The sequence below is a fragment of the Ovis canadensis genome, chromosome 15 (genome assembly GCF_042477335.2).
Source record: "Ovis canadensis isolate MfBH-ARS-UI-01 breed Bighorn chromosome 15, ARS-UI_OviCan_v2, whole genome shotgun sequence".
Classification (NCBI taxonomy): domain Eukaryota; kingdom Metazoa; phylum Chordata; class Mammalia; order Artiodactyla; family Bovidae; genus Ovis; species Ovis canadensis.
Genome location: NC_091259.1, coordinates 13,807,137 through 14,044,726, shown reverse-complemented (window position 1 = coordinate 14,044,726; position 237,590 = coordinate 13,807,137). Strand labels below are relative to the sequence as shown.

General features: G+C 40.3%; 3 protein-coding genes and 1 non-coding gene across 54 annotated transcripts; 1 reads left to right on the top strand and 3 right to left on the bottom strand.

Annotated features, from left to right (window-relative positions):
* Positions 1–19,637: 19,637 nt before the first annotated feature.
* BIRC2 (baculoviral IAP repeat containing 2) lies at positions 19,638–44,109 on the top strand. 2 transcript variants are annotated; one of them, XM_069554817.1, is made up of 9 exons: positions 19,638–20,101; positions 21,773–23,904; positions 23,998–24,097; positions 28,305–28,383; positions 28,981–29,029; positions 36,334–36,588; positions 40,613–40,867; positions 41,589–41,627; positions 42,222–44,109. In XM_069554817.1, the coding sequence occupies exons 2-9, from the start codon at positions 23,004–23,006 to the stop codon at positions 42,413–42,415; spliced, it is 1,872 nt and encodes a 623-aa protein (XP_069410918.1). In that variant the 5' UTR covers positions 19,638–20,101; positions 21,773–23,003; the 3' UTR covers positions 42,416–44,109. The 2 variants fall into 2 exon arrangements, with proteins under 2 accessions (XP_069410918.1, XP_069410919.1); XM_069554818.1 differs by lacking the exon at positions 36,334–36,588.
* Positions 44,110–69,137: 25,028 nt separating this feature from the next.
* TRNAC-GCA (transfer RNA cysteine (anticodon GCA)) lies at positions 69,138–69,209 on the bottom strand. The gene has a single exon. It is a non-coding gene; the product is annotated as a tRNA-Cys (tRNA).
* A 2,692-nt stretch (positions 69,210–71,901) lies between these two features.
* On the bottom strand, positions 71,902–159,064 carry TMEM123 (transmembrane protein 123). Of its 50 annotated transcripts, none has more exons than XM_069554844.1 (15): positions 158,775–159,064; positions 151,806–151,862; positions 147,718–147,774; positions 142,633–142,692; positions 138,702–138,761; positions 133,353–133,409; positions 129,051–129,110; positions 125,789–125,848; positions 123,693–123,746; positions 121,597–121,650; positions 119,499–119,555; positions 78,667–78,693; positions 78,355–78,576; positions 77,118–77,271; positions 71,902–74,437 (listed from the first exon to the last, which is right to left on the bottom strand). In XM_069554844.1, the coding sequence occupies exons 1-15, from the start codon at positions 158,872–158,874 to the stop codon at positions 74,413–74,415; spliced, it is 1,104 nt and encodes a 367-aa protein (XP_069410945.1). In that variant the 5' UTR covers positions 158,875–159,064; the 3' UTR covers positions 71,902–74,412. The 50 variants fall into 50 exon arrangements, with proteins under 50 accessions (XP_069410945.1, XP_069410946.1, XP_069410947.1 ...); XM_069554845.1 differs by having other exon boundaries at positions 129,066–129,110; positions 158,775–159,026; XM_069554846.1 differs by having other exon boundaries at positions 125,804–125,848; positions 158,775–159,016.
* A 69,394-nt stretch (positions 159,065–228,458) lies between these two features.
* On the bottom strand, positions 228,459–236,564 carry MMP7 (matrix metallopeptidase 7). Its single transcript, XM_069555195.1, has 6 exons — positions 236,345–236,564; positions 233,270–233,496; positions 233,037–233,185; positions 231,182–231,310; positions 230,886–231,047; positions 228,459–228,734 (listed from the first exon to the last, which is right to left on the bottom strand). Exons 1-6 carry the CDS (start codon positions 236,477–236,479, stop codon positions 228,706–228,708), a joined length of 831 nt encoding a protein of 276 aa, XP_069411296.1. The 5' UTR covers positions 236,480–236,564; the 3' UTR covers positions 228,459–228,705.
* Between the last annotated feature and the right edge of the window lie 1,026 nt (positions 236,565–237,590).

The following is a 237,590-nucleotide window of genomic DNA, read 5'->3' as shown; positions in this document are numbered from 1 at the left end:
TTTCTACTTTCTCATTATTCGTGTATAGGAATGCAAGGGATTTCTGTGTGTTGATTTTATATCCTGCAACTTTACTATATTCATTGATGAGCTCTAGTAATTTTCTGGTGGAGTCTTTAGGGTTTTCCATGTAGAGGATCATGTCATCTGCAAACAGTGAGAGTTTTACTTCTTCTTTTCCAATTTGGATTCCTTTTATTTCTTTTTCTGCTCTGATTGCTGTGGCCAAAACTTCCAGAACTATGTTGAATAGTAGCGGTGAAAGTGGACACCCTTGTCTTGTTCCTGACTTTAGGGGAAATGCTTTCAATTTTTCACCATTGAGGATAATGTTTGCTGTGGGTTTGTCATAGATAGCTTTTATTATGTTGAGGTATGTTCCTTCTATTCCTGCTTTCTGGAGAGTTTTTATCATAAATGGATGTTGAATTTTGTCAAAGGCCTTCTCTGCATCTATTGAGATAATCATATGGTTTTTATTTTTCAATTTGTTAATGTGGTGAATTACATTGATTGATTTGCGGATATTGAAGAATCCTTGCATTCCTGGGATAAAGCGCACTTGGTCATGGTGTATGATCTTTTTAATGTGTTGTTGGATTCTGATTGCTAGAATTTTGTTGAGGATTTTTGCATCTATGTTCATCAGAGATATTGGCCTGTAGTTTTCTTTTTTTGTGACATCTTTGTCAGGTTTTGGTATTAGGGTGATGGTGGCCTCATAGAATGAGTTTGGAAGTTTACCTTCCTCTGCAATTTTCTGGAAGAGTTTGAGTAGGATAGGTGTTAGCTCTTCTCGAAATTTTTGGTAGAATTCAGCTGTGAAGCCATCTGGACCTGGGCTTTTGTTTGCTGGAAGATTTCTGATTACAGTATCAATTTCCGTGCTTGTGATGGGTCTGTTAAGATTTTCTATTTCTTCCTGGTTCAGTTTTGGAAAATTGTACTTTTCTAAGAATTTGTCCATTTCTTCCACATTGTCCATTTTATTGGCATACAACTGCTGATAGTAGTCTCTTATGATCCTTTGTATTTCTGTGTTGTCTGTTGTGATCTCTCCATTTTCATTTCTAATTTTATTGATTTGATTTTTCTCTCTTTGCTTCTTGATGAGTCTGGCTAATGGTTTGTCAATTTTATTTATCCTTTCAAAGAACCAGCTTTTGGCTTTGTTGATTTTTGCTATGGTCTCTTTTGTTTCTTTTGCATTTATTTCTGCCCTAATTTTTAAGATTTCTTTCCTTCTACTAACTCTGGGGTTCTCCAACTCTTCCTTTTCTAGTTGCTTTAGTTGTAGAGTTAGGTTATTTATTTGACTTTTTTCTTGTTTCTTGAGGTATGCCTGTATTGCTATGAACTTTCCTCTTAGCACTGCTTTTATAGTGTCCCACAGGTTTTGGGTTGTTGTGTTTTCATTTTCATTCGTTTCTATGTATATTTTGATTTCTTTTTTTATTTCTTCTGTGATTTGTTGGTTATTCAGAAGTGTGTTGTTCAACCTCCATATGTTGGAATTTTTAATAGTTTTTCTCCTGTAATTGAGATCTAATCTTAATGCATTGTGGTCAGAAAAGATGCTTGGAATGATTTCGATTTTTTTGAATTTATCAAGTTTAGATTTATGGCCCAGGATGTGATCTATCCTGGAGAAGGTTCCATGAGCACTTGAAAAAAAGGTGAAATTCGTTGTTTTGGGGTGAAATGTCCTATAGATATCAATTAGGTCTAACTGATCTAATGTATCATTTAAAGTTTGCGTTTCTTTGTTAATTTTCTGTTTAGTTGATCTGTCCATAGGTGTGAGTGGGGTATTAAAGTCTCCCACTATTATTGTGTTATTGTTGATTTCCCCTTTCATACTTGTTAGCATTTGTCTTACATATTGTGGTGCTCCTATATTGGGTGCATATATATTTATAATTGTTATATCTTCTTCTTGGATTGATCCTTTGATCACTATGTAGTGGCCTTCTTTGTCTCTTTTCACAGCCTTTGTTTTAAAGTCTATTTTATCGGATATGAGTATTGCCACTCCTGCTTTCTTTTGGTCTCTATTCGCGTGGTATATCTTTTTCCAGCCCTTCACTTTCAGTCTGTATGTGTCCCTTGTTTTGAGGTGGGTCTCTTGTAAGCAGCATATAGAGGGGTCTTGTTTTTGTATCCATTCTGCCAGTCTTTGTCTTTTGGTTGGGGCGTTCAACCCATTTACGTTTAAGGTAATTATTGATAAGTATGATCCCGTTACCATTTACTTTATTGTTTTGGGTTCGGGTTTATACACCCTTTTCGTGTTTCCTGTCTAGAGGATATCCTTTAGAATTTGTTGGAGAGCTGGTTTGGTGGTGCTGAATTCTCTCAGCTTTTGCTTGTCTGTAAAGCTTTTGATTTCTCCTTCGTATTTGAATGAGATCCTTGCTGGGTACAGTAATCTGGGCTGTAGGTTATTGTCTTTCATCACTTTAAGTATGTCTTGCCATTCCCTCCTGGCCTGAAGAGTTTCTATTGACAGATCAGCTGTTATCCTTATGGGAATCCCCTTGTGTGTTATTTGTTGTTTTTCCCTTGCTGCTTTTAATATTTGTTCTTTGTGTTTGATCTTTGTTAATTTGATTAATATGTGTCTTGGGGTGTTTCGCCTTGGGTTTATCCTATTTGGGACTCTCTGTGTTTCTTGGACTTGGGTGATTATTTCCTTCCCCATTTTAGGGAAGTTTTCAACTATTATCTCCTCAAGGATTTTCTCATGATCTTTCTTTCTGTCTTCTTCTTCTGGGACTCCTATAATTCGAATGTTGGAGCGTTTCATATTGTCCTGGAGGTCTCTGAGATTGTCCTCGTTTCTTTTAATTCGTTTTTCTTGTTTCCTCTCTGATTCATTTATTTCTACCATTCTATCTTCTATTTCACTAATCCTATCTTCTGCCTCCGTTATTCTACTAATTGTTGCCTCCAGAGTGTTTCTGATCTCATTTATTGCGTTATTCATTATATTTTGACTCTTTTTTATTTCTTCTAGGTCCTTCTTAAACCTTTCTTGCATCTTCTCAATCCTTGTCTCTAGGCTATTTACCTGTGTTTCCATTTTGATTTCAAGATTTTGGATCATTTTCACTATCAATATTCGGAATTCCTTCTCCGGTAGATTCCCTACTTCTTCCTCTTTTGTTTGGTTTGGTGAGCAACTCTTCTGTTCCTTTACCTGTTGAGTATTCCTCTGTCTCTTCATCTTGGTTATATTGCTGCGTTTGGGGTGGCCTTTTTATATTCTGATAATTTTTGGAGTTCTCTTTATTATGGAGCTTCCTCACTTTGGGTGGGGTTCTATCAGTGGCTTGTCAAGGTTTCCTGGTTAGGGAGGCTTGTGTTGGAGTTTTGGTGGGTGGAGCTGGGTTTCTTCTCTCTGGAGTGCAGTGGAGTGACCCGTAATGGGTTATGAGACATCAAAGGTTTTGGGATAATTTTGAGCTGCCTGTATATTGAGGCTCAGGGGAGTGTTCCTGTGTTGCTGGAGAATTTGCGTGGTATGTCTTGTTTTGGAACTTGTTGGCCCTTGGGTGGAGCTTGGTTTCAGTGTAGGTATGGAGGCATTTGATGAGCTCCTATTGCTTAATGTTCCCTGAATTCAAGAGTTCTCTAATGTTTTCAGGCTTTGGGTTTAAGCTTCCTGCTTCTGGTTTTCAGTTTTATTTTTACAGTAGCCTCTAGACTTCTCCATCTATACAGCACTGATGATAAAACATCTAGGTTAAAGATGAAAAGTTTCTCCACATTGAGGGACACTCAGAGAGGTTCACTGAGTTACAAGGAGAAGAGAAGATGGAGGGGGTAGTTAGAGGTAACTGGAATGAGATGCGGTGAGATCAAGAGAGGAGAGAGCAAGCTAGCCAGTAGTCACTTCCTTATGTGCGCTCTATAGTCTGGACCGCTCAGAGGTATTTACAGAGTTATACGGGGAAGAGGAGAGGGAGGAAGTAGACAGAGGTGACCAGGAGGATAAGAGAGAGGAATGAGTAGGAGAGAGACAAATCCTGCCAGTAACCAGTTCCTTAGGTGTTCTCTACCGTCTGGAACACACAGAGATTCACAGAGTTGGATAGAGGAGAGATGGGGGAGAAAAGAGACAGAGGCCACCTGGTGGAGAAAAAGGAGAGGCCAGAGGAGGAGAGAGTGGTCAAGCCAGTAATCTCGCTCTCAGGTAAACTTGGGTAGTGAAGTTTGGGTTTTTAAATGTACAAAATTGACAACAAAAACCTAAGAGCAAAGATTAAAAATCTGGAGTAGAGGTTGGATTTTCAAAGATACAATATTAAAGAAAAGCAGAAGGAAAAAGGAAGAAAGAAAAAAAAAAAGAATTATTAAAAAACAAACAAACAAAACAAAAAAAAACACAAAACACCAACAACCATCCAAAGAGTATATATGGTGTTTGCCTTAAAAAAAAAAAAGTCTTTTTTTTTTTTAATAGTAATACTAGGTTATAGAAATAAAAATTAGAGGAGAAATAGAAGACTTAACAATTAAAAAAAAAGCTCGGAAAAAAATTTAAAAAAAAAGCAAAAAGCAAAAAAAAAAAAAAAAGAATGATTTTAAAAATATTAAAAAATTAAAAATATATCTGGCTCTTCTCTGATGTTATGGGCCGTGTGGGCTCACTTCCAAGGTGGTTCCCTCTGTTTAACTTCTTCTGTTTGCTGGTTTTTAGGCTCACTAGTTCAGTCGCGCTGTGGGGAGGGGGGATGCTGCAAACAAATAGCACTGTCGTGTGCACACAGTATCTCTGCCCCGCTTGACCTGTCCTTTCTCGCAGCGCACAAACCGCTCCGGCTCTACGATGCTCAGCCGGGAACCGTCTGGGGCCGGCCCTAGGCTGCGTGCACTTCCCCGGTCCAAGCCGCTCAGGTTCGGCCCTCAGGCAGCCCTCAGAGGCACAAATGCGGCTGGGACTGCGCTTTGTGCCCTTCCCAGGTCCGAGTAGCTCAGGAGTTTGGCGAGCGCGATCGCCGCAGCTTGTCACCTTTTCCGCCGCTGCCCCTCAGCTCTCTGGGTGGACCGCTGGCGCACCCCGTGAGGCAGACTGTGACTGTCCAGCACCCCCAGAAGTCTTAGCAAAGGAGCCTGCTTGCAGTTAGGTAAGTAAAGTCTCTCCGGGTCTGCAATTGCCCCTTTCCAGTCCTTACGGCTCTGGCTGCCTGTCCCCGGCGGGGAATGGTCTGCAGCCGGCTTTTTCCGCTCCGTCCTTTGTTCTGTGCTCGGTCCTGGCGGTGTCTTATGTTCGAGATTTTCGCGTGGTAGCTATCCCACAGTCTGGTTTGCTAGCCCAAGTTAGATCGTTCTGGTTGCGCGTGGGGCGTTCCTGCCCGATTCTTGCAAAGCTCTGCAGCCCGCACCTCCCGCGCGTCCCTGCCCTGCCCCCACTTCCCAATGGCGGATGCAGGCGTCGGTGCTGCTTTTCTGCTGGGGGAGTTACTGGTGGGCTTGTAAACTCTTGGTTTTAATTATTTATCTATTTTTCCTTCCTGTTATGTTGCCCTCTGTGTTTCCAAGGCTCGCCACAGACTCGGCAGGGAGAGTGTTTCCTGGTGTTTGGAAACCTCTCTTCTTAAAATTCCCTTCCCAGGATGGGCTTCCCTTCCCGGGACGGAGCTCCCTCCCCACCTCCTTTGTCTCCTTTTTCGTCTTTTATATTTTTTCCTACCTGTTTTTGAAGACAATGGTCTGCTTTTCTGGTTGCCTGATGTCCTCTGCCAGCCTACAGAAGTTGTTTTGTGGAGTTTGCTCGGCGTTGAAATGTTCTTTTGAGGAATTTGTGAGGGAGAACGTGATCGTCCCGTCCTATTCCTCCGCCATCTTTCCCTGTCCCCTCGTGCATGCTTTATTTCCTACCTTTTCCATAGGCTAGCCTTTACCAATCAAATTTTTCCTTTCATAATTTTCATTGTTTCTAGTTATGACCTTTTCTTTTTCACTTAGAGAAGCCTTGTTAACATTTCTTGTAAAGCTTGTTTGGTGGTGCTTAACTCTGAGCTTTTGCTTGTCTGTAAAGATTTTGATCTCACCATCAAACCTGAATGATGGAAGGAAATCAGATAGTCTGGTCTACCTTGCTGGGTAGACTATTCTTGGTTGTAGGTTTCCTCTTTCATTGCTTTAAGTACATCATGCCACTCCATTCTTGCCTGCAGGGTTTCTGCTGAAAAGTCAACAGATAGCCTTATGAGAGTTCCCTTGTGTTTGTTGCTTTTCCCTTGCTGCTTTTAGTATTCTTTCTTTATCTTTCATTTTTGACATTTTAATTGTAATGTTTTGCTTGTTCTTATTGTTTTGGTCTTAGTCTTCTTTGCATTAATACCACTCATGGCTGCCTGTGCTTCTTGGACCTGTGTGCCTGTTTCCTAGTGAAAGGTTGAGCCAACTCATGAAAAGACATTGGGATTCTTGGCCTCTGGAGAAGAGGAATCCAATCTGGGGCCAATGATGAGGCTTGATCGCTCAGAGCTTTTGTGTAATAAAAAGTTTTATTAAAGTAAGAAAAGGGACAAAGAATGCTTCTGACACAGACATCAGAAGGGGGACAGAGAGTGCCTCCACCCCTAGTCTTAGCAAGGGAGTTATATACTTTCTAATTGGTTATTACAATACATCAAAAGAATGTCAAGATTGTAAAGATCTTACTAGACCCATTCCCATAATATACATTTTAAGGTAACAGGATTAGTCAGATGGTTTTCAGGAAGGAGAAACATGTCCTTAAGCAGGATACATTCAGTTTAGTTCAGTTCAGTTGCTCAGTCATGTCCCACTCTTTGTGACCTCATGGACCGCAGCATGCCAGGCCTCCCTGTCCATCATCAACTTCTGGTGTTTACCCAAACCTATATCCATTGAGTTGGTGATGCCATCCAACCATCTCATCCTCTGTTGTCCCCTTCTCCTCCTGCCTTCAATCTTTCCCAGCATCAGGGTCTTTTCAGATGAGTCAGTTCTTCACATCAGGTGGCCAAAGTACTGGAGTTTCAGCTTCAGCATCAGTCCTTCCAATGAATATTCAGGACTGATTTCCTTTAGGATGGATTGGTTGGATCTCCTTGCAGTCCAGGGGATTCTCAAGAGTCTTCTCCAACACCACAGTTCAAAAGCATCAATTCTTCAGCACTCAACTTTCTTTATAGTCCAACTCTCACATCCATACATGTGAAAAACCATACTGGAAAAACCATAGCTTTGACTTTTTCAGCAAAGTAATGTCTCTGCTTTTTAATATGCTGTCTAGGTTGGTCATAACTTCTCTTCCAAGGAGCAAATATCTTTTAATTTGCTGCAGTCACCATCTGCAGTGATTTTGGAGGCCCCCAAAATCAAGTCTGCCACTGTTTCCACTGTTTCCTCATCTGTTTGCCATGCAATGATGGGACTAGATGCCATGATCTTAGTTTTCTGAACTTAGTTGAGTTTTAAGCCAACTTTTTCACTCTCCTCTTTCACTTTCATCAAGAGGCTGTTTAATTCTTCTTCGCTTTCTGCCATAAGGGTGGTGTCATCTGAAGTTATTGATATTTCTCCTGGCAATCTTGACTCCAGCTTGTGTTTCATCCAGTCCAGCATTTCACATGATGTACTCTGCATATAAGTTAAATAAGCAGGGTGACAATATATAGCCTTGATGTACTCCTTTCGTGAGTTGGAACCAGTCTGTTGTTCCATGTCCAGTTCTAACTGTTGCTTCTTGATCTGCGTACAGATTTCTCAGGAGGCAGGTCAGGTGGTCTGATATTCCCATCTCTTGAAGAATTTTCCACAGCTTGTTGTGATAGCAACAAAAAAGCAGGATACATTTTGTTATGTAGTCCTTACTAAGGAATGTAGAAAAAAAGAAATATTTGTCCTTTCCTCCTCCTCGAGAATTCCAGACCCCTTTCTCCTCCTTGGGGACCCTGGACTTTTTATCAACCTGCCTAGGAATTGACTCTGTCACTAGGCTGGGGAAGTTTTCAGCTATTATGTCTTCAAATATGCTCCTTCTGGGACCCCTGTAATGTGAATATAAGTGTACTTGGTATTGTCTCAGAGATCTCTTAAATTGTCCTCATTTCTTTTATTATTTTGTCTTTTTTCCTGTTTAACATCAGTGATTTCCATTATTCTGTCTTCCAGCTCACTGATTTTTTTCCTCTATTACATCTAATCTACTCTTGATTTCTTTTATTATATTTTGCATTTCAGTTTTTGTATTCATCTCTGTTTGGTTCTTCTTTATATTTTTAACTCTCTGTTAAAAACATCTAACATCTCACTCTGTCCATTCTATCTTTTCCTGAGTCCTTTGATCATCTTACATTCCTCTGTCACCTCATTTTGCCTAATTTGTTCTTTTTATTGTTATGTATTTGGTAGGCTGGTTAAATTTCCCAACCTTGGAGAAGTGCCATTTGTAGAGAGGTCTTATGCATCTAAGCATATGCTGGTCACCAGAGCAATATGCTGTAGTGGTACTCCCAGAGTAGGGTGCATTGGTCCTCTGTTGTGGTGGGCTAACTACACTGAGTGGTCTGATGGCTGTGGCTGGCCCATGAAGCCACTAGTTAGTGGGGCTGGGTCAGCTGGGTCAGCCAGCTGGACAGCTGGCTACAGAGCCCCACTGGGTTCCCAGGGCTCCTGGCCCACTGCTCAGTAAAACCTGGATATAGGGCTGGGATTCCTAGACACAGTAGCAGCCTGCTGGTAGGTGAGGCCAATCTCTGATATGGCTCACTATAAGTTCTGAGGTGTCCCAGAGCTGGTGCTGGCCCTTCTGTGAGTGGGGCTTGATCCCAGGGTGGCTGGCTGAAGGGTTTCTTAGAGCTGGTGGGCAGGGCCTGGACACGGGCTGTTTTGGAACTCATGCTGGTCACTGGTGGTCACAGCAATGTCCCAGGTCCTCTGGGTGCAAAGCCTTGAGGGTCCTGAAACTAGTGTCAGCACCTTGGTAGGTGGGGCCAGACCCTGGGACAGCTGGCTGAGAGTCCACTGTGTCTCAGAGCTGTTATTGGCTTATTGACGGATGGGCTGGGTCCTGCCATGGCGATCTGTGAGGCTGCAATGGTCCTGGGACTTGTGCCCACGTATTGACTAGTGGGTAGGGCCTTGGCTTCTTGGGGCTGGTTCTGGTATGGTAGATGGAGGTAAGTCCTGGGGTCTCTGGCTGCAGGGCCCTGGGGTTCTGGACTTGGTGTGTTAGCCCACTGATAGGTGGGGCTTGGGCCCATGGAATCTTGGGGCCAATGTCTGCTCACTGGTTGATGGCTGGTCCCAATGCTAGTGAAGTGGTGCGTGGAGCTGTGTCCCCAGGTCTCTAGTTGCAGTGTCCTGGGGTTCCTGGGACTAGTGCTGGCTCACTGGTGTATGGAGCCAGGTTCGGGGCCCTCTGTTGGACAAGGCCGTGTTCTAGGATGGCTATGGCCTCAGCAGGTCTTAAGGCAGCCTGCCTGCTGGGCAGGGCTTGGTCCTAATATTAATAAGCTAGAGGGAGGATTCCAAAATGGCAGTTCCCAGCACCAGTGTCCTAGTGGTAGAATGAGCTGCCAAAAGTCATCACTGTGTATGTTGCAAGGGTGAACTCCATTTGCTTCCTGCCTCTCCAGGAGGCTCTCCAAGACCAACAGGTGGGTCTCACCGAGGCTCCTTTCGAATGACTGCTTCTTCCCTGGGTCCTGGAACATGTGAAATTTTGTATGTATCCTTTTAGTGAGAAGTCTCTGTTTTCCACAGCCCTCTGGCGCTCCCCAGTGTAAGCCCTACTAGCCTTCAAAGCCAAATATTTTGGGGTTCATCTTCCCTGGGATGGGAAGCCCAATGTGGAGTTCAGACCCCTTGTTCCTTTGGGAGAACCTCTGTTAATTGTAATTATCCTCTCGTTTGTGGGTCACCCACTTGGAGGTATGGGTCTTGACTATACTGTGTCTTCTCCCCTCCTACACATCTCATTGTCTTTATATCTTTAGTTGTAGACAATCTTTTCTTCTAGATATCAGTCTTTCTTATCGATAGTTGCTCTTAAGTAGTTGTAGTTTTGGTTTGCCTGTGGGAGGAGATGAGCTCAGAATGTTCCTACTCTGCTGTCTTGGCCACTCACCTCCATGATTCTTAAATGAATCAAAGAGTTAAATAATTTGTTCACAGGCATGTAACTCAAGGAGAAACAGCAGAGATTAAAGCAAAATCTCTTTCACTGTAATGCCCATGTGTTATACATTGTGACATATCACATATACTTCAAAGACTTGAATAATTTTGCACTGTCATTTATAAAATGGTATGTTTTCACTATTTAATATAGTGTACCTATGTTGTGAAGAGAACTCAACTTTCTAAGTCATCTAAAGTTTTATTTATTGCACTTTTCTAAGGCTTTCAAATAATTCTACTAGATTGAGCTGTTCAATTTCTCTCTCATGATTGCTTTCTGAAAAACCACAGGAAAACTTCCCCTAAACCTTCATCAGCTTTTTGGATCCTAGAAATCTTTTATCTTCTCCTTCCTCGAAAGGAAATATGTATAGAAAGAACAAGGTTCTCTATGCCTTGTGTATACGAGCATGACTCCTTATGACCGTTTTTTCTCAAGTGGCAGGTCTTTTCCTTTTGTTACTGTGTGAGGATTTGGGGGCTTATTAAAGAAAAGACCAGCTTCTTCTCCTTCCTCGAAATGAAATATGTATAGAAAGAACAAGGTTCTCTATGCCTTGTGTATATGAGCATGACTCCTTATGACCATATTTTCTCCGGTGGCAGGTCTTTTCCTTTTGTTACTGTGTGAGGATTTGGGGGCTTATTAAAGAAAAGACCAGCAGGTGGCAGTAGGGCACAAGGAGCTTTACTCTGGTGCGCTTGGCACGTTTCAGGCTAGGGAAGTTCCCATAGAGGGTGGGTGACCTTCCAGTCAGAGGTGTGGGGCCACCACCAGGAGGGGAAGAAGGCAAGGGAACTCCCAAGCAGGAGGGGAACGAGGCAGGAGGTTTCATCTAAGTGCTGTTGCAGACAGCTTAGTCATGGATCTCAGAAGGCCAGCAGGGACTTGGTTTCTTAGACTGAGGATTTGTCTTGTGGATTCTGGGTATGCAAAACAGGCAGGATCTAAATGGCTTAAAATATGGTTATTTAGGATACAGTTAAAGTAATTAGATGTGTAAAAATTTGAGTTTGTCATAGGCAAGATTTTGAGCTAGTAGTCCGAGTCTGCTGTGAAAAAGTAATATGAAGCTAATAAGCAGGGGGCATCTTTTTTTTTTTAATTGAAGGATAATTGCTGTACAACAATGTGGATCAGCTGGAAGTATACATATATCCCCTCCCTAGTGAGCCTCCCTCCCTCTGCCCACCCATCCCACCCCTCTGGGTCATAACAGAGCACCAGCGGAGTTCACAGGGTACATCTTTAGTCCATTTATATAAATCTTCATCATCCTTTTATTTTCTTGTTTATTTTTGGTTTCACTGGGTCTTTGCTGCTGCACGTGGGCTTTTCATTGTGGTGTGAGGGCTTCCCTGCAGTGGCTTCTCTTGCTGTGGGGCACAGGATCTAGGCTTGCAGGCTTCAGTAGTTGCAACAAGCAGGCTCAATAGTTGCAGTGTGCGACTTTAGGGCACGCAGGCTTCAGTAGTTGTGGCTCACAGGCTCCAGACTTCAGACTCAGAAGTTGTGGCTCACAGGCTTAGCTGCTCCGTGGCACGTGGAATCTTCTCAGACCAAGGACTGAACCTATGTCCCTGCATTGGCAGGCGAGTTCTTATCTGCTGCATCACCAGGGAAGTCCCATACTAACTTTTAACTCATTGATTTCTTTTCAGACTTTAAACTGTTTATTTTGTATTGGGGTATAGTCGATTAACAATGTTGTGATAGTTTCAGGTGAACAGTGAAGGGACTCAGCCATATATATACATGTGTCCTGTCCATTCTCCCCAAGGTCCCCCTCCCATCCAGGCTGGCACATAACACCGAGTAGAGTTTCATATGCTATATAATAGCTCCTTGTTGGTTATCCATTCTGAATATGGCAGTGTGTACATGATCTTCCCAAACTCCCTAATTATCCCCTCCCTCGGGCAACCATAAGTTTATTTTCTAAGTCAGTGAGTCTCTTTCTGTTTTGTAAGTTCATTTGTATCATTTCCTTTTAGATTCCACATATAACGGATGTCGTATGATACTCTTCCTTCTCTGTCTTACTTCACTCAGTTTGACACTCTCTAGGTCCATCCATGTTGCTGCAAATAGAATTATTTCATTGTTTTTAATGGCTGTTAACTCATTGATTTTTTAAAATTAGAGCTGCTGATATTTGAACTTATATCAATTAAAGTTCACTAATTAAGCTTTTAAATAATATTTCTGATATTAAAATTTTGACTTTTGCTACAGACAACAACATTTTAAAGCTGTCATGAACTTAATACATATAGTGATTTTTTTTCCCCAACAGATGGAAAGGTAATACTTGGGATGTTGTAACTAGAAGTTGGGGAAGAAAATTATGACATGGCCAAAATTTCCAAATTTTTAACGTGTTTGGTTTTATTTAAAATTTTAAATAAAATACTTCAAAAATTCAGGAAAGGATACATTTCATTCTTGTATTGAGGAGTACCAGAATATGCCACCCCAAAGTGTACTTTTGGAAAATGGATTATTTTGTCTTGCTCTTTAGTATCTTAAAGATGATTCTTAAAATTCTTATCAAAGGAGAAGACAAGGACTCAAAACTGCAAAACAAATCTTACTAAACAATTCTTATTTACCATTCTTTTCCTGATTACCTTCCTATATCTTGATTCTCACCCAGAAACCCCAAGCCTCTTTTCCTTTGCTGGTATTAAAACCCAAGTTCTAATCCCATCTTTAATGTTATTCATCACTGAGGATTCTTATTCATACATGTGTAATGCACATGTTAATAAACTTGTTTTTCTCTTGCCAATCTATCTTTGGCCAGTCTAGTTTCCAGCATCCCAGCTGGGGAACCTAAGATGGGCAAAGGAAGAATTTTTCCTTCCTTATGGTATACACTGATGTTAGGGAGAAAAAAAAATTTCCCGTCTGCCCTTCTGAGTTCTTGGCTGAGACCCCTGTAATAAAAGACTATTAACAAGAAAAACATCAGAAAAAAGTTTCACATATCTACCTCGTGTATACATGGGAGATACCCTGGGGAAACTGAGTAACTCCCTGAGATGGACTAAGCCACAGGCTTAAATACCACTTTCACCTCAAAACAAAAAGAAAGAAGGGTGTGAGGAGGCCAGTTACGGGGAAGTTTCCAGGAAAAGCACAGTAAACCAGGGTAAAGTTTGCTGCTGCTGCTGCTGCTGCTGCTGCTGCTGCTAAGTCGCTTCAGTCGTGTCCGACTCTGTGTGACCCCATAGACAACAGCCCACAAGGCTCCCCCGTCCCTGGGATTCTCTAGGCAAGAACGCTGGAGTGGGTTGCCATTTCCTTCTCCAATGCATGAAAGTGAAAAGTGAAAGTGAAGATGCTCAGTCGTGTCCGACTCTTAGCCACCCCATGAACTGCCGCCTACTAGGTTCCTCCGTCCATGGGATTTTCCAGGCAAGAGCAGTGGAGTGGGGTGCCACTCCTACATAGATTTAAATTAGTGCCTTCTCCATTTGTCACTCCCCAGCGCATCTTTGGCCTGTCTAGCCCAGTCTTAGCAAGAATCTTGCTAAGTCATGTTAATGAGAATGTGCCCAACCTTAATATCTGATTAAATTCTTTATCCTCCACCTTTGATATATATAAGCTCTCAGCCAATCTTCAGCAAGGGTCCACCTGCCCTTGATGTCTCCACTAAGTAATTTTACATCCACTGACCCTTCATTCCACTGGTTGGCTACAAATTCTCAGCTCTCTTTGCGGTATTCAGAGTTGAGCCTGATCTCTCTCCTCATGACAATGCTTTATTGCAACAGTCTTAAGTCTTCCTTTCTGTTGTTCATTACTTGTTAATGTTTTGACAGGTGTCAGAACAATTTTTTTCTTTAATAATATCATAATAAATCCTAACATTCTTTTAAAAGACGCTTACTCCTTGGAAGAAAAGTTATGACCAACCTAGACAGCATATTGAAAAGCAGAGACATGACTTTGCCAACAAAGGTCCGTCTAGTCAAGGCTATGGCTTTTCCTGTGGTCATGTATGGATGTGAGAGTTGGACTGTGAAGAAAGCTGAGCGCCGAAGAATTGATGCTTTTGAACCGTGGTGTTGGAGAAGACTCTTGAGAGTCCCCTGGACTGCAAGGAGATCCAACCAGTCCATTCTGAAGGAGATCAGCCCTGGGATTTCTTTGGAAGGAATGATGCTAAAGCTGAAACTCCAGTACTTTGGCCACCTCATGCGAAGAGTTGACTCATTGGAAAAGACTCTGATGCTGGGAGGGATTGGGGGCAGGAGGAGAAGGGGACGACAGAGGATGAGATGGCTGGATGGCATCACTGACTCGATGGACATGAGTCTGAGTGAACTCCGGGAGTTGGTGATGGACAGGGAGGCCTGGCGTGCTGCGATTCATGGGGTCGCAAAGAGTCAGACACGACTTAGCGGCTGAACTGAACTGAACTGAATATTCTTTTATATTTCCTAAAAAATTAAACAACCATTACATATGCAATTGATGCACTGAAAAGATTATCAATCTCATTCATCATAAAGCAATGAAATTAAAACTACACTGAAATACTATTTAACAGACTGGCAAAAATTTAAAAGTTTGACAACATATCTCCTTGATGAAAGTGAAGTGAAAGTTGTTTAGCTGTGTCCAACTCTTTGTGACCTCACGGACTATACAGTCCATGGAATTCTCTAGGCCAGAATGGGTAGCATTCCCTTCTCCAGGGGATCTTCCCAACCTAGGGCTCGAACCCAGGTCTCCCACATTGCAGGCAGATTCTTTACCAGCTGAGCCACCAAGGAAGCCCATCTCCTGGATGAAGCGGTGTAGAAAAAAAGGAAATTACATACATTGCTGATTGGATTGCAAAATGCTAATACTTCCATGAAAGGGAAGGGGTATTTGATCACGTCTAGCAAAATTACATACAAATTTGCCATTTGACCTAAGAATCCAACTTCTGGGAATATATCCTAGAAGAAAATGTCCATGACTATTCATTATAGTATTATTTGTAACAGCAAAAGATTGGAAACCACCCAGATGTCCACCAATAGGGAAGTAGTTGAATACATTATGGTATATGAAATAAAATTACATTTTATAGCAAGCCAAGAAAAAAATCAAACACAAAAAATTTTCTCAGCCCTTTGGCCTCCTCTTTCCTGCCACTGTGCATTATGTATCTGCATTAGACATCGACCAGACCTCTCCATTTGCAGAAATACCTGCTCAACTATACAGAGCAACATTCTCCTAGTACCAACAAGACAGTTCCTTAAAAGATAACAGTCCTTCTTAATCTAGGAAGGGGCCCATTACTTGCTTAATTACTATAAACTGTCAATAATACATCATTTAATATACAGCCCTCTGTCTCGAAAACTTATATTGATATAACTGTGCTTTGACCTTTAAGAGGCAGAACAGTTCTTAGAGCTTTCTGAGAATCTATTCCTGGGTTATAACACTCAATTTGGCTCAAATAAATTTTCCATTTCTTTCTTAGATCAACTGATTAATTTTTTCCCCAACAGGGACTAGTTGTCTATATAATGCTACACTATGGAGTACTGTGCAGAAATGAGAAATCTATCTATACTAGTATTGAGTGATGTCCAGAATTAGTAAGTGGAAAAGGTGGGAAAAAGTGTGCTACCATTTATCTAATAAAAAAAATATGGATTATATATAATTATATTTTTAGAATTAAAGAAAGAACCATAAAAATGTTTAAATCATTGCCTACAGGGCAGGAAGAAAATGGAGGTGAGAATAAGGATTTTTCAGTGTGAAGGAAGGGAGTTACAGATGTACAATCAAGGGTTATCCAGCTTTGTCCACAGAACAGGTTATAAGAAAAATACAATTGATGGGAACAGAGTAAAGGGACAAAGTAGGTGATTAAATAATTAATCTCACTAGGACATTATAAGTAGAAAAAACATGGGCCACCCTTGTAAGTCAATGATTACTCAAGAAAGCAGGTTTGCTTAACCACAAACCAGGTAGGGTTGCTTAGCAACAAGACCATGCAGCAGGAGCATGAGACACGCCCCCAAACAATAAAACAGTGGTGTCCTAAAACCCCCATATCTCAGTGAGCTCAGTAATGATTGTTAGGACATGCTCTCTGCACACATAAAAAACAATAACTTGTGGACTTAAATTGACCATGTAGGGAACAAGAAAACTTTCCTGCTCAGCCTGGAGGAGGAACTGATGATGGAAGCATGATGTCTACTCAGTTCAGTTCAGTTCAGTTGCTCAGTCGTGTCCAACTCTTTGTGACCCCACGGGCTGCAACATGCCAGGCCTCCCTGTATATCACCAACTCCCAGAGTTTACTCAAACTCATGTGCATTGAGTTGGTGATGCCATCCAACCATCTCACCCTCTGTCGTCCCCTTCTCCTCCCACCTTCAATCTTTCCCAGCATCAGGGTCTTTTCCAATGAGTCAGTTCTTCACATTAGGTGGCCAAAGTATTGGAGCTTCAGCTTCAGCATCAGTCCTTCCAATGAATATTCAGGACTGATTTCTTTCAGGATGGACTGGCTGGATCTCCTTGCTGTCCAAGGGACTCTTAAGAGTCTTCTCTAATTCCACAGTTCAAAAGCACCAGTTCTTCGGCACTCAAGTTTCTTTATAGTCCAGCTCTCACATCCATACATGACTACTGGAGAAACCATAGCTTTGACTAGATGGACCTTTGTTGGCAAAGTAACATCTCTGCTTTTTAGTATGCTATGTGGTCATAACTTTTCTTCCAAGGAGCAAGCGTTTTTTTAATTTCATGGCTGCAGTGATTTTGGAGCCCCCCCCAAATAAAGTCTATTCAATGGAAAGTACTCTGAGGTCTACTCAAGAAAGACAAAGAAGTTCTTCTCCCTGTTTCATTTTTCCTTTGATTATAAAACTCTAGCCCAGTAAGATCCTGGGGCATGGCACCCCCTTGCCTGCCTGCTTGTAAGCCTCACAAGCATGTTATTCTAATAAATCACCTTTTAGCTATCACTTTGCCTCTCACTGAATTCTGCACTGAGACACAGAGCCCCTGATATGACATCAAATGGTTTCACAACTGAATAACAGTACCACAGACAGTTAGATTATGGTCTTAAATATCATTTCCCACTGAAGGAAACAAAGCACTTTGAATAAATGGCTCGTTATAATTACTGGGTAAGAGATGTACAAAGCCAGTATTGAAAGCAATCAAAGACTACCAGGGCCATTTCTAAAGGACTCAGGAATGACTTCCCTGGTGGTCTAGTGGCTAAGACTCTATGCTCTCAAGGCAGGGGCCTGGGTTTGCTACAACTAAAGGTCCTGCATGCTGCAACAAATATCGAAGATTCTGTGAGCCAAAAGTAAGACTCAGCACAGTCAAATAAATAATTAAAATATACACATAAATTTTTAAAAAAGGACTCAAAAGCCAACATAAATAAGCTCCCATTGGACTATTGAGAATAAGTGCAAAGGATTATAACTCACAAAGTGTTAAAATCCCTAGATTCATATAAATAGCTGTTCCCTTTAGGGTTTTTACCCATTAGAACTTTTTTTTTTAAAACAGTTTAGGTCACCATTTAATTTTATTTTTCATTAGCGTAACCACTCATTATTATTTATTGACCAGTTAAGTCCTTTTCTCAATGATATGTAATATAATACCAACGTCAGGTTCATATATATATTTCTAGGCACTGTATCTTGTTCCTTTATTTGTCCATTCTTGTGCTAACTCAGTACTATCTTTATTACTATGACTTTACTGTATAACTCATTAGCTCATGGATAAGTCCCTTCAATCTTATATTCTTCAAAATTGTCTTGGATCCTGTAAATATGTTGTTGACATATATGTGAAAACTATTAGGATAGCAACCTCAGTAAAAATACACACCTTATTTTAAAAAAGCACCAGCAATTCTACACTGTAAATATTAAAAAGATTAACTGAGTAAGTGGGCAACAATAAATTTAACATTCAACTACAAGGTTATACTGGAGAAGACAATGCAACTCACTCCAGTATTCTTTCCTAGAGAATCTGAGGAACAGGGGAGCCTGGTGGGCGGCTGTCTATGGGGTCGCACAGAGCCGGACATGACTGAAGTGACTTAGCAGCAGCAGCACAAGGTTATACATGGTTATAATTATTATACCTGAATGTTATTACACAGGTTTTTTTTTGGAAATGTCTATGGACTTTCAGTTTTTGAAATACGAATTTTCCCTTATACTGTTTTGGTTAGGACAAGAATTGAAAATGAGAAATAGTCTTGAATCCAGAATGAACAGTTCTTGCTTATATTTATTTTCCCACACATAAAAAGAAAGTTGGGTAACTTTCAGAGAAATTGTAACTTGAACTAAATACTGAACTCATGTGCATATTTGGAAGTTTTTAGTCATTGGGAGTCACGGCATTTCTTTTCTCTGTATCACAATCTGTTATGAATACTTTCTTTTTACTACTAACACTTGAACAGAAGCCCTGCTGTTCTGTGATTGACTGGCAGGCAGAAATGACAGGGACAGGAAATGGGAAATGGTTCAGGGTTTTGGAATTCCCCCGGCTGCCTAATTAAGTAGCTTATTTGGAAGTTTTTGAAATATTTGCCCCCCTGGGGTTCCCCTGAGAGAAGAAATCATCTGATATCATTCACAAAGAGAGTCTTCACAAAACATAAACTAAAAAATTCCCTTGCTGCAATATAGCAAATATTTACTGTATGCCACTGTGTTCACACACTGCTAGAGAGGGGAGCAAACCAAGATTTTGCTTTTACGATTTTTATCATTTAACTATACGAACATGTCACTTAACTATATAAACGTCATTGATAAAGGCTCCTCTGTGGTTCCTTCACGACTAACACATACATGCGTACGAATGTACCCATTCATTGGAAAAGACCCTGACTGATTTTGGGATTGAGGGCAGAAGAAAAGCGCCACAGGGCATGAGACGGTTGGCTAGCATCACCAACTCAATGGACATGAACTTGGGCAAACTCTGCCGAGATGGTGAGGGACAGGCAGGCCTGCTGTGTTACAGTCCATAGGGTTGCGAAGAATCAGACACGACTTGGCGACCGAACAACAATGTATGAATGTATACATTCCATTCTAGCCACATTCAGATTAAAAAAAGGAGTGAGGCCTAGTCCGAAACGTGGTTCCTGTTGCTCGTGATGACTTTCTGAAATTAGAACACTTTCGTCAGTTATTCCGCCTCCAGGACAGAAAAACAAATGTTTAAAAATAAAACATACAGTGTCTGATTATAAAATTTATTCTCTGATGCTGTTCTGCCGTCCAACACTTTTTTTCCATTTCCACGGCCAGCTGTCGAAGGTTGACGTTACGCAGCCGCTGAGACCGTTACAACTATTCATTTAATGGAAGCCCAAACGCCGGCAGGTTGCCTCCACCCCGGGACGTGGTCACCCGCGCTGACGGGACCCCGAACGCGCGACGCCGGGGAGAGGCGCTTCGCCGGAACGGGGGCGTTTCTGCAGGGCTTCCCGCGGCTCGCGCTTCGTCACGTGCCCATCAGGAGAAGGTCAGGAACGGCGAGGGAACGAAACGTCAAAAGTGCCCAGGCCGCGAGATGAAAGGTCCGATTACCAAGCTGAGGCCCGGCTCGTAGCCCCCGCCAGCTGACCTATGGCCGCGCCCTCCCGCCCGCGCGCACTCCCCGAGCCGCGCCAGACCCGCACTTCCGCCCTCAGCCACCCCGGCGCCCTCGGGCTGCGTGACGTGATCCCGGCCGGCGCGCTGACGTCAGCGGGCGTCGGCGTGGGCCTCGCGCGGGCGGGGAGCCTGTGGCGCGCTGGAGCCCAGCCACCCGGCCGCCCCCTTCTGCCGGTGTCGTTGTTCAAGGGGCTGAGGAGGCTCCGGGAGGCTAAGCCGTTTCCGCGTTTGCTGCGTCGGCCTCGCGGTGAGTGCAGCTCCTTCCGGGCCCTGCGGTGCGAGGCGGCTTGGGGCGCGCGGGCCTGTGGGGCTCGCTTCCCTGCAGCTGCAGTTGGGAGGATTGGGATGACAGGGCCGGGGCCCATCGGCCGGGAGCTGGGGGATCGCGGCGAGCTCTCCGGTCTCCTCTCGCAGATTGTTTCATTCGGAAGCCCCAACTCCAAAAGTTGCAGTCGAAAGTAAATTTTTTAAATTGACCTGTTGGCAAGCCTCCGCTGGCCGCCGCCCACTTTGTGGCCGTTGGACTCAGCCCAAGATGTTGGTCAAGCTTCTGCAGGGTTTTAAACTTAGCCCTCGGTGGTGTTTTGTTTAGAAGGAGAACAGTCTGTGGGAGCGGGGTCTCCTGTTTCAGATCGCTCCAGCCGCGCTCTGCCACTTTCGTGGTCCACTGTGTTGTGAGAAATAGCGCTGGGAAATTAAAACTCCGGTTTCCCTTCTTTTCCCTTGCAGTCTGTCTCTCCGCCTCAACCCCCGAAGCCACAAGTTTGCTTTAAGAGGGCAAACCACTGTAGGGTGGCTGTGGACAAAAGTCTTTTAAGACAGAACGCCAAGTTCTGGTGTAACAGAAGCTTTCTTTTTTTTTTTTTTAGTTTTAACTCAAATATTTTATTTATTTATTTTTTAATTTTAATTTTTTTATTTTTTAATTTTAAAATCTTTAATTCTTACATGCGTTCCCAAACATGAACCCCCCTCCCACCTCCCTCCCCATAACATCTCTGTGGGTCATCCCATGCACCAGCCCCAAGCATGCTGCATCCTGCGTCAGACATAGACTAGCGATTCAATTCTTACATGAAAGTATACATGTTAGAATGCCATTCTCCCAAATCATCCCACCCTCTCCCTCTCTCTCTGAGTCCAAAAGTCCGTTATACACATCTGTGTCTTTTTTCCTGTCTCTTGTAAGGGGTCGCATTCCCAAGGCCAGTGTTTCACAGAGCCGTTGTGGGGTGTGTTGTTTTTGAGCTACTTTCTGTGGCTGCTCCTTTGGATTGTAAGGGCGTTGTAGGGCGTTGTAGAGTTAAAGGGTCATCATGTATTAATCAGTTCCTGACACATTTTACTCTCACTGGTGAGTTTTCCGAGTTCTGGAGAAACTTGGTATTAAAGAATAAAGAACATTGTGAGCGCGCACTCGTGTCCGATTCTTTGCGACCCCAGAGGCTGCAGCCCGCTAAGCTGCTCTGTCCATGGAATTTTCCAGGCAATACTGGAATGGGTTGTGTGTATTAAATCGTCTAAATAACTGCTGCACTGTTGCTGATGGGTGCCCTCTCTTTCAGCACTAGTGCCCCTTTGCCTCTAGCAAACTGCCAGAGATATTACCCTTAAAGTATGTATTAAAGTTGTCACCAGAGGAAGAGAGGAGACCAAGAACAAAATAGGTTTCTGTGTCCATCTTTCTTCAAAGTTGTACGTTAAAAGAAATGCATATTTAATGCTATTGGCAATATATTGCATTTATTTTGATAAAGAGATTTTCTAATTAGTTTTGGTGACAAATTGCTGAAATTTAAGATGTATTATCTAAAGTAAATCACTTTTAGAATTTATTAAATAAGTTGAAAGGAATATATAAATTGTATTCACGGTGAAAATGCAGTTTTCTAAAATAGCCTTTGTTTTTCCTTTTCAGATTTACAGCCCTGAAGATCTACGTTTTTCCCCCTTATTTTTTCCCCTGCAGTAATAAATCCCATTATGGACACCCAGAAACTTTATAAAGGGATATAGTTTGAATTCTGCAGAGTGTAATTTTGTGTATGACTTATACTTTTAAAATATGAAGGGTTTTCAGAAACAAGGCTGCTGCTGCTAGTAGAATTAGTGGCATATTATGCATGAGCAGTGTTGGTGGTAGAGTATCTTGTTAGGCATTTGTGATAATACTAGAACAGTCAAGCTGTATCTTGATAAACTTGATTTACCTTTAAATACAAAATGAGTGATATTATAAGTGCATGATTCTTAAATGAAAGACAAATTATGTAAAAAGGTTCTGCTGTAGAAACTTTATGGTTAACTAGTTAAGTTTATGGAGACAATACCTTCAGTTGACCAAATATAATAAAGTGGTATGCAAAGTTAGGAAGAAAGACAGCATAATATTAATGCTGCAGAAAGTGAAAACAAATATAGACAGTATTAACAAAGATGAGTTAGCAGCTGGTGAGTTTTAACATCGTGCACAGTATAACAGATTTAGGTTCAGCAATGCTTGTAGGTGTTGACATCCTCCAAAATTGTTAACTGAAGCTACTTTAACTTTCTTAAGTAAATACTATGATGATAAGCTATGTGAAATTAGCCTTTAGATAATGTGACCATATGAAGACTTATTGTTTACTAGAATAAAATATTTTTTTATAAAAAATATATTAAAGTGCTTGGAGGGAAAGAAGTCTGCATATAGTTTTTTTCTCTTGTAGGATGGCCATTAATTGGCTTGATATCCAGGCTTTGTAATTTGTAACCAAAAGCAAATAAAAGGCATAAGTATTGTGTCTTTGTTTAGAATTTTGGGAATATAAACTTCCTTGAAAAATCAAGGAGTGTTAACATATTTTCAAAAGTGTCTCAACTTCTTTCAGTCTGTTTAGTATTATACCAAATAGTGAACAGAGATAGCACTTGAGTTAATATAGTCCTAAAGAGTATTAAATAGTATTTTGATGATATAGGAGAGAGAGTCATCCTACCTGAGTGTAAATTCAGATGTAAATCCAGTAAAGAAGGTGTAGTGAATTTTATGTAAGTAGGAGCCCATCGTTTGATTCTTTTTTATGGTAAAAAAAAAAAAAATCTAATGTGAAGAGAAGAAAAATTTCATGTAAAGGATTTTTGCTGTCAAAAAGTAAAAATCACTCATGCACAAAACTACCTCCCAAAGACTTGTCCTGGATCCCTCGTATCGAAAAATTAAGAGTGTGATGGAAGATAGCACAGTCTTGTCAAATTGGACAAGTGGCAACAAACAAAAAATGACATACGACTTTTCATGTGAGCTCTACCGAATGTCTACATATTCAACTTTCCCCACCGGTGTTCCTGTCTCAGAAAGGAGTCTTGCTCGTGCTGGTTTTTATTACACTGGTGTGAATGACAAGGTCAAATGCTTCTGTTGTGGCCTGATGCTGGATAACTGGAAACAAGGAGACAATCCTATTGAGAAGCATAAACAACTGTATCCTAGCTGTAGTTTTGTTCAGAATCTAGTTTCTGTTACTAGTCTGGAATCCACTTCTAAGAATGCTTCTTCTCCAATGAGAAACAGTTTTACTCACTCATTATCACCCACTTTGGAACATGGTAGATCATTCAGTGGTTCTTATTCCAACCTTTCACCAAACCCTATTAATTCTCGAGCAGTCGAAGACTTTTCCCCACTGAGGACTAACCCCTACAGTTATGCCATGAGTACTGAAGAAGCGAGATTTCTTACTTATCAAATGTGGCCATTAACCTTTCTGTCACCGTCAGAATTGGCAAGAGCTGGCTTTTATTATATAGGACCTGGAGACAGGGTAGCCTGTTTTGCCTGTGGTGGGACACTAAATAACTGGGAACCAAAGGATGATGCTATGTTAGAACACCAGAGAAATTTTCCCAACTGTCCATTTTTGGAAAATTCTCTGGGAACGCTGAGGTTCAGCATTTCCAATTTGAGTATGCAGACACATGCAGCTCGCCTGAGAACATTTATGTACTGGCCATCTACTGTACCAGTTCAGCCCGAGCAGCTTGCAAGTGCTGGTTTCTATTATGTAGGTAAGAGAAGGTATAGCTGTATGTTTTATCTAGTTCATTTTGATTAATATATTAGAACACGTGTGTATTCAGTTATTCTTGTGTTTTCTTTAGGTCGAAATGATGATGTCAAGTGCTTTTGCTGTGATGGTGGCTTAAGGTGTTGGGAATCTGGAGATGACCCATGGGTAGAACACGCCAAATGGTTTCCAAGGTAATTGTTTTGAAAGGTATTTGTATATACAACTCTGTGTGTAAAAGATGTAGGCATGTTTGTGTATTTTAAGTTTACATTTCAGTATAAGAAAGCTTCTTTATACCATTAGAGAATTAGCCTTTTAAGACACCAAATTGTAACAGTTATTTTGGTAGAAAAATGTAGAATATTCTGTGATTTTTTTCTTTTATAAACCATGTGTTCAGGATATAATTTAACTTATTCTTGATGCCTCATTCACAATTGTGGCCATACATTACATTTATGTATTTTCCATTTTGTTTAAAGTATTATAAAAATATGTAAAGTAGAGCAAAAAGGGGATACGTTAGAAAAAGATAAGGAAAAAGAAAAACAAGGGACATTAAGTGAATCTAAGAATAGGACAAATATAAAAATGCATATAATAAAAACCTAATTGTATAATTACAATTATAATTGTAAATTATTTTTTTCTGTACAGTTTTATCTTTTTGTGATATGTCATGTATCTCTCTTTAGTCACTCTGTTTCTACCAGTATGTCCTATTTTTTTTTTTTACTATAGCCTGGAAAGAATTTAGAGGCAGTGCTGTGGGTGGAATGTTATTGAGTAGTTGTATGAACTTGGACAAGTCATGTGACCCCTTTGAGCCTTTCCTCATCTATAAAATGAGGAATTTGGAATAGGTAATACTGTCTTTTAAAAAAATTATAAAATGTACATAACATAAAATTTGCTATTTTATCCATTTTTAAGTATACAGTTTTGTGGCATTAAGTACATTCACCTTATTCCTCATTCATTACTACTGTCAATTTCCAAACTTTTTTTATCTTCCCAAACTGAATCTTGTATTCATTTCATTAATTCCTTATATTCCCAGCCCCTGGCAACCACCATTCTACTTTCTGTCTCTGTGAATTCAACTATTTTAGGTACTTTATAAGAGTAGAATCATATCATATAGATAATGTTTCGACCGGTGAGTGACTTTCCTAATAATGAGGAATCTCTAAATTATTTTTGTAGGAAAAATCATGTTTTATTGTCATAATTGTATTTATTTTTGGCGTCTCTGTGTGGCTTCTGGGATCTCAGTCCTTATTCAGGGATTGAACCTGGGCAACAGCAGTGAAAACACCAAGTCCTAACTACTGGACCACCAGGAAATTCCCAGTTGTCAGAATTTTAAATGACTTGATTGTCCTTGGCTCTACGAGATTGGCTTATTCTGTAATTTGGAATTTAATACTATATTAAAAAGACAAAAACAGCTTTCTGATTAACAGTGTTTCATTTGCTATAATTTTTCCTTTAGAAAACAAGACCAAACAAAATCTTGGTTTACTTCTGTAATTAGTGTTTTGCTTGAAATGGTTACATAAGAGAAAAGGCCAGAAGTACTTTTTGTAAACACTTCTGAAAACAACAAATTTCAATTGTGGATAGTCTTTCATCTCAGAAAATGAAAATCCAAAGTGGATAATCATTATCATTGTATTTTTAACACAGTTTATTTATTCACTTATTAAATATTTGTATGCCTACTAGCTACTATTTTACTTCTGTTATTTCTCTCTTAACATTTTTATTCATAATCATTCAAAAGAATTTCCTTTTTCATAATTACTAATATTTACACAACAGTGTGGAATCAAATGAAAAGTCAATCCAAAGCAAAACGAAGAAGAACCAAATTAAAGAGAAAGGCAAAAATTGTGGTACTATTATTGCATATGAGGTTGAAACTGGTAGATAAAGGCTGATTTTGCAGCAGACCAGTAAGAATACTGGGATCCTGTTGATTGAGCAGGATAATTCATGACAGTCACAGCATTATCTGGTGGCAAGAGTCTTAGGAATAAGTAGTTAGAAGTAACAGTAGAAAATCATGATGATCTTTTTTTCCCCCTTCTAATATCATTTTTTAAAAATTGAAATACAGTTAACATACATAATATGTTTCAGGTGTGCTGTGTCCTGATTTGATGTTTGCATATATAATGTTGTTACCATGATAAGCCTAGTAACCATCTGCCCCTATACAGTTATTGCAATATTGTTGACCATATTAAAAAATTTTTTTTTCTTTGAAGTATAAAAATTGCTTTTGGCTTCCCTGGTGACTCAGACAGTAAAGAATCTGCCTGTAATGCAAGAGACCTGGGTTTGATCTCTGGGTGGGGAAGATCCCCTGGAGAAGGGAATGTCTGCCCACTCCAGGATTCTTGCCTGGAGAACTCTATGGACAGAGGAGCCTTGCGGGCTACAGTCCATGGAGTTCACAAAGACTCGGCCACGACTGAGCGACTAACACTTCAACAACAAAGTCATAATTGCTTTTAACCACATTGTTTTTGCTGTATGTATATTATGTTCCCATGGCTTATTTATTTTATCATTGAATTTTATATCTAAATCACTTTCACCTATTTCCCTATATGCTTGTGAATACTACTTTAGATGCTGGAGATATTAACAGTGAATAAGACAAGACAAAAATCTTAGTCCTCATAGAATTTATTGGAAGGAGGAAATGTGGAGCAGCCAATGTTCAGTTTACTTCCTATCTTTAGTCATTATAAGTTAATCCCAGAATAAAAATAATTTAGACCTATATTAAGATCAGGAACAAGCTGTGTTCTCGGCATGATGACTTGAGTCATGAGCATGTTTACATGATCTCTACTAAATCTACCTCAGTCACCACCTGAAGGACATTGGGTTGTTTCCATTTTGGAGCAATAATGAGTAAAGCCACTCTAAAAATTAGTAAACCTTTGTGAACTTGTTTTCATTTCGTTTAGGTAAATACTTTAAATACTTAGAATTGGGATTAGTGGGTTGGATGGCAAGTTTTATTTACCATTGTAACTTTAGAAGAAACTACCAGATTGTTTTCTGAAGTGGTTGTATCATTTTAAATTCACACCAGGAATGTATGAGACCTCCAAGTATTCCAGATTCTTAATGACATGTGGTAGTATCTTTTTTATTTTAGCCATTCTAATAGATGTGTAGTGGTATTTCACTGTGATTTTAATTAGCATTTCCTTAGTGATTAATGATGTTTATTTGTTGTCTATATAAGTTGTCCCTCAGTGTCAGCAAGGAATTGGTTCCAGGACACTCCCAGGGTTTCCCCTCAAGAAACCAAAATCTATGGGTGCTCAAGTTCCTCATAAGACATAGTAGAGTCAGCCCTTTGTATCTGTGGGTTCTTCATTCTTGGAACTGTGTTTTCTTTGATGAAGTGTCTCTTTTCAAGAAGTTGTTTTTTTTTTTTAATTGCTAGGTTTTGAGAGTTCTTAATGTATTCTAGATACAGGTTCTGCATCAGGTGTGTTCTGGAACATTTCAGTCTGTGACTTTCTTTTTTATCTTTTTAACAGTGTATTTGATGAGCAGAAGTTTTTAATTTTGATGATGTCAGTTTATCAATTTATCTTTTATGGATTATGCTGTTGGTTTATTAGCTAAGAAATCTTTACTTAACCTAAGGACAAAAAGATTGTCTCCTGTGTTTTCTTCTAGAAGTTATATTGTTTTAGGTTTTGTATTTAAGCATCTGGTCCATTTTTAGTTTGTTTCTGTGTACAGTATGGACATAGATACAGGCTAATATTTATGAATATTGAGTTGTCTATGTCCATTTGTTGAAAAATCAAAAGGGAAGAAATAGAAACAAATGTTATATGAACTTCCTGGAATAACCATTGAGAAATTCTAGTAATTTGAAAGCAAGTATTTGGGAAACACTGTCACAGTATATATAGATGAAAATACTTGATACTCTTTATTTTTTTAGGGGATTTGTGCTTTCTGTATAATGGAAGAGTGGACAGTGGGGAAAGATTAGCAGTCATTTTGTGAAAGATCATATTTTAGGCATACCACATTACAGTTCCTGAAACTTAAACTCGCAAAGTAAATTGTCTAGAACAGCATTTTCTAAGTCTTAGCTTTTTCTCCTTTGAGGTCCAGACTCCTTTATTGTTGTATTAATGTAATTAAAAAAATCAGAATGTATCAATACATAGTAAAAATTTGTGATGTTTTATGAGAATTTTGTTTCTGTTAGGTGTATATGTGTACTAGGTTGTGATGTAAAATGTTTGTACTATGGGATATAGTCCAAGAGTTTGAAAACCGCTTTTCTAGAATGATCAGAGTATATTTTTGGCATAAAAGAATTTAAAAAATTTTCCTTTTATGTTTTAGGTGTGAGTTCTTGATACGCATGAAAGGGCAGGAGTTTGTTAGTGAGATTCAAGCTAGATATCCTCATCTTCTTGAACAGGTAAATATGTTTTTATAATTGGCAACATTGGATTCTCCTAGATAACAATTACAAGATATGATTAAAAGTGATCTTTATATCTTTTTAAAGTTAATTGTAGTTATATGTTTTATGTCCATCTTAATGACACTTTTAAGTTTTATTTTCAGACTACCTTGTCTGTTCATGGCTTTTAAAAACTATTTTTTAGTTTTTTGAAAAGTCACATAACCTGCCCCTGTACAGATTTGTGGTAGGGTTGGAGAAGAGTCTTTAGTATCTACTCCGTCTTTTTGAGAAAAATAAACAAAAAATAGCTTTTTAGGAATTTGGAACCTCAGAGAGTGGTTAAGCTGAAATACAACTTTCTAAGTGGAATGAGAAACCATTAATACTTTTTCCTGCTTTCCTGATACTTAAATTCTAATATGGAATTAACTGAAGTTTAAGGAAATATTTTATGGTGATTAAGATAAAGCATAGCAAAGTGCAGTATGTAAACTACCCAGTTTTCAAAGCATGTGCATAGTACTTAAAGATAAACTTACCTTAATGTTGCTATGCTCAGATTGTTTGAGATTCTGGATTTTACCTTTTTTTTTTTTTCCTGTTTCATAGCTGTTGTCAACTGCAAATACTCCTGGAGATGAAAATGCTGATCCACCAAGTATGTATGAAAATATCCCGAATAAAGAATAGGATTTAAGAGTATTGAAAATAAAAGTTTGTATATAAAGGATTTCTAGGGTTATAGAAAAAAGTGCTAAGAAGTTAGCTAATAAATATTATGTACGTTTTCTATTCTCTAGAGAAGGGAATGGCAACCCACTCCAGTATTCTTGCCTGGAGAATTCCATGGACAGAGGAGCCTGGCAGGCTGCAGTCCATGGGGTTGCAGAGAGTCGGACATGACTGAGCACATACACACACATCTATCTTCTAAGATTCATGACATTTTTAGAGGATTCTTGGAAGTATTCTAGTTTTTGTTCTTAAAGTGCTTATATTCTAATTGGGGAGACAAAATAGGAATACCAAATGAGAGGAGCAAATAGTAAGCCCTCCAAAGAGGGAAAATTTGGTATAAACTATCATGTTTGGAAAGGGCCAGGTTACATGATTTGAGAATTGGGCTAGAAAAGTATTTGCCTGGTATGTAGTATTTTAGTGCAAGGGTAGGAAATACATATTCTGATTATAGTTTATAATTTTAGCTACATCTGGCATTTAGTGTAAAGTGTTATTTAGTCTGCTGTTACCTTAGTAACTTTCTGTCTGGATGATCTAACCAGTGTTGGGAGTGGGATATTGAAGTTCCCTTCTATTATTATATTCCTCTGTATTTCTCCCTTTAGTTATGCTAATACTTGCTTTGGATATTTAGATGTGCCAGTGTTGTTGTTGCATATAAGTTTACAATTGTTTTATGTATTCTTGATGAGTTGACCCCTTCATCACTGTGTATAGTGATTTTCTTGGTCTCTTAGCACTAATTTTGACTGAAAGTTTATTTTACTTTATGTAAGTAGAGCAACTCCCCATCACTTTTGATTATCATTTGCATAGAACTTTTTAATCTTTTCACTTTCAGCCTTTTATATCTTTCCGCTTCAAGTCTTTCTGTGTCCTTAAAGCTAAGGTGATTCTTTTGTAAGCTGCATACTGTTAGATCTTATGGGGATTTTAAATCCATTCAGCCATTCTGTGTCTTTGATGGAGAATTTAGTCTATTTACATTTAAAATAGTTACTGATATATAAGGACTTTTTGCTGTGTTTTTGTTAATTGTTTTCTGACTATTTTTTTTTCTTTTAATTCCTTTGTTCATTTCTTCTCTTGGCTGTCTTTATCTCTGACTTAATTTCTGTAGTAGTGTACTTTAATTTCTCTATTGTATTTTCTGTATCTACTGTAGGTTTTTTCTTTGTGTTTACCATGACGCTTACATAAAATATCTTACAGATATAATAGCCTGTGTTAAGCTGATAACAACTTATCTTCAATCGTTTAGAGAAACTCTACAGTTTACGTATCCTTACCCCATGTTTTACACTATTGATGTCCTACTTTATATCTCTTTATATTCCGCATCTAGTAACGAATTACTGGAGTTGTAGTTGTTAGTATTGTTTTTTATTTTTCTTTATTTTTCTATAGTACTCCTTTTTAAACAAAATTTTATTGAAATATAGTGGATTTACAGTGTTATGTAGTTTTAGGTGTACAGCATAGTGATTCTGTGATACTATATATTCATTCTTTATCAGATTCCTTTCCCATATAGTTTGTAGTAGAATATTGAGTAGAGTTTTCTGTGCTATTCAATAGGTCTTTGTTGGTTATCTCTTTTTTATATAGTAGTGTGTGTATGATAATCCCATGCTCCTAATTTATCCCTTTCCCCGGAGTTTCCTCTTTGGCAGTCATAGGTTTGTTTCTGAAATCTATGAGTCTGTTTCTGTTTTGTAAGTTAATTTAAATCATTTTTAAAAAACATTTAGATATCCCATATGAGCAATATCGTATGTTTGTTCTCTGTCTGACTTAGTTTGTTAATCTCTGGGTCCATTCATGTTGCTTCAAATGGCATTATTTCATTCTTTCTTTGTGGCTGAGTGAATTCCATTATATCCTCTGTCAGTGGACATTTCGGTTTCTTCCATGTCTGGCTGGGCTTTCCAGGTGGCTCAGTGGTAAAGAATCCACCTGCAAAGCAGGAGGTGCGGATTTGATCAGTCCGTGGGTTGGGAGGATTCCCTGGAGAAGCAGATGGCAACCCACTCCAGCAGAACTTTTGCCTGGGAAATCTCATGGACAGAGGAGCCTGGAGGACTACAGTCTATGGGGTCACAAGAGTTGGACACAGCTTGGTGACTAAACAACAATGTCTTGACTATTGTAAATAGTGCTGCAGTGAACAGTTGAGGTTTTTGAATTATGGTTTTCTGCAGATATATGCCCAGGAGTAGGATTATTGAGTCATACGGTAGTTACAGTTTTAGTTTTTTAAGAAGCCTCCATACTGTTCTCCATAGTGGTTATAACCAATGTACATTCCCACCAATAGTGAAGGAGGGTTCTCTTTTTCTTCACTCCCCCTCCAGCATTTATTTTTGTAGACTTTGTTATTAGCTGTTCTGACCAGTGTGAGGTGATACCTCATTGTAGTTTTCATTTCTATTTCTGTGATAACTGGTGATGCTCAGCATCCTTTCATGTGCCTTTTGGCCATCTGTATGTCTTTAGATGATCTTCTGTCTCTTTTTGATTGGGTTTGTTGTTTTTACATAGAGCTGCATGAACTCTTTGTATATTTCGGAGATTAATCCCTTGTCAGTCACTTTGCAAATATTTTCTCCCATTCTGTAGGTTGTCTTTTTGTTTTGTTTATGGTTTCCTTTGCTGTGCAAAATGTATTACTATTTTTTTAACTTACACTAGACATACAATTACAGTATAGTGTGTTTTGAATTTGACCTGCATACTTAATTTTACCAGTTAAGTTTTATACTTTTATATGTTTTCATGTTATTACTTAAGGTCTCTTCATTTTAACTTGAAGAAATCATTTTAGCATTTCTTATAAAACAGGTTTCATATTCATGAACTCTCAACTTCTGTTTGATTGGAATGTCTTTATTTTTCCTTCATTTCTGAAGGACAATTTTGCCAGTATTTGTTTTGCTGAAAGTTGTACTTTATTTTGGTTTCAAAGGATTCGTTAACAAAAGAAACTGCTTGTTACACACAAATAAGCAGTTTCAATATTTAATATTCAATAATTAATTTGGCTTTATTTCAGTGTACAGTCATTAAAAGAAAAGAAATAGAAACAGTAAGCAGAAATAATAGCATATACATCTCTGCTGCTGCTGCTGCTAAGTCGCTTCAGTTGTGTCCGACTCTGTGCGACCCCACAGACGGCAGCCCATTGGGCTCCGCCATCCCTGGGATTCTCCAGGCAAGAACACTGGAGTGGGTTGCCATTTCCTTCTCCAATGCATGAAAGTGAAAAGTGAAAGTGAAGTCGCTCAGTCGTGTCTGACTCAGCAACCCCATGGACTGCAGCCTACCAGGCTCCTCAATCCATGGTAATTTCCAGGCAAGAGTACTGGGGTGGGATGCCATTGCCTTCTCCGATATACATCTCTACATTGGGCCAATACCCACGTTAATCTAGTATTGAACAGTGCTGGAAGTCCCATGTAACAGCAGTCTAGAGTCCTAACTGGGAAAGGGTCCTGTCAGTACATCCACCACACAGGCCAGACTTCAGATTGCAGCTTTGGGAGGTCCTGCTTATGATCCTAGGCCACAAACTGATAACAGTTTGCATGCAAAAATGCAGTTCAGGTTTTTCTTTAACTTTTACAATGCTGTTTGTTTCATCTTGTGAGTCATAAAGTTCTTTAGACTCTGGGGGCCTGATTAGGTTCCCGGGGCTTAAGAAATTCTAAGGCTGGATTTCCCTAGTGGTCCAGTAGTTAAGAATCAACCAGCTAATGCAGGGACACCAGTTCAGTCCCTGGTCTGGGAAGATTCCACATGCTGCAGAGCAATTAAGCCCATATGCTATAACTACTGAGCCCGTGTGAAACCTGCACATTGCAACTAGAGAAAGCCTGTGCAGCAAACAGACCCAGTGCAACCAAAAACAAATAAATGAATAAATAAATAATCAAACATAAAGTACTCGTTAAAAAAAAATCCAAGACCCACTCCCTTTCTTACCTGAAGTGCTGCTTGACTTGCTGGTAATGATTGATGTTCATGCATGCAGGCAGGCATGTAGTCCAGGCAAGGTCAGAAGTCAGTTAGAGGTATGCTCCCCTACTTCTGAAGCCTGAACAAGACTACCTTCATTTTTAATTTTCCAGTGTTCTTGGTTGGCATTTGTTTTTCTTTTAGCACTTGGATATATTAAGTCTTTCTCTCCTAGCCTGGAAGGTTTCTGCAGAGAAATGTGCTGATAGCCTTAGGGGGTTCCCTTGTATGTAATAATTCATTTTTTCCTTGCTGCTTTCAAAATGCTTTCTTTGTCTTTTTATTTTTAATATTTTGACTATAATGTGTCTTGGAATAATCTCTGGCCCGATCTTGCTTGGGGTTCTCTGTACTTGCTATTTCTGGATATCCGTATCTCTCCCAAGATTTGGGAACTGAAGTTTTAAGCTGTTATTTCTTGAAGTAAACTTTCTACCCCTTTTTTCTGTCTTCTGGGATTCCTGTGATGTTCATCTGCTTGGTGGTGCCCTGTAATTCATGTGGTCTTCCGTCACTCTTTTTTATTCTCTTTTTGTTCCTATAACTGGCTAATTTCAAATGATCTCCGTTTGGGTTCTCATTCTTTTTTTCTGCATGATCAAGTCTGTTGAATTTCTCTATTGATTTTTAGTTCTGTGCTTTTATTCTTCAGCTCCAGGTTTTCTGTTTGATTCTTTTTTCTTTCTTTTGATTAAACTTCTGATTTTGGTTTCTATTTCTTGTTTAAACTTCAGATTTTGTTTATGCATTGTTATTTTCATTTCATTTAGTTGTTTACCGTTCTCTTGAATTTTATTGAGTTTCTTTAAGGTGACTGTTGAGTTCATTGTGAGACATCATAAATCTTCATTTCTTTGAGGTCAGTCTGGATGTTTATTAGTTTCTTTTGATGGTGTTGTATGTGCCTGATTTATATATTTATATGCTATATGTAGCCTGGCCATAGTATCTGTACATTTGAGGGAGCAAACACCATTTCCAGTTTTTACTGATTGGTCTTGCCAGGTGAGGCCCTTCTTCTGTCAATTTTGATGGATACAGAGCTGTTTTGGGGTCTGTCGCTGGGACCATAGTCAGGAATTCAAGCACCTGGGTACAAGCCAGTCTTCTCAAAATCGCTCTCCTTGGTTTTGGAATACACAAGGCTTTCAGAATCTTATATCTCAATGACAGAGCCTCTCACAAAGGCACTTTGGTCCTTGGATGGATTCCAAATTGTTGTTGAGTAGGGATCCAGATGGGAGACATCTTAATTAGCAATCTTGCTATCATTAGTCTCTTGTATCCTTCTTAAGGTATCATCCTCACTTGGCTTCCTGGACACCACATTGTTGATTTTCCCATTACCCTGGTTGATCATGAACAATTTCCTTTGGTGGGTACTCCTTTTTCAAACCTCTTAAGTGATGGAGTGCCCCTCAACATTCAGCCCAAAGGTAGTTCTCCATTTCCTGAGCTACAGACTAGCATGTTCAACCACCTGTTTAAATCTCTGCTTGTTTATAATGGATTTCTCAAGAGTTATAGGACCAGAGCAAACATTTTCTCCCTGCCCTTCGTACCTCAGATGTGCTTCTTCTCTGGTCTTGCCTGCCTAGTTAATGGTCTCCACTTGCTGAGGTTGACTTAAGTTAGACATCATCCCTGATTCCTCCTTTTACTTTGTATATTTAAGCTATTAAAAGTCCTTTCATCTCTATCTTTATAATATGTCCCAAATCCTACCACTTCTCTTCATCGTCACCACTGTTAACCTGATTCAAGCTTCTATCACCTTTTGTCATAAAATCCTAACAGGTCTCCCTGATACCATTTTACCTCACTAAAGTTTATCACAGAGCTGCCAGAATCATTTTTTGAAAAAAACAAATCAGGTTTTATCAGTCCTAGAATATTCTAGCAGATTTAAAATATAAACTCCTCACAAGGCTTTACATGATCTAGGCCTCACCCTACTCTCTGACCTGCTCTCTGACTCTGCACTGCCTTACTATTTCTTGAATAATATCAAGCTTTCCTCTTGACTTGAGGCTTTTATACTCGCTGTTCTCTTTGCCTGAAAGACTTCAGATATTCTCACACTCATTCCTTATCATAGAGTTGTTTGCTCTGCTGTTACCCATTCAGACAGGGTTCCACATACATTTGAGCAAGGGAGCACACACACAGTGTATATTTACGTTTATTATACAACAGTTTTCCAGCAGATGGCAGTAAAGTATCTTGAAGAATGATGTCTTTTTGTAATTTTCACAAAAGTGCCATATTGGCTGGCATAGACCCTGTTACCAGAAAATGCCTCTCTGATCACCCTGAATGTCCTCCTGCTGCTTCCTAGTTTGTCTTAACACCTTATTCTGCTTTATTTTCTTCAGAATATGTGTTGCTATCTGAAGTCATTATTATTCTTTAATCACATTTTTTAAAATCACGTTTTTAGATGTATTCTGTGTGAATTAGTCTTCCACTTTACTGTTCTTCCCACTTTACTGTTCTTCCCATCTTTGTTTTTTCTGCTTCGTATATCCACCTCTTCAGGTCCTGTCTATCCTTCAGGTTCAGACTCTTGTGTGATCTTTTTCATTAAGTCTTTGTTTATTTCTCCCACTTTCCTAGCTGAATTGAGATTATTCTCACTTCTAAATTTGTGTAGCATCTCAGTTTCCAAAAATAAACTCTGTACAATGGAGTCATTTGAGGAATTTTTAGGATATTCTTATGTTCCATCCCTAAAGACTCTTAACTAAGTAGGTCTAAGATGTGGGAATTGGTATTTTTTTAGAGTACAGCCTGTTACTGGGCTTCCTTGGTGGCTCAGTGGTAAAGAACCTGCCTGCCAATGCAGGAGTCATGGGTTCGATCCCTGGGTTGGGAATATCCCCTGGAGAAGGAAATGGCAGCCCTCTCCAGTATTTTTGCCTGGGAATTCCTATGGGCAGAGGAGCTTGGTGGGCTATCGTCCATGGGGTCACAGAAGAGTCAGACACAACTTAGCAACTGAACAACAATAAGAGCAGCCTGTAACTGCACTCTCATTTGATCCTTATCAGGTTCAGACTTCGGTTGGAGTTATAGGTAACGTGCATACAGCTCATCTCCATTACCAGGATATAATCACCCCTAAAGTAAAGATTATATCAGAGTCATTATTGTTCCCTATATTTTTATATTTATGGAATTTACCCAAATATATATCTTTTAAAATAGTTGTTCAGTTTGGACCTGGAGAAAGTTCTTCAGACGATGCAGTCATGATGAATACACCTGTGGTTAAAGCTGCCTTGGAAATGGGCTTTAGTAGAAGCCTGGTAAAACGGACAGTTCAGAGTAAAATCCTAACAACTGGAGAAAATTACAAAACAGTTAATGATATTGTGTCAGCACTTCTCAATGCTGAAGATGAGAAAAGAGAAGAAGAAGAGGAGGAAGAGAAGGAAAGACAAACTGAAGAAACAGCATCAGGTATTTGGGAATGTTAGTCCCCTGGATTATTTCCATTGAGGTCTCATAGGATTGTCTCACGTGTTGGCAGCACAGTGAGTATCCCTGTCTCTCCACTAACTGGTGGCAGCCAGCAGTCATTTCCAAACCTCACATCCCCTTCACTGTGAGCAATGTATTACCTTAGTTGAGAATCACTGACTACAGTTTTTTTTTTTTTGAACATTTTTTTTCCTCCCCAAGAAGATCCCTGATTTATGCTAATCAGAGGATTTTGTCATAATTTCTTTCTTGAGCTATATTGCCTTTCTTCCTCTTATATTAACAAATTTAAACTGTTTAGAAAAAGTAAGATTTTAAAGCTGGGGGCCTGTCTCATTTCTACTTATTTTCTTAAAGTTCCTTTAAATCATATTTTTAACATGGTATTTTACTGTCTAATCCTAGCTTAGTGATCCTTATAAAAAAATAAAATCCATGATGAAATTCTAGGATTTGATAAGAAGCACCTCCCCAACCCAAAGATCGTAGGGAATTGATTTTGGTATTCATCCATATTATGTTAAGCTTCAGACTTCCACAACAAGTCTTCTGAGTAATTCCTTTAACAAATACTAACTGAAAATGATCACCTGTACCAAGTACTGTGCTTCTTATGGTGCTTACTTTCAAGGAGCTTAGAGACTAGCTGTGGAAACTAGTATGCAAAAAGATAGGGTTACAGGGCCAGTAGAGGTGAAGGTTGCATACATAGTGTAAATTTGACTGTCGGATTGGAAAACACTTTTTCTCTTTAAGCTTGTAAGTAATGATAGGAATAGTTTGAGAACTGTATCATTTGGCTGTGTAGCAAAATATTTAAGGTCTGATTTCTAGTTGAGACAAATTTGTTTAAATCCTGGCTCTGTCAGTTACCAGCTTGGCGATTAATTTAACCAGAACTCTTGTTTTCTCACCTGTAAAACAGGGATGATAGTAGTACAAATTGCATGGGGCAGCTATAGGAATTAAATGAGATGTTACAAGTAAAACAGTTTAGCGCCTTTACCTAGCACATCAAAATTTTTTTTAAGTAGATTGTCTTGGGAAGTGGGAGGGTCTTTGTGCAAGAAAGGGCCCAGGGATAGTGAGATTATTAACCAGAGGGCAGGAGGAGAAGGGGAGGACAGAAGATGAGATGGTTGGATGGCCTCACTGACTAGGAGACTTGAGTTTGAGCAAATTCTGGGAGATAGTGAAGGACTCCTGGAGTGCTGGAGTTCATGGGGTCCAAAGAGTCGGACATGACTGACCAGCTGAATGACAACAACAATAAAATACATGTTAAATGAAATCACTCTAATAAACTTGGGCACCATAGTTTTGTGACTTTCTTGTACTTTGTAAGGTTCAGAGAAAAGTCTTGAATTACAGCTTGAAATTGTTTCTTAATAATCAAAAAAAGAATAGAGAGGAAGAGTTTAGGATGCTAATAAGAGAAGATAATTAAAACACCTGACTGATACATAGATTAGAATGGGACATAAGCAAAGCCAGGAGACAACTCTTGTTAATAGGGTTGGAAATGACATAGAGCTACAGCATCAGATGAAGAACAAATCTGTTAATAGTAAGGTGAATTATTAAGGCAGAAGGATATAAGTTATGGGCAGAGAAGGGACTTTTATAATTTTGAGATGAGTAATGTGTTTCATTTCTTGGTTGTTGTTCAGTCACTCAGTCATGTCCAACTCTTTGCAACCCCAAGGAAATGGTCTTAGTTTTTTAAACAACTTTATAATAGACTTCTTTATTTTTCATTAAACTTGTAAATATAGAGATGTACAAATGCTAAAGCCTTTGTGTGGATCATAGCAAGCTGTGGAAAACTTTTTAAAGAGAGGGGAATACCAGACCATCTTATCTGTCTCCCGAGAAACGTGTATGCGAGTCAAGAAGCATGACTGATTGGTTCAGGATTGAGAAAGGGTGTCTGTTGTCACCCTGTTTATTTAACCTATACCCTGAGCACATCGTGAGAAATGCCAGGCTGGATGAGTTACAAGCTGGAGTCAAGACAGGCGGGAGAAACATCAACAACCTCAGATATGTGGATGAAACCACTATAATGGCAGAAAGGAAAGAGGAACTAAAGAACCTCTTGATGATGATGAAGGAGAAGAGTGAAAAAGGTGGCTTAAGATTAAATATTAAAAAAACTGAGATCATGGCATCTGGCCCCATTACTTCATGGCAAATAGAAAGGGAAAAGGTGAAAATAGTGACACATTTCCTCTTCTTGGACTTTAAAATCATTGCAGATGGTTACTGCAGCCATGAAATCAGAAGATGATTGCTTCTTGGCAGGATAGCTATGACAAACCTAGACAGTATGTTGAAAACAGAGACAGCATTCTGCCAACAAAGGTCCGTATAGTCAAAGCTATGGTGGTCATGTACGGTTGGGAGAGCTGGACCATAAAGAAGGCAGAGCACCAAAGAATTGATGCCTTTGAACTGTGGTGCTGGAGAAGACTCCCGAGAGTCCCTTGGACAGCAGGGAGATCAAAGCATTTAGTCCAAAAAGAAATCAACCCTGAGTATTTATTGGAAGGACTGAACAGCAACTTTTTTTTTAAAGCTGAAAGAAGGCAATTAAATATTGGTGATTGGGGCATCAAAAGAGGAAGTTTTTGAAAAATACTTCAGGAATTTATGGATTTTGTGTGGTTTAAGGTTAAAGGAGAAAACATTACTTTAAAAACAAGACTAGGCTTGATTCATATGCATTCTTCTTAAATTGCTATAAACCTAGACATTTATAAAATATTGGTAGCCAACCGTGTGCCAGATACTGTGATAAATACTTCATATATATCTCATTTAATCCTTACAACTCTTTGAGAAAGGTACTATTATTATCTACATTTTACAGATGAGGAAACTGAGGTGTATGAAGGTTACAGCACATAGCTACTAAGTGGCTGTGCCTGTGTGGGCAGCTAGGTCTGTCCTAACTCTGCAGCTCAAACTCTTCAGCACTGCTTACTGCTTTTATTCCCCATCCCAACCCCCCAACTCTGGGTCTTTGTTGCTGAGTGCAGGCTGTTCCCTAGTTGCAGCGAATAGGAGCTGCTCTCTGTCGCGGAGTGCAGGCTTCTCACTGCGCTGTCTTCTCTTGGCGCAGAACACTGGCTCTAGGCCTGTGGGCTTCAGAGGTTGTGCTGCATGAGCTCAACAGGTGCAGGGCTCTAGGGTGCAGGCTCAGCAGTTGGGGAGCACAGGCTTAGTTGTAACATGTGGAACCTTCCTGGACCAGAGATCAAACCCATGTCCCTTGCATTGGCAGGCAGATTCTTAACCAGTGGACCACCAGGGAAATCCTGTTTACTACTTCTTAAACATGAAGTTCAAGAGAGTAGGAGACTTGATTCTACAACTGATTCTTCCTGTGACATTGGACAGTTCACTCATTCCTCCTGAGTCTTTCTTACCCTATCTGAAAATAAGAAACATTCATAACTGACTTGTTTAATTGATAGGATCTCTTTATCTAATGAGACAATTCATATGAAAATGCTTATAAACAATGCGATATAATGCAAAGAAAAGTCAGTATTTCACTGGGGCAAAGTATAGAGGTGGCACGTTTATACTATCCTCTAAAATTCTCTTCCTACTTTCTGCAGGGATAAAGCAGGATTCTAAGATATGTTAAAAGATAAAATGTTACAGAAAAACCCAAAGCAAATTTTTGGCCAACCCAATATATAGACTTAAGTAGGTTACAAAAACAGAGGCCATGTGTATACTACATACTATGCCATAGTATAGTGTGTATACTACATACTATGCCATAGTATAGTATGTATACTATATACATACCAAATCTTCTGAAAGTTTTCCAAATGACAGACATGAAGATGCAGACAAGTAATTTTGTTCTTTTTTTTCTAGCTCCTATTTAGTGTCATAATTGTTCATTGGGTTGGTTGTTAGTGACTATGAGTGTGGTTGGAGCAGTTTATAATCTAATATATTTTTTCTTTTTTTTTTAACATTGAAGATGATTTGTCATTACTTCGGAGGAATAGAATGGCTCTCTTTCAACAGTTGACGTGTGTGCTTCCTATCCTGGATAATCTTTTAAAGGCCAATGTAATTAATAAACAGGAGCATGATATTATTAAGCAAAAAACACAGATACCTTTACAAGCAAGAGAACTGATTGATACTGTTTTAGTTAAAGGAAATAGTGCTGCCAACATCTTCAAAAACTGTCTTAAGGAAATTGACCCTACATTGTATAAGAACTTGTTTGGTGAGTTTGTTGTACAGTTATTTTTAGAATTGTGTTCATGTTTGTGTTTGATAAATAAATTGAATCCAGTTAGCAAACTGTGTACATTTAACTTGTTCTAAAAAAGTGAAGTCTTTTATTGCCCGAGTAGCTTGGCTAAATAATACCCTATGATATACAACTAAAATCTATGTATTCAACACATAGTAGGGGAAAAATAATATGTAGTAGGCAAAGCAGTCTTGTATTTGGTAGAGTAATGCTTTAAAAAATTTTTTTAATTGAGGTGTAAGTAGTTTACTGTATTGTGTTAGTTCCAGGTATACAACAGTTATTTAAAATTTTTTAGATTATATTCCATTTATAGTTATTGTAAAATATTGGCTATTTTCTCTGTGCTATACAATGGACCTTGTAGCGTGTTTATTTTATACACAGTAGTTTGTACCTGTTAATCTTTCTACCCCTGTTTTGCCCACCCCCACTGGAAGTAGTGCCGCCACTAGTTTGTTCTCTATATCTATGTCTGCGTCTTTTATGTCATGTTCACTAGTTTTATGTTTTAGATTCCGCATATACATGGTAACATAGTGTTTCTCTGTGTAACAGAAATAAGTCTTAGTGACTAATTTCACTAAGCACAATACAGTCCTGGTCCCATCCGTGTTGTTGCACGTGACAGAATTTTATTTCTGTGGCTGAATGTTAGAGTAATGTTTTTTGTATGTTTTTCTTTCCTCAGTGGAAAAGAATATGAAGTATATTCCAACAGATGTTTCAGGTAAAACAAAATTAAGACTTGGGACCAACATAAAATATTACCCTTTAAAAAAATTATTTGTTTGTTTATTATTTTTGGCTGTGCTGGGTCTTTGTTCCTGCACAGGCTTTCTCTAGTTGCGGTGAGTGGAGGCTGCTCTCCATTGTAGTGCACAGGCTTTTCATTATGGTGGCTTCTGTTGCAGAGCACAGGTTCTGGGGTGCACAGGCTTCAATAGTCATGGTGTGTGGGCTCAATAGCTGTGGTTCCCGGGCTCTAGAGCACAGGCTCAGTAGTTGTGGTTCCCGGGTTCTAGAGCATAGGCTCAGTAGTTGCGGTTCCCGGGCTCCAGAGCACCGGCTTCAGTAGTTGCAGTGCATGGGCTCAATAGCTGTGGCTCCTGGGCTCTAGAGCACAGGCTCAGTAGTTGTGGTGCACAGGCTTAGTTGCTCCATGACATGTGGGATCTTCCTGGATCAGGGATTGAACTTGTGTCTCCTGCATTGGCAGGCAGATTTCTTCACCACTGAGCCACCAGGGAAGCCCCTACCCTTTTATTTTTGTAATGGACGGTAAAGTAGAAACTGAATTTCACTGAGGTTTTTGTTGTTATAGGTCTGTCCCTGGAAGAACAGTTGAGAAGGCTGCAAGAAGAAAGAACTTGTAAAGTGTGTATGGACAAAGAAGTTTCTATTGTATTCATTCCTTGTGGTCATCTGGTAGTATGCCAGGAATGTGCCCCTTCTCTAAGAAAATGCCCTATTTGCAGAGGTATAATTAAGGGTACTGTTCGTACATTTCTCTCATAAAAGAAAAATAAGCTGTATGTTAGCTTATATAAATCTTTAAAATGTTGTTTGAAGTAAAAAAAGGAATTACTGACTCCTTAATTAGTAACATTTGTATTCTCTGCTTTCTTTGGTACTAGTACTCGTGTTTCAAAAAAATGGTGTCACATATAATATTTAATCTTAATCTCTGTTTATATGAAAAGTAAGGTTTATGTTTGAGCTGTGTTAGTGTACATATGCACACACAGAAGAAGTTAAAAGAGCAGTGTTAATGCTGTTATGTATTATTTTAGGAGTGACTGGATCTGGTATTCTTTCTGAAAGCATTGAGTACTACTTTAGAGTACAGTTGAAAAGAACTGGAAACCAGGAACTCTGGAGTTTATCACAGTTATATTGCCAGATGCTCACTGGTTCTTTTTCAGCTGTGTTCTTTTTCAAATAGTGGTACAGCGTTGAGACAGGGTCCTGGTTCCTACTCAAAAAAAATATGCATAACAATGTCTTTGAGTTCTACAGAACTGGGGCCCCCACCCAGGTGGAGGATGGTAACTTGAGGCTGAACACAAGATTTCTGGAGCACCGTTCTGTTGCCTCACCAGTAACCAATCAGGAAAAAGTCACACACCCTGAAGCCCTCATCCCAAATGTTGCCTCCTGTTTCTGGGGACCAGTGATGACCATCCTGTTAAGTTTCGTGTTTGGCCCCTGTCTATTTCATCTCTGAGAGGAGCCAACAGTTTCAAGCTAAATTGCTGTTACTACAAGGTGAATGCTGTTTCAAGCACAGAATACCTCAACTTAGATCAGGTAGAGAGAGACTTCTGCTTTGCTAGGAGGCCTATGCCCATGCACAGCAGGAAGAAGTTATAGAAGAAAGAGACTTCCACTCCAGTTCCCAAGAAGGATCTTGAGTTTGAAGTCTCCTAGCAGGGAGTTGTTAGGGGAAGCACACTGACTGAAACCGCCCACCCTGGCCAGGCACCATAGTAACCATTTGCAAGAGTTGTTTTATGACAGGAGGTCCTGGTATGGAACACGGAACTAATAAGCCACCACCAACCGGAAGAGCTTAGGAAAGCTCAAAATGAGACAGCACATGTCCAACCACCTCCCAGAATCCTCACCTCTGGTATCCATCTTGGCTGAACAAGGCGTGCACCACCAGGAAGGACTCTGAGTCAGAATGATTGTCTAAAGACAACCCAGAAACTAATCCCATCACTGTAAAACCCAAGACTGCCAGAGCAGTTCTCCTGGGTTCCCTCACCCTACTGCTTTCCACCTGGGTGCCCCTTCCTGATAAAATCTCTTGCTTTGTCAGCAAAAAAAAAAAAAAAGGTGTCATATATAATATTTAATCTTAGTCTCTGTTTATATGAAAAGTAAGATTTATGTTTGAGCTGTGTTAGTGTACATATGTGTACACAGGAGAAGTTAAAGGAGCAGTGTTAATGCTGTTATGTATCATTTTAGGAGTGACTGGATCTGGTATTCTTTCTGAAAGCCTTGAGTACTACTTTAGAGTATTGTTGAAAAGAACTGGAAACCAGGAACTCTGGAGTTTATCACAGTTACATTTCCAAATTCTCATTGGTTCTTTTTCAGTTGTGTTGTAACATAAGGATTTTTCTCTTAGTGGTATAAAAGTTTTTCCCCAGTTTGTGAGAAACATCTTAATAAAAGGTCTTTAAAAAGACTACATCATTTCACACCAGTTTTTTTTTTTTGTTGTTCTGCTTTATAATTTCCATAAACTTTCATAAAGTTATATGAGAATGAGATAATGTACATAAGCATAGTACTTGTCACATTGTAAGCAGTTCAAATGCTAATTATTAAAAAATTGAATTCATAAAACAAATTACCAAAAAATATTTTTTTAAATAATAGTGAAATTTATGAGAATTTCTTTCAGATGACTGTATCTGTCTAGTTGGTTTGTATATTGTAGATACTATTTGAATTAAAAATCCATATCAAACATTCTTAACAAAATTATGTAAATCTTCATTTGGATTTAAGAAAATAGTGTCATCATTTTGTTGTAGAAGTGTTCATGGGAGGTTGAATACAGCCAATGGTAAGTATGTTCTTTGGGGCCCAGTCATATTTGACCTTTCCCAGATCTGGGTCTTTGACAGACTTCTGAGGCCAAATAAAAAGGAGGTCTAGTATAAAAAATTATTATCCCCAAACTCCATTAGATTCTTTCAAGTAAAGAGTATAGTAGGAAGAAAAAATTTCTCTATCCTTTTTTTAAAAGTCAGACTTAATAGGTGCTGTTTAATGATGGTTAAGTGAAAATAGGCAGGAATTCTGTAGGAAACGTATCTGCAGGGCCCTGGCATGCACTCTTAAGGGCCATGGAGGCAGGCCCTGTACCGGTCTGCCCATGGCACAGCCCCTTTCTCCTTTGAGTTGTGGGACACTCATCACTTGGCCTAGGCCTGGGTCTCCAGAAAGCCTGAGTCCTCTGCTGGGCAGAGAGCAGCCCTGCAGGCTCCATGAGGCATCTGTGGGCCCAGGTCTGGCCCTGGGAGGAATCTGAGGCTCTGTGTCTCTCAGGGAGCTGCAGCAAGTGTTCCATCAGGTAGGAGAGGGACTGAATGGTGGCAGTGCGTGTGTCAAGGCCAGGAGAGTGTGGTCCACCAGCCAGCCTGTTGCCTTCATTCATCATGATGTGCTGGTGCATTGGTGTAAGTCTGAACGCATACTTCTAGGTGCAAGACCTATGTCAGTAAGAGAAAGATTCTCCCTGCCATTATAGAAGGAATTTAAAGAGGGAACTAGATCATTTTTGAAACTGTACTATAGTAAAACATAGTACTCAGTATCCACTGTGTACCAGGCACTGTGGAAAATTCAAGAGATGAGAATAGCAGACCGCCTTATCTGCTTCCTGAGAAATCTGTATGCAGGTCAAGAAGCAACAGACTGGAACAACAGACTGGTTCCACATTGGGAAAGGAATCTGTCAAGGCTGTATATTGTCACGCTGCTTATTTAGTTTATATGCAGAATACATAATGAGAAATGCTGGGCTGGATGAAGCACAAGCTGAAATCAAGATTGCTGGAGAAATATCGATAACCTCAGATATGCAGATAACACCACCCTTATGGTAGAAAACAAAGAGGAACTAAAGAGCCTCTTGATGAAGGTGAAAGAGGAGAGTGAAAAAGCTGGCTTAAAACTAAGATCATGGCATCCAGTCTCATCATTTCATGGCAAATAGAGGGGGAAACAATGGAAACAGTGGCAGACTTTTATTTTCTTGGGCTCCAAAAATCACTGCAGGTAGTGACTGCAGCCATGAAATTAAAAGACGCTCCTTGGAAGAAAATCTATGACCAACCAAGGCAGCATATTAAAAAGCTGAGACATTGTTTTGCTGACAAAAGTCCGTCTTGTTAAAGCTATGGTTTTCCAGTAGTCATGTATGGATGTGAGTGTTGGACCATAAAGAAGGCTGAGCATTGAAGAATTGATGCTTTTGAACTGTGGTGTTGGAGAAGCCTCTTGAGAGACCCTTAGACTGCAAGGAAATCAGACCAGTCAATCCTGAAGGAAATCAACCCTGAATATTCATTGGAAGGATTGATGCTGAGGCTGAAACTCAATACTTTGGCCACCTGATGCGAAGAGCTGACTCATTAGAAAAGACCCTGATGCTGGGAAAGATTGAAGGCGGGAATAAAGGGGACAACAGAGGATGAGATGGTTGGATGGCATCACCGACTCAATGGACATGAGTTTGAGCAAACTCGGATATGCTGAAGGACAGGGAAGACTTGCATGCTGCAGTCCATGGGGTCACAAAGAATTGGACACTACTGAGTGACTGAACAACAACAGCAAATCTATGTATGATCACTTCTTTACCTTTTATTGTTTCTGCACTTGGGTAAAAGAGGTATTTTTTATTATTGGGCTCCACAAACCCACAACAGATAGTATTTCTTGGGTGGTCAGTTGGGAAAGACATGATTAACTCAGTAGAAATAGAAAAACCATGCTAATAATAGATAATTAGGAGACATACTGTTATATTAAGGTATAATTGTGTCCCAACAGGTTTTAACCAGTGAATCCTTGGTACTTTTAATCCTTAGCAGTTCTGATGACATAAGGTAAAATTGTATAATTATCCAAGATAATTGGATAATTACCTTGTAAGCCAAGTGACCATATATTGTGGTATTGTGAAAAGAGCCTAGAATTTCAAATCTGAAGACTTTACCTCTAAGCTCAGTTCTACCATTAAACAAGGTTCTTAGCCAGCCCTTATAACTCTCTCTGATCCTTGGCTTTTCTTTGAGGGTCAGTTTCTGCCTTCCTTATTCCTCACAAGGTTATATTGGAGTCTTATGTGGGGCTACACATAAGAACTTATGTGTTCTCTATTAGCAGGCAGTGCTGATGACAGTGTCGCTGGTCTCATCCCTAAGTGGCAATCATCTTTGACATCAGACCCAGATAAACTGAGTCACAGCATTGGGCTCCATTCAGTGTTTTTTGTTGCACTCTGTTTTTCAAAGGCCAAGTAATACTTGAATTCTAGCTGAGCTATTTCAATCCTAAGAGATGATGCTATGAAAGTGCTGTGCTCAATATGCCAACAAATTTGGAAAACTCACCAGTGGCCACAGGACTGGAAAAGGTCGGTTTTCATTCCAATCCCAAAGAATGTTCAAACTACCACACAATCCACTCATCTCACATGCTAGCAAAGTAATCCTCAAAATTCTCCAAGCCAGGCTTCAACACTATGTGAACTGTGAACTTCCAGATATTCAAGCTGGATTTAGAAAAGGCAGAGGAGCCAGAGATCAAATTGCCACCATCTGTTGGATCATCAAAAAGAAAAAAAAAAAGAATTCCAGAAAAACATCTTTATTGACTATGCCAAAGCCTTTGACTGTGTGGATCACCACAAACTGGAAAATTCTTCAAGAGATGGGACTACCAGACCACCTGACGTGCCTCCTGAGAAATCTGTGTGCAGGTCAAGAACTGGACATGGAACAACAAACTGGTTCCAAATTGGGAAAGGAATCTGTCAAGGCTGTACATTGTCACCCTGCTTATTTAACTTATATGCAGAGTACATCAAGCGAAATGCTAGGTTGAATGAAGCACAAGCTGGAATTAAGATTTCAGGGAGAAATATCAATAACCTCAGATATACAGATGACACCACCGTTATAAAGCAAAGAAGAGCTAAAGAGCCTCTTTATGAAAGTGAAAGAGGAGAGTGAAAAAAGGACTTAAAACTCAACATTCAGTGCCGGGGTCCAGCCCCGGTGGATCCAGGGAAATTCAAAGTGGGGACGGCGTTGGCGAGGAGAACTTATTTATTTATTAATATAGAAATATAAGATTAGGGAGAAATAGTGTAGTAGGAAAATTAAGTGGAGAAAGAAGGCTAAATAACTTGGTTTACTTGGGAAGCCAATAAAGTTCCAGACAAGGAGCTCGCACCATCTACTTTAGGCCACCAGCGTCCTCCTGAATATCGGGGGGTGCCCCACCTTGGGCTCCCCCTCGTGTGGATCTTAAAAGCCGGGACAAGTAAGTAGACATGGTGAGCCTCCACGCCCCAGATGGGAATTCAGCCTGAAATTAAGAGTAAAGAGGAGACACGGGGGAAACCAGTCCAGCGACTGGCCCCGTCCTCTATTGTTCAGAAGGCCTTTTATACTTTTTGATTATACATAGAGATCAATGGGTAACACAAAGTTATGCAGCGTTAGCAGCCCAGACTCTTATCAAAACCAGGCTTTTCTCTCTGCATACCTAGTTGTATACACAAGTCTTAGGTAATTTATATCATCTTCCGACCAAAAGGGCCAATTAACATTTTACAGCCTTTTTTCTGATAAGAGTTTGTCAACCAGAAGACTTATTTGTGTTGATCTTCCCAAAGTCTGGTGCCTCTCTCAGAAAGCACTAAATAAAGTTACATTCTTACATAGCAAGGACACAAGAGGAGTGCAGTGATATATAACAAAGAGAAAAGTAATTAGCTCAAAAGTCTAGTGTTGCTAACGTCAAAACTATTATATATCTTTTTCCATATCCAGTTTACATTGATTAACATCCTCCCAGGTGCCTAAAAGAAAGAATATGGAGGCCTGGCAGCAATCATTGAGTCAACAGTGAAATCCTGTCACCAATATGATTTTTAGCTCTTTAGAAAAGGCTCTGTATCTTTAAGATGATTTTAAGCTTTGTGCCTCTTGCGGTTGGGGGCTGCAAGCAATTCACAAGCAGTAAGAGGTCCAGGGAACCTGTTAGGCAAGCTAGAGAGCTATCAGAGGGGGTTTGAGCTGAAACATCCCTTTCAAATGCGGAAGACTAAAGCCCTGATTTGACTTTTTCCAGAGAATATCAGAAGAGTGGAAAAGGCGGGCAGATTCTTATTTTTTGGGGGGGGGGTGGATGCTCAGGAAATTCAAGGGGGAAAACCTGAGGTCTGATTAGCCTTGCCATCAGAGGTCTGCCGCATGACCTTGTCATGGGTGGAATTCCTCACGCTGGCTCCCGGCAATTCAGAAAACTAAGATGATGGCATATGGTCCCAGCACTTCATGGCAAATAGTTGGGGAAACAATGTAAACAATGACAGACTTTATTTTTGGGGGGCTCCAAAATCACTGCAGGTGGTGACTGCAGCCATGAAATTAAAAGACAGTTACTCCTTGGAAAGTTATGACCAACCTAGACAGCATATTAAAAAGCAGAGACATTACTTTCCCAACAAAGGTCCGTCTAGTGTAAGGTATGGTTTTTCCAGTAGTCATGTATGGATGTGAGAGTTGGACTGAAAGAAAGCTGAGTGCTGAAGAATTGATGCTTTTGAACTGTGGTGTTGGAGAAGACTCTTGAGAGTCCCTTGGACTGCAAGGAGATCCATGAGTCCATCCTAAAGGAAATCAGTCCTGAATATTCATTGGAAAGGCTGATGCTGAAGCTGAGACTCCACTAATTTGGCCACCTGATGCAAAGAGCTGGCTCATTTGAAAAGACCCAGATGCTGGGAAAGATTGAGGGTGGGAGGAGAAGGGGACGACAGGATGAGATGGTTGGATGGCATCACCGACTCAGTGGGCATGAGTTTGAGGAAATCCAGACAGAAGGCCTGGCATGCTGTGGTGCATGGGGTCACAGAGTCGGACACGACTGAGCAACTGAACTGAACTGAATACTTGAATAGATACTTGTAAAAAATTCAAAGTATATAAAGTAAAATGCACAAGTCCTTAATTTCTCCTTACTGCTACTTTCAATCTTCTTCACAGGGCTAGTCACCTTTAAATTTGCTATGTATTTAATGTGTGTGGTTGTGCATATGTATATGTGCACAGATAGTATGAGTTTCTTCAGGTTTTTTTTTTTTTTCATTTGAATATGCCTTGAAGATCTTTACTTTTCCCTACTTTTCCAAATCCGTAGGTACATACTCCATGATTTTTCTGTGCAAACAGAAATCATAATCTTGGTTTCAAAGTTACAAGGAAACTAAAGGTTTTCTCGGTCCTTATTTTGTATTTGGGGCTTCCCTGGTGGCTCAGACTGTAAAGAGTCTTCCTGCAATGACGGAGACCCAGGTTCAGTCCCTGGGTTGGGAAGAACCCCTGGAGAAGAGAATGGCTACCCACTCCAGTATTCTTGCCTGGAGAATTCCATGGACATAGAAGCCTGGTGGGCTACAGTCCATGGGGTCACAAAGAGTCAGACACAGCTGAGCGACTAAGACTTTCGCTTTCAGTATCTGGTATATATAATCTTGATACTTAAGGTGATTACATAGACAATCTCTGTTTCCACCAGAACTCACTGTCTCTTGAAGCTTATTCATTTTGAAGCTATTGCGATTGAGAAGGTAATTTGTAGAACAATGTAATTTGGAATAATTAAGATATATGCAGATACCAAAGGCAAAGAAGCCTGGGGGCAGGCATGGAGACTGGTGACAGGTTCGGCATATGTAAAGCACAGAAGTGCAAAGGAAGAAGACAGAGGCACTGAGGCCCTGAGAAATACATTTTAATTCAAAGTAGAAAATAACTGCTGTAAGAGAGGTTCAGATAAAGTGCTCTGGGGATTTTTAAGAAGAATCTTAATTAGGGTAGTAATCAATTGGGTATTGAAGATTAAATAGGATTAAAGTATATAAATTTGGAGAACAGAGGTGTTGGGAAGTATTTTCCAGGCAGAGGGAAAAATCCAAAGAAAGATAAAAATGCATGAAGTATTTTTTTGGAAAAAGTGAGTAGTTATAGGTCAATGAGAATAATAATGGGAAACAAGTTTCAAAAGTTAGGATGGGAACCAGATTTAAAAAGATACAGATATTGAGCTTTGCTGTCTAGACATCATTCTAAAGGTGATGAAGAGCTATTGGTTTCTCAGCAGAGTAGTTCTGTGATTATAGCTTTATAAAGAATAATATAGTGGCAGAATTGAATTTAAAGGAGTCTGGGAAGGCTAGTTGGTGGGACTTGAAGTTTAATTCATAAACACCATAAATAATATAAAAGATAATATTTGTGCTAAAAAGTGGAGAAGGGGGTTGCAACTTACATAGATGACTAAAGCCAAAAGAGAATCTTGTCCTCTTGAAGCTGTCAGTCTCCATACCCTCTTCCCCATTGTCCTGGCAAACAATTTGCTTTTTGTCTCTGGGTTTATCTATTTTGGATATTTCATATAAATGAAGTCAATATATGGCTTTTTGTGCCTGGCTTCTTTCACTTTGCATAATGTTTTTGAGGTTCATCACATTATAGCGTGTATCAGTGCTTCATTCCTTTTTATAGATAAGTAAAAGATGCTTACTCCTTGGAAAGAAAATTATGACCAACCTAGACAGCATATTGAAAAGCAGAGACATTACTTTGCCAACAAAGGTCTGTCTAGTCAAGGCTATGGTTTTTCGAGTGGTCATGTATGGATGTGAGAGTTGGACTATAAAGAAAGCTGAGCACCAAAGAATTGATGCTTTTGAAATGTGATGCTGTAGAAGACTCTTGAGAGTCCCTTGGACTGCAAGGAGATCCAACCAGTCCATCCTGAAGGAAATCAACCCTGAATATTCATTGGAAGTACTGATGTTGAAGCTGAAACTCCAATACTTTGGCCACCTGATGTGAAAAACTGATTCATTGGAAAAGACCCTGATGCTGGGAAAGATTGAGGGCAGGAGGAGAAGGGGATGACAGGGGATGACATGGTTGGGTGACATCAACCACTCGATGGACATGGGTTTGGGTGGACTATGGGAGTTGGTGATGGAGGCCTGGCGTGTTGTGGTTCATGGGGTCGCAGAGTCAGACATGACTGAGCGACTGAACTGAACTGAATACTACATTGAACATATATACCGCTTTATTTATCCATACACCTAATGATGGACTTGGAGTACTTTCTACTTTTTGGCTACAGTGAGTAGTGCTGCTATGAATATTCTACAAGTATTTGTTTGGATACCTATTTTCAGGTCTTTTGGTTATGTACCTGGAATAGGTTTAACTTATTTAGGAACTGCCAGGCTATTTTTAACAGCAGCTGCACCATTCATTTTACATTCCCACAAGCAGGCAATACACAAGGGATCCCATTTCTCTACATTCCCTGCAACACTTGGTATTTTCTGTTTTCTTTCTCTGTTTTATAGCTGTCCTCATGGATGTGGAATTGGTTCATATTATGGTTTTTATTTGCATTTTCCTAATGGCTAATATATATTTTTGGAGAAATGTCTATTCAAGCTCTTTGTCCACTTTTCAGTTGGGTTGCTTGTGTTTTTGTTGAGGAGTTCTTTATATAATATATGTTGTATACTAGACACTTTTTGGAGAAGGCAATGGCGCCCCACTCCAGTACTCTTGCCTGGAAAATCCCATGGACAGAGGAGCCTGGTGGGCTGCAGTCCATGGGGTCGCTAAGAGTCGGACAGGACTGAGCGACATCACTTTCACTTTTCAGTTTCATGCATTGGAGAAGGAAATGGCAACCCACTCCAGTGTTCTTGCCTGGAGAATCCCAGGGACGGGGGAGCCTGGTGGGCTGCCGTCTATGGGGTCGCACAGAGTCGGACACGACTGAAGCGACTTAGCAGCAGCAGCAGCAGACGGTTTTTAGGGCTTCCCTGGTGGCTCAGAGGTTAAGGCGTCTGCCTCCAATGCGGGAAACCTGGGTTCAATCCCTGGGTCGTGAAGATCCCCTGGAGAAAGAAATAGCAACCCACTCCAGTATTCTTGCCTGGGTAATCTCACGGATGGAGGAGCCTGGTAGGCTACGGTCCACGGGGTCGCAAAGTGTCAGAGACCCTTTTTGGAACTATGGCTGCAAATATTTCTTGTGTTCTATAGGTTATCTTTTTTACTTTCTTGCTAATGTGCTTGGTGTAAAAGTTTGGTTTTTAATGTTTTTTTCACTTAATCCAAAATGAGGACAATGTAATTTTTGTTTTTTGGGTTTTTAAAATATAAATTTATTTATTTTAATTGGAGGTTAATTACTTTACAATATCATAGTAGTTTTTGCCATACATTGACATGGATCCACCACGGGTGTACATGTGTTCCCCATCCTGAACCCCCCTCCCACCTTCCTCCCCATACCATCCCTCTGGGTCATCACAGTGCACCAGCCCTGAGCACCCTGTTTCATGCATTGAACCTGGACTGGCGATCCATTTCACATGTGATAATACACATGTTTCAATGCCATTCTCCCAAATCATCCCACCCTCACCCTCTCCCACAGAGTCCAAAAAACTGTTCTATACATCTGTGTCTCTTTTGCTGTCTCTCATATAGGGTCATTGTTACCATCTTTCTGGATTCCATATATATGCGTCAGTATACTGTATTGGTGTTTTTCTTTCTGGCTTAATTCAGTCTGTATAATAGGCTCCAGTTTCATCCACCTGATTAGAACTGATTCAAATGTAATCTTTTTAATGGCTGAATAATTTTCCATTGTGTATATGTACCAAACTTATCCATTCATCTGCTGATGGACATCTAGGTTGCTTCCATGCCCTGGTGGTACAAACAGTGCTGTGATGAACATTGGGGTACACATGTCTCTTTTGATTCTGGTTTCCTCAGTGTGTATGCCCAGCAGTGGGATTGCTGGGTCATATGGTGGTTCTATTTCCAGATTTTTAAGGAATCTCCACACCGTTCTCCATAGTGGCTGTACTAGTTTGCATTCCCACCAACAGTGTAAGAGGGTTTTGTTTTCTCCACACCTTCTCCAGCATTCATTGTTTGTGGACTTTTGGATAGCAGCCATTCTGACTGGCGTGAAATAGTACCTCATTGTGGTTTTGATTTGCATTTCTCTGATAATGAATAATGTTGAGCATCTTTTCATGTGTTTGTTAGCCATCTGTATGTCTTCTTTGGAGAAATGTCTATTTAGTTCTTTGGCCCATTTTTTAATTGGGTCGTTTATTTTTCTGGAATTGAGCTGCAGGAGCTGCTTGTATATTTTTGATATTAATTCTTTGTCAGTTGCTTCATTTGCTATTATTTTCTCCCATTCTGAAGGCTGTCTTTTCACCTTGCTTATAGTTTCCTTTGTTGTGCAAAAGCTTTTAAGTTTAATTAGGTCCCATTTGTTTATATTTGCTTTTATTTCCAATACTCTGGGAGGTGGGTCATAGAGGATCATGCTCTGATTAATGTCGGAAAGTGTTTTGCCTTTGTTTTCCTCTAGTTTTATAGTTTCTAGTCTTACGTTTAGATTTTTAATCCATTTTGAGTTTATTTTTGTGTATGGTGTTAGAAAGTGTCTAGTTTCATTCCTTTAGAAGTGGTTGACCAGTTTTCCCAGCACCACTTGTTAAAGAGATTGTCTTTAATCCATTGTATATTCTTGTCCACAGGTGTGTGGATTTATCTCTGGGCTTTTTATTTTGTTCCATTGATTTATATTTCTGTCTTTGTGCCAGTACCATACTGTCTTGATGACTGTGGCTTTGTAGTAGAGCCTGAAGTCAGGCAGGTTGATTCCTCCAGTTCCATTCTTCTTTCTCAAGATTGCTTTGGATATTCGAGGTTTTTTTTGTATTTCCATACAAATTGTGAAATTATTTGTTCTAGCTCTGTGAAAAATACCATTAGTAGCTTGATAGGGATTCAATGCAATCCCTATCAAGATTGCATTGAATCTGTAGATTCCTTTGAGTAGTATACTCATTTTCACTATATTGATTCTTCTGATCCATGAACATGGTATATTTCTCCATCTATTAGTGTCCTCTTTGATTTCTTTCACCAGTGTTTTATAGTTTCTATATATAGGTCTTTAGTTTCTTTAGGTAGATATATTCCTAAGTATTTTATTCTTTTCGTTGCAATGGTGAATGGAATTGTTTCCTTAATTTCGTTTTCTATTTTCTCATTATTTAGTGTATAGGAATGCAAGGGATTTCTGTGTGTTGATTTTATATCTTGCAAATTTACTATATTCATTGATTAGCTCTAGTAATTTTCTGGTGGAGTCTTTAGGGTTTTCTATGTAGAGGATCATGTCATCTGCAAACAGTGAGAGTTTTACTTCTTCTTTTCCAATCTGGATTCCTTTTATTTCTTTTTCTGCTCTGATTGCTGTGGCCAAAACTTCTAAAACTATATTGAATAGTAGTGGTGAGTGGTTTTTAATTTTTAATGTTTTTATATATTTTTATTTTATGTTTAACTCAGTGATAAATTTTGAATTGATTTTTATTTATTTGACTACCCTGGGTCTTCACTGCAATGTGAGGGCTCTTTGTTGTGGTACATGGGTTTCTCATGTGGAGCGTGGGCTCTTGAGTTCATGGGCTCAGTAGCTGTGGTGTGTGGGCTTAGTTGCCTTGCAGCACATGGGTCTTAGTTCCCAGATGAGGGATCAAACTTGCATCCTTTGCATTGCAAAGTGGATTCTTAACCACTGGACCACCAGGGAACTCCCCTGGTTTTTAATTTTGATGAGGTTTAATTTATCTTGTTTTTCTTTGGTTGCTCATGATTTTGATGTTAATTTAAGAATTCATTACCAAATTCAGGGTCATAAGAGATATTCCTGTTTTAAGAGTTTTATGGTTTGGCTTTTATATTTAAATTGTTGATTCATTTTGAATGATTTTTTCTATATGATATGAGGTGAAGGTCCAACTCCATTCTTTTGCAATCTTGAACAGGGACAACTGGATATTTGTTGAAGAGACTATTATTTCCCCATTGAATACCCCGGGAACCCTTGTCTAAGATCAATTGATCATTGAAGGAAAACTTAAAAAAATAAATGAAAATATATCTTGTGTACATGAATTGGAAGAATTAATATTGTTAAAATGTTCATACCACCCAAAGACATGTATGGATTCAATACAATATCTATCAAAATTCCTGTGACATTTTTCATAGAAATAGAAAAAAATTCTAAAACTTGTATGGAACCACAGAAACAAAATAAAACAAAACCCAAACCTTTAATTTGCCAAAGTCATCTTCAGAATGAAGATGAGAATTGAGGGGCATCACATTTCCTGATTTCAAGTTATATTGCAAACCGATAGTAATCAAAAGAATATGATACGGGCATAAAAACAGACCCATAGACCTGTAGAAGAGAGTAGAGAGCTTTGAAACAAACCAAAGCATGGATCTAGTGCTAAAGAACATGCCTTTCAATGCAGGAGATATAAGAGGTGCAGGTTCAATCCCTAGGTTGGGAAGATCCCCTGGAGGAGTTCATGGCAACCCGCTCCAGTATTCTTGCCTAGCAAACCCAAAGGACGAGGAGGCTGGCAGCTATAGTCCACAGGGTCGCAGAGTCAGACACAACTGAAACGACTTAGCATACACAAACACAGTCAACTAATTTTTGACAAGGGTGTGAAGAATACACAATGGGAAAAGGACAGTCTTCAATAAAAGATATAGGGAAAATGATATCAACATACAAAATAATAAAATTGGATCCATATCATACACCTTAACAAAAATAACTCAAAATGTAACAAAGATTTAAACATAATACCTGAAACTGTAAAACTTCTGAATGGAAAAAAAGGTAGGGAAAAAGCTTCTTGACACTATTCTTGGCTATAATGTTTTGTGTATGACATCTAAAATTCAGACAAAGAAACACAAGTGAGACAACATCAGACTAAAATGCTACTTCACAGCAAAGGAAACAATCGACAAAATGAAGAGGGAAAAATATTTGCAAACCATATATCTGATAGTGTCCAAAATATATAAGGAATTTATACAACTAGCAAAAAGCAAACATATCAATTAAAAATGGGCAGAGAAACTGAACAGACTTTTTCCAGAGAAGACATACAAATACCCAATATGTAAATGAACAGGTGCTCAGCATGACTAATCATCAGAAATGCAAATCAAAGCCACAATGAGATAACAACACACCCCTGTTAGGATGGTTGCTATCAAAAAGACAACACAAGTGTTGGTGAGAATGTGAAGGGAACCCTTGTACACTCTTGGTGGGACTGTAAATTGTATAGTCATTGTGGAAAACAGTATGAAGTTTCCTCAAAAAACCACAAATAAAGTTATCATGACCCTGCAGTCCCACTTCTGGGTATATCAACAATGGAAATCAGTACCTTGAAGAGTTATCTGCTCTCCCATTTATTATGGTATTATACGTAATAGGCTAGATGTGGAGACAACCTAAGCGTCCATTCAACAAAGAATGGATTTAAAAATTGTGAGAGATTTTATATACATAATATACTTCAGTCTTGAAAAAGAAAGAGATCCTGCTATTTGCAACAACATGAATGAACCTGGGTAACATTAGGCTAAGTGAAATAAGCCAGACATAGAAAATACAAAACATGATCTCGCTTGTATGTGGAATCTAAAAAAGTCAGATAAATAGAAGTAGTATAATTGTGGATACTAGGAAGAAGGAAGTGGGGGATTTGGGGGGATGCTGGTCAAGAGCACAAAATTGCAGTTATTTTGGATGAATACAGAGATACAATGTACAGCATAATGACTATAGTTATTATAGTTAATAATATTGTACTGAGTAATGAAAATTTGCAAAGAGAATAGAATTGGGTTCTCATAAAAATTACATAGTAAATATATTTTTTATTTAAAATATAAAAATTTTTAAAATGGGCACTTGCTCTCAAGGGCACAGAGCACACACACACACACATCTTAATTGCCCATAGATTAGGGGTTTATTCCTGATGTTTAATTCAATTCTATTGGTGTTTATGTCTGTCCTGGAAAAGGTCAGTTTTCATTCCAATCCCAAAGAAAGGCAATGCCAAAAGTGTTCAAACTACCGCACAATTGCTCTCATCTTATACGCCAGCCAAGTAATGCTCAAAATTCTCCAAGCCAGGCATCAACAGTATGTGAACCATGGAATTCCAGATATTCAAGCTGGATTTAGAAAAGGCAGAGGAACCAGAGATCAAATTGCCAACATTCGTTGGATCACTGAAACAGCAAGAGAATTCAAGGAAAACATCTACTTTTGTTTTATTGACTATGCCAAAGCATTTGACTGTGTGGATCACAACAAACTGGAAAATTCTTAAAAGAGATGGGAGTACCAGACCACCTGACCTGCCTCTTGAGAAACCTGTATGCAGATCAAGAAGCAACAGTTAGAACCAGACATGGAACAACAGACTGGTTTCAAATTGGGATAGAAATCTATCAAGGCTGTATATTGCCACCCTGCTTATTTAACTTCTATGCAGAGTACATCATGAGAAACACTGGGCTGGATGAAGCACAAGCTGGAATCAAGATTGCCGGGAGAAATAACAATAACCTGAGATATGCAGATGACACCACCCTTATGGCACAAAGTGAAGAACTAAAGAGTCTCTTGAAAGTGAAAGAAGAGAGTGAAAAAGCTGGCTTAAAACAGCATTCAAAAAACTACGATCATGGCATCCAGTCCCATCACTTCATGGCAAATAGTTGGGGAAACAATGGGAACAGTGACAGACTTTATATTTGAGGGTGCTCCCAAATCACTGCAGATGATGTCTGCGGCCATGAAATTAACAGATGCTTGCTCCTTGGAAGAAAATCTATGACCAACCTAGACAGTATATTAAAAAGCAGAGACATTACTTTGCCAACAAAGGTCTGTCTAGTTTTTTTAAAAAGCTATTGTTTTTCCAGTAGTCATGTATGAAGGTGAGAGTTGGACTATAAAGAAAGCTGAGTGCCAAAGAATTGATGCTTTTGAACTGTGGTGTTGGAGAAGACTCTTGAGAGCCCCTTGGACTGCAAGGAGATCCAATCAGTCCATCTTAAAGGAAATCAGTCCTGAATATTCATTAGAAGGACTGATGCTGAAGCCAATACTTTGACTACCTGATGTGAAGAACTGACTCCTTGGAAAAGATCCTGATGCTGGGAAAGATTGAAGGCAGGAGGAGAAGGGGACAACAGAGGATGAGATGGTTGGATGGCATCACTGAGTCTATGGACATGAGTTCGAGTAAAACTCCAGGAGTTGGTGATGGACAGGGAAGCCTGGCTTGCTGCAGTCTACCGTGTTGCAAAGAGTCAGACACGACTGAGCATCTGAACTGATACTGATATGTCTATCCTGTGCCAGTACCACACTGTTTTAATTACTGTAGCCTCCTAGTAAGTTTTTAAATTGGGAAGTATGATCCTCAAACTTAGTTCTTATTTTTCAAGGTTGTTTTGGATATTTGTGGCCCCTTGTGATCCAGGAATTTCAATACAGATTGCATTGAATCTGTGGATTGCCTTCGGTAGTGTTGCCATCTTTACAATATTAAATCTTCTCATCCATGAACATGGGGATTTTTTCCCATTATTTAGGTCTTTAATATCAGCAAAGTTTTTGAAAAGTGTACAAGACTTTCCCTTTCTTGGTGTTTTATTCTCTTGGTTGCTGTTTTCTTAATGTCATTTTGAACTGTTTATTGTTAGTATGTAGAGACACAACTGATTTTTGTGTATTGGTCTCATACCCTTACAACTTTGTGAATTTAACAGCTGTATATTCCTTGTTTATTTGTGGGAAATTTTCACATATAGAATCATGACATTTATAAATAGGGATTGTCTTCGTTTCCAGTTTTGAAGCTTTTTCTCTTACCTAATTGCTTTGGCTAGAATTTTCAACACGATGTTGAACACCAGTGATGAAAGTGGGCTTCCTTATAGGGAAAGCTTTCAATCTTTTACTATTGGGTACATTAGCTCTTTTTATCTATTTTTTAAATAGATGACATTTGCCAGGTCGATGAAGTCACTTCTAGTTATCTGAGTGTTATAAAAGATGTTGGCTATTAACAAATACTTTTTCTTCATTGAGATGGTCACACGATCCCCTCCACATTTGTTCTATTAATGTGGTATGTTACATTGATTGATTTTGTTATGTTGAAACATCCTTGTATTCATGAGATAAATCCCATTTGATTGTGGTGTATAACCTTTTTAATATATTGTTGGATTCAGTTTGCTAATATTTTGTTGAAGATTTTTGCCTTTATATTCATAAGGGATATTGGTTTGTAGTTTTCTTGTGGTGAGTTTGTCTGGCTTTGATATCAGGATAATGACACCAAATAATACTCATTCACAGAATGAGTTAGGAAGTGTTGTAGCTCAGTTGATTTTTTCCTAACTTCCTTTGGTGCAGAGCATTTTGTAGTTCCTAGATATAAATTTCCTTCCTAATCCTGCAGTAAAAGTAGCAGAATATGACATGTTTTGAGAATCCTTTTGCTGCGTGCCGTCCTGTCAACACTTTGAAGCATCAATATCAGAAGACACATAACAGAAGAAAAGGAGCAGGCTTGGGGGCATGGGAAAAGTTCTGCATAAAAGAGGTGGCACTTTAACTGGCTCTTAAGAGATTAGTAAATAATGATTATGATATTTTATTAATAAAAATAGACAAGCCCTTTGAGTAGCTGGGAAGTGATATGTGTGGGTATTTTGGAACAGAAGTCTATCTCTTCTTCAAATGAAATGGAAAAGGGTTAGGATGGATGGATGTGTGAGGGGGCAGATGGTAGGTGCAGTGGTGCTGCTACAGGAGAAGTGGAGGAAGCTGAGCACTCTCTACTCAGTAAAAATCTTCTAGGAGTTCCTCTCAGTCTCCAACTCATTTTCTTCTTAGTTATCTGCTATTTATATCCAGAGATATCTATTGTGTTCTCCTGTTTGCTACAAACTTAGTAATGAACCTGTGCATCTATGATCACACAACAGCAGAGCAGATATAAAATGTTCATATTGATCAAATGTTTCTTTTTATAATATTATGCATTACTTCTGAGGAAGTTGTCCGTTACTGCACTCTAATACAGAACAATTTCAGGGATAATAACAAATATCTCTTTTGCCAGAAACATATTTAATGAAAATATGCTATTTGTTCTTTAAATTATATGCTTTGCATAGAACAAAAATTTACTTTTCCTATATTTATTAAATGGATTTGGAGAGATACATTTGTAAATGTATTACTGACTGAAACTTTCATCAAGAACATATAAACCTACTGTACAGTAAAGGGAACTCTCCTAAATGCTCTGTGGTGCCCTAAGTTGGAAGGAAAACAAAACAGAGAGGATATGTATGGCTGATTCACTTTACTGTATAGTATATAATGCAACATTGTAAGGTAACTATATTCTAATAAAAATTTTCAAAGAACAGAAAAAGGATATATAGAAAATTATAAATAAGAAAACCCATCAAAAAATGGGCAAGAGACTCAAATTGGCACATCCCAAGAGTACAGCCAAATGGCCAACAAACAAATGAAAAGGTGTGTAATCTTGTATCAGTAGTTATCAGAGAAATGCAAAGTACACCCACAGTGGGATACTGTCACCTGCCAGGATGACTGAAATTCAGGCCTAATAAATCAAAAACATGAGACAATAAGAACTCTTAGGCTACCATGGGGCTGCAAACTGATGGAGCCACCTTGAAAACTGTTTAGCACTTTCTATCGCAGCTCAGCTATACTCACAAACCTTCTGACCCAGCAATTCCTGTCCTGGGTATATACCTAAGTGAAATGCTTACAAATTTGCATCAATAGCCATGTATATATAGTTCATACCCATGTTATTTGTATAAGCCAAATTCTGAAGACCCAAATATACAGTAGATGAACAAATCAGTATGCTCAAAATGGAATACTAAACAGCAATGAACATAAATTAGTGACTATTTACAGTAAGTAATATGAATGAATCTCACAAACGTTGACTGAAAGAATCTAGATGAAAAGAAGCATGATTCTATCACACGAAATTCTAAAACAGGCAATACTAATCTATGATGCTAAAAGTCAAGCACTTGTTAACCTCAGAGGAGAAGGAAGGAAGTGAGGATGGGAAGGGGTGAAAGAGGGACTTGCAAAGTGTTGGTAATATTCTTGTCTCTGATCTGGGTGGGGGTTAAAGAGGTCTGTTCAGTTCATGATTATTCATTGTGCTGTATATTTCTGTACACAAGAGAAGACTCTACACATGGACATCACCAGACGGTCAACAGCGAAATCAGATTGATTATATTCTTTGCAGCCAAAGATGGAAAAGCTCTATATAGTCAGCAAAAACAAGACTGGGAGCTGACTGTGGCTCAGATCATGAACTCCTTATTGCCAAATTCAGACTTAAATTGAAGAAAGTAGGGAAAACCACTAGACCATTCAGGTAGGACCTAAATCAAATCTCTTACGATTATACAGTCAAAGTGAGAAATAGATTTAAGGGACTAGATCTGATAGACAGAGTGCCTGATGAACTATGGATGGAGGTTCATGACATTGTACAGGAGACAGGGATCAAGACCACTCCCATGGAAAAGAAATGCAATAAAGCAAACTGGCTGTCTGAGGAGGCCTTACAAATAGCTGTGAAAAGAAGAGAAGCAAAAAGCAAAGGAGAAGAGGAAAGATATAAGCATCTGAATGCAGAGTTCCAAAGAATAGCAAGGAGAGATAAGAAAGCCTTCCTCAGCGATCAGTGCAAAGAAACAGAGGAAAAGAACAGAATGGGAAAGACTAGAGATCTCGTCAAGAAAATTAGAGATATCAAGGGAACATTTCATGCAGAGATGGGCTCGATCAAGGACAGAAATGGTATGGACCTAACAGAAGCAGAAGATATTAAGAAGAGGTGGCAAGAATATACAGAAGAACTGTACAGAAAAGGTCTTCACGACCAAGATAATCCTGATGGTGTGATCACTCACCTAGAGCCAGACATCCTGGAATGTTAAGTCAAGTGGGCCTTAGTAAGCATCACTGCGAACAAAGCTAGTGGAGATGACGGAATTCCAGTTGAGCTATTTCAAATCCTGAACAATGATGCTGTGAAAGTGCTCCACTCAATATGCCAGCAAATTTGGAAAACTCAGCAGTGGCCACAGGGATGGAAAATGTCAGTTTTCATCCTAATCCAAAAGAAAGGCAATGCCAAAGAATGCTCAAATTACCGCACAATTGCACTCATCTCACACACTAGCGAAGTAATGCTTAAAATTTTCCAAGCCAGGCTTCAAAGTACGTGAACCGTGAACTTCCAGATGTTCAAGCTGGTTTTAGAAAAGGCAGAGGAACCAGAGATCAAATTGCCAACATCCGCTGGATCATGGAAAAAGCAAGAGAGTTCCAGAAAAACATCTATTTCTGCTTTATTGACTGTGCCAAAGCCTTTGACTGTGTGAATCACAATAAACTGGAAAATTCTGAGAGAGATGGGAATACCAGACTACCTGACCTGCCTCTTGAGAAACCTATATGCTGGTCAGGAAGCAACAGTTAGAACTGGACATGGAACAACAGACTGGTTCCAAACAGGAAAAGGATTACGTCAAGGCTGTATATTGTCACCCTGCTTATTTAACTTATATGCAGAGTACATCATGAGAAACGCTGGGCTGGAGGAAGCACAAGAATGTTGGGAGAAATATGAATAATCTCAGATATGCAGATGACACCAGCCTTATGGCAGAAAGTGAAGAGGAACTAAAAAGCCTCTTGATGAAAGTGAAAGAGGAGAGTGAAAAAGTTGACTTAAAGCTCAACATTCAGAAAACTAAGATCATGGCATCCGGTCCCATCACTTCATGGGAAATAGATGGAGAAACAGTGGAAACAGTGTCAGACTTTGTTTTTCTGGGCTCCAAAATCACTGCAGATGGTGATTGCAGCCATGAAATTAAAAGACGCTTACTCCTTGGAAAGAAAGGTATAACCAACCTAGATAGCATATTCAAAAGCAGAGACATTACTTTGCCAACAACGGTCCATTTAGTCCAGGCTATGGTTTTTCCTGTGGTCATGTATGGATGTGAGAGTTGCACTGTGAAGAAAGCTGAGCATTGAAGAATTGATGCTTTTTAACTGTGGTGTTGGAGAAGACTCTTTTGAGTCCCTTGGACTGCAAGGAGATCCATCCAGTCCATCCTAAAGGAGATCAGTCCTGGTTGCTCATTGGAAGGACTGATGCTGAGGCTGAAACTCCAATACTTTGGCCACCTGATGCAAAGAGCTGACTCATTTGAAAAGACCTTGATGCTGGGAAAGATTGAAGGCGGGAGGAGAAGGGGACGATAGAGGATGAGATGGCTGGATGGTATCACTGACTCAATGGACATGTGTTTGAGTGAACTCTGGGAGTTGGTGATGGACAGGGAGGCCTGGCGTGCTGCGATTCATGGGGTCACAAAGAGTTGGACACCACTGAGCAACTGAACTGAACTGATACAGTTTTATAGAGATATAGTTGATATATGACACTATGTGTTTAAAGTTTACAGAATAATTATTTGACTTACATACACTGCGAAATGATTACCACAGTAAGTTTAGTTAACATCCACCATCTCATATAGACACAAAATAAAATTTTTTTCCCTTGTAATGAGAATTCTTAGGATTTACTCTGAACAACTTTCTTACATATCATAGAACAGTGATAAACTATAGTCATCATGTTGTAATTATATGCCTAGTATATATTTACCTTATAACATGAAGTTTGTACATTTTGACCTTTTATCCAAATGCCCCTCCCCCCACACCTCACTTATGGTAACCACAAATTGGCTCTCTTTTTCTATGAGTTTGGGTTATTGTTTTCTAGATTCTGCATATATGTGATATATCCATTTGTCTTTCTCTGTCCAATTATTTCACTTAGCATAATGTCGTCAAAGTCCATGTATGTTGCTGTGTATATATATATATATATATATATGTGTATATATATATATACACACACACACACACCCCACAAGCTTTTTTATCCACTCACTCATTAGTGGTCTCTTAGATTGTTTCTACATTTTGGCTATTGTAAATAATGCTGCTGATGAACATGGAGGTGCAGATATCTCTTCAACATAGTGTTTTTATTTCCATTGGATACATTCCCAGAAGTGCAATTGCTAGATCACATGATAGTTCTATTTTTAACTTTTTGAGGAACCTCTATATTGTTCACTTCCTTTCCAATTAATTTTTTTTTTGCTGCTATTCCAAGAGTTCTTTATACATTATGGATATTAACCCCTTGTTACATATGTGGTTTGCAATTACTTTTACATTTTCGATAGGTTGTCTTTTCATTTTGTTGATCATTTCTTATGCAGATGCTTTTTAGTTTGAAGTAGTCCCACCAGTTTATTTTTTATTTTGTTGCTTTTGCTTTGTGGTATATTAAAAAAAATCATTGCCAAGGCTCATGTCAAAGAAGTTCTTTCCTATATTTTCTTCTAGGAGTTTTATGGTTTCAGGTCTTATATTTAAGTCTTTAATCCATTTCAGTTAATTTTTGTGAGGAGTGTTAAGATAGGGATCTAATTTCACTCTTTTACATGTGAATGTCCAAATTTCCTAGCACCATTTATTGAAGACTGACACACTTCCATTGAGAATTCTTGGCTCCTTTGTCAAATATTATTTTACCATATATTGTTGTTCAGTCACTCAGTCATGTCTGACTCTTTGCAACACCATGGACTGCAGCACCCCAGGCTTCCCTGTCCTTCACTATCTCCTGAAGGTTGCTCAAAGTCATGCCCATTGAGTCAATGATGCTATCCAACCATCTCATCCTCTGTCATCCCATTCTCCTTTTGCCTTCAATCTTTCCCAGTATCAGGGTCTTTTCAAATGAGTCAGTTCTTCACATCAGGTGGCCAAAGTGTTGAAACTTCAGCATCAGTCCTTCCAATGAATATTCAGGACTGATTTCCTTTAGGATGGACTGGTTTGATCTCCTTGCAGTCCAAGGGACTCTCAAGAGTCTTCAACAGCACAGTTCAAAAGCATCAATTCTTCAGTGCTCAGTCTTCATTATGGTACAACTCTCATATCTGTACATGACTGGAAAAAACACAGCTTTGACTATAGGGACCATTGTTTGCAAAGTGATGTCTCTGCTTTTTAATATATCATCTAGGTCTGTCATAGCTTTTCTTCCAGGGAGCAAACATCTTTTAATTTTATGGCTTCAGTCACCATCTGCAGTGATTCTGGAGCCCATAAAAATAGTCTGTCACTGTTTCCACTGTTTCCCCATCTATTTGCCATGAAGTGGTGGGACCAGATGCCATGATGTTAGTTTTATGAATGTTGAGTTTTAACCCAACTTTTTCACTCTTATCTTTCACTTCATCAAGAGGCTCTTTAGTTCTTTTTTGTTTTCTGCCATATGGGTGATTCATCTGCATGTCTGAGGTTATTGATATTTCTCCTGGCAATCTTGATTCCAGTTTGTGATTCAACCAGCCTAGCATTTCGCATGATGTACTCTGCATATAAGTTAAATAAGCAAGGTAACAGTATACAGCCTTGACAGACTCCTTTCCCAGTTTGGAACCAGTCCGTTGTTCTGTGTCTTATTCTAACTGTTGATTCTTGACTTGCATACATTCTCAGGAGGTGGGTAAGGTGGTCTGGTATTCCAATCTCTTAAAAAATTTTCCAGTTTGTTGTGATCCACACAGTCAAAGACTTTAGTGTAGTCAATGAAGCAGAAGTAGATGTTTTCTGGATTTCTCTTGCTTTTTCCATGATCCAGTGGATATTGGCAATTTGATCTCTGGTTCCTTTGCCTTTGCTAAATCCAGCTTGTACATCTGGAAGTTTTCTGTTTATTTATTGTTGAAGCCTAGCTTAAAGGATTTTGAGCTTTACCTTGCTAGTGTGTGAAATGAGTGCAATTGTATGGTAGTTTGAACATTCTTTGGCATTTCCCTTCTTTGGAGTTGGAATGAAAATTGACCTTTTCTGATCTTGCGGCCACTGCTGAGTTTTCCAAATTGCTGGCATACTGAATGCAGCACTCTAAAAGCATCATCCTTTATAATTTTAAATAGCTCAGCTAGAATTCCATCACCTCCACTAGTTTTGTTTGTAGTAATGCTTCCTAAGGCCCACTTGACTTCATACACCAGGATGTCTGGCTCTAGGTAAGTGACCACAACATCCTGGTTATCCGGATCAGTAAGACCTTTTTTATACAGTTCTTCTGTGTATTCTTGCCACCTCTTCTTAATCTGTTCTGCTTCTGTTAGGTCTTCACTGTTTCTGTCCTTTATTGTGCCCATCTTTGCATGAAATGTTCTCTTGGCATCTCTTAATTTTCTTGAAGAAATCTCTAGTCTTTCCCATTCTATTTGTCCCATTCCTCTATTTCTTTGCACTGTTCACTTAGGAAGGCTTTCTTATCTCTCCTTGCTAGTCTCTGGAACTCTGCATCCAGTTGGATATATCTTGCTCCTTCTCCTTTGCCTTTCACTTCTTTTCTCAGCTATTTGTAAGGACTCCTCAGACAGCCTTTTTGCCTTGTTGCATTTCTTTTTCTTTTTGGAATGGTTTTGATCCCTGCTTCCTATACAGTGTTACAAACCTCTGTCCATAGTTCTTCAGGCACTTGGTGTATCACATCTAATCCCTTGAACCTATTTCTATTTCCACTGTATAATCATAAAAGATTTTATTTAGGTCATACTTGAATGGTCTAGTGGTTTTCCATACTTTCTTCAATTTTAGTCTGAATTTTGCAATAAGGAGCTCATGATCTGAACCATAGTCAGCTCCCAGTCTTATTTTTGCTGACTGTATAGAGCTTCTCCAACTTCAGCTGTGAAGAATAAAATCAATCTGATTTCAGTGTTGACCATCTGGTGATGTCCTTGTGCAGAGTTATCTCTTGTGTTGTTGGAAGAAGGTGTTTGCTATGACCAGTGCATTCTCTTGACAAAACTCTATTAGCCTTTGCCCTGCTTCTTTCTCAGGATTGCTTTAGCTCTTTGTAGTCTTTGTGGTTCTATCTAAATTTTGGGATTTTTACCTCTGTTAAAAATGCCATTGAAATCTTGGTAGGGATTGCACTGAATTTCTAAATGGCTTTTGGTAGTATTGATGTTTTAACAATATTAATTCTTCCAACCCAGACTATATTTCCATTTACTTGTGTCTTCTATCTGTGTCATCACTGTGTTATAATTTCAGAGTGGAGATCTTTCATCTCCTGATTAAATCTATTCCTAGGTATTTGTTTGTTGTTGATGCTATTGTAAGTGGGACCATTTTTGTCTTTTTCAAATAATTCATTATTAGTGTATAGGAAAACTACTGTTTTTGAATGTTATTTTGTAAACTGCAACTTTGTTGAGTTTGTTGAATAGAACTAAAAGCTTTTTGGTGGGGCTTCCCTGGTGGCACAGTGGTTAGGAATCTACCTGCCTAATCAGGGGACACAGATTCAATTCCTGATCTGGGAGGGTCCCGCATGCTGAGGTGACCAAGTCCATGTGCCACAACTGCTGAGCCCGTGTGCTGCAGCTACTGAGGCCTGCAAGCCCAAGAGCCTGTGTTCCGTAACAAGAGAATCCACCACCACGAGAAGCTTCTGCACTGCACCTAGAGTGTAGCCCCCACTTGCCTCAACTAGATAAAGCCCGCATGGAACAATGAAGACCCAGTGCAGCCTATATACTTTTTATATACTTTTAAAAAAGATTTATGTTTTGTCCATAGTCTGTATTTAACAAAATAAAAGCTTTTTGGTGGCGTCTTTAAGTTCTTTTATATATAAAATCATGTCATCTGCAAACTGGGACAGTTTTACTTCCCCCTTTCCAATTCTGTTGCCTTTTCTCTTTCTTGCCTGATTGCTCTGGATGGGACTTCTGGAACTTTGTTGAATAGGAGTGGTGAAAGTGGGCACCCATGTCTTGTTCTTTTTTTTAAAAAAAAATGTTTAAAATTTTTTATTTAGCTGCACCAGGTGTTAGCGGCAGCACATAGGATTGCCAATCTTCATTGAGGCATGTGGAATGTTTAGCTGCAGCTTGCAAACTCTGTTAGTTGTGGTATATGGGATCTAGTTCCCTGACCTGGGATCAAACTCAGGCCCCCTGCATTGGGGGCATGGCATTTTATCCACCTGACCATCAGAAACCTCCCTCTTGTTTTGTTCTTATCTTAGAGGGAAAGCTTTCCACCTTTCACTAATGAGTATGTTAGCTGTGGGCCTGTGATATATAACTTTTTATTATGTTGAGGTGAAAGTGAAAGTGAAGTCGCTCAGTCATGTCTGACTCTGCAACCCCATGAACGGTAGCCTACCAGGCTCTGCCGTCCATGGGATTTTCCAGGCAAGAATACTGGAGTGGGATGCCATTTCCTTCTCCAGGGTATCTTCCCAACCCAGGGATCGAACCTGGGTCTCCTGCATTGCAGACAGACGCTTTACCATCTGAGCCACCAGGGAAATCCAGTATGTTGAGGTACATTCCTTTAATTATGTTAAGATGAATGGATGTTAAAATTTTCAAATGCTTTTTCTGTGTCTGAGGTATTTTTTTTCATTCTATTAATGTGATGTATCACAGTTATTTGCATATGTTAAACCATCCTTGAAGTGAAGTTGCTCAGTCCTATCCGACTCTTTGAGACCCCATGGACTGTAGCCTACCAGGTTTCTCAGTCTATGGGATTTTCCAGGCAAGAGTACTGGAGTAGGGTGCCATTTCCTTCTCCAGGGGATCCTCCTGACCCAGGGATCCAACCCTTGTCTCCTGCATTGCAGGCAGACACTTTACCCTCTGAGCCACCAGGGAAGCCTGGTGAAACCATCCTTACATCCTAGAAATAAAAGTCCCAGTTGATCATGGTGAATGATCTTTGTGTGTGTGTGTGGCTGAATTCAGTTTGCTAGTATTCTATGAAGAATTTTTGCAACTATATTCATTAGGGATATTGGCCTATAGTTCTCTTTTCTGGTAGTGGCTTTTTCTGACTGGTATTACAGTAATGTGAGCCTCATAAAACTAATTTGGGAATGTTCCTTCCTCTTTTTTTTGGTAAGAGCTTTGAGAATGATTTAGTTCTTTCAGTGTTTTATAAAATACTCCAGTGAAGCTGTTTTGTCCTGGTTTTTTAGTGCTGGGAATTTTTGACTACCCATTCAGTCTCCTTATTAATAAATGGTCTGTGCAAATGTCCTATTTCTTCTGAGTCAGTTTGGCAGGTTATATGTTTCTATTTTTCCCACTTCATCAGTGGGCCAGGGTATGCCTCAGCTTTCAGGGGTGAGAGTAGACCATGGGCCAGGGCTGCCAAATCTCTTTGGGGACCCAAATCAGGCAGTCCTGCACTTCACTGAGTTCCCAGGTTAGACTGTGCCACCAAATTGATTCTGATTCTGGAGATGAGCAAAGCTGCTGGGACCACAGCACTTGCATGTTGCTGGTCAGACTTCACCTGCCACATTCTGAGTGCTGGTTATTGCAAGCTTTCTCCTTTTCTCTGTTGGATTCCAAGTGGTCAAGCCCCCCAGATTTCCTTGCAGGTCTCAGGGGGTGAGACGAGTGGGTGCTCCAAAGAAGTGACCTGTAGTGCTGGGGGAACTGGATATCCACTCTGGGCTCTCTCTTCCAAATGGGGTAACTCTAAGCTCAGGGGAAACCTCTTGGTATGTTATGGTGCTAGCCTGGGGGCAGTGAGTCACCATGTAGCCCCTCCTCTGTACCTTTAAATGTGGTCTTTCTTGGTGTCTGTGGTGCAAGGGGATGCTTCAGCCTCACTCCTGTGTTCCAGGCTTCTCTCGGTGCACAATAGTTGTCAGCTGTGCTTCTTGTAAGTGGGGTGAGAGGAAGTCAGGAACAATCTATGTTGCCACCTTGGTGATGACACACGGCATTTTTTTTTTGTATGTCTGCTGCTGCTGCTGCTAAGTCGCTTCTGTCGTGTCCGACTCTGTGTGACCCCACAGATGGCAGCCCACCAGGCTCCCCCGTCCCTGGGATTCTCCAGGCAAGAACACCTGGAGTGGGTTGCCATTTCCTTCTCCAATGCATGAAAGTGAAAAGGGGAAGTGAAGTCGCTCAGTCGTGTCCGACTCCTAGTGACCCCATGGACTGCAGCCTACCAGCCTCCTCCATCCATGGATTTTCCAGGCAAGAGTACTGGAGTGGGGTGCCATTGCCTTCTCCGTTTTCTATGTATAAGATACTTCAATTTTTAAAGAATAACAACTAGCTGAACCTTAAAAGGGCATTTTTTTCCTCAACAGATGTGATGTTTATTGTATCTATACTCATACCATTGTTTACCTAAATAAGAAACACATTCAAGCCTGACGTTGCAGAGTGAAGCTGAAGTAATGATGCGGAGGGAGGAAGAATTATGTAAATATTACTGTAGGAGTACATTTTATTATATAAAGAATTTTCTGCAGACTGCACCTTTTCCCCTTGGTTACTCTGTAACAATATGTATTTAAGTCTTCCTTGCATGTGTGGTAAGTCACTCAGTCCTGTCTGACTCTGCGACTCTATGGACTGTAGCTTGCCAGGCTCCTCTGTCCATGTGATTCTCTAGGTAAGAATACTAGATTGGGTTGCCATGCCCATCTCTAGGGGATCTTCCCGTCCGGGGGTGGAACCCCCATCTCTTATGTCTCCTGCATTGGAAGGTGGGTCTTTACCACTAGCACCACCTGGGAAGCCAAGTCATCCTTTCAATAAAGCTAAATTACATCCAGTTGTAAAGAAAAAGTGTTGACAAACCATATGTTAATACATTTGCAGCTGACTTATATCAGGAACGGTTAACTGTAAAATTTCTACAACAGATATACTTGTTTTAAAGGTTCTACCCCCCCCCCAAAAAAAAAGGTTCTACCCAGAAGAATAAAAATAAGTGGCTTTAAATGAAAGTCCTTTGAGCAGTGCCTCTCAGACTGGTGTTCAGAATCACCCGACAGGACTGCTAAAAGACTGCTGGGCTCTACCCCAGAGACTGTGATTCAGTAGATCTGGGGTGGGATCTATTGTAACAAGCTTCCACGTGAGGCTGCCACTGGGCCAGGCAACCACACAACAATCTGCCTTTTCACTTTGGGCATTTTCTGTTAGTTTCTCCTGAGTTTGATAAAAATGAAGCAAAACCACACACTACTCTTGGATAAAGAACAAAATTTTATTCTAAAAATAGATCTCAGTAACAAGGAAATACCAAAAGTTGGTCCTTATAATAAAAAGAAAAAATGTAACAGAAATTTGCTTTATATTTTTTCCCTGAAAAATACAAAATTATCACTCTAATTTTGCCAGCTCTCATTAACTGTATTTGAATTATTCATTCTATGGACTATCCAAGGAAATTTAAAAATCTTAGGTTGAATTCTACCTAATATTTAAACATACATTTGAGTTGGTTTTATCTTCAAGTAAATACATTCTTAAAGAATGCAAATGAAACTGAACATTTGCTGAAGTAAACAAAATGAGGAAGATAAATTTATACTTAGGAAATGTGCTCCAAAGTGAAATACTGGTGTATATAGTTGTTTCCCTTATTTTTTGCAGATAACCAAAAAAACCCCCAAACCCCCAAACCTGATTGTATTGAACTACTGATATTTGAAAGTAACAAATTATACAACTTATATACAGAAAAAGACATAACTAAATTTTTTCAAGCCCCAAGAACAGGAAATTTTAAAGGCAAATAATGACATTCAGTACTTAAAAAGTGGTTTTATATTTTCAAAGTGCTAAGAAACAAGTATTCAAGAAAATTTCAGGCCTGTCTACAAAGTTCTGACTGACTTGAAGTACTGAAATACCAAGAATTCAGAAGACAAGTTAAGGTTAAAAAGCCTTCTTTACTATAAAACATGTCTTCAGTATATTTTGCAAAGAAGTGAAGCAGTGGTTAAAGGACCAGTTATGGATAAGTTAGTAACATACAAGTCATCTATCAGCCCAGATCTCTTTCCAGACTAATGCAAACACGTGTTTCATGCACGCCTTCCACACTGCGTGTGTCTCATCCACCCGTCCTGTCACATCCAGATTTTGCATAATTCTTATTCTTCATCATGTCAGTTGGCCACAATACACAGTGAGTAGAAATGATCCTTTCATATCAGAATTCTTGATTCTCTGCACAAAAGTTACATTTAATTCCTCTTAAATGAATGTACACATTTATTAGGACTTCTTAGCTCATTTCTGGGCTGTCAGAAATTGGTGTGATTTACTTTGACCGTCTAAGATAGAAGAAACAGTATGTTAGTATGTAGTATGACTAAGTATCTCTTTTGTTAAAACTTGACCCTGAGTTTTGAGTGCTGGAATATAAACTGTAAAGCTGAAAACACTCCAAAATATGTTGGCTAATACTGCTGTCTTTACAATATTATGCTTTTTCTCTCCATTAACATAATACATCTGAAAGTGCCTCCTCCTCAGCAGGGGAGAAGAAGAGAAGTTGAGAGAAGACCCAAATACGGAAGCAGGAATGTCCGGTCTTAAAAACTCCTGTTTTAAAACTAAGAATTTATTCCAAAATATGTTGGTGTTTTAGTGTAAAAATGCTATTTCCCCAAATCTCTGAGTGACACTGATGGAGTGCACCTATAGGAGTAGCAGCCTGAGGGAAGCCCCACAGCTTGGCAAACACAGCACTTCTCTAATTTGGACCAAAGAGTGCTAAGTGTTGCTGTGGAAACCATCTAAAGGTATTTTTTTTTTGTTTAAGCTAGGTCTGTTTATATTATGTTAACCATTTCTAAACATTGAAAGCAGTTCTACATCTGTTAAAAATATTCACTAAATATAAAATTAACAACTGAACATGAAATAAAGCAATTTCCAGTGGTGACAGTGTTCTCACAGTAGCAAATAATCTAATTATTTAATACTAACAACTAAGTCTTTAAAACATTATTATGTTAAACAGCAATTACAGAGGAGAAAAAAGGCAGTTACATCAACTGCTATTGAAAGCACAAAAGAAAAATACAGGCTCTCCAATGGTTCTCTAACAAGGATGAGCCTAGATACTGTTTCTAGTTTTAATTTTTCTTTTTTTTTTTGGTGGGGGAGGGCATATATTTTGTTCTAAACAAAATAACTAACTTTAACTATATAAAATATTGATGGTTTCTGAAGAGACAATAAACTAAAATTATGCTTAAGATGTGGCTTATTCATATAATTTCTGCTATGTGGCAATGGTAATTAGGATATATCCAGCTGTTATTAGCACTGAGATTGTGTGACTAACAAAGACTTCAAAATCCTTGGTGCTGAGACAAGCTCCTTATTTGAATGGCCAGATGGCATCATACCCTTCAGTGATGATGCTTTCCAATTACTGGCCTATGTGACCAATGCCACAGAAAAGTAAGACCAGACTTGTCTGTCTTACTATGTATTTTCTAAAACTGAATATAATACCACTGCACTAACTATATGCTCCATATGTTCATTAAAAACCCCCAAACCAAAACCTTTTTCCTTTAATACTCATGAGGAATCTTTACATATGTATATAATACACTGTATGTTATATGCACGGCCTGTTTATGCTATTTCCAAGAAGAGAATACTGTATTAGAGTAAGGAATCAAAATTAGGTGATAAGGCTGTGTCACTCTTCTTTCCATTGGTTCTTGGAGTCTCTTAAATGATGGCATCATGTTCATCGCTGTAATAAATCAAAAGTTAAAATTACTTGATGTTTTATATTTGTATCAAAATACTTACAGTTCATATTTCTAAGTAATGAATAATTTCAAGCTTCAGAATCAAAACTGTCATTGCTTTGTGTTTTCTTAAGCAAAAGTACCTGGTATACTATCGTGGTTAAGGATTCAAGCAGTGTATTCAGGTTGCAAAATGGATCTACACTCAAATCTCTGCTCTACAGTGGCTGTGACTTTTCATCAATTAGCTGTTATAAACCTCTTTAAAAAAGAAAATAACCAGAACAATCATTTTATGAGCATCTACTATGTGCCAGGTGTTCTGCTACAGACTTTACACCCATATCTCATTCAGTCATCACAGTAGCCCCAAGCAGAGGGAGGGCGCTGAAAAAAATATGTGTGTGTGTATGTGTGGATAATGGCAGGTATTTAATCAGTCAATTCCATTTTGCAGAAGATCAGAAGCTAAGCAAGCATGTAAGCCTGTGGCCTCTCATCTTGACGACTAGACACTACTGCACCATGTACATGAATGTAGGCAGGCACCCTGCTAGTCAACAGTAGAACCAGACTCTCATTTAAGTCTGTCTGCCCCAACCCCACCTCTTACCACATCACTCCACTGTCTATCCATGCAACCCTAAGAAACACAGCAGCTAACACTTTAATCAGTGTTATTATCCAATAAATGGAAATTAGAAATGTTCATAATTACTAGATACTGGTCTCAGTGTCCTTAATGGGAAAATAGTAAGTCTTTATTTATGGAATGTCATTATTTATAACTTCAAAGGAACGACTGGCTTTAAAATAACACTTTAAAAAAGTGTAGCACTAAGAAAAACATGGTCAATTAAACTACAACACAATGCTTTCTCATCCCATAGAAAGTAAGATGCATCTACTTCAGAGGGGTTAAAATGTGGAAAAACATAAAAACAAAAATGCGTTCTGAGACTCAATGAAATAAGGTGTTTCACCAGCTACCGGTGTGATATGAATAAGACTGCTTCGAGCGTCACACTGCCCTATACACCTCACAGTCCCCTCAGTTGTGGGGACTCTGGACCTGACGCCTTCCACAGGCCAGGCAGCATTATGTGGCCATGTACATGTGACAAAGAAGCTGGCCCACAAAGCTAACACTACATACTTCGCAGTTAAGGCTCTTTAAAATGAAAACAGCACACTTACATTTAGCTCCTTCATAGTTTTATAGTCTCAAGAGTATCAATAAATATTGATGATATAAAAAAGGAGATGTATTAAATTTAATCAAAATGTGCCTTCTGTTTAACTGGTGAAATTAAAAAAAAAAAAGACAGATGATAAATATTTCTAGGAACAGAGTGGTTTAAAAAAATTTTCCAAATGTTAAAGCATTTTTAGAATTAACTTGATTTAGTTAGTTTCCTTTTTTTTTTTCTTCTTTTACAGGCTGAGCTACAAGGGGAAGAATGAATGTTTCTGAATGTGCGTTTATCTGACAAGACACCACCTTGATATTCTTTTAAAGTAAGTTTGATATGATGGCTACTATACATGGAAGGTAAGTTACAATTTAAATATTTTTTAAAGTCTGGTTTTCTTAGTTCAGTGAAAAATCTGAGACTTATTTTGATATTATAATTTCCTCCTAGAAATTCATAATGTACATCAACATATTAAAGGCTTACACAATTTTACTGTGCTCAATTAGCATTTCCTAAATGCTTCTGACATGGAAATTCTATGGGACATATACGTATTGACATATGACAACTTACATTTTGGAAAATGCCATTTGTTCTATGGTATTTATTTTATATATACATTAACTGATGCTGGGAAAGATTGAGGGCAGGAGGAGAAGGGGATGACAGAGGATGAGATGGTTGGATGGCATCACCGACTCAATGGACATGGGTTTGGGTAAACTCCGGGAGTAGGTGATGGACAGGGAGGCCTGGCATGCTGCAGTTCATGGGGTTGCAAAGAGTTGGACACGACTGAGCGACTGAACTGAACAATCAAAAGAATAAATTCACTCTTGTACATATAAGACTCAAAAGAAAAACCAAAAGGACTTTGTTGTAGTAACAAAAATTGGGAGATGATACCTCTAAAAACCATCAGCTCTATAGAATGACATGGTTTGTTGTTGAGGACTTGTTGATAAAGCTCACCTGAAAAGATGGTTTTACTACAGAGTAACTGATAATATATATTATACTAACAACTCATTATCAGGGAAAATGAGGCTGTCAGAATTTCTTTACTTTCTTTGTCACAGAAAGCAAAAATCATGTTTTTATCAAGGATGCTACTTTAGTGTATCTTACATTTGTCAGCAGCACTAAGTCAACAGCCTTAGGAGACCTGATAGGGTATTTCTTGTGATTAGAGGTGTAAGCGTGTGAAAAGGGCTGATTAAACTTGGGTCTCCAGTTAGAAAAAGGATGGCACACTAATAAAACACAATCATTTTTACAGGTATATACATCCATTTTCATTTGCAAATAATTATAATCACGAGCTTATACCCAATTTGCTTTAGGCACAAAGGATTAATAGGAATATAACTCATAAATCTGTGAATTATTAATCACCGAGATGAACACTGGCTCTACTCTTAAATTTTGTCATGATATTTAAATAAAGAACTAATAATAATAAAAGTCCTGGCCAATCAAAACTTACATGGTTCTATACCGAATGCCTCGTCTTGAATAATACACTTTGCATCCAATGTAAAGAAAAGATAAAACTCCCAGTGTTAATACAATACCACCAACAAAGCTGCCAGTATCAAATTTTGATCCTTTATTTTCCTTAGAAATAATAGTTGTTGTGACTAGAAGAAAACAAAACAAAAATAGGTTTTAGTGCTTTTAAAATACATTGTAATCAACTAAAACATTTTGAATTTCCATGTAAGCACTCTGACTTGGGGACGAGAAGGACATGAAGTTGCTCTCCAGCTGGTTTTGTGTCTAGTGACTGCCTGGCTTTAGTTTTCTTCAGCTGACCCAACACATCCCTTATTAAAGAAACCCCCACTGCCTGCAGTCCCAAGATCTTAATGCGAGACTGGACTTAGATGCCAAAACCATCCAAGGCAGCAAGAGTTGGGGAATTCTTTTACGAATTCTCTTTAAGAGTTCATGCCCTAAACAAAACATGTCTGGGTAACAGCTGTAATCCTGAAACTGGATCCAATTTGAATAAATGTTTCTAACTGAGATTTCTCCTTTTGAACAAATTGTGAATTTTTACTATTTTAATTTTGTGAAGTCAATACATAAATTGTAGTAATAAAGAAGAGAAACTATTCAGAATAAAAGTATATAAAAACACAAAAAACAAACCATAAAATCTGATATTTGTTCTGGTAAATGTAATCAACAGCTTTTAAACAGAAGTTCAACTTTGGATAACTTAAAAGAGAATTTAAAGGTTTTGAATTCCAGGTTTCACAGGCATTATATTTTAAACAAATGAAGAAAAAGAGTGCTGAGACTAATAATATATATGTGACTATATCTAATACCATTAAAAAATATCTTTATGGTACAAGTGGATTAAAACCGAAGTTCACCATGATTTAGGTTTAGAAATCATGGAGACTGACCCTACCTAATTCCCTTCTAGAGTGAGGTACAAAAAAAAAATAAATAAAATTCCGTTAGGATAATTTATTTATTTACAGATGGATCTTATACAGTCATTATTTGTCATGATTAAGTTGGAAGCTAATTTCTTAAAGGAACAAGATAGTTACTACATCAACTCTTTTCCTGATCTCTACAACTAATTTATACAGAAAATGAGAAATAATTGCCTAAATTTCTACATTTTACAGAATGGAATGATATAAATGCAGCATTTTAAAAACTATTTTTCAGCATAGGAAAAAATAGGTCCATTTTATACATACCTGTTACTGATGAAGAACTATTGTGGGCTGTGGTCACTGTGGATACTGATACCTGGGATGTATTTTGTGAAACATTTGTTATTTTGGGTGTAGACTTTAAGGTGGCAGAAGTCGTATTTGTTGAGACCACTGGTGTTATCATTTTAGATGTTAAGGGTTTCAAGGTGGTGGCTGTCCCATTATTTGAGGCTGAGGAATCTTTAGTTTCTGATGATGATTTTCCTGTGGGTTTCAAGGTAGTAGTGGTTACATTCTTTGAGACTGGGGAAACTGAAGCTGTTGATGGTTTTGCACTGGGGTTGGAAGATTCACCTTTATGGTCGTGATGTCCCTGTGGGTCTATGAGAAGATATAGAAACATTAAAGCAAGAGCTGTGACTCAGATAATCAAGCTTCCACTTCACTGCCTTTCATGGTCACACATAAGGGAAAATGTCTAACAAAGAGCAGCATGAAGATACTTAGTCTACTAACACTCTGCAGTACACAGCAATAAGCCACAACATGTCTCAAAACAGGAAAATATTCAAAAGGAACCACGCCTGGATTTACACAGTTAGGAATTTTTGTGACCATATGGTGGGGTGAGGTGTGGGGGGAGGGGGAAGGAGACCCAACCCAGTAGACGGAGCTCTTTCAGTACAGGGACAGTGTCTTAACCACCCCTGCCTGAATATGCCATACTTTATGTCACAGTATTAGTTGAAAAGATTATTAAACCAATGGATGTAAACAGGGTTTTTAAAGTTTAAAGTTTCCCTGCCACATTCTTTCAAAAGGCTTTGGGGACAAACAGTAGCTACATGCTTCTAACCACCTGAAGTGGCTGTGAGCATAAGCGGGACACTCTTTGTAAGAGTAAAACCAACTTCCCATGATACGTTAGGAATTGAAATAACATTGCAGAACATGGTTGGTTGGAAATCTCATAGTGGTGATAATTTTCCATCGCTGGAAAAATATTTTGGAAAGCTTAAAATATGCAAAAGCCAGTTTTATAAGGGGAAACCATTCATGTTAATTTAAAATAAACAACTGGAAATAAGTAAGCACTATTATCAAAAAATAAATACTAAATATCTATGTATAAAATGCCCTATGGCCAAAAGCAAACATTTCTGTCTTAATATTTTTTCATACTCTATCTTCATTGTAACATCATAACCTAACTGATACTTACAACTAAAGATACTTTAGTTATTTATAATTTACTAAATAAATGTGTGTTAGTTGCTCGGTTGTGTCTGACTCTTTGTGATTCCATGGACTGCAGCCTGCCAGGCTCCTCTGTCGATGGGATTCTCCAGGCAAGAATACTGGAGTGGGTAGCCATGCCCTTCTCCAGGGGATCTTCCCAATCCAGGGATCGAATTTGGGTCTCCCGCACTGCAGGCGGATTCTTTACTGTCTGAGCCACAAAGGAAGCATAATAAATACTATTTTACTATATACTATCCAAGGAATCAAAAATCTCTCTTTGCCCTATTGTTATTGTTCAGCTCCTCTGTCTTCCACTATCTCCCTGAGTTTGCCAAACTTATGTCCACTGAGTTGGCAATACTATCCAACCATCTCATCATCTGCTGCCCCCTTCTCCTCTGCACTCAATCTTTTCCAGCATCAGGGTCTTTTCCAATGAGTCAGCTCTTCGCATCAGGTGGCCAAAGTATTGGAGCTTCCGCTTCAGCATCAGTCTTTCCAATGAATATTCAAGGTTGATTTCCTTTAGGACTGACTGGTTGCAATTTATCTATTTGTCTCTGCAGGTTTAGTAGTTGCTATGTTGCCTGCATTTTCTCGTTTCACTCTCTCTGGCCAAGAACCAAAGTGGAAAGAATTCGCCCCTGGCCTGCCTTCTCCACGGACAACAGCATCAGGCCTTCAGGGTCCCTGTCACACCCAAAAGCTATGACTTCAGGTACTATCACCCTATCTTTCACAATTATTCTGTACTTTTTATTCAAAGAATTCAAATATTTGTTTTCAGCTTTACAGACTGGTTTTAATAGTGCTTCTTATCTGGCCATCAGCTTTTACTATTTAAATTCCTATCACCTTTTCTGAACTCTGGGTCTTTATTGTGTGATCTCTTCCACTGAGTATTACCTGATTTTTAAAAAGACAAAAGGAATTAGTACTTCTATATTATGTTGTTGTTCAGTAGCCCACTTGTGTCTGACTCTTTGTGACCTCATGGACTGCAGCACGCCAGGCCCCCCTGTCCCTCACCATCTCCTGAAGTTTGCCCAAGTTCATGTCCACTGCATTGGTGATAATACCAAAACTTTTGTATACAGACTAATAAATTATAATCATTCAAGTAGATGATAGAAATGCTATGAACTTGAACTAATCTTTTATTAATCAATTAAAATGTGCTACAGATATAAGTAATATACTTTAGCATTGAAATAATCACCTATTATTTTAATCTACTGAATGAATTCTATTATAGTGAAATTAAATACAGCAAAGAACCATTGTTTATATCATATCTTTAGAACAGAATGATCTTTGCAGAGCGGAACAATGAACACAATGCTGCTTTTGGATTATACACATACGCACGCACACACAGCCTACTCTCTTCTCCCGGCCATAATAAGATATTCTTCACAGATACTGTACAAAGTCACATGGGCAAAAACAGGGACCTGTCAGGTTAGTTCATTAAGCAAATCCAAATGTGTTAAAGAAATGACTAAGCAGCTAAAATTTTCTACAAATTTTGCCTGACAAAACAGGCAAATAAGTTTCATGTTAAGGTGTGTTCTGTGATGTTTAAATGTGTTAGCTGCAATGCAAGGATGCTCTCTTCAAGGTCAAAGCTCACATTCAGTGAGTCACTCCCCCCCACCCACTGTCTATAATATAAGTGAATGGTCCTCTGGGCTCCTCTACAAATGAGAGCATCCCTCCATGGGCACCTGGGTGTCTTCCCTCTCCCATAACTGTTCAGTGACTGGCCAGTGTTCTCCATGGCGAGGCACAGTGAACACCTGCAGAGATGTCGGAAGAACAGACCACGCACGCAGGGCTTGGGAAGGGTTAAGCTCTGCTGTGTTAGCCCTGCAGTCTCCACAGCCTCTGAGAAGCAGAAGTTGTAAGGATGTGGAGGGCGGGTGACAGGAGCGAAGGGGGTCAAAGGGACCAACCTCTAGTTATAAACTGAGTCAGTCATGGGGATGTGATGTAAACCACATGGTGACTCTAGTTTGTATCACACTGTGTATTCGAGAGTCTTTAAGAGAATAGACCTGGAAAGTTCTCATCAGAAAAAAAAGTAACTAAATATGATGACAGATATTATATAAATTCTTATATGTATTATGATAGATGTTCTTATTATGATCATTTTGCAATATAGACAAGTATCAAATCATTATGTTGCATACCTGAAACTAATGTGTTATATACCAACTATGTATTTCAATCTAAGAAAGTACAAAGACATCAAGTTAAAACAAGACAAAAGAAGGTACAAAGGCCCAAGGAGGGTATGTTACTGGAAAGTGTGATGTGTGCTCTTTGTCCACCCCCACCTCAGCCCACAGAGTAAAAGAGGGGAACACAAGCCCTCGCCCTCAAGGCAAGCTGGAAAGGCTTCAAGGGAATCACCTGAAGAGCAGGCCCAGCATCCGCTGGACCTGAAGGGACAAACACTGAGATCTTACTCCGGCCTGAAAAGTAACTCTAAAGGCGAAAGGCCGTGGGTGAGCTGTCTCTACCTGTCAGCAGAGTTTAAAAAGGCTACTCTGGGAGTTGATTCTTGGTTCCAGTGACAACAAAGGTGCTTGCTTCCCATGAACCAAATCAGGCCCCGTGGAACACAGCCAGCACGGGGCTGCTTTAAATGACAGCTTTGCAGAGCAGGGGCCACGAGAATGGCATCATTGACTCAATGGCCATGAGTCTGAGTAAACTCCGGAAGTTGGCGATGGACAGGGAGGCCTGGCATGCTGTGGTCCATGGGGTTGCTGAGAGTCAGACATGACTGAGTGACTGAACTGAACTGGACTGAAGGGAGTGGAACACGAGGGCCAGTAGGGGAAGGTCCTAGGGCATCCAGAGACTGGCGGGGGAAGCACCAGCTGAGGGTCTCTCCAGAAGCTCCCCAAGAACCACATCTGCCACCCAGGGACACCTCCACCGGCTGCAAACATCCCAGCGGGCTTCTCCCCAAGCCCCTTCAGGCCTGCTTGTATGAGGTCAAAACAGCAGAGGTGAGGGGAGAAGGGGGAGCAAGGACAGGGGCTGGGCTGCACTGCAGGCCCCCTGCAGGGCCTGGGCTGCCGGAGGGAGGAATCCCACTCATCACAGTGCTATTCCTTTTGGTTTCATTCTGAACAAGACAGACATCCTACTAACTACAACTCGTTCAACAAGCTGAGCATATATACCTCAGCTAACCCGCCTCTTTAGAAACCTATATGCAGGTCAGGAAGCAACAGTTAGAACTGGACATGGAACAACAGACTGGTTCCAAATAGGAAAAGGAGTACTTCAAGGCTGAATATTGTCACCCTGCTTTTTAACATATGCAGAGTACATCATGAGAAATGCTGGGCTGGAGGAAGCACAAGCTGGAATCAAGATTGCCGGGAGAAATATCAATAACCTCAGATACTCAGATGATACCACCTTTATGGCAGAAAGTGAAGAACTAAAGAGCCTCTTGATGAAAGTGAAAGAGGAGAGTGAAAATGTTGGCTTAAAGCTCAACATTCGGAAAACTAAGATCATGGCATCTGGTCCCATTACTTCATGGCAAATAGATGGGGAAACAGTGGAAACAGTGTCAGACTTTATTTTTAGGGGCTCCAAAATCACTGCAGATGGTGATTGCAGCCATGAAATTAAAAGACGCTTACTCCTTGGAAGGAAAGTTATGACCAACCTAGATAGCATATTCAAAAGCAGAGACATTACTTTGTCAACAAAGGTCCATCTAGTCAAGGCTATGGTTTTTCCAGTAGTCATGTATGGATGTGAGAGTTGGACTGTGAAGAAAGCTGAGTGCTGAAGAATTGATGCTTTTGAACTGTGGTGTTGGAGAAGACTCTTGAGAGTCCCTTGGACTGCAAGGAGATCCAGCCAGTCCATTCTAAAGGAGATCAGCCCTTGGTGTTCTTTGGAAGACTGTTCTTTGGAAGATGCTAAAGCTGAAACTCCAGTACTTTGGCCACCTCATGCGAAGAGTTGACTCACTGGAAAAGACTCTGATGCTGGGAGGGATTGGGGGGCAGGAGGAGGAGGGGACGACAGAGGATGAGATGGCTGGATGGCATCACTGACTCGATGGACATGAGTTTGGGTGAACTCTGGGAGTTGGTGATGGACAGGGAGGCCTGGCGCACTGCAATTCATTGGGTCGCAAAGAGTCGGACACGACTGAGCGACTGTACTGAACTGAAGTGAACACAGGTGGAGCTGCGGGACCGGGTGTAGGAGGCACACAATTGTCAACACTTATTTAGTGTTATATGTTGAACTGTGTCCCCTTAAAATTCATATGGTGAAGCCCTAATTCCCAGTACCTGAGGATGTAGCCTTATTTGGAGATAGGATCTTCACAGAGTATTACAATCAAGTTAAAATGAGGTTAATAAGATTATTGGGATGAGGCTTAAGTACCTGGTATCCTTGTAAAGTGGGAAATTTGGAGACAGACAAACATACAGGAGGAACACTGTGAACATGAAGACAGAGATCAGGGTGGTGCTTCCAATAGGCCAAGGAAAGCCAAAGATTGCTAGTGAAACACCAGAAGCGAGGCAACAGGCATGGAACAGACCTCTGTCATCAGCCCTCAGGAGGATGTAATCTGACAGTCTGTCAACAGTCTGACAATCCGTCTCTGCTGTTTGCGCCACCCAGTTAGTGGTCCTTTGCTGTGGTAGCCCTGGCAAACCAATGCACTCAGGATCATAGTTCTTCCATTTCTAACAAGATGTGTCTCTGGGCAACGGTGCTGGCTGGTGGCTATGCTAAGTTGGTTCCTTTCACAGATCTTTGAAACTCAGATCTTTGAGACAAATCCAGTCAGTCAGTACTTGTCAAACCACTCTCAGAACTGGCTTAAGTAAAACCTGACATCATCTATAGATTTCAGTCAGAGCTATAAAAATGTCCTGACCTTAACTCTTGGTTTCAGCTAACAATCACAGGAAGAGGAGACGAAGGCCGGCAGTGAGGGCGCCATGTGCCCTTCGTGCCAGCAGCTGCCATGCTCAGAGGGAGAGGAACGAGACGGTCCAGGTGCCTGTGGTGACGAGGGGCGTTCTGCCGCTGCTGCAGAGATGCTTGGAACAGGCCTACCTCCACGATAGCACCACTACCGCCGGAATCACGGCACGTGAAGAGGGTGCTACTGAAGCTATTTTCAGTTCACCGATACAAACATCCAAGAAAGAAAAAAGGGATACTCCAACCCTTCTTCTAACACCAGCCAGCCACCTTCTATCACAGCAGGACCAAGGACACTATGAAGCAGCCTGTTTTTTTAGCACCAAGTAAAAGTACTCATCCTCTTCAGAGTCTGGATTTATTCCAACTACCTTTGTATACCCCTTCATGGATCATTATGGCGAGGGAGCCTGTGTAGCTCAATGATGCTACGAGCCATGCTGTGCAGGGCCACTCAAGATGGATGGGTCATAGCAGAGAATTCTGACAAAACATGATCCACTAGAGGAGGGAATGGCAAACCACACAGTATACTTGCCATGAGAACCTCATGAACTGTACAAAAGGCCAAAAAGATAGGACACCAAAGTTGAGTCCCCCCGGGCCTGAAGGTGTCCAACACGCTACTGGGGAGGAGCAGAGGAAAATTACCAATAGCCCCAGAATGGATGAAGCGGCTGGGCCAAAGCGGCAAGATACTCATTGTTGATGTGTCTGCTGATGAAAGTAAAATCCAACGCTGCAAAGAACAGTATTGCACAGAAACCTAGAATAGAATGTTAAGTCCACGAATCAAGGAAAATTGGAAGTGGTCAAGCAGGAGATGCTAAGATTGGACACCGACATCCTAGGAATCAGCAAACTAAAATGGACGGGAATGGGTGAATTTAACTCAGATGACCATCTACTACTGTGGGCAAGAATCCCTTAGAAGAAATGGTGTAGCCCTCATAGTCAACAAAAGAGTCTGAAATTCAGTACTTGGGTGCAACCTTAAAAATGACAGGACGATCTCAGCTCATTTCCAAGGCAAACCATTCAACATCACAGTAATCCAAGTCTATGCCCCACCACTGATGGCTGAAGAAGCTGAGGTAGGTTAGTTCTATGAAGACCTAGAAGACCTCCTAGAACTAACACCTAAAAAAAATATTCTGTTCATCATCAGGGATTGGAATGCAAAAGTAGGAAATCAAGATAAACCTGGAGTCACAGGCAAGCTTGGCCTTGCAGAACAAAACGAAGCAGGGCAAAGGCTAACTGAATTCTGCCAAGAGGATGCGCTAGTCATAGCAAATACCGTTTTTCAACAACCCAAGAAACAACTTTACACACGGACAATCACCAAATGGTCAATACCAAAATCAAATTGATTACGTTCATTGTAGCTGAAGATGGAGAAGCTGTATAGTCAGCAAAAACAAGACCTGGAGCTGACTGTGGTTCAGATCATCAGCTTCTTGTAGCAAAATTCAGGCTTAAACTAAAGAAAACTGGGAAAAACACTACCTGAATGAATTTGCAGTGGAGGTAATGATAGATTTAAGGGACTAGATCTAGTTAACAAACAGACTACTTAACAATCAAAAAGGTTTGAGAGAGAACCACGAGCTAGGGCAGGATTGAACAAGGTTCATCTCCTACATGGATCCACTCGTTCAGGTCTGGGCCAGATGGCTGTTTTATCTAATGCATAGAAACCATGACAGAGTGTCAAGGAAAAGGAAGAAATAGGAATATGTTCCAAAGTTAAGAACAAGAAAAAACATTAGAAAAATACTTCAATGAAACAAAGATAAAAAATTTACCTGATAGAAAGTTCAAAATAACTGTCATAAAGATTCTCACTGAACTTGGGAGAAAAATGGATGAGCACACTTCAATAAAGAGAAAATGTAAGAAAGTGTGAACAAGATGACACAGAGCTGAAGAATAAAATAACTGATACAATAAAGAGGTTTAATAGCAGACTAGATAAACCAAGAGAAAGGATCCGTGAACTCAAGGACAGGACAGTGGGGCTCTCTTAATCAGAGCAGCAAAAAGAAAAAAAGAGTAGAAAAATGAAGATATTTTAAGGGACTTATGGGAAAACTTATAGGAATGTTATAAATAAGCTGTTACATGTAAGCTTCATGGTAACCACAAAGAAAAATAGAGATAAATAGATAAAGAGAAAGGAATCAAAGCATACCACTAAAGTATGCCATCAAACCACAAAAGAGAACAAAAAGAAGAAAGAAATAGAGAAACTGCAAAAGAGCCAGAAAATAGTTGACAAAATGGAAATAAGTCCATATTTATCAATGATTACTTTAAATGTAAATGAACTAAATTTTCCCATTGAAAGATGTAGACAGAGTGGATGAATGGATTTAAAAAAACAAAAACACACCCATCTGTATGCTGCCTACAAGAGACTCACTTCAGGTATAATGACACAGAGAGACTGAAGGAGAGGGAACAGAGAAAGATATGCCCTGCAAATGGAAATATAAAGAAAGCTAGGGTAGCTATACTTACATGAGACAAAGTAAACTTTAAAACAAAGACTGTAACAAGAGACAAAGAAGGGCATTACATAATGATAAAGGGGTCAACCAAATAAGCAAATATTTGCAAATATTTATGCACCCAACATAGGAACACTTAAGTATATAAAGCAAACATTAACAAACTTAAAGGGAAAAATAAGACAGCAACACAATAACAAGAGGGACTTTAATATCCCACTTAAATTAATGGATAGACCATCCATCAGACAGACTATCAATAAGGAAACACTGACCTTAAATGACAAGTTAGAACATAAAAGACCTAACAAACTAGTACAGAACATTCCATCCAAAAAGCAACAGAACACACAATCTTCTCAATGCACATGGAAAATTCTACGGGATAAATCATATTATTAGACCAGAAAACAAGTTCTTAACAAAGGTAAGAAGACTAACATAATATCAAGTATCTTTTCCAACCACAATGGTAGGAAACTAGAATTCAATTACAGAAGAAAACTGGAAAATGCCCAAAGATGTGGAAATTAAACAACATGCTACTGAACAACCGATGAGTCAAAAAGGAAACAAAAAAATACCTTAAGACATATGAAAATGGAAATATAGGATTCCAAAATTTATGCATGTATGCTAAATTGCTTCAGTCATATCCAACTTTTTATGACCCCATGGACTGTAACCTGCTAGGCTCCTCTGTCCATGGGATTCTCCAAGCAAGAATACTGAAGTGGATTGCCATGCCCTTTTCCAGGGGATCTTCCTGAACCAGGAATCGAATAAGCATATCTTATGTCTTCTGCACTGGCAAGTAGGTTCTTTACCTCTAGTGCCACCTGGGAAGCCCCTTATGGAATGCAGTAAAAGAATTCTATCAGTGAAATGCATAGCTATAAATGCCTACCTCAAGAAACAAACAAAAAACAAAACTCACATAAACAACCTAAATTTACACCTAAAGAAACTAGAAAAAAAACATTAAACTCAAAGTCAGTAGAAGCAATAAAATAACAAAGATCAAAGTAGAAAAATGAAATAAAGACTAAAAAGGTAACAGAAAAGATCAGTGAAATCAAGAGTTGTTTCTCTCTTTGAGAAGATAAACAAAAAATGGAAAAACTTAGCTAGATTCACCAAGAGAAAAGAAGACTCAAACATTAAGTCAGAAATGAGAGACATCAAAACTTATACCACAGAAATACAAAGAATTTTCAGAGACCACTATGAACAATTATATGCCAACAAACTGGACAACCAAGAGAAAACAGATAAATTCTTAGAAACATAAAATCTTCCAAGACTGACTCAAGAAGAAATAGAAAATATGAACAGAACAATTACTAATACGTACATTGATTCAGTAATCAAAACCTCCTAACAAACAAAAGTCCAGGACATGACAGCTTCACTGGTGAATTCTGCCAAATATTCAAGAAGAATTAACATCAATCCTTCTAAAACCCTTCCAAAAAACAGAAGAGATAAGATTTATAAACTAATTTTAACTCATTGTTGACTGGGGGATTTTTGCAGAAACTAACACCTGTGGTCAGTGATTTTTATTTTGACTGGCCAAAAATTAAGTCCATCATTTCACTAACACTTTGTGGGTTATTACACTCAATAGTTACAACTGACACACTTGTAAAGTCTCCTAATTGTTGTAAAATATTGTCTCTAATCCACTCTTCTGTAGAAGCACTGGAGCATTCTCCAGCACCATTTCATTTTCACTTGTCATATCAGAATCAATCAGTAAGGTTTTTTGTATTTTTGTTGGTCTACTTATTATATGTGAATCAGAACTGTTCTCTGAAGAACTCCCATTTTCTGAGACATTAGTATATATGTTACTTAGAAAATCAGAGGAAGTATCTGCATAAAATTTACTGAAATATTCTTCACTCAAAATTTTTCATTGTATCATTTTTGAAAATCTTATGTTTATTATAACATATGCAAGGTTGAAACCAAAAGCTAATGGAACAAAATGTGAATGATAATAATCATAAGTTATATGATTATTGATGATAATCATAACAAATTCTTGATCAATTTTAAGCTCTAACAACTTCATACAGTGATGTTAACTGTATCACTCTCTAAAAATGTACTGATATGTGATAAGTCTCTGGTTGATAAATGTTTGGGTAACAGAAGATGTACTAACACATCTCCAGTCAATAAAGTGTTAAGAGGTCAAAATTACCCTGATACCAAAATCAGACAAAGATGCCACAACAAAAGGACAGGCCAATATCACTGATGAAAATGGATGTAAAAATCCTCAACAAAATATGAGCAAGCTGAATTCAACAATACATGAAAAGAATCATACGTTATAATCAAGTGAGATTTATTCCAGGGATGCAAGTATGGTTCCACATCTGCAAATCAATCAGTGTTATATACCACATTAACAAAATGAAGGATAAAAACCATATGATTATCTCAATAGCAAGTAAGTATAAGTTGCTCAGTTGTGTCCAACTCTTTGTGACACGAAGGACCGTACAGTGTGGCCTAGAATTCTCTAGGCCAGAATACTGGAGTGGGTAGCCTTTGATGCAGAAAAAGAATTTAAGAAAATTCAACATTTATTTATGGATGTGTCTCAACAGAAGAGAGGCCATAATGTGCCTCAACATAATAGAGGCCAAAAATGACATGACCATAGCTAACGTACGCATCACTGAACACTTCTCCTGTAATATCAGGAACTAGACAAGGATGCCCACTCTAACCACTTTTTTCAACACAGTATTGGAAGTCCTAGCCAGAGCAAATGGCCAAGAAAAAGAAATAAAAGGCATCCAAGTTAGAGAGGAAGAAGTAAAACTGTCACTATTTGCAGATAATATGGTATTATAAACAGAAAACCCTTAAGACACCACAGAAAACTGTTAGAACTAATAAACAATTTCAGTAAAGTTCAAGAATATAAAATATATAAAAATATATTGCATTTATATACACTAATAACAAATTATCACATAAAGAAACTAAAACCAATCCAATTTACAATTGCATGAAAGGGATAAAATACCTAGGAAAAAATTTAACCAAGTAGGTAATAGGCCTGTACACCGAAAACTATAACACATTGATGAAAAGAATTAAAGAAGATACCAGTAAATGGAAAAATACTCTGCGATCATGAATTGGAAGAATATTGTTAAAATATCCACACTATCCAAAGCAATCTACAGAGTTCATGCAATCTTGATAAAAATTTCAATGGTATTTTTCTCAGAATAAATAACGCTAAAATTTATATAGAATCACAAAAGATCCTGAGTAGCCAAAGCAATCCTGAGAAGTAACAACAAAGCTGGAGCCACCACACTGTCCAAACTTAAACTAATTACAAAGCTGCAGTAATCAAATGTATGGTATTGGCATAAAAACAAACACATATCAACAGAAGTGACAGCCTAGAAATCATACAAATATGGCCAATTGATTTATGACGAAGAAGCCAAGAATATATCAATACAAAGGGAAAAGGACAATCTCTTCAATAGCAGTGATAGGAAAACTGGATAATGATATGGAACAGAAAGAAACTAGACCACTATCTTATACCACACACAGAAAATTAACCCAAAGTGCAGTAAAGACTTGATAGTACTTAATGCAAGCCCTGAAACTATAAGACATCTGAGAAAACACAGGTAATAAAGTCCTTCACATAAGGCTTGGCTATGGTTTTTGAGATCTGAAACCAAAACCAGGGATAACTAAAGCAAAAAATAAACAGGTGGGACCACATTAAACTAAAATGCTTCAGCACAGCAAAGAAAACCATTGACAAAATGAAAAGGCAGACCACTGAATGAAGGAAAATATTTTGTAAATCATATATGTTAAGAGGTAAATATCCAATTTATATAAAGTCGTATAGCTCAAGAGTAAGAAAATCAATAATCTCATTTAAAACACAGAGAATCAGAATAGACGTTTTTCCAAAAAAGACAGAGTTGGCCAGATCAAAAGTGGTCAACATCACTAATCATCAGTTCAGTTCAGTCGCTCAGTCGTGTCTGACTCTTTGCGACCCCATGGACTGCAGCACGCCAGGCTTCCCTGTCAATCACCAACGCCTGGAGCTTACTCAAACTCATGTTCATTGAGTCAGTGATGCCATCCAACCATCTCATCCTCTGTCATCCCCTTCTCCTCCTGCCTTCAATTTTCCAGCATCAGGGTATTTTCCAGTGAGTCAGTTCTTCACACTGGGTGGCCAAAGTATTGGAGTTTCAGCTTCAGCATCACTCTTTCCAATGAATATTCAGGACTGATTTCCTTTAGGATGGACTGGTTGGATCTCCTTGTAGTCCAACGGACTCAGAGTCTTCTCCAACACCACAGTTCAAAAGCATCAATTCTTTGGTGCTTACTTTTCTTTATAGTCCAACTCTCATAACCATATATGACTATGGGAAAAACCATAGCTTTGATTAGATGGACCTTTGTTGGCAAAGAAATGTCTCTGCTTTTTAGTATGCTGTCTAGGTTGGTCATAGCTTTTCTTCCAAGGAGCATGCATCTTTTTAATTTCATGGCTGCAGTCACCATCTGCGGTGATTTTGGAGCCCAAGAAAATATTCTGTCACTGTCTCCATTGTTTCTCCATCTATTTGCCATGAAGTGATGGGACCAGATGCCATGATCTTCATTTTTTGAATGTTGAATTTTAAGCCAGCTTTTTACTCTCCTCTTTCACTTTCATCAAGAGGCTCTTTAGCTGCTCTTCACTTTCTGTCATAAGGGTGGTATCATCTGCGTAGTCTTGATTCCAGCTTGCGTTTCATCCAGCCTAGCATTTTGTATGATATACTCTGTATAGAAGTTAAATAAGCAGGGTGACAACATACAGCCTTGACAGACTCCTTTCCCAATCTGGAACCAGTCTGTTGTGCCATGTCCGGTACTAACTGTTGCTTCTTGACCTGCAAACAGATTTCTCAGGAGGCAGGTCAGGTGGTCTGGTATTCCCATCTCTTGAAGAATTTTCTACAGTTTGCTGTGATCTATACAGTCAAAGGCTTTGGCATAATCAATAAGGCAGTGATAGATGTTTTTCTGGAACTCTCTTGCATTTTCTATGATCCAACGGATGTTGGCAATTTGATCTCTGGTTCCTCTGCCTTTTCTAAAACCAGCTTGAATATCTGGAATTTCTCGGTTCACATACTGTTGAAGCCTGGCTTGGAAAGTTATGAGCATTACTTTGCTAGCATCTGAGAGGAATGCAATTGTGTGGTAGCCTGAGCATTCTTTGGCATTGCCTTTCTTTGGAAATGGAATGAAAACTGACCTTTTCCAGTCCTGTGGCCACTGCTGAGTTTTCCAAATTTGCTGGCATATTGAGTGCAGCACTTTCACAGCATCATCTTCTTGGATTTGAAATAGCTCAACTGGAATTCCATCACCTCCACTAGCTTTGTTTGCAGTGATGCTTCCTAAGGTCCACTTGACTTCACATTCTAGGATGTCTGACTCTAGGTGAGTGATCACACCATCATGGTTATCTGGGTCATGAAGATCTTTTTTGTATAGTTCTTCTGTGTATTCTTGCTACCTCCTCTTAATATCTTCTGCTTCTGTTAGGTCCATATCATTTCTGTCCTTTATCGAGCCCATCTTTGTATAAAATGTTCCCTTGGTATTTCTAATTTTCTTAAAGAGATCTCTAGTTTTTCCCATTTTATTATTTTCCTCTATTTCTTTGCACTGATCACTGAGGAAGGCTTTCTTATTTCTCCTTGCTATTCCTTGGAACTCTGCATTCAGATGCTTATATCTTTCCTTTTCTCCTTTGCTTTTTGCTTCTCTTCTTTTCACAGCTAATTGTAAGGCCTCCCCAGACAGCCATTTTGCCTTTTTGCATTTCTTTTTCTTTGGGATGGTCTTGACTTCTGTCTCCTGTATAATGTCACGAACCTCCATCCATAGTTCATCAGGGACTCTTACCAGATCTAGTCCCTTAAATCTATTTCTCACTTCCACTGTATAATCATTAATGGATTTGATTAAGGTCATACCTGAATGGTCTAGTGGTTTTCCATACTTTCTTCAATTTAAGTCTGAATTTGGCAATAAGAATTCATGATCAGAATGAACCACAGGCAGCTCCTGGTCTTGTTTTTGCTGACTGTATACAGCGTCTCCACATTTGCCTGCAAAGAATCTGATTTTGGTGTTGACCATCTGGTGATGTCCATGTGTAGAGTCTTCTCTTGTGTTGTTGGAAGAGGGTGTTTGCTATGAGCAGTACATTCTCTTGGCAAAACTCTATTAGCCTTTGCCCTGCTTTATTCTGTACTCCAAGGCCAAATTTGCTGGTTACTCCAGGTGTTTCTTGCCTTCCTACTTTTGCATTCCAGTCCCCTATAACGAAAAGGACATCTTTTGGGGGTGTTAGTTCTAGAAGGTCTTGTAGGTCTCCATAGAACCATTCAACTTCAGCTTCTTCAGCATTACTGCTTGGGGCATAGACTTGGATTACTGTGATACTGAATGGTTTGCCTTACAAACGAACAGAGATTATTCTGTCCTTTTTGAGACTGCATCCAGGTACTGCATTTAGGACTCTTTTGTTGACTATGATGGTTACTCCATTTCTTCTAAGGGCTTCTTGCCCACAGTGGTAGATATAATGGTCATCTCAGTTAAATTCACCATTCCAGTCCATTTTGGTTTGCTGATTCCTAAAATGTCAACGTTCACGCTTGCCATCTCCTGTTTGACCACTTCCAATTTGCCTTGATTCATGGACCTAACATTGCCGGTTCCTATGTAATACTGATCTTTACAGCATTGGCCCTTGCTTCTATCACCAGTCATATCCACAATTGGGTGATGTTTTTGCTTTGGCTCCGTCTCTTCATTCTTTCTGAAGTCATTTCTCCACTGATCTCCAGTAGCACACTGGGCACCTACCGACCTGGGAAGTTTATCTTTCAGTGTCCTATCTATCTTTTTGCCTTTTCATACTGTTCATGGGGTTCTCAAAGCAAGAATACTGAAGTGGTTTGCCATTCCCTTCTCCAGTGGACCACGTTTAGTCAGAACTCTCCACCATGACCCGTTTGTCTTGGGTGGTCCTACCTGGCATGGCTCATAGTTTCACTGACTTAGACAAGGCTGAGGTCCATGTGATCAGATTGGTTAGTTTTCTGTGACTATGATAGGCATGGTGGCTGATATTCACAAGTGAGAGAATTAGACAGAGGGAGAGGGTCACAGGAGGGTCATCTTAGAATTCTGCCTACCACACAGTGTTTTGGGAGTAAAGTTGATCCTGCTTTGCAAATATGAGAAAACTAAATTCCTAGGTGGTGAATGAGAGAAAGTGTGAGCAACCCCTCATTAAATTCAAAGGTTCAAACTCATGCAAAAAGAAAAATGGCTCCCAATCATAGGCAAGCTAAAGTTCTCCTATGTAAAACATAATTTTGGGTGTTACAAAAATGTGTTTCTTCATGCCCTGAATCATTATTTATTAGCTACGAAATGTCCAACTGCATAAGATGGTTGGAGTTTGAGGATGCTCTGGGTATTGGTGATGGACGGGGAAGCCTGGAGTGCTGCAGTCCATGGGGTTGTAAAGAGTCAGACACGACTGAGAGGTGGAAATGACTGACTGACCAAATGTTAATTGTCAAATCAAGGCTAATCATGTCCCCTGTGTGCCTGAACACAGAATTAACACAATGCTGTGAGGTTAAGTGAGTTTCCTTCTCCAGAATGCAGAAATTTAAAATGGTCCTCCAGGAACAATCACTGAGAGAATTAAAGCCTGCTCATTTGTCATCTCCCAGCTACCACAATTCCCCAGGGCAACTGTATGTCCAGTCTGTTATATAGTGATTGCTTTTGAAATGTTCAATTAACTACTTTTGTTATTCAGAATACTGCATATCACCTTTACCTCCCACTGAAGACATGAACATCAGAGTGAGCTCAATGGGGCTCTAGTAGAAGAAAAATGAAATGACTGATTTAGGCATAGAAAGTACTTTAAAAACCTCATTCAACATATTCTGTTGAATTTATGAACAGATTCAATTCTGTTCTATTTATGAACAAAAATTACTGGTGCAGATTAGAAGCATTTGGTATAAAGACTGAGAAACAGTTTTGCTGGCATTTCTACATAGGAGGTAGTACTATCAATTCTATCAGCTCTTCAACATTTCCTACCAGGCTTGGAATGTTTTATTTGGATTAAGTAGAAAATGAACTGTGTTCCTCCATTGTTTTAGGCAGGGAATAGTAATGCTGAAATATGCTTTAAGTGACTGAGATTTTCATGCTGAGATCAAATTTCTTTCTGTGGAGAGTTAGAAAATACATGGGAAGATGATGGAAATTTTATATAGAAATAGCACATATCTACATATTATATATGCATTATATATAAATATGCACTCTGTCTCAGAAAATGTGATGGATATTTTCTGTCTGTCCCTCCAGATCCCTCCCTACTCCTGTCGCAACAGCCCTCTGCCCTGAAAGATGACACAGGTTGACCCCCTAGGCTTCTGGTTTGGTTAAGCCAAAGGGAAATCATCATTCATTGATGATTTATACTCCTCCTTATCCTTATGAGCTTGTATGACTAATCTGACTGAAAGGACAGTGTCTTACTGTTTGGGGACTGATCTGATCTGGGATGAGCTCACAGAGCTGAGCCCAGTCCTGTGTGCTCTATGCTCTGCAGCTGTCTGTCTGCTGTACTTATTTCATGTGCTTACTTAATGAACATTTGAACAGTCCCCATTATGAACCAGACACTGCTTTAATATTTTATAAACATTAGAAATTTTCATATTACTTTAAGGGGCAGATGTTATGCTCATCCCCATTTCATAGATGAAACTGAGGAACAGAGAGACTCAGTGACTTGAGAACAAATTCGGGAAGGGAAGAGCCAGGATGTGAACCAAGGCAGTTTGGCCCAAGAGCCTCTGTTTTCAAGCACTGTGTTTGGCTACCAGTCATGAAAGTAGTGCCATCAAAGCAAAAAGCTTTGTTGGGATGAGTGAGTGACTGTATCATTGCCCTAATGACCTTCATTCAACGTGTTTTGCTAAAAATAAGCTAGAAAATAGATTTTAGGAAGAAAAAATAACAACATGAACATTTTCAAAATTACTTTCAGTATTTAATAACCCCCAGCTAGGTATGTACCGAATACTCTGGATGTTCTACATGTTATACAGTCCTATATACAGGAAATTCTACCATCTGTCTGCACTGTAAAATACACACGAAAAATAACAATAGTTTCTCATACTCTGAAATACCATTTCATTGTCTCAGATGTGCTACAATGTATGAGAAAACATATCTGGATATTTTGAAATAACATTATTAGAGCTATATCTGCAACCTCAAAAGACTATGCAGGTGGTGCTGTCACTCAGTCACAGAAGATTTATGGTCTGAACATGGAGAATAAGCATGTGTAATATGCAGGTGCCACATAAGCATTCGGTTGTTAACGAGCTCAAAGTACCACCACAAAGAGATATTCAGTCAGCCAGAAAAACTGCTCAAATGTCAGCAAAAAGAAATCCCTAGAGATGGCAACTGTACAGTTTAACATCCACTAGTAAATGATTTTAGCTCACTGTATAAAGGCATTAGAAAATTTAGTATTGAATACTGAACGTTTTTTCTTGCACACCGGAAAAAAAATACAAAACTTGCAATTACTAAAAATACACACTTGCTAAAATGCTAGACACAGAATCAGAATCAAGAGGTAATATCTGTGCAAGTAGGAAGAAAATACTGAGGATCTGTTGTGTGCCCGTAGCTGGATATATTTCATATTAAAAATTAAATATTTCATATTTTTAATTAAAAAAATTTCATGTGATATGTATAACAGCATGAGAAGTGGGCTTGTTCCCTGCAATTTATTGATGAGACTGACTCCAGTTAAGTAAATGTTCCAAATCACTGTCAAACACGGTGATGAACAGACCCTAGCACAGGTTGTTGGACTTCTCCCAGCCTGGTGAACTTTCCACTGGTTTGCTCATTGTCTCTTAATGGAAATCCTCCTGAATTCCAGAGCTTACTGCATTTACTTTAGGTTCTAATTTTATCATTGACTATCTTCACTGCACTAAAATCACCATCAATAAGCAAATGTATACATGTAAGCTGAAGCTAAAATAAGGTCAGAATTAAAAAATCGAGAGCCTCTCAAAATTTTCATTAAGCAATATGTTTAAGAACATCTCATGGTTAAGAACATCTGTGTTCTCATTAGTCTGATAAAGACATAAAATTGTCAGTTAAGAAATTCCCTCAAATTGTACACCTTCATCAAATACAGTGCCTTCAAAGTAACCATTATCCTGAAATTATTGTAGATTTCTTTATAATTTACTGTTTCAAAGCACTTCCTACACTATTTCTAAGCACTACACTATTTCTATTTCACTTTCCTTCTAGGTGGACCTAACTTAGAAATTTGCTTCTAGCAAAGAATATGTCAAAACTATAACTTCTGAGGTTAGGTCATAAAACAATAGCTTCTACTTAGCTCTCTCTGCTGCTGCTGCTGCTGCTCAGTCGCTTCAGTTGTGTCCGACTCTGTGTGACCCCACAGACGGCAGCCCACCAGGCTCTCCGGTCCCTGGGATTCTCCAGGCAAGAACACTGGAGTGGGTTGCCATTTCCTTCTCCAATGCATGAAAGTGAAAAGTGAAAGGGAAGTCGTTCAGTTGTGTCCGACTGTTAGCGACCCCATGGACTGCAGCCTACTAGGCTCCTCCATCCATGGGATTTTCCAGGCAAGAGTACTGGAGTGGGGTACCATTGCCTTCTCTGTGGCTCTCTCTAGGATCCAGTGAATCTCTAGAGAGCTCACTCTTGGGGAAGCCTGCCACCATGCTGTGAAGATGCTCAAGCAACACGATGGAGAAAGAACTGAGGCCTCCTGGCTGTGAGTTAGTTTACCTTAGAGTGGCGCCTTCAGTCCCACTCAAGCCTCCAGTACTGCAACTTCAAATGCACCTTCAGTGAAAAGTGAAAGTTGCTCAGTCGTGTTCGACTCCTTGCAACCTCATGGACTATACAGTCCATGCAATTCTCCAGGCCAGAATACCAGAGTGGGTAGCCTTTCCCTTCTCCAGGGGGACCTTCCCAACCCAGGGATCGAACCCAGGTCTCCTACATTGCAGGCAGATTCTTTACCAGCTGAGCCACAAGGGAAGCCCAAGAATACTGGAGTGGGTAGCCTATCCCTTCTCCAGTGGATCTTCCTGACCCAGGAAACGAAGTGGGGTCTCCTGCATTGCAGGTGGATTCTTTACCAACTGAGCTATCAGGGAAACCTTGAAACCTTCAGCAAAGTACCCAGCTAAGCCACTACTGAACTCTTTACCCAGAGGAACTGAGGTAATATATACAGTCAAACCACTAAGTCCTGGGGATTCTAACCAATAATGTGGGCCTCCTAGGTGGCAGTAGTGGTAAAGAACCTGCCTGCCAATGCAGGAGACATAAAGAGACACGGTTCAATCCCTGGGTCCAGAGGATCCCCTGGACAGCATGGCAACCCACCCCAGTATTCTTGCCTGGAGAGTTCTACGGACAGAGGAGCCTGGTGGGCTATGGTCCACAGGGTCGCAAAGAGTCAGACACGACTGAAGTGACTTAGCATACAACCAATAATGTACTAATACAAAAAGGTTAATAGTTTGGTCAAAAAAACGAGGTGCAGAATATCATGAGCCTATTTTGTATATTCATTCCACCAATACTGATTATTTCTAGGGAGTTATTGAGAAGGGAAAGGGAGGGAGGCATCAGATCTTTTTTTATCTTATGTGCTTTTGCATTGCTTGAAGGATTAAGTGCAAGCATTATTAATTTCTAAAAATGCTTAAAACTTAAAAAAAGATTTCAAAAATAAACATGAAATTTTAAACCAACTGAGATTAAAAAAAAACCTTCCTCTCACCCCTTGTGAAAAAGAACAAAATTACTTTAATTTTAGACATATTGCTAACAAGTTCTATTCTGTGGTTTTCTAGTTGACTGCTGATTAAAAGCAGCAAATAGAGGGAGGAGTGGGTATCAGGGGGAAGCATAATGCCAATACAAAGACATGACAGTTGAGTCTGTTAGAAAAAAGGAGAAGCTAAAATAAGCTGTCTGAAGCCGCTACAGTGCAGGAACAAAGACCCCTATATATCTAGAAGCCTCTGAGGATATAACTGCCTCACAAGACTATGATTATAGAAACAATGTTTATAAAGCAGTGAGCAGCTTATGAACTGTTCCATGTACTGATTTTTACTTTACCCCACAATAAACCCAGGCACACAGAGGTATTTTTACTGATGTTTTACAGATCTGGAAACAAAGCCAGGAAGTGCATGGAGCCAAGGCACACAGACCCTGAATTCCATTCTGAATTAGGACTTGATTACACAGATAATGCTATTTATCTGATACGGAAATGGGACAGAGTCAGCCTTGTAGATGCAGGACCCCGTCACTTCAGCCAGAATGAGTGCTCCCTCCAACCATCCAACTCTGCACAGACTGCACGCTCACTTGCTACCTTTTCAGAAAAGGTCTTGGAGAAAGACAGACAAACCATCTTATCAGGTTTCTGGGAAACACCGGGGGCAGAAAAATCTGCTGAAAATTCAGAAGTAGTAATGAAGAAAATTCTAATCTGTATCAACTGGTATTCTCAAGGTGGTAGAATAGGTATCTAATTATCTGTCAATCAATCCCTGGAGATTTTGAAGAGGCAGCCAGGTATGTCAGAAAGAAACCCCTCATTTTCAAACTAACTCCTGGGCTTCCCGGGTGGCTCAGATGGTAAAGAATCTGCCTGCAATGCAAGACACCCAGGTTTGATCCCCGGGCCGGGAAGATCCCTGGAGGAGAGCATGGCAACCCACTCCAGTACTCTTTGCCTGGAGAATCCCACGGACAGAGCAGCCTGGCAGGCTGCAGTCTGTGGTGTCGCACAGCGTTGGACATGACTGAGTGGCTAACACTTTCACTTTCCTTCCTGTGCTCAAACGGTCATGCGATTATTTTCTAAGTGTACAAAGTTTCCTCATCTCTAAAATAGGGAAAACAATACTTAACTCATCTGGCTATCATGCAGAATTCAACAACAAGGGTGAAGAACCACATGATGCTTGGCAGCCAGAGGCTACCATTGTTACCACCACCACCCTCTCCCTCAATTCACAAAAGGGAACACATGACTTAAAGACAGCCTGGACCGTCGTCCAGCCCAGATCCATTCCCTTCCCCACACCTTTCCTCACATCGTGTCCTCCAATGACAAATCTGTGCTTCCTTACTCCATTTTTGAATGCCACATCCACTCAGGCATGTTCAAGTGCTATTTCCTTCAAGGTTTTCCTAACTGAAAGTAATCTCTCCCTCCTTCGAGTGTGTTTTTCTACTAAGCACATTTTTGATTATAGCTATTTTGGTTCTTATTACTTTTGGAAGTAAATTCCAAGTATCATAAAGACAGTGTCTATATCCAGTTGGTCTCTACAACTCCCACAGAGCACACTGCCTAACACATATTAGGTTCAAAAGGAACCTTTGATGAATGGATGTAAGAAAAGAATATTAGAGGCTTCTGTAGCAGAATTATCACTGAACTCTTGACAGAAAGGTCAGCTAGGTTTTTATAGCTTTGAGTCTAAGTAACTATGTGGTTATTTAGTTGCAAAATCTTGTCTCTCTGCGACCCCATGGACTGTAGCCTGGCAGGCTCCTCTGTTCATGGGATTCTCCAGGCAAAAGTACTGAAGTGGGTTGCCATTTCCTTCTTCAGGGTATCTTCCTGACCCAGGAATCAAACCTGGGGATCTTCCTGACCCAGGGATCAAACCCACATCTCCTGCTTGGCAGGTGGATTCTTTACCACTGAGCCATCTGGAAAGCCCCTAAGTAACTATAGCATTCTATTAGAACTCTGACTTCTCACTCTTGAACATCTGGATCATTCTTAACAATAATAGTAATTCATATATATATAGCATTTATGATGTGCCAAGCACTGTTCTAAATCCTTTACATGTATCAACTCACTTAATCCTCACAACAACCTTAGAAAGAAGTGCTAGAGGAAAACTGAGGCACAAAAATTTCAATTCTTTTCCTTCTAACTGTGTAAGAAAAAGGAAGACTAATGAAAACTCAGATCGGTAAAAACAGGAGCCAACAATTTTAAAACGCTAAAATGGGTAAGGAGAATTTATTAAGTGTTGCAAAGCTCCTCATAGTTTACCTCAGTAATTTCCATAAAACTTCTATCGGTTAGAATTAGTTCTATGCTTCATTTTCCACTCTTTTCCTATTCATATTTCAGTGATATTAGTCTTTATGTTTTCCTCAAGGTAAAAGAAGTTTCTACTTCTTAATCTACTATCATAATTGATTTCCACTGATCTACTGAGACACTTTTACTTACTTCTAACTAAACAGTGTCAATAGCAAGTAAACTGTCTCCCTATCTCTAGGCAATGAGCTTCCAGAAGGACTTAACTTCGTCTGAGGTCAACTGTCTTGCAGCTAACTAGCGGGATGGACCGAGCATATATGAGATTTTAAAACAGAACAGACACTGCATTTAACCAAAACCCTGTCTTGAGTAGAAAATAATGGAAGGTCAGTTTCTTTTAATACTCTAATACTATAATATCCCTACATACAGAGATTGCCATGTAAGTTTTAGCTATCTCAAGAAAGTTATAAAATTTGTCTTTGACTTCATTAATAATGGAAAACCCCAGGAAAGTTTACACCCAAGGTATGTGAGGATTTTGGTACGCCTTTTGTTGTTATTGTTTAACACTGAAAGCAAAATTACTTACTCGAGTATGATGATAAAGACTGAATGAGCCTGTGGCCTAGTGTTTACAAAGGCTGTTTTATTCCCTACTTATTGATTAAAATCTGGCTAACACATTTATAATTAGAAAACTTCTATTTGTTTGGCGATATCCTGATTACTATAAATAGCAAATAACTGATGTATATGCCTAGTCACAAACCTTTTTATTAACTGAATAGCCAGCTGTGGATAAACAGCTTTGTGTCTGGGCATATACAACCAGTTACGTGCTAGTCTAGAATAGCTGGGATGTCACCAAGCCGAATGGAAGTCTTCTAATTGTGAATGTGTTACTGTCCACTGTGGAATGCTTTAACTTGCAGAATTAAGCTGCAAGGTTTTGGTCTTTAGCAGGTTCTCTTTTCACAACCTTCAGTCTGTGGTTGGAACTTACTACATGTCTCTTATCCACACCCTGTATCAAGCTAGAGTGCTGACCAGCACTGTTATTCACAGCTGGCTTAATGTCCTAAGCAGTACCCGCCTCTCTGTCCCTGTAAAGGTCTGGGTGTGTGCTGGGAGGAAGGAGGCTCAGTCCTTCTCTGCAGCCGGTTTCCTTAGGGCTGCTCAGCCCTCCCTCTTCCTCTTGGCACGGTGGGGGTCCCCACCCTTTTCCTCATGGACTGGAGGGCCCACTTGTGCTCAGAGACCTTGAACAGTTCCCGGGGTGCACAGTCACTCACCCCGGGTGAGACCATGCACCTCTGGGACAGGCCCACAGAAACCGAGCGTACCTGGCCACCTTGGGGTGCTTGCCGAGTTCGTGGCTGTGGGGCAGCACTGAGCAGTGGCCACTGCTCTTCAAGGCTAATGGCACAATGTTACCCCAACACATTTCAATTAATTCCTGTTCTGTGGGCTTTTTGATTGTTTTGAGTTTCACAAAAGCTGCCCCAGGTCCCTTAGTACCTGACCAGCTAGGGGACAAGAACTATGAGGGACAAGGAGAAAGGTAGAAGCGGCAGGACAAGAATAGGGTGGGTATAAGTTCTAAGGAAATAGACTTTAAAAAACACAATTCTTCATTTGTTCCTTTGGGCTTCCCTGGGTCTTTGCTGCATTGCATGGGCTTTCTCTGGTTGTAGCGAGGGGAGCCACTCTCCAGCTGCGGTGCACAGACTTCTCACCGCAGTGGCTTCTCTTACTGTGGAGCACAGGCTCCAGAGTTTAGGCGCAGCAGCTGTGGAGTGCGGGCTTAGTTGGCCCACGGCATGTGGAGCTTCCTGGACCAGGGATTGAACCTGTGTTCCCTGCACTGGCAGGCAGATTCTTAACCACTGGACCACCAGGGAAATCCTAGGAAATAGACTTTAAATGTAAACAATCTACCAGTTCATTCAGGAAGACAAAGAATATTCTCTCTACACGGAGATGTAGAAAAGAAGAATACACATTTACCTTCTGAGAATTATCATGATAACTTTCTGGCAATACATACTTCAAGTATAAGAACTTGCTGAAAAAAAAATTGAAGCAAACAAGAAAAGTGATTCTAGATTATTTTTACTCCATATCAGAAATTACTGGTCATCTGGACAATTTATAAAGCAAAATGAAAAAGAGATTCTGAAATTCAAGGGAAATGATCCCTCTCCAATTCAAAGTGGCATAATATTTTCACCACAGTTAACTAAAGAATACAAAGCTGACAAGAGCTGTTTCTGAAGAGAAAGATAGTAACTATCTGGCACTTACTCTAGTCACGCAGAATCACTACTACTGACTATGGCTACGCAGCGGGTGTAATGAACATTCACTGTTTTTCCCTTGTCTAGCTCCAGGTCCTCATTTTTCATAACAGCTTCCACTCTTCCTTTAAAGGCCCCTCAGTCCTGCCCTCCATGCAGTCGGGAGGGACTGTCAATGGGTAGGCGATGACTCAAATTAGGTCAATCAGATCTTCCCATGAATTTGAAACTCGATCAGCATACAATAGAATGGAAAAGAGCTGACAAGTCATTTTGACAACTCCTTAAAAGATTCTTTCTGTTCACTCCTTTCCTTAAAATACCTAGTGCTAGGTCTAGCTGTTCAGTGTTTTCTCTTTGATTCTGTGAGTGACCCCATCTGTGTCCAACAATTTCTTGTTTGCCTAAGTGCTTAGCTGGAGTTGCTTTTTGTTGCTTGCAACCAAATACATGTAACAGGAAATATGAAATATGAAAATTAAATCTGTGGTGATGTTTACTTTCTTCTTCCTGTTCCTTCACTTCATAAACAGGCTTCATAGTTTCTTGTCAGGTTATTTTCTTTTTTTCCTTTCCAACAGAATGTACTTTTCAACTTGTGCCAGCAGGAAAATTACCCAAGCTATTTACTGAAACGAAAGTTCTGGTATGTAAAGTAGAAGCTTCTAAAATTAGACATTTCTTTTTGAAATAGATTTTCACACCCCTCTATGAACTTCTAAGCTAACGAACATGAATTCCTGTGTCCGTGTGCTGCAATGCTACTTATACCAAGTCAACTAGACTCTAAGTTTTGATTCTAAAGTAAATTGTTAAAATCATAGCATTCTACTAAGCACAAGTTTTATGTCTTATATATAGCACCTTTCACTGGTAAACTAGTGTGGATCCCAGATGCAGCCAGACTCACTGAACTTACAGAGACTTAGCATCATTTAAAGCACTCAGTCTAAAAAGTTTATCCTGGGTCAGCATGATCTAGAGTCTAGTTATAAACAGAATCATCCTCAGAAAAACTTAATACAAAGAGAGATTAACCTCTTTACAGAGACAGCCACACATACATTTGTTATACATATCATATCTCATCAAAACAATTATGCTGTGGTAAGCATGTAATAGCCTTGGTGTGTCACAGTTACTGCAGACTGCTGAATCTTAAGGCTACTTTGTGAAACACAAACTCTGTGAATTGAAGAGATAAGTCATGGCAAAACTTGGATTATGCAACTCACTAGAAAACTGACTAGCTAAACTCAACTGGAAAAAGTCAGAAACTGAATACTTTCTCCTCCCTGGTTAAGTTTAGATGTTCACTTTAGAACTGTATAGTACTTTTTGGTTTATAATTTTCACATAACTAAGCATTATCATAGTTCCCAGTACAAACAGTTTAAATAACCAAAAGAAAAAAAAATCATACAACTGAGGGAATGACAGGTTGCTCAGTTCGTTAGAATGAGGTACTAATAAGGAGAAACACTGCTCAAAGGTTACTTCCAGTTCTAAGGTTTGATAATTTAAAACAATAAAATGCAGTAATATAACTATTAATACTAGATGACAATTTCTAAGACTTACCCTGTAAAGATCCCCCAAAACTGGCTCATGTAGGAAGTTAAAACTGCCTAATTCTCACACTGTCACCCCTAACTCTCAACTTTCTCAAAGACAATGAAACACACAAAGTGGGGTTCTCCTCATCCCCCACTTCTTCATCCATGCTCTTGCCTCTGTCTTTCATCACAAGGCTCTCCATCTTTGGACACTCTTGGACACTCACATCTTTGGACAGAGATCCAGCCTGCTGGGATCTCTCAGCCATTCTCGTTTTTAACTCCTCCCCTGTAGTAACTGCCTGGACACGTGGTGGCCAGCTGTTGGGTTTGCCTGGGCCAGTACAACACCTGAGCTCAAACTCAAATACCCAGCCACCAGTCCCCCTCTTCCTCTCACCTGCCACAGTCAGCCCATCAGCAAAATCTGTCTTCATGTCCACCATAGCATCCTGGCCCACCATCCATTTGAACTAATCTGTTTAAAACTCTGCAGTGTCTTCCCACGGCATTACTGTCAAAGCCATACTCCCTAAGGGGCTTGGGCAACCCCTCCTGTCACCCAACATGAGTAAACCCAACGCCTCCTCCCTGCATCACCGCTATGACCTCTTGTGTCACACAAAGCACAGATGGTCCCCTCCTGCAGCAGGTCACCAGGGCTGAATGACCTGAGCACCCCCGACTCGTCAGGAAGACTGAGCACAGCGTGGCCCTGCTAAGCCTGGTGAGCTCTGCTCTGTCCTCATGGATCTGAAGGCCCCTGTCCATCCCCTTCCCCACACCCCTCACGGATCAGGGCCTGGCTGGAAGCGCTTCATGGGAACAAGAGCAAAGACAGGAGTTGCCCAGGAACACAGTGACAGAATTATGGCAACAGTCCTACCAACATGTAAGCCTGTTCTTCCCAACTGTAAAGTGAAAAACCCTGCATCCCATTAGAGAAGTATGTAGAGAGCAGATGGTGATTTATTGTGATCAAAGGACTCCCAACTAACCTTGAAGGTAAGGCTGGGGTAGCAAGCACAGAAACAAGATTCCTCCTCCCAGAGCATTCACTTGCCCTTTGCTTCAACAAAAATGTGTCAGGCCTGAGCTGGACACTGGCGATGTGGTGCTGAGGAAGATGACTTTTCAGCTGAGAAGGCAGTCTTCACTAAAGCCTAACACAGACATGGTCCTCGGGAGGCCTGTAAGCACAGGTCAAGGACTACTCCCTGAGGAGGTGAGGCCGGAGCAGAGCCCTGAGGGTGGAATGGGTGTTCAGCAGGCAGAAGCAGAGATGGGAGGGGAGAATGACCCAGCGAGTGAGAGCAGCTTATGCCAAGGTTCTGGGGCAGAGAGCACAGCTGGGGATCAAAAAGGTCCATTCTCACAGGCGCAGAGGACAAACCGGCGGTGACAGGGAAGAGGAGCAGAGGAATGCATGAAATGGGTGACTAAGAGGCACAGACTTCTCATTATAAAGTAAGTCATGAAGAGATAATGCATAGCACAGTGAATATGATCAATAATATTGTAAACGCTTTGTATAGTGACAGATGATAACTAGACTTACTGTGGTGAACATTTCTTAATGTAGAAGAATACCAAATTGCTATGCTAAGCACTTGCTGAAGCTAATGTAACATTTTATTTTATTTTTATTTTTTATTCTTTATTTTATTTTATTTTCATAATTTTAAAATCTTTAATTCTTACATGCGTTCCCAAACATGAACCCCCCTCCCTAATGTAACATTTTAAATTAATTATATTTCAATGAAAAAAAAAAAAAAGGACCATCATGGCTGGAGAGCAAAGGGGAACACATTTATTTAGTTTTTAATTTGTGCCAGGTACTGTTTTAAAGCCAGGTGCTTTACTTGTAATTTACCCCATTAGGAGATCTGTATTATTTTATCAGTTGTATTTTTACAAAAGGAACTGAAGCACAGAGAGGTTAAGTACCTAATCCAAGTTCACTGAACAACAAAACAATTACTTTCTCTCTGTATCTTCCTCTAAATGCAACAGGGCACACACACTGGGGTGAAAAACACTACAACTGGCAAATCAAATTCACTGCAGAGTGAGAAAAGTAGTCAAACCAAAGCTCACTGAGCAATAAGTCAGTTATTATTGTAACAGGTAATAGGCTAAAAGTGTCACCTCTCAACGAGTTGTTCTCATGTTGTAACTTGGAACCATAATAAAATGTTTTGTGGAACAGTGTTAGTTTCCATTTAAGAAACTGTGCCTATATATCAACTCTGAGTCTAAAAAGAACTAAAAGTGCTTGGTGGGAGTAATTTGAATAATTAAAAAGTACTTTGCTATAGTTTCCAAAATCTCCACAAGAACTATTTATATAATCAGAAAAAAATTATTAATTTAAAAATGGGCAAAATACTTAAATATTTTGAAGTGGGTGGTTGGGGTTAGCAGATGTAAGCTTTTACATACAGAATGGATAAACAGCAAGGTCCCACTGTGTAGCACAGAGAACTATATCCAGTATGCTACAATAAGCCACAATAGAAAAGAACATAAAAAGAAGAATGCACATATATGTGTGTAAAACTGAATCAGGGCTTCCCGGATCGCTCGGTGGTAGAGAATCTGCCTGCCAGTGCAGGAGACACAGGTTCAGTCTCTGAGTCAGGAAGATCCCCTGGAGAAGGAAATGACAACCCGCTCCAGTATTCTCGCCTGGAAAATCCCACGGGCAGAGGAGCCTGGTGGGCTACAGTCCATGGGCTTGAAAAAGAGTTGAACACAACTTAGCAACTAAACAACAATACAACTGAATCACTATGCTGTACAGCAGTAGTTAACACAACACTGTAAATCAACTATACTTCAAACTAAAAAAAACAGGTATTTTTTCAAGGAAGATATGCAAATGACTAATAAACACATGAAGGATGCGCAACATGATTAGCCAACAAAGAAATGCAAAGCAAAACCACAATGAGATACTATCTTATACCTACTAGGATAATAGAATCAAAAAGTTTAAAAGAGCTGAAAAGGATGTAGAGAAATCAAAATCCTGACACAGTGTACTCTACTAGCAGGAATGTGAAATGGGACAGCCTTTTAGGAAAACAGCCTGGCAGTTCATCATGCACAGTGTTGCCATATGACCCATCAATTTTGCACACTTGTTTATAGCAATACTATTCATAACAGTCAAAAGGCTGAGGCAGCCTAAATGTCCACCAAGGGATGACTATATAAGCATTATACGGAATCTCTGTACAACGGAACATTACTCAGCCATAAAAGGGAATGAAGTGCTGACAACTTGCTACAACTCACGTTATTTTGAAAACATAAGTGAAAGAAGTCAATCATCAAAGATCAATACTAAAATGATTCCATTCATATGGAAGTCCAAAATAAGGAAATCTAGAAATAGAAACTAGATAAATGATTGCTTAGGGACTGAGGGGTCAGGGTGAGATGGGGGTAAGGGGGGTGATGGCTAAAGGGCACAGAATTTCTTTTTGAGGCAATGAAAATATTCCAAAATTTACTGGTGATGGTTGCACATACCTGAATATACTAAAACACCACTGAATACACCAGAAATGAGTGACTTATATCTCAGTAAAGCTGTCACTCATCTAGAGCAGACATCCTGGAATGTGAAGTCAAGTGGGCCTTAGAAAGCATTACTACAAACAAAGCTAGTGGAGGTGATGGAATTCCTGTTGAGCTGTTTCAAATCCTGAAAGATGATGCTGTGAAAGTGCTGCACTCAATATGCCAGCAAATTTGGAAAACTCAGCAGTGGCCACAGGACTGGAAAAGGTCAGTTTTCATTCCAATTTCAAAGAAAGGCAATGCCAAAGAATGCTCAAACTACCACACAATTGCACTCATCTCACATGCTAGTAAAGTAATTCTCAAAATTTTCCAAGCCAGGCTTCAGCAATACGTGAACTGTGAACTTCCTGATGCTCAAGCTGGTTTCAGAAAAGGCAGAGGAACCAGAGATCAAATTGCCAACATCCGCTGGATCATGGAAAAAGCAAGAGAGTTCCAGAAAAAACATCTATTTCTGCTTTATTGACTATGCCAAAGCCTTTGACTGTGTGGATCACAATAAACTGTGGAAAATTCTGAAAGAGATGGGAATACCAGACTACCTAACCTGCCTCTTGAGAAATCTGTATGCAGGTCAGGAAGCAACAGTTAGAACTGGACATGGAACAACAGACTGGTTCCAAATAGGGAAAGGAGTACGACAAGGCTGTATACTGTCACCCTGCTTATTTAACTTATATGCAGAGTACATTATGAGGGATGCTGGACTGGAAGAAACACAAGCTGGAATCAAGATTGCTGGAAGAAATATCAATAACCTCAGATATGCAGATGACACCACCCTTATGGCAGAAAGTGAAGAGGAACTCAAAAGCCTCCTGATAAAAGTGAAAGAGAAGAGTGAAAAAGTTGGCTTAAAGCTCAACATTCAGAAAACAAAGATCTTGGCATCTGGTCCCATCACTATATGGGAAAGAGATGGGGAAAGAGTGGAAACAGTTTCAGACTTTATTTTTGGGGGCTCCAAAATCACTGCAGATGGTGATTGCAGCCATGAGATAAAAAGACGCTTACTCCTTGGAAGAAAATTTATGACCAACTTAGATAGTATATTCAAAAGCAGAGACATTACTTTGCCGACTAAGGTCCGTCGAGTCAAGGCTATGTCGGACTGTGAAGAAGGCTGAGCGCCGAAGAATTGATGCTTTATGCTTTTGAACTGTGGTGTTGGAGAAGGCTCTTGAGAGTCCCCTGGACTGCAAGGAGATCCAACCAGTCCATTCTGAAGGAGATCAACCCCGGGATTTCTTTGGAAGGAATGATGCTAAAGCTGAAACTCCAGTACTTTGGCCACCTCATGCGAAGAGTTGGCTTATTGGAAAAGACCCTGATGGTGGGAGGGATTGGGGGCAGGAGGAGAAGGGGATGACCGAGGATGAGATGGCTCGATGGCATCACTGACTTGATGGACGTGAGTCTGGGTGAACTCCGGGAGTTGGTGATGGACAGGAGGCCTGGCATGCTGCGATTCATGGGGTTGCAAAGAGTCGGACACGACTGAGCGACTGAACTGAACTGAAAGCTGTTTTTTAAAAAAAGAACCAAGCCCCTTCAAAACTAATATGAAAATATTCTAAACTTATTTAAAGCACTGTAACTCCAAACAAGGAGACTTCATTAATCACGTATTAGATTGGCAAATATTAAAATATTTGCTATTACCCAGTGCTGTTGAGGCTGTGGAAAACAAGCCCCTTTTACTGCCTGTGGGAGTAAACTAGTGTAATCTCCTTGCAAGAAAATTTAGCAAAACATCAGTTAAAATATATGCACAATCTGACTCACCAGTTCCACCACTTGGAAGGAGCATCACAGGGGCCCTACGGAACAGGAGGGATGCTCCCTGCAGCACTGCTTGAATGAGCAGAGACTGAAAATAACCTGCACACTCCTCAGTGGGGGCCTGGGAGAATCAGCCGGGCTGCATCTGTACCGTGGAATACATGTAGCCACCAGGAAGCATGAGCGCAAGTGAGACCGGCTGAGCAGGGAAAGGTGTGCTTCACACATTTATGTGCTTATCCATTTATGTCCGTAAAAAACACATCTGCTATATATGGATTAGGCTTAAACTGTCTTGCATGGAGAATTCCATGAACAGAGGATCCCTGTGAGCTACGGACCGTGGGGTCACAAAGAGTCAGACACGACTGAGCAACTAACACTTTCACTTTTGAAGTGTCTTGGAAGAACACATGTAAAACTGGTAATAATTTCTTGCTTTAGATACAAATGGTTGGTCATTCAAGTGAGACACGAAATACAGATCTTTGGATGGAAATAATGAGTCTGGCTTTTGACCATTAGAGGACATTTGAGAAAAGGAGTCAATGGGACTCAACAGAGAAAGGAAGGCAGGTATTATGTATTTCATATTTTCAAATACTTTCTGAACTTTCAAATTATGTACATGCATTACTCATATTTTATAACAAGTTGTAAACAAAATTAAAATATTAAGGAGAAAAAGAAGATACTGACAAACAAAAAGATGAATGCCTGATACCAAAGTGAAAGTGAAAGTGAAGTCGCTCAGTCATGTCCAACTCTTTGTGACCCCATGGACTGTAGCCTACCAGGCTCCTCCATCCATGGAATTTTCCAGGCAAGAGTACTGGAGTGGGTTGCCATTTCCTTCTCCAGGGGATCTTCCAAACCCAGGGATCAAACCTGGGTCTCCTGCATTGCAGGCAGATGCTTTACCTGATATCAACTACTGCTTAATTCTATAATTAGTACATCAAAGTCTTTCTTTTTTTAATACTATGCATCTGGGAAAGTTATTCTTGGGCAATCTCTATGTATTACTGTATATGACTGAATAGATAAGTCAATAATATTTGTCTGAGAGATGACATGAGAGTCCAGAGCAAGCTAAAAAAATGAGTGTCATGTATTCAATGCCACGTAAGTCCATTCTCCTATTCAAACTAGAATTCAGATTCAGCAAGGACCCACTGGGCACTCACTGTGTCAGACCCTCGTGGGCATACTGAAAGACAATAGGAACAGAGGGTCTGGTAGCTGGCTTTCTGCCCTAGGTTTACTTTTTGGGGGAGAGGACACCTATGCTTATCTTCTACACCATCTGTGAAAAGGAACAAAAGTATTAAAAACTGCTCATTTATTTTTCTCATTTCTGTTGCTGTTTAGCATTTCTGGGTGTTTCTGGGATTTCTGCATTGAATTCTCAGTGCATGAGCATCCTGCACCGTCTCTCTAACCTCCATTCATCACGACCTCACCGCCCTCACAAACCCAAGCTAACATTCTCAATTTCCTGGGTTTTCCCAGAACTCATACAGCAGGCTGGTTACCCAGCCCCATACCTCTAACCCTTAAAATGATTTAACTGTTAAACATCTGCTGTTCCCTTTTAAAGCTCACATTACAATCAAGTACAAGCAACAGTTGTTGATCTAAACTGGAAGCTTTTCATCTGGCTCCTAATTATAACTTCGGGATAGCAGCACACTTCAGGAAAGAAAGCACCAGAACAGTTCCAATTTATTACTATACCTGCTGTCTTGAAAGTACAGAGAATATGAAGGCGCCCTGTGGTTTAGAATAACCATAACATTTTATGCCTGAAGAACTAACATGTCCTTCGATGTCCAATCGAAGGACAACAAAAAAGACCCAGAAAAGTTAATGAAGTAGCCAGAATCCGCATTTCTGGCCTCCTCTTCAGAAGTGTGCTCTACTATGTTTTTGATGTTTCAAAATACAACTCTTACATATTAAACACTGTATTCCCATTTCATAATTCCTGTATGTAATAAGTGCACACCCACAGCTGCATGCCAGCCACATGACACAGAGGTTCACTCCTGTTTCATACCTGCACAAATTATTCCTTCTGCCTGCAATGCTCTTCCTGCTGGTATGTGCAGGGCCGGCTGCTTCCTGTCAGTCAGGGCTCAGCTCAGATGACCCCACCTCAGAGAGGTCCTCCCAGACCACCCGGTCTGAAGCAGCCCTTCCTCAGTCATTCTCCACCACACACACACACATATATATAATATCCTGTTTATTTCTAAAAATCACGATCTGAAATCACCTTCAGTTGATTATCTCATAGTCTGTATCTCCCCACCCCTTGTAGCTTAGTCGGTAAAGAATCTGCCTGCAATGCAGGAGACACAGGTTTGATCCCTGGGTTGGGAAGATCCCCTGCAGAAGGGAATGACTATCCACTCCAGTATTCTCGCCTGGAGAAGCCCCATGGACAGAGGAGCGTGGCAGGCTATAGTCCATAGGGTCGCAAGAGTCAGACACGACTTAGTGACTCAGCCTGAAACTGAATATAATGATTTCCCACTCTACATTCCTTGAAATTTACATTCCTACAAAATCTAACGATGTTAAAAATTATCAGCAATTTTCAAATGCAATCTCATAAACATGAGTTGAACAAACTAAAGTCTTGAGGAGTTGAAGCACTTCCTTAAGTATACAGTAACCTTTGGAGTAGTCAGAGAAATTGTTTTCTACGTCAACTCTCTGGTTAGAAATAACAATATCTATATCTACATCTTTGTCTGTCCGTCTAACACCATCTGCATCTGAGGTAACCTGTCAGGTCATCTGGTTCCTGTCTTATAGCAGCTTACAACCTAACTGGAAGTTTCCATCTAATGTTACTTTCATACATAAACCATTTTACCCAAAGGAAATAAAGGAAGGTACTGAGGACTCTGAGATTATGTACCTGATGAATTCTTCCCACATCAGTAAGGCTTCTTTTCATTGGGGGTAAAAGTTGGAATAATTATTTGAGTAAGCTGTTCCCAAATTTCCACTACCCTCTTCTGCAGAAATCTAACACTCAAACCAGGTGCATCCGTTCAAAACTGCTACGGTCCTGTCAGATCTGTCGATAAAGCCAACCCTACTAGAGTAGCCCAAGGAACTGTACCAAGGATGTACCAAACAACTGTACCAAGCAATCATGGATGGCGAGAACATTAAGGGAGGTCAACTGCTTTGAATACACCTTTGTAAAATTATGCCCAAGAAAAGAGCTTCAGACTGGATGGTGGAACCTTGAACCTGAGACTCCCCTTTTGGAAGAAGCATTAATCCTAACTGATCAAGAAGAATGCTCCTCTATCCTGACTGATACTGAACTATTGTTCTGATTATCTACTGTCCATTCTAGACTATGTTACATTTCCTTGCCCAAACCCTTTAATGAAAAACAATCTGGGCCTGTGCCTTTCTTGCACAGAAAGGATAAATCTATCCATCCACAGACCCTAAACAATATGCTCTCTCTCAGACTATACATGAAATGGGGGAAATTATTTTCTTTCTAAGTAGATGAAGTATCAAACAAGTCCCTGTACAAAACAATGTCAAAAGTATGTCTGTCTTCAAATAATTATTAGAACATACTAAAAAACAAAACCATCACATGTAACTCTGTGGTACAGTTAGAAAGTAACCTTAATTCCTGTTTCTTTGACCTCAAGTGTCTATCTTACTCTATAAACAAAAAAAATCCAGCTAGAATAACAGATAAGATTGGAGCATGGACCAGTCAAGTCTGAAAAACATATACAGTGGTTCTTTGTAAATCAGCAACTACAAAATACGTACTTGGTTCCATACAGTGTTAGGTGCCAAGATGAATAAATCATAGAAAGCACTCACAGAACTCAGAGGAAGACCAAAAACAAACAAACAAAATCTAAAACAACTGGATTTGCTGAATTCAATGTGGTGAGTCCAATGTAACAGTGATACAGATGCATGCTGTAAGTGGTACTGCTAGCAGTCTCCTCTTTTGCCAACAGTACATTCCTAGAGAACACATCATACAGGATTTCTCAAAGGTATTGTTTTCTTTTCGGGACAGGTGCCAAATAAACTGCACTAAATTGCACCCAATAAATTGGTAAACAGTATGTTCAAATGACAATTTTTCTATAATTAGAAATGTTACCAACGAAACAAAATATTAAGCATTATGTCCTATTAAAAAAACAAATTCAACAGGTTACATAAGGATCTTCAAGCTTCAGAGATATATCAAAGGGATAAAACAGTTATGCAAAAATCTTACACAATAAACAAAACATTTTTATAACGGCTGTATTATCTGGGCTCTTCAGGAAAAATTTGAGGCAATGCTTTTTCCCCCTCAAGATAAATACCCTGTGCTAGAAGGAGCATTTAAAGTTATCCCATGGACTCTAACGTGTGTGTATGTGTGTGATCAGTCGTATCTGACTCTTTGCGACCCACTGGACTACCGTCTGCTAGGCTCCTCTGTCTGTGAAATTTTCCAAGCAAGAATATTGGAGTGAATTGCCATTTCTTAATCCAGGGTATCTTCCCAACCCAAGGATCAAGCCTGAAGCTATTCTCAAAGTACTGCACTGAGCTTAATGGTAATTCAGCAAGAAAAATAACAGTATGATCAGACTTTCATAATTAATCTAAATAGAATTTTTAAAAAACAAGTAAATTAAATAGATGTACACAGAATAGCCTTTAGATAAACTTTTAAAAATTTCCTTAAATCTTCTGGTACCCTAGGACCTTAAAATTTTGTTAAGTTCAGCTAAATAGTGAGTTAAAGTCACTGAATATCTGAATCATTTTCAAATAAGAAAAAATACTGAGAAAGTAAATACCAAACATAGGTTTATCCAGTTTTGGCTTTCTTTGACAGAGTTACTAAAGATATTTGGTTTTCTTAGTAAACATGTTTTGTGCCATGCTAAAGAACTGTACTATGAGAAAGCATGATTCTAGAAATTATGAAGTGTATTCATAAATTGACTAAAGAATGCTTTATTAGTAACCAAGGTTACCAAGGGTTAAGCATTCTAATCCTTTAACATAATTAAAGCTACAAGAAATATTAAGTGAAAAATCTTCATATATAAGAAAAATAGGATGGCTAAGGAGGTATAAGAGATATATTTTTGTTGAAATAAAAGAAAGTAACTGACCTAAAGCAGGCTTATCATTTCAGAAAGGGAAAGAGGAAAAACACAGAATAAAATCTGAAGGGGTATTAAGAAAGTTGTAGGATTTTGGAAAGAGAATCTGGGAAAGGAATTTTATGAGTGATCAGGCTGGGTAAGATCAAAAGAATTTGTTGTAAGGTTTTTTAAAAAATAAGCTCTAATATCAATAGTGTACTTACGTAAAACTGTAACTTAATTTTTCATCATCTACTGAAAGACCAAAGTTTGCTTGGACTATCATCTGCTTCTGATAAAATTCTATGAAAGTTTTCTTTCTTACCTTTTAAGTACTCTTGTCTAGAAAGTGAAGATTTTGTGTTTTACCAAAATTATTTTTGTGTGCTTCATGTTATCTCAGTCAGATCTTTGTTTTTACTTATGAAAACAAAGTTTTTTTAATTCTAAAAGAGCTAAATTTTGCTCAGACCTATGTAACCTTCTTAGGTAATAAAGTATTGATTTCTAATAATATGTGATCATATTTAGTCAGATGTCTGAACCCTTCTGATGTTTTTGACAAACTTCCCCAAGATCAAATTCTAAATAAAGTCTTTTTGACCTGAAAGTAACACTGGACATTTCCAGAGGGCTCCTACAATATCTCAAAAGATTTGTTCTCTTTCTTTACAAAAAGAGAAATCAAACTAATTAGGCTCACTTGGCATGTTAAACTATATGGGAAGCACTGTTAAATAAGTGATGATAAACCTTCTTAGGTTATAATGCATGGTGAATGTTATTAATATAAATGTTCCAAAAAATATATATAAATGTTCCAGAAATTTTATAAAATTCTGATATGTCCTGGTATGATGTTATCAGCTGTAATCTAGTTAATATCTTAAAATGTATGTCACAGAAATAACCAACTTCAGTAATCTGTTCATAGTGTATTCCTGGGAGACGAAACCTTAAACACCACACTCTGCAGTCTGGAAATTTCACCTCTAGAAAGACTCCTTTCAGTCCCACTGAAAAGGCCTCAATCAGGTACTGTTAACCAACCTTGTGTCATCAAATTCCAAAGGAAATAGACTCTTGGATTAACACATCACATATAAAGAAAGCATCAAACCCAGAGAGGACTTGCACTGGTGACTTGAAAACAAAGACTTCTAAGAAATGAAGCAGATGACATCTGAAGGAGACAGCTTTTCCAAGATGACAGAACCAGGCCAGTATACCTTTTTCTCTCGTTCTTAGGAAGACAATGCTCTTATCGGCATTTCCCATACTGCAAAACGTGGAACTTCTCTGACCATTGGATCTGTCATTAGAAACTTCAATCTGTTTGTGATATTGGAAATACCTTGTTTTTCCCTGTAACCAATTTCTTATCACCAACATCTGCTGGATCATAGAAAAAGTTAAGGGAATTCCAAAAACATCTAGTTCTGTTTCACTGACTATGCTAAAGTCGTTGACTGTGTGGACCACAACAAACTGGAAATTTCTTAAGAGATGGGAATACCAGACCACATTACCTGCCTCCTGAGAAACCTGTATGCATGTCAAGAAGCAACAGTTAGAACTGGACATGGAACAACAGATTTGTTCAAAATTGGGAAAAGAATATGCCAAGGCTGTATATTGTCACCCTGCCTATTTAACTTCTATGCAGAGTACATCATGTGAAATGCTGAGCTGGATGAAGCACAAGCTGGAATCAAGATTTCTGGGAGAAATATCAATAACCTCAGATATGCACATGACACTGTCCTTATGGCAGAAAGCGGAAAACTAAAGATAAAGAGCCTCCTGATGAAAGTGGAAGAGGAGAGGGAAAAAGCTGACTTGAAACCCAAATTAAAAAGACGAAGATCATGGCATCTGGTCCCATCACTTCTTGGCTAATAGATGGGGTGAAAGCAGAAACAGTGACGTTTTATTTTCTTGGACTCCAAAATCACTGAGGATGGTGGCTGCAGCCCTGAAATGAAAAAACGCTTGCTCCTTAGAAGAAAAGGTATGACAAACCTAGAAAGCATATTGAAAAGCAGAGGCATCCTTCCACTGACAAAGGTCCACATAGTCAAAGCTATGGTTTTTCCACTTGTCATGGGTGGATGTGAGTCGGACCATAAAGAAGGCTGAAGGCAAAAGATTTGAGGCTTTTCGATGTGGTGCTGGAGAAGCTTCTTAAGAGTCCCTTGGACAGCAAGGAAATCAAAGTAATCGATCCTAAGGAAAATCAGCCCTCAATATTCATTAGAAAGACTGATGCTGAATGAAGCTACAATACTTTGGCCACCTGATGCAGAGAGCTGACTCATTGGAAAAGACCCTGATGCTGGGAAAGATTGAGGGCAAAAGAAGAGGGGGCAACAGAGGATGAAGTCATTGGATGGATTGCTGCTAAGTCGCTTCAGTCGTGTCCGACTCTGTGCGGACCCCATAGATGGCAGCCCACCAGGCTCCCCCGTCCCTGGGATTCTCCAGGCAAGAACACTGGAGTGGGTTGCCATTTCCTTCTCCAATGCAGGAAAGTGAAAAGTGAAAGTGATTAATCAGTGATCTGATTAAATGGACAAGAGTTTGAACAAACTCTGGGAGACATGAAGGACCGGGAAGCTTGGCATACTGCACTCCATGGAGTCACAGACACAGACACGACTTAGTGACTAAACAACAACAAATCACTTACATGTGGAATCTAAAATATGGAGCAAATGAACCTATCTATGAAGTAGAAACACACTCACAGACATAAAGAACAGACTTAGGGTTTCCAAGGTGGAGCCCGGGTCGGGGAGGGAGGGACTAGGAGTCTGGGGTTAGTAGATGCAAACTGTTATATTTAGAACTGAGAAACTGCTCAGGGAACTCCATTTACTATTCTGCAATAAACCACAATGGAAAAGAAAATAAAGAATGTATCTATGTATATAACTAAATCATTTTGCTGTACAGCAAAAATGAACACAACATTGTAAAATAACTGTAGTTCAATAAAAACTTAATAAAAAATATCCATGACAATCAATAAATATTTGTTGAATAAAAGTAGAAAATATGGGTCCACTGATAGGATTTGTATACCTTTTTTAAGTTTCTACCTCTGTCACTCTTAACAAAGGCAGTGAGAAGATAAACTAAATATCACTTAGAAGAAACATGCATTGATGTTACTATTATTTATAACATCAGTCTGGTTCCTAATTTACATGTTAATTGAGAAAATCAAGGAAGAAATCCATCTGTCCCAAACTAAAAGCACAAGAAAAAGGCCTCATCTATTGTTTCAATAAGGAAGCAAGGCCATGGATAGAAATTTAACTCTTGGGTGAAATATAAGCAGGGTCTCCTTAGAGGCCACCAAGGCAAATAAAGGCTGCCATGGCTGAACAGCTTTAAGTGATTTCTTCTACCAACAAGATCAGCAGATTTATGAATTCTAGTTCATAACCATAGGCAGAGCGCACAATGTCACACCAAAAAATGGGCTTGAAAACTCAGTAATACATTCCAGTATGTTTCTATTAATAGTTTTAGAATTTACTCACAACTTTGCTAGACTGAGAAAGATGGTGAATCCAGTGAACTATCATTTCCTGATGCCTCCTAAGGGAAGCCTTTGATGGTAGGCTTTAAGTATTCACAAACGCACAAATCATGGTTAAGACAGGTCAGTGTACCAGCTTACATGTACTGGACTAGCTGATATTACTTTATGTATGCTAGGCAGATAATCCATTTTCTGTCCTTTTTAAACTCACCTTTTTCGTTACCATTGGGCTTTTCTTCAGACTGAGTATTATCCTGGTTTTGAGATCCTATAAAAACAAAGAAATATTCTGTGAAGAACAGACATCAATACTTAACTAACGATACTGGCAATATGCTTCTCCCTCGCTTTTCTTTTTCTATCGGCCTCTGATGGGTGAGAGGGTAGATTATTCCACAGGAAATTCTACTTTTGCACTGTTTCTATGAAACATGCCTTGAAACTGTTCATAAACCTAGATCTGTATCACTGGATTTTTTCAGACAGAAGACATATAGCTAATATAACAATTACCAGGTACTTACTATGTCCCAGCCACCAATAAAATAGCTTGGACATAAGGCCTTGTGGTTATGAGGAATTTCTACTACTGACAACTCTGCTCTTCTGAGGAGAGTGGACCAGCCTTACTATTAACGAGTGCCCCAGGTCTTGTGCACCAGCACGCCTAACTTCATACAATGGAGAGAAGATGAAGTGGCTTAGATTTTCACGTAAACTTGGACACCTTCTTGATATAATCCTTTGAAATTTTAACTAGTAACTTACCCTTTGGAAAAAGTTTGGAGGAATTCATGCTCCAGTTAAGCAACTTTTCAGGGTGCATTATTCACCCTGGATCTTTATATAATGGAAGATTAGACACATATATTACATGGGAGGCGAGCAAGTATGTTATTGTGTACTTTCCCAAAGAAGGCCGCCCCAACCAAAAACCTCCCAAGTACAAAGAAAGTAGGCAAAAACAATTCTGAAGAAGCTATGTTTACTCTGTCTGCCAATTTATTCCTCTTGCTGGAACCATAATCCATTTATCCCAAAAGACTATGGTGTGCAGATTAAAGCTGAAAAAGATCAAGGTCAGTAGACTAGTATTTAGATGTATTTAGCAGCAGGTAGCAAATAACTGACAATATTACCAAGGGCTTACTACATGCCACGCCTTGTGGGAGCATGTAACCTGCCTTAGCCCATCTAATCTGCAAAACAATTCTGTGACAGGAACACAGCTAGGCAGTGACAGAAGGGAACTCCATTTACTATTCTGCAATAAACCACAATGGAAAAGAAAATAAAAAGAATGTATACATGTATATAACTAAGGCATTTTGCTGTACAGCAGAAATGAACACAACACTGAAAATTAACTGCACTTCAATAAAAAATTCGTAAAAAATCTCCATGACATTGCACAACATTGTGAATGTATTATATGCCATCTACACTGAAGAATGACTGCATTGTGAATTTTATGTTATGTGTATGTTTCAACAATAAAATAACACAAGAAACAAAGAAAAACTCCAAGCAGTCAGAGCTTGGTCCCTTTTGTACTACGTCCACACATTAAAGACACTCAATAAATATTTGTTGAATAAAAGTAGAAAATATGGGTCCACTGATAGGATTTGTGCACCTTTTTTAAGTTTCTATCTCTGTCACTCTTAGTAAAGGCAGTGAGAAGATAAACTAAATATCACTTAGAAGAAACATGCATTGATGGTACTATTATTTATAACATCAGTCTGGTTCCGAATTTACATGTTAATTGAGAAAATCAAGGAAGAAATCCATCTGTCCCAAACTAAAAGCACAAGAAAAAGGCCTCATCTATTGTTTAATAAGGAAGCAAGGGCATGGATAGAAATTTAACTCTTGGGTGAAATATAAGCAGGGTCTCCTTAGAGTCCACCAAGGCAAAATAAGGCTGCCATGGCTGACCAGCTTAAAGTGATTTCTTCCACCAGCAAGATCAGCAGATTTATGAATTCTAGTTCATATCCATAGGCAGAGCGCACAATGTCACACCAAAAAATGGGCTTGAAAACTCAGTAATACATTCCAGTATGTTTCTATTAATAGTTTTAGAATTTACTCACAACTTTGCTAGACTGAGAAAGATGGTGAATCCAGTGAACTATCATTTCCTGATGCCTCCTAAGGGAAGCCTTTGATGGTAGGCTTTAAGTATTCACAAATGTACAAATCATGGTTGATAGGTCACTGTACCAGCTTACATGTACTGGACTAGCTGATATTACTTTATGTATGCTAGGCAGATAATCCATTTTTTTCCTTTTTAAACTCACCGTTTTTGTCACCATTGTGCTTTTCTTCAGACTGAGTATTCTGGTTTGGAGATCCTATAAAAACAAAGAAATATTCTGTGAAGAACAGACATCAATATTTAACTAACGATACTGGCAATATGCTTCTCCCTCGCTTTTCTTTTTCTATCGGCCTCTGATGGGTGAGAGGGTAGATTATTCCACAGGAAATTCTACTTTTGCACTGTTTCTATGAAACATGCCTTGAAACTGTTCATAAACCTAGATCTGTATCACTGGATTTTTTCAGACAGAAGACATATAGCTAATATAACAATTACCAGGTACTTACTATGTCCCAGCCACCAATAAAATAGCTTGGACATAAGGCCTTGTGGTTATGAGGAATTTCTACTACTGACAACTCTGCTCTTCTGAGGAGAGTGGACCAGCCTTACTATTAACGAGTGCCCCAGGTCTTGTGCACCAGCACGCCTAACTTCATACAATGGAGAGAAGATGAAGTGGCTTAGATTTTCACGTAAACTTGGACACCTTCTTGATATAATCCTTTGAAATTTTAACTAGTAACTTACCCTTTGGAAAAAGTTTGGAGGAATTCATGCTCCAGTTAAGCAACTTTTCAGGGTGCATTATTCACCCTGGATCTTTATATAATGGAAGATTAGACACATATATTACATGGGAGGTGAGCAAGTATGTTATTGTGTACTTTCCCAAAGAAGGCCACGCCCACCAAAAACCTCCCAAGTACAAAGAAAGTAGGCAAAAACAATTCTGAAGAAGCTATGTTTACTCTGTCTGCCAATTTATTCCTCTTGCTGGAACCATAATCCATTTATCCCAAAAGACTATGGTGTGCAGATTAAAGCTGAAAAAGATCAAGGTCAGTAGACTATGTATTTAGATGTATTTAGCAGCAGGTAGCAAATAACTGACAATATTACCAAGGGCTTACTACATGCCACGCCTTGTGGGAGCATGTAACCTGCCTTAGCCCATCTAATCCGCAAAACAATTCTGTGACAGGAACACAGCTAGGCAGTGACAGAAGGGAACTCCATTTACTATTCTGCAATAAACCACAATGGAAAAGAAAATAAAAAGAATGTATACATGTATATAACTAAGGCATTTTGCTGTACAGCAGAAATGAACACAACACTGAAAATTAACTGCACTTCAATAAAAAATTCGTAAAAAATCTCCATGACATTGCACAACATTGTGAATGTATTATATGCCATCTACACTGAAGAATGACTGCATTGTGAATTTTATGTTATGTGTATGTTTCAACAATAAAATAACACAAGAAACAAAGAAAAACTCCAAGCAGTCAGAGCTTGGTCCCTTTTGTACTACGTCCACACATTAAAGACACTCAATAAATATTTGTTGAATAAAAGTAGAAAATATGGGTCCACTGATAGGATTTGTGCACCTTTTTTAAGTTTCTATCTCTGTCACTCTTAGTAAAGGCAGTGAGAAGATAAACTAAATATCACTTAGAAGAAACATGCGTTGATGGTACTATTATTTATAACATCAGTCTGGTTCCGAATTTACATGTTAATTGAGAAAATCAAGGAAGAAATCCATCTGTCCCAAACTAAAAGCACAAGAAAAAGGCCTCATCTATTGTTTAATAAGGAAGCAAGGGCATGGATAGAAATTTAACTCTTGGGTGAAATATAAGCAGGGTCTCCTTAGAGTCCACCAAGGCAAAATAAGGCTGCCATGGCTGACCAGCTTAAAGTGATTTCTTCCACCAGCAAGATCAGCAGATTTATGAATTCTAGTTCATATCCATAGGCAGAGCGCACAATGTCACACCAAAAAATGGGCTTGAAAACTCAGTAATACATTCCAGTATGTTTCTATTAATAGTTTTAGAATTTACTCACAACTTTGCTAGACTGAGAAAGATGGTGAATCCAGTGAACTATCATTTCCTGATGCCTCCTAAGGGAAGCCTTTGATGGTAGGCTTTAAGTATTCACAAATGTACAAATCATGGTTGATAGGTCACTGTACCAGCTTACATGTACTGGACTAGCTGATATTACTTTATGTATGCTAGGCAGATAATCCATTTTTTTCCTTTTTAAACTCACCGTTTTTGTCACCATTGTGCTTTTCTTCAGACTGAGTATTCTGGTTTGGAGATCCTATAAAAACAAAGAAATATTCTGTGAAGAACAGACATCAATATTTAACTAACGATACTGGCAATATGCTTCTCCCTCGCTTTTCTTTTTCTATCGGCCTCTGATGGGTGAGAGGGTAGATTATTCCACAGGAAATTCTACTTTTGCACTGTTTCTATGAAACATGCCTTGAAACTGTTCATAAACCTAGATCTGTATCACTGGATTTTTTCAGACAGAAGACATATAGCTAATATAACAATTACCAGGTACTTACTATGTCCCAGCCACCAATAAAATAGCTTGGACATAAGGCCTTGTGGTTATGAGGAATTTCTACTACTGACAACTCTGCTCTTCTGAGGAGAGTGGACCAGCCTTACTATTAACGAGTGCCCCAGGTCTTGTGCACCAGCACGCCTAACTTCATACAATGGAGAGAAGATGAAGTGGCTTAGATTTTCACGTAAACTTGGAAACCTTCTTGATATAATTCTTTGAAATTTTAACTAGTAACTTACCCTTTGGAAAAAGTTTGGAGGAATTCATGCTCCAGTTAAGCAACTTTTCAGGGTGCATTATTCACCCTGGATCTTTATATAATGGAAGATTAGACACATATATTACATGGGAGGCGAGCAAGTATGTTATTGTGTACTTTCCCAAAGAAGGCCACGCCCACCAAAAACCTCCCAAGTACAAAGAAAGTAGGCAAAAACAATTCTGAAGAAGCTATGTTTACTCTGTCTGCCAATTTATTCCTCTTGCTGGAACCATAATCCATTTATCCCAAAAGACTATGGTGTGCAGATTAAAGCTGAAAAAGATCAAGGTCAGTAGACTATGTATTTAGATGTATTTAGCAGCAGGTAGCAAATAACTGACAATATTACCAAGGGCTTACTACATGCCACGCCTTGTGGGAGCATGTAACCTGCCTTAGCCCATCTAATCTGCAAAACAATTCTGTGACAGGAACACAGCTAGGCAGTGACAGAAGGGAACTCCATTTACTATTCTGCAATAAACCACAATGGAAAAGAAAATAAAAAGAATGTATACATGTATATAACTAAGGCATTTTGCTGTACAGCAGAAATGAACACAACACTGAAAATTAACTGCACTTCAATAAAAAATTCGTAAAAAATCTCCATGACATTGCACAACATTGTGAATGTATTATATGCCATCTACACTGAAGAATGACTGCATTGTGAATTTTATGTTATGTGTATGTTTCAACAATAAAATAACACAAGAAACAAAGAAAAACTCCAAGCAGTCAGAGCTTGGTCCCTTTTGTACTACGTCCACACATTAAAGACACTCAATAAATATTTGTTGAATAAAAGTAGAAAATATGGGTCCACTGATAGGATTTGTGCACCTTTTTTAAGTTTCTATCTCTGTCACTCTTAGTAAAGGCAGTGAGAAGATAAACTAAATATCACTTAGAAGAAACATGCATTGATGGTACTATTATTTATAACATCAGTCTGGTTCCTAATTTACATGTTAATTGAGAAAATCAAGGAAGAAATCCATCTGTCCCAAACTAAAAGCACAAGAAAAAGGCCTCATCTATTGTTTTAATAAGGAAGCAAGGGCGTGGATTGAAATCTAACTGATGGGTGAAATATAAGCAGGGTCTTCAACTGGTCCACCAAGGCAAATTAAGGCTGCCATGGCTGACCAGCTTAAAGTGATTTCTTCCACCAGCAAGATCAGCAGATTTAGGAATTCTAGTTCATATCCATAGGCAGAGCGCACAATGTCACACCAAAAAATGGGCTTGAAAACAGTAATACATTCCAATATGTTTTTATTAATAGTTTTAGAATTTATTCACAACTTTGCTAGACTGAGAAAGACGGTGAATCCAGTGACTTTCATTTCCTGAAGCCTCCTAAGGGAAGCCTTTGATGGTAAGCTTTAAGTATTCACAAACGCACAAATCATGGTTAAGACAGGTCAGTGCACCAGCTTACATGTACTGGACTAGCTGATATTACTTATGTATGCTAGCCAGATAATCCGTTTTCTGACCTTTTAAAACTCACCTGCTTGGTTCTTACCATCGGAGTTTCCTCCAGACTGAGGATTATTCTGGCTTGAAGATCCTATAAAAACAAAGAAATATCCTGTGAAGAATGGCCAGCAATATTGAACTAAGGGTACTGGCAATATGTTTCTTTCGGCCTCTGAGGGGTGGCAGGGTAGATTATTCCACAAGAGGTTCTACTTTTGCACTGCTTCTATGAAACATGCCTTGAAACTGTTCATAAATCTAGATCTGTATCACTGGATTTTTTAAGACAGAAAACATGTAGCTAATGTAACACTTACCAGGTACTTCCTATGTGCCGGCCACTGATAAAATAGTTTGGACATGAGGCCATGTGGTTATGAGGAACTTCTAGTACTGATAACTCTGCTCTTCTGAGGAGAGTGGACCAACCTTACTATTAACAAGTGCCCCAGGTCTTGCGCACCAGCACACCTAACTTCATACAATGGAGAGAAGATGAAGTGGCTTAGATTTTCATGTAAACTTGGAAACCTTCTTGATATAATTCTTTGAATTTTTAACTAGTACCTTAAAATGTGGAAAAAGTATGGAAGAATTCTATGCTCCAGTTAAGCAACTTTACAGGGTGCATTATTCACCCTGGATCTTTATATAATGGAAGAAAAAACACATATATTACATGAGAGGTGAGCAAGTATGTTATTATGTACTTTCCCAAAGAAGGCCGCCCCACACCAGAAACCTCCCAAGTACAAAGAAAGTAGGCAAAAACAGTTCTGAAGAAGCTATGTTTACTCTGTCTGCCAATTTCTTCCTCTTGCTGGAACCATAATCCATAATCCTGCCTTGCAGGCAGATTCTGGCCACCCAGCCAGTAAGATGCAGATTCTCAGATGGGGACCAGGCTGTTTGATTCCAAAGTGCATACATGAGAGTGCCAAATTGAAGTGCTGATTTTCTACGATAAACCTGCTTCTGCCCGCATGTTCCCAGTTGTTGCATTGCTGGTTGCTCAACATTAACACCAGGAAGTTATCTTTTGATTCTTCCTTCTTCCTCACTCCACCATCCAATCCATTAGCAATGATTTCAGTTCCACACCCCAAGTAGATCTAGACTCTACCCTCTTATCCCCATTATCCCATGTCTTCATCTTTTGCCCAGATTACAAGAGCCTCCTGTTTTTCTCTCCCTGCTGCTGTCACTTTTACGACAGATGTTTTCCATTTTCCTTTTTTCTGGCTTGAGGAAGAAGGCAGAAACTGCCCTCTTTCTCTCTTTCCAGTTTTAAGACCTCTTCACCTTTTTCAAAAAACACTTAGGAAGTAGCTACTGTGTGCAAGCACTGAAATGAATGTCTTGGATAATCTAAGTACAAGGAGGCGGGTGCTTTACATGACAAAAAAGACCAAGTATTACAACAGAATTCTTCACTAAATGGACTTATGTTCATAAAGTGGCACAGATTCATTAGATTAATTTCATCTCCTAAGTGGCTACCCATTATGGTGGCTTTTTAAGTCTGGAAATCACTGTATACATAGCTTATTAAAAAGCAGAGATATTATTTTGCCACAAGTCCATCTAGTCAAAGCTATGGTTTTTCCAGTAGTCATGTACAGATGTGAGACAGACCTTAAAGAAGGTTTCACACAAAGAATTGATGCTTTTAAATGTGGTGCTGGAGAAGATTCTTAAGAGTCCCTTGGTCAGCAAGGAGATCAAACTAGTCAATTCTAAAGAACATCAACCTCAGTATTCACTGGAAAGACTGATGCTGAAGCTACAATACTTTGGCCACCTGATGCAAAGAGCTGACTTATTGGAAATGACCCTGATGCTGGGAAAGATTGAGGGCAAATAAGGGGGCAACAGAGGATGAAGTGACTGGATGAATTAATCACTCATTATTCGGTGATCTGATTAAATGGACAAGAGTTTGAGGAAACTCTGGGAGACATGAAGGCCAGGGAAGCTTGGCATGCTGCAGTCCATGGGGTCAAGAGTCAGACACGACTTAGTCACTAAACAGGAAGAAATCACTTATATGTGGAATATAAAATATGGTACAAATGAACCTATCTATGAAGTAGAAACAGACTCACAGACATAAAGAACAGACTTAGGGTTTCCAAGGGGGAGCCTGGGTCGTGGGAGGGACTAGCAGCTGGGGGTTAGTAGATGCAAACTGTTACATTTAGAACTGAGAAACCACAGTGGTGCTCAGGGAACTCCATTTACTATTCTGGAATAAATCATAATGGAAAAGAAAATAAAAAGAATGTATACACGTATATAACTAAGTCATTTTGCTGTATAGCAGAAATGAACACAACATTGTAAATTAACTGCACTTCAATAAAAAATTACTGAAAAATCTCCATGACACTGCACAACATTGTGAATGTATTTAATGTCACCTCTACACTGAAAAATGACTACATTGTGAATTTTATGTTATGTGTATGTTTCAACAATAAAATAACAAAAAAACAAAGAAAAACTCCAAGAAGTCAGAGCTTGGTCCCTTTTGTACTATGTCCACACATTAAAGACACTCAATAAATATTTGTTGAATAAAAGTAGAAAATATGGGTCCACTGATAGGATTTGTGCACCTTTTTTAAGTTTCCACCTCTGTCACTCTTAATAAAGGCAGTGAGAAGATAAACTAAATATCACTTAGAAGAAACATGCGTTGATGGTATTATTATATATAACATCAGTCTGGTTCCTAATTTACATGTTAATTGAGAAAATCAAGGAAGAAATCCATCTCTCCCAAACTAAAAGCACAAGAAAAAGGCCTCATCTATTGTTTCAATAAGGAAGCAAGGGCATGGATAGAAATTTAACTCTTGGGTGAAATATAAGCAGGGTCTCCTTAGAGTCCACCAAGGCAAAATAAGGCTGCCATGGCTGGCCAGCTTAAAGTGATTTCTTCCACCAACAAGATCAGCAGATTTAGGAATTCTAGTTCATATCCATAGGCAGAACACACAATGTCACACCAAAAAATGGGCTTGAAAACTCAGCAATACACTCCAGTATGTTTCTATTAATAGTTTTAGAATTTACTCACAACTTTGCTAGACTGAGAAAGATGGTGAATCCAGTGACTTTCATTTCCTGATACCTCCTAAGGGAAGCCTTTGATGGTAGGCTTTAAGTATTCACAAACGCACAAATCATGGTTAAGACAGCCTGTGTACAGGCTTATATGTACTGAACTAGCTGACATTACTTTATATATGCTAGGCAGATAATCCATTTTCTGACCTTTTAAAACTCACCTGCTTGGTTCTTACCATTCGAGTCACCTCTAGACTGAGAATTATTCTGGCTTGAAGATCCTATAAAAACAAAGGAATATCCTGTGAAGAACAGCCATCAATATTGAACTAAGGGTTCAGTTCAGTTCAGTTCAGGCGCTCAGTCGTGTCCGACTCTTTGTGATCCCATGAATCGCAGAGTGCCAGGCCTCCCTGTCCATCACCAACTCCTGGAGTTCACTCAGACTCATGTCCATCGAGTCAGTGATGCCATCCAGCCATCTCATCCTCTGTCGTTCCCTTCTCCTCCTGCCCTCAATCCCTCCCAGCATCAGAGTCTTTTCCAATGAGTCAACTCTTTGCATGAGGTGGCCAAAGTACTGGAGTTTCAGCTTTAGCATCATTCCTTCCAAAGAAATCCCAGGGCTGATCTCCTTCAGAATGGACTGGTTGGATCTCCTTGCAGTCCAATGGACTCTCAAGAGTCTTCTCCAACACCACAGTTCAAAAGCATCAATTCTTTGGCGCTCAGCCTTCTTCACAGTCCAACTCTCACATCCATACATGACTACTGGAAAAACCATAGCCTTGACTAGATGGACCTTAGTTGGCAAAGTAATGTCTCTGCTTTTGGCAATATATTTCTTTCGGCCTCTGAGGGGTGGCAGGGTAGATTATTCCACAAGAGGTTCTACTTTTGCACTGCTTCTATGAAACATGCCTTGAAACTGTTCATAAATCTAGATCTGCATCACTGGATTTTTTAAGACAGAAAACATGTAGCTAATGTATCACTTACCAGGTACTTACTATGTGCCAGCCACTGATAAAATAGTTTGGACATGAGGCCATGCGGTTATGAGGAATTTCTACTACAGACAACTCTGCTCTTCTGAGGAGAGTGGACCAGCCTTACTATTAACGAGTGCCCCAGGTCTTGTGCACCAGCACGCCTAACTTCATCCAATGGAGAGAAGATGAAGTGGCTTAGATTTTCACGTAAAATTGGAAGTTTCTTGATATAATTCGTTGAATTTTTAACTAGTACCTTAAAATGTGGAAAAAGTATGGAAGAATTCTATGCTCCAGTTAAGCAACTTTTCAGGGTACATTATTCACCCTGGATCTTTATATAATGGAAGATTAGACACATATATTACATGGGAGGCAAGCAAGTATGTTATTGTGTACTCTCCCAAAGAAGGCCGCCCCCACACCAGAAACCTCCCAAGTACAAAGAACGTGGGCAAAAACAATTCTGAAGAAGCTATGTTTACTCTGTCTGCTTATTTCTTCCTCTTGCTGGAACCATAATCCATTTATCCCAAAAGACTATGGTGTGCAGATTAAGGCTGAAAAAGATCAAGGTCAGTAGACTATGTATTTAGATGTATTTAGCAGCAGGTAGCAAATAACTGACAATATTACCAAGGGCTTACTACATGCCACGCCTTGTGGGGAGCATGTAACCTGCATTAGCCCATCTAACCCCGAAAAGAATTCTGCGACAGGAACACAGCTAGGCAGTGACAGAACACCACTGGAAGACCCACAGGAGACCCACAGGGGACCACCCAGCTGGTTTTAGTTGCTCCGCTGTGTCTGACTCTTTTTGATCCCGGGGACTGTAGCCCACGAGACACATCTGTCCATGGAGATGCTCCAGGCAAGAATACTGGAGTGAGTAGCCATGTCCTCCTCCGGGGGATCTTCCCAACCCAGCTATCGAATCTGGTCTCCTGCACTGCAGGTGGATTCTTTACCATCTGAGCCACCAGGGAAGCCCATGAATACTGGAGCGGGTAGCTGATCCATTTCTCCAGGGGATCTTTCCCACCCAGGAATCGAACCACGGTCTCCTGCCTTGCAGGCAGATTCTGGCCACCCAGCCAGTAAGCGGCGGATTCTCAGATGTGGACCAGGCTGTTTGATTCCAAAGCGCATACATTAGAGTGCCAAATCAAAGTCCTGGTTTTCTACAATAAAGCTGCTTCTGCTCGCATGTTCCCAGATGTTGCATTGCTGATTGCTCTACCCTAACACCAGGAAGTTATCTTTTGATTCTTCCTTCTTCCTCACTCCACCATCCAATCCATTAGCAATGATTTCAGTTCCACACCCCAAGTAGATCTAGACTCTAACCATTTATCCCCGTTACCCCATGTCTTCATCGTTTGCCCGAATTACAAGAGCCTCCTGTTTTTCTCTCACTGTTGTCACTCTTAACACGGACGTTTTCCATTTTTCTTTTCTCTGGATTGAGGAAGAAGGCAGGAACTGCCCTCTTTCTAAGCTCTTTCTAGCTTTAAGACCTCTTCACCTTTTTCAAAAAATACTTAGGAAGTACCTACTGTGTGCTAGCACTGAAATAAAGAATGTCTTGGACGATCTAAGTAAAGGGAGGTGGGTGCTTCACGTGACAAAAAAAGACCAAGTATTACAGCACAATACTTCACTAAACGGACTTAATTAAGTTCATAAAGCGGCTCAGATTCATTAGATTAATACCATCTCCTAAGTGGCTACCCATTATGGTGGCTTTTGAAGTCTGGAAATCACTTTATACATCGCTTATTAAAAAGCAGAGATATTATTTTGCCATCAAAGGTCCATCTAGTCAAAGCTATGGTTTTTACAGTAGTCAGCTCAGATGTGAGTCAGACCATAAAGAAAGCTCAACAAAAAGAACTGATGCTCTTGAATGTGGTAACGGAGAAGATTCTTAAGAGTCCCTTGGACAGTAAGGAGATCAAACCATTCAATCCTAAAGAAAATCAACTTCTATATTCATTGGAAAGACTGATGCTGAAGTTACAATACTTTGCCCACCTGATGCAAAGAGCTGACTCATTGGAAAAGACCCTGATGCTGGGAAAGATTGAGGGGAAAAGAAGAAAGGGGCAACAGAGGATGAAGTGATTGGACGGATTAATCAATGATTAATCAATGATCTATTAAATGGACAAGAGTTTGAGCAAACTCTGGGAGACACGAAGGACAGGGAAGGTTGGCATGCTGCAGTCCATGGGGTCATAGACACAGACACGACTTAGTGACTAAACATCAAGAAATCACTTATATGTGGAATCTAAAATATGGAGCAAATGAACCTATCTATGAAGTAGAAACACACTCACAGACATCAAGAACAGACTTAGGGTTTCCAAGGGGGAGCCTGGGTCAGGGAGGGAGGAACTAGCAGCCAGGGGTTAGTAGATGCAAACTGTTATATTTAGAACTGAGAAACCACAGCGGTGCTCAGGGAACTCCATTTACTATTCGGCAATAAACTACAATGGAAAAGAAAATAAAAAAAGAATGTATACATGTATAATCATTTTGCTGTACAGCAAAAATGAACACAACACTGCAAATTAACTGCACTTCAAAAAAAAAATTACTAAAAAATCTCCATGACATTGCACAACATTGTGAATGTATTATAGTCACCTCTATACTGAAAAATGACTACATTGTGAATTTTATGTTATGTGTATATTTCAACAATAAAATAACACACAAAAAAAGAAAAACTCCAAGAAGTCAGAGCTTTGTCCCTTTTGTACTGTGTCCACACATTAAAGACACTCAATAAATATTTGTTGAATAAAAGTAGAAAATATGGGTCCACTGATAGGATTTATGTACCTTTTTAGAGTTACTACCTCTGCTGCTCTTAATAAAGGCAGTGAGAAGATAAGCTAAGTATTACTTAGAAGAAACATGCGTTGATGGTACTATTATTTATAACATCAGTCTGGTTCCTATCTTTACATGTTAATTGAGAAAATTAATGAAGAAATCCATCTGTCCCAAACTAAAAACAAAGAAAAAAGCCTCATCTATTGTTTCATTAAGGAAGCAAGGATATGGATAGAAATTAAACTCTTGGGCAAAATATAAGCAAGATCTCCTTAAAAGTCCATCAAGGAAAAATAAGGCTGCCATGGCTGACCAGCTTAAAGTGATTTCTTCCTCCAGCAAGATCAGCAGATTTATGAATTCTAGCTCATATCCATAGGCAGAGTGCACAATGTCACACCAAAAAATGGGCCTGAAAACACAGTAATAAATACCAGTTATGTTTTTATTAATAGTTTTAGAATGTATTCACAACTTTGCTAGACTGAGAAAGATGGTGAATCCAATGAACTATCATTTCCTGATGCCTACTAAGGGAAGCCTTTGATGGTAGGCTTTAAGTATTTACAAATGCACAAATCATGGTTAAGACAGGTTTGTGTACAGGCTTACATGTACTGGACTAGCTGATATTACTGTATGCTAGGCAGATAATCGGTTTTCTGGAATTTTTAAACTCACCTCCTTGGTTATCATTAGAGTTTCCTACAGACTGAAGACTATTCTGGTTTGAGGTTCCTATAAATACAAAGAAATATCCTGTGAAGAACAGCCATCAATACTTAACTGGCAATATGCATCTTTTTTGTTTCCTTTTGGCCTCTAGGGGGTGAGAGGGTAGATTATTCCACAGGAAGTTCTACTTTTGCACTGTTTCTATGAAACATGCCTTGAAACTGTTTATAAAACTAGATCTGCATCACTGGATTTTTCCAGACAGAAGACATATAGTACGTCTTCCAGACAGAAGACGTATAGTAACACTTACCAGGTACTTACTATGTGCCAGCCATTAATAAAATAGTTTGGACATGAGGCCTTGTGTTTATGAGGAATTTCTACAGACAACTCTGCTCTTCTGAGGAGAGTGGACCACCCTTACTATTAATGTGTGGCCAAGTCTTGTGCACTAGCACGCCTAACTTCATACAATGGAGAGAAGATGAAGTGGCTTAGGGTTTTCACATAAACTTGGAAGCCTTCTTGATATAACTTGTTGAATTTTTAACTAGTATCTTACAATTTGGAAAAAGTATGGAAGAATTCTATGCTCTAGTTAAGCAACTTTTCAGGGTGCATTATTCACCTTGGATCTTTATATAATGGAAGAAAAAACACATATACTACATGGGAGGTGAGAAGTGTGTTATTGTGTACTTTCCCAAAGAAGGCCCTCCCCCCACCAAAAACCTCCCAAGTACAAAGAAAGTAAGCAAGAACAATTCTGATGGTACTATTTTTACTCTGTGTACAAATTTCTTTCTCTTCCTAGAACCATAATGCATTTATCCCAAAAGATTATAGAGTGAACATTAAACTTGAAAACTCAAGGTCAGCGGACTATGTATTTAGAGGTATTGAGCAGCAGGTAGGAAATAATCGACAATATTATGAAGGGCTTACTACATGCCACACCTTGTGGGGAGCATGTAACCTGCATTAGCCCATGTAACCCTCAAAACAAATCTGCGACAGGAACACACCTAGGCAGTGACAGAAGACCCACAGGAAGACCCACAAGAGGCCACCCAGCTGTGTTTAGTTGCTCCGCTGTGTCTGACTCTGTGATCCCGCGGACTGTGGCCCACCAGGCACCTCTGTCCATGGAGATGCTCCAGGCAAGAATACTGGAGTGAGCTGCCATGTCCTCCTCTGCCAGGGTCCTGCCCTGGTGGGTCCAGGGTAATTCCAAGGGCAGATGGAGTAGGCGAGGAAAAACTTACTTATTTAGAAATATAAGAGAGAGATTAGGAAAGAATAGTGTAGTGGGAAATTTAGTGGAGAAAAGAGGCTGAATAACTTGGTTTACGTGGAAAACTAATTAAGTTCCAAGACAAGGAACTTGCACCATCTACATTAGGCCACCGGCGCCCACTTGAATAGCGGAGGGTGCCTGGCCTTAGGCTCCCTCTTGCGTGGGTCTTAGAAGCCAGGGCAAGTAAGTAGACTCGGGGAGCCTCCATGTCCCAGATGGGAATTCAGCCTGAAAAGAAGAGGGAGGGAGAGGGAGAAAGAGAGAGAGATTTGACACGGGGGGAGCCAGATTTCCAAGAAACCAGTTTGAGAAGCTGGTCTGAGAAACTGGTCCATCCTTTATTGTTCGTAAAGGCTTTTTATACCTTTTTTTGTACATAGAGATCAATGGATAATATAAAATTGTGCAGTGTCAACAGCCCTGACTCTTATCGAGACCAGGCTTTCTCTCTGCATACCTAGTTGTATACACAAGTCTTAGGTGATTTACATCATCTTCTGGCCAGAAGGCCAATTAGCATTTTACAGCCCTTTTCTGATAGTGTTGTTCTTCCCAAAGTCTGGTGCCACTCTTAGAAAGCACTAAATAAAGTTACATTCTTACATAGCAAGGACACAACAATTTATAACGAGGAAAAGGAGTACAGTGATTTATAACAAAGAGAAAAGTAATTAACTCAAAAGTCTAGTATTGATAACATCAAAACTACTATATTCCTATTTCTGCATCCCATTTACATTGATTAATATCCTCCCAGGTGCCTAAAAGATAAAGGATATGGAGGCCTGGCGGCAAACATTAACTCAACAAACTCTTCACCAAACTAATTCTTAACTCTAAAGCCTCTATATCTTTAAGATGTTTTAAGCTTCGTGCAAATTGTAAAAGTCCGGGCAGACCGATCAGGTAAGTTTGAAAGCCATCAAAGGGGTTTACAGCTGAGACATTCTTTTCATATGCAGGAGACTGTTAACTGGAGCTCTGAATTAACTCTTTCAGGTATAGCCCCCTGTTATATCAGAAGAGTAGAGTATAGCAGACAGTAAACAGACAGATTGTGGTTTCGGGGTAGATGCTCAGGCAGAGGATCCCTTGAGACCTAACTCGCCTTGCCCATCAGGTCTCTCCATATGACCTTGTCATGGGTGGCATCTCCCGTGCTGGCTCCTGGCACTCCTCCAGGGGATCTTCCCAACCCAGGGATGGAATCCAGGTCTCCTGCACCGCAGGCGGACACTTTACCATCTGAGCCACCAGGGAAGCCCATGAATACTGGAGTGGGTAGCCGATCCCTTTCTCCAGGGGATCTTTCCCATCCAGGAATCGAACCAGGGTCTCCTGCCTTGCAGGCAGATTCTGGCCACCCAGCCAGTAAGCGGCAGATTCTCAGATGTGGACCAGGCTGTTTGATTCCAAAGCACGTACATGCGAGTGCCAAACTGAAGGGTTGATTTCTACGATAAACTTGCTTTGCCTGTACGTTCCCAGTTGTTGCATTGCTGATTGCTGAACCCTAACACCAGGAAGTTATCTTTTGATTCTTCCTTCTTCCTCACTCCACCATCCAATCCATTAGCAATGATTTCAGTTCCACACCCCAAGTAGATCTAGACTCCATCCTCTTATCCCCATTACCCCATGTCTTCATCTTTTGCCCAGATTACAAGAGCCTCCTGTTTTTCTCTCCCTGCTGTTGTCACTCTTATGATTGATGTTTTCCTTTTTTCTGGCCTGAGGAAGAAGGCAGAAACTGCTGTCTTTCTAAGGTCTTTCTAGTTTTAAGACCTCTTCACCCTTTTTCAAAACTACTTAGAAGTACCTACTGTGTGCCAGCACTGAAATAAAGAATGTCTTGGATGATCTACGTTCAAGGAATCGGGTGCTTTACCTGACCAAAAATTCCAAGTATTATAGCAGAATACTTCACTAAATGGACTTAAGTTCATGAAGTGACACAGATTCATTAAAGATTAATTTCATCTCCTAATTTCTACGCATTATCGTGGCTGGTGGCTTTTGTAGTCTGTAATCACTTTGCTGCTGCTGCTGCTAAGGTGCTTCAGTCGTGTCCAACTCTATGCGATCCCATAGACGGCAGCCCACCAGGCTCCCCCATCCCTGGGATTCTCCAGGTGAGAATACTGGAGTGGGTTGCCATGTCCTTCTCCAAAGGATGAAAGTGAAAGTGAAAGTGAAGTCACTCAGTCGTGTCCGACTCTTAGTGACCCCATGGACTGCAGCCTACCAGGCTCCTCCATCCATGGGATTTTCCAGACAAGAGTAATGGAGTGGGGTGCCATTGCCTTCTCCAGGAATCACTTTATACTTAGTTTATTAAAACGGTCCAACAAAGGTCTGTCTAGTCAAAGCTATGGTTTTGCAGTAGTCATGTACAGATGTGAGTCGGACCATAAAGAGGGCTCAACACAAAATAACTGACGCTCTTCATGTGGTGCTGGAGAAGATTTGTAAGAGTCTCCTGGACTGCAAGGAGATCATACCAGTCAATCCTAAAAAAAATCAACCCTCAATATTCATTGGAAGACTGATGCCGAAGCCACAATACTTTGGTCACCTGATGCAAAGAGATGACTCAATGGAAAAGACCCTGATGCTGGGAAAGACTGAAGGCAAAAGCAGAGGGGACAAAAGAGGATGAGGTGACTGGATGGATTAATCACTGATTAATCAGCGATCTGATTAAATGGACATGAGTTTGAATAAAGTCCAGGAGACATGAAGGACATGGAAGCCTGGCATGCTGCAGTCCATGGGGTCACAGAGTCAGACACAACTTAGTGATTAAACAACGACAAATCCCTTATATGTGGAATCAAAAAATGGAGCAAATGAACCTATCTTTGAAGTAGAAACAGACCCACAGACATACAGAACAGACTCTGGGTGTCCAAGGGGGAATGGGGTCGGGGAGGGGGGGACTAGGAGTTTGGGGTTAGTCAATGCAAACTGTAACATATAGACCTGAAAAACCACAACAGTACACAGGGAACTCCATTTGCTATTCTAGAATAAATCATAATGGAAAAGAGAATAAAAAAGAATGCATACAGGCATATAAGTAAGTCATTTTGCTGTACAGCAGAAATGAACACAACATTGTAAATTAACAGCAGTTCAAGAAAGTTACTAAAGAATCTCCATGACACTGCACAACATTGTGAATGTATTTCTGTAATGCCACCTCTACACTGAACAATGACTACATGGTGAATTTTACGTTATGTGTATGTTTCAACAATAAAATAACAAAAAAACAAAGAAAAACTCCAAGAAGTCAGAGCTTTGTCCCTTTTGTACTGTGTCCACACATTAAAGACACTCAATAAATATTTGTTGAATAAAAGTAGAAAATATGGGTCCACTGATAGGATTTGTGCACCTTTTTTAAGTTTCTACCTCTGTCACTCTTAATAAAGGCAGTGAGAAGATAAACTAAATACCACTTAGAAGAAACATGTGTTGATGGTACTATTATATATAACATCAGTCTGGTTCCTAATTTACATGTTAATTGAGAAAATCAAGGAAGAAATCCATCTCTCCCAAACTAAAAGCACAAGAAAAAAGCCTCATCTATTGTTTCAATAAGGAAGCAAGGCCATGGATAGAAATTTAACTCTTGGGTGAAATATAAGCAGGGTCTCCTTAGAGTCCACCAAGGCAAATTAAGGCTGCCATGGCTGGCCAGCTTAAACTGATTTCTTCCACCAGCAAGATCAGCAGATTTATGAATTCTAGTTCATATCCATAGGCAGAGTGCACAATGTCACACCAAAAAATGGGCTTGAAAACACAGTAATAAATACCAGTATGTTTCTATTAATAGTTTTAGAATCTACTCACAACTTTGCTAGACTGAGAAAGGTGGTGAATCCAGTGAACTATCATTTCCTGATGCCTACGAAGAGAAGGCATCACAAATGCACAAATCATGGTTAAGACAGGCCTGTGTACAGGTTTACATGTACTGGACTAGCTGATATTACTTATGTATGCTAGGCAGATAATCCATTTTCTGACCTTTTAAAACTCACCTGCTTGGTTGTTACCATTGGAGTTACCTCCAGACGGAGGAGTATTCTGGCCTGAAGATCCTATAAAAACAAAGAAATATCCTGTGAAGAACGACCATCAATATTGAACTAAGGGTACTGGCAATATGTTTCTTTCAGCCTCTGAGGGGTAGCAGGGTAGATTATTCCACAGGAAGTTCTACTTTTGCACTGCTTCTATGAAACATGCCTTGAAACTGTTCATAAATCTAGATCTGTATCACTGGATTTTTTAAGACAGAAAACATGTAGCTAATGTAACATTTACCAGGTACTTACTATGTGCCGGCCACTGATAAAATAGTTTGGACTGGAGGCCATGTGGTTATGAGGAATTTCTAGTACTGACAACTCTGCTCTTCTGAGGAGAGTGGACCACCCTTACTATTAACGAGTGCCCCAGGTCTTGTGCACCAGCACGCCTAACTTCATCCAATGAGAGAAGATGAAGTGGCTTAGGGTTTTCACATAAACTTGGAAGCCTTCTTGATATAATTCTTTGAATTTTTAACTAGTACCTTAAAATGTGGAAAAAGTATGGAAGCATTCTATGCTCCAGTTAAGCAACTTTTCAGGGTGCATTATTCACCCTGGATATTTGATATAATGGAAGAAGATTAAACATATATATTACATGGGAGGTGAGCAAGTATGTTAATGTATACTTTCCCAAAGAAGGTCCTCACCACCCCAAAAACCTCCCAAGTACAAAGAAAGTAGGCAAAAACAATTCTGAAGAAGCTATGTTTACTCTGCCAATTTCTTCCTCTTGCTGGAACCATAATTCATTTATACCAAAAGACTATGGTGGGAAGATTAAACCTGAAAAAAATCAAGGTCAGTAGACCATGTATTTAGATGTATTTAGCAGCAGGTAGCAAATAACTGTGGAGAAGGGAATGGCACCCCACTCCGGTACTCTTGCCTGGAAAATCCCATGGATGGAGGAGCCTGGTAGGCTGCAGTCCACGGGGTCGCTAAGAGTCAGAGTCAGACACGACTGAGTGACTTCACGTTCACGCATTGGAGAAGGAAGTGGCAACCCACTCCAGCGTTCTTGCCTGGAGAATTCTTGGGACGGAGGAGCCTGGTGGGCTTCCGTCTATGGGGTCGCACAGAGTCGGACATGACTGAAGCGACTTAGCAGCAACAGCAAATAATTGACAATATTACCAAGGGCATACTACATACCATGCCTTGTCGGGAGCATGTAACCTGCATTAGCCCATCTAACCCCCAAACAATTCTGCGACAGGAACACAGCTAGGCAGTGACAGAACACCACAGGAAGACCCACAGGAGACCCACAGGGGACCACCCAGCTGTGTTTAGTTACTCCGCTGTGTCTGACTCTTTCTGATCCCGTGGACTGTAGCCCATGAGGCACCTCTGTCCATGGAGATGCTCCAGGCAAGAATACTGGAGTGAGTTGCCATGTCTTCCTCTAAGGGATCTTCCCAACCCAGGGATGGAATACAAGTCTCCTGCACTGCAGGTGGATTCTTTACCGTCCGAGCCACCAGGGAAGCCCATGAATACTGGAGCGGGTAGCCGATCCCTTTCTCCAGGGGATCTTTCCCACCCAGGAATCGAACCAGGGTTTCCTTCCTTGCAGGCAGGTTTTGTCCACCCAGCCAGTAAGCAGAGGATTCTCAGATGTGGACCAGGCTGTTTGATTCCAAAGCGCATACATTAGAGTGCCAAATCGAAGTGCTGATTTTCTACAATAAAGCTGCTTCTGCTCTCATGTTCCCAGATGTTGCATTGCTGATTGCTCTACCCTAACACCAGGAAGTTATCTTTTGATTCTTCCTTCTTCCTCACTCCACCATCTAATCCATTAGCAATGATTTCAGTTCCACACCCCAAGTAGATCTAGACTCTATCCTCTTATCCCCATTACCCCATGTCTTCATCTTTTGCCCAGATTACAAGAGCCTCCTGTTTTTCTCTCACTGTTGTCACTCTTAACACGGACGTTTTCCATTTTTCTTTTCTCTGGATTGAGGAAGAAGGCAGAAACTGCCCTCTTTCTAAGCTCTTTCTAGCTTTAAGACCTCTTCACCTTTTTCAAAAAATACTTGGGAAGTACCTACTGTGTGCTAGCACTGAAATAAAGAATGTCTTGGATGATCTAAGTAAAAGGAGGTGGGTGCTTCACGTGACAAAAAAAGACCAAGTATTACAGCACAATACTTCACTAAACGGACTTAATTAAGTTCATAAAGCGGCTCAGATTCATTAGATTAATTTCATCTCCTAAGTGGCTACCCATTATGGTGGCTTTTGAAGTCTGGAAATCACTTTATACATAGCTTATTAAAAAGCAGAGATATTATTTTGCCATCAAAGGTCCGTCTAGTCAAAGCTATGGTTTTTACAGTAGTCAGGTACAGATATGAGTCAGACCATAAAGAAGGCCGAACACAATGAATTGATGCTTTTGAATGTGGTGCCAGAGAAGATTCTTAAGAGTCCCTTGGTCAGCAAGGAGATGAAACCAGTCAATCCTAAAGAACATCAACGTCAATATTCTTGGAAAGATTGATGCTGAAGTTACAATACTCTGGCCACCTGATGCAAAGAGCTGACTCATTGGAAAAGACCCTGATGCTGGGAAAGATTGAGGGCAAAAGAAGAAAGGGGCAACAGAGGATGAAGTGATTGGATGGATTAATCAATGATTAATCAGTGACCTGATTAAATGGACAAGAGTTTGAGCAAACTCTGGGAGACATTAAGGACTGGGAAGCTTGGCATACTGCAGTCCAAGTCCATGGGGTCACAGACACAGACATGACTTAGTGACTAAACAACAACAAATCACCTATATGTGGAATCTAAAATATGGAGCAAATGAACCTATCTATGAAGTAGAAACAGACTCACAGACATCAAGAACAGACTTAGGGTTTCCAAGGCGGAGCCTGGGTCGGGGAGGGAGGAACTAGCAGCCAGGGGTTAGTAGATGCAAACTGTTATATTTAGAACTGAGAAACCACAGCGGTGCTCAGGGAACTCCATTTACTATTCTGCAATAAACCACAATGGAAAGAAAATAAAAAAGAATGTATATATGTATATAACTAAATCATTTTGCAGTACAGCAAAAAATGAACACAACATTGTAAAATAACTGTGGTTCAAAAAAAATTAATAAAAAATGTCCATGACAATCAATAAATATTTGTTGAATAAAAGTAGAAAATATGGGTCCACTAATAGGATTTGTATACCTTTTTTAAGTTTCCACCTTTGTCACTCTTAACAAAGGTACTGAGAAGATAAACTAAGTATCACTTAGAAGAAACATGCATTGATGGTACTATTATTTATAACATCAGTCAGGTTCCTGTCTATCCATGTTAATGCCGAAAATCAAGGAAGAAATCTATCTCTCCCAAACTAAAATCATAACCAAAAAACCTCATGTACTGTTTCAATAAGGAAGCAAGGGTGTGGATTGAAATCTAACTGATGGGTGAAATATAAGAAGGGTCTTCAACTAGTCCACCAAGGCAAATTAAGGCTGCCATGGCTGACCAGCTTAAAGTGATTTCTTCCACCAGCAAGATAAGCAGATTTAGGAATTCTAGTTCATATTCATAGGCAGAGCACACAATGTCACACCAAAAAATGGGCTTGAAAACACAGTAATACATTCCAGTATGTTTTTATTAATAGTTTTAGAATTTACTCACAACTTTGCTAGACTGAGAAAGGCGGTGAATCCAGTGAACTATCATTTCCTGATGCCTACTAAGGGAAGCCTTTGATGGTAGGCTTTAAGTATTTATAAACGCACAAATCATGGTTAAGACAGGCCTGTGTACAGGCTTACCTGTACTGGACTAGCTGATATTACTTATGTATGCTAGCCAGATAATCAGTTTTCTGACCTTTTAAAACTCACCTGCTTGGTTGTTACCATTGGAGTTACCTCCAGACTGAGGATTATTTTGGCTTGAAGATCCTATAAAAACAAAGAAATATCCTGTGAAGAATGGCCAGCAATATTGAACTAAGGGTACTGGCAATATGTTTCTTTCGGCCTCTGAGGGGTGGCAGGTAGATTATTCTACAGGAAGTTCTACTTTTGCACTGCTTCTATGAAACATGCCTTGAAACTGTTCATAAATCTAGATCTGCATCACTGGATTTTTTAAGACAGAAAACATGTAGCTAATGTAACACTTACCAGGTACTTGCTATATGCCGGCCACTGATAAAATAGTTTGGACTGGAGGCCATGTGGTTATGAGGAATTTCTAGTACTGACAACTCTGCTCTTCTGAGGAGAGTGGACCACCCTTACTATTAACGAATGACCCAGGTCTTGTGCACCAGCACACCTAACTTCATACAATGAGAGAAGACGTAGTGGCTTAGGGTTTTCACGTAAACTTGGCAGCCTTCTTGATATAATTTTTTGAATTTTTAACTAGTACCTTAAAATTTGGAAAAAATATGGAAGCATTCTATGCTCCAGTTAAGCAACTTTTCAGGGTGCATTATTCACCTTGGATCTTTATATAATGGAAGAAAAAACACATATATTACATAGGAGGCAAGCAAGTACGTTATTGTGTACTTTCCCAAAGAATGCCTCCACCAACCCAAAAAACTCCGAAGTTCCAAAAATAAGCAATAACAATTCTGATGGAGCTATGTTTACTCTCTGCCAATTTCTTCCTCTTGCTGGAACCATAACCCATTTATACCAAAAGACTATGGTGTGAAGATTAAACCTGAAAAAGATCAAGGTTAGTAGACTATATATTTAGATGTATTTAGCAGCAGGTAGCAAATAACTGCCAAGACTATGAAGGGCTTACTACATGCCGCGCCTTGCGGGGAGAGGTAACCTGCATTAGCCCATCTAACCCCCAAACAATTCTGGGACAGGAACACAGCTAGGCAGTAACAGAACAGCACAGGAAGACCCACAGGATACCCACAGGAGACCACCCAGCTGTGTTTAGCTGCTCCGCTGTGTCTGACTTTGTGATCCTGTGGACTGCTGCCCACCAGGCACCTCTGTCCATGGAGATGCTCCAGGCAAGAATACTGGAGTGAGTTGCCATGTCCTCCTCCAGGGGATCTTCCCAACCCAGGGATGGAATCTAGGTCTCCTGCACTGCAGGTGGATTCTTTACCATCTGAGCCACCACGGAAGCCCATGAATATTAGAGTGGGTAGCTGATCCCTTTCTCCAGGGGATCTTTCCCACCCAGGAATCGAACCAGGGTTTCCTTCCTTGCAGGGAGATTCTGACCACCCTGCCAGTAAGCGGCAAATTCTCAGATGTGGACCAGGCTGTTTGATTCCAAAGTGCATACATGAGAGTGTCAAATCAAAGTGCTGATTTTCTACAACAAAGCTGCTTCTGCTCGCATGTTCCCAGTTGCTGCATTGCTGATTGCTCAACTTTAACACCAGGAAGTTATCTTTTGAGTCTTCCTCACTCCACCATCCAATCCATTATCAACGATTTCAGTTCCACACCCCCAAGTAGATCTAGACTCTACCCACTTACCCCCATTACCCCATGTCTTCATCTTTTGCCCAGATTACAAGAGCCTCCTGTTTTCCTCTTCCTGCTGTTGTCACTCTTATGACGGATGCTTTCCTTTTCTCTTTTTTTTGGCTTGAGGAAGAATGCAGAAACTGTCTTCTTTTTAAGCTCTGTCTAGTTTTAATACCTCTTCACGTTTTTCAAAAAATCCTTAGGAAGTACCTACCATGTTCAAGCACTAAAATAAAGACTATCTTGGACTTTCTAAGTACAAGGAGGCAGGTGCTTTACATGACAAATAAAGACCAAGTATTATAGCAGAATACTTCACTAAATGTAATTAAGTTAAGTTCATAAAGCGGCACAGATTCATTAAAGATTAATTTCATCACCTAACTGGCTACCCATTACGGTGGCTTTTGAAGTCTGGCAATCACTTTACAGATAGCATATTAAAAAGCTGAGACATTACTTTGCAAACAATAGTCTGTTTAGTCAAAGCTATGGTTTTTGCAGTAGTCATGTATGTGTGTGAGAGGTGGACTATAAAGATAGCTGAGTGCCAAAGAATTGATGCTGTTTAACTGTAGTGTTGCAAGAAGACTCTTGAGAGTCCCTCGGACTACAAGGAAATCAAAGCAGTCAATCCTAAAGTAAACAACCCTCAAAGTTCATTGGAAAGACTGATGCTGAAGGTACAATACTTTGGCCACCTGATATGAATAGCTGACTCATTGGAAAAGACCCTGATGCTGGGAAAGATTGAAGGCAAAAGAAGAAGCAGGAAACAGAGGATGAAGTGATTGGATGGATTAATCAATGATTAATCAGTGACCTGATTAAATGGACAAGAGTTTGAGCAAACTCTGGGAGACATGAAGGACCGGGAAGCTTGGCATACTGCAGTCCAAGTCCATGGGGTCACAGACACGACTTAGTGACTAAACAACAACAAATCACTTCTATGTGGAATCTAAAATATGACACAAATGAAACTATCTATGAAGTAGAAAGAGACAGACATACAGAACTGACATAGGGTTTCCAAGGGGGAGCCAGGGTCGGGGAGGGAGGGACTAAGAGTCTGGGGTTAGTAGATGCAAATTGTTACATATAGAACTGAGAAACCAGAATGTTGCTCAGGGAACTCCATTTACTATTCTGGAATAAACCACAATGGAAAAGAAATTAAAAAGAATGTATACATGTATATAACTAAGTCATTTTGCTATACAGCAGAAATGAACACAACATTGCAAATTAACTGTACTTCAATAAAAATTTCATAAAAAATCTCCATAACACTGCACAACATTGTTAATGTATTTAATGCCACCTGTACACTTAAAAAGAAAGTGTATTATCAAGAAAGGCAATGCCAAAGAATGCTTAAACTATTGCACAATTGCACTCATCTCGCAGTCTAGTAAAATAATGCTCAAAAACCTCCAAGCCAGGCTTCAGCAATACGTGAACCATGAACTTCCAGATGTTCAAGCTGGCTTTAGAAAAGGCAGAGGAACCAGAGATGAAATTGCCAACATCCACTGGATCATCGAAAAAGCAACAGAGTTCCAGAAAAAGATCTATTTCTGCTTTATCAACTATGCCAAAGCCTTTGACTGTGTGGATCACAATAAACTGTGGAAAATTCTTCAAGAGATGGGAAAACCAGATCACCTGACCTGCCTCTTGAGAAACCTACATGCAGGTCAGGAAGCAACAGTTAGAACTGGACATGGAACAACAGACTGGTTCCAAATAGGAAAAGGAGTATGTCAAGGTTGTGTATTGTCACCCTGGTTATTTAACTTCTATGGAGAGTACATCATGAGAAACGCTGGGCTGGAAGAAGCACAAGCTGGAATCAAGATTGCTGGAAGAAATATCAATAACCTTAGATATGCAGATGACACCACCTTTATGGCAGAAAGTGAAGAGGAACTAAAAAGCCTCTTGTAAAAGTGAAGAAGAGTGAAAAAGTTGGCTTAAAGCTCAACATTCAGAAAACGAAGATCGTGGCATCTGGTTCCATCACTTCATGGGAAATAGATGGAGAAACAGTGGAAACAGTGACAGACTTATTTTGGGGGGCTCCAAAATCACTGCAGATGGTGATTGCAGCCATGAAATTAAAAGACACTTACTTCTTGGATAGAAAGTTATGACCAAGCTAGACAGCATATTAAAAAGCAGAGATATTACTTTGCCAACAAAGGTTCGTCTAGTCAAGGCTATGGTTTTTCCAGTGGTCATGTATGGATGTGAGTGTTGGACTGTGAAGAAAGCTGAGTGCCAAAGAATTGATGCTTTTGAACTGTGGTGTTGGAAAAGACTCTTGAGAGTCCCTTGGACTGCAAGGAGATCTAACCAGTCCTTCCTAAAGGAGATTAGTCCTGGGTGTTCATTGGAAGGACTGATGCTGAGGCTGAAACTCCAGTACTTTGGCCACCTCATGCGAACAGTTGACTCACTGGAAAAAACCCTGATGCTCGGAGAGATTGGGGGCAGGAGGAGAAGGGATGACAGAGGCTGAGATGGCTGGATGGCATCATCGACTTGATACACATGAGTTTGGGTGAACTCCAGGAGTTGGTGATGAACAGGGAGGCCTGGCGTGCTGCGGTTCATGGGGTTGCGAAGAGTTGAACATGACTGAGCAACTGAACTGAACTAAACACTTAAAAATGGCTAACTCTGTGAATTTTAAGTTATGTGTATGTTTCAACAATAAAATATCACAAAAAACAAACAAAAACTCCAAGAAGTCAGAGCTTGGTCCCTTTTGTATTATGTCCACACATTAGAGACACTCAATAAATATTTGTTGAGAAAATGGTTCAGTGATAGGATTCTCTACCTTTTTAAGTTTTTACCTCTGTCACTCTTAATAAAGGCAGTGAGAAGATAAACTAAATATTACTTAGAAAAAACATGTGACGATGGTACTATATAACATCAGTCTTGTTCCTATCCTTCCATGTTAATTCAGAAAATCAAGGAAGAAATCCATCTGTCCCAAACTAAAGGCACAAGAAAAGAGCCTCATCTACTGTTTCAATAGGGAAGCAAAGGGGTGGATTGAAGGCAAATTAAGGCTGACATGGCTGACCAGCTTAAAGTGATTTCTTCCACCAGCAAGATCAGCAGATTTATGAATTCTAGTTCATGTTCATAGGCAGAGCCCAAAATGTCATACCTAAAAATGTGCTTCTACATTCAGTAATATATTCCCGTACGTTTTTATTAATAGTTTTAGAATTTACTCACAACTTTGCTAGACTGAGAAAGATGGTGAATCCAGTGAACTATCATTTTCTGATGCCTGCTAAGGGAAGCCTTTGATGGTAGGCTTTAAGCATTCACAAATGCACAAATCATGGTTAAGACAGTTCAGTGTATCAGCTTACATGTACTTGACTAGCTGATATTACTTTACGTATGCTAGACAGAAAATCCATTTTCTGACCTTTTTAAACTCACCTCCTTGGTTATCACTGGAGTTTTCTGCAGACTTAGGATCATTCTTGTTTGTATCTCCTATAAAAGCAAAGAAATATTCTGTGAAGAAAGGACATCAATATTCAACTAAGGGTACTGGCAATGTTTTTCTTTCAGGCTACGTGGGTTGGGAGGGTAGATTATTCCACAGGAAGTTCTACGTTTGCACTGTTTCTATGAAACATGCCTTGAAATTGTTCATAAGTCTAGATCTCTATTACTGGATTATTTAGGACAGAAAACATATAGCTAATGTACACATTTACCTAGTACTTACTATGTGCCGGCCACTGATAAAATAGTTTGGACATGAGGCCATGTGGTTATGAGGAATTTCTAGTACTGACAACTCTGCTCTTCTGAGGAGAGTGGACCACCCTTACTATTAACGAGTGCTCAGGTCTTGTACACCAGCACGCCTAACTTCATACAATGGAGAGAAGATGAAGTCACTCAGGGTTTTCACGTAAAGTTGGAAGCCTTCTCAAGATAATTCTTTGAATTTTTACCTGCTGCTGCTAAGTTGCTTCAGTCGTGTCCAACTCTGTGCGACCCCATAGACGGCAGCCCACCAGGCTCCCCCGTCCCTGGGATTCTCCAGGGAAGAACACTGGAGTGGGTTGCCATTTCCTTCTCCAATGCAGGAAAGTGAAAAGTGAAAGTGAAGTCGCTCAGTCAGGTTCAACTCTTCGTGACTCCATGGACCGCAGCCTACCAGGCTCCTCCGTCCATGAGATTTTCCAGGCAAGAGTACTCGAGTGGGGTGCCATTGCCTTCTCTGGAATTTTAAACTAGTACTTTAAAATTTGGAAAAAGTTGGAAAGAATTCTATGCTTCAGTTAAGCAACTTTTCAGGGTGCATTATTTACCCTGGATCTTTATATAATGGAAGATTAAAGACATATATTACATGGGAGGCGAGCAAGTATATTATTGTGTACTTTTCACAAAGAAGCCCTCCCTTAAAAAAAAACCTTTCAAGTAAAAAGAAAGTAAGCAATAATAATTCTGATGGAGCTATCTTTACTGTGTGAGAAAATTTCTTCCTCTTGCTGGAACCATAGTACATTATTCCCAAAAAGCTATGGTGTGAAGATTAAACCTGGAAAAGATCAAGGTCAGTAGACTATATATTTAGATGTATTTTGAAGCAGGTACCAAATAACTGGCAATATTATGAAGGGTGTAAAAATGCCAGGACCTGTGGGGAGCATGTAACCTGCCTTAGCCCATCTAACACCCAAACAATTCTGCGGTAGGAACACAGCTAGGCAGTGACAGAACACCACAGGAAGACCCACAGAATACCCACAGGGGACCACCCAGCTGTGTTTAGTTGCTCCGCTGTGTCTGACTCTCTCTGATCCCGTGGACTGTAGCCCATGAGGCACCTCTGTCCGTGGAGATGCTCCAGGCAATACTGGAGTGAGTTGCCATGTCCTCCTCCAGGGGATCTTCCCAACCAAGGGATGGAATCCAGGTCTCCTGCACTGCAGGCGGATTCTTTACCGTCTGAGCCACCAGGGAAGCCCATGAATACTGGAGTGGGTAGCCGATCCCTTTCTCCAGGGGATCTTTCCCACCCAGGAATTGAACCAGGGTTTCCTGCCTTGCAGGTGATTCCGGCCACCGAGCCAGTAAGCGGCGGATTCTCAGATGTGGACCAGGCTGTTTGATTCCAAAGTGCGTACATGAGACTGCCAAATCGAAGTGTTGATTTTCTACGATAAACCTGCTTCTGCCCTCACGTTCCTAGTTGTTGCATTGCTGATTGCTCAACCCTAACACCAGGAAGTTATCTTTTGTTTCTTCCTTCTTCCTCACTCCACCATCCAATCCATTAGCAATGATTTCAGTTCCACACCACAAGTAGACCCTACCCACTTATCCCCATTACCCCATGTCTTCATCTTTTGCCCAGATTACAAGAGCCTCCTCTTTTCCTCTCCCTGCTCTTGTCACTCTTATGACAGATGCTTTCCTTTTTTCTTTTTCTTTTTGATTTGAGGAAGAAGGCAGAAACTGCCTTCCTTCTAAGCACTTTCTAGTTTTAAGACTTCTTCACTGTTTTTCAAAATATACTTAGGAAGTACCTACTGTGTGCAAGCACTGAAATAAAGACTGTCTTGGACAATCTAAGTACAAGGAGGAGGATACTTTACATGACAAAAAGAGACCAAGGATTACAGAAGAATACTTCACTAAATGGAATTAAGTTCATAAAGTCGCACAGATTCATTAATGATTAATTTCATCTCCTAACTGGTTACCCATTATGGTGGCTTTTGAAGTCTGGGAATCACCATATAGATAGCATATTAAAGAGCAGAGACATTATTTTGCAAACAAAGGTCCATCAGCTATGGTTTTTCCAGTAGTCATGAATGGATGTAAGTCAGACCATAAAGAAGGCTGAACACAAAGATTTGATGCTTTTGAATGTGGTGCTGGAGAAGATAAAGAGTCCCTTGGACAGTAAGGAGATCAAACCATTCAATCCTAAAGAAAATCAACTTCTATATTCATTGGAAAGACTGATGCTGAAGCTACAATACTTTGGCCATATGATGCAAAGAACTGACTCATTGGAAAAGACCCTAATAATGGGAAAGATTGAAGGTAAAAGAAGAAGGGGGCAACAGAGGATGAGGTGACTGGGTGGATTAATCACTGATTAATCAGTGATGTAAGTAAATGGACATGAGTTTGCACAAACTCCGGGAGATAGTGAAGGACAGGGAAGCTTGGCATGCTGCAGTCCATGAGGTCACAGAGTCAGACACGACTTAGTGACTAAAGAAGAACAAATCACTTATATGTGGAATCTATAATATGGCACAAATGAATCTATCTATGAAGTAGAAACAGACTCACAGACATACAGAACACACACAGGGTTTCCAAAGAAACCCCAAGGTTTCTAATGGGAGGGAGGGACTAGGAGTCTGGGGTTAGTAGATGCAAACTGTTACATATAGAACTGAGAATCAACCGGTGCTCAGGAACTCCATTTACTATTCTGCAATAAACCACAATGGAAAAGAAAATAAAAAAGAATGCATACATGTATGTAACTAAGTCATTTTGCTGTACAGCAGAAATTAAAACATTGTAAATTAACTGTACTTCAATAAAAAATTAATAAAAATAACTATATGACATTGCACAATATTGTGAATGTATTTAATGCCACCTCTACACTGAAAAATGGCTAACGTTGTGAATTTTATTTTACGTGTATGTTTCAACAATAAAATAACACAAAAAACAAAGAAAAACTCTAAGAAGTCAGAGCTTGGTCCCTTTTGTACTGTGTCCACACATTAAAGACACTTAATAAATATTTGTTGAATAAAAGTAGAAAAAATGGGTTTAGTGATAGGATTTGTGTACCTTTTTAAAGTTTCTACCTCTGTCACTCTTAATGAAGGCAGTGAGAAGATAAACCAAATATCACTTAGAAGAAACATGTGTTGATGGCACTATTATTATAACGTTAGTCTGGTTCCTCTCCTTCCATGTTAATTCAGAAAATCAAGGAAGAAATCCATCTGTCCTAAACTAAAAGCAGAAGAAAAAAGTGTCATCTACCTTTTCAATAAGGAAGAAAGGGGGTAGATTGAAATCTAACTGATGGGTGAAATATAAGCAGGGTCTCCTTAGAGTCCACCAAGGTAAATTAAGGCTGCCATGGCTGACCAGTTTAAAATGATTTCTTCTACCAGCAAGATTAGCATATTTATGAATTCTAGTTCATATTCATAGGCAGAGCACAAAGTGTCATACCTAAAAATGTGCTTCAAAACTCAGTAATAAATTCCAGCATTTTTTTATTAATAGTTCTAGAATTTACTCACAACTTTGCTAAACTGAGAAAGATGGTGAATCCAGTGAACTATCATTTCCTGATGCCTACTAAGGGAAGCCTCAGATGGTAGGCTTTAAGTATTCACAAACGCACAAATCATGGTTAAGATAGGTCAGTGTACCAGCTTACATGTACTGGACTAGCTGATATTAGTTTATGTATGCTAGACAGATAATTCGTTTTCTGACCTTTTAAAACTCACCTGCTTGGTTATCACTGGAGTTTTCTACAGACATAGGGTTCTTCTGGCTTGGAGATCCTATAAAAACAAAGAAATATCCTGTGAAGAACAGTCATCAATATTGAACTAAGGGTACTGGCAATATGTTTCTTTCAGCCCCTGAGGGGTGGAGGGTAGATTATTTAGCAGAAGTTCTACTTTTGCACTGCTTCTATGAAATATGCCTTGAAACTGTTCATAAATCTAGATCTATACTACTAGATTTTTTAAAGACAGAAAACATATAGCTAATGTACGTACTTACCAGGTACTTACTATGTGCTGGCCACTGATAAAATAGCTTGGACATGAGGCCATGTGTTAATGAGGAATTTCTACTACAGACAACTCCGCTCTTCTGAGGAGAGTGGACCACCCTTACTATTAACGAGTGCCCCAGGTCTTGTGCACCAGCACGCCTAACTTCATCCAATGGAGAGAAGATGAAGTGGCTTAGGGTTTTCATGTAAAACTGGAAGCATTCTTGATATAATTCTTTGAATTTTTAACTAGTACCTTAAAATGTGGAAAAAGTATGGAAGAATTCTATGCTCCAGTTAAGCAACTTTTCAGGGTGCATTATTCACCTTGGATCTTTGTATAAGGGAAGATTAAATACATATATTACATGGGAGGTGAGCAAGTATGTTACTATGTACTTTTCCAAAGAAGGCCCTCCCCACCCCAAAAATCTCCCAAGTATAAAGAAAGTAAGCAATAACAATTCTGATGGAGCTATCTTTACTCTATGTGCAAATTTCTTCCTCTTGCTGAAATCATAATCCATTTATCCCAAAAGGCTATGGTGTGAAGATTAAACCTGAAAAAGATGAAGGTTAGTAGCCTATGTATTTAGATGTATTTAGCAGCAGGTAGCAAATGACTGACAATATTACGAAGGGCTTACTACTTGCCACGCCTTGGGGGAGCATGTAACCTGCATTAGCCCATCTAAGCCCCAAAACAATTCTGCGACAGGAACACAGCTAGGCAGTGACAGAAGTCCCACAGAAGACCCACAGGAGACCAACAGGGGACCACCCAGCTGTGTTTAGTTGCTCCGCTGTGTCTAACTCTTTGCGATCCCATGGACTGAAGCCCACCAGGCACCTCTGTTCACAGCGATTCTCTAGGTAAGAATACTGGAGTGACTTACCAAGTCCTCCTCCAGGGGATCTTCCCAACCCAGGGATGGAATCCAGGTCTCCTGCACTGCAGGCGGATTCTTTACCATCTGAGCCACCAAAGAAGCCCATGAATACAGGAGTGGGTAGCTGATCCCTTTCTCTAGGGGGTCTTTCCCACTCAGGAATCAAACCAGGGTCTCCTGCCTTGCAGGCAGATTCTGGCCACTGAGCCAGTAAGCGGCGGGTTCTCCAATGTGGACCAGGCTGTTTGATTCCAAAGTGCGTACATGAGTGCCAAATGGAAGTGTTGATTTTCTACAATAAACCTGCTTCTGCCCTCATGTTCCCAGTTGTTGCATTGCTGATTGCTCAACCCTAACACCAGGAAGTTATCTTTTGATTCTTCCTTCTTCCTCACTTCACCATCCAATCCATTAGCAATGATTTTAGTTCCACACCCCAAGTAGATCTAGACTCTACCCTCTTATACCCATTATCCCTTGTCTTCATCTTTTGCCCAGATTACAAGAGCCTCCTATTTTTCTCTCCCTGCTGTTGTCACTCTTATGATGGATGCTTTACTTTTTTCTTTTTTTTAACTTGAGGAAGAAGGAAGAAACTATCTTCTAAGCTCTTCACCTTTTTTCAAAAAATACTTATGAAGTACCTACTGTGTGCAAGCTGAAATAAAGAATGTCTTGGACAATCTAAGTACAAGGAGGTGGATGCTTTACTTGACAAAGAAAGACTCAAGCATTATAGCACAATACTACTCTAAATGGAATTAAGTTCATAAAATGGCCCAGAATCATTAAAGATTAATTTCATCTCTTAATTGGCTACCCATTATGGTGGTTTTTGAAGTGTGGAAATCATTTTAGACAGTATATTAAAAAGCAGAGACATCACTTTGCCAACATAGGTCCGTCTAGTCAAAACTATGGTTTTTCCAGTACTTCTTTATGGATGTGAGAGTTGGACTACAAAGAAAGCTAAGCACCAAAGAATTGATGCTTCTGAACTTCGGCATTGGAGAAGACTCTTGAGAGTCCCTTGGACTGCAAGGAGATCCAACGAGTCCATCCTAAAGGAAATCAGTCCTGAATATTCATTGGAAGGACTGACGCTGAAGCTTAAACTCCAATACTTTGGCCAACTGATGCGAAGAACTGACTCATCTGAAAAGACCTTGACGCTGGCAAAGATTGAAGGTGGGAGGGGAAGGGGACGATAGAGGATGAGATGGTTGGATGGCATCATTGACTCGGTGGACATGAATTTGAGTAGGCTCCAGGACTTGGTGATGGACAGGGAGGCCTAGCATCCATGGGGTCACATAGAGTCGGACATGACTGAGCAACTGAACTGAACTGAACTCAATCACTTTAGAAAGTTCCTCTTATTTGGATTCCCCCTGCAGGCTAAGAACATTTCAGCGCTTGCCTAAGGTTTGACAGATGTAATCTTACTTCAGTTCAGTTCAGTTGCTCAGTCATGTCTGACTCTTTGCAAACCCATGAATTGCAGCATGCCAGGCCTCTCTGTTCATCACCATCTTCTGGAGTTCACTCAATCTCACGTCCATCAAGTCGGTGATGCCATCCAGGCATCTCGTCCTCTGTCGTCCCCTTCTCCTCCTGCCCCCAATCCCTCCCAGCATCAAAGTCTTTTCCAATGAGTCAACTCTTCACATGAGGTGGCCAAAGTATTGGAGGTTCAGCTTTAGCATCATTCCTTCCAAAGAACACCCAGGGCTAATCTTTAGGATAGACTGGTTGGATCTCCTTGCAGTCCAAGGGACTCTCAAGAGTCTTCTTCAACACCACAGTTCAAAAGCATCAATTCTTTGGCACTCAGCTTTCTTCACAGTTCAGCTCTCACATCCATACATGACCACTGGAAAACCATAGCCTTGACTAGATGGACCTTCGTTGGCAAAGTAATGTCTCTGCTTTAATATGCTGTCTAGGTTGGTCATAACTTTTCTTCCAAGGAGTAAGCATCTTTTTATCTCATGGCTGCAGTCACCATCTGCAGTGATTTTAGAGCCCCCCAAATAAAGTCTGACACTGTTTCCACATCTATTTCCCATGAAGTGATGGGACCAGATGCCATGATCTTCATTTTCTGAATGTTGAGCTTAAACCCAACTTTTCGCTCTCCTCTTTCACTTTCATCAAGAGGCCTTTTAGATCCTCTTCACTTTCTGCCATAAGGGTGGTGTCATCTGCATATCTGAGTTATTGATATTTCTTCCAGCAATCTTGATTCCAGCTTGTGCTTCTTCTAGCCCAGTGTTTCTCATGATGTACTCTGCATATACGTTAAATAAGCAGGGTGACAGTATACAGCCTTGACGTACTCCTTTTCCTATTTGTTCCATGTCCAGTTCTAACTGCTGCTTCCTGACCTGCATATAGGTTTCTCAAGAGGCAGGTTAGGTGGTCTCTCACAGAATTTTCCAGTTTATTGTGATCCACACAGTCAAAGGCTTTGGCATAGTCAATAAAGCAGAAATAGATGTTTTTCTGGAACTCTCTTTCTTGCCTTTTCAATGATTCAGTGGATGTTGGCAATTTGATCTCTGTTCCTCTGCCTTTTCTAAAACCAGCTTGAACATTTGGAAGTTCACGGTTCACGTACTCTTGAAGCCTGGCTTGGAGAATTTTGAGCATTACTTTACTAGCGTGTGAGATGAATGCAACTGTGCGGTAGTTTGAGCATCCTTTGGCATTGCCTTTCTTTGGGATTGGAATGAAAACTGATCTTTTCCATCCCTGTCGCCACTGCTGAGTTTTCCAAATTTGCTGGCATTTTGAGTGTAGCAGTTTTACAGCAAGTCTTTCAGGATTTGAAATAGCTCAACTGGAATGACATCACCTCCACTAGCTTTGTTCATAGTATGCTTCCTAAGGCCCACTTGACTTCACATACCAGGATGTCTGGCTCTAGGTGAGTGATCATACCATCGTGATTATCCTGGTCGTGAAGATCTTTTTTGTACAGTTCTTCTGTGTACTCTTGCCATCTTTCTTAATATCTTCTGCTTCTGTTAGGTCCATACCATTTCTGTCCTTTATTGAGCCCATCTTTGCATGAAATGTTCCCTTGGTATCTTCTTAAAGAGATCTCTAGTCTTTCCCATTCTGTTCTTTTCCTCTGTTTCTTTGCATTGGTCGCTGAGGAAGGCTTTCGTATCTCTTCTTGCTATTCTTTGGAACTCTGCATTCAGATGTTTATGTCTTTCCTTTTCTCCTTTGCTTTTCGCTTCTCTTCTTTTCATAGCTATTTGTAAGGCCTCCCCAGCCAGCCAATTTGCTTTTTTGCATTTCTTTTCCATGGGGATGGTCTTGAACCCTGTCTCCTGTACAATGTCACGAATCTCATTCCATAGTTCATCAGGCACTCTATCCATCAGATCTAGTCCCTTAAATCTATTTCTCACTTCCACTGTATAATCATAAGGGATTTGATTTAGGTCATACTTGAATGGTCTAGTGGTTTTCCCTACTTTCTTCAATTTAAGTCTGAATTTGGCAATAAGGAGTTCATGATCTGAGCCACAGTCAGTCTAGATGCAATCTAGAGCATTAGAAATGGCTGTCTCTTAGCAACCTGTTTGAATCTTGAAGGCAGCATTTCTGAAGCCACCTCAATCCTTGGGCTTTTCAGTTCATGGTCATTAAACTCCCTCCTTTCCCCTATGCTTGTTTAAGGTGGGTTTCTGTCACTTGCTACTACTAACAGTCCTGAGTAACAGCTTTCCCATACCTGATATCTTTCATTGTACTACCACATTCTATCCTGTTTGCTGGCTTGCTAACTTGTTCATAGTATCCCTCCTCCTTCAGCTGAAAATATTTATGAAATTATGCAGCAGACTGAAGAATATCTTAAAAGTAGAATTTCACTAATTTTTTTTTTCCTACAATATTCTGGGCAATGACAGTATTGCTTGAAGAGTCAACATCACATGATGTAGCTTAGTGGAAAATGGTTGAAAGATTGATTCTGGCCTCTGAAATCAAACATCTGTTAGTTGTTTCACTTTGCACAAGTTAGGTAACTTCTAAGCCTCAATTTCCTCATTTATAAAATGGGGATAATACTGGAAGGATCCAATGGGATGATGTATGGACCTCAATTAGCACAGAGTGAGAAGCTCACGGAGTGAGATGAGAGTGTCTAGTAAAAATGTTACGGAACTCTAGTATGACAAAAATCACTGCACTTCATAATGACACTTTAAACGGATTACAGATTACCTATAAACACTAGGACAACATCTACTCATTCTTTTGAGATGTCCTTTATAGAACGTTCCTTTAGTTTCAAGGTGACATTATAGTCTGGAGAAATGGATTCCCGCTCACATTGGTTATACCAGTTCATGAAATCAAGGCTCTCACATAGCAGAGCATTCCAAAATTTTCAAATAGCATTAACATCTAGTGAGATATCAGGTAATAAACAGAACTGTCAAACAGTGAGTATTAAATTAGGGCAAAAAAGTCTGTTATGAGGGTACAAGAAAAGCAAGGACACTTTCTCTACTCAGTAATTCTTCAGAGAAACAATAAAAAGGTATACTTTCACAAAGTAAAGTAAAAAACGGAGACCTACTGACATAAATATTGTTATAAAATTAGCACCAAGTTATACTCTTTAACTCTAGACAGTTCACTTTTACAATCAAACACCTCATAATATTGAAAATGATGGACATGCTTTTATTGATCATTCTTTCCTTAAATGATCTCAAAATGCGGTCTACAAAGCTAGTCTGTCACATGTGCAATTCAGCAAAGCAAACAAAAAAATTCAGCAAAGCAAAAGAAAATCGTTGTCTAATTCACCCAGATGATTCTAGCAAAAGTAGGCGTTGTGTCTGAATTACCCGGTTTTGCAAACTGCTGGATAAAACTAATGTAAAACTAAATATACAGTGGATAGAATTTAAAAGCCATGAAAAGCTTGGGTCTTTAACTTATTGTGGTTTACTGATCATTAACCAGTGATCTGACTTCTATCAGAGTTGAAAAAGAGAAAACAGAATTTACACAGGAAATCCCAGCTTTTGCCGCTTTATCGAAAAAGTCCCCAAAAGGCCAACGGCCTAAAGGGACACCTCCCTTCCCCTAGAAGCGAAAGGTCAAAATCATTCTGTCATGACTCTACTGGCGGTATCCTGAACTCCTAACATCCGCGCAGCTGTTCAAGGCCGCAGAGCCGATGCGCCTCGGCCGCTGTTTACGGTACACGAAGGGCGGGAGCGGCCATCCACAGGGGCGCGAGCATCACCTGCGCCCGGGAGGGCTGGTCGCATGCCCCCGAAGCTCCCAACCTGCCACATGAGCCCCAAAGTGCAAACTTGAGGCGTCTGGGGTCCTTAAGACTATATATGCATAACCGGTTTGATTTTACACGAGGCGATGAGACGCCGGAAAACGCTGAAAGGTTCGCAACTAACACGTCTGCTCAGGAGTCGGTAGACATATTTTCCAGTCCCCCTAACCGTTTACAAAAGGAAGCCTGAGAGGAACTCTAACCTCCCCGAGAAACGTTAACTTTGGGGAAAGGCTGTAACAACCGCGCTGCAGGCCGATCGTCGGTAGCGCAACAGGTGACTCGCCGCCCTCCGGCCGCGACCGCGGCGCGCCCCGGAGCTGAGCGGAGGGCCAGACGTCCCTTCAGCTGGCGGCCCCCCGCCGCCTCAGGCCCGCGCACGGCCGCCGCGCGCTCGTCCCCACACTCGCACAACTTTCCGCGAGGCCACAGCCAGCCGGGAGGCTCGCGGGCCGGGGGCGGCCCCCCGGCCACTCACCCTCGAGGTCCGCGCTGTCCGTGAAGACCTTCAGCAGCGCCACCCCCAGCACGACCCCCAGGGCCAGCAACGTCAGGAAACCTCGCGCGCCGAGTCCCATTGTTCCGAGGCGGGACGCCGAGGCCTCACGGGTCCTCACCGGGCGGCGGCGGCGCGGCTGAGAGCCTGTTCCCCTTCCCCTTCCGCCGCGCACACCACCCCTCCCGCCGCCTCCCCCCAAACACCAAATCGGGCGCGGGAACCTGGCCGGGAGGGGGCGTCGCGTGCCGGCCCAGGAGGTGGGGCGGGGCGGGGCCGAGGCGTGGGGGCGGGGCGGGGTTGAGGTCGCGGGGCGGGCTGAGGCGGCGGGCCGCAGCACGGGGCTGAGGCGGCGGGGCGGGGCCGAGGCAGAGGGGCGGGGACAGGGCGGGGCTTGCGATTGGGCGCGCGGGGCTCTCCTGGCCCTCTCCCCTTCCCACGCGCGTCTGCGAGCCCCAGAACGCTTCATCAGGTTCCTTCCCCCCATCCCCCCGGAAATGGCAGTTTCGTGTTTTTTTGGAAAAAAGCGAGCACCTGCTGCCTCTCCTGATAGCGAGCGCACCGGGCTTTTCTGGGCTCGGAAGGAAGTCTTTGAAGAGTAGTTTTCTGGTGGGGTGCGGGGAATGCTTGCGGCTTCCAGTGACAGAGAGACCTTGGGCGAGGGCGGCGTAAAGGAAGGTCCAGGAAAGAAGCTGGAGTAGATGGAATCCCCTTTGACGGGTCCTGGGCCGTCAGATGGTTTTTTGTTGTTGTTGTTGTTTTTCTGAGTGATCTAGCCTAAGATGGGGCGAGGGGTGGAAAAGACAAATTCGTTTAGGATTCCCTGGTAGCTCAGACGGTAAAGCGTCTGCCCGCAATGCTGGAGACTGGGGTTCGATCCCCGGGTCAGGAAGATCCCCTGGAGAAGGAAATGGCAACCCACTCCAGGACTTTTGCCTAGAAAATTCCATGGATGGAGGAGCGTGGTGAGTCCATGGGGTCTCAAAGAGTCGGACACGACTGAGCGACTTCACTCACTTTATACACAGTTTCCCGGCTTCTCTAGACAGCTTCCGTGCCTAAAACGGTTATTAAAGTGGACTCTGGGGCGGAGATGGAGGGGATGGCGGCAGGGAGACACTGAAAATTGGTAGCTATTCAGAGGAAAGTATAGCCAGCAAGACCTAGTTTGCACCCTTCTAACCTAGTCCGTTCTCTCTTTGGAGAAGGCGTCTGCTGTCCCAGTTGGGATGGAATAACCTGTTTTGAATAATTTTTGCCTAAGTGTCTCTTCGGCCTTAGGAGCTGGTGCTACTCACGTGTTTTGACTTGCAGTACTCCTAAAGTCTGCATTTTGTTTCTGCTAAGAACTGTGAAATAACCTGTAGTAACCCGTGGCTAATGCAAGAGAATGACAAAAATTGAGTCCTGATTTGGGTGGGAAACCCTCAGCTGAGAAGGATCCAGGGCACATAAGATCCAGCCACATCCCAACGACAACACTATAAATGTTGCAGATCTAAATGTTTTTGGTTCTTTTGGTACCTGACCCAGATTTCATGACATAAAAGCCTTGATACTGCAGTTAAATTGCCCAAAATATGTTATGAGAGATTGTATACTTTCTGATCTCAGGTTCAGTCTATCATTGTAGACATGACTTCTATTTCTTTGCATTGATCACTGAGGAAGGGTTTCTTATCTTTCCTTGTTATTCTCTGGAACTCTGCATTCATTTTTTTTTCTTTATTTTACTTTACAATACTGTATTGGTTTTGCCATACGTTGACATGAATCTGCCACGGATGTACACGTGTTCCCAATCCCCCTCCCACCTCCCTCCCCATACCATCTCTCTGGGTCATCCCAGTGCACCATCCCCAAGCATCCTGTATCCTGCATCTAATCTAGACTGGTGATTCGTTTCTTATATGATATTATACATGTTTCAATGCCATTCTCCTAAATCATCCCACCTTCGCCCTCTCCCACAGAGTCCAAAAGATTGTTCTATACATCTGTGTCTCTTTTGCTGCCTCACATACAGGGTTATCATTACCATCTTTCTAAATTCCATATATATGTGTTAGTATACTGTATTGGTGTTTTTCTTTCTGGCTTGCTTCACTCTGTATAATCGGCTCCAGTTTCATCCACCTCATTAGAACTGATTCAAATGTATTCTTTTTAATGGCTGAGTAATACTCCATTGTATATATGTACCACAGATTTCTTATCCATTCATCTGCTGATGGACATCTAGGTTGTTTCCATGTCCTGGCTATTATAAACAGTGCTGCAATGAACATTGGGATACATGTGTCTCTTTCAATTCTGGTTTCCTCGGTGTGTATGCCCAGCAGTGGGATTGCTGGGTCATAAGGCAGCTCTATTTCCTGTTTTTAAAGGAATCTCCGCACTGTTCTCCATAGTGGCTGTACTAGTCTGCATTCCCACCAATAGTGTAAGAGGGTTCCCTTTTCTCCACACCCTCTCCAGCATTTATTGCTTGTAGACTTTTGGATAACAGCCATTCTGACTGGTGTGAAATGGTACCTCATTGTGGTTTTGATTTGCATTTCTCTGATAATGAGTAATGTTGAGCATCTTTTCATGTGTTTGTTAGCCATCTGTATGTCTTCTTTGGAGAAATATCTGTTTAGTTCTTTGGCCCATTTTTTGATTGGGTAGTCTATTTTTCTGGAATTGAGCTGCAGGAGTTGCTTGTATATTTCTGCGATTAGTTGTTTGTCAGTTGCTTCATTTGCTATTATTCTCTCCCATTCCGAAGGCTGTCTTTTCACCTTGCTTATAGTTTCCTTTGTTGTGCAGAAGCTTTTAATTTTAATTAGATCCCATTTGTTTATTTTTGCTTTTATTTCCAGTATTCTGGGAGGTGGATCATAGAGGATCCTGCTGTGATTTATGTCAGAGAGTGTTTTGCCTATGTTTTCCTCTAGGAGTTTTATAGTTTCTGGTCTTATGTTTAGATCTTTAATCCATTTTGAGTTTACTTTTGTATATGGTGTTAGAAAGTATTCTAGTTTCATTCTTTTACAAGTGGTCCAGTTTTCCCAGCACCACTTGTTAAAGAGATTGTCTTTACTCCATTGTATATTCTTTCCTCCTTCGTCGAAGGAAGGTGTCCATAGGTGTGTGGACTTACCTCTGGGCTTTCTGTTTTGTTCCAGTGATCTATATTTCTGTCTTTGTGCCAGTACCATACTGTCTTGATGACTGTGGCTTTGTAGTAGAGCCTGAAGTCAGGCAGGTTGATTCCTCCAGTTCCATTCTTCTTTCTCAAGATTGCTTTGGATATTCGAGGTTTTTTGTATTTCCATACAAATTGTGAAATTATTTGTTCTAGCTCTGTGAAAAATACCGCTGGTAGCTTGATAGTGATTGCATTGAATCTGTAGATTGCTTTGGGTAGTATACTCATTTTCACTATATTGATTCTTCTGATCCATGAACATGGTATATTTCTCCATCTATTAGTGTCCTCTTTGATTTCTTTCACCAGTGTTTTATAGTTTTCTATATATAGGTCTTTAGTTTCTTTGGGTAGATATATTCCTAAGTATTTTATTCTTTTCGTTGCAATGGTGAATGGAATTTTTTCCTTCATTTCTTTTTCTACTTTCTCATTATTAGTGTATAGGAATGCAAGGGATTTCTGTGTGTTGATTTTATACCCTGCAACTTTACTATGTTCATTGATTAGCTCCAGTAATTTTCTGGTGGAGTCTTTAGGGTTTTCTATGTAGAGGATCATGTCATCTGCAAACAGTGAGAGTTTTACTTCTTCTTTTCCAATCTGGATTCCTTTTATTTCTTTTTCTGCTCTGATTGCTGTGGCCAAAACTTCCAGAACTATGTTGAATAGTAGTGGTGAAAGTGGGCACCCTTGTCTTGTTCCTGACTTTAGGGGAAATGCTTTCAATTTTTCACCATTGAGGATAATGTTTGCTGTGGGTTTGTCATATATAGCTTTTATTATGTTGAGGTATGTTCCTTCTATTCCTGCTTTCTGGAGAGTTTTTATCATAAATGGGTGTTGAATTTTGTCAAAGGCCTTCTCTGCATCTATTGAGATAATCATATGGCTTTTATTTTTCAAATTGTTAATGTGGTGAATTACATTGATTGATTTGTGGATATTGAAGAATCCTTGCATCCCTGGGATAAAGCCCACTTGATCATGGTGTATGATCTTTTTAATGTGTTGTTGGATTCTGATTGCTAGAATTTTGTTGAGGATTTTTGCATCTATGTTCATCAGTGATATTGGCCTGTAGTTTTCTTTTTTTGTAGTATCTTTGTCAGGTTTTAGTATTAGGGTGATGGTGGCCTCATAAAATGAGTTGGAAGTTTACCTTCCTCTGCAATTTTCTGGAAGAGTTTCAGTAGGATAGGTGTTAGCTCTTCTCTAAATTTTTGGTAGAATTCAGCTGTGAAGCCATCTGGACCTGGGCTTTTGTTTGCTGGAAGATTTCTGATTACAGTTTCAATTTCCATGCTTGTGATGGGTCTGTTAAGATTTTCTATTTCTTCCTGGTTCAGTTTTGGAAAGTTGTACTTTTTAAGAATTTGTCCATTTCTTGCACGTTGTCCATTTTATTGGTATATAATTGCTGATAGTAGTCTCTTGTGATCCTTTGCATTTTTGTGTTGTCTATTGTGATCTATCCATTTTCATTTTTAATTTTATTGATTTGATTTTTCTCCCTTTGTTTCTTGATGAGTCTGGCTAATGGTTTGTCAATTTTATTTATCCTTTCAAAGAACCAGCTTTTGTCTTTGTTGATTTTTGCTATGGTCTCTTTTGTTTCTTTTGCATTTATTTCTGCCCTAATTTTTAAGATTTCTTTCCTTCTACTAACCCTGGGGTTGGAACTCTGCATTCAAATGAGTATATCTTTCCGTTTCTCCTTTGCTTTTTGCTTCTGTCCTTTTCACAGCTATTTGTAAGGCCTCTTCAGACAGCCATTTTGCTTTTTTGCATTTCTTTTTCTTGGGGATGGTCTTGATCCCTGTCTCCTGTACAGTGTCACAAACCTCTGTCCATAGTTCACCAGGCATTCTGTAAGAGCTTGTCCCTTAAATATATTTCTCACTTCTACTGTATAATCATAAAGGATTTGATTTAGGTCATACTTGAATGGTCTAGTGGTTTTCCCCACTTTCTTCAATTTAAGTCTGAATTTGGCAATAAGGAGTTCATGATCTGAGCCACAGTCAGTTCTGGTCTTGTTTTTGCTGACTGTATAGAGCTTCTCCATCTTTGGCTGCAAAGAATATAGTCAATCTGATTTCGGTGTTGGCCATCTGGTGATGTCCATGTGTAGAGTCGTCTCTTGTGTTGTTGGAAGAGGGTATTTGCTATGACCAGTGCATTCGCTTGGCGAAACTCTATCAGCCTTTGCCCTGCTTCATTCTGTACTCCAAGGCCAAATTTGCCTCTTACTCCAGGTGTTTCTTGTCTTCCTACTTTGCATTCCAGTCCCCTATAATGAAAAGGACATCTTTTTTTGGGTGTTAGTTCTAAAAGGTCTTGTAGATCTTCAAAGAACTGTTCAACTTCAGCTTCTTCAGCATTACTGGTCAGGGCATAGACTTGGATTACCGTGATAGTATGACCAACCTAGACAGCATATTAAAAAGCAGAGACATTACTTTGTCAACAAAGGTCTGTCTAGTCAAGGCTATGGTTTTTCCAGTAGTCATGTATGGATGTGAGATTTGGCCTATAAAGAAAGCTGAGCGCTGAAGAATTGATGCTATTGAACTGTGGTGTTGGAGAAGACTTGAGAGTCCCTTGGACAGCACGGAGATCCAACCAGTCCATCCTAAAGGAGATCAGTCCTGGGTGTTCATTGGAAGGATTGATGTTGAAGCTGAAACTCTAATATTTTGGTCACCTGATGCCAAGAGCTAACTCATTGGAAAAGACCCTGATGCTGAGAAAGATTGAGGGCAGGAGGAGAAGGGGATGACAGAGGATGAGATGAATGGATGGCATCAACAACTCAATGGACATGGGTTTGGGTAGACTCCGGAAGGTGGTGATGGACAGGGAGGCCTGGCGTGCTGCAGTTCATGGGGTCACAATGAGTCAGACACGACTGAGCGACTGAACTGAACTGAATGGTTTGCCCTGGAAACGAGCAGAGATCATTCTGACGTTACAGAGATTGCATCCAAGTACTGAATTTTGGACTCTTTTGTTGATTATATGGCTAGTCCATTTCTTCTAAGGGATTCCTGCCCACAGTAGTAGATATAATGGTCATCTGAATTAAATTCACCCATTCCAGTCCCTTTTAGTTTGCTGATTCCTAGAATGTCAATGTTCACTCTTGCTATTTCCTGTTTGACCACTTCCAATTTGCCTTGATTCATGGACCTAACATTCCAGGTTCCTATGCAATATTGCTCTTTGCAGCATCGGACCTTGCTTCTATCATCAGTCACATCCTCCACTGGGTGTTGTTTTTGCTTTGGCCCCATCCTTTCATTCTTTCTGGAGTTATTTCTCCACTGATCTCCAGTAGCATATTAGGCACCTACCGACCTGGGGAGTTCCTCTTTCAGTTTTCTATCTTTTTGCCTTTTCATACTGTTCATGAGGTTCTCAAGGCAAGAATACTGAAGTGGTTTGCCATTCCCTTCTCCAATGGATCACATCCTGTCAGACTTCTCCACCATGACCCATCTGTCTTGGGTAGCCCCACGCAGCATGGCTTAGTTTCAATGAGTTAGCCAAGGCTGTGGACCATGTGATGAGATTGGCTAGATTTTTGTGATTGTGGTTTCAGTCTGTGTGCCCTCTGATTCCCGCTCTTAGTGCCTACTGTCTTACTTGGGTTTCTCTTACCTTGGACGTGGAGTATCTCTTCACGGCTGCTCCAGTAAAGTGGAGGCACCACTCCTTACCTTGGACGTGGAGAGGAAATAGGGGAAAAAAAAAAAAAAGGAAAAGAAATAGAGGAAAACAATAGAATGGGAAAGACTAGAGACCTCTTCAAGAAAATTAGAGATACCAAGGGAACATTTTATGCAAAGAAGGGCTCATAAAGGACAAAAATGGTATGGACCTAACAGAAGCAGAAGATATTAAGAAGAGGTGGCAAGAATACACAGAAGAACTATACAAAAAGGTCTTCACAACCAGGATAATCACGATGGTGTGATCACTCACCTAGAGACAGACATCTTGGAATGTGAAGTTAAGTGGGCCTTAGAAAGCATCACTATGAACAAAGCTAGTGGAGGTGATGTCATTCCAGTTGAGCTATTTCAAATCCTGAAAGATGATGCTGTGAAAGTGCTGCACTCAATATGCCAGCAAATTTGGAAAACTCAGCAGTGGCGACAGGGATGGAAAAGATCAGTTTTCATTCCAATCCCAAAGAAAGGCAATGCCAAAGGATGCTCAAACTACGCACAATTGCACTCATCTCACACGCTAATAAACTAATGCTCAAAATTCTCCAAGCCAGGCTTTAGCAATATATGAACCCTGAACTTCCAGATGTTCAAACTGGTTTTAGAAAAGGCAGAGGAACAGAGATCAAATTGCTAAAATCTGCTGGATCATCAAAAAAGCGAGAGAGTTCCGGAAAACCATCTATTCTGCTTTATTGACTATGCCAAAGCCTTTGACTGTGTGGATCAGAATAAGCTGTGGAAAATTCTGAAAGAGACGGGAATACCAGACCACCTGACCTGCCTCCTGAGAAATCTGTATGCAGGTCAGGAAGCAACAGTTAGAACTGGACATGGAACAACAGACTGGTTCCAAATAGGAAAAGGAGTACATCAAGGCTGTATATTGTCACCCTGCTTATTTAACTTATATGCAGAGTACATCATGAGAAATGCTGAGGTGGAGGAAGCACAAGCTGGAATCAAGACTGCCAAGAGAAATATCAATAACCTCCAATATGCAGATGACACCACCCTTATGGCAGAAAGTGAAGAAGAACTAAAGAGCCTCTTGATGAAAGTGAAAGAATAAAGTGAAAAAGTTGGCTTAAAGCTCAACATTCTGAAAACGAAGATCATGGCATCCAGTCCCATCACTTCATGGCAAATAGTTGGGGAAACCGTGGAAACAGTAGCTGACTTTATTTTGGGGGGCTCCAAAATCACTGTAGATGGTGATTGCAGCCATGAAATTAAAAGGTGCTTACTCCTTGGAAGGAAAGTTATGACCAACCTAGACAGCATATTGAAAAGCAGAGACATTACTATGTCAAGAAAGGTCCATCTAGTCAAGGCTATGGTTTTTCCATTAGTCATGTGTGGATGTGAGCATTGGAGTATAAAGAAAGCTGAGCTCCAAAGAACTGATGCTTTTGAACTGTGATGCTGGAGAAGACTCTTGAGAGTCCCTTGGACTGCAAGGAGATCCAACCAGTCCATCCTAAAGGAGATCAGTTTTGGGTGTTCATTGGAAGGACTGATATTGAAGCTGAAATTCCAAAACTTTGACCACCTGATGCGAAGAGCTAACTCATTGGAAAAGACCCTGATGCTTGGAAAGATTGAGGGCAGGAGAAGAAGGGGATGACAGAGGATCAGATGTTTGGATGGCATCACCAAATCAATGGACATGAGTTTGGGTAAACTCTGGGAGTTGGTGATGGACAGGGTGGACTGGGAGGCCTGGCATGCTGCGGTTAATGGGGTCGCAAATAGTTGGACATGATTGAGTGACTCTACTGACTGAACTGTAGACATGACTAATCGTAGAGGTTAACTGGGGCAATCTGTTCTGAATTTACAGACTTTCATCTGTTGATTCAACCATATATGCAAATACCAAAAGCAAGCACTGTAGATTTAGTTTTCCCTGGTGGTTCAGGTGGTAAAGAATCTGCCTGCAATGTGGGAGACCCAGGTTCAGTCCCTGGGTGGGGAAGATCATCTGGAGAAGGGAATGGCTACCCACTCCAGTATTCTTGCCTGGAGAATTCCATGGACAGAGGAGCCCGGCATGCTGCAGTCCATGGGGTCGCAAAGTGTCAGACATGACAGTGACTAACACTGCCCCCATTTAATTGGGGGATCTGGTTTAGGAATAAGCTGTTTTGATGTCTGCCCATCTGTCCAAGCATTTCACAATTCAGGCTCAGCCTGCCTTTCCGTGAACAAGGGATGCTCTCTGGTTCTTTGGCATTTGATAGAGTAGCTCTAGAGGTGGCTGACTTTGTTGGCAGCCCTGGCAGCAGCAGCAGTTTCTCAAGGGTTGCAAGACTGAATTTCTGATGCAGAAGTGGTGTTGATGGGGAGCTGCAATGGAGATGGTTTCCTCACTGGTCTGGTTCTGCTGGTTGTGTGCATCATTTCTGGAGGCCTAACTTCTGTTATGATTCTCTTTACCCTCCAATAATTCTGAGAGCCACCCAGTATCTTCAACATGCTCTTTTTCTGCTGTCTCAGACAGAGTCAGCTTTTCTTTCTCACAACTAAGAATCCTGACTTTATATGGTTGATTATGTCCTTTTCCCTTGGGAAGCTACAATCTCCATTAGATGCTTTACCAGCTGTTATTTAGTGCTTGCTGTGTGATGGGCTGGTTCCTAACAGAACTTTCAGTATAGTGTCAAGACAGATATAGTGACAGTTCAGTTCAGTTTAGTTCAGTCGCTCAGTCGTGTCCGACTCTTTGCGACCCCATGAACTGCACGCCAGGCCTCCCTGTCCATCACCATCTCCCGGGGTTCACTCAGACTCACGTCCATTGAGTCGGTGATGCCATCCAGCCATCTTGTCCTCTGTCGTCCCCTTCTCCTCCTGCCCCCAATCCCTCTCAGCATGAGAGTCAACTCTTCTCATGAGGTGGCCAAAGTACTGGAGTTTCAGCTTTAGCATCATTCCTTCCAAAGAAATCCCAGGGTTGATCTCCTTCAGAATGGACTGGTTGGATCTCCTTGCAGCCCAAGGGACTCTCAAGAGTCTTCTCTAACACCACAGTTCAAAAGCATCAATTCTTCAGCACTCAGCTTTCTTCACAGTCCAACTCTCACATCCATACATGACCACTGGAAAAACCATAGCCTCGAGTAGACGGACCTTTATTGGCAAAGTAATGTCTCTGCTTTTCAATATGCTATATAGGTTGGTCATAAATAGTGACAGTTACAGCCTAGTATCTAAGAGAATGTGATTAGAGGCTATGATGGGATAATGAAAAAGCACACATTGGAGCCAGGGTCTGTGTCTTTATTTGTACCTCAGGGTATAACACACTTCCTGTCACATAGAAGGCATTCAGTTTCTGTTCATGGAATGAATTTTGGATAAACAGAGCAGGAAATCTCTGGTACTCTTCTCCCTCAGTTATTTATGTCCTTTTCAAAAACACCATCCTGTATTTCCCATATGTCTGTGTCTTTGATTAAGATCACCCAGGGGTGTACCAGAGATTAGAACTACCATTTATTCTTTTACTCTATCAGAAAATATACAAAAACTTACTACATGCATGACATGTACCAGACACTGCGCTAGGTGCTAGGAAATAGTAGTGAATACTCGTGATCTACCTGTCACATAAAATGATAGACCCAGTGAGTGGTTTCAGAGTGAGTTAATTTCTGGATAGGAATGACAGAAACTGCTTTTATTATGACTATATGAAAGTTACTGAGAGTTCATATTTTCCCACCAAAACTTATGTATGCTGCTGCTGCTGCTGCGGCGCTTCAGTCGTGTCCGACTCTGTGCGACCCCACAGATGGCAGCCTACCAGGCTCCCCCATCCCTGGGATTCTCCAGGCAAGAACATTGGAGTGGGTTGCCGTTTCCTTCTCCAATGCATGAAAGTGAAAAGTGAAGGTGAAGTCGCTCAGTCGTGTCCAACTCTTCACGACCCCGTGGACTGCAGCCTACCAGGCTCCTCCGCCCATGGGATTTTCCAGGCAAGAGTACTGGAGTGGGGTGCCATTGCCTTCTCCGAAACTTATGTATATCTCACACTAAATTTTTATTTGTAAAAAGAAAGAAGTGAGAGAGGAAGGCTCATCTGGTTTGATGTCCACAGATGATTATTACTATCAATCTGTTGAGAAAGCCATACTTGCATGAGGAACAAATCAGAATCTGCTTGACTTTAAGACTGAGAGGTACCTGCAAATAAGGCAAAGCAGTGGAAAGATTTAACACAAGAGTGTCAGTTGGTCTGTGGCCCTTTCCCTGATGATGCCTATTTCCTGTCAACTTCCATTTTAGCACACTGACGATGTGTTAGAAACTGTGATCAAGTCTTCACAATGAAAGCTGATTTTGGGGGTCTCTTTCCTCTCTTTTACCCCTGCTTCCTTTCCTTATATATTCGAGCCCCTCTTCTTGTCACACTTCCTTCTTCCCTCTCCTTTTAGTTTTATCTTCATGTTTTTTCCCTTCGGAGTACAAATTGCAGCCAGAATGTGAATCTGTTCAATTAATCCAAACAAACCAAAACAAAAACTCTTACTGATTTCTTGTGTTTGATGCTATATAGGGTTCTAAGATTAAGACAAGAGTAAAAGTAAAAATTGTTGCTGTTCAGTTCATCAATTGTGTCTCACTCTTTGCACCCCATGGACTGCAGTGCGCCAGGCTTCCCTGTCCTTCACCATCTTCTGGCGTTTGCTCAAACCCATGTCCATTGAGTCAATGATGCTATCTGATCATCTCATCTTCTGTCATCCCCTTCTCCTCCTGCCCACAATCTTTCCTGGCATCAGAGTTTTTCCAGTGAATTGGCTCTTCGCATCAGGTGGCCAAAATATTGGAGCTTCAGCTTCAGCGTCCATTCTTCCAACGAATATTTAAAAGTAAAAATAAAGCAAAACAAAGCAAAACCCAAATGTACAAGTAATGGTAAAGAAAAACAAAGAAAGACCAATGAACTCCTACTGGATTTTCCTTTTGAAACAAGGAAGTCAGAGAAGAAAGTTCTTAGTGGATTAAAGGTTTTAAGGACTGACTTCTCAAAAAGGAATTGGAGGGACTTCCCTGGTGGTCCAGTGGGCAAGACTCTGAGTTCCTAATGCAGGGGGCCTGGGTTCAATCAGTGAACTAGATCACATAGACAGTAACTAAGACACAGTGCCCCACTGCCTCCCACCAAAGGGGGAAAAAGAAAAGAAAAGGAATTGGAGAGCTGTGTCTGAATCTGAAGGATTTGGTTCAGAGAGTGGTGGTGATGGAGACTGTTCAGCGTGGATGTGAGCAGGATTATGTTGTGTGAGGCAGTAGGAAGGTGAGGTCTGAGTTCAGAGACTTCAGGTGGTGGGCACCGGAGAGTTCCATGGGTGTTTCCAATGTTAGTCCCGGGTTGTTTATCAGCTCCTACTTTGACTGCTGCTTCTTTATAGGAAGCTATAGGAATTGGCAGACTTTCCTTTCCTGTTTAAAGTCACTGCCATGTATCCATTCTTTGGTGTTTTTATTTCTTCAAACCTTCATATGGAGTTAGTTGCTTAAATCCCCAGGCCATTCTATAGTAAGGGTTAATAATGATGGAGAATTTGAAGTAGATAAAATAGCTGTTATGAGGAAGTTAAAGAAAAATCTGATATAAAATTCTTAGACTCTTAATTCTTGCTCAGTGTTTCCTCTCCCATCTAGGAAACAGAAGAGTAAGGCTCACCATTCATTCATTCAACAAAAGTTTGAGCAATTGAAAACACACACACATATTCAAGAAACAACTAGGAAAGTGTCATGCTGACAAAGCACAACATTGTGATGGAGAACAACTGGGCGTTTGCTTTCAATTAAATAGGTAAGTCCTCTCTAAGTAGGTAAAAGTTCAATTGAGTCCTTCAATGAGATGGTTGGGTGGCATCACCGACTCGATGGACATGACTTAGAGTGAACTCTGGGAGTTGGTGATAAACAGGGAGGCCTGCATGTTGCAGTCCATGGGGTCGCAAAGAGTCGGACACGACTGAGTGACTGAACTGAACTGAACTGAGTCCTTAAAAAGAACCATGTGAAAACCAGGGGGAAGTACATTTTAGACAAGCTTGGTGCATTGGGGGAACAGAAAGCAAGCAAGTGTGGCTGAAGCAAAAATATGTAAGATGAGGCTTGGGGCTTTTCAGGTGAGGAGTTGGGGGTTAATTTAAATATGAAAAACCATTAAAAAGTTAGCAATAGCATGTTATGGCTTATATTTTTATAAATGGTTACACCAGCTGCTATAGAGACAAGCAAGAGTAGAAATAGGAAGTTCAGTTAGGAGGCTGGGGCATAGTGCCTTGAACGAGGGTAGAAGTAGTGAAAATGGAAGAACTGAATGCATTGGGCATGTGGGTTGAGTGTGGAGTCGATCAGATGTTTTGTTTGAGGGAAAGAGAACTAAGGCAGAATCCTAGTTTTGTGGCTTCAGAACTAAATGAGTGGTAGCTCCATACCCCTTATCCTGGAATATTCAGTCACACTTTCTGCACTCGGTGCTACTGTCCTCCTGTCCTTCGGAGTCTTATAGCAAACTCTGTCAAGAATGCACACAGAGATAGCTATGGAGAACAAAAAGTTTTGGTGATTATCTATTGGTACCTGTTGACTCATGTCAAGTAGTGTTGGGTATTACCTAAGTTTGCTCTCACTCGGCAAGAGTGCACTTTGGGTATTAACTGAACTGGAGGAAGAGATCAAATAAGAATTATAGTTAAATAGATATCATGGTTGTTTGGAGGGCTATATCGTAGTGCTGGGGAAAGGTAGCAAAGACTCCAACAAAAGACCTCTTCATACCAGCAATCCCCAATCTTTTTGGCATCAAGCACCAGTTTTGTGAAAGACAGTTTTTCCATGAAAGGTGGGGAAGTGAGTGTTGGTTTGGGGATGATTCAAATGCAGTAGGGTTCGCTCCTCTGAGAATCTGATGCTGATCTTATGAGAGGCAGGACTCAGGCAGTAATGTGAGTAAGGATCTGTGGGGAGTGGCTGTAAACACGGATGAAGCTTCCCTCAGTCATCTGCAGCTCGCCTCTTTCTGTGTGACCTAGTTCCTAAGAGGCCAGGGACTGGCACTGGTTGGGAACCCATGCTCTATGCCAGTAAAGAAGAGAGAATGTAATTTTACTGTTGAGTAAGCATTATCAGTGACAATATGCATATCAGATATCGCAACAGTGAATACCAAGTTTGGAGAGATTTTCACACAGCTATATGCAGAAAGTAGAAAAGAGAAAAATGAAAACTTATCTCTGAGAGACAAGATGATATAACTTGTAATTATCCTATTATACCCATGAGAGACCTCTGAGCTAATCCTAGAGGAATGTTTGCAGTTTCAAGGATCAGATCCTGTGACTGTTTTTTAAGACCGAAAGATCAGACCCTACTTTTCAGGCCTATCATATACTTTCAAGGTGACATCCTAAAGAGGAGAGGGTGAGTTGGTAGTGACCTCCTTTATCAAAGAAAATTTCATCATTTTCCCTTTACAACATGCTACGTATTTTCCCAAAGAACTTTCGTGTAGTCCACCCCAAGTAAATAATATGTGAGAATTTCATCATGTGATGAGAATAACAGAAAAGACAGTACATTATAAACACTTATGGCTTCTCCCACCTTCTCTGCCTCCTTGCCCCCCAGTCCTAACTTCTGGGTCTCCTTCTGAGAGAGGGGCTGAGTGTACAGCTCCACTCCTGAGCTTTCCTGATGCAAAATCAGAGCCTGAGGAGAGAGGGGCTGAGCTGAAGAAATAAGAGTAGGAAAAAGAAATAAGAGAACACCAAAATGATATAAATGGCTGTAATTTTTGGCTGAAAGAAAGAAGAAATTGAAGTTAAAGAGGAAGAAACGTGAAACCAAGAACCACAGGGGATGAGGTTGAGAGAGAATTTTTGGTGAAGATTTTGAGATGGGGGCTTTAAATCAGCCATGGACTGGAGATATACCGAAGTGAAGAGAATGGGGCAAAGGAGGTTTTAAGAAGGGTTATTATGGGTTACAAGTTGAATTTCCTATAGCATTCAAGTAATGGAAGTAAAGATTCAGATGACTTTCATTTTAAACCAATTAATTATTTTTTTATTTATGGGCTGTGCTGGGTTTTCACTGATACATAGGCTTTTCTCTGGTTGCTATGAGTGGGGGCTACTCTCTAGTTCCAGTACATTCTCACTGTGGTGCCTTCTTTTGTTGCTGGAGAATGAGTTCTAGGGCATGTGGGCTTCAGGAGTCCTGGTGTGAGTGCTCAGTAGTTGCAGTTGCTGGGCTCCAGAATACGGGCTCACTAGTTGTGGCGCATGGCTTAGTTGCTCTGAGGCATGTGGGATTTTCCCATCCCATGGATCGAACCCATGTCTCCTGCATTGGCAGGCATTTTCTTCACCACTGAGCCACCAGGGAAGCCTCCCAGATGACTTTAAATTATCTTTGATTGCTGAACCAAAGGTCACAGAATGTGAAGCCCTGACAAGACTGGGTCCTGCAGGTCCTGGGTTAGATTACTCTTAATGGAGAGTCCGAGGAGTGTTAACTTTGAAGATGGTCTGAAATCAGTAATAAGCATTCAGAAATTCTTTACTGAGGACCTACTGTGTTTGTAGCACTCTACATGGCATGGAGGAAGAAACAAAATAGTATAACGTGTGGCCATGTCCTTGGAGCTTATGCATTTAGACAAATGGCACATTTCCATGTGGACAGATAAGTAAGAACACGCCACCAAAAGGAGTGTCATAAGACAGTGAGGGCCGTGGCTTGCTAGGAAGGCATCCTAACTCTATACTGGGTGCTTTTCTAAACCTTGAAATCTTCATTTATCCTTATTCTGTTTTTAAGCTTGCTTCCCAAATTGTAATAATTTTCTTAAGCTTTAAGGTTCAATGATTTCAACCGTATATACCAAACAAAAACACCATATTTAGGGGGGAAAAGCCTGGAAGGAAAGTACTAAAAAGTTAATCATCATTTTTTTTTGAAGTGGCAACCCACTCCAGTGTTCTTGCCTGGAGAATCCCAGGAACGGGGGAGCCTGGTGGGCTGCCGTCTATGGGGGTCATGCAGAGTCGGACACGACTGAAGTGACTTAGCAGCAGCAGCAGCAACAGCAGGTAACTCAGCAAGGACCACAGGGCTGGAAAAGGTCAGTTTTCATTCCAATCCCAAAGTATGTTCAAACTACCATACAGTTGTGCTCATTTCACATGCTAGCAAGGTTATACTCAAAATCTTTCAAGCTAGGCTTCAGGAGTACATGAATCAAGAAATTCCAGGTGTATAAGCTGGGTTTACAAAAGGCAGAGAAATTAGAGATCAAATTGCCAACATTTGTTGGATCATGAAGAAAGCAAGGGAATTCCAAAAATATCTATCTATGTATCTATATCTATATATACATACTTCTGCTTCATTGACTGTGTGGATCACAACAACCTGTGGAAAATTCTTAAAGAGATGGGAATACCACCTTACCTGTCTCTTGAGAAAGCTATATTCAGGTCAAGAAGTAACAGTTACAACCAGAAATGAAACAACTGACCGGTTCAAAATTGAGAAAGGAGTAGGACAAGGCTGTATATTGCCACCCTGCTTATTTGAGTTACATGCAGAGTACATCATGAGAAATGCTGGGCTGGAGGAAGCACAAGCTGGAATCAAGATTGCTGGGAGAAATATCAAGAACCTCAGATATGAAGATGATAATACCACTCTAAAGGCAGAAAGTGAAGAGGAAGTAAAGAACTTCTTGATGAGGGTGAAAGAGGAGAGTGAAAAAGCTGGCTTGAAACTCAACATAAAAAAAACTAAGATTATGGCATCTGGTACCATCAATTCATGGCAAATAGAAGGGGAAAAAGTAGAAGCAGTAACAGATTTTACTTTCTTCTCCTCCAAAATCACTGCAGATGGAGACCGCAGCCATGAAATAAAAAGACTCTTGCTCCTTGGAAGAAAAGCTATGGAAAATCTAAACAGCATATTAAAAAGCAGAGACATCACTTTGCCAACAAAGATCTGTATAGTCAAAGCCATGGTTTTTCCAGTAGTCATGTACAGATTGTACAGATACCTGTACATGTTTTACCATAAAGAAGGCTGAATACTAAAGAATTGATGCTTTTGAGTTGTGGTACTAGAGAAGATTCTTGAGAGTCCCTTAAACTGCAAGAAGATTAAATCAGTCAATTCTAAAGGAAATCAACCCAGAATTTTCACTGGAAGGACTGATGCTGAAGCTGAAGATTCAGTACTATGGGCACCTGATGCAAAGAGCCAACTCACTGGAAAAGACCCTGATGCTTGGAAAGATTGAAGGCAAAAAAGAGGAGGGCAACAGAGGATGAGATGGTTAGTTGGCATTACTGACTCAATGGGCATGAGTTTGAGCAAACTCAGGGAGATAGTGAAGGACAGGGAAGCCTGGTGTGCTACAGTCTATGGAGTTGCAAAGAGTCAGACATGTCTTAGTAACTGAACAACAACAGGCACCCTTTTCTTTTCCTTTCTACCTTTCTGAATTTTCTAACTCCTCTAAAACAAATATTTATTGCATTTCAAGGAACTTTTTTTAAAGCCCTTAGTTTAGAATGGTAAGACTAATAGTGATACAAACATATTTGTATGATTATTCTATAATTAGGTATCAGGCTAAAGACAAGTATGACTTTATCTTCTCTCAGAGCTTAGACCTAAAGAAGAACAAAACAACATTCTCTCCATATGGAGAGGAAAATCCAGAACTTAATTCAAATTCTTTCCTCCAATGTTGTTGTTGTTTCCTCCAATATATCTACTGATCTGTTTCCAGTGGCCCACTCTTTGTATAGATAGTGCTGTCATTAGCCTGAATATCTGACTTAAATCCTAGTGGAGTTAACCTTTAAAAGAGAGTTGTACTAGGAGTCAAGATACTTGCTTTCTCTTGTCAGCTTGTTAGCAAAGCACAAGCCTGTGTGCCTGAGCAGAGTGAGGCCAAACAGCACCAAAACATAGGAGTTTGGAACAGAGAAAGGTTTATTAAGGACCCTGTAAGGAGATGGGTGGCTCATGCCTTAAAAGCCTCAAGCTCCCTGAAAGCTCTCAGCAAAGCCCTTTTACAGAAAAGGCGAGGGAGGGGCACGTAGTTGTTGCCAACAAAGTTCTCAGTGTCAGTTCCTTTTTTATTGAGGTCACATCATGGTCAGGTAAGAATGTTTCTATTCATCTCCACCAAATAAATATTAAGAATGTTTCTATTCATCTCCACCAAATAAACGTTACTCTCTGTTCTGATGAGAAAGGGCAAGGTCCCAAGGCATACCTTTCCCCTTCTAAGGGGTGAGCCCTGCCTGAAGAGGCAGAGCTCAGCTGGCAGCTCCCTCAGAGCCAGGCCCCCAGACCTTGCCCAGCTGTCATTGTTCAGGGAGTCAATCACCCAACTCAGCTGGCACTCAGGCTTCTCAACCTGCCCAGGCCAGGTCCTACAGCCGACATCCTTTGCACCCTGCTGCTGCTGAAGAAGCTCACCACCCACTCAAGGCCTGGGCTGGCCAGGGGGTGACCTAACGAGGGCTCTGGAAATGTGAAGAACACAGCCCCCAGCCTATCCCTGGGCCCCCAGGTCACCAGCAGGATGACCCTGGGGAGAAGGCCCGAATCTGCCTCTTAACCTCACTCTCCGCTGGATGGCCACCACTCACGCTGGCTGATTGGGCCCACTGATGGTCTCATGGTAATTGTTGCCTGGTAACAGGGAGTGAGCTAACTGTACACAGCAAACGCAGTGTGCTAAGGGCTGCCTATGGCCACATGCTACTACAAGATCTGTAGTTGACTTTCTGTATCTATGGTCAAGCTATCTAACCAGTTTTGCCCTTGAATTCTAAATCTTAAAAATGAGGAACTTACATGCATTGTTGGTATGAATGTAAAATGATGTGACTGGTGTAGAAAACAGATTATCAGGTCCTCAAAAAGTCAAATACAGAATTTCATATTACCCAGCAATTCTACTCCTAGGTATACACCCAAAAGAATAAAAATTGGACGCAGATATTTTAAAATCAATGTTCAAAGCAACATTTTTCACAATATTCAAATGGTAGAAACAACCCAAGTGTCCATTCAAAGAGAAATGGGTAAACAAAATGCCCTATATACATACAAATGGTTCTGAAAATGGTTCCGTGGTGACAAGACAGTTTCCCAACAAACAATGCTTTGATACCAGTTAGGTGTCTTACATTTTAACTCAGTTTTGATACTTTCTGCCAGGAGATAGAATCAGATTCCACAGGTCAGGGATTTAGTCATACAAGACTGCCCTGGGCTTCAGATGCCAATCAGAAGTCCAGGTTGTTACCTGTGCTTGTGACCAACTGACTATAAATCAGAGGTTCCCCATGATCCCCTCTTTGGATTTGGTTAATTTGCCTGAGTGGTTCACAGGACTCAGGAAACCCTTTTATGTGCCAGATTATGGTTTTGTTATCAAAGGATAACCCAGGGACAACCAGACAGAAGGGGTGCAAGGGCAAGGGATGGGAAAGGGCACTGAGCTTTCATGCCCTCTCCAGATGCACCAATCTCCAGCAGAGTCACGAAGCTGAAAGCTCTTCAAACTCTCCTTCTGAATCTTTATGGAGGCCTCATTAAATAGTCATGATTGATTAAATCAATAGACAGTGGTGATGATTCAACATCTAGCCCCTCTCCCCTACCTGATGGTCAGGCTAAGGGGCTGAAAGTGCCAACCCTCCAATCACCAGGTTGGTTGCCATGGCAACCAGCACCCAGTTTTGGTTAACCTGCATTCCAAAAATCACCTCATTAACATGACAAATGAAACATCTATTTCTCTCACCACTTAGATGATGCCAAGTATTTCTAAAACCCCTGTGCTGGAAATGGGAACAAAGATCAAATGTCATGTTGGCCAAAAAGTTTGTTGGGGTTTTTCTGTAACATCTTATGGAAAAATTCCAATAAACTTTTTGGCCAACCCAATGCCTATTTCCTGATATAAACCACAGTATCACAACATACAATGGAATATTGCTCAGTTGAAGTTCTGATACATGCAGTGATGTAGATGAACCTTGAAAACATGCTAAGTGAAATAAGACAGACACAAAAGGAAAAATATTGTATGATTCCATTTCTGTGAGGTACCTAGAAATAGGGAAATTCATAGCGACAGAGAATGGATTAGAATTTATCAGGGACTGGGGGAGGAAGAAGCAGGGAGTCAATTGTTTAATGCATACAGAGTTTCTATTAGGGTGATGAAAAAACTTTGGAAAGAGCTAGTGGTGATGGTTTCACAACCTTCTGAATGTAATTAATAACACTAAATTGTACACATAAAATGGTTAAAGTGGAAAATTTTATGTTACATATATTTTGCTACCATAAGAAATTGAGAGATTTCAATAAGATTTTTTTAAAAATCTTTGAACTCTAATTTTCTATAATACGATGGCCAAAGTGCTAGTGGGAGAAGGGAACTGATTTGGGTGGTGAAGGACATGTTAGAATTAGTCCACTGGAACTCTGTGAAGACAGTAAAACCCCAAAATGGCAGATGAGAGGCTGTCGGCCAAATCCAGCTAGGAGGTGTGTTTTGTTTGTGCAATGTCTACCGACATAGCATTTAAAGTTTTAAAAGAATTGGTTGTTAAAATGTTCAACCTGAGTTTATTAGTGTTAGGAGAACCACTGAGTAAAACTATCTGCGCTGGCCAGGCACAATAGTTATCTAATCACCTACAGGAGTTGTCTTACAACAGGAGGTCCAGGTAAGGAACTTGAAATTAACAATCTACCACCAACCAGAAAAAAATGGGGAAAGGTCAAATGTAGAGGAGACACCAGTCTGTATTTCCTACCAACCTCCCAGAATCCTTCTCTCTGAAATCCGTCTTGGCTGAGTGATGTGCAAGCAACCAGGAAGAACCCTAAGAGATGACCTAGAAACGAAGCCTACTAGCACAAAACCTGTGACTGTGAGCCAGGTGGCCGAGCAGTTCTCCTGTGTTCCCTTCCCCTATTGCTCTGTGCACCTGGACATTTCTTTACAATAAAATCTCTTTCTTTGTAAGCATGAATTCAGACAGTTCATTTCCAAGTATTAGACAAGAGCCCACTCTTGGGCCCTGGAAGGGGCCTCTGTTCCTGAAACATTGCTATGAAAAATTCTGATTTCAGATTTTCTTTGAAATATTAAAAGATCTGGTAATACCAGATACAAACTCTCAACTAGCTGGAGTTTTGAAATCGCTATGACCTTTAAGCAGTACACCCTCTCCAAATAGCCCCTCTGGCCTTTAGTATCGTATTCCCAACTGGCCTCACTGATCTCTGCTACTTGCCTGTCTCCTGTGAAATTTGAACTTGTGGCCTCTAGCACAAATCAATGATCAGGTGAATTTTTCTGAGAGCCCTGTGCTTGGTTTGTCAATTTCTTTAAAGAAAAGTATTGTCAACTGAGGAAAAAAAGGCACAATCTAAAAGTTGAAAATTATGTTTTATTTGGTGTGCTTACTGAGGACTTAAACCTGAGAGACGGATTCTTAGATAGCTCTGAAGAATTGTTCCAAAGAGGTAAGGAAGTAGCCAGGATATGTGAGGTTTTGCAAAAACCAGGTAGTTCAAACATCAGAAGATTACTATTAATTAAAATAAAACCGGACATCTCAAGTTGATGAATATAGGACTTTTCTAGGGACAGAGGAGCCTGGCAGGCATCCAGGGGACTGCAAAGAGTCAGACACACTGAGCAACTGAGCACACATTTATGTGCATAGGGGAAGATGCAAGAGTTTGGGCTCATTGAAATCATTCCTTTGATATGCATCTTAACTGTCTGGGGCCAGTACTCTGTTCTTTCCCATCTTGAGTTCCCTCAGAGTGCACACTTGGGAGTGTCTGCAGTTGCTGATGGCTTGGTGACTGCAGCATTTTTTGTTTTTTGATGTTACAGGAGACATTATTCATCCACAGTGTTGAAAGAAATTTAATTCTTTCTGTTCCTTTCTTACCTCTTCTACAACATGGAAATGACTTTTTATGCTACCACTTAAGGTCTCAGTAACTGACATGAATATGTGTGAATAATTTTTTGAACATAGAGTTCTAAACAATACTTAAAGAGATAATTCATGTATGCAGTTCTTACAGATTTGATCACTGCTTCTGTTGCAGTCATCAAGTTCAGTTCAGTTGCTCAGCCTCTCCAACTCTTTGTGACCCCATGGACTGCAGCGCACCAGGCTTCCCTGTCCATCACCAACTCCCAGAGCCTGCTCAAACTCATGTCCATCAAGTCAGTGATGCCATCCAATCATCTCATCCTCTGTCATCCCCTTCTCCTCCTCCCTTCAGTCTTTCCCAGCATTAGGGTCTTTTCCAAGAAGTCAGTTCTTTGCATCAGGTGGCCAAAGTATTGGAGCTTCAGTTTCAGCATCAGTCCTTCCAATGAATATTCAGGACTGATTTCCTTTAGGATTGACTGCTTTGATCTCCTTGTAGTCCAAGGGACTCTCAAGAATCTTCTCCAACACCACAGCTCAAAAGCATCAATTCTTCAGCACTCAGCTTTCTTTATAGTCCAACTCTCACATCCATACATGACTACTGGAAAAACCATAGCTTTGACGATATGGGCCTTTGTTGGCAAAGTAATGTCTCTGCTTTTGAATATGCTGTCTAGGTTTGTCATAGCTTTTCTTCCAAGGAGCAACCGTTTTTTAATTTAGTGGTTTTAGTCACTGTCCGCAGTGACTTTGGAGCCCAAGAAAATAAAATCTGCCACTGTTTCCATTGTTTCCCCATCTATTTGCTATGAATTGATGGGACCAGATGCCATAATCTTAGTTTTTCCCATGTTGAGTTTTTCACTCAACCTGAGCCAGCTACTTCACTCTCCTCTTTCACTTTCATCAAGAGGCTGTTTAGTTTTCTTCACTTTCTGCCATAAGGGTGGTGTCATCTGCATATCTGAGGTTATTGATATTTCTCCCAGCAATCTTGATTCCAGCTTGTGCTTTATCCAGCCCAGCATTTGGCATGATGTACTCTGCATAGAAGTTAGATAAGCAGCATCACAAAAGCAGGCTTGACATACTCCTTTCCCAATTTGGAACCAGTTTGTTGTTCCATGTCCAGTTCTAACTGTTGCTTCCTGACCTGCATACAGGTCTCTCAGGAAGCAGGCAAGCTGGTCTAGTATTCCCATCTCTTTAAGAATTTTCCACAGTTTGTTGTGATCCACACAGTCAAAGACTTTAGCATAGTCTGTTGCAGGGAGGAAGGCAATTCTGACTCCATGTTGGAGACTGTTTCTTTGACTTGTTTTTATTATTATAATCATACTCAGTGGCTTGCCAGGAGGACCCCACGCCTCTGCTTGACTGTAAACTAAGGTGCCTTTGTTCAGCTCCTGATGGTTTGTCCCTGCCCACTTGTGAATAAAAGAGCTTAACACACCTCTTCCAAAGGCTGGACATTCCCTTGGAGATATTTTGTAAGACTGAAGACGCTTTCACCTTATTTCCCCACTGCCTCTCCCTCTCTATTCTGCCTTTTGTCTTTAGTTCCTCATTGCTTCTTTCTCTCTGATCTGTAAAAGAACCTGGCATCCAGACCCCAATAAGACAGTTATTTTGAGGCACTAGCCTGCCATCTTCTCAGTCTGTTGGCTCCGTGATTAGTCTCTGTCTTACCTTAACACCTCTCTCTGGGATTCATTGGCCTATCGTGCAGCAAGCAGAGGGAGCTTGGACTCGGTAACACTTTCTCAAATCTTCAAACATTTTATAACTACTTTAATAGAGTTTATTATTTTATTTCAAAAAAGTCAAAGTGAATGTTGAAAGAAAATTTCAACAATACACAGAAATACATAAAAGCCTTTCCTGTTTTTCCTCCCCAGGGGTAACCACGGTTAGCAGCTGGGTGTTTTCCTTTCCAGATTTCAGACCTTTGTTTTTGTTTGTAGGTTTGTTTTTACTTCTGTTTTTGCACATAGTTATGTAGAAACTTGTGTATTTATATGAACATAGAAACATAGAACATATGTTTTTTTCCCCCCACAAAAAAGAGATTATACTACATTTATCGCTTTGCAATTTGCTTTTTTAATTTGACAGTATATTGAGATCATTTCCCCATATCTACACACGTAGATATGCTTCATTTTTTTGTGATGGCTATGAAGCATCAGAGTATGAAGTATGAATACAGTTTATTTGAACATCTCAGTTTTGACATATTTAGATTTTCTCTGACTTCTACTAATAAAAATTTGATGACACAGAGGATGTTCTTCAGCCAACATCCTGGCAATATGGAAAAAGTTATTCTGAAGACTAGGCTCTTAGAAGTGGGCTTATTTAGTAAGTAATCTGTGTTTAAAAATTTTTATCAGTGTTGTAAAGTGCTCTTTAAAATTTACATTCCCGCTGTAGCTGACACTGATTATTATCTATGTCTTTGACTTTTGCCAATGTAGTAGGCAAACCATGGTGTCTCATTTTGTTCGATTTGCATTTCCTTCTTTATTAACTAAGATGACATACCATTGTATATTTCATTAGCCATTTGTATTTCCCTTTCTGGAAGTTATCTCTTCATATTCTTAGTTGGTTAACTCTTTCAATTTATGTACATGAGAATATGTAATCAGAAAATATATCTGTATGTCTATGTATTAAGAGATGTCTCAAAAACCCGGCTCCTGGCTTGGAGTATGTATGTAGCCTTGTTCCTTGCTAGTGTGTTAACATCCTCTTGTTGTGGCTTGTAGATATACATGAGTCAGCCATCAGACAAGCAACATTTGTTCCTTGTCCAGGACAACTAACTAGGTACACTGTGTAAGTTAAAGAGAAATAAAACAATGTAAATTGCAAGAGTCTCTTACTGACCTTTAGAAGATCATGATCTAATAGCTGTGAAATGTACATGGAAGCAAGTACAACAAAAATAATGATATTTGCTTGCCTTTGATCAGTGCTTTACAGCTGATACTTTTTTGATAAAGAAGTCAAGGACAACAATAGTGAAAATGTCAAATTAAAAAAGATTAGCACCATAACATTGTACCAGAGGTTTGGGGGATGTAGAGAAAAGTTGGGAGCATGGGGCCTGGGATTGTAGAACAGCAGAAAATTCCAAGGAAGACAATAGAGAAATGAAGGATAAGAAGGAAAGCATTTTTTATGGGTGTGAGAAAACCACGTGAGGAAACAGGACAAATGGATGTGAGTCTGTCTTGGAAAGGAAGATCAGTTTCCTTTGCATGGAGAATGGCATTTGGAATGCTTGGGAAACTGACCCTAGGGGTGAAGAATCCCCTACTAACTTTTTTTTATTCTGAGTACCATGCTCTTTTTAACTTAATAGCAAGGCCACCTGATGCGAAGAACTGACTCATTGGAAAAGATCCTGATGCCGGGAAAGATTGAAGGCAGGAGGAGAAGGGGATGGCAGAGGATGAGATGGTTGGATGGCATCACCGACTGGATGGACATGGGTTTGGGTAAACTCTGGGAGTTAGTGATGGACAAGGAAGCCTGGTGTGCTTCGGTTCATGGGGTTGCAAAGAGTCGGACACGACTGAGTGACTGAACTGAACTGAAGGTTATATCATAATTATTTATCAGATATATCTTGCTACTGTTTTATATTGACTTTGAGAAGAACTTAAATCTTCTGGTGTTCTCACATAGACCTTGTCTGTAACCACATAAGCAAGATGCCACAGTCAAAAATTTCTATCCTAAAAAATAAAAAAAAATTCTGTCCTGATCTTCATAGTCATATCCATTAACTCATTGACACGTTCATTTGTCTAACCTTTACAACATTCCGAAGACAGCTATGGCCTACCCACTATGCGTTAGGTCCACGCATGGTGCTGTGGAGGTGAAGATGAGCATGTCAAATTCCTGGGGTCAGTGAAGCCTTTAGACACTTAGCTAGCTAGAACAAGTATCCCAGTCTCAGAGACAGCCTGTCCTGATCAGTCAGCAACATCCCGTCTAGAAAACAGAAAGGCACTCTGAGAAGTTGTGCTAAATGGAAGGAAGTGTGGGGTGAGGAAGCTGTTAGCAAAAGAAAAGAAAGGATTCTTTTGGGGGGTGGGGAGAGGATCGAGAGGACCCACTAGGACAGATGATATCCTTAATACTGACCAGAAAATTCCCAGATGGGTGACTAAGATTAGATTTCAGGGGAAGTTTGAAACTATAGTTGGGTTAGGTATTAAATCTAGGTTTGGTATCATGGTCTTTAGCAGAAGTGATGCCAGTTGGGGACTGTGGTTTTTCTTTTCAATACTAACAGGAGGGTACTATTATTATCACGGGCATTTTACACATAAGGAGTTCAAGGTACAGGGTTCACAGCTAAGTGGCAATGAGAATTTGAGCACAGAAGTTTGGTGCAGAATTCATGCTCTTAACCACTCTACTTTACTGTTTATTTTATGAGAATTGTTTGATCGAAGGTTAGAAAACTTTCAGACATCTGGGAAAATTTAGACAAATTAATTATGAACATGAGGAAGAAAATCATATGGACTAAAAGATTAAAATGGCTTATCAGGGGGCACTAGTGGTTAAGAACCCACCTACCAATGCAGGAGACGCAGGAGATCCGGGTTTGATCCCTGGGTCTGAAAGATCCCCTGGAGGAGGAAGTGGCAACCTACTCCAATATTCTTGCCTAGTGAATCCCATGGACAGAGGAATCTGTGGGCTATAGTCCACAGGGTCACAAAGAGTCAGACATGACTGAAGTGACTTAGCCTGCATGCACAAAATGTTAAAATATTCTACAATAATACTAAATACAGGAAACATTTTTGAAATGAAAACAGTGAAACTCCATAAGAATAGTAAATAGAACTACCAGTCAGAGACTTCTGTTTCTGGCAAAATGGCACTGTAGATATCTTGGTTGATGCTTACAATAAAAATGTTGGATAAAGGATAAAATTGTTAGCAAGTCCAAGCTCACTTTTCTCACCGCATGACAGGCCAATAATTCAGGAGACGGGGCTTGAGGCAAGGAATAACGATTTTATTTGAAAACTGTCAGACCAAGAAGATGGCAGAGGAACTTAAATCTTCTTTGAGATTGCTGCTAAGTCACTTCAGTCGTATCTGACTCTGTGCGACCCCATAGACGGCAGCCCACCAGGCTCCCCTGTCCCTGGGACTCTCCAGGCAAGAACATTGGAGTGCGTTGCCATTTCCTTCTCCAATGCAGGAAAGTGAAAAGTGAAAGTGAAGTCACTCAGTCGTGTCCGACTCTTAGCGACCCCATGGACTGCAGCCTCCCAGGCTCCTCCGTCCATGGGACTTGCCACATCAGAGTACTGGAGTGGGGTGCCATTGCCTTCTCCTGTGTCTCAAACTAACCATCTTATCTGGGTCTGGATGATAGTTTCTTTTAAATAACACAGAGTGGGAGAGGGTGAGGAAGTAAAGTAAAAAGGCCATTAATCTTACAAATATCTCCTAGAATGGCCAGCCTCAGGGAGGGGATGTGTTAATTTCTACTTAGTTGCAGCCGTTCACAGGTGGACAGGGTCAGGATATGAACAAAACACTTTGGTTTAACATTCAGGCAGAAGTGCAGGGTTCCCTGAGGAAGCCCATTGTGTATTGTTGTTCCTTCCCTTACTCACTTGGTGGTGTCCAACTCTTTGCAGTCCCATGAACTGCAGCACACCAGGCATCCCTGTCCTTCCTATCTCCCGGAGTTTGCTCAAACTCATGTCCATCGAGTCAGTGATGCTATCCAACCATCTTATTCTCTGTCGTCCCCTTCTTCTCCCACCTTCAATCTTTCTCAGCACCAGGGTCTTTTCCAAGGAGTCAGTTCTTCGCATCAGGCGGCCAAAGTATCGGAGCTTCAGCTTTAGCATCAGTCCTTCCAATGAATATTCAGAATTGATTTCCTTTAGGATGGACTGGTTTGATCTCCTTGCTGGCCAAGGAACTCTTAAAAGAGTCTTCTTCAGCACCACAGTTTGAAAGCATCAATTGTTTGGCATTCAGCCTTTTTATGGCCCAACAATCATATCCGTACATGACTACTGGAAAAACTATAGCTTTGACGATATGGACATTTGTTGGCAAAGTGATATCTCTGCATTGTAATAGGTGTCTAGGTTTGTTATAGGTTTTCTTCCAAGGAGAAAGCATCTTTTAACTATGTATAGACAGTATCCAAAGGCAACAGGAAGCAAAGGTTAAAGTAAAAGAGACAGATCCATCATGTCATATTTTGTTCTCCCTTGTAACAAAAGGACATTTAGAAACATGGATGAGGAAATTAGCAATTTTAGAGGCTAAAAAAGTAGGTGAAAGCGGAAACACAAAAAGGTCAGCGAGTTGGGTTTAATTGTGGGGACATTTGCCAAATCAAACTCTGGTTTTCAAGTGACAGGGTTTAGGACGTGCTATCTAAACTATGACGTCTTAGTATACTGAATATTTTAAGCTGAAGGATTCTGAGAAAATGACAATATTTCTCTGACCTTCCTGGGGCCCTCCCCCCATTTAGCAGGTCACTAGAGAAGGACATAAGAAGAAAGGTAGACATGTTTCCTGTCCTTCCAAAACGTACAGTCCAACTCTAGGAGTGGGCTCTATTAATTCCCAGATGCAAACCAGGCAAATGATGTTCAGAAAGGCTAATTGTCATGTAATTATTAATTGGAAAAAACTACATTTGTCTCAGTCTTTAGCCCTTGCTCTTTCTACCACATGAGCTACTTATTGAAGATTTGTGTTATGAAGGCTTTTGGGTTGCAAATGACAGAAAAGGACCTCAAACTGATTCAGGGTGGCTTCAGCCTGCAGTGGCTTGAATCAGGGTTTTGGATCCTAGCAAGAGATTGAAGTTAGGCCATAGCAATGAAAGTTGTGAATCCTAGCCAGAAGACCACCAGGGACCAGTGACCAGTGACAAGACCCTGGCCTGTAGAAATGAATTTCTACCCAGAAACAGAAAGTAGTGAAACAATATAGTGCTTATTAGGAGGAAAAGAAATCTACGTGTAGATGGACATGCAGGCGGGCTCAAGAGAGAGCCACGCCCTTGTGGTATTTTGAATCAGTTATGGGGCATTTTTTCCAAGTTTCCTGGGGCCAATCATCTTGCTTTGCTGGTTCTGATTTCAGGTCTGGTATATCTCAGGGTCCTCCCATATGTGCATTTCTTAGCCAAGACGGAATCTAGGGAAGAGACATGTGGCTAGGTTGACATCAGTTACTATGAGGTGATACTCCCTCTCTTTTGACCTCTATGGAGCCTTTCTGCACATGTGTAGTTGGGAAGGTCTCCTTGACTTTGAAAATGAGGAATCTGTGGTTTTTACCTGGGCAGGAGTCAGCTCATCTCTCTCTGCTCCTCTTTGAGTATCTGTCCACAGGGCATGAACTCTGTTTATACCAGAGTCTGTCTGTCTCCTGCTTCAAAACTACCTTAACCGGAAAAGGAATTCTGTTGGTTTATGAAACCAAGCCTGAGAAAGGGAAGAGAAGGTGTTGGGTTGACTTGGTCCAGGGAATTCTGGTGTTGAGAGTTTCTTGCTTGCACTCTTGCTCTCATTCTTGCTCTATCTCTGTGTCTTTCTGCAGTTTCGATTTGTTTTGTCCCTATATTGGATAGATCTTTCTCATGTTCTAGGGAGTATGCTACTGGCAATATGCACCATGTCCTAATGACTTGCAACAAAGGATAAATGGCAGCTTCCCTGCTACCTATATTTAGCACAATTCTGGGGGAAACTGGTTTATTCTTCATGGGAAATGAACACACCACTGGTTCCATCACTGAGGCCAGAAGAGTGAGGTATTTTGATTGGCTCTTCTTATGTCTCTTCCCTACTTCTAGAGCCAAGAATGACAGAAGATGGGGAGGTGGCATAAACGTGGCTGCCAAAGGGACCGTGAATGGTGCCAGCTTTTAGTAAGCTCCTGATCAATGTTAAGTCAGGAACAAACTTTAACAACTGTCTAGTATATCACCTTTGCATCAGTATTTACTAACAATATTGCACTAGAAATTTCAAATGCTATATTGATCAAGTTTCTTTTATTATTTGTTGCTGTTGTCCTTCAATTGCTAATTCAAGTCTGACTTTTTGCAACTTCATGGACTGCAGCACACCTATCCTCCTCTATCTCCCTGAGTTTGCTCAAATTCTTGTCCATTGAGTCGGTGATGCCATTAAACCATCTCATCCTCTGTCATCCCCTTCTCTTCCTGCCTTCAATCTTTCCCAGCATCAGGGTCTTTTCCAATGAGTCAGCTCTTCGCATCAGGTGGTCAAAATGTTGAAGCTTCAGCTTCAGCATCAGTCCTCCCAATGAATGTTCAAGACTGATCTCCTTTAGGATTGAATGGTTTGCTCTCCTTGCAGTCCAAGGGACTCTCAAGAGTCTTCTTTAACACCACAATTTAAAAGCACCACTTTTTCATCATTCAGCTTTCTTTATGTTCCAACTCTCACATCCATACCAGACTACTGGAAAAACCATAGCTTTGACTAGATGGACCTTTGTCAGCAAAATGATGCTTTTGGTTTTTAATACGCTGTCTAGATTTGTCACAGCTTTCCTCCCAAGGAGCAAGTGTCTTTTAATTTCATGGCTGTGGTCACTGTCTGCAATGATTTTGGAGCCCAAGGAAATAAAATCTGTCGCTGCTTCCACCCTTCCACCTTCTATTTGCTATGATGTGAAGGAACTGGATGCCATAATCTTAGTTTTTTTTCATGCTGAGTTTCAAGCCAGCTTTTTCACTCTCCTCTTTCACTTTCATCGAGAGATTCTTTTTTAGTTCTTTGCTTTCTGCCTTAGAGTGCTATCATCGGCATATATGAGGTTGTTGATATTTCTCCTGACAATCTTGATTTCAGCTTGGGTTTCCATCCAGCCTGGCATTTCACATGATATACTCTGCATATAAGTTAAATAAGCAGGGTGACAGTATATAGCCTTGTTATATTCCTTTACCAATTTAGAACCAGTCCATTTTTCCATGTCTGAGTCTAACTGTTGCTTCTTGATCCACATACAGGTTTCTCAGGAGGCAGGTAAGGTGATCTGATATTCCCAACTCTAAGAATTTTCCATAGTTTGTTGTGATTCAAACAGTCAAAGGCTTTAGCATAGTCAATTAAGTAGAACTTTTTCTGGAATTCTCTGACTTTCTCTATGATCTAACGAATGTTGGCAATTTGATCTCTGGTTTCTTGGCCTTTTCTAAACCCAGCTTGTATATCTAGAAGTTCTCCGGTTCCCATTCTGCTGAAGTCTGGCTTGAAGGATTTGGAGCATCACTTTGCTAACATGTGAAATGAGTGCAACTGTTTGGTAATTTAAACATTCTTTGGAATTGCCCTTCTTTGGGTTTGGAATGGAAACTGACATTTTCCAGACCTACTACGCTGGCTGCTAAAAAATTAATTAGGAAGCCTGTCCTGTTTTGAAAAGTGAAAATGAAAGTCACTCAGTTGTGTCTGACTCTTTGTGACCCCATGGATTATATAGTCCATGGAATTCTCCAGGCTACAATACTGGAGTGGGTAGCCTTTCCCTTCTCCAGGGGATCTTTCCAACCCAGGGATTGAACCCAGGTCTCCCACATTGCAGGCGGATTCTTTACCAGCTGAGCCACAAGGGAAGCCCAAGAATAATGGAGTGGGTAGCCTATCCCTTCTCCAGGGCATCTTCCTGATGCAGGAATCTAACCAGGGTCTCCACCACTGAAGGCGGATTCTTTACCAACTGAGCTATCAGGGAAGCCCCTGTCCTGTTTTATTGTCTAAATAACATTCAATATAATGTTCCTTAAAGATTTTTTAAAAGTTCACCCCAAAACACATTGAGTCCATGTATTTTTTGTGAAATAGGTTTTGAAACAGAATGTTAATATCTATTTAGAATTCCTTCCTGGGAATTGGGTATATTTAAATGTTGACAATTAATAGCATACAGTAGAAACTCAAAGTATATTAGATTCCTCTCTCCTCATCTGGAAAACAGAGGAGATTGTGATGTTTAAGATGCTTGAAAAAGGGCACAAAATATTAAAAGCAGAGTTTTCAGAAGATTAATGTGATAGCAATATTGAAAGGTATCAGAGAAGCCCTGTAGGACAATGCCTCTCAACCAATTTGTGATGGAATACCAGTTTTCCTTTTTAAAACATCTATTGCAGATCATTTGTAAGATGTAATTATGAATTAATAGAAAAATAAAATTTAAACAACTGGTATGCAAAATACCAGCCTGATGTTCTATGTTTAGATTCAACAGACATAAAATTACTATCTCAAATGGTTGTTGGTGTTTCTAAATAATAAATCCTAATTTCTGTATTTACTTTGTGTTGGACTGGGAACAAATTGTTCACAGGAGGGCACTGGTTCCCACTGACTAGGAGGTTGTGCAATAATTCTTGTATCAATGCTGTCCAGTCAAAGACCACAGGAACACATCTGTTCCTGAGAAAGTTGGTTATTACTTGTAGCAAAATGAGTTACAACCTGCAACATCTTAGAAAGAATAGTCCTCTGCCCTGATCCTCAGGGAATACCGTTCCAACTCCCACTGAACTGTGGATAATACTGAACTCTATACTGAAATGTGGATAATACTGAAACTGTAGCTAATAGGGTGTTTCTTTTAAAAAATACATGCCTATTTATGATAAAGTTTAATTTTTAAATTAGGCCCCGTAAGAGATTAACAACAGTAACTAATAATAAAATAGAATAATTAAAACAATATATTGTAATAAAAGTTATGTGAATGTGGTCTCTCTGAAAATACTGTACAAATTTAATGCCTTTTCCATTTTAACTATGCACTTATGCACTGTGGTTATAATTTCTGCAGTTTGAGGCATAACAGTAAAACTGGCATGAATTTCTTCTCCTTTTTCACAATTTCATGGATAGAAGAATTGTTTTTCCTATAGATCTTAGCAACCTCAGCAAACCATTTTTTTTCTGCTCATTATCAAGTTGAAAACTTTCATCTTTTCACTTAAAGGAAGCAGCTTGCCTGTGGCTGCTCTTGGGCAGATCTGAATTGCCAGCATCACCATTCACTACAATGGGGGCCCTTGTGAAGTAAAGATGACTTAAATACAAGCAGTGTGATACCAGGACCAGTGGACCTGATAACCAAGTTGGGTACTGAGTGGTTAAGGGCCACAATATCCAGACAAAGGGAGGATTGGCATTGCGGGTGGATGGAGCAGACAGTGAGAGATTTCATCATGCTTCTCAGACCCACACACAATTTAAAACTTATGAATTATTTCTAGACATTTTTCATTTAATGTTTTTAGACTGAGGTTGACCACAGGTAACTAAAGTGAAACTTCAGAGAAACAGGGGCTTGTGTGATTAGGAAGATCTGTGATTTAGACTTATGTTAGGTAATGATTTGTGTCAGGTTATGATTTGGACTTGTGTTAGGTAATGCTGAGAGATGGGGCTTTGTCTGGGGTTGGATGCTCTCAGGAAGTGGGGACTATTCTATGCTTGGGTATCTTAATAAAGTTTGTTGGAAAGAGGCAAGAATAAAATGAATATAAAGTTTTAATTGGCAAAGAGGCAAGGGCCGCTTATTTTAGCTAGGATGGAAAATATTTTGGTTATCTTTGTGGTTTGGACGTGTTCCTGTTTTTGTTTGTATTCAGATGTGACTGTGGAGTGGGCTTGATTTTGTCCTGATCGCAGAGTGGCCTGCTCTGATGATGTTCTGTGAATCTGTGTACGTTGTACACCAGGGCCTAAGCTGTGGGTGCCAGAGTAGCTCCAGATGTCAGGGACTGCTTTTCTTTCTCTTGTCTGTAAGGTAACAAGGGCTTGTCTGAGGGGAAGAACATTTCATGTGAAAGGTAAAGGAACAGGATGTGGTGAGCTGCTATCATAACACACGCCAATCCTCAGACTTTAACGTGCATCAGAATCACCTGGCCACCAAGTAAAGACACTGACGGTTGGGCCCCACCCTCCAGTTTCTGATTCAGTAGTTCTGGGGTGGACTTGAGAATTTGCATTTCTAACCAGTTCTCAGGTGTTGCCGATGCAGCCAGACGCCATAGTTTGCAAACCACTGAGGCAGACGGAGCTATCAAAGGTGAGGATTATTACAGGGAAAGAAAGAAGACATATTATAGGTAGCTGCAATTTCCAAGATAAAAATCTACAGCTTTCTTCTGGTAATACTCTGATGCAATTCTGACACTGAACTACACTGTGCATTTTCCTATGTTAAATTACAAGTCTTTGATGGGGAAGTTCACATGGGAAAATTCTTTTCAAAATTGCACAAATTGTTGACTACTAAAGTTTGTACTTGACATGAAAGTACAACTTGTGTGTTCATTATCCATTTTCCAGAAAGTTCCCAATTACAAACAGGTAGATCCACTTTAGGAAAATGGGTTAGTAAACCAGCTCTTCAACTGGATTATCTGCAAATTGGCTTAGCTGCAAATAGACTTTGTGCTTACTAAATGCAAAGTAAACCTTACAATCCCTCTGCTACTTATTCGACTTCATCAATATTAAGACAGAATTTCCTAAAATGTATGTAACTGCCCATGCCTTTGAAATATTTAACTGTCTTTACTAAAAATTTAACATTTTTTACTTACTTTTGTTCATTCTTCTCTGAGGTAAGAGAAAATGGTAAATTGAAAAAAGAAAGTGCTAAACAGAGGTGGGAATGGATGATCCTTTCTTGTACTGGAGAGTTGGTTTTAATTTAATTTCCTTTGTGTGTGTGTTAGTTGGTCAGTCGTGTCTAACTCTTTGTGACCCCGTGGACTATAGCCCGCCAGGCACCTTTGTCCATGGGATTCTCCAGGTAAGAATACTGGACTGGGTTGCCTTTCCTTTCTCCAGGGGATCTTCCCAACCCAGGGATTGAACCTGGGTCTCCTGCACTGCAAGCAGATTCTTCACCATCTGATCCTAATATGAGGTCAAAGAAAAGAAATGTGGCACAGACTTCTTGTGGTTTAGCTGGGTTGCCTCTACCTTATATTGTACACTGAGATTCAGTGCTTGGCCTAAGAGAATTTAAGTATCATAAAAAAGTCTATATATGAACTTATTAAAATGATTTTTATAGCTCTTTTTCAAAAATATATGTATTTTTTGTTATTTTTTGGTGGTATTGAGTCTTCGTGGCCGCACACAGGCTTTCTCTGGCTTTTGGCCCTCCGTGACGGGGTCTGCTCTTCCTTGCACAGGCTTCTCAGCGGAGTTGTGTTTCTCGTTGTGGGGCACGCGCTTGGGGACACTTGGGCTTCCCAGGCTTAGCTGCTCAAGGCATGTGGGATCTTCCTCTTCCAGGGATCAAACCAGTGTTCCTTGCATTGCAAGGCAGATTCTTAACCACTGGACTGTCAGCGAACCTCTATCGCCTTTCTAACAAGTTATAAACCATTTTAATAACTCTCTCTTGAGAGCCTACCAAGAAAACAGATTGCCAGTCCAGGTTTGATGCATGAGACAGGGCACTCAGGGCTGGTGCACTGGGATGACCCAGAGGGATGGGATGGGAAGGGAGGTGGGAGAGGGGTTCAGGATAGGGGAGACAGGTACACCCATGGCTGATTCATGTCAGTGTATGGCAAAAACCACTACAATATTGTAAAGTAATTAGCCTCCAATTAAAATAAATAAATTTAAAAAAAAGAAGCCCCCACCCCCCGCCAAAAAAAAAGAAAGACTACCAAGAATCTGGTAATTTGTGAAAAACAGCTTAAACAAGTATAAATTATTGCTATAGAACCAGGAAATGTGGCCTTCTTTTTTAACTGAAAAAAACTTAGATTTTCAAAATCTTGCTCCCTGACCAAGACTGTTCTCTTTACAGATGTGATGAAATTCTTATAAAAAGAAGGCCAGGGTGCCCCATGTGGCTCAGTGGTGAGGAATTCGCCTGCCCGTTCAGGAGACTCGGGTTCATTCTCTGACCTGGGAAGATCCCACAGGTCACGGAGCGGCTGGGCCCCTGTGCGCCCCTCTTGAGGCCTTGCTCTGGAGCCTGTGCGTTGCAGCTCCTGAAGCCAGAGTGCCCCAGGGCCTGCAGCAAGAGAGCACTTCAGTGAGAAGCCTGTGGACCATAACTAGGCAGTGGCCCTTGCAAAGGCCCCCACAACCAAAAATAAATAAATGAATAAAACTATAATTTAAAAAACAGAAGACCAAATTTCCTATTTCATCATATCTGTAGAGAGAATTGTCTTTGGCAGGAGATAGATTCGGCAAATCTAATAAGTTTTTTCAGGTTAGCATTTGAATAAGAATTCAAATAGAGTAAGATGATTAATCTTGGGGATGAGGTGGGTCTACATGTGATTAGCTACTGGACCAGGAGCAGGTCTTCCTCTGATGAATAACTCATTGTAACTTCAGTTTCATTTGCAAAATTAGAAGCTGAAACTAGTTAACCAGAGGGATTCTCTGAACTCTTTAATGTCTAAGCTGTTATACTAGGACTAGGGCTATGAGTTTTAATTATACTGTCTCTTTCACAGCTCCTCTTAATTATTATTATTATTGTTTTAGAATCAGAAGGATGTTAATGATAAGGGCATGGAGTTGGCAAAGGGTCTCAGAATAGGTTAGGAAGAAACTGAGGTTGTTGAGCTTGGAAAAGAAGAGGAACATAATGGGGGAGACACGTGATCTCCCTGAAAAATATTTGGAACTTGTCATGTGAAGAAGGAAAACATATATTCCAGGTTCAAAGGGTGGAAATTACAAGGAGACAAATTTTGGTTCAGTGTCAGAAAAAACTTTTCAGCTATTTATTCAAACATTACTAAATATTTATTAAGCACCTACTATGTGCCAGACAGGGACATCACCAGATGGTCAGTACTGAAATCAGATTGATTATGTTCTTTGCAGCTCAAAGTGGAGAAGGTCTATACAGTCAGCAAAAGCAAGACCTGGAGCTGACTGTGGCTCAGAGCATGAGCTCCATATTGCAAAATTCAGCCTTAAACTGAAGAAAGAAGGAAAAACCACGAGGCCATTCAGGTTATGACCTAAATCAAAATCCCTCATACAATGGGGGTGATGAATAGATTCAAGGCATTAGATCTGGTAGACAGAGTGCCTGAAGAACTATGGACAGAGGTTCCTAACATTGTACAGGAGGCAGTGGCCAAAGCCACCCCCACCCCCACAAAAAAATGAAAGAAGGCAAAGTCATTGTCTGAGGAGGCTTTACAAATAGCTGAGGAAGAGAAGCGAAAGGCAAGGGAGAAAAGGAAAGATATATCCATCTGAATGCAGAGTTCCAGAGAACAGCAAATCTATTGTAATAAAGAAGGCCTTCTTAAATGAACAATGCAAAGAAATAGAGGAAAACAACAGAATGAGAAAGACCAGTGATCTCTTCAAGAAAACTGGAGACATCAAGGGAACCCATTCCATGCAAGAATAGGCATGATAAAGGACAGAAACAGTAAGGATCTAACAGAAACAGAAGAGATTAAGAAGAGGTGGCAACAATACACAGAAGAACTGTACAAAAAATATCTTAATGACTTGGATAACCATAATGATGTGGTCACATACCTACAGGTGAAGATCCTGAAGTGTGATGTCAAGTGGGCCTTAGGAAGCATTACTAATAACAAAGCTAGTGGAGGTGATCGAATTCCAACTTAGCTATTTCAGATCCTAAAAGATGATGCTGTGAAAGTGCTGCACTCAATATACCTTCAAATTTGGAAAACTCAGCGGTGACCACAGGACTGGAAAAGGTCAGTTTTCATTCCAATCCCAAAGAAAGGCAATGCCAAAGAATGTTCAGTTGTGCTTATTTCACATGCTAGTAAGTTTATGCTCAAAATCCTTTAAATCAGGACTTCAGCAGTACACGAACCAAGAATTTTCAGATGTTCAAGCTGGATTTAGAAAAGGCAGGGGAACCAGAGATCAAATTGCCAACATTCATTGGATTATAGAGAAAGCAAGGGATTTCCAGAAAAACATTTACTTCTGTTTCATTGACTACACTAAAGCCTTTGACTGTGTGGATCACAATAAACTGTGGAAAATGCTTAAAGAGATGGAAATACCAGACCACCTTACCTGTCTCCTGAGAAAGCTGTATGCAGGTCAGGAAGCAACAGTTAGAACTGGACATGGAACAATGGACTGGTTAAAGCTGGGAAAGGAGTACATCAAGGCTGTATATTGTCACTCTGCTGATTTAACTTACATGCAGAGTACATCATGTGCGATGCCAGGCTGGATGAATCCCAAGGTAAAAATCAAGATTGCTGGGAGAAATATCAACAACCTCAGATATGCAGATGATACCATTTGAATGGCAGAAAGCGAAGAGGAACTGAAGAGCCTCTTGATGAGGGTGAAAGACGAAAGTGAAAAAGCTGGCTTGAAACTTAACATGAAAAAATTATGATCAGAGGCAGTCCTAAGATGGCGGAGGAATAGGATGGGAAGACCACTTTCTCCCTCACAAATTCCTCAAAAGAACATTTCAACGCTGAGCAAACTCCACAAAACAACTTCTGAAGGCTGGCAGAGGACATCAGGCAACCAGAAAAGCAGACCATTGTCTTCAAAAACAGTGAACCTCTCTGGGTGTCCCTCAATGTGGAGAAACTTTTCATCTTTAACCTAGATGTTTTATCATCAGTGCTGTATAGATGGAGAAGTCTAGAGGTTACTACAAAAATAAAGCTGAAAACCAGAAGCAGGAGGCTTAAGTCCAAAGCCTGAAAACATCAGAGAACTCCTGAATTCAATGAACATTAAGCAATAGGAGCTCATCAAATGCCTCCATACCTACACTGAAACCAAGCTCCACCCAAGGGCCAACAAGTTCCAGAGCAAGACATACCACGCAAATTCTCCAGCAACACAGGAACACACCCCTGAGCTTCAATATACAGGCAGCTCAAAGTTACTCCAAAATCCTTGACGTCTCATAACCTATTACTGGTCACTCCACTGCACCCCAGAGAGAAGAAACCCAGCTCCACCCACCAGAACTCCAACACAAGCCTCCCTAGCCAGGAAACCTTGACAAGTCACTGATACAACCCCACCCACAGTGAGGAAGCTCCATAATAAAGAGAACTCCACAAATTACCAGAATATAAAAAGGCCACCCCAAACGCAGCAATATAACCAAGATGAAGAGACAGAGGAATACGCAGCAGGTAAAGGAACAGGAGAGTTGCCCACTAAACCAAACAAAAGAGGAAGAGATAGAGAATCTACCTGAGAAAGAATTCTGAATATTGATAGTGAAAATGATCCAAAATCTTGAAATCAAAATGGAATTACAGATAAATAGCCTAGAGACAAGGATTGAGAAGATGCAAGAAAGGTTTAACAAGGACCTAGAAGAAATAAAAAAGAGCCAATATATAATGAATAATGCAATAAATGAGATCAGAAACACTCTGGAGGCAACAAATAGTAGAATAACGGAGGCAGAAGATAGGATTAGTGAAATAGAAGATAGAATGGTAAAAATAAATGAATCAGAGAGGAAAAAAGAAAAAAGAATTAAAAGAAATGAGGACAATCTCAGAGACCTCCAGGACAACATGAAACGCTCCAACATTCGAATTATAGGAGTCCCAGAAGAAGAAGACAAAAAGAAAGACCATGAGAAAATCCTTGAGGAGATAATAGTTGAAAACTTCCCTAAAATGGGGGAGGAAATAATCACCCAAGTCCAAGAAACACAGAGAGTTCCAAATAGGATAAACCCAAGGCGAAACACCCCAAGACACATATTAATCACATTAACAAAGATCAAACACAAAGAACAAATATTAAAAGCAGCAAGGGAAAAACAACAAATAACACACAAGGGGATTCCCATAAGGATTAACAGCTGATCTTTCAATAGAAACTCTTCAGGCCAGGAGGGAATGGCAAGACATACTTAAAGTGATGAAAGAAAATAATCTACAGCCCAGATTACTGTACCCAGCAAGGATCTCATTCAAATATGAAGAAGAAATCAAAAGCTTTACAGACAAGCAAAAGCTGAGAGAATTCAGCACCAGCAAACCAGCTCTCCAACAAATTCTAAAGGATATTCTCTAGATAAGAAACACAAAAAGGGTGTATAAACCCGAACCCAAAACAATAAAGTAAATGGTAACGGGATCATACTTGTCAATAATTACCTTAAATGTAAATGGGTTGAATGCCCCAACCAAAAGGCAAAGACTGGCTGAATGGATACAAAAACAAGACCCCTCTATATGCTCCTTACAAGAGACCCACCTCAAAACAAGGGACACATACAGACTGAAAGTGAAGGGCTGGAAAAAGATATTCCACACAAATAGAGACCAAAAGAAAGCAGGAGTGGCAATACTCATATCTGATAAAATAGACTTTAAAACAAAGGCTGTGAAAAGAGACAAAGAAGACCACTACATAATGATCAAAGGATCAATCCAAGAAGAAGATATAACAATTATAAATATATATGCACCCAATATAGGAGCACCGCAATATGTAAGACAAATGCTAACAAGTATGAAAGGGGAAATTAACAATAACACAATAATAGCGGGAGACTTTAATACCCCACTCACACCTATGGACAGATCAACTAAACAGAAAATTAACAAGGAAACGCAAACTTTAAATGATACATTAGACCAGTTAGACCTAATTTATGCCTATAGGACATTTCACCCCAAAACAATGAATTTCACCTTTTTCTCAAGTGCTCATGGAACCTTCTCCAGGATAGATCACATCCTGGGCCATAAATCTAACCTTGATAAATTCAAAAAAATCGAAATCATTCCAAGCATCTTTTCTGACCATAATGCATTAAGATTAGATCTCAATTACAGGAGAAAAACTATTAAAAATTCCAACATATGGAGGCTGAACAACACACTTGTGAATAACCAACAAATCACAGAAGAAATCAAACTATGCATAGGAACTAATGAAAATGAAAACACAACAACCCAAAACCTGTGGGACACTATAAAAGCAGTGCTAAGAGGAAAGTTCATAGCAATACAGGCATACCTCAAGAAACAAGAAAAAAGTCAACTAAAAACCTAACTCTACACCTAAAGCAACTAGAAAAGGAAGAAATGGAGAACCCCAGAGTTAGTAGAAGGAAAGAAATATTAAAAATTAGGGCAGAAATAAATGCAAAAGAAACAAAAGAGACCATAGCAAAAATCAACAAAGACAAAAGCTGGTTCTTTGAAAGGATAAATAAAATTGACAAACCATTAGCCAGACTCATCAAGAAGCAAAGGGAGAAAAATCAAATCAATAAAATTAGAAATGAAAATGGAGAGCTCACAATAGACAACAAAGAAATACAAAGGATCATGAGACTACTATCAGCAATTATATGCCAATAAAATGGACAACGTGGAAGAAATGGACAAATTCTTAGAAAAGTACAATTTTCCAAAACTGAACCAGGAAGAAATAGAAAATCTTAACAAACCCATCACAAGCACGGAAATTGAAACTGTAATCAGAAATCTTCCAGCAAACAAAAGCCCAGGTCCAGATGGCTTCTCAGCTGAATTCTACCAAAACTTTCGAGAAGAGCTAACACCTATCCTACTCAAACTCTTCCAGAAAATTGCAGAGGAAGGTAAACTTCCAAACTCATTCTATGAGGCCACCATCACCCTAATACCAAGACCTGACAAAGATACTACAAAAAAAGAAAACTACAGGCCAATATCACTGATGAGCATAGATGCAAAAATCCTCAACAAAATTCTAGCAATCAGAATCCAGCAACACATTAAAAAGATCATACACCATGACCAAGTGGGCTTTATCCCAGGGATGCAAGGATTCTTCAATATCTGCAAATCAATCAATGTAATTCACCACATTAACAAATTGAAAAATAAAAGCCATATGATTATCTCAATAGATGCAGAGAAGGCCTTTGACAAAATTCAACATCCATTTGTGATAAAAACTCTCCAGAAAGCAGGAATAGAAGGAACATACCTCAACATAATAAAAGCTATATATGACAAACCCACAGCAAACATTATCCTCAACGGTGAAAAATTGAAAGCATTTCCCCTAAAGTCAGGAACAAGACAAGGGTGCCCACTTTCACCACTACTATTCAACATAGTTCTGGAAGTTTTGGCCACAGCAATCAGAGCAGAAAAAGAAATAAAAGGAATCCAGATTGGAAAAGAAGAAGTAAAACTCTCACTGTTTGCAGATGACATGATCCTCTACATAGAAAACCCTAAAGACTCCACCAGAAAATTACTAGAGCTAATCAATGAATATAGTAAAGTTGCAGGATATAAAATCAACATACAGAAATCCCTTGCATTCCTATACACTAATAATGAGAAAGTAGAAAAAGAAATCAAGGAAACAATTCCATTCACCATTGCAACGAAAGGAATAAAATACTTAGGAATATATCTACCTAAAGAAACTAAAGACCTATATATAGAAAACTATAAAACACTGGTGAAAGAAATCAAAGAGGACACTAATAGATGGAGAAATATACCATGTTCATGGATCAGAAGAATCAATATAGTGAAAATGAGTATACTACCCAAAGCAATCTACAAATTCAATGCAATCCCTATCAAGCTACCAGCGGTATTTTTCACAGAGCTAGAACAAATAATTTCCCAATTTGTATGGAAATACAAGAAACCTCTAATAGCCAAAGCAATCTTGAGAAAGAAGAATGGAACTGGAGGAATCAACTTACCTGATTTCAGGCTCTACTACAAAGCCACAGTCATCAAGACAGTATGGTACTGGCACAAAGACAGAAATATAGATCAATGGAACAAAATAGAAAGCCCAGAGATAAATCCACACACATATGGACACCTTATCTTTGACAAAGGAGGCAAGAATATACAATGGATTAAAGAGAATCTCTTTAACAAGTGGTGCTGGGAAAACTGGTCAACCACTTGTAAAAGAATGAAACTAGATCACTTTCTAACATCGCACACAAAAATAAACTCAAAATGGATTAAAGATCTAAATGTAAGACCAGAAACTATAAAACTCCTAGAGGAAAACATAGGCAAAACACTCTCCAACATAAATCACAGCAGGATCCTCTATGATCCACCTCCCAGAATTCTGGAAATAAAAGCAAAAATAAATGGGATCTAATTAAAATTAAAAGCTTCTGCGCAACAAAGGAAAATATAAGCAAGGTGAAAAGACAGCCTTTAGAATGGGAGAAAATAATAGCAAATGAAGCAACTGACAAACAACTAATCGCAGAAATATACAAGCAACTTATGCAGCTCAATTCCAGAAAAATCAACTACCCAATCAAAAAATGGGCCAAATAACTAAATAGACATTTCTCCAAAGAAGACATACGGATGGCTAACAAACACATGAAAAAGATGCTCAACATCACTCATTATTAGAGAAATGCAAATCAAAACCACAATGAGATACCACTTCACACCAGTCAGAATGTCTGCGATCCAAAAATCTGCAAGCAATAAATGCTGGAGAGGGTGTGGAGAAAAGGGAACCCTCCTACACTGTTGGTGGGAATGCAAACTAGTACAGCCACTATGGAGAACAGTGTGGAGATTCCTTAAAAAATTGCAAATAGAACTGCCTTATGACTCAGCAATCCCACTGCTGGGCATACACACCGAGGAAACCAGAATTGAAAGAGACACATGTACCCCAATGTTCATCGCAGCACTGTTTATAATAGCCAGGACATGGAAACAACCTAGATGTCCATCAGCAGATGAATGGATAAGAAAGCTGTGGTACATATACACAATGGAGTATTACTCAGCCGTTAAAAAGAATACATTTGAATCAGTTCTGATGAGGTGGATGAAACTGGAGCCGATTATACAGAGTGAAGTAAGCCAGAAAGAAAAACACCAATACAGTATACTAATACATATATATGGAATTTAGGAAGATGGCAATGACGACCCTGTATGCAAGACAGGGAAAGAGACACAGATGTATATAACGGACTTTTGGACTCAGAGGGAGAGGGAGAGCGTGCGATGATTTGGGAGAATGGCATTGAAACATGTATACTATCATGTAAGAATCGAATCGCCAGTCTATGTCCGATGCATGATACAGCATGCTTGGGGCTTGTGCACGGTGATGACCCAGAGAGATGTTATGGGGAGGGAGGTGGCGGGGGAGGGGGGTTCATGTTTGGGATCGCATGTACACCCGTGGTGGATTCATGTCAATGTATGGCAAAACCAATACAGTATTGTAAAGTAAAATAAAGTAAAAATAAAATTAAAAAAAATTATGATCATGGCATCTCTCACATCACTTCAAAGCAAAGAGAAGTGGGAAAAGTGGAAGCAGTGACAGATTTTACTTTCTTGGGCTCCACAGTCACTGTCAATGGTATTTGTAGCCGTGAATTAAAAGACACTTTCTCCTTGGAAGAAAAGTTATGACAAACCTAGACAGACATCACTTTGCCAGTTAAGGATCCATATAGTCAAAGCTGTGGGTTTTCCATTAGTCATTACAGATGTGAAAGTTGGACCATCAAGAAGGCTGAGTACTAAAGAATTGATGCTTTTGAATTGTGGCGTTGGAGAAGACTCTTGAGAGTCCCCTGGACTGCAAGGAGATCCAACCAGTCCATCCTAAGGAAATCAGTCCTGAATGCTCATTGGAAGGACTGTTGCTGGAGCTGAAAGCAAAAGGAGAAGAGTGTGGCAGAGGATGAGATGCTTAGACAGCACCACCTACTCAATGGACATGAATCTGAGCAAACATCAGGAGATAGTTAAGGACACAGGAGCATGGCGTGCTATAATCCATGAAGTTGCAAAGAGTTGGACATGACTTAGTGACTGAACAACAAGAACCACAGCTATGTGCCAGGCACTGATCTAAGTTCTGGGGATTTGCCTGTGGGGGAAAAAAAATACAGGAAAACTTTTGTCCCAATGAGGTGTACATTCTGTTAAGGTAGTCTAATGAGGCTGTCACTGAAATTCAAAAATGGGCGAATAATAGAAAATACTGTGACTGGGATTCTTTCTTTGGATTGAATAACTTCCACAGTCTCTAAGTGTATGAACATTAATCAAACATTTATTAAACAACTTTTAAGTGTTAGGTATAGCTCTTGTCACTGGAAATGCAAAAATGCATGTATAGATCGTGCCTTCAAGAAACTCTCCATCTTGTTAGGGACGAAGACATAAACAATGAGAAAATCTGGTAAGAGAAATATGCAATCAGACAAGAGTACATCCGTGGGAAGAGCAAACTCAGCCTGAAGGCATTTTGAAAGAAGCGACACTCGAGGTAAGTTTTAAGCCTTGAGACCTTCACCAAACCTCAAAACAAAGTCACAAAAGCCATAAACATATGGTACCTATAGAAAATTGCAGATACTTGTAGGATTCTAGTTTTTATTTTAATTCCCCCGGATAAAAGTGGGGTGAGACCATAGTCACTTGGAATATACAAGTATCCCTGCCCTTTGAGTGTGGATCCCAGGATTTGGTAAGATAGACTGGTCATATATTTTAATTTACTCATGTATTCTTTTAAAAAACATTGAGGACATATTATGTGCTAGAAACTCCATTATACTGATTGGATCACAGAAAAAAAATTAGATTAAGTCTTTTTAGTCTAGGTCCAGTCCACTGGACAAGGAAGGCCCAGTTCACTGAAGGAAACAGATGCAATAAACCAGGTAGAACAAAGGGTCAGAGATACTGTGATAGACATTTGTGTAGGGTATTGTGGCCTCCAAGATTAAATGAGGAAGGAAGAGAGAGGAGAGAGAGAGAGTAGGAAAACCTTCATTGAGGAACTGACCTGGAGCTGAGTCTCAAATGTGAGAGGATTCCAGCAAAAGAATGAACAGCAAAATGGAGGCAAGTACATAGATGCTGGTGAAAGAGCAGGGTGCACCAAGAGTCAGCCTTGTCAGTGCCTGTCTTGAGTGCGGTGTGCAAGGATATGTATCATGAAAAGTCTTACTTATTAAGCTGCTGCTGCTGCTGCTGCTAAGTCACTTCAGTCGTGTCCGACTCTGTGCGACCGCATAGATGGCAGCCCACCAGGCTTCCCCATCCCTGGGATTCTCCAGGCAAGAATACTGGAGTGGGTTGCCATTTCCTTCTCCAAGGCATGAAAGTGAAAAGTGAAAATGAAGTCGCTGAGTTGTGTCCAACTCTTCGCGACCCCATGGACTGCAGCCCACCGGGCTCCTCCATCCATGGGATTTTCCAGGCAAGAGTACTGGAGTGGGGTGCCATTGCCTTCTCCAACTTATGCTAGAGGGTTCTATAAGTATCCTTACACTTGTGGCAGTGTAGCCATGTTAGTTGCTCAGTTGTGTCCGACTCTTTGTGACCCCATGAACTGTAGCCCACCAGGCTCCTCTGTCCATGGGATTTCCCAGGCAAGAATACTGGAGTGGGTTGCCATTTCCCTCTCCAGGGGATCTTCCTGACCCAGGAATTGAACCCAGGTCTTCTGCATTACAGGCAGATTCTTTACCATCTGAGCAACAGGGAAGATGCACTTGTGGGGCCCAGACCAAAAGCACAAGTACAGCATCCTGGGTGGTCCCTTCTTTTCCCGTCCCTGCTCCTGTAATTCAAACCTCCTCACACACATTTGTGAACAACTCAGCTTGCATGTCCAGGCTCTGTCCTGTCTCCTTGCAAATAGCTGCCTTTGGCCTCCTCTGAGGCCTGAGTGAGCCCTAGTGGTGGGCTCAGGCCGTTCGGGCTGAGAATCCCAGGGGTATTGTCTGGAAGGAGGAGGACACAGGCTCTGGGTGCGAAAGCCCTTTGGATAGCTGGGGATTTCTCCCTGAGCGGGGAGGGGCGTGGTTGGGGGAGGGCCAGAGTGGAGTCCTTTAAACTTCAGTGGGGTGGCAAACGTTTCCTGTAAAGGCTAGATCTGAAAACTTTAGGCTTTGTTGGCCACATATGACAATTGCTGGGTGTTCATCTTCTTTATTTGGTTAAACACTTAAAAAATATAAAATCCATTTTTATCTTGACGGCCACACAAAAAGAGACTGCAGGCTGGATTCGGCCAAGGGCCACAGTTTATATGACATGGAAAAGCAGAAGAGTGAGATATCACTGAAGGATGCTAAAAAGGGGAGTGATAATCACTTTGTGTTTTGGGAAGATCTGGCTTTATGGGAAGTATACTGGAGTTTGATGGGTCAGGAGGCTATTGTGATGATCCAGACAGGAAATGGTGAAGACCTAAATGAAGTCAGAAGTCATGGGACTGGAGGAGATGGAGAATAAAGAACATTTAAAAAAAGTTGATGACTTTGGGTTTCTAATTAAGTCAACTGGTTGATGGTTCTAATTACTGACCTAGGGGTATCTAAGGGCAGGGTGGCACAAGTTAATATGTTCTAGTTTTAGCATCTGGAGCTTGAATTGTAGGTAGGGTACCAAGGGGATGTCACACCCACGAGCTGTTGTTCTATTGTCAGGACAAGGCTGGAGATACAGACTCGAGAATCACCAGGGGATAAGATGGTCTCTCATAGAACATTTGGAAAGTAAAATCGAGGAAGAGAAATTCCTCCATCCTACACGTGCCTCTTTCCTGAGATAAAAGACCTCAAGACAAAGTGGGAGAGGAGACACAGGGGCCTTGCCTTGGAGGGCTGGCAGGGCTAAGGTTGGGTGCTGCGGTGGTGAGCAGTGTGTGGTGCAAGGTATGCCTGGAGTACAGCAAAAATGAGTCTGGAAGGGTGATCACAGAATGGTCAACAGAGGCTTTTCTTCCTGGGGTTAGTCCCTCAGCTCCTGGATTTATACCCTGAGTAGGAATCTACTGTATCTTAACAGGTCCAAATCTAAATTCAAAAGCTCAGGTGTGTAAGAAATATTACATTTCTTTGCGACCCCTGGATCAAACTAGTTTTGATTCCAAGTTGCCACTCCTTTGGGCTGGTTGCTGTTTAGTTGCTAAGTCGTGTCCGACTCTTGTAGCCCCATGGACTGAGCCTGCCAAGGCTCCTCGGTCCATGGGGTTTTCCAGACCAGAATACTGGAGGGGGTTGCCATTTCCTTCTCCAGGGGATCTTCCTGGCCCAGGGATCAAACTGGGGAATTGAGAGGTGGCTTCTTACTGCGGAGCTGCAGGAAGCTCAGTGGGCTGGTAGGCAGGTATGTAAGTCATTCTGACAGCCTCCATTGCCGCCTAGACCATACTCCCTGGCTGATGAGTCATCTCTTCCACCCTGGTTAGTGCTGGTCTTTCCATTTTCTGTGTCTGCACAATCCTGTCTGGACTGGCAGCTTCTGGCAGTTTCCCTGCCACACTGAGGGTATTGGAATATTTGGCAAAGCTCTGAAACCCAGTGCCTGTGCCCTGGTTTCCCTGGGTAAACCACGTACCTCCTGTCTGGAGCCTTGCTACTTCTCAGGGTAATGACTTGAAATAGAGCCTGGCTCCTGCTGCTTCTGGACCTATGGACTCCTTACCCACCACCACTACGTAGTCTCCAAGTCTGGGTAGAAGTTCCTCCCTAGTGCTCCTTCACCATACACTTTAAGCTCATTCAATCCATAACTTGAAAAACATGTTCCTCTTTGCTCCTGAGAAGGGAGGACTTGCTTCCCCAAAGATATGAAAAATACTTGCACTTCACTTTCTAGTGCATTGAAAAAAAAAGAAAAACACAAAACCGGATAAGATTATGCATTGAAACAGTGTCAACATTTATATCTTGGCACATATTACTGGTGGAGGGAAGGTTGCTGAGTACAAGAAAGAACCCAGGCTGCAGAATTTGATTCCTGAGTTGGGAAGATCCCCTGGAGGAGGAAATGGCAACCCACTCCAGTATTCTTGCCTGGAGAATCCCATGGACAGAGCAGCCTGGCCAGCTACAGTCCTTGGGGTCACAAGAGAGTCAGACACAACTTAGCAACTAAATAACACACTCGTGTCACTTGTAGGTTCAACCTATAGATGATTTATTGCCCAACAGTGACATTTTGAGAATGAAAAGATCTGCTCTTAATAATTGTGAGAGGACAAAAGTGTACAATGGAGTTCTCTTGGGCAGTTTGGAGTGTGTAGGCAACTGATTATTTTTCTATTTTTATTAACTTTTTAAAAGAACAAATTATAATTTTGGTAATCATTTCCACTTTAAAAAATTCTCTGTCTTATTACTTTGCAACCTTAGTTTTATTATTTCCCTCCTTCAAGAAAGATAAGATTGCCAACTCCTTTTCTGAAACCATTTAACATCTAACCTCAAAACTTGATATAAGTAGCCTCACTTGTGAACAAAGATGCAAGAATCCATATTGCTTACCTGAATTCAGTAATGATTAAATAATGACATATATTGTGGCTAACTGTGATTAATTCTTAAGAGTGCAAGATGAAATTTCTATGTGAAAGATCGATTAAACAATGAAATACATTTCAACAGGTTCAGAATAAAATTCATTTAATACCTATTTATGATTTAAACTAGAAATAGGAAGGAACTTCCTTAACATGATAGAAAGGTATTTGTCTTTTTACATGGAAAAACTTGAAGGCATTCAAGTTTAAAAACTTTAAGGCATTCCTTAAAATTAGGAACAATACAATAATATATACTATCATAATGTTCATAATGTTGGAGGTTCAGGCCAATGGTACCAGTTAGGAAAAAACACTAAGAAATAGAAGGATTGGGTGGGAAGAGATAAAATTGTTAGTTTCTTTTTTGGCCATGCTGCACAGCATAGGGGATCTTAGTTCCCCCACCAGGATCAAGCCTGCACCCCCTGCAGCGGAAGCACGGAGTCCTGCCCACTAGACCACCAGGAAGTTCCCAAATTGTCATTTTCAAGTGTCATGATTGTTTATGTGGAAGAAAATCAACAGACTCTTAGAAGTAATAAGTGAGTTCAATATTTGCTGATTATAAGATCAGCATACCAAAATCAGTAGCTTTCCTCTCAGAAAGTGAGTGATAGTTGCTCTGTCATGTCTGACTTTTTGCAACCCCATGGACTGTAGCCCGCCAGGCTCCTTTGTCCATGGAATTCTCCAGGCAAGCATACTGGAGTGTTTGCCGTTTCCTTCTCCAGGGACCTTCCTGACCTAAGGACTGAACTTGCCTCTCCTGCAATGAATGGCAGGTGGATTCTTTACCAGTGAGCCACCCAGGAAGCCCTTAAATACACCATCAAAGAGCATAAGAAAAAGCTGAAATAAGAGTGAGATGAATTATCTTTGTGAATTAGAATACTGTATTTAGAGATGACAGTTTCCCCCAAATGCAATGCAGTTCCAAGCAAGTCATAGCCCCTTTGGAGAGATCCTGCTGCTCTCATATTTTGAATGAACCATCAAGTGACTCCTGGTAGAAGGCAGGACTCTACTTCCCTCTAGGAAAGAGGAAAGGTACTCCTTATTGCTTTTTGGAAGCTAGCACATATGTGATTCTAGCTCAGACATAAAATTTTCCCTCCCAGAACCCTGAATCTTATGTGAGCGGTACAGTAGGGCAGGAGGCGCTCAGAAGGCTTTTCCCTGCAGTGGCATCTGACCGAATGTCTAGGAGACATTGTAGCCTTCTCTGTCACGCTGTTGCCAGGCCCGCTGTGCTTCTCACTCATTTCTGGAGTCTTTTTCTATAACCTCCTTTCAGAGAATTTCTGTGAACTCTCCAATATCCTCTCCAACAAATTCATTTTGCATTTAGCTAGACAGAAGCAGTTTCTGAGGCTTGCCATCAAGAACTTGGAACTGGGAACATTGCCAGAATAATTCTGCTATTTATGTAGAAGAATTCAAGTCCACGAGTAACCTAGACCAGCAGTCAGCAAAACTTTTTCCATAAAAGGCTGGATACTAAATATCTTAGGCTTTGGTGGCAAGATGCAACAAGTCAACTCTACTCAACAAACTTATACTCTAGATATTCAGACATGTTATCCAGCCATCCTACATAAACACACTGTGGTACTAGTACAGGAATACACCAATGCACCATGAAACAGAATAGAATCCAGAAAGAGGCACATGGGAGTCTTGGTTATTTAAATATTTTGTTAGAAATATTTTGTTAGCAACAGTTAGACCCAGACATAGAACAACGGACTGGTTCCAAATTGGGAAAGGAGTACATCAAGGCTGTGTATTGTCATCCTGCTTATTTAACTTCTATGCAGAGTACATCATGTGAAATGCTGGGATGGATGAACCACAAGCTGGAATCAAGATTGCTGGAAGAAATATCAATAACCTCAGATATGCAGATGACACCACACTTATGGCAGAAAGTGAAGAAGAACTAAAAATCCTCTTGATGAAAGTGAAAGAGGAGAGTGAAAAAGTTGGCTTAAAACTCAACATTCAAAAAATGGAGATCATGGCTCTGGTCCCATCACTTCATGGCAAATAGATAGGGAAACAATGGAAACAGTGACAGACTTTAATTTCTTGTGCTCCAAAATCACTGTAGATGGTGACTGCAGCCACGAAATTAAGAGACTTGCTCCTTGGAAGAAAAGCTGTGACCAACCTAGACAGCATATTAAAAAGCAGAGACATTACTTTGCCAACAAAGGTCCGTCTAGTCAATGATATGGTTTTTCCAGTAGTCATGTGTGGATGTGAGAGTTGGGCTATAAATAAAGCTGAGTGCCAAAGAATTGATGCTTTTGCACTGTGGCATTGGAGAAGACTCTTGAGAGTCCTTTTGATTGCAAGGAGATCCAACCAGTCAGTCCTAAAGGAAATCAGTCCTGAATATTCATTGGGAGGACTGATGCTGAAGCTGAAGCTCCAGTACTTTGGCCACCTGATGCAAAGAGCTGACTCCTTGGGAAAGACCCTGATTCTGGGAAAGATTGAAGGCAGGAGGAGAAGGGGATGATAGAGGATGAGATGGTTGGATGGCATCACTGACTCAATGGACATGAGTTTGAGTAAGCTCTAGGAATTGGTGATGGACAGGGAGGCCTGGTGTGCTGCAGTTCATGGGGTCACAAAGAGTCAGAGACGACTGAACGACTGAACCGAAATGTTTTGTAGAAAAATTTGTCTCACTATATAAAAAAATTAATTAGCTCCCTACCTCAGGCAAAATATAAAAATAAACTCTGGAATATGGAAGTAAGAAAGGAGCTAAATATGAAAGATAAAATTACTGGAAGAACACATCGTCTATCTTTAGGTCTTTGGGTTAGGGAAGAATTATGGTTGTTAGGCTAATATGAAACCATTTTGTATTCTTGAAGGACATGTCAGCAGAGAATGTGATTGTGTTTTAGGGCAAGTTAGCCTGGAGCTGAAATCTGTGTGGTAAACTCAGGTGAGCAGAAGAGCAATGGAAGAACCAAGGCCTGGCAATGGGCTGTTTGCTGAACCATTGTCTGGGTTGTGAAAGAAAAGGAGCGCCAGGCCAAAGAAAGAATGAGTGTATTTTTGTTGACAACAGTGATGATAAGAATTGAAGGGGAGACTTTGGAGCCAAAAAACAATATGAGGTTCTTCTTGATGATTCAGTAAATACCACGGTTTTCAGGGACAAGAATGAAGCAAGTGACCAAGTCCAGACACAGAATTAGATATACTCTAATTTTTTTAAAAATATATACTCTTAATGTAATCTTTTTGAAAATGAAAATAAAAGCAGGTGTGCTCCTTTGCATCTGACTCTTTCCGATCCCATGGACTGCAGCCCACCAGGCTCCTCTGTCTCTGGGCTTATCCTGGCAAGAATACTGGAGTGGATTGCCATTTCCTTCTCCAGGGGATCCTGGTGACCCAGAGATCGAACTGTGTCTCTGGATCTCCTGCGGCTCCTGTGTTGGCAGCGGGTTCTTTACCACTGAGCCACTTGGGAAGCCCCACATTCTTGGAGATGCAACAAAAGGAAAAAGACTGGAAACATACGAACATTGCTTCAAATTCAAGTGTCATTACTGGCTGTGAGAGTTTCCTCTTTTATGAAATGGAGGCAATAATACCTACCTTTCATGGTTGCTATAAAAATCCCACGGGTGGAGGAGCCTGATAGGCTGCAGTCCATGGGATCGCTAAGAGTCAGACAGGACTGAGGAACTTTCCTTTCACTTTTCCCTTTCATGCCTTGGAGAAGGAAATGGCAACCCACTCCAGTGTTCTTGCCGGGAGAATCCCAGGGATGGCGGAGCCTGGTGGGCTGCCGTCTATGGGGTTGCACAGAGTCGGACACGACTGAAGCGACTTAGCAGCAGCAGCAGAATGATTAGAGTGTAAGTATGTAGGGCTGAAGACGGTTACAAATGCTTTGTCGGTTGAGAAATGGAGCTTATTTTCCTTCATTTTGAATCTGGGCTGACTGGTCGGGTGTATGCTTTAACCAGTAGCACTCAGAAGAAGTGATGCTTCTGATTCTGCCCCCTTGGAAATGGTAGGTCTGGGGATTCAGTCACTGTATACAAAAGAGGCCATTTGTGGGGAGGGAGGTCCCAGCTCTCCAGTCTCCGTGCTAAGGCTCTAGACGCGTGAAGGAAGCCATCTTGGACATTCTGGCTGAGCCACCACCTGGCTGAAGATTTATGAAAGACCCTACACAAGATTGGGCTTCCCAGGTGGCTGAGTAGTCAAGACCCTCCTGCATCGCCAAAGCAGGAGATGCAGGAGATGAGGGTTCGATCCCTGGGTCGAGAAGATCTCCTGGAGAAGGAAATGGCAGCCCATTTGAAGGAAATACCAACTCCAGTGTTGCCTGGAAAATTCCATGGACAGAGGATCCTGGCAGTCTACCGTCCACAGAATCACAAAGAATTGGACACGACTGAACTAGAGTCCCTTGGACTGCAAGGAGATCCAATCAGTCCATTCTAAAGGAGATCAGCCCTGGGTGTTCTTTGGAAGGAATGATGCTAAAGCTGAAACTCCAGTACTTTGGCCACCTCATGCGAAGAGCTGACTCATTGGACAAGACTCTGATGCTGGGAGGGATTGGGGGCAGGAGGAGAAGGGGATGACAGAGGATGAGATGGCTGGATGGCATCACCGACTCGATGGACGTGAGTTTGAGGGAACTCCGGGAGTTGGTGATGGACAGGGAGGCCTGGCGTGCTGCAGTTCATGGGGTTGCAGAGTCAGACACGACTGAGCGACTGAGCTGAATTGAGTGACTGAGCATGCGCACACTCTAAACAAGACTAGCAGCGCTACCTAGTCAAGCCCCAGAATTATGTGATAGAAAATGGTTATAGTAGTTTCAAGATCCTACGTTTGATGCTTATTTGCTATGTAGCAATAGACAATCCAAAGAACATACTAAACTGTCAATGCTTGGAACAAAGCATGTATGCTAAGTCTCTTCAGTCGTGTCTGACTCTTTGCTACACTATGGACCATAGCCCGCCACATCCCTCTGTCCATGGGATTCTCCAGCAAGAACACTGAAGTAGGCTGGCATGCCCTCCTCCAAGGAAACTTCTTAACCCAGGGATTGAACCCTTGCAGGTGGATTCTTAACTGCTTAGCCACCAGAGAAACACTTCTAAGTATTTACCTGTTGGCAATTGTTATTCCACTTAGCACAGGACATGGAGAAATCAGTAAAAAGTCAATTTCTAGTCAATGCTTTTCCAGCCCACTAATTAATTAATTAATTCCTTCTTTTCACAAATAATAAATGGGTGTCCTACTCACATGCTTTTCTAGGTGCTAACGAAGCAGCTAAGTTCCCTGCCTGAGAGAAATTGAGATGATGTCCTTTGGTGATGTGATGGTTATTGACATAACCAGAATATTATGGTTTGGCAAAAAAAAAAAAAACCCTAAATATCTGATATGAACATATAAGAAATGAAGTTCAAAGGAAATCTTCCCTAAGTAAGTTATAATTAACATCTTCTAAGTATAATCCTTAATAAACTGAATATAAACCTTAAGCTATTTCAAATTTACCTTAGCCTCCACCTTACCTATCATTCTTGATTTATATCATCATCTTTTAGAAAATGTATAAAGTGAAAATGTTAATTGAGTGATTAATTCAAATACTGTATTCATTCAATCATTCAACCATTCAAAAATAAACCTATCAGACAAGCTCCATGTGCCTGTGATGGTGCTAATCCTTAGGTTTCTAATTCAGAAGAGTTTAGACATAGACTTTTCTGTCAAGAACTACACTTTTTTATATCATGGGTGAGGAGGTTTAGAGTATATTAGATTAATCATGTTTTTATATGAGAATGATTCCTAAAGAGGTTGTAATCTACTTGCTTTGACGTAGATTCTTTCCTAAATATGATCTAGATATAGATAACCGAAAAAGTATAACTAGGTGCTACACTTGAATAGAATTCCAATTTGTTATTTAACCTTCCCAAACTTTTCTGCATAGTTGCTTGTTTTTATTCAGAGTTAGGTGAATTTGCTAACATGAGAGGTAAGAAAAAGAAGCCTGTCAAATATGTTTTTGCTGTGATGCTGAGGCAGTTCTCAAGGCTTCTTGCACGTTAATGTTTAGCCCAAACACATGCACATAAAGCAAATGATAATCATTATTATTCAAATCTAGGAGAGCAAGTCCACGCTTATGTGGGTTTATAACCAAGGAGAATTATTGGTTCTTGGTCCTAAAGTATAATCCTTAGGAAAATGCCTCCGCAAAAGAAATCAGAGATGAAAGACTGAGTTATTCTTAAAGTTTATCCCACCATCCTTTGAGAATCATAATGCCTTGTTTCTTTCTCACCAATTCAAGTTGCAACAGTAGCTCACGGCTGCCCCTAGCTGGAGTCAAGCCAAAGTGGAGTTCACTATTCTCTTAATGCTTGTCCATAATGGGAGTAACTGTTCACTTAGAATGGTCAGTGAATAAGTGGGCAGGGGTCATGTTGCCTGACAGCCTTCAGTATGTGCAGATGGTGAAACATTTACCCTCAGAGAAGCAGCTGGGGTCACCAGGGTCATGGTCTACAAGTCTCCACCCGAGCAGTAAAGCAGTAACTCTGTACTCCCATTTTGTTTGTTCGGGTACTGACATCTAGGCTGTGATGGCAAACGAGGGCGCATCTAGAGTTTTAATTTTGCTAATCCATACAACATTTTGGAGAAGGCAGTGGCACCCCACTCCAGTACTCTTGCCTGGAAAATCCCATGGACGGAGGAGCCTGGAAGGCTGCAGTCCATGGGGTCGCTGAGGGTCGGACATGACTGAACGACTTCACTTTCAATTTTCACTTTCATGCACTGGAGAAGGAAATGGCAACCCACTCCAGTGCTCTTGCCTGGAGAATCCCAGGGATGGGGGAGCCTGGTGGGCTGCCGTCTATGGGGTCGCACAGAGTCGGACGCAACTGAAGTGACTTAGCAGCATACAACATTTTTATTGTAGCAAATACACTTTCAGTTAATCTCCTCTGGTTTAAATAACAGAGGGTTTCGTAAGAGGAAGGCTGACCCCATGTGGCAGTTTTAAAACATGACTGCAAATTCTTTGGCACTTCTTGTGTTAAAGTGGGGTGTATGCTGCTTCTTTACTGTGGGTGACCTGTGACTGCTTTGACCACTGGGGTATGGCAGAGGTGAGGCTAAGTGTCTAAAAGGCTCCACAGCTTCTCTTTGTTTGTGGGAACACTTTCTTTTGGAGCCCTAAGCCACATGTGTGAAAGCTAACCAGCAAGATCTCCATGCTGGAAAGGCCACGTGTGGGTCATATGGTTGACTTTTCCAGCTGAGCCCAGATTTCCAGCCACCAAAGTGGCAGGTCTTGGACCCTCCAAACCAGGCTGTTTGCCAATGACACGGAAGAATTACCCTGTGGACCCTTGTCTGCATTCCTGACCCACAAAATCATGAGATTTAATAAAATAATTGTTTTAAGTGATTGTTTAGGGCAGGTTTAAAGGCAATGATAGATAAACAGAACACTCCTTGTGTTGGTTCGAGTCCTCCAAAGAGCAGACGTTTAGACATGTAACAACTCTTTTCAGTTTTATTGACACATGATTGACATACACATTGTATAAGTTTAATATGTACAGTAGAGTGATGACATATGTATACATTGTGAAATGATTACCAAAACAAGTTGAGATCCACCACCTCTTTAGTTACAAAAATTATCTTTTTTTTGTGGTGAGAACTTTTAGGATCTACTTTATTAGCAACTTTCAGGTATATCATAGAGCATTGTTAACTGCAGTCATCATGTTTACATTATATCCCCAGCACTTATTTATCTTAAAATTGGAAGCCTGTGCCTTTTGACCCACCTTCACAGAGTTCCCACACTCCCCACTCGCTGCCTCTGGCAAACACAAATCTGATCTCTTTTTCTATGAGTTTGGTTGTTTTTGATTAGATGTGCAAGGGATGTATCCCCAGGTATCCTTTCTGTGTTAGGAAGGATAAACGGGGAGGGAGTGGAATAGGTAGGGAGAGCCTTCAGACCATGACACAGGTCTGGTGTCTTGCGAAGTCTTAGGATACATTACAGTTCTGAACAAGTTTTGATCCGGCTGGTGGGCAGTCCCAAGCCTGTTTGAGAGGTTTTACTTATCTGGAATACTTTATGATTCAACTGGAGTTTTGGACTTGCTTGTTACGTTGTTTTTGTTCAGTCGCTAAGCCATATCCAACTCTATGATTCCACGGACTGCAGCACGCCAGGCTTCCTCATCCTTCACTATTTCCTGGAGTTTTCTTAAACTCATGTCCATTGAGTCGGTGGTGATATCCACCCCTCTCATCCTCTGTTGTCCCCTTCTCCTCCCGCCTTGAATCTTTCTCAGCATCCGGGTCTTTTCCAATGAGGTGGCTCTTCACATCAGGTGGTCAAAGTATTGGAGTTTCAGCTTTAGCATTGGTCCTTCCAATGAATATTCATGTTATCTGTGGTATGCTAGAATGCTTCCCTGGTGGTGCAGAGGTTAAAGCATCTGCCTGCAATGTGGGAGACCTGGGTTTGATCCCTGGGTCAGGAAGATCCCCTGGAGAAGGAAATGGCAACCCACTCCAGTATTCTTGCCTGGAGAATCCCATGGATGGAGGAGCTTGGTGGGCTACAGTCCACGGGTTGCAAAGAGTCGGACGCGACTGAGCGACTTCATTTTCACTTTCACTTTCATGGTATGCTAGAATTTGTGGAATGTAGCTAAGAAACTAATTAAAATAGCTCCTAGAATCTCAGTATTAGGACTCTCTCCCTCTCACATAGTAAAATCCTTTATTATAACACATAAAAGAGTGTTGTATAAAGTTTTTTTGAGTATTTTATTCATCAGACTTTGAGATTTTTGAAGACAGTTTCTATGTATTTTTCAGCTCTGCATACTTCTTCATCCCCCAAGTTCCTGACTCAATGGGTGTTTTTTGAATGACTAACTGAGAATAATAGTCAAATCATGTTTCCTGTGTAATTCTTAGAATAAGTTACAATTTCTGGTTTATTTACAAGAATTCTTTGGTGGCTCAGGCAGTAAAGAATTTGCCTGTCAATGCAGGAGATTCAGGTTCAATCTCTGGGTCAGGAAGATCCCTTGGAGAAGGAAATGACAATCCACTCCAGTAGTCTTGCCCGGAAAATTCCATGTACAGAGGAGCCTGGCTGGCTACAGTCCACGTGGTCACAAGGAGTCGGACACGGCTGAGCGACTAACACGCACACACATTGTTGATGAAATAGCTGAATCTTAATGATCTCTTTTAAAATGTATTATAAATAGCCTTCTAAATAATCACAGTGAAGAAAATCATATTTGACCTAGGATTTTTTTTTAATTGCGCTTTGTTATTCCTACCATGGTAAATATGTGTGTGTGTGTATATATATATATATATATATACACATATATATATATATATGTATATATATACATTTTTTAACAGTCTTGTCAACTAATTCTGGTCTCCTGCCATTTTTTGGCAGAGTTGTGGATAAGAGAGTTTATAATTCAAAAGGCTGACATTTTAGTTGAGGTCTAGAAAACAAATCTAATCTTATGAGTTCCTTACCTAAAAGCTTCCCTGTAATTGTAGCCTAGTATCATTAAAAAAATTAGGGGCACTGACATTTATTTTTAAAAGTAGATGCATTAAAAACTATCTATCACCTATTAGTGCCATCATTTTACAAAAGAAAGAATATGTTCTTAACAAAACAGAAGAATGAAATCATCTTAGAATTTAAAAACTGAATGAATTAAATGACTAATGTACTATATTATACACACTAGTTTTCATTCCTTTGCAGATTGATACCAGCCTGTATACCTGAGTTTGGAAACCACTGATTTCAAATTAAAATTCCAGCTTATATCTTCAGCCCTTCCCAGTTAGTTCTTGCCCTACATCTCCAGCTTCTTTTCATCCTGCTCCCCACATCCATCAACTATAATTTTACAGACACTAGGGAGGGAAATGAGAAAGTCTAGAAGGCATTTCTTGCACACGGTTACCAAGAATTAGATATGACTGAAGTGACTTAGCATGCATATCTGTGGGATCTCAGTTCTCCAATCAGGGATTGAACCCAGGCCGTGGGAGTGAAAGCATTGAATCCCAACCTCTAGACTAACAGGGAACTCTCTATTATATAATCTTGCTGCTTAGAACTTTTGTTAATATATAATGTCCTTCTTTGACTCTTGTAAAGATTTTTGACTTAAAAGTATAGCTTATCTGCTGTTAGTATAGCCACCCTTTGCAATTGTTTGGTTACTATTTGCATGAAATATCCTTTTTTCTCCTTTCACCTTCAACCTATTTTGTGTCTTTGAATTTAAAGTGGGTCTCTCATGTTTTTTTAATCCACTTGGGCAATCTTTTTGATTGGCGAGTTTGAGACTTCTGACATTTTCTTATTTGTTTTCTATATGCCTTATAATGTTTTGTCCCTCATTTCTTGCATTACATCTTATTTTATACTTAGCTACTTCTTTGTAGTGAAATATTTCAATTCCTTTTTCATTTCCTTTGTGTGTATTATTGAGCTATTTTCTTTGTGGATACCATGAGGATTATATTTAACATCCTAAAGTTATAGCACTCTAATTGTAATTCATACTTGCTCAATTTCAAAAACATACAAAAACAGCTCCATCTCCACCCCTTTCAGTTGCTGATGTCACAATATTACATCTTCATACAATTGTGTGTCCCAAAATATAAATTAGTAGTTTTAAATATCTTTTATGTAGAAAACAATGTGAAGTTGTAAGCCAAAGTTACAATAGTACTAGTTTTAGATTAATAATTAAGAAAAGGATTAGTCTTCTAAATTGTGTAGGAAAAAAAGTGGAGTTATGTATCATTGCTACAGCAATTGTAACTTTTATAATTGGCTGTCTCTTTATATTACCGAGATCTTTATTATTCATGTGGCTTTGAGTTATTGTCTTTTCACTTCAGTCTACAGGACTCTTGTAACCATTTCTTGCAGGACAGGTCTAGTGGCTGTGAGCTCCTCCTGCATTTGGTGATGTCTTAATTTTTCCCTCAGTTTTGTTGTTGTTGTTGTTGGCCTTGCTGCCCGGCTTGAGGGATCTTAGTTCTCTCACCAGGGATTGAACCCAGGCCCATAGCAGTGAAAGAGCTGAGTCCTAACAGCTAGGCCTGCAGGGAATTCCCTTCCCTCACTTTTGAAGGATAGTTCCAGCAGATATAGGGTTCTTGGTTGACAGTTTTTTTTTCCCCGTTTAGCGCTTTGAATGTATTGGCTTAATTCCTCTGATCTCCAAAATTTCTGATGAGAATTTGTTTATAATCTTCTTGAGGATCCCTTGTATATGATGAATTGCTTCTCTTTTGTTGCTTTCAAGAGTCCCTCTTTGTCTTTACTTTTCAGTTTGATTGAAATGTGTCTTGGTGTGGATTTCTTTATCTGTTTGGAATTTGTTGGGTTTATATGACATTTATATTCATGTCTTTTATCAAGTTTGGGAAGTTGTTGGCCATTATTTAAATATTTAGTATGTTCCATTCTCTCTCCTCCTTCTTGGACTGCCATAATATGTCTTTGGTCCGCTTGATGACCATTTTTCTTCAGTCTTTTTTTCTTTTTGTTCCTGTGATTTAATAATTTCCTTTGTCCTGTTTTCAAGTTTGCTGGTTCTTTCTTCTACCTGCTCAAATTGACCTTTGAATTACTCTAGTGAATTTTAAAATTTCAGTTATTTTACTTTTCAGCTCCAGAATTCCTTTTTGGTTTTCTTTTCAATATTTCTTTATTTCAATATTTCCATTTTGTTCATACATTGCTTTCTTGGCTTTCCCCATGTCTTCTTTTAGTTCTTTGACCATCTTTAAGATACTTTCTTTAGAGTTTTTTTTTGGTAGCAAATCCACTATCAGGTATTTGTCAGGAACAGTTTCTATTGGTTTACTTTTCCTTTGGATGAGTCATAGTTTGTGGTTCTTTGAATGCTTTGTGATTTTTTTCTTTGTTGTTGTTGAAAACTGCCCATTTGGAGCTAATAATGTGGTAACTCTAGAAATCTGATTCTCCTCCTTTCACAGTGTTAGCTGTTTTTTTTTGTTTGTTTGTTTTGTTTCTGTTTATTTTTCTTTATTGTTACAGACTATCTCTGTGCCAAAGATCTGCCTGAGGTACAAACTTAAGGTTTTCTCAGGTCTTTTGTGAGCCTCCACTTTCTCCAGGGCATGTGTGATAACTTTCTGATTTTCTCTGTATCTACAGTTGCTTTTGAATTTCCAGGCATGGAAACCCACTACAGTATTCTTGCTGGTAGAATCCCATGGACAGAGGAACCTGGCAGACTATGGTCCATGGGGTCTCAAAGAGTAGGACATGACTGAAGCCACTGAGCATGCATGCACAATCTTCTGTCTGGCCGTTAATAGGGGAAAAAGACAGAAATGAGGGAGAAAAAGTCATTGATCCTTTAAAGCACCTGGAAGTCACTTTGACAGGATGGGGAGAGACTTGAAATGGTATGAGGAGATGCAACCCAAGGAATATTTCCTTTTTGTCTGCACTTCTGTGGTCAGAAGCAGCAATCAGTGGGACTTCCTTGACAGTCCAATGGTTAAGACTCCATGCTTTCAATGCAGGGCTGCTGCTGCTGCTAAGTCGCTTCAGTCGTATTCAACTCTGTGCGACCCCATAGACAGCTGCCCACCAGGCATTTGGGTTCAATCCCTTGTTGAGGAACTAAGATCCCATATGCCATATGGTGCAGCCAGAAAAAAAAAGAAGCAACCATTAGTGATCAAATATCAGACTTCTATCATTTGGAGGACATCCTCACTCCCACGGCTATGCAAACTGGGTACAGGCTGCTCCAGGAGTATGTGCATAGCTGCCTGCTGTAAGGCTGAGAGGTGGGTAGCTACTTCTATACTAAGAGCTGAAATTGACCAATATTGACTAAAATTTATGGTCCAAGCCCTCCCCTGGAAGTTTCAGGCCCTCTATAGTCTCCAGAGTTCCAAACAAGCTGCCTTAGACAGAGTTGGTCAGTGCAATTTTTGTCTAGGAGGGGAGATACATTTCTGATGCTTCCTATTCCGCTAGCTTCCCAGAAACTTCCTCTGTGTTTGCTTTTTGTTTCTAATTTCTAAGTTATGTTTTTTCTTTATTTCTAGGATATCAATCCAGTTACATTTTAATGTATAACTTGATCTTATGTCTTTTAGAAGTCTTTGAATGATTTCTTAATTTGGACACAACCTAAACGAGAGGTTTCTGTGAGTGAACCTTTCATTTTGCTTTAGGAATAATTTTTCTTTGCACAAAAACACATTCAGCTTCATAAAGGAATTGACAATCTAGTGGAGACTGTGTATTCATCAGAAGATTGTAAGTCAGTGAGACAAAAGATGACTGTGAGGGGTACGTGTTTGGTACCATGGAAAGTCTTAAGGGGAATGTCTAAGCAGATGCAGGGGTCAAGTGGATGTCTTTTGGGCATGGAAATGTCAGGGCCGAGGTGTGAAGAATTGCAGGAGTTGCCTGGTGAAGAAAAGGAAATGCCTATATGCATGTTTTTTGTATCTGCTTAAGTGCTGTAAGCTGGGACTGTTTTCCTTGTAGAGCCTCAGGGAGTGATTCTGATGGCAAACATCCGCCTTCATCTCCTTGTTTTTCCTAATCAAATTGATGGGCAAATTTAGTCAAGAGTGAATCCTTAGTTGATCACTGAATTCTAGATCTTTAAGTCCTGCTTCATGAAGTGAGAGAACTCAAAGGATAGTTCAAAGCCAAGAGAAGTAAGGAAGCCCAAGCTTTCCTTACTGTCTGTCAGAGCACAGCTAGAACCCCAAACAGAACCTCAGACACGGTTAATACTCTTTTTATTACATATCATTGTTTTTACATTAACAGCAATGGGGTGACAACAAAGGGCAGCTCTGGTTAGCTTCACACGGGGCTGACACAGTCTATACCTTTTCAGTCACTTTAAAAACAATGATTTTATTTATTAACTTATTTTGGCTGGGTCTTCACTGCCACGGGGGCTTGCCTCTAGCTGTGGAGACTGGGGGCTACTCTCCAGTTGTGGGCGCAGGCTTCTCATTGCGGTGGCTTCTCCTGGGGCAGAGCTCAGGCTTTAGGGAGCATGTGCTTCAGTGGTTGTGGCAGGTGGGCTCAGCAGTGGCCCCCAGGCTCTAGAGCACAGGCTCAGTAGTGTTGGTGCGTGGTGTATGTGAATCTCCCCCAGTCAGGGGAACCCGTGTACCCTGCATTGGCGAGTGGATTCTTTACCTCCAAGCCACCAGGAAAGCCCCTCTTCAGTCACTTTTGATCTGATCTTTGTTCTTTCTTGTTGGACCCATTTTTATGGAAGATTCCATAGCAAACCATGGTAGATGATGCTGATGAAGGGCGGAAGAAGATGCCTGTGTTATACTATTTCTCTTAATTTTTGGACTTGTTCTGATACTAGCTGAGTTGAAGAGGAGATTTATTGAAAGGACATTACAGTGCCTTATAGACTCCAGAAAACTACTGAACCACCAAGCCTTACAAAAGCAAAATACTACAGAATTTCTAGGATCTTGAGCCACAGAAATTTATGGAGTTTTCCTGAAGAATCTGACCGTGAATAAGACTCAGCTCAGAAATTCCAGTCTCTGAGTCTCTCTGTTCATTACTGCTTATGGAGAATTTGTGGGATCCATGTACATAATGACTTTCTTTGTTTGAAATTATATCCTTAAGGTTAAAATTGTGTCTGGAACATGGTAAACACTCAATAAATATTATTGAATAAGTAAGTGAATGGAATCACAGTCCTCCTGGAGAAGATACCTCAAGGGCCTTGCCTGAGGCAGGTGTCTGCCTTTTGCTCCAGACGACTGCAGCAGGAGGTGGGATAGGAAACACTTGGCGCCCTAGATCCACCGCGGGTCAGTGACATTCTCAGAGAGCAAGGACTGTCAGGCAGGTGGCCAGGATCTGAAGGTGACTGTTATTTGTGTTTATCCCTAAAAATACTGTCAAGAAATCAATAGTTCTGGAAAACTAAAACTTAAAATAAGGGAAGATTACTGTACAAAGTTGTGTCTCTTTTCATGTACTACATCTAAACTTGGTACTCCAGTGAGCTCATTTCAGTGAATTAAAATGACATCTATTGTAGGATGAACCATCTCTGTGTTCAAGATGTTCAAGAAGCAGATTCTAACATAAGATCCCAACATAAGGCTGGGATAACAAATAGCTGGTCTTTTGGTAAAAGGGGTGGGGGAGCCTGGTGGGCTGCCATCTATGGGGTCACCCAGAGTCGGACACGACTGAAGTGACTTAGCAGCAGCAGCAGCAGCAAACCTGCCACACCAAAAATGCAGCAAGAGCACATGGCAGCCTCAATCATAGAGCTGAGAGGAAGAAACCATCCTACCTGACCTTGTGGTCTCCAGCCTGGTTCGGTTCAGTTCAGTGGCTCAGTCATGTTCTACCCTTTGCGAACCCATGAACCGCAGCACACTAGGCTTCCCTGTCCATCACCAACTGGAGTTTACCTAAACTCATGTCCATTGAGTCGGTGATGCCAACCAACCGTCTCATCCTCTGTCATTCCCTTCTCTTCCTGCCTTCAATCTTTCCCAGCATCAGGGTCTTTTCAAATGAGTCAGTCCGTTGTATCACGTGGCCAAAGTATTGGAGTTTCAGCTTCAGCATCAGTCCCTCCAATGAACATTCAGGACTGATTTCCTTTAGGATGGACTGGTTGGATGGATCTCCTTGCAGTGCAAGGGACACTCAAGAGTCTTCTTCAATACCATAGTTCAAAAGCATCAATTCTTTGGTGCTCAGCTTTCTTTATGGTCCAACTCTCACATCCATACATGACTAGTGGAAAAACCATAGCTTTGACTAGATGGACCTTTGTTGGCAAAATAATGTCTCTGCTTTTTAATATGCTGTCTAGGTTGGCCATAACTTTTCTTCCAAGGAGCAAGTGTCTTTTAATTTCATGGCTGCAGTCACCATCTGCAGTGATTTTGGAGCCCAAAAAATAAAGTCTGTCACTGTTTCCACTGTTTCCTCATCTATTTGCCATGAATGATGGGACTGGATGCCATGATCTTTGTTTTCTGAATGTTGAGCTTTAAGCCAACTTTTCACTCTCCTCTTTCACTTTCATCAAGAGGGTGTTTAGTTCTTCACTTTCTGCCATAAGGGTGGTGTCATCTGCCTATCTGAGGTTATTGATATTTCTCCCAGCAATTGTGATTCCAGTTTGTGGTTCATTCAGTCCAGCATTTCGCATGATGTACTCTGCATATAAGTTAAATAAGCAGGGTGACAATATACAGCCTCGACGAACTCCTTTCCTGATTTGGAACCAGTCTGTTGTTCCATGTACAGTTCTAACTGTTGCTTCTTGAGTTGCTTCAGGAGGCAGATCAGGTGGTCTGTTATTCCCATCTCTTGAAGAACTTTCTACAGTTTATTGTGATCCACACAGTCAAAGGCTTTGACATAATCAATAAAGCAGAAGTAGATGTTTTTTCTGGAACTGTCTTGCTTTTTTGATGTTGGCAACCTGGTACTCGCTCAGATTTGCTGACTGAATTCACACAAACAGTTCAGTGAAAACAACCCCAAGCACATGATTCAGTGTAAAGAGATGTCAGGGTGATAGGCTCCATGTGATAGGCAAAAGCAAACCCAAATCTCCTAGAGAATTGCCAGCCCATACTGCAAGATGTCATCTTATTTTTAGCAATGTTAATATGTAAACATGTATATTATGTTTTACAATATGTGGAATTGGCAACGTGCTCCAATTTCCTATATTTTTATATTGTCATGATTGATCAAATTTACATTTCATCCTGTAACCATAGTTGACTCTCATTTCCACTTGAGACCTCTCCACATATCCCAGACTGAGTCTGATATATTTCACCTATCAGCTGTATTAGGTCTTCATAAATTTAATTTTCTTTAATTTCCTTCATAAATTGCAATTCCTAGTCCATGGCTAGACTTTCTTCTATTCTGTTTTATTGCCTTACTACCACTTAGATGGAAATTCAGAGGAAAGTAAAGATAAATTTCTGTGCTCAACCTTCTATTTTAAACTGGAATTTGACTTTAAAATTAGAAAAGATAACAATAAAAGTAATCAACAAAATACAAACAAGTTTTGTGAACTTCTGTAAGTATGCAGTATTTTGGTTTTAACGTACATTTGGTTTTATTCCTTAAAATATAATAGTCCTTTCGTCAAATAAATGTCTCAAAAACAAAGCCACATTAATCTTTTGTTGGTTCTCCTTTCCCATGGGATGGCTCAGGATTAGCAGATGAAAGGGATGAAAAAAGGTAAAGAGGGACATTGCATAGAATTCATTAAAATAAGAATTTATTTTCTTCAGCTTCATAGATCTCAACTAAGGGTTATTTTGCCCCTTAGAGGTTATTTGGCAATGTCTGAAGACATCTTTGGTTGCCATGACTGAGGATGGTTTACTGGCATCTAGTGGGGAAAAGAAGGGGGCAACAGAGGATGAGATGGTTGGATGGCATCACCGACTCAATGGAGATGAGTTTGAGTAAAGTCTGGAGTTGGTGATGAACAGGGAGGCCTGGGGTGCTGCAGTCCATGGGATTGCAAAGAGTTGGACATGACTGAGTGATTGAATTGAACTGAGCTGAGTGGTGAGAGGCCATGGGATACTGCTGAGCATCACCCAATGCCCAGAACAGCCTCTCATGAAGAATTATTCAGTTGAACATGCTAATAGCGCTAAGGGTAAGAACATTTGCTGCTGCTGCTGCTAAGTCGCTTCAGTCGTGTCCGACTCTGTGCCACCCCATAGATGGCAGCCCACCAGGCTCCACCGTCCCTGAGATTCTTCAGGCAAGAACACTGGAGTGGGTTGCCATTTCCTTCTCCAATGCATGAAAGTGAAAAGTGAAAGTGAAGTTGCTCAGTCGTGTCCGACTCTTAGCGACCCCATGGACTGCAGCCTACCAGGCTCCTCCGTCCATGGGATTTTCCAGGCAAGTGTACTACTCTTGCAGAAAAATATGGGTATACTTAATATGAACTATACACTTGAAAATGGCTAAAATGGTAAATTTTATATTATGTGTACTTAACCACAATTAAAAAAAAAAAAAGAACATGGGTTCTTATTTTCTAGGCAGAATTTCCAGCTAGAAGTGAGCTTATGCATTTTGCATAGAAATAAGAAAATTCAGCTTCTATGCTCAATTAGTGTTTAACTTCATATTTAAGACCGATGAGATACACAACAGAGCCCTTGTGTCACACACCATAGGAGAGCTGGTCAAGCTACCATGGCAGAGATTTGCAAACAACAGGCATAAACTGACTCTGGTTAATAGAAGCAAAAGATAAAATTTATTGGAAGGCCCTGCAGTCAGCTGCAAAACCTAAAGAGAAGTCCTGTACCTAAGATGTTTGTAGGACAGGAACCAAGGCAGCTTCAGACATTTATCCGAGTGTAGGACTGAGTAGGCAGTGTCTCCAAAACCCACTGCCAGGGTGAATCAGCCTCTGGTGTTTACAGGTGAGTGTCTGAGAGGCCAAATGTGGTTCCTGTAACCCTTCTCAGCCCCGGCAATTTGTGGCATACTTAGTGATGGATGTCTCACTAAGACAGTCTACAAAGGAGAAAGACTGTCCCTGTCCCCAAAAGTACGGTGAAAGGATGCTGGGCAGGTAAAAACAACATGCATTTCAGCTGCAAGATAGATACTGTCTCCTGCTGCCCAAAGCAAAATGCAAACTGGCAAACAAAATACAAGAAATGCTTTAAATACAAGACATTTGTTTCCTATGAAATTGATGGAAATAACTTCTCTTGATCTGTTTTATCTTCTACAAAATGAGGAACTTTAATGATTCCTATCTTCTTCTACATTTTCATTATAGACCTGTTCCCTTATGTTTCTAAAAAAGTCTTTGAACTCCTCTTCATATATACTTTATATTTTACCTAGGTAGTGGATTCCCCCTCTCATTTTTTCTATTCTTGGAATGGTTTCCTAATGGTTTTGGCAGTATTTCTGAATTTTGAATTATTGATATATTTTGGGTGAAATAACAGATCTTTTCAGGGTGCTTATGTGTGGCATAATTTGTATCAGAAAGAAAGTCGATTCCAATTATTCATCCCTCCATTTGTAGAGAAAACCATGTGGGGGTGTAGGGAGTATGGAGGAGGAACAGCTTACATGGAAGAGCCTTTTCCGGCTCTGTGTCCTGCTGAGGGTTAAGCCCTGCATGGAGAGTGTTTTTCCCACAGAAACATGGTAGTGAGTCTCTATGCCCGGAAAGGGAGAGCTCCCTGGACTTCAGGAGATGAGCTTCTGAGGGAAGCTGCAAGGACTGGGGTGTAGAGATCTGAAGATCAGGAGAGATGAGGGAGGAGGTTGGGGCCTGCGGAGGCCGGTGGCCGGTGGGAAATTCCTGACGCTGGGACGCATCAAGGATGTGAAGGATGAAGATAACATCCAAATGGAGTTTTGGTCAATCATCGTCCTTGTGCAGTGTAAAACCACACAGTTGATACAGGTCTCACAAGGTCTGTAGGACTGGTTTGGAGAAAGGAAGAGAGAAGAGGGTGAGCCATATCTGGGTTGCTGTGGGGCAGAGGAGGGGGGCCAGGGCAGCTGTGGTGGGAGAGATGGAGTGAGGTCAGGTCTGGGGGGAGCTTGCTGCTGGGAGTGACTATGAGAATGCAAATCCTTGGGAATTCACATGTGTTTTGTGGGAAGCACTGGACTACTCAGAATACTCAGAGTGAGTGCTCGGCCCAAAGGGTGAGGGGAACTTAGTGTGCTTTGGGGCTCTACTGTCTTGGGTTATATTACACTATACCTGACCTGGTAATAGGTTAGGGGCAACTGAACACCCAAAATAATGTGGTGGGGTTACTTATGTTTTTGGTTTCAGCCTTTGATTTCATTGTATGGCATGTCTTCTTTTGCCGCAGTCCTCCCAAATAGAAATCATTTTTGTACTCAGTCACTCAGTTGTGTCTGACTCTTTGCAGCCCCATGGACTGTAGCCTGCCAGACTCCTCTGTCCATGGAATTTTCCAGGCAAGAATACTGGAGCAGGTTACCATTTCCCACTCCAGGGGATCTTCCTAACCCAGGGATTGAACCCGAGTCCCCGGGGTCTCCTGCATTGGCAAGCAGATTCTTTACTACTGCACCACCTGGGAAGCTGGAATAGTTTTACCAAGAAATAAAAATTGTATTTATCTATATGTTTAACATTTATTGACATCCACCAAGTGCACCTTGCTTGAGGAGAGGCATAGATGAGTAAGACATACTGATGTCATAAACAAGTTTATCCACAAATGGAGAGACATAAAAACCAACCACAATACAAGGTTGGAGGCAGCAAGTGTTAAATGGAAGGCAGGAACAGTGTTCTTTAATTCTGGTTGGGAACAGTTACATAGAACCCAATGAATGAATGTGTGTTCTTGCTGAAGTTTCTATTTTTTTCTTGAATCATTTCCCTTTCCTGTTAAGAGACAAAAATAAGAACATTCTGGCATTGTATAAAACACATACACACAAATCCTAAGGCTAAAAAAACACAAGAAGTGTTGCAGTAGGTACTCATTCATCCAGCCCCCTTTTCTATGCCTGGGACAAGTTTTGAAGATTAACCTCCAAAGGCTAAAAAGGCAGCACTGAATAGTGTGTAGGCCTTGGGCGTCAGATACTTTTGCATCCTGTCTCTGCCATTTTACCAGGGGCATGATCTTGGGTAAGATACTCCTTATTAACAGCCTCTCTTCATATTAGACTACCAATCTATAGAACAAGGGCATTAATAATTTACTGGATTGTTGGAATAAACAAGCTAATGCATGTGAAATGCTTGGTACATTATATAAACTTGATGCATTTTAGCTATAATTTTTATGATCCTGAAGAGAATGTTGGGAATTTTACATTTGTGAGTTTAATCACATTCTTTTGAATTTATGTTTTCTGCTCATAACACTTCTTGGATTAATAAACACCTTACATTTAATACCTATATCATTAAGTCTTGCTTTAATTTATCCAGAAGCTATCTCTTTCCAACTTTGACTGGAGGCACCTCACTCTCTGAAACATAGGGTTTAAAGCACTAATCCATGAGTTCCATGGTTTTATACAAGGGGAGGTACTAATAATATTTTCTGCCTTTTGGTGATAACTGCCAACAATTGTCAGTGTTTCGTGAGCTCTTTTGACAGCAGCATCTCCTTAAATAAGAACTTTGAGGTACAGTTACATGATATTTTCCAAACTGTCTTCTTTGAAATGCTATTCTGAGAGGGCTCAATGGGTGTTCCAAAGAGAGGATTGGAATTTAGGAAGCGCTGAATTAAACAAGAGTTTGTTAGGTTCTCTGTAACATCCCATGTACCTCAAATACAGTAGGTAGTGGTTTTTGAATTTGTTTCTCCAAAGCATCTTTTTTTTTGGTGGGGGCCGGGTAGAGATGGGAATTGTCCGGTAGGACAAGTGTTCTGGGAACACAATTTGAGAAAAGCTGATTAATAGTAAATTTCAGCTTCAATCTGTTATCTTACAGGAGTAATTTCCCTGTGAGGACATTACATTATTTATTATGTGGAAGCACTTTCACTGCTTTTCTGAACATTCAAAAACTCTTAGGTGATTTTTTTGCCGTGTATTCTTATTATCCTGACATTTTTGCCAGAAAAGTTTAATTGAATCTGTTTACTTAAAGATATCATTTTGTATGTATTCTCTTTTCCAAATTGCTTTTAAAAGCATACTAAGTAGTGATCAGCTGAATTGTGTAGTAGAAAGTGTGAAGTCATGCAGCTCTGGCTTGGAATCTTTGTTCAAGAACCCAGAATTTGTCCTTGGACGATTTATTTAGCTTCTTTGATTACTACTATTATATTCTTTGCTCTATTACTATTATATTTTCTGTAAGGATTAATAAACTCTTTACATTTAATACCTATATAATTAAATCTTTCATTTGTCTGGAGACATAGCTTTTTATCCTTGTCCTTTGATTTCTTTCTCACAATACCTCTTTCTGACTTGATCAAGCAAATACAAATCAGTTTATTTTTTTAAAACTGAGTTTGGAACTTGATTAAAACAAAAAAGTCCCATGTAGCTTGGGACATGGGATATTCATACAATCATGACTAGCAATTATAAGAAGTCACTGTTGATGGCTAATTCCTTTCCCTATGTACATACGCAGGCAAGAAAAATTAGGTCACTTTTCCTTCTCTAGGGCCAAATCCTTGGGAGTGGGAAGCTACAGGGGAAGGTGTTATATTCCTTAGTCTATCCCTGTTGGGGAGTCTCCTAAAGTACTTGAATTGAGCAAGAAGGAAGAGCGAGTTGCAGCTTAAAGAAAAACCCCTTGAAGTTTCATTTTCATGATTTCATCAAATGGTATTATATTACTGAAAACTTAAAATCATAGTATAAATATTCTCATAGTATAAAATCGTCTGATTAGATTTCAAGTATCCAATGTCTCAGATTTCTCCCCTCAATAGGCTTTTAGATATATATGTTCCAGTGTGTTTTTCAAAGTAAATACCTATTTCCCAGCCTTTTTCATTCAGGCCTACCATAAGGAGACAATGCCTCCTTATGGAAATACGGAAATTGTAAATATTACCGTATAATTTCTGAATTCCGTTGATATCATCCTGTGAAAGTTTGAAATTCTTGGACTCTTCTTTGCTGTAGGTTGGATACATCACAGCATCAGGATCAGATGAATGACTCAGACCTAAGGAATGGCCAAGCTCATGTGTTGCAACATACAGGAAGTTAATTCCTGAGACCAAAGAGAGACATACAGTGACCAACTATTATTAATCAAAGCAAATATCAAAATTAGAGAGAGTGAAGATATAGAAAGTTCAGGATTTTAAAAAGGATGTGTAGTGGAAGAGATACGGGATGCTGTACCTGTCCCGCTAGCATCAGTCCAGCATTCATCCTCATCAAAGTGAGCATCTCCTCCCAGGCCTGGCCCAGGTGCAAAGGCGTGAGCCAGTGTGGCTCCTGGCCCATCAAAGGGATATGGGTCCCCGTGAGCTGAAAGAAAGCAGGGCGATTGTCTTTAGAGACTGAATCTATATCCAGTCATTCCATCTTTTAGTCTATATGATTAGTGAGGTGAAAAAGATCAGTCCAAGAAAGCCAGCTACATGACAGGGTGGTTTGGGTATTTGTTTGTTACAGGAACTTTTTCTTTCATACAACTGCTGCTTATCCCTGATAACCTCCACATTTTGAAAGCTTACTGATGCAGGACTTCAAAAATATTCACGTCTAATTTATGGCGGCATCTAAACATTAAATTTGATCATTTTCCTTTGCCGCATGGTGGCAGAGTGGAGAACACGGGATTCAGCAGGTAACTGAATATCATTTAATGTAAGTTTTCTTAAAAATCTAGCTTATTCTTTGTGAATATAGTAGATAGTTCCTTGAAGAAGTGTGTTCAAGGTGTCTTAAAGTGGATTTTGATGTGCTTTTGTGATGCAGAGAAATTTATTTTCAAACAGTTATCTGGCCATATCCAATTTATCTGGTTCTTAAAAAGCATGGAGTGTCATGATCAGTGCTTTCTGTAAGGTTTTCTTCACTCTTGTCAATATTGCAGTTTAAGTTTAAATTTCAGCTAAAGTCACAGCACTCAGGAAGTAATATTAAAACAGACCGAAAGAGTAACATTTTCCTCTAAAATTTGCACCATGAAGCACCAGTAATTAATAGCAGTTCATGTATATGGGTTTTATCTCCTTAAGCCCTTTAACATAAAATTTTCTATTTTCTGCTTTCTTACTAAATACATGAAAGGTGTTGGCAATAGGCCACAGGGGCAATTCAATTCTTGGAGACCACTTAGGGCCTTTGGAAGTTGTAACCTCTTCTTTTGCTTATATATGTGTGTGCGTGCTAAGTTGCTTCAGTCGTGTCTGACTCTCTGTGACACTATGGACCATAGCCTGCTTGGCTTCTCTGTCCATGGGATTCTCCAGGCAAGGATACTGGAGTGGGTTGCCATGCCCTCTTCCAGGGGACCTTCCCAACCTAGGGATCAAATACATGTCTCATATGTCTCCTGCACTGGCAGGCAGGTTCTTTACCACTAGCACTACCTGGGAAGCCCTTGCTTATAATTTACACATGTATATAAAATGATTCATTTTATAAGATAGAGGTTGGCAAACTTTTTCTGCAAAGGACCAGATTTGTGGGCTTCATGATCTCTGTTGCATTTACTAAAGTCTGTCATTGTAGCCCAAAGCACTCACAGACAATAGGTAAATGAAAGAACATGGCTATGTTTGGGCTTCCCTCATAGCTCAGTTGGTAAAGAATGCGCCTGCATTGCAGGAGACCCCGGTTCAATGGACATAAGTCTTAGTAAGATCTGGGAGTTGGTGATGGACAGGGAGGCCTGGCATGCTGCAGTCCATGGGGTTGCAAACAGTCAGACGTGGCTGAGTGACTGAACTGAACCAAATGGCTATGTTCTAATAAATATTTATTTACAGATTTGGCACATGGATCATAGTTTGCCATCTTCTGCTATAAAAAGTGGCTCTAAACTAATGGGCTAGAAAAAATGTAGTAACATTAATATATATACACACATCTTCATATCTGTATTCCATTAATCTGCAAAGAGATCGATGTATCTGTCTATCATCTATCTATATCTCATTAAAGATTTTAAATCTGGAAAACAGGAGTGCATGGATATACACAAGCAAAACAGCACACAGGATCAGCCTGAAGGAATCTTCCTTACCTCTTCTTGCAAAGCCAATCATGATATCAGCAGTTCCCCATTTAACTCTCTTAAACGTCAGTGGGATCACTTCGCTCCATATTTTGAAGGCCTTGGCCACTAATTGATTCACTGTGATATGTGGTAAGTCTGAAGTATATGTCATGATCCTGGTAGCAAGCAAGAAAACAAGTTTGATCTTTTAGGAAAAAGACTATATTGCTTTTGCCAAAATGAGCCGAAGCAAAACTGACCTGTAGGTGACTACTTTGGAAGTCCATTTTGGCTGATTTGGGAATAGCGAAAATTCTGCAACATCCGGTACTCCACATCTGGGCTGCTGCATGATCTCTATAATACGGGGGCTTAAGATTCCAGTTATAGGAAGGTGAAAGAATCCTTCCATCCGCTTGAGTCTGACTTCTAAACTATTGGCATTCTTCATTTTTGAGTCAGATGAATAAAATCTCTTAAGATAGTCCTGTTGGAAAGAGAGTAATTGGTCTGTAATTCTTGTTTGTTGTCTTCTTTTATCTCAGAAGTCTGTCCATCTTTGCCTCTGATTCCTATGGACCCAAATAGTAGTCTGAAGGCAGAATAGTTACACAGTAACCAGGTGAAACAAGAGTGCATTCATGGGAAGAAAATTTAATATTGATGATGAGTCATTGCCATTTCATTTCATGGCCAAAAGAGTCCCTCTATTTTTCTATTACCCCATTGTATAATTTATAAAACATAGACTTGTTTTTAATGGTTGGGAAGAGTGCCCAGTGTCCCCTCAAGGTGTGCACCTGAGGTCTTCCCTTGGCATCAGAGACCCTTTGGGGAGATCCAAAGTCACCCAGCCCTTTCTTAGACACTCTGGAGGTCAGGTCCCTGAGGTTAAAGGTCTTAACATTTCAGTCCTGGGAAAGGAAATTAGGACATTAATTCATTTAATATATGTATTTTCTAGGTGAAGAAATCAAAATTCATAGTAACTAAATGATGTGCTCCGCAGTCACGTATTAAATTAGTAGGCAAACTGGTCCTGAGTTTCTTGACCGCTTGCCAGGCCAGCGCTCTTTCCATAGCTAAATTCTTTGTAAAACCCTCTTTGTGAAGCTATAAGGTAAAGCTGGTCTCTTAGGTGTGTTCCATGTGCAGTTAGGTCCCTGGTAATTTCTTAAAGGACCCCAGTGAATGGGTGTGAGGATAGTGGTCCCGCCGCCTAAATAGGAAAAAATAGAGAGTGAATGAAAATAACAACAGCAGCAGCGTCCCAAGAACCTTGATGAAGCACTTACTAGTGGCAGGGACTATACCAACAGCTTTATATGCTTATCTTATTTAAACCTCATAACCACCCTGGAAGTTGGGTATGGCAATACTTTCCTATTTCACATCTGAAGAATCATGGCTCAGAGAAGGGAAGTAACTTGCATGAAGTCACCCCAGGAGTGACCAAAGGAATGGGTATTTGAAGTCCTATTCTGATTCCAAAGCCCATTTCCTCAGAAAAACCTACAGCGTCATGTTAATGTGTGATAGTGCGGTCGAAATGAGTTAGGTGTATGAACTTCACCTAAGTAACCTTAGCAGTAAGGTGCTCTCTCTTCCTGTTCCCAAGGACTGTGTTTCATTCAATACAACAAGTACTCACTGTTCATCCAGGACAGTGGGGAGTTAATCCCTGATTTAAAAACAAATAGCTCATTTTCTCCCTTCCAGAGCCAGCAGCTTTACAAAGACACCCTCTGGAAGAAATCTCTCAGTATCCTTGAGATGAGTTTTCCTACCTTCCTTTAAAACTAGAGACCCTCCCTCTGGTTTACTGGCAATCTGCACGCTGGGTGAAGGGGCTCGACACTCCTGCAAGTGGACTCCCCCTGGAGAATCCAGAAGGTGGAACCATATGAAATGGACATTTTCTGGATCAAAAGAAAACAGTCAAATAGGACCTCCCTGATGGTCCAGTTGTTAAAACTCTGCCTGCCAATGCAGAGGACATGGGTTTGACACCTGCTCTGGGAGGATTCCACATGCCGTGGTGCAACTAAGCCTGTGTGCACAGCTACTGAGCCTATCCTCCTTACGAGAGACGCCACCGCCATGAGAAGGCTATGCATTGCAACTGGAGGAAGCCTGCACACAGCAACGAAGACCCAGCGCAGCCAAAAATAAAATAAACACATTTTAAATAATGGCCAAATATCAGTCATTTCATGTGGTTCAATCCAACACATTACAAGGACTTTCAAAAATTCAAAGTTAGTGTGAAAGAAAACTCAACTTTTCTTATGCTTAAAGCTTAAATTTATAAACAATACTTTTACCAAGTAATAATAACATGCACTTTGGGCTTTTCTGGTGGCTCAGCCTGTAAAGAATCCGGAGAACCCAAGGAGGCTTGGGTTCGATCCCTGGGTCAGGAAGATCCCATGGAGAAGGGAATGGCTACCCACTCCAGTATTCTTGCCTGGAGAATCCATGGGCAGAGGAGCCCTATGGGCTACAGTCCATGGGGTCGAAAAAGAGTTGGACTCGACTGAGCCACTAACACTTTCTGTCCCTCACTCACATTAAGATAATTATTAAGTAATATATTGGAAAGTACATGACTTTTGAACCAGAACTTGTTCTTGACTCTTGTCTCTATAGTGAGCAAGTATGTGGGATGTGAATCAACTTTACTTTGGTTTCTTCTTTCTCCCAGGATAGAGCTGAGGATTCAATGACACCACGTTAGGAGGTATTTCATAATCTGAAGTTGTTATATACACGATAGTTAGTATTGTTACCACTTCATTTATTTGCTAGACGCCTCAGGTATAAAACACAGTATTACTGTCTCCACTGGATATATGAGAAAACGAAGTCAGAAGTTCATGCCTCACCCATCATCATCGGTTTATCAGCAGGAGAGCTCCAACATCTACCCTCATTTTCTGTTCTCAAGTCTCTCCATCACTAGGGTCCTCATCTTAAGAAGCATCGCTTTGCTGTTTATGAGAATATCTCGAGTTACAATACACTGTAGTGGTCGTGAAAGCTTCAATTTATATGTCTCAAGGATGTTGCTTCACAACACCCCCATTTGATTGATATCATTGTATCTTCAGCTAGAAAACTGAAGCTCAAAGGTTAATAACATGCCTCTGTCCATCTACCCAGTCGAGTGGAGGAGGTTGAACTTGAATCCCCTCTGGCAGGCTTCAGAGCTTGCACTTAACCGCTACTTGATTAAAGCATATAATGCCTTTATAATCGGGAAAGTTATTAAAGTGGCAAAGCACAGTTTGTCTGGAAAGTCCGTGGCGGCCCAGGAGAGTGGGCCAGAGACGTACCTGAGCCAGCTGCCAGCGCGGGTCGCCCTCGCCTCCCGGGCCCGGGCTGAGTGGCAGGGCCGGGCTGCCAGGCAGCAGGCACGCGGCGCACAGCAGTGCCAGCCGCATAGCTGCCTCCTTGCACTTACAGGGCATTTGGTGTTCTGTGCCGGAGGCTGGAGAAATTTATATGGCTTCTTAACCTTGAATGTGGAAACAGGTGACTCATTTGAGTGTTTTCTTTGTTTGGAACATCTTACGGAACTTTGAAAAGCGTGTGTTATCTTTCATTAATGACAACGAGGAAGTATTACGCTCTTATTGGCAGGAAGCACTCAACGGATTTGTCTTTCAAAGGGTTTTTTTCCCCACTTGTCTTCTATATAAATTTAACCCATGAGAAGACATATTTTCTTTGCCAGAATCAAATTGCTATTTTTTTTTCTCTCATTTTAAAGCCTTTATTTGTGCATTCGTTTTTGGCTGTGCTGGGTCTTTGTTGCTGCGCAGGGTTTTCTCCAGCTACAGCCAGCCGGGCTACTGTCTGGCTGCGGCACGCAGACTTTTCACCACGGTGGCTTCTCTTGTTGCCCAGCACAGGCTCTAGGGTGTGCAGGCAGCGGGAACTGCGGCACGGGGGCTCGGCGGCTGGGACCCCTGGGCACTAAGCACAGGCTCACTACTTATGACAGATGGGCTTAGTTGCTCCGCTTCCCAGATCAGGGATCGAACCATGTCTCCTGCATTGGCAGGCGGATTCTTTATCACAGAGCCACCAGGGAAGCCCTCAAATTGCTACTTAGACATGTCTTCTCAATGAAAAAATCGAGGGAGCATTATAAACAGGACAACTGTATTTTAAACAATATTAAAAAAAATGAAACACACAGAAAAATACTAACTCATAAACCATGCGAATAGTTAAGTCATGATGAAGCAAACACTGTAACTGCCTCCAGAGTCACAGAGGGGAAGTCATATTGTTTACATCCTGCACATTCCTGAGTATACTCTACTGTAGCACATCGTTCATTTCTGAATTTTCTGCCCTTAGCTTAAAATGTATTTTGCTTTGAACTTTTGCTTTGTTGCCTGTGTTTAGTCATGCTGATTCTGGGCCTTTTGTAAAAGAATGTTGCCTATAGCCTGAAGTATATGGGATAGCCTATTCTTAAGGCTCTGGCTTTTAAGAGTCCATTCATTTAGAGATTAAAGAGTCGCAGAAGAAACAATAGTATTTGTCCTGTTGGAAGTTTACAGGAACATT

Bases quoted from the DNA above. Each gene is read 5' to 3' on its own strand.
- TMEM123 (XM_069554832.1), bottom strand. From the start codon at position 158,874: ATGGGACTCGGCGCGCGAGGTTTCCTGACGTTGCTGGCCCTGGGGGTC. The intron at 125,849-129,050 runs GTGAGTTTTAAA...TTGTTTTTATAG, and splicing joins GAATGGTAAGAACCAAGCAG to GATCTTCAAGCCAGAATAAT. The intron at 121,651-123,692 runs GTGAGTTTAAAA...TTGTTTTTATAG, and splicing joins GCACAATGGTGACAAAAACG to GATCTCCAAACCAGAATACT.
- BIRC2 (XM_069554817.1), top strand. From the start codon at position 23,004: ATGCACAAAACTACCTCCCAAAGACTTGTCCTGGATCCCTCGTATCGA. The intron at 24,098-28,304 runs GTAATTGTTTTG...TTTATGTTTTAG, and splicing joins CACGCCAAATGGTTTCCAAG to GTGTGAGTTCTTGATACGCA. The intron at 28,384-28,980 runs GTAAATATGTTT...CCTGTTTCATAG, and splicing joins ATCCTCATCTTCTTGAACAG to CTGTTGTCAACTGCAAATAC.
- MMP7 (XM_069555195.1), bottom strand. From the start codon at position 236,479: ATGCCCTGTAAGTGCAAGGAGGCAGCTATGCGGCTGGCACTGCTGTGC. The intron at 231,311-233,036 runs GTAAGGAAGATT...GCTTTCTTTCAG, and splicing joins GATTGGCTTTGCAAGAAGAG to CTCACGGGGACCCATATCCC. The intron at 231,048-231,181 runs GTACAGCATCCC...CTTTGGTCTCAG, and splicing joins GACTGATGCTAGCGGGACAG to GAATTAACTTCCTGTATGTT.